Source organism: Xenopus laevis, chromosome 2L (genome assembly GCF_017654675.1).
Source record: "Xenopus laevis strain J_2021 chromosome 2L, Xenopus_laevis_v10.1, whole genome shotgun sequence".
Classification (NCBI taxonomy): domain Eukaryota; kingdom Metazoa; phylum Chordata; class Amphibia; order Anura; family Pipidae; genus Xenopus; species Xenopus laevis.
The window spans coordinates 88935939-89224296 of NC_054373.1; the positions used below are offsets into that span (position 1 = coordinate 88935939).

The 288358-nt window shown below is 37.4% G+C and overlaps 1 protein-coding gene across 1 annotated transcript; it reads left to right on the plus strand.

The window, feature by feature from the left end:
* Window positions 1-26467: 26467 nt before the first annotated feature.
* On the plus strand, window positions 26468-223631 carry LOC108707504 (glutamate receptor ionotropic, kainate 3; the record flags this gene model as incomplete). The annotated part of the gene is made up of 15 exons (XM_041582147.1): window positions 26468-26797; window positions 80615-80791; window positions 81590-81847; window positions 83233-83414; window positions 87246-87299; window positions 102709-102882; window positions 107709-107852; window positions 121767-121874; window positions 131015-131128; window positions 143322-143525; window positions 176505-176728; window positions 197168-197286; window positions 201429-201646; window positions 218065-218287; window positions 223381-223631. Coding segments are annotated over exons 1-15 (2529 nt in total), but the record flags the coding sequence as incomplete, so codon positions are not given.
* Between the last annotated feature and the right edge of the window lie 64727 nt (window positions 223632-288358).

Genomic DNA, 288358 nt, shown 5'->3' on the forward strand with positions numbered 1-288358 from the left:
AGTCCAAAATACTCTTGTCTGGCTACCCTAACTGTCTCTCATACCTAGAACAAGCTCCCACCAACCTACTCTCTTAGATACTAGCTCTGAAGGATCCCGTCTCCCACCAGTCCTGATTCTTTGATGTCCCTAGGCGAAAACTGTCTACACTCCGTTATATAAGTTCCTGTAGGGGTATTGCCCTACAGGTCAACTTTAAGGGTTGGTGCCACCTGCTGGATGAACTGTAATATTGCCTATTTACATTCCCAAAATGAAATATATGTCATCTGAGTAATATACAGAAGCAACACATGAGTGCAAGGAACCTAAAGAGTGCCTGATGCAGGAATTAAGTAACTGGTTTCCTTGCACCCAAAATTGCTCTGTGCCCAAGGTCACAAAGGACTACACTACAGTGTTGCTCTTTTGCAAATGATCTATTATACCTTCTGATTTTTTAGTAACTACAGGCAGCAGGTATTCCTAAAAGAAATAAGTGCATACTAGTCAAGATGTTCATGTTAAACAGCTAAGCACTCAACATTTATAAGAACTGCAGTCAGTCTTTTGAGAAAACTTTCTGTTCTTGTAACAAAAAAGCCAAAACATCATTTGATAATCAACTGCAGTTTTGCCTATTTTTTTTACTTGTCATTGCCTTAGACTGTACTATTATTAAATCTAACTTGCACGACACAAGACTTTAGTGCTGCATTGTTATGTAAAATCGGAATTCACACAAATCTCCCTAATTCCGCTTGGATCTAGCATTAACAGAGAATCCTATGTTCTACTACTTCACTCTTCTTGCAATGCAAGACACATTACAGAATCCCTTTGTATTCATTTAACAGCAAAGCACACTTACATTTACTCCAGCACTCACATACAGCCACCCCCTGGAATGGAAACTTCGATCCCCAGCTCATCTGATGATGCTGTCTGCTCATGTTGTACATTGGGAACCTTTTGTAAGAAGCTCTCCCTGAACTGACTTCTAGAGATAAATCGTTTGTAACTCTGAGCTGTCTCACACCAAAATAGTAAATGTCATTGGATTGCAGCAATCCATCTTCCCACCAGTCCAATTTACATATCATTACCTCTCCTTCTTTCAGCGGGAGTTTCCCACCTCATTAAAATCACCTCTGTTTCCAGGAAAATGACACTTTTCACAGTGGCAAACTTTGGACATGTTTCTAATTTTTTATATAAATTAGATAGGAGGGTAATCAGTGCAATTCAGATGTTAATGTATAGTGAGTGGACTGATTGTACGCTGCTGCACTATATTTTAAAATTAAATGTTTAAGTAAAAATAAATAGAAACAGTTCATTACCCCTGTTATCAGGAATGTTATGTATATTTGCAGTATATTAATTTGTTCTCTGGACCTAAAAATAAACCTAAAAATGGACCTAAAAATAAACTGTAATTTGTAAAATTTTTTCTTGTAATGGGCCATTCCATGGGCAGAACACGTGCCCACCTTACCGTGTGTAAGGGCCAAGGTCGGCTAAAACCATCAGTGGCAGCAAATGCCTTTCAATTACCACCTGTTTCTAACTTGAATTTCAAAACTGTGCCTGTTCACAGTTGGTGCTTGGTTAAACTGCTGACAAACTTTTAAAGTGATACAGCAGTATATTTCAAGTTATTTGTGATCTTACCATTTTTTTTAAATGTCATTTTATATTATAGGCATGGAGTAATATCATTGTAGCAGGGATTTTTTTAGTTTGCAATTAAATTAGGTTACCCTGTGAGAAAACGGTTATTCAAAACTCTTTCGACTGTGGCAGCAACAATAAAACTTCTCCAGAACAATGCTTCTGGCTTCTTATTTCTTCACGCAGGTGCGCATCCACAGTATCACAAAAAGCCAAACTTTAACAAAGTTGGCTATTTCGTTTTACTGCGCATGCATCTGCCCTTGGAAATTTGAAGTAGGAAGCCAATTGATCCATGGTACTCGCTGGAAGAACCCCTAGACTGTGCACATGCTCAGTGTGGTTTGGGCTGCTTAGGGATCATCATAAACAAAGCTGCTTGAGTTTTGCATGGCTGAGAAGTAAGGCGGAGGGCTCCCCCTGCTGTTCATAAGTATGATTGTTTCCCTGCTCAGCAGTTAGGGACCGTCTGACAATTCCTATCCACAGCAGTAAATGAAGGGAGAATTTCACTGCATACAGTCAGGTTTATTATAAAAATGGTACACATTTTTTAATTAAAGTATATTGGGGATAGGTTTCTTTTTCATTAAAGAAAGTAAAAATGGGATTTTATTGTTTTGCCTTTACATGCCCTTTAAAGTGGAGGAATGACAAAGAAATTTACTTTACAATGAGCAGTACTGCCACACCTACTTGAAATTTTGGTTTGGGCCAAAGATAATTCTAGACTGTGGGGAGGCAGTCGCTTGTTTGTAGCAACCTTAATTGCAACAGAACTAGCTAACATTAAAATAAAACACAAGACTCAGTTTTCCCTTTTTGTTGGTGGAGGTCGGCCACAGCTTTTTATTAAAAACATATTTGCCAAAAACTGATAAATCTGTCCTTGCCATGTTATACCAAGCCTAGGTTACCATAGATGCAAGCCACCGCAGCCACGGTGGGCATGTAAAGGGAAAACCTATTGGCCATACCCAAATGGCAAGGATCCAAAACAATTACCCGCCGACAGCTTTGAAAATAATAATATTTGTTATATAACATAATATTTACAATATGGAAACCTGTCCCTTAAAACTTTATTAAAACACATAAGTGTACTAAGAGTGCAACAGGTGGTGGGGGGGTTGATCAGCCACCATTAGGGGAGACCAGACACGATGCTAGCTTGCACAGCACTCCTGGTGCCAGTGATATCGCAAGTGGAGGAGGATAACAGCTTTCCCTTTTTATAACAGCCCTCCCTTAGTTCCACCCCATGTAGCCAGTCCCAGGGTTCCCTCTGCTCCTAACACCTCCCTGCAGTCCCAGGCACCCTTTCTTAAAGGAAAAAAAATTATATTAAAATGTACACTTTGCTTTTATTCCAATAAGAGTAATAGGACCAGTTTGTCATGCAACGTAAGACCTTTCTGCCAGTGTAATTCTATCTCATTGTGTCACCTCAATGTTTCTCTCCCTGTGTATTTCTGATTCTCATTTTCTGTACTCTATTGTCGTTCTTCCTTTGTGCTTCTCTACTATTTTCACTGTACAAAGGGCTACCGTTTTGCTGTATGAACCCTTTGCCTATATATTCCTTTGCACACTGCATGCCTCTGTAATCCCTTTCTATATACCTCCTCTACCTTTCTGTTATGCAGCACCTCTATCATTTGCCATCTCCCATCTGCATTTTGGCAGCATCTCTGCAACTCTTCCATTCTTTCATTTTGTGCCGTTTTTAATTCTCTCATTTACATTTCTGACTCACTTTTTACTGCTTTTTTACTTCTCTTTATCAACCCTAGACTTTTCTCTCATTTTCTATATTTTTCATTGAATGACCTTGACATTATATTCATCTACTTTGTATCAGAAATTAGATCTACATTTGGCACAAATGGCAAAATGGCAGCGACAAAGGGCCCTAATTGTAAAATGTCAAAATAGAATAAAAGCCAACTTTATTTTTTGTTTTTGTGGCATGGCATATATCCAATTTAAGTGATGAAAACAATCAGGTGATTTAAAACAAGTACCACCTGTGAGTTGTGGTTTTTTGTATGTAAATCTTTTAGCCCCTTTAATTAACAATGTATTCAGTTAAACCTATTAATAGAGACCCTATAATAAATGTTATTATTCCTATCATACACAGACCAATTTTTTTTTTTTTAGATATTATACACTAAAATCTACTACTGCTTTGTTGTTGAGCTCTGCATTATGGATGTACTGTAAAATGTGACATTGAGTTTAGCAATTTAGTTGAACGAAAGAGAACAATTGTTAACTAAAACAAAGCTGAAAAAAAATAATAAAAAGAAGATCTGTACAAGATGGAATATTAAAGCAGAAAATTACACATCAATATTTTAAGCTAAATAAATAATATTTCAAACAAAGCTAAGTAGCTAAAAGAAGCACATTTTATCGTTGTAATCACAAGAAAATGCTATTTAAAATAAGATTAACTTGTAGCATATTTTTGCTAAAACGAATATAGTAGGAACACATCTTCTATTATAGCCCATGTGCAGAAGCAGATCCTTCTCTTTTCCACTGAATAAAGGGCTGCCAGTGTTCAGCACTGCTTTTGACGAGGGGCAGACTTTAGAACTTTCATCTTGGTTTTTGTAAACAACACATAACATTTTAAGCAGCCACTGCAATATGTAGATTGTTTAGAAAATTCTTACCTAACTTTCACGGCCACTGGAAGTGTTTATCAAAGGATGAACTTTCACTTTCACTATATATTCAAACTTGAATGTGGCTACATAGCTGCTAATTTATATAAACAGAATAAGGCACATGAAAGTGTTCATTTAATACTTGTTTCAGCACCATGGAGAGCAGCTAACTATTAGCCTTAGCAAAGCACAGGAGTCTCCAACCTTTTTCACCCATGAGCATTCAGATTTAAAAAGAGTTGGGGAGCAACACAAGCATGAAAAAAAAAATAATTTTCCTGCTGATTTTGCAGAATTACAGACAAATGCTTTATACACAGTGCTTATTTAGGTTTTTAGTTCACATGATGCTTAGTGATGTGACTTGTATCACATGCCTCATTGAGATTTGTATATGATAAAAAAAATAATATACTGTACCAACTATTTAAAAATATATCACCTTTGAATGCCATGACTTTGATAAAAAAAAACTCTCCCCTGGCTTTGACTATTTATATGGGCATGGTGCTCCTCCCTGTGACTTCTAATACCTGTATATTTTACAGATATATACAGTGTATATTTATTTGGTGATAGAGCTCCTCTGTGATTGTTAATATTCTACAAGTAATCGAGTATGTACAACTGATCTTTGCATTTGTTAGCAATACTACTGAATGCAACATGTTTTGCATTATTAGATCATCTCCATTTCCTATTAGTACATCTTGGCAAAGTTAACAATGTGATGAATAAAACTATAGGGAAGTTCAGCATTCATCTGTGGTGCCTGGGTCATTTATCAACTGGTATGCAGACCTCTGCCTGTGACAGAAAGACTGAGAATGCTGGGTCATCTGCTTTAGGTCTGAATGACACAAAGTCTCAGATTCTTAGTGAAAATGGGGAGGAGATTGATTGGCTCTGTGGGTCCATTAATAACAGTGTGTAATAAATAGCATCTCCAAGAATCGTTATATACTACCCAACCGTATATTGTCAGATTCAATGATTTATAGGGGAATGAATTCTCAAAAATAAACCCTGAAAGGGAAGAGAAAAGGTTGGTTATTTTTACAGAGTATAATCACCCATGGCATGGTATACATATACACATAACAGAGGTACAATTTTACAATACAATACATTCTTTGCTGAGAAACGCAGAAATGGGAATTTAGTGATGGACCCCTACAATACAAATATTCAGACACACCATCATGTTAGCATAATGACCCAAACTCTACACCCTATGCTTATCGGTCATCAGTCAGCACTTGGAAAGGCTAGAGGCAGGATGCAGGCTGGGTGGCGGGGCACAGATAGTAAGCATGGTGTACAGAGCAGGCAGTCATGAAATAGCAGTGTGGTGGAGCATGGGTCCTAACTGGGTAAAGGCCCCCTATGGGGGTATAGAAGTTAGATCTTTGAATAATTATTCAAAACTAACTGCAAAAGGTTGCTGTTGGCAAAAGCTCTTGTGCTTTATATAAAGCAGTTCCTGTACTTTTTACTTAATGCATACATACGGTACATTAAAAGAGTGATAGCTATTATTGCTACAAGCATACTGAGTGATATGAGCAGGTTACAATTGTGACAGATCAAAGCACCAAAAAAATGTAACAATGAATGAAAAATAAAACAAGTCAGTAAATTAAATCTCTATGCATGAGAAATAACAAAGAACATTTTTTCAATTGAATCGTGTGCTTGAGGAATAAAGAAGAACATATTTTAGAAAATATGCAGTATTTTAAAAATATGTCAGCAGACAGATAGGATTGCATAGGTTCATGATGAATGTATTGGGGTTAGCATGCCAGTACAAAGGGAAGACATCAACACCTCTTTTTTTATCATTCTGATTAGTGATATGGGCAAATCTGTGCCATTTTGCTTCACCGGAAAATTTGCGAAACATAACTATTTTTTTTGACGCAGCAGATTTTTTTGCCGCAATTTCATGAATTTATTCGCCGGTGGTGAAACGCGGAAATACGTGCAAATTCGTGCCTGGCAAATTCATTCGCCCATCACTATTTCTGATCATAAATGTCTTATATCTGTTGTCAACAGCATTGCTAATAACCAGTGACCACTAGGCTGCTGCAGGAACTAATTAGCTCACACGGCATCACCAGGCAGGGCAATTGCTAATTTACTATCTTAGTGCTAAATTGCACCAATAATATCCAATCAGCAATATATTTTGATCATTCACGTACACGTAAGAAAAGGAAAGCAAAGAGCTGATTGGTTGCTATGAGTGTGCCACATGGTGTAATTTGGCATATATGTAAGTAAATTAGTTCTCAGAATCTACAAGTGTATGCAAATATAAGGATCTAATCAAAGCATGGACATTCACTGCCAGAGAGCTCCTGTACCCTAAGATCTAAGAATACAGTAAGTTACATTATTTCCAAATTGCATTTGTGTCTTTAAGGATACCTGCTAGTTATCCAAGTAAGCAAAGGACCATGGTTTAATGTTTCATCTTAGGTATTTTATTTTAGTGTGTGCAGTAAATATACAGAGCAACATTTATTTGTGTCCTTAAAAAGCTTGTAGTGCACCTATATACAATCTCACACATGCACATTGGTCCTTGTTCAGCACGCTAATTTGTTACTACATTTGCGTCTCATTTTTTATGATTGCCGATTAAATGGTCATTTTGTATCTCTTAACTGCAGCTGAAAGATATAAAGAAGGCTTGTATGTGTATCTCTCTGCAGCATCCACACACGGTATGTTGTGTACTCATTGCTCATTCCCAGCCGGGCCCCACTGTGAATTAAACCTCTGGCAGCTTTAGAGCACTGTATAAAAATGTTGATTTTTCTCTCTTTAATGCAGCGGGGAAAACATATTTTTCTATGATTTGGTTGGCTGCAGATTTTCCAACAGAGAGATTTCAGTGATGACTATTCTCTGCAAAGTTAATTAAGTGGAGAGTACATTAAAAGCTTAATATATTGGGGTCAGCATAGTTCGTACTTTGTAATGTAAAAAGCATGTGGAAACGAATGTATTGCTTTTAATGTTGCTTTAAATGATATGTCAATAACAAAATCTATGATGAAACTGTTGATAAACTACCCCCTAAATAAAAATAAACGATAATTAATGTTTTCATCTTCTAGCGCTCAAGTTTTTATGGATTTGCTGGTCTTAAATTGAATCATTTTTATCGTTTTTGTTAATAAGAAAAATATTTGCTAAATCAGTCTTTAGTCATATTTGACTAAGAGCTACATCAAAAACAGATATATACTTATTTTAATGATTTATACAAAACACAAATCAAGATCTCAGTGAAAAATTCAAGTCATTGGCAAGGACACATTGCTTCCCCATATAATATTGGTATATACAAGAGTTTAGCCAAACTGTAGAAGTAGGAGCTTTTTATATGATAACTATAATAAAATAAATTGTTAGAACATATTAGGCTTGGTACAACAGGGTACAAGTCCCACACTGACAATTCCTTTAGCTCATGCATAAAGAAAATAAGGAACTTTTAGCCATGAATAAAGACAGAGTGCAGTGAATTCCTTGGAAATCCATATATGAGAACTCCTGAGGTTAGATATGAGACTGAGGACAGCTGAGTACTCTGTGATAATAGTGTGAACTTTTACTTTTGGACTTCAAGCTTGATCTTCAAAATAAAATCTCCATATATTTTGGTTCAGGGCTTCCTTTGAAGTGGCCATCAGACTGAGCCCCTGCTCATTTTCAAAGTTATGTGGCTGATTTACTTTACTTTTAAGTTTGAGTTTTGCTGCAATCAACTCTTTCTCAATAACAGTTTTTTTTAAACTGACATAATGAAAGTTCTTGAGTCATGGTGCTGTTCATTGAAGTCAATTGGACCAGCAATGGGTAGGGGTTGATACTTGTTGCTTTAAGTAGCTGCAATAAGAATTTTCCATGTGAAAAAGCTATAGCATCTAAATTTCATTTCATCAAAGAAAATAAATAAAACTTCCAACTATGTCCCATTGTTAGTCAAAGTAATGGCTATATTTTGTTAGCTAAAACAAAATGATATTTTTTAAATTTATTTACAATTTGAGGCAACAGAAATGCATGTGGCAAAAATATACATTCTGTCTATGATTGTATCGAAGTGATTTTTATTAGAAAATGAAATGCTTGATACAGTTGAAAGCGCTTGTTATAACAAAATTGAAATGCTTGATAAAGTTAATATGTACATATCTAAATGATTTATTCACCTAGCATGGCTATTTCTTGAGCCCAAATACATTTGTGTAAGGCATTAATTAAATATAGTGATGGGCGAATCTCTCCTGTTTCACTTCGCCAAAAATTTGCGAATTTCCCGCAAAATTCGCGAAACGGCAAAAAATTCGTGAAAGTCAGCTGTTTTCAAGAAAAATTTGTGAAATTCGGATGTTTTCACAAAACATTCGTGAAATTCGGAATGTTTTCACGCAAAATCTAGCAATTCGAACCTTTTCACGGAAAAAATCTAGCATTTCGAAGTTTTCACGGAAAAATCGTGAAAATCGGAAATTGCCGCAGGCGAATTTTAACCGGCGAATTTCTGTGAGAGATTCGTGAATTTATTCGCAGGCGGCGAAACACGGGAATTCACCGCAAATTCGTGCCTGGCGAATTTATGTGCCCATCACTAATTAAATATGGGACTTAGACGCAAATAAATGTCAAACAGTAAAATGCATAAAATGTAGATTACATAGACCTCAAATGTAAAATCTAATTGTGTTATCACTTTAAAAAAAATGCAGATTTCTAAACCTCATATTCTCCATTGCCTCCCCCAACTAAAGGCAGCCACCAGGAAATTTGACCTAAGAGAAAGGTTATGCACTTTATGAATTAATTACCATAGCGACCAGTACAACCATAATTCTCCTGGGAAAAGGGGCAGGTTTGGCTTCCTTCAACCTTTTTGCTTTAGGTTTTTGGATGAAATCAGAAAAATATTGTTTTCAATTTGATTCTATTGTTGTTCTACTTCTTCTGTGAAAATGAATCAGTGCAAGCAGAATAAAAAAGTTTTATATTTGTACGGATGCTTATTGCATAAGTATTACAAATGAATATCAATGTAAGAATTTACAGAATGCATTGTTTTTGCTTTGTACACAGGAATTGTAACATATAAAAAATCTGTGTACATTTCAGAGTAGCCAGGAGTTTAAAAAAATGCACTGACCCTTTGCCTAGACATCACTTTTATTTATTTTGCTCCTTGTCAGGTTGCTGCCTCAAATTGGTAGGAGCTCCTGAATAGTGATGGGTGAATTTGCGCTGTTTTGCTTCGCCAAAAAATTCGCGAAATTAGTTTTTGACACCGGCTTCTGCTTTTTTCCGACACCAGCAAAAATTTTTTTTTGACGCCAGCGAATTTTTTCGGGAGAATTTTCGCTGGCGTTTCGCAAATTTATTCGCTGGCGGCGAATCAAGCAAATTCGCCGCAAATTCGCGCCTGGCGAATAATTTCGTTCATCACTACTCCTGAATCGTTCAGTGGATTCTTAAAACATTGTTTTGCAATTCTAATTTAAAAAATCAGCCTTCAATGCCACTTATCATCCTTCTTAATGTTGAAGCTATGGCCTGGGCCGATCCTTTCTTGTGAATGGCTTTCAATGCCATTTTCTGGAGACACACCAGATCAAGTTTATTATGGCCTTTCCAGGCTTCATCAGATATCTAAGCACATGTTCAATTGCACATGTTCAATAAAGTTCAGAATTATAAGTGCATAGACCGGCTGGCTTCTGGCTGGTCTCTGGAAGAGAGTCCCTAGTACAGAGAACTTGTTTGTTACATTTATTGCTGAAGCAATTATTCTTGCCCTTCTAAGATAAACTTTAGCACCTAGGTGTGAGGTGTCAAACCTTGCCCTTGCTCAAAGATCATTTTCCTCATTATCCAGTTGACCTCTCATGCAGTAGATGGTACTCCTGGATTATTTTCCTCTGCAACTGACTTACTACTCCTATCATTCATATTCAGTTACAACAGGATAACCCTTTAGTGGATTGGTCCACAAGTAAACTGGTTTCTTATGCCAAATGTTTTTCCCTCATTTCTGTGCTTCTTGATCGTCTTATGGGTGAATATATATTTACCAAGCTTGGTCGTCGTGGAGCTTATCACCTTATCTGCATTAGTGAGGGAGGATGACTGTAAAACCACTTTCAATAACTGCCATGGCTGGTATGACTATTGTTATGAGTGATAAATGAGTTATGACCTGTGGTCTGTGCAAAGCACCTGTGATCTGTGGTGATATCCGTAAGTTTTATGTCCTTTTCTATTGTTATGTCCTATTATACTTTTTCATAAAAAAGGAAAATGTAAACAAAATGGGATTGTATTAGTGTCCCAGTATCCTGATATTTAAACAGAAATGATAACATTGACGGAGCTTCCTTTTTAACAATTACCTCAAATGTGCCTATAATTGGAACAATTCTGTTAAATACAGTACAAAGTTTAGACTATAACTTGGATCAGAATCATGAATTTAGCTTTTCTTGTTTCTAGAAATATTGTTGATACTACAGTGAGTTTAAAATGTATTTTTGAATTAAAACAAATAAGAAACTCTTACAAAAGATACACAATGAACTAATTTGATCACAGTTAATGACTTCTATGCAACTTTCCTACAGTATGAGCTGTAATTTCGTAGTGTGGCAAAATAATGAGGAATTTAACAAAAGAGTTTTCCCATGTAAGAACTCTTGCATGCAGCATAAAGACTTTGGAACATTTGGGTCCTTTTGAATAAAGCTTTATGAAAGGCGAGTGTTTTCTGAGATTTACTTTCATTAATCAGCTTTTCAGACAAAACTGAATGTTTTCTCTGCCCTGATGTCTTCTTTGTATTATATAGAATAACTGCTCTTTTATTTTAGCCTCACTGTGGCTGAACTTATGTTAGATTTCTGTTTTGTTTTTGTTGTGTCCCACTAATGCTTAAATATATACATCCTGTTTAGTTTGCAGACCATTGTCATAAACATAGATATAGACTGACTATCATGAACAGAGATGTTTAGTATGTGAGGATATATATGTATATTCCTAAATGTAGGCAACAGCACTCTAAGGGGGTTATTTACTAAACCTCAAATTTATCTAGTTGGGCTTATTGAGGCAAAAACTTGAATTTTTCACAAGGAAATTTTTTTTTGAGAATTATTATACCCAGATGCTGCAAAAAACCCAAAAATCTGCCATCTCAGCCAATGTGAGAGGCACCTATCTCAATTTGAAGTTATCGTGATCTGCTCTGGGTTTAGCATAAAAATCCAACTTCTTCTGGGTTTTCGGGAAACACTTGAAAAAATCAAGAGATTCGGGGGAAAAAGCACTAAAATTTGGGCGTATTGCTCGATTTTATCAAATTTTTCCGCAATCTGATTATTTAGGGTTATTTTTTAATATATAAGGTCAAAATAAGCATTGGAGTTTGGCTGTGTGTTTTTTAAAATAAAATATGAGATACATTTGGATTTTAATATATAATCAAAAAAACCTCTTGTGGGAGGTGCCACTAGGTGTCCCAAAAAAGTATAATAAGATGCATCAACTCTTGAAAGGCCAAGGATTGGACAGATGATGAAGTGCAGATGATTTCCGATCCAAAACAGATTCTATTAAAATACAGAATGCAAAAAAAGGGGGGGTTGTGGGAGCTCTTCAAGGCTAAGTAAAAATACATTTAAATACAATGAAAGTGCTACTGATCTGGACAAATTAATTACAAACATAGAGGGGGATTGATCAATGCGCATTCCCTGGTCCCCTATCTCACAAGCAATCTAGTATCTACACAAGTACATATATTTACATAAACAGGGGTTATTAGTTACACAGTTATGATGATAAAATTAGTAAGCCGCCATACCACATCAAGGTAAACCCCATATGGTGGTCCCTAACTATTACCTCCTGGCTTAATCCTCCCTCACTTGCTGTTTTTAAGAGAGAGAGACTGCCCAGACCAACACCCATTTTTTAAAAAGCCTGGGACCACCATTTAAAGGTATGGGTGCGGGGGTGCTACAACCACATGGAAGCTTGGCCTGCAGCATAACTGCTAGACTTCTGGCAGAATAACTCTGCTACAATACAAAATACAAATAAGGGGGTTGTGGGAGCACTCCAAGGCTACGTTACCTTGACGTGGTATGGTGGTTTACCACTTTTATGATCATAACTTTGTACCTAATAACCCTTGTTTTTGTAAATATATGCACTTGCATAGATACTAGATTGCTTGTGAGACAGGACAAGGGAATGTGCACTGATCAATCCCCCTTCTTTTTCTCTATTAAAATACAGATTGAAACTCTGGTAATTGGCATGTTGACTGGAAAGTGTGTGAGCATTTTCTGCCTGCTTTTTATTTGTTTTGCTAACATTGTGCAATCTTGTATAAAGAATGATAGATTCCCCAAGTAATGTCATGACTATCATTGTTTGCTTTGCAGGAGTCAAAAGTGAGTCAAGAAACCTCTAAGATAGAAATGATCAAAATAAAAATTTCAGTGGCTCATTAGGTAAAACAATTGGTGACTTCTAAAAATATAAAGGATAACAAGTTCATTTACTGATAAAAATATTTAAGATAAAGAATAAAAAAAGGTGTTGCTCAATGGGCTTTGACACATGAATAATAATTGATAGCGCAGCATAGACTTAGCTTGATTATTGTATTAGCACTTTGTGACCGTTGGCATGTCACTTTATCTACTTGTGCCTTATGCAACACGCATTCATTAAAACACTTTAGATTAGGTACTCACTGAGCATAAAAATAAACTGTGTAAAGTTCATATTGCATAATGTTATTATATCTGGATCCAAAGCTGACTTGTTAATTTAATATATTTAACCTGGGTAAATTTTGCATAAAAACAGAATTTCACTGATTTGCTGAATTTTACACCAAAAGCGCACAAAGACTATAACATGTTATCATACCATTACAATAATGTTCTCTTGAGGATTGATGGAACTACCTTTGATTCCTTGTTGATTTTATGGTTTCAACATGTGCTAGTATTGCACTTTAGTTTTTCGGTACTATGGATGCTTTTTCCTGCTATAGTTTTGGAGACATTTCATAAAAACTAGACTGTAAATTATATTACACTAAAGGTTTTGGATGCATAATTATTTAACTGAGTGCTATATGTTTTGTCACTTTCTTGTTTTGTAAAACAACACATTGTGCACACTGTACTGCTATGCTGACAACACTCATATACAAACTTCAGCAAATCAAGTTACACATTGTTCAACTGAGGTATGAGGTTTTAGCAACTATTTTGGGTCCCACCCAACTTCCACTGAGGTCTTCTTCCAGGGCCACTGGAGTATTTTCTATCTAGGCTGCCACCATCCACCCTGATCAATGAGAAAATTCCAAAAGCACTGGCATGACTATAGCTAGTATAGTAAGTAGACACCGGTTTACATTCTATATTGAAGAATGTCATATATAGTACAGTACCACAGTGCATACTTACATTTGCAGACATACAAGCATCAACAAGATATTTACCCAGATGTCTACAATATCTATACCCCATTGTAGGTTTGCTTATTGTTCTAAAGGCATTGGCATTGTTTTAAGGTCCATTAATGAAGTAAATAGTGAAAATGAGTTACACTAGATTTATTATGATACTTTAGAGGAAAATGTTTTTGTTGAGTATATTGAGCATCCTATTACATCAAAGAGCTGTATGAGCTCGGTGCTAGAAATATTTGTTTAAAGCATTTGGTGATCATAATATTAAACTAAGAAAAGGGAGTTAAAGGTAAAGTGAGCAAACAGATTTGTCACTGGAGAATCTCTTGCATAATTTGGGCCGCTGGCCTTTAAGGAACTGTAAACAAAAGTTCTATTGTGCAGTATTGCATTATGGTTGCTCTATGGTTGATGGGCTACAGGAGCCATTATGTTTCATAATATGTTGGGAGTTGTAGAGAAATGCTTTTAAACAAAGGTTGAAACAGGGTTATTCCACAGGGCATAGGTATTTGATGACTTTATCCTTTTGAGTATTTAATGGTTCGATGAGTAAACTGAATATCATCTTATGTTGGAAAATATAATGTATTAATTAAAATATATATAATATATATAAAAAATAATATCAAATAAGTGTGCAGGAGGACTAAGAATTTGAGAATATATTACTTAATACAGGATGTCCAACCTGGTTTTAGTATATACTTGTTCTAAGAACATTTTGTGACCCAAAGTCCAAGACTGAGAGCTGTATCAAATACTCTAAAACTGACCCACTAATAACTTATATGCATGCTTGTTAATTGTAAGAGCTAATGCTCTGCTACCCAAAGAAAACTTTATGGAAAAATACATTGTAAGAGGAAAAAACAAAGATTTCAAATGCACTGGAGTTGATATATTTAGGATAATTTATCAGAGTTAATGATAAAACATCTTTCACCCACTGGAATTTATTCCAATATATTGAAAATCATTACCATAATAATTGGTAAGTCCTTCTTTTCTTTCCTTTTCTCAGTTTTCTTTATTTTGGCAATGAATAAAGACTGATAGATGTTCCATGCCTGTGAAAGTTACTGCGAGGGTGAAAACATTTCACAGTGTCAATGAACATGTTTAATTTTGCTGGCAGTGCTGTTCTAAATCGCACATGGGGTATATCATTTGCGTAACAAAGAGATACTGCATTCATTTAAACTTTAACACTGCCCTGCGGTTGTTCATTAAATGGGACCATGCACGAAAGGGTCAGAATTCCTCCCCCCCATAGACCTCAGTATAAAACAGTAATTTGTCTAGGATTGGAGTTGTTTAGTGATTTTTTTTTTTGCTTTTTCTAGTTAGTCCTTATGATTAATAAATGGAACTAAACAAAGGTTACAAAGAAAACCGCAGTAGGTGTTGTTAGGATCACTAAGGGGGTTATTTACTAAGCTCTGAACACCCGAAATTCCCCGAAATCCGAAAAATAACGTTCTGCATACTGAAAGAAAATATTGTTTGTTGTTTTAAAGTTGCATGTAAATATAATTCTTTTTTTTTTAAAAAAAAAACATCCTGGGTCTGGCATTTGCCGTAGAATCATCACAAGCCCCCGCTCATGCCCCGTTCTCAGGGATCAATGCCTGTTGAGAAGAAAAGCACAAGAACAGTAGAATATGGTTACCAGGCGAAGCAACATCACAGGCACGAAACATGGCAGCTGCAATATATTAGTTATACAGTAAATGTTGAGTGGAAATTTCTTGTTTATGAAGAGGAGCATATGGCCTATCTATAGTGAGTCAGTAGTGTGGATACTTTTCCTTCTTCTTTAACTGCTGTCAGCAACAAAGGTGCAAAAACCAGCTGATTGTCAGTACTGTGAAGAAGCACGCAAGGCATTGTGGGAAATTGAGTTTTTTTGCTAGAGAAGAGCTTCTGCTAAAAAAATTTAAGAATCAGAACCAGCAGTACAGAACGGGGCAGACACATTGGGGCTCATTTATCAACACTGTGCAAATTTGCCCATGGGCAGTTACCTATAGCAACCAATCAGTGATTAGCTTTTTGAAGCCAGCTGCAAGTAGAACAATGAATGCACAAATTTGATTGGTTGCCATGGGTTATTGCCCATGGGCAAATTTGCCCAGTGTTGTGCTTTCATCTGCAAATAGAAATTTGTGATTAATGATGCACATTGGGAAGTTGAATAGCATTACATTTACTTCTATTAGAAAACATGGTATGTTGGGTATTTAATATGTGAATTTAAGTCACTATCACCAACTACCCTATAATGGCAAGAGAAACTAAAATCTGAAAATATGTGATGAATGTCATTATTATTTCCAGTATGTGATCTCTTATTGGGAAACTGGTTATCCAGAAAGCTTGATTATGGGAAAGCCATTTAAAGCAAATAATTCAATCTTTTAATGATTTGCTTTTACTTCATAATGACAAAACAGTGATTTGTTCTTGATGATAACTAAGCTGAATAAATCCTTGTTCATTTTAAAACAACCTGTTGGGCTTATTTGATGGTTTAAATTTTTTAGTAAATTTAAGGCAATGTCATCCACATAACAGAAAATCCCATTTTCCAGAAAACTCCAGATCCCATACCTGTATTAAAATGTTATCATCAACTGCTTTAATCTAATACAGTTTTAGACATAAAAAGTGTTTTTTAGAATGTAAATAACTTTTAACATTTGCAAGGTAAAATGAAAGAGATGTAATGGCAAATTTCATAATTTAACTTAAAATAAAACACGCCTCTCAAATTTGCTTATTTACATACATTTAAAGGGATTGTTGTACAGTGTTTTTATGTTTTACTTTTTTTATTCTGTTCTGTAATAAAATAGTTCATTATGACTTTTTCTTATAATTCAAATACAGACATTCCCCATAGCAGCTGCTCGTACAATATAATTCACACCCAGATAAAAGAGAATATACATAATTAGCCTGATTTGAGCTGAGCATAAGAACTGGAGCAAAACATTTTTACTTTGCTAGACAAGACCTGATTTTTTTTTATCTTCACATCTGCTCTCTAAAGTGATTCAAATTAAAATGGAATTTGCATACAGAATGCACAGTTCGACCAAATTCCATAACATAAAGTACCTCCATCCGTCTCCTTCCCAATTAGTCGTATGGTGAGTGTTGGCAAATCTGCTCCAAAGTGGTAATTTCTGTTGTCAAATCTTTAGGCAGTTATGGAAAAGGTGTTTTTATATCATGAATAAAATCAGTGCATCTTATTATCAAAACATTTAGGGGGTTATTTATCAAAGTCCGATTTAATCTCAACATTTTCTGCTACAAACGCCGGTAAATCACGCTTATTTATTATTACATTTTCCTGAAAATTTGCTTTGTGGGAAAAAAATCAGATTTTCACAATTTTTTTGGATTTTTCACCCGAAAACTTTTATTTTTTTGCTTTTTTGCCCGAAAACTCCTTTGGGGTATTGCACAAAACCCATCACACATCAAAAAATCATTGGGACTTCTCCCATTGACTTATATGCAACCTTGACAGGTCTGAGATGCCGGATTTTCTTATTTCAGCTTTTCCATCCTTGGGATTTAATAAATTCCAAAAAAATCCGGATTTTTTTAAAAGTATGATTTTATAAAAGAAAAAAAAAATTACATTTATAATTATTTTTCGGAATTTTTGCATTTTGAGTTTTGTAAATAATACCTTTAGTAAGAGCAACTCTCATTTTATTTAAAGGACAGCTATTTTTTTTTCTATGTGCTTCTAGTTTAATAGTTACATAGTTACCCTCCTGTGGGCAGCACTCTGCCTGTAAACTTTCCCTCGGGTACACCAGAGTTAGCAAGAAATAAGTTAACAACCTTTCTCAAGTCAATCAACCTTTCTCAAATCAACTGGAAGTGACATCATCACTACCACTGTGGGAAAGTTCCCTGTGTGAACAACATGATTGTTGTGTTGTCACCTCAAGGAATTACTAACAAAAACAAAATGCTCCATGTATCTTGTATTTTCTTACTGAATTTTGATTTCAAATTTGATCAAATAAAAATATAAGTGCTCACTAATCTTACGTTTTTTTCCCCCAGCAAAATAAAACACATGGCAAAATTCTAACGCAGGGCCACAAATGTTATTGCCACTGGTAAAAAATTTAAAAATTGCCTCAAAACTATCAGGCAAAATGAATTGCTCATACAGTATCTACACATAATAACTAATCAGTGATTTGCTTTTTTTGAGCCACCTGTAAGTATCACAGTGATCACCAACATTTGATTAGTTGTCATGGGATAATGCTCATGTGCAAGTTTGACAAATGAGCCATTAGTAATGGTTTGATAGACGGAAGGTTAGGCCCAAACAGAAGGAAATATCTTTACTTGATTCTATTTTTTTTCATTGATTGCTGTGTTTGACATTAATAAAGGAATCTTTACCTAGCATAAGATAGGACTCATTAAGTATATTTTCCCATTAAGGCATTATATAAAACAGTTGTAGGGTTATTCTGACACTTTTGTGTCCCAACCCTGTGAAGGTGCAGACTGCAAAATCAAAGATTAGGCAGTTACCCAGCCTAGTAATAATTCCAATAGCAAACCTTTACAACATAACTTGTATTATGTCCCCAAATGGTAATTTGCAGTTTTGTATATTGTGAATAATTATTCCCCTAATTCTACAGAGATAAAGAAAAGGTATTTTACCCTTGTGATCTCTGTTCATGTTTTTTGTCCATTAGGAAATCTGTCCCATTTCATTTCATTTGCATAGCTGCCCATAGCCTGGCAAGTCAGTAATTGCACAGTATGTTGGGTTACAAAGCGATTTAATGAAATGATCATGTTCCATTAGTGAAATGCTGTTGTACTGGCATTAAATTAACTGAAGGGGTTACCCTATGTCCTATTAACACCAAGCACAATTAGGTATTAGCATTAATCAGCTCTAAATGCCTTTAGTCTACTAATAGATTTGATCATTCACCTGTTATTTTAATTATGTCAATTGCTTTATTATCTAATTGAATTCAATTAGTATACCACCAACAGAAAAAAGGTTATGGTTTGTACTGTATCTGCAGCCAGAACAAAATTATGTGACTTTTAGAGGTAACAGTATATTTTCTGTTCTATTTCGACCCAGAGTCATACCATTTTAGCCCCTAAAGTACCACACTGTTAGCTTAATGATAAAGCCATGTCTAATGAATGCATTATAAAAAGACAGTTTAATAGGTAATCTGAAAAAACTTTTTATTATGCTCTCTAGTTCTTAGACCTCTACCTGGGACTTGGACACAGTCTTTCACCAACTGTCTACACAATTAGGTACAGGGGGAATACCCAACAGCAGTATAATCTAACTGACATTCACTGCTACTACTTATGTTCTAGGAAGTGTTTTGTAGGGACTTTTTATTGTCTCACAAAGACCTTATATAGCTAAGTAAAACAAGACTGTTCCATAACTGATAACTGTGTTTCTTGATTAGATAAGAAAGGGGCTCTTAATAAAAACAGTTAATGGGGAAAAAAAAGCCTTGATAGGGTACTTTTAAATTTACCTTCCCTTCCCACATTTATGTCAGTTCAGTTGTTTTCCGATTGTTGTAAGGTTACATATCTTGCAGTTTTATGCAAAGAAAACAGTGGCAATGCATTGGGTGGGTAACTCTCCACCTTCCTTCAGAGCTTGGATCCAGTTGGTTAACAATGCTGTCCCACTTTTCAAACTCACATATGAAATTAGCAGTTCATCCATCAAGTTTGACAAAGTCTGGGGTCCGTGGTGTGACATTGATCCGGTTTCAGGAACCCTGAATTAGGGTAGCCTACATACACCCCCACATAAGGCAGTTATGCCATTTCCCAATCCAGACTGGAGTAAATAGTGACTCAAATCCCAAAGCACTAAGACTACTGCTTGGTGTGTCCAACAAACACCCCCCCCCCCCTGTTGTTTTACCACATCTATCTGCTTGTGTTCCATGCTTGATTCCATGTAATGCGTATGGGTTTTTTTTGTTTACATGTTCAAAACAATAAAATTGAAAAAGTTAAAAGTTGAAACATACTGTGTAAAAATAAGTCTAGGCTTATTTTTATACTATGCTAATAGGTGTTTCAACCTTTTAATAAAATAATTACAGAATCTACTGACTAAGGTCTTGTTTGTGCCAGCTCATGTATGCAAGATTTGTTTGGTATTTTCCTCAAGCTGAAGGTCTGGGGCATTAGGCATCTGGACCCCCTGTGTGATGTGGTGAATCTACTACTTTGTTCAAGGAACCTGATTTAATTTTGCAAGTGCTAGTAGTATGCCACAGGTTCTGTAGAAATTACTCTGAAGTGAGTTATGAAGATTACAGACGGATTTTGAATTCTGAGGCACTGGACAAAAGGGTAAAATAGATGTGAGTGGCAATGAAGTGGATGAACATGCTGACCTAAATGAATGTGCTGATCCAGTGGCGTAATAAGCAGTCGTTGGGCCCCCAGATAAAAAAAAATTGGAAGTGCACACCAGCCCTGCTCCTACACCCTTACCTCCTTGTGCATGCAAGTCACAGCGTGCATGCATACATTTTTACATATAAAAGTGCCTGCAGAGGGGGAATTTTTGTGCAGCAGACGCCATGCTCGCTTTGCTCCCCCCAAGACCACGATGTCTGCTGTCTCTATAGTTATGCCACTATGCTGATCAAAGGTAAAAACAAGACACATCTAATGAATAGTCCATAGTATAGATGGTATAAATCCTCCTCAATTTTTAGTGACATTATAATGTAAACATGCTATATAAATGGGACATTCTAGTGATATAGAAGTTCAGCAAACTGATCATTTAGGGGCGGATTTACTAAGGGTTGAGTTGAATTTGAAGTGAATATTCGAATTGAAAAACTTCGAATTTCAAAGTATTTTTTGGGTACTTCGGCCATCGAATAGGCCAAATTCGACTTCTGTTCGAAGTAAAAATGCTTCGACTATTCAACCATTCAATAGTCAAAGTACTGTCTCTTTAAAAAACATTGACTTCGACACTTCGCCTCCTTAAACTTGCCAATATTGCTATGTTAGCCTTTGGGGACCTCCTAGAACATATAGCCAACATTTGGCTTAGTTTTTAGAAGTCGAAGTGAAATCGTACGATCGTTCGATTAAATCGTTGGAATCGTTCAATTCGAACAGCGATCGTAGTACGATCGCACGATGTTAAAAATCCTACAAATTCTACTTCAAATATCGAACTAGCCTATTCGATGGTCGAATTTCGACGTTTTTTGCTCTTCGAAATTCGACCCTTGATAAATCTGCCCCTTAATGTATCATTTATTGAAATTATTAAAAAGGCAAATTATTTGAATAAATGCCATCTGCTAAACATAGCCTTAGTATGAGTTCAGTTATTATACACAGTTACGGTTCTGTTTGTACTTATACAAGCTTTTTAGAAGCATCATAAGCATATTCTCTGATTTATGTGACTTTTTGAAGCAGTAATTGCAACTTTAATTCACTACAGATTATTGCATTGGGAAACTACAGCTTTATTTCCCTTGAAATTATAGTGGGTTATGGTTTATGTTTAAATGTCAGATCACATAATAAATCAGGCCCTGTTTATAAATGAGACAATGTTTGTTCTTTCCTTTCAGTGATACACAGGGCCAATTTATTTAGACGCGCAAGTGCCCACTCACTATGGAAGTGGGAAACTGTCTTTGCAGAGCCATGTATATGTGCTAAATAGTTTGTAGTGATTCAATTGTTAGAAACAAATATCCACTGCCTTTAGGTGTAGTCAGTGTTGAGTCTATTGTCACTACACATATGTGTGTGTCATTTTCTAATCAAGAGTATACTCAATTGCAGAGATAACTCCCCAAGGTGTGTAATATCCTGTACTGAGATTTATTACTCCAGCCTAAGTATTTCTCTGCACATTAATTTGCTGGAAATGGTAGGCATTATATATTTAACTATCACATACACAATTTTTTAATATAATTTCTATTCAATATAATTTTAGTACAGCATTTTTTCTTTGCCTCGTGGATATATGCTACTGTATCTATGGGTGCACACTGTGCCAGGGTCAAAAAGCACTTGCCAAATAATAAAACAAATATGCACAGTAGCTCACTTCAGACATGTATTAGTGCAAAATCACCATAGCAATCAATTACAAAATTGTAAAAATCAAACTTATATCATTCCACATGACAGTGTCTTCTCCCTGTCCACATACCTCATGTCAGCCACTCCTTCCTGACGCGTGAATGTTTGCCTCTTTGTCTGGTATCTTCGGCGCTCTGAACTATATATTTATTTTTAATTAATAACTAAAGTTAGACTCATCTCCACTTCGAAGGTATCTACCAGCCACATCTGTTACAAGCCCAATAAAAGTTTTTGTACTTTATGGACATAATCATAGTAATAATGAAATTTAGTCATTTTTGATCAGTTGTTGAGAAGGATTTACACTTAGGTGCAGATTTATCAAGTTTTATCAAGTTTTTTAAAAAAAAAACGAAATTCGAATTTTGAAATTTATCAGTTACTGTCCCTTTAAGAATTCAAATTAGACTATTCGCCATATAAAACCTGCCGAATTGGTGTTTTAGCCTATGAGAGACCTCCTACAATCAATTTTGAGTCATTGGGTGGACTTTTGAAAATCTTTTTTTTTTTGGGGAAAAACTCGAATTGAATTAGATCGAATTCGATTCGAGTTTGCTGGTCAATCCTATTCAACCGAATTTGATAAATTCTAATTATTTAATACATTTGGATCTGTAGTTGTTTTTTTGAATTTCGAGTTTTTAGAAACTCCGATAATTCGACCCTTGATAAATCTGCCCCTTAGTCCATTTATTTAAGTTATCAAGGTCCCATCTTTTAAAGTGCACAAAACAGTATTTTTGGGGAAAAATAAGTAATCGTAACCATCTGGGTTTAAGATGCACAGCTCGGCATATGCTGAGAATATCCGAACTAGAAACTGATTCTGTTTATTTTAGAATTGATCACAGGGATCTTCAGTGCTGTATATTCTTGATGCTGAAGTCAAGTAAGGTGTTTAGCTGGAAAAGACTGCATAACAATTTTGTATAGAGCTGAGACTAAAGAACATACTACTACATTGAGCTTCACAGCACGGATTTCTACTTTTACAGTATGTCTCTCTGATCATCCCAGGTAAAAAAAAAACCTGGGACATTATTGGTGACAGATGCAGATGGCAAATACAGACGTGTGCCACTGTGCTATTTCCAGCCCTGGCCTGAAGCTGAGTAGTTTGAAACTGAGGTTGTATCAAGAATAAGCAAATGTAGCAGAAATATATACTGTATCCTTATGTATTTTTTTACTGAGGAAAACAGTTTATGAGATCAGTCAGTTTTTGGATGAAAGGTTAAAGGATGGCATTTTTAATATGAAGCTATTCATAAATAGTAGAAAAAACTTACGACAAAAAAAATAAAGGTAATAGGACCTCCATAGCTAACTTATTTATAACCAAATAAAGCTTTTCTTCTTTGTTGTTTCCTGAATACTCAACCTAGATCTCAAATATCTGTCAAAACACATAAACATTTTTTGTAATAACTTGCTATTGGGCTTGGCCAATAAAACTCTGCAGAACGGTGTGCTAAAGATTAAACATGAAGACCCAACCATGGTGTATTTGAAAAATTACACTATATCTTTTTGTATACAGTGTAGCAGATGATTACACCACCCTTTTCCCCAATATTGTAACAGGGCAACCCTTTTGAAATAAAAAATAACAAAGTGGTATAAAGGTGATACCTTTATTGGCTAACTAAGATAATCATTTTGGCGCTGGCAAATAAATTTATGAATTTGTGAAAATTCGCCGGTGTCACGATTTCGACGCAATGATAAACAGACGCTCATTGACCTTAATTGGCGCCGGCGCACATTTTGACGCCAACGAATTGACGCCGGTGACAAAATTGCAGTTTCACAAATTTTTGGCCCATTTCACGAATTTCGCAGGAAATTTGGGGCGAAATTCGCCCATCACTAATAATCATAGCAAGCTTTCAGAACATTTTAGTTCCTTTTTTAAGCTTGAAAAAGGAACTAAAATTTTCTGAAAGCTTGCCATGATTATGGTTATTTTTTATTTCAAAATTGTTGCCCTGAAACATTTTTACTGGCCAACACGGTATAACAACTTTATCTGCAATCCCCAAAATTGTACCAACACGTGTTCTTAACATCATTCATCATCATCATAATATATTATGTTACATCTAGCATAATACATTTTATAATTAGAATATCTAACTTTTAATTGTTCGACTTGATGAAATCTCTGAAGGGGGTTTCAGTAATATTCATATATACTGTATATGACTGGGCAGTAAGGTTGAGATAACTAATTTATATTTCTTCAAAAAGAGCCCTGGAGTCTGTTTACAAAGTTTGTAAAAATTGTAGGGATGCACCGGATCCAGGATTAGGGGCGGGAAAATCACTTAACTTTTTGTCCGAAAACAAGGAAGTAAAAAATGTTTTCCCCTTCCCACCCCTAATTTGCATAAGCAAATTAGGGTTCGGATTTGGTTCAGTATTCGGCCGAATCTTTCACGAAGGATTCGGGGGTTTGGCCGAATCCAAAATAGTGGATTCGGTTGATCGCTAAAAAATTGTCTGTAAACCATCACCCATTATCACTTTGAATATTGTTGAGATAAAATTAACGCTGCTCATATGTTTACTAAAGTGCGATGAGACAAATTTGTCTTGCAATAAGTGGCCTTAATTACACAAGTGTAGTAGTTCATTTCAGCATTATTTCTGCCGAGTTGCAAATTTTTTCGTGCTCATTTAGGTTAACTGCATAATCTGTTAGAAATCTTGTGGATTTTTTTTTTGGCACCACTGCCAATGGCCACACTTGTGAATTTTTATTCATCACAACCAAACTCCCATGCTTGATTTTACCTTATTTATTTATAACCCAAATTAATAAAATTGTGGAAAAACTCTATAAAATCGTGCAAGACCACGCTTAAATTTTTTCTGGCTTTTTCCCCGAATCACTCGATTTTTTTTAAGTTTTTGCCTGAAAACCCCCCAAAAATTCGAGCTAAACCCAGTGCAGATCATGATAGGTCAAGTCAAGAGTCAAGAGTGAGTTGGGAGAGGTGCCTCTCCCATGGAATTATACAGGACCTCAACAGGTCTGAGATGGCGGATTTTCATGGCTTTTTGCAGCATCAGGATATATTAAATCTTGAAAAATTTTAGACCAGATAAATTCAAGGTTTAGTTAATAACCCCCTTAATATACTTATGGCCATTTAAGTAACAACAGGAATAAATTATTTTCAAATATTAATCATTCCCAATGAATTCACTAATCATAAGGATGTATTATAAGGATCATTCTTCCCCAGTGTAATTACTAATTTTCATTGCTTATGTTAAAAAACTGACTTTACTCCTCTTTTACTATACAATTTCTGTCTTAGTTTCACATGTCACTCTCTGGGTGGCAATAAAAATTGGCAACAATTTTGTCTATAGTTGGCGACATTTCTGGCGGTGATCTTTAACAAACCTTGAAAGACAACTTATATAGCAAGAATGTGATAAAAGGCATTAATATATATGTGCACCTGAATATTCTCAATGTTAGAAGAGCTTGCACTTCAGTAAACCTGCTCTTGCGTTTTTTCTGGTGCAGATCATTTTTGCTGTTTATCACACCTTAGTTACGGACACCTCTGCTTTAGATGACGTACGGGGGAATGTAATAAAAATCGCTAACGGAAAAACTATTCGCAATGCGAAAAGTTATGCCTTTGCGCGAACAAATTTTGCTTTGTGCGAATTTAATATAGCTTTTGCGAGCCCGGAAACTGTTTAGCGTCCACTTCCGACAGTGAAAGACCGTTTGCGAATTTTATAGTTTGCGCCAATGCGCAGTCAATGTAATAAAACTTCTTACTGAAAAAGTCGTTATGTTTGCTCCAAAAGATTACGACACCTTCAAGCACTTCTTATGAGTGCGCAATTAAAATTCGCAATGCGCAATTAAAAGTCGCAATGCGCAATTAAAATTCGCAATGCAATAACAGTTTAAGGAACAATATTACATTGCGAGATGTGGATTTTTAGTCTTATTGGTGCGAATTGTTTTGCTCTTTGCGACTTTTATTACATTCCCCTGTATGTATCTTATAGTGTAAATGCTAAGTAAAAGCATATTTATATACTTATAATCTACAGTCTGGTCATTTCCCAATGGGACCAGACTGTAAATTATATCCTTATAAACGGCGCGTTCTGACGCCAGAACGCGCCGTTTATAAACTTAAAGGGACAGCACTCGCAGCTGCTGCCATCGCCTCTACTCGACCTTCCCACCACTATAGCTTTGGCTCTGCATTTGCTTACCTCCCACAACGCGCTCCACCCCCTCCCTTCGGCTTCTCTTTCCTTCATAGCAGATCTCACTACAGTAAAAAATCTGCATCTGCCTCACTAGCGTTTCTCTTCTCCATTTTCACTCCCCCTCGCATGAACTATCTGAAGTCTCGCTCCCCCTCCCTCACCCTTCCAAAGTCTCGCTCCACCTCCCGTCCACTCTCTGAAGACTCGATCCGCCTCCTTCCCTTGCCTTCACCCGTCTGTGATGCAGTGAAAGAAAATGTCACACAGTGCGGGAGCCAGCCTTCAGAGTGGATGGGAGGCGGAGCGAGACTTAGATAATGTAAGGGAGGGTGAGAGAGACTCCAGGTAGTGTATACGAAGGGGAGGAGACTTTGGTAATGCAGAGGGGGGGGTGCAAAAATGGAGAGGAGTCCTGTGAAGAAAAAAAGGAAAGAACTACATCCCAGCTGTGACATGACCATAGCAAGAAGAAATAAAGGTACCCAGCTAAATATACTAAAGTATGGCATAATTTAAAAAGCAAAGAACTCGTCAGAAAGTACAAACTGAACCCAGAAATTGTAGATTATAATGAATAATGTACCCCCCACTGAAAATTTATAAAGATATTAAGTCACCTCGGAGTTATGTGACCTGTATAAAAGCACTCGGCCTGCGGCCTCGTGCTTTTATATGGTCACATAACTCCTCGGTAACATAATATCTTTATAAATTACAGTAGGGGGTACATTATCCACTATATTACTGTTATAAATTTTTTTATTAAATAGTGTGGGGAATACTATAAAAATACTTGAGTTCACCTTAAAAATTTTAAACAACTATGTATGTGTACCTTTTCAGTTTTCCCATGTCATTGTTGACCTCTTTGTGCCTTTTGTATTATGTATAGAAATGCCTTTCAAATATCTTTAGCAACTACCCACATCCTAAGTAAACAATAGATATGAAGGGCACGGCTATATTTGACTTAACATTGTCCTTATACATCCAATATTATGCATACCACTTTCATTTCTAAAGACACTGGCAGTATGTCCTTAACTAATATCACATATCTCTTATCGCTTTACAATATTAGAAGTATGTTTGGCTCCTTCTCTTCCAATATCCAGAGATAATGTTTTACAAGACTGACAAACACATGAAGGCTCAAAGTAATATGCTAGGGAGATGGAAATTGCTGATAAGCAGTTCTGTTTATCTGCTTCCATTTCTCTCTCTCACACTTTCTCCCTCCCTCTCATTTATCTCTAGCCCATCTCGCTTCTCTGTTCTTCCATGTACCAGTATAAATGAGGAACAAGATAAGACTAGGATGTAGCTCCAGCCAAACCTGACTCATACTGTACTTTGTTTTTCATCTTGGCTGATTGCAGCCAAAGAGTATTCCAAATCCATCAAGTTTTGCTTTCCCTCAACACAAATGAGTATGGAGGAAATAATTATTTTGCTCTTTACAACAATTTAATGCATAGTACTCTTTATAATCAATTTATTATATATATATTTATATATAATCAATTTATTTCAAATATGATGATACCAAAGTACAGTTTTCGAGTGTTCAACAAGTGGGGCAACATTACACAATATCCAATAATTTTCTCTTAGGCTGTTACCCCAAAATGAGCCAATGTGTTGCCCATCTTGTAAGGCAAAAAGGGCAAAGAACTGTTGTGCCTGATATATTCTGAACCGAGTAATGTAAAACGTTTACAGCTCTCTAAAAGGATAAATATAATAATGTAGTAACCGTACAGCCAATCTATTTGTTAGTTAAAATGTGTTTTATATTTAAAACCTTTCTTCTTGACCTCTAGAGGGTAGTCATTATCGCGAGAATACCTAAATACATAGGTCTTGATAAAAGTTCTACTGAGGACAGAAACTTTGGACACAAATGGTATGTAGTGATGGGCGAATTTATTTGGCAGGCATGAATTTGCAGCAAATTCACGTGATTTGCCGCCGGCGCACACTGACGACAGCGTCAAAAACGAGACACCAGCGCTGTTTCGCAAATTGTTAACTGTTTTGGGAATTTCGCTGGAAATTCGCAAATTTTTCTGCGAAGCAAAATGCCCCAATTCGCCCAACACTAATGGTATGTGAATAAACATTCTTTATCTTGACTGCTCAGATCTACTGAGACGCCATAGAAATCAATGGGAAGTGAATATTCTGGTGTACTGATTTTTTTTTCTTTGAAATTTGAAAATCATTAGGAGGCACATTTACTAAGGGTCAAATTTAGAAGTTAAAAGACTTCAAAATTCAAACATCGAATTTGATACTTTGATAGTCGAAGTTTTTCTGGCACTGCTATTTTCGAGCGTAGTAAAAATCGTTTGATCGAACAATTTAATCCTTCGAATCGAACGATTCAAAGGATTTTACAAAATAAAACTTTCTAAAAATTCTAAAAACTTAGCCAAAGACTCAGAGAGGTTCTAGGAGGTCCCCCATAGGTTAAACAGCAATCCGGCAGGTTTAAGGTGGTGAAGTCAAAAGTTTTTTAATTTCGAATGTCGGATTTGTGAAGTTTTTTCAATTCGAAACTAATTTTGGCCTATTCGATGGTCGAAGTACCCAAAAATTACTTCGAAATTCAACATTTTTGAATTCGAAAATTCACTTCGACCTTTAGTAAATGGGCCCCTAGGTATCCTGACTTCTCAAAATGCATGGAAAGCTATGATTCACAAAAACTACCACAATTGTTTTCTACAGTGGACCTTGATTGTGGTTTATACATTTTGTAAATTTTCTTAAATAAGGTCAGATTTGCGGAAATTCACAAATGAATTTGCATTTATTGCAATTGAGGTTAGTTGTGCCTGTAAGACATCTCATGAAATACATATAAGCAAGATAACACAAGCAAGTCTTTTATATATCTGCAGAGAGCAACCCTCATGTCTGTAAAGCTTATAGTTAAATAGGCAAATTAGTACTGGGGCATATGTATGGCGGTCCTTTCCAAACACACCTGCAAGTGCAGATGCTTTAAAATTGACACAATGGAGATAGAATATTGAAACAATTTATTGTCGTCCATCATGCATCTGTTGATGAATGGTGTGTAACTGTGTCTACTGATGCTGGGGAACTTTGGATCTACTGCCACCCTGTAACAGTTACTAATGTGTCATTACTCCCAGTGAATATGATGCAAATGGCATTTTGAATGCATGCACAGGAAGTAAAGCACCCCAGTTATAAAAATGCTACATGCAACTTACAGCCAATTTGTGTCAAATGGCGAAATACAATTACATCCAAACATTGGTGCAGATGCAACGTTTAGCATGCTATTATGCTGGAATTGCCAGGAAAAACAACTGCTTGATGGGTAAAAACAACTTGCATGTGAAATTGCACTTTGCAAATAACACTTGTCTTCCTATATGACCACTTATTTTCCCCCGAAGAGCCTATTTTTGTTTATATAGTCTTCTAGTTTTACATTTTAAGTTTAAAAACAGAAACAACTTCTTTGCTACCCCCAATCATTCATACCAATTTATATTATCTATTGACTTTTGTTTTAGATCATTTTTTTTCTAATTTAAATGGGAGTTTAACTATATGCAGCTTGTATAGCTCTGAGATGATTGCTTTCAGTGCTTAACCTGCAGCTGGTTGAAAAAGTTAATCGCTGATTGGTTGCTGTGTTACTGCCCGGATGTATTTTTTCAAATCTTTATAAATGAGCCCCACTAACCTTACAAGCACACCAAATATGCACAAAATGATTGACTACCCTGGCCTGGCCTAGGTTTGACATTACTTATCTCTAAACTACTAATGCTCATTAACATACAACCACAACCGAATAGAAATTGATAATCAGATTCCTACTTTCCTCTCTCAGGGTAAAACCAATACCAAATAGCCATGTATTATATACATGTTACACAATGTTCGCCCTAATAAAAATGCATCCCAGTCCCTCTGCCCTTGATCTCAGCAGTACACATTTATATTGTCTTATTTACATCTGTTCTGTTGTGATTGCAATCCTGCAAAATGCCTCTTCTTCCTCCCTTATTGTATTGATTAAATGGTATCCCCATAGCACCAGTAGAGCAGTTTATGTCATGACATTTCACAGATACAAAAGTAATTATGCAGGAGACACTACATGAAAAAGGAGGGCTCACCTGCAGAGATTATATTGTGCAAAGCAATACATTATATTGAGTAATAAGAGGTTATACAAATAGTAATTTGTCAGCCTTAAAAAGAGGATTAAAGGGATGCAATAAAAAAGTCTGTCTTCTGTTATCCTATGTCTTAAAACCACTATATTTTCTGTTAATGTTTACTCTATTCTTTGCTTAATTTAATGATTGCTATTTGAGATACTGCGGGCCATGTTCTGGCTTATGAATTTAACAAAATATCTATACTACTGTATGTCACTAAAGCACTGCAAATAAAGTAAAAAATGGAAGAATGTTAAGATATGTTTTAATGGGTGTGCTCTCACCCAGATCCCTCCGTAATCTGATCCTGACACTGTGTCATGTGACATGATTTTTGTCTGCTACTGCAGAAGTGTTAATAAAGTTATGTCTTCTTGAAGCAAGAGAAGCATGGTGTCTGTGTGCAGTTTCTCCTCTGCCTAAAATCTCATGTGAGATTGAGCTACTGGTTATCCCATCTCTTAAGCAGAATGGCAACAAATAACCTTTAATTGTCTCCATTAATGGATAGTGGAAAGTTGTTTAAACATTAAAAAAATGTATCTGGCAAGGCACAGTACATTATTAATAGGGAAGTCCGGTATGGGACTGCTCGTTAAGTAGGGCACTTGTGGTGGTGTATTTATCAACAGTCTCATTTTAGTGTTTTTAGAGGTTTTTAAAACCACTAGTAAACTCACTTTCTCTAAAACAGCAAATGCTGTAAAACATTCCAATCTAAAAAGTATGAATGAAAAAGAAAACTAAAAAAATATCTTGAAAACCTCAGTGGAAAAACCCCTAAAAACCTCAAAAAGTCCATAAAGATTAAAAATGGTCCAAAAAGGACCTCACCAACTTTTACCTGGTGAAAAAACCTTTAAGTTCAGTGTTGAGAAATGCAAGGTTATGCACTTGGGCAAAAATAACATAAGTTCCAGTTACATATGGAAGTGTATTGTAGTCCTTGTTAATTGAGAAGGATTTGAGGATTATTGTGGATAACAGACTTTGAAACTATAAACAGTGTCAGTCAAGGGCTACTAAAGCATTTCTTGCATAAAAGCATAATTAATATTGCAGAGATAAGAGCATGCTTTTGCAGTGCAGTTTTGGGTCCCAGGAAGATATCAATGAGCTATATTAGCACAAAGATGTCCAACTAAACCAGTAAAGGGAATGGAACAATGAAACTATGGGGAAAGTTGGGATTGTTTTCACTGAAGAATAGGCCCTTATGATGGGACGTGAATTATTCTTTACAAATACATTACAAGACATTATAGACAGATTGCAGTATTTTTTCACATATAAAATGAAAAAGAGGTCACCCCTTTAGACCTAAAGAATTGATTTTTAACTTAAAGAAGCTCAAATGGTTCTTCACTATATGAGCATTAAGATTGTGGAATGCTCGGCTGGGTGATGTGATTCTTGTGTAACTTTCTGGATAAGCATAATATCCAAAGCTAAAATGATCTCAAGATCTACAGTTAGTTTAGTATATATACAGTATGTGTGTGTGTATATATATATATATATATATATATATATATATATATATATATATATATATATATATATATATATATATATATATATATATATATATATATATATATATATATATATATATATATAAAATCAAAATCTGGAATAAAGCATTCCTGGGCCAGCACTTCCCTTTGTAAAACAAGTGTCTTTTTATTATTTCATTTCACACATCACAGTGCTCCAACGTTTCGGTCCCTCTTGGGACCTTTCTCAAGATGAGATTGCTTGATTGGAGTGCGGATACTGAAGATATCTAACTATATATATATATATATATATATATATATATATATATATATATATATATATATATAATAAAACAATTGGAATTAGAAGTAAAGTGGACCTTTAAACTGGCCACTTGGGAACCAAATGCAAAGTGGGAATGATAGATTTTTATGAAATGGTTTGGGTACCAGTCACAATAACATAGTTTTCCCTACCAGAAGTGCTGGCTAATAGAAGCCACAACGTCTCATAATAAGAAGTGCTAATGGCGGAGCACAACAGGGCTCAGCGTCTTCAGGCTGGTGACAGCTCTCCCGAAACTTCGGTAACTCACCCTGAAGATTCCAATACTAGCAGCAACAATCTCTCATTCAGAGCGCAGACCAATTCACACTGAAGTTGGTTTAATTAATATCAATCCGGCTTTATTTTAGCATACACTGTGATCCAAACAGTGGGTGTGCAAAGAAAATCCTATGCTTTCCTGCCTCTATACCAGGCATTTCCTCAGGGTATTATTATTTAAAGCGACTTCAGTGTGAATTGGTCTGCGCTCTGAATGGGAGATTGTTGCTGCTAGTAATAGAGGCCACACTCCGGCAGGGGGAAACAATTTCTTACATTTGGGTAATGAGCCTCTGACGTAGGCGACTCACAATCTGACGTCAATCGCAGTCGTATAATTAGTGAGTTGCAGCAATCACTCATTATGAGCTTTCATGTGCCCCATCATGGCCGTCGGCATGGGACACTCCCACTAGATGCGGGCAGCCTAGCATTTAAAAAAAAAAACTATTGTTTCCCCCATCCAAAGTGCGGGCTTGGCTGTATTAAATAAATAAAGCTGTTTTTACCGCTGCTTGGAAGTTCGTGAAGTGCATGCTGCAGTTGTGCACATCGAAATGTGGTTGACGAACTGTGTTGTGGCATAAACTTGTCACCACTGTTTTTCTGGCTGCCAGATAAGCTATTGCTTAAATCTATGCAATGTCAGGTACTCATAATGAATGGAAAAAAAAATAACCAGCTTCCTGAATGACTCCCCTAGCTGAAATATAGACATCCAGTGCTGTTTACTAGCTCCCTCTTTTCTGTATAATATACTTTGGACTTCAATGTCTGAGGTTGTGCATTACTCTTCCTTACCATGGATAACATTTGCTTAATATTATAGTCAATGCCTATTATATTCTATGCCTACTATATTCTATGCCTATTATATTCTATGGCTACTAACATATTAAATTACCCCTGGCAATAAACATTAATGTCATAGTATGGTTGTTTATGTTAAAACATTTATTTGTAATAGCACTAACTGAACACAGATATTGGATGTTTTCTTTCAACAATTTAATACCTACCAAAGAAATTCTACAATTTCCTTTAAAGAAGATAGAGTCTATGGGAATTTTTTCGTGGCACCTTGTTTCTGCTTTGGGAGGGTAAAATCACATGCATTTTTAAGTATATTGCTACACACATGTCCTACATTGTTAGAGAACCTCTTATTCACTATGCTACAATAGCTTTTTTAATAGATAAAAGGCTCCCGTGCTGCCAATTTATAAAAAAAAACATGGCTGTGATTTTTGATATTACCTCTGCTTGATTGGTAAAAGTATCTACTATTAACCACTTATGATAAATCTGACCACCAACAGATAATAACTGGTTGCTTTGTTTCTCACATTAAAAAGAATAAACCATATATTTATGTGTATGTCCTTATATAGACAGTGGGACGGCTCAGATCACTTTGGCTGATGTGGAAGGAAAGGGGAAGGATAAAATGATATATGCATGTGCTGCATGTTTCTTTTTTTTTTTGTCCTGCTTCTTTTTTGTCTCACATCATTTTTGTTTTGTCTCACAAAGCGAAAAGAGCCGTGCTATTCTGAACTCATTCTGATTGGAAACTAAATAACAGTTAAAAGTGATATTTTCAATAATTGATAATTCTATCAATCTTAACACAACTTGATTCATTTACAAAAATGGATTTGCAGTCTGTGAATCACTCAGCAATTCTAAGCCCAATATAGAGATATATTTTGTTACCTAAATTCAGCTTGAAGCAGTTAAAATCAAACAACTTAGTTTTATGCAAACAGAGGTGCAAATCATCTCTAATCACTACTGATTAGCTTGTAACTGCTCAGAATGAACAATTTAACAGAGTTTTGCTTGATCATCTGAGCACTAGAACATGACAGGTGCATAAACATCCCTGCCCATAAGAATATTGCATATGAGAAACTGTTTAAACACTTGCTCTGCCAGAGCAAACTATAGACATGTCAAATTCACCTAACTGGATGTTAAGGTGGCCATACCCAAGTTGGCAGCTTATGGGGCCCTCTGACAGGTCTGCCTAATTGATAACTGACCGGAAACAGGCAGATGGCAGGTTTAAAAATCCTTTTGGAGTGAGTATTGCATTGGTTCATCAATGGGGTCAGCCTGTAACCCTGCCGTTATTATCCGATTGTTTGACCCTTTGGTGGACACATGCGGGAATGATCCACTTATTTGGAATCTAGCCATGTTTGACCAACTTTAGATCTAATAACTATTTGTTTATTCATAATTGTACATTATATAAATAAATCATACCTGCAAAGGGATTGCACATAAGACCTGAGAACCTTACCTAGCCACTGATTTGTTGTGATGTTGATTGAGTTACTGCAATATGCACAGATTCCATCTTTCATCTTCAGTGCTTGAGACCTGGATTTTTCTGGATAAGGTATCCTTCTATAATACAGATTCGTATAACTTAAGGAAAGATCCTATGCATTTTATTTGAATGAGCACTAAAGTGTAGGTAAAATTGAGTTCATGAGTAACTGAAGGACCCAGAAGCTTGCAAATGCTCCATCAATGCATTCTAGCAGTGCTGATTGGGAGATTGCATTATTTCTTATATTAAGTTTCCTTGGGTAAAAAAGCCAAAAAGTCAGAGAGGAGCAACAATAATGATGAGAATGATGTTCAGCCTGAAGAAATACACAGCTAGAACAAGGGACTTGGAATTTATAGCCCCAGAGAATAGAAAGGGGACACTACATGTAGCATAGGGAAAAAACTAATTACAGCCTTAGGTGTTCTGTCTAAAATAACAGCTTTCTGTGTCATGGTTTATCATACAGCTAGAGAAAAATAAAACAGAAAAATCAGTCAGGAGGTGAGGATTTTAACAGTGTCACCTACTTAAGGAATTATCATTTTACTGTACAGTATACGGCTTTAGCTTTGTTTTTCCATTATATCATGTACATCCGCACAATGAATATAGCAATATTTATATATTTATTTATATTTTAAACTCTTTCAAATCTGTAGACACACTTGGAGGAAAATTTCCGGCACACCTGACATTTTAATACAAATAAAAACTTCCACTAGCCACAGTTTGTATAAAAATGACTATGGTAAAAATAAAAATCAAATGTTTCGGACTTTTTACAGAAAGACTTTATTTAATGACTGTAATTATCATTCACTAGAAAGAATGTGATTAATTAATTCACTAAGGAAAATTCTTAGGTCAGTGTCTTTGCGCTCCATAAGTATAGGATAGAGGCATCATAAATAACTTTGCACACCAATGTGGTCGTAATAAAAGGGGTAACTTCTATACATTGGATGTAGACACTCAATGAAGGCTGAAGGTGGCAATCCGTACCTTAATTTGACTTGTAAACAACAGCTTGCATAGGCAGGATATCATAGCGTATCGGCCAGAGTATGACCACCTTTAAGCAGAATGAACAAGAATGTACCCTCGTACGAACTGATATGGACAAATTCAGGGGCTTATTATCTAAAACTCTAATTTATCCCATGTTTTATTAAACCACGCTCAACCAAAGTCCCATCAATGATTTCATCTTATTTAACAATAAAATAGCTTGAAAAAGATGGATCAGAAAAAAACTTGAATTATACAAATTTTCCGGATTTGACACCTTAATAGCTTGATTTTTTTGGGGGGGGTAATCGCCCTTAAACCCAGAATTTTTTGGATTTGTGGACGAAACCCAGCACAGATAATTATATATTCAAGTTGTGAAAGAGACGTCAGCCATTGACTTCAACATGACGTCGGCAGGTTTGAGATGGCGAATTTTTTCGGATTCAGACTTTTTCAGCTTCGGTCTATAATAAATCTCAAAAAAATTGAGGTTTTTCTCAACTCAGAAACTTCAACTAGAGAAAATCGAGGTTAAGTAAATAACCCCCTTAAACTTAGGGTGGCTATGTCCATAAACATGTCTGAAGAATGATTCCTATTTTTAATTGTTCTGGTCAAATGTTCAAGATAATAAAAGTAGCATGCATTTAAAAGTAACTTGAAATTTCTATGAGAAACTAAGTAAACCCTGTCAATGCTAAGGCTTTAACTGAGGATCCATAGCCCTTGCTATGAAACTAATTTAGCTGAGGTACCTACAGTAATTACTGAGCTCAAAATAGCGCTACGCTAGTCTCATGCAACATTTGCTGGGGAAAAAAGTTACACACATATAAAAGATTGAAAAATATCACTTTTTTAATACATTTTGTAGATTTTCAAAAGTCCTCATTGGCATGTAGGGGTTGTTGATATCCCACAGGTTAAGGATACGGTGTCACCATGAACAGATACCAAAGGTACATAAAGAAGTTGCTAATCCTCCTTTGCTGACTACTACCATGTTGAGTATTGTAATGCTAATCTGGATTCAGAGGTAACAGCAGTATGAATCCTAGCTGATGCTTTTCGTCCTTTTAACAGCTTCAAGCTTTTTTTTTTTTCTTTGGATCCAAAAACCAATTAATTTTGCAGCAGAGGGTTGGGGTTCTGCTTTGTTGGAAGAAACTTGTTTTGTCAAAAGAATAAAAGATAAAAAAAAATTAGAACTGCTGCAACTGAGATTGGTGTTTACAGATGAAAAGATAATGGGTATGGATTTTTAACTTGTTTCTTAAAAAAGGTAACATGGAATGCTGTACTCTGGAATTACATTTCAGTAAAACCCCCTAAATATGATTTAAAAAATGAATCTGCATCCTTATAAAAATGTCATAGTAATTTTCTTTTCAGAGGGAATATGCGGCTCTCACCTCATAATGGGGATATCTGGCAGCATAACTAGTTGAAACCAAGAAATCAGTTTCTGATTAGTTGCTTTTTCAGCAAACTGCCCACACTCCACATTCAAACTGTGACTGCAATAGGCTCCCTTTGTATCACAATAATACAAGACTACATGAAGCATTACCAGGAACCTACCATCTTTAAAAATCACCCTCCAACATATCTCTGATGCACCCCTAGCAATCCAACCCCCACTGGATTTATGTCTCATAGAACTCTAGCTGTACAATATTTAATAGAAGGAGCCTTAGGCATATTTAAATGATCTCTTGCAAATTGCATTTATATACCTGGAGCTTAAACAAGCTTTTTATATTTACTTTCTATGTACGCATAATTTGTAGCACTTTTAGCAGCTGTTTACTGGCTGAAAGATGAATGATATATGGGGTACCAGTATCATTAATATTTTGCAGTCTATGGGAGATGGTCTTTCCAAAATCCAAAGCTTTCTGGATAACAGGACCAGTATATTTTCCCACATTTTAATAGATTAAAATTCAATCTCATGTTATTTTAGACAATGTGTCAAAACTAAATATTTTTTTTTATTGAAATGTTTATTTAAAGCATTCCATTTCCAATTTAACTTTAACCTCTATGTTTTTGTCACGGTCGGCACCCAACACCAGAGCAAACACCAGGCACCCTGGTCTCGGCTCGTGCTTCACCAGTAGTGTGACCACCTTTGGGCCTCGGGAGGAGCCCTCGGCTTACTTGGATGCCACCTGGACTTAAACGAGAGGTGCAAGATGAGGGTTCTGGATAGGCAGAGGGGCACGACAGTAAAGCAAAGTCTTTGGACAGAAGATCGTAGTACAAGGCGTTTAGGCAAAAGAGTAGTCAGATCAGGCCGGGTCGAGGCAGGCAGAGAATTAACGTTATCAGGCAGGCAAGGGTCAAACCAGGAAGACAGGTTTGACCCAGAGGGTTAATCAGAGGAGGTAGTCGGTAATCAGGCAAGGGTCAGAATCCAGAAGTCAGAATAGTCAAAATAGCCAGGCAGGGGTCAAAAACAGGAATCAAACAGGTTCAGAATATAGCACAAGGCTCAGAAGCACCAGGAAACAATATCCTATCACGGGCAATGCATAAAGTAAAACTGTACCTTTAAATATATTTGAAATTCGCGCCTTTGCGCGCTGACGTCATACGTCAGCGCGCCTGCGCCTTTAAGACGCAACCCGACGCGTCGCACGCGCCCTAGGCACCGAAGAACCCTGCGGGCATCCCCACTTGGAGTGCGGCGGGTGTCTCCGCCGACCCCCAACATCCCTACCGGGGTAAGTTATTACAGTTTTCCACACTACTGCAACTTATTGAGATCAGTACAAAAGAACATTTTATGCACTGTTCTTCTGACTCTATAAAGGTGTTAGGTGCTATATAGCAATCTTAGATGCAGTTCAACACATGGTAACCGATATATATTATATTTTATTATACAATATATTATAAATTCTTTTTTTGCAATCAATGTGCCCTTATTAGCAGACAATGCTCTTATAGCTTTTTCACCACAATGAACAAGCTATTGGAACAACTCTCATATACTTTGCAATAAACTCCAGGTCCATCTGGCTTGTGTTGCCTCCCACTCCTTTATAAGGTTATCTTGGGCTCCTCTAGATGTGTGCATATTGCAAGACTAGAGGGCATAAAAGTTATAAATTATTGCTACACGTAAGCAGGAAGGAGTTTAACTGAAGCGTGTCGAAGGATTCAGATAAAGGCTGTAGGCAAAGGGCTGAGCTGTGGTCCAAGAAAGCTCAAGTTGTAGAAATGATCAGCGACAAGAGCTAAGCAAAACCCCTGCTGATTGCCAGAAGTGTAATACAGTGATGATGGAAATTAAAATTTACTTTAACGCAGTGGGGTGTAGTAGATACATAAGTCTGTGCTACACATTTTGCATATTAATAGAATCGTAGTGAGATAATAATGGTAAGTTTGGATTCAGTGCTGACACCTCTGTTTAATAATGTATAGTCTGTAGTCATCAGAAAAATCACCCCAAATGACAAACCAAAAACTTGCATGTTAATACAGCCAACTTTGAAATATGCTTATACAATATAAAATGAATACTTCCTATATGAGTAGCTGAATGCAAATAGACTTGTAGACAATTATCCAGGAACTTTCTCAACCCCTTTTGGTATAGGTCCCTTGCTTATGGAAACAGAAGTGAAACAGGCTCCTCTGTACTGGGATATGGGGGAATTAAATGCATGACTGGTCCAAGTAATAAAGTCTGTTTTTGTTTGTTGTTATACTTAAGCAAACTGGGATTGTTGGCAGAAGTCATTGGAGTAATATTGTGCTTTACGTTTCATAAACAGGTCTTTGTTTTTGGGTAAAAATTATTTTACAAAAAAAAAAAAACACACACAAGGGCCAGATTCAATTCAGTGAGAAAAAAGTTTATCATGAAAAAAGTCATTTACTAGATTCAATTTGAGCTGCAATACAATTCAGAAAATCTTATCTCGCAGTTTCTCATGTGATAACTCTATTGGTCTATAGGAACTGAATTAGGAGAATAGCCTTTTCTCCTCAAATTGAATCTCATCCATGAGTTTTCACATGATAAACCATGAGATAACTTCTCACTGAATTGAATCTGGCCCAAAGCTTGGTAATATTTCTACTCCAAAAAAATGCTATAGATAATACTTAGCTATGTGCAGTAAACAGCAACACTCCAGATCTACTGGAAAATGCATGTCCCCGCAGTAAATTTTAGTAGGATACCCAACCAAATGTTTCCATTGTAAGAATAAAAAAGTTATTTGTAAATGAAGCAGTACAATCTCTCTCCCTCTACTGAGGGTTCCGACACTTAAAACAATGTAACAGTCCTGGAGGATACATCCAACAAGAGAGCAAAAGAGAAAAAACAAATACCTCTTTCAAGTGAAATTACATTTAAAAACAACATTGAAACCACTGACAAGGAACGGTCTTTAGAATTATATTTACAATATGGCATGAAAGCAAATCAGATTGTACAGTAGTTTTACACCATACTTCACAATTATTAATGTTTACCTAAAACAGTAATTAGTATATCAGGAATTAGTCACAACTGTTGCCATGGTGGATCATGGATTTTGAATTTGGAAATGTTAGAAGGTATACTTTACACAATCAGCTAAAATTCTCTTATGTAGCGCACAGTGCCTGGCACAGTCAGGATATATTCTCCAGCAGAGCCAGGTCAAACAGAACTGTACATAATTTCCTCTCAGCATGCCGCTCTTTGCTCCAAGCATGCCATTGATCTTATTGCAGATTGTATGGCATACGTCCTTAGCAGTACCAAGAACTGTGCTTTGTTCAGCTCATGCCTCTGAAGGGCTTCAATAGACATAATATTTAAAAAGAACCAACTTTCTCTTGCAACCATAATAGGTCATGAATAATTTACAACCCACTAAAATATTGTTTTGGTCATCGCTCAAAACCAACTCAGAGCCCAAATGTCATTGCTAATGCAAGAACAATTATTTAAGCTTCTGAGTAGTAAATATTGCAATAGCTCTTTATAAGTACTCTAAATATATATCACCATTTAGGTTCCACTTGCACTGCAGCAAACATTTTCTACATAGGTACATGTAGCTTTAGTTGTGTATTTTATCAGTGCCAGTATTTTCTAGGCCTTTGTTAGAATTGAGGTACCAACTGTAATGCACTGAGGGATGTAGCAGTATTGCTTGGCCTAAAAACCTTTGGCATGTGCTTCAAGCTATTTACCCAGTTTCATAGGTCTTGTTAAGCATGTAGCAATACTCCTTAGGTACAAAGATTAGTACAGATTGACTCCATTTGTAATGCTTATGGTACTATAGCTGCAGACCTACCTCTATTGTTTAGTTGCTTTAAGTAATATACATAAAAAAATGACCAAACAGAAAAAATATATTTCCCTGTTAGCTTTGCATGCCTCAGAAATGGTTTCCTTTTGCATGCAATCAAGCCAGAACTGAAAAACAATACAGCATCTGGGATAGGAGGGGTTAAATATCCGGAGACGTATAGAGTGGGGGAAAAAAGCGTGCGCATATATACACACAAAGCAGGAAGAAACCATTGCAGATGGTAATTTAGAAATGCGATGATTGCCGGGGCTGGAAAGAACACAATTTTTGCACATTAGTTGTGTAGGCAGGGGATTATCAACGTGTCAGTTTGGCAAGAAGACTTGGCAGAGAAAGGAATTAATCACAGCAAAAAATGTCAAATGTCAGGAAGCGAGGGACAAAGTATAGGACTGGTAAATACAACCCTACAAATGAGAAGCATTCATCGGAATGCTGTCACTTTCCACTGTAAATTCAAAGGCAAAACTAAACATTTTGATTCTATACTCTCAGGTTTTTATTTTTAATAAAATAGTTTACAGTATGTATTAATTGATACAATTTGTTCCATGTTGCAGTGTTACGTACGTACCACATAAAATGACTGTATATTTCATTAAGATTTGGAAATATGGTGAGGCTGGGAATACTATAGAAGCGAAATATGACATGGCCATTTCTTCTCTGTTGTGAGAGCAACAAGATATTTACCTTAATTAAAGTTAACCTCATTGTTGAATACAAAAGGTGAAATAGCTCTTGGGTTCCAGTTCCTGTTATTTGTTTTTTTTTAACTTAAAAATGTATATTAAAAATGAATGAATGGCACCGTGTCAGAACACATCACGACTTTTAGTCTGTTAGACATAAGGTTATAACCTGTAAATTGAAAATGTATTAACAAATATAGCTATTGGCTTCAGGGGACCATATAAACTGTATATTTTACTATGCCTTCAGGTCTCCCCAGAAAACACTTGTACAGTGTATATCTTCTTGCATCTACAGTACAAAAATGGTACCAGAATGGTAAATAAAGAGGTCTTCATGACTTTTGATTATTTTGAATATATTCAGCTATGGCATTGGTTGCTAAAATGCTGATCTAATTAAATTAATTTTACCTTGTCATCTAACAGTAGGAAGATCAGAGACCAGATACTGGTGCTGATACAGATATTGCCTAAATCTGTATTCTATATAATAATAATAATAATAATAATAATAATAATACCTTAGCTTACATTAATGTTAAGGCAACAATATGCCTTTTTATTTCAGTTTACTTATATTATATTCTTCAGTTTACATTGGTGTAGGGTATGTGAATGGGTTAACATCTGGGTGTGTTTCTGTTGGGGGCTTAGGGGTATTTTGGGTGATACTGGAATAAAAACAAGAAGTATCCATATTCTGGCTTTTTGGAATTCACTCCAGGAGTGGGGTGGTGGTGATGGGGAGCCAGAAGCAGAACGTCTCATTAAAGGATAAACCAGGACCCCATGGTATGCAGGACACCTTAGGTTGAAGAAAGGTACAGACTGAATTATGGCTTGTATTGAATGATAGGATAGTATGCTCTAGGAATGCCAGGGTCACCTAGCATGAGTAGTCCTATGCTCCACCAGAGAGGGACAGTGTGGGGTTAGCTCCCTAGTGGACATTCACCATAGTATGGACTTCATTGTGCAGAGACTCAGGTTAGAGTACATTGTCTTTGAGAGATAACACTATGTGTACATATGTACTGTACACTGGGACTGACACCTGTAGTGAGTTTGAATGATGTAGAAATATGCCACTTTGCCTTTGAAAGAGTGAATAAGCTACCTGTGTGATATGCTTGTGAAAAATATTATTATTCCATTGTACTAAATACCTTCTTTATTTATGTTTGGCCATTAAAGAATCACTTGGTCCTGGTGACCAATAGTTTTTCTTAAAGCGTGCTTGTTACAATTCAGCTTGGAGACCCTTAACAGTTGCATGTACCATTGATCAAAACCATATTTTACATATTATTGGTAACATTTTAGAGTTCTTTCAGTAGCCTTGGACTTGTATTTATAATTAGTACATTTTCAGGAGATAATTACAATACAATGATCTGCTCACTTCATTGAGCCCTGGTACCAGGGAACCTTCTTGCCTATTTTCTCAAGTTGCTGCCTATTGGTCAAGTTGCAGCCCCCTCCCACTTTTCAATTATACGTGTAACTGTTCTGTGAGTTGTTTAGAAAATAACTGATACATTATTGTTTTGTCATGGTATTATAATCATTTACATGAAAAACTTTGCATAGTATTCCTGTGCCACTTTTTTATAAGTATACACTAAAGAGAAATTAAAGGTACCCAGGTGCAGTATCCCATAACAAACAATAAAACCAATAATATATTTAAACAGGTGATCTGTTACCTACTGATTGGCAGATATGCATTAAGTGAGTGACATATTAAAAATGGGTATTGATGAATGCACATTCCCTGTCACCATTTGTACTAGTAATATTGTATTTTTATTTACAATTTTGTGATCACAAAGTTCTTAAGCCACCATACCATGTCAAGGTTTGTGGCCTTCTATTTAAAAATGGCTCCCATCTATGTTTTAACTTGCAGAATAAAAGCAAAAGAGGATTATTTAATTTCACCAGTGTCAACGTTATGCACCAGCCAAAAATGCATGTAATGTATGCAACAGGCAGACTACATAACTGAATATTTCACTGAGGAGACATTTATCACAACAGGGCATATATCAACAAAAATGAAGGAATCTGGTCTACCATTGCTTGGAAATCCTTTTTATGTATATAGCCATTGTCAAATCCAGACAACTATATATTTTTTTACTATTCTATACGAGATCACAAACTCACAATAACAGGGTTACAATCACTTTATTTTAATGTAATTTTTTCATAAAGCATATTGAAATAAGCTTTTGCCTTGGTTAATCTACTGTACAAATGTATGCCTTTTTAAAGATGCTAGGTATTGATTCTTATTTTCAATGCCACTGTTAATGCATTTTATAAGTCATTTACTTATGCCGGTGCAAGTGCAAAGATCTAAAATGCATGCAAGCTCTTAAACCTATATGTATATTAACAAGGAGCATGTGCCTATACTCATACGTTATACTATATGGTCCACTCAGAGACAATGCACCAGGCTGCAAGTGTTAAAACTATGAAACAGAGGTTAAAATGTTATCACATTTTCCTGACTGTTAGCTTAGTGTTTTAATAAACTGGCGCAATATTGAAATATACTGTATACTACTTTCTGTACACCAGGATTCGGCTATGGTTGAATCCACGTGCCTGGAAGAACCAAATCAGAATCCTCAAAATTTCATGACTTTTCATCACATAAAAAAGATAGTAAAACATGTTTTATGGGGCCAACACATAGAGATTCAAGTTATAAATAACACAAACGCTACAACATGTTAAAGGGACATACAGATTTCACATGCAAGACATTCTACTCCTATATACTGTATTTCTAATTCCAATAGTTGAGGCTGCTGCATATTGTAGAATAAATACAGGTGAGATAGTAAAACATTTTTAACCATGCGTGTAGAATGTGCTTCTCTTTCGCTTTTCCTTGCCCTGATTTCAATATTTAAATTAGTGTTTGGATTTGGTTTGGCATTTGGCCTAATCTTTCACAAGGATCCGGGGGTTCAGTGGAATCCGAAAATAGTGAATTCGTACAGTTGAAAAAATCAATCACTAAAATCCACCACCAAGCTTGCCAATTTATTTCTAGAAAGGCCAACCTCCCTACTGAATATTGTACATTTATGCAAATTATTAACTTTATCTGAATGTTATTACATTTCTCTGCATGGCATGTTATCTCCCCACGCTATAGTGCTCTGCAACCCATTAGATTATTTCAAGTCAGAAGAACAGATGTAGGAAATCTTGTTTTCCTTTGCGGACTTTCTAACTATGTACAAATAGCTATTTTCATAACCTGATTTCCAGTTTATAGGCACTGCTGCTTCCTTTATTTAGAAGCTTAGAGGCTGAATAAATCATACAGACACATGTGGTCCTAGAGGAGACGCAACTGAATATTGATCACCCTGTGTTCTTTTATTAACGCTCATATTTTGTTATTTAATTCATCAGCTTCACTCAAAAGATAAACAAGCAACATGGAAGTTATCATTATAGTTTTACATTCGCATGGGATTATGTAGTTATTGTTATCATTTATTTACATTATGCCAATACAAAATGTCTTTGAAAGTACTTCAAGTTGGGGGGGTAGTTATTACATATGGGGTTGGATGAAATGTTTAATCTAATAGAAGAACACAAAACAAGAGCATCAAGCTAACTTGTAATGACTGTGGGTCAATAACTTGATTTTAGATTGTTTTGTATGATGAAGGACTTGGCCAGACAGTCATTATTCATTTTGTAGATGGAATGATATCCTTTCAGGGCAGCCATTTAAAAAGTGTGGTCTGAGACATGTGTTGCTTCTCTCTAACTTCTGAAGGTACTTCTCGTAGACAATATAGGTTAGAGTAATTACATCCTATCAGAGTGATGCTTTTAGTAGCATCAGCAATGCAGTTCCCAGGATCAACCTGATGGTTATTTATGGTATAAAAGTTCAAAAGTAAATGCTGATTGTTCATGTTGAATGTAGATAAATTACTCATGTCTGCATGGGAGTGCTAGACAATTATGAGCAATATGAGACTGCACAACAGAACAGTCAGTGCCATTACATAATATAGTCTATTTCCAGTACTTTTGAAAAGAACGTTTTTTAGCACAGAATATGATTACCATGACTAAGATGGAATAACAATGAGCCAGTGACAGTTACAAAGACCCTTGCTGCTTTAACTGATAAAGAATAGCTATGACCACCTGATAATGCACCATATTATCTAATATCCTACTATTATTATTATTATTGTTATTGTATGAAATTATTAAAAATTATAGTATGCATACACTTGCATTTATGTTTTATGCATATGTGACACACACACACACACACACACACACACACACACACACACACACACACACACACACATATATATATATATACAATGTGTGTTCTAATGAAACAACAGGAAAAAGACTTAGGGAACTCAGTAAAACTGCATAAGTGGGTCAGAAGACAGCAGTGTAGTATAAAATGCAAATAGAAAGAAACTGTTGCCAGAAAAACTGAATTAGGATAGGCAGGAAGCCAAAGTTACTTGTTTTATAAGGGTCATAACATATTATATATATATATATATATATATATATATATATACACATACAGATATATACAGTATAGACACAATATTTATTGTATAGGTACAATGCATGTTAAGGAAAAGCAGGTATAAATATTTTTAATATAGGTCACAAGAGACATATGAGAAGAAAATAACTGGTCTTGCCATTTATAACATGTTTACATTGAATTTTATAATTAAAAGACTGAATAAGAACAGAATTGTATTATTTTTGTTATATGAGGGGAAGTAAAATAAAATAGACAGCCACACTTAAATAAGGGTGCAAGGATTATGAGATAAAAAAAGTCACCCTACTATCAGGGTGTAATCATCTTTCTCTTTTAGTTATTTTGGGCCACAAACAGTTATAAAAAAATCTTTGTGGTTAAGAGATGGGTGGGTTCGAATAAGTATTAAAGCCCGTGTTTCCACAAAAAAATTCTCTGTGTACACTGCAATATGTTGTGTTTGCTGGCCTCAGACTTTTCCAATTACATCTACAGCACTACTAATAAAATTATACAAGCACAACAAAATAAAAAAATATACATACATGCTCAAGGCTTGCATGACTCTGCAACACTCTGCAATGATAACGTGACCTAAATCATCTTACTCTTCATCATCTGACCATAAAAGTGAGTCTTCTGTGTTTCCACAGGATACCGCTGTGATAGCACTGAAGTGGATATGAAATAAAAGATAGATAAAAAATCTACACTACAGGACTGAAATGAATTTACTCCTACATTGGCACCCATTTTAGCACATGTTCTTATTATTGAGGCTACAGTGCTTGATTTTTTTGTGGAGAATTAAGAATTAGGCCAATCCTAAAATACAGCTCTAAGTAATTTATTTCCGTTGATTTTAAAATCTGAGTTCATAAAGTGACACAGAGTTCATAAAGTATAAGTGAGCTGGACATTTAGCTAAAAATCACTAAGATATCCAATTTTTTACGTACAGTTCTATGATATCAATTTATGAATGCTCATATTTTTTGCCATGGTTACCACTCATAAAAAAATAACGTGGCCCAGATTTATGAATCATTTTTCTGCATTGCTACTTATTCATAGTAATGTGAAAAATAATTTTTAATTTTTTTGTTAAGTAACCATAGAAGAGCATTGTGTCAAATTTATGGGCACTTTCTGAATTGTGATGGTGCATGGTAAGCTCTACCTCACTTAAAGGAGAAGGAAAGCTACGGAGGCATTTTATTGCCAATAGATTAGCTGCAATAGTGCAAGCTAGAATGCTATATTTATTCTGTAGAATGTTTTACCATACCTGAGTAAAAAGCTCTAGAAACTCTCTGTTTGTTTAGGATAGGAGCTGCAGTATTAACGTGGTGTGACATCACTTCCTGCCTGAGTCTCTCCCTGCTCTGGGCTCAGATTACAGTAGAAAAGGGAGGGGGGTCGGGAAGAGGAGCAAACTGAGAATGCTCTTGCCCAGGGCAATGAGGTTTAAACTGAAGGCAGGAAGTCTGATACAGAAGCCCATGTGTACACAATAGAAGGAAAGAAATGCAGTTTTTCTTTTGACAGGGGACTCAGAGCAGCATTACTTTGAGGGTTTACTGGTATATTTAGATGAACCTTTCTGATAAGGCTTACTTAGTTTTAACCTTTCCTTCTCCTTTAAAGCAGTTGATTGATTTAAACATCAATCTGATCAAACAAATATGTCAATCCATAGATAATATTCTGAAAATTTTGCTGACAGTCACATTGTTAATAACTGCTGGGATCCGGCAGGATTTCCCTATTCAAAAGTCAGTAAATCTTCCCCTATCTATTTCACCACAACTCCGTACATTTGAAAAGTCAAACATCCTCTAGGTCACTTAAAATTTTGCAATTGTGTGTTAAGTAGAGATTGATAAATAGGCATACACTGCAAACAAATACTTTCCACTGCTACTGCATACTTATAAGTTGATGAATTGATTATGCAAAGCACAGGGTCCTGTGTTTCCATTGGCTAAGCAAGTTCTCCAGCTACCCTGTACTTATTACTTGTGGATAGTACAAATTACAGGAGCCAGTTGTGGATACTGCCAAGTCTCTGCTGATTAAAAACTGCAACTGACATGGAAACTCCAGTTAATATTTCAGTAACATTTTTCAATGTTAATTAGTCTCTGGAGTTATAAAAAAAAAACCCAAGTGAAATTTCAATGCAAAAACACAAAGAGGGAAGAAAATAATGTGGAGACATATACAAAGAAGCGATAACATCAGTCTCACATCTCTCGCTTCATTCTAAGTATTATGATTTGCTCCAAGTAAAATAAGTAATAGCTCTATACAAAATGTATGCTACATGGTATTATAAAATAGATTTGCAGGTGCCACATTAATGCCGTGGCATTCAATTGCCCTTAAATGACAAAGGGAAATGGAATGCCAATGTGTTCTAGCAGAAGAGCTATATCTAAGTCTGGGGGATATATCACTGTTAATGAAACTCAGCTTCATATGGAAATTGTATATTAAAATCACACTCCTTTCACACACCTCATCCAACTGTTACCAAATGGTTCTTGTCAGAGGGAGAGCCATAAATGTCAACACATGAGGTGACAGCTGGATATTAGAGAGACGTAACAGGACTAAACAAAGAAAGGGGTCTGGAATTGCATTACTGTCATTGAATTAGCTGTGTTATTAGATATTATACTGGGATAATCAGGGAATAATAACAGTCCTTTACTACTTGTCGTCTGAAACCACTCCTATGTAAATTTTCTTTTTAAATTAAACGTAGCTGCTTTTCACATTAGTTTAATAATACAATATTATGAAAAGATCACTGACAAAACATTGTGTTTTGTTATGAGAACAATGTGTTATCTTTTATTATTGTCCCTGTACCTAATGCATGATTCTCCAACCACTTCTAGGCATGACTTACTTGTGAGGGTTAGGAAGTTGGGTTGCTGTGAGTCTGTACAGGGGAATGCAGCAGTCTGCCTGTCTAATCCTCCTACATAAACCAGGCCCGGAAGTTTGGGTGACTATCCATTCCCCAGAAAATGGATAACGTAGGAACATTTTTGTAAAAAGTATCAGCATCCCTTAAATTTTCATAAATGTGTTTCAATCAACATTAATGTCTATGTTTAGGCTACCATGCAAACCAGTGAATTATATATTCCAGATGGACTTGTGAATAACAAAGCATGCCATAAAATTTTAATTGAAATTTGTCTTATTAAAAAGGCGACCATCTATCAAAGAGATTAGTATTTCTTTCTAATTTTACACATTCAGTCCTGCAAACCTCTACATCCTTTTGCCTTATAACTTAAACCTTTCTGTATGTCTACTTTACGGGCCATTTAAGTCTCCTTCTCCAACAATGTATGCTGGATTATTGGCCCTTCTGTTTTGTCCAAGTTTGTGTCCTATAAGTGAGTTGTTGCTCTGCCCTTCTCTCCTTTTGGTTGACTACCTGACTTCTGATCCCTGGTATGTTATTGGATTTCTAATTACCTGCCACTTTTCCAGACCTTTTGTCTGTTCTCAGACTCTGTTTTGTTTGCTGTCTGCATAGGCCTTTTGCCTGAAACTGGACTTTGTTGTCTGCCTGCTTCACATTTTTACAGAGGCTTGTTGATTTTATAAATCAGTTTAGGTCAAGCCACTGTATGTCTGCTATAAGTTACACAGCATATATGTAGGCTCCTTACAGACAGTACAACCAGTACATGCTGCCATTCTGACAGCATGCCTCAGAAAGTTTCCCTTAAGTGATATTTAAAAAAAAAAACTTGCCAAGTATGGGCAAAATACTTACTAAGCAGAATCCCAGTGACTAAGTGCAGTGTCTGATTGCAATATGCTGCGTGTGTGTATAAAGTCTGTTTCTCAGCTCCCAGAAGATAAAGCGCTGTGAACCTGATTACCAGCTGCATCTGCTGATCTCCTGTAGCCCCCTTTAATACTCTGCTTCTACCATTTGAAAAAGGAAAAGCAGAAGGACAAAATGAACACTTTGGCAAGCCCAAACAGTGCTTGGCATGTCAGACATGCAGTCAGTGCATTAAAAAGCAGAAGGTCCAATTTGCCGTTCCGCTATAGGCTGGGAAGGGAAAGACATCATCATTCTGGTGCGTAACATGGCCTTGGGCCTCATTAAGATTGGAATACTATGAAGACAGCAATCAATAAAACAGCAGGTTCGTGTGTTATCAGCTTTAGCCTCTGCTACAAAATATAACCCAGGGAGTTGACATTGCAATGAACTTCACTGAAATGAACAAAGTTGGATTGCATCAAGATGATGAGAATCCACTGTAACTTATCACAGTGGGGCATGAGCAGAGCCCAAAGAACATTCAAAACTCAATGTTTGAGTGCATCATACTACATACAGTATACACAATACCAATGCAACGACATGACTTGGGACTTTGTGTTGGATAATATGTATATGATAGCATAGAAAGCAACACTCTAGCTAGGATTACCCTCCCTCCCCACCAACCGTTTACCCTTATGAGTACTGAACCCTAAGTAGTAGAGCTGAGAACGGTTCATCTGGAGTTTTAAAAACATGGGCATGAAAGGAGCACGAGCACTGATTTTAATAGTAAATATAATACATATTAACTGTGTTTTTGCTCATGTTTAAATAACCCAAACCATTTAATTTTCATTTAGTTTATTCAAATATACAGTAAGACATATACATAATGCATTAATCGCTGTTTGGTGCTCTTTTGTCAATAATCATGGGTAAAAGACTACTTTTGGCACTATCCATTACAGTCAATGGGAAGCAATCCATAGTGAGTCACAGGCCATAGTGCTATAGCCCTAGAAGCTCACGATCATTTAATACTCCAGTTTGTTTCATGTAGAGTGTACATATAATGGAGTGATAAAGAATAGCTCTAATTGGTCAGTTGGTTGGCCACAGGAAACATTAGTGTTAGTGATAGTTTTATTGCTGAGCCTACTTTGGCTGATTCTATAGGATAGGATGGATAACAATACAGGACTATATATCTTGCAAAACACAAATAGAATTCAGATAAGTAAACCTGGAGTGGCTAGTTTAAATGAATATATAATACACAATATCCAGGAATTTCCTGTAAAAGATAACTTTATAAACCGTGCTTAGTGATGCCATCAGTTATAACAGGTGCTTAGTGATGTAGTTTCTTTCTCATGACCTGTTTATTATAATAAATAATGTGCCCCCTTATATTATATATACCTTATACATTAGAAGGTTGGAGTTACATGCCGTGTATCAAAGCACTCAGTCTTAGAGCTTGTGCCTTTATATGGTCAATCTCTTTACAGGGATTACATATTTTTCACAATTTAGTATTAAAATGTGATCATTTTATGACCTTGCTTTGTAAACACACAGAGATGATATGACATTTTCATATATTGCAGCTATTCCGTTTAATCCATATAAGGAATCTATAGTCCAGAATGTTTGAGACCTGGGGCTTTATGTATAAGCTATATTGCCATACCTTCAGGATACTCAAAACATGTAAACATTAAAGCAAAAAAAATAACAAAATAATTATTTTGCGCTTAGTCGCCATCAACTATTGAAAAGAAAAAATAGTTCATTAAAAAATGAAGAACTATTTAATTAAATTGGAAACTATGGGAAATGGCATGGTTATATTTTGGATAATGGATATGGAAAATGGGTTTCCAGAAAATGGGTCACATACTTGTTATTAAAATGAGGTTTACATTGTATACTGCTGAGTTGTATTTTCCTATGCATTAATACTTTGTCCTTGAAGGTTTTTTTTGTTTTTTTTTTCTCTTTAATTTAACTATTTTTTTAACTTTAGAGAGCAGCTATAGGCATTGGACATTATGACTTCTGGTGATTATTTCAGCTGAAACCTATTAATGAAGTCAGTGGGCATGTTTCTGCAATAGACTGTGGGGAATGTGATGACTTACATCAGATTGTAATTTAGATTCAAGTCATGTCTGACCTAGAAATAAGAGAAGCCTCACCCCTATAAGACCTTCCCATTAATCTGCAGTCCCATTGCACATGGGCACTTAGAATGTAGAAGAAAAGTGACTTTGAGGTGGGAAGGGCACCTTGCACTGGAACGTTCTTTAAAGTTTTACACCTTGAATATGATAAAGCAGTAGTGCAATGTTCTGGATGTATATGTATATATGTACAATTAAGTAATTAGAATTTTACTTTAATTTTAGTGTTAAAAGTAAATGTACTCTGTATTCTACAATGTTTCTCCATTCATCAATCATTATAGGATATAGGCTGCTTCTCTGGTCTGAACATACATATATATATATATATATATATATTCAACGGTGGACGGATTTTGGCATGAAATGCAAAATGCTGTGTTTCTGCACCAAATCCACAGTGAAATTCCACCCGGAGTGGAAGAGCAGTGGCAGAACAAGATCCACCATCATCTGGCCGTGGCCTTAAGTCTATTTAAACATGAAATAAACCCAATAGGCTGGTTACGCCTCCAAAAAGAATTAATTATATCTTGACCAGAAAAATCCAGAAGCACACCAAAAAATTGTTGCTTTAGTGAAATAGGTGATTTATTTAACCCAAAAACATTCACAAAGATGGCATCTTTGTGAATGTTCATGGGTTAAATAAACAGTTGTAACATAGTAGAGATTAGCTTCTCTAGCAAATTAGGACAATGTATATACCATTGCAGAGTTTAAAAATGCCTTAACTGCAATGTGATTTTGCCTGTCCATTGGCTCCAATCGATTTTGATGAAATGTTCGATCAGTTTCCTTTATCACTACTTCTGTTAAAGAGGCCAAATACTGAAGAAGCTTGGAAAGAAGTGAATAGCAGAGAAACATTGCAATTCTGGATAGCATATTATAGGAATAATATTTCCTATAATATTTGGGGAGGAAATGTATTAGCTACCTTTGCCTTTGTACCTTATCTTGCTTGGGGCAGTTAGAAAGGCATACTATGGGGTTGATTTTCTAACATTCTATTTGGTTTTTGTATATAATTTTAGTAAAAATTGCATTTTAAGCAAATCTGTATTTTTCAAATATTTTAAATAAGGTTAGTGTTTCATTGAGGGATGCACCGAATACACTATTTTGGATTCAACCGAACCCTCGAATCCTTCTCGAGAGATTTGGCAGAATACCGAACCGAACCTTAATTCCGAACCTTAATTTGCATATGCAAATTAGGGGTGGGAAGGTGAAAACAATTTTACTTCCTTGTTTTGTGACAAAAAGTCACATGATTTCTCTCCCGGCCCCTAATTTGCATACGCAAATTAGGATTCGGATTCAGGTCGGTCAGGCAGAAGAGTTCGACCTGATCCGAATCCTGGCTGAATCCCAAACTGAATCCTGGAGTTTCATGTGCTGTTACATGTTATCCTACACTATGCTAATTGTTAGCATAGTTAAGGTTTTCAGCTAATTTATTCATCTGCTCTATGGTTGGCCAACACATAACTTATGGCAAAGCAAGTAAGCAACCTTTCCAGATTTATATACAAACGTCAATTTGAAAAGGCTTTTTGTGGATAATAATTTTCTTGTAATTGCTGTTTTGGTCTGGAAATTTTCTTTTCTAAAAATCATTGAATCAGCCCTTAATATAACAGGTACAGGTCTCTGAGCCAGAAATATTAGAGAATAAAAACTTGGGAGGAAGCACTGTAGGATATGATCAGACAAAATAAAATCTAATGCCATATGCAAGGGCAGATACAGTATGTGAAAATCCTTCAAAGGAGCTTTTGTGAGAAGCTTGAAAAGCAGAACTTGCTATGATCATGGAAGAAAATTCATGTGTAAATTGTGAAATGAAAATAAACATTAAATCCTGTGTCTGCATTTATATCCAGTTCTATTGGTATTTAATGGGGTGTGTGAGCTTTGTTATTCTTTTTTTTTTCAGTGCCTTGCTGACTGATCGCTTGTCCTTTCATTCTGCTCCATTGCCTTTGGATAAATCACAATTTGGCACAGATTGGAAAGGTCACGTTAACACCTCTTTGCCATCCGGGTCTATTATATGGTGGGAGGTTACACTTTGTATCACCTCAAGACATGGGATAGGCATATAAAAGCTGTTAATGCCTCTCTGTCAGTGACAAACTGCACTGTATAAATACACATCTGTCACAGAGTCCAATGATCCAAAGTAGGTTCTGAGCCAGATAATGATGCTAGAGCTGGAAAGGTTCTGAGTTGAATGGATGACATTTTTCTGCCAGGGATGAGACCAATAGAGCTAAAAAATGAACGAGGTTGGCATAATCAAGATGCACTTTTACACATAAATGTTCTTAAGTGGGTTCAGAGTATTGTAACACAAGCATGGGATCTCTTATCCAAAAATCCAGCATTGAGAAAGCTCTGAATTATGAGATTCGCATCCCATTTTTAGGAAAATAATTCAAATTATTTTTAAACTATTGATTTTTCTCTGCAATAATAAAATAGTACCTTGCACTTGATAGTTACTAAGCTGCATAAATCCATATTGCTGGCAAAGCAATCCTATTGGATTTATGTTTAAAGGAACAGTAACACCAAAAAATTTAAGTGTTTTAAAGTAATGAAAATATCATGTACTGTTGCCCTGCACTGGTAAAACTGATCTGTTTGCTTCAGAAACACTACTATAGTTCATATAAAGAAGCTGCTGTGGAGCTATGGTGGAAATTGAAAAACTATATGGCACAGGTTAACAAATTGATAACAGATAACACCATTAGACAGACAGAGCTTATCTGCTATCTGCTGTTTAACCTGAGCCTTTTCTCCTTTGAATGGCTGCCCCCATTGCTACACAGCAGCTTATTTATATAGACAATAGTAGTGTTTCTGAAGCAAACACACCAGTTTTACCAGTGCAGGGCAACACTGCATTTTATTTTCATTACATTAAAACACTTTTATTTTTTGACGTTACTGTTCCTTTAAATATTTTTAGTATCCTTATGGTATGGGAATTCAAACCCCTTAGTTGGAAAAACCCAGTGTAATGACCCACCGCATGGTACCGCTTCCACCTAATGCTGGTTACCTATGGCATGAGGCGCGCACTTCCACATTTTATGTGACGGGCGTGGTTACTTCATTGCGCTTTGGCGCGAGATTTAAACTATAAAATCGGGCTGGGTGCGATTTCTGTGTTGTTTGATTCTGGTTTTGATCCCTGCCTGCTTGCCTGACTATTCTGAACTCTGCCAATTCTGACCCTTTCCTGCCTGACTATTCTGAATTCTACCGATATTTGCCCTTGCCTGCCTGACTATTCTTTGAATGCTGCCTGTACCGACCCTGGCTTGATTGACCTTGCTTGAACTCCACCTGTACCGACCATCGCCTGTCTGACCCTGCTTGAACTCCGCCTGTACTGACCCCAGCCTGCCTGACCATACTGTTTGTCTACTCCCTGAACTGTTGCCTTCCGTCCAAAACCTTGGAAATGCATGTGCCCCTTTGCTCGTTCAAAACAGCTCCTTCCGAGGCCAAATGCGGCTGCTACAGGCAGAAGAGCTTAGCACTTGTTCTGAATATAGGGAGCCGTACATGACACTCTGGTCCTCAGAAATCTGGATAATAGATCCAATAGCTGTATTTAGGACCCCATGCCAAGTATAAACAGCAGGGTGTCAGAATTTGCCATTTTATTGTATGTTTGGAGTTGAATTTATATAAAGAAACTTCTTTGTACAGGTTTAGAGACATGAACGTGTGTATTTTCATCATACCTCCCAACTGTCCTGTTTTGAGAGGGACAGTCCCGCTTTTGACAGCTCAACCCGCTGTCACGGATTTGTACTGATAAGTCCCTGGTTTCTCTTTGATCTGCTACACTGAACAGTCAGAAACACATACAAAGTATCTAACTTAATTGTGTCTTGGCAGATAGCCAAGAGTAGGTACTTGACATTCTTTTGTAACAGTTTGATAAGATAAGAACTTGGACTCACAGCTTAAAGGGCAATTCACCTTAATTTGCCAAACTGTAATAACATATAAAAACCACAGAAATGTGTTCAAACTTTCATAACCAGCCAAATTATGTAAAATGAACATGGTAATTAGTGGGTGTGGCCACAAAAATGGGCATGGCCAAAAAAAAATTTGACCAAATCTTTTTGTCCCTCTTTCTGTTTCCTAAATGTTGGGAGGTATGTTTTCATTAATGTACATTATTATTTTTAAAATGTATTTTCCAGTTAATCTCTTCACTTAATATGAGTTGTACAACCAAGTTGAGTATTATATGAACTCATTGCTTTTCTTTATAAAATAATAAACATTTTAAGCTATTCACTGATGTGTTCCTACTGGTTGTGTTCCTGACAATGTAATTTAGATTCCTGTTTACCTAGAGAAGCTCTTAGATTTTATTCAGAACATGAGAGCATGGTTTCTCTGTTTAGAAAATGCACTTAATGCCAAATATTGATTCTTACAATATGCATTCAATGCGCTGTGAGTGAACCTGGTTCTCTTTCTCAGTTTATCCTAGTACTTGAGATTTCTGCTATAAAATACTATATCTGACATGGTTTCTTACATTTAACTCATGTTTATTTGAATCAACTTTGTTAGCATTTTCTCTATTTCTTAAAAATACAAGAAATCACTGTATTTTCTAATGAAGGCTTTCTGTTCAGAACAAAAATGTATGGATTGTTCAGTTCATTTCTCATCTACATATTAGGATTTAAAAGGGCATCTAAAACCCCCAATGAAGAGCAGCAGGGTCAGACCCGGGGGGCCCAGCCCTTGTGGTCCCTGTCATCCCAGACCTGCACTCGTCAAAAGCCCACACTGCCCCCATATCAATTACAGGACAGGTATGCACGGGGCCTCAAGGGGGATTGCGACTGAGGCAGGGGCCTTTAGGATGGTTGAGGCAGAGGCCCCTGTGGCGGAAGCCTCAGTGGGCCTCCGACCCTCCAGACAGCTGCTGAAGATTAGCAATTAAACAGGATTAACCACCTAGAATGTACAATGGCAACTAGCAAAGACAATTGTTTACAATCAGGATTCAAAGGGCAAGGAAGGTTTCAGTTACTGGGAGTGCCAAATATTAGGCCCAACCAGTGATTGTAATCACTAACCTGATACCCTGGGTCAGTGCTCCCATTAGCAGAAAACTGCACCTGCCTTTTCCGTGCACACCACTGAGTGATCCTCTTCCTGATTTTTCTTTCTGCAAATACATGCACAATGGAGTGAAAAGTGCATACATTTCATCAATACCTTGACCCAATGACTTGTATCAAGTAAGTGATACAACCACTCCCCCCCAGTGACTGAGATTTCCTTTCTCCTTTAAGAAGATCTTTGATAGAAGTGTAAGAGCACTAAGGGGCACCCCAAGGAAAAGTGAGCAATGGAGAACAGTGGGTGACCCAAAAAAACATGAAAATGACCAAAAATGTGTTGGATCTTGAAACCATATTGTATACTGTGAAAAACAATATAGCTATGCTACAAAATTTATAGAAATGTATTAATTAAAGTCATTAATATTAATTAGGGTTTTTGAACTAATCACCTCTGCTAAAAATATTGCTGCACAGTAGTACCCAGTAGTAACTACATTAGCATAACTATAAACATGTAGTTGTTCCACGTAGTGTACTTGGGAGTGTGAATACAGCTACTCTACCCCAAGTGGCCTTTTGCTTCACCCATCTTGTATCTTGTCATATTTGATTCCATATCATACAGACTGAAAAAATGCATTCACAAGATTTTTGCATTTGCTAGAATACCTTTATTGGTTATCTACTCTTACATAATTTGTAACATATAACTGCATTGCTGAACAAGTGAAATACTGTATTATGGCAATGGACTTAAAATAAAAACATTTTAAAAAAACAAACAAACAAAAAACAACTCATTGGATGCTATGGGTTACCACTCCTGGGCAAACCTAGTGCCTTTTATTACGTATGGGGGAATATATATATTTTATACTATCAATCATAGCATAGTTCACTTTTGTGTGGTGTGATTCGCTTGAGTAAATGATTAGACAGCTGAACATTTTTTGCAGGTCTAACTATCCTCTACATGAGTCATATTGGTTATGATAATTAAGACAGAGTTTTATGGAGATGGGGAGTAAAGTCCACACCAGACATGAATTTCCTACTTTTGTGATTTCCTAAAACAAATAGCAGCTTTCACCCAGTGGCCATTTTCCCTCTAACACATCATTAGTAACATTGACATCTGCAAACAAAAAATGTATGCTGTAAAGTTCATGCAATGCAGAGTGTAGTTTTACACAGACACACAACATACTTTGATAAAAAGTTCTGCTGGAGTTGGGCACTGTAATGGTTAAGCTGAGCTCGGGAGAGTTGGTTAGGAGAAAAAAATAAAATCAGACAGCTAGAGTTTCAGTGGGAACTAGCAATGCTATCTCCTCATTGGCTGTTAGACTGGATGGTGCATTAGTAATCAGAGCTGTGAAGAACTGAGCATGCTCATTAGCCAACAGCCAAAGTAGACAGAGGGGGCAGAGTGGGTTAGAGGAGGAGAAGGAATTCTCTTCCTCTAACCCACTTAGTATCTAAGGGGATACTGTTGCCTTACTGTTAACCTTTTAACAACCAGAGTGGCAGGTATCTAAATATTACAAAGAGGCTGTTCACTGATTACATATGTGTGTGTGTGGGGGGGGGTTGCATGTCCTGTAATTATGAATGTGATTTAAATAAATCCATGAGGCTCACATTTTTCAATGACTTTGGTTAAGAAGTAATTGGATTGGCTTATAAAACAAGTTCTCGAGGCTGGTTTCATCTGTTCTAAACAAAGGTTAGTACAGCTTATGAAAAATAATGGGATACAGCTAGAACAAGGGTTGCACTGATTAAATGTAATTTAAATGTAATCAGTTTGAGTTCCCCTATTTTTTCAAATGATCTGGTAACCTTACTTCACCCTTTCACTTGGAAATTGGAGGGTGTGTGTTTAAAGATAGAAAACTTTTGTTATCACTGAGTGAAATCCCACTAACCATTCTTCATATCCCTGCCAAACTCTCGCACAAATTACCCAGTGAAAAATTATATTACTTGTAACAATAGATGTTCTGTTCCCCCCAATGGGACTCTCTAATTATAGACCATCATTCATTTTTTTTCTGTTCTCACAAATGAAGTTTCATTTTGAATAGTGGGTGAAACATATTAATCACTACAGACTGACTTGAATGAGTCTGCTGTTCCCACTCTTGTGTTACTAACGATTTTTATCGCCTATCACAACGTATGCATAATGGCAGTATGATTGGTGTGGGTTGTTAAAAAGGAGAAGTAAAGCTGAAAGTCCAGAATAATCATTTATGTGAGCCATGGACTTTTTATTCTTAACAATAATCGTAAATGTCTATAACAGTTCTAATGTTTAGATTAACTGCTAAAATCCACTCTTTTAAAGAAACACTTAGGGGATTATTAACTAAAATCCGAATTTATTTCATATTTTATTAAAGAAAATACGACCAAACTCTCATGCCAAATTTTAGCTTATTTATTAATAAAAAAAACTCAATTTAATCAATTATGATAAAATCAAGCAAAAACTGGAACCTCGAGATTTTATACTTCAAATTGAGATAGGTGCCTCTCCTATTGACTTATACAAGACCTCAACAGGTCTGAGACGGAGGATTTTCGGATTCAGGTTTTTTGCAGCATCGGGGTATAATAAGTAAAGTTTTTTTTCCTCTAAAAATTCGAATTTTCTAGTGAATTTTTTTTTTTTTGAAATATAACAACCGACCTTTAAATAACCCCTATAGGGGCTTATTTACTAAATTTTACCAATCAGATCTTAGCTTTGATCAGTCTACTGCAAGTTATATTAAAGCAAACAGCTGTTTGGTTGTTATAAGGAATTAACATTTTAAGCACTTATTTTTAATGACCCCTACAGTCTGTTTAGGTGTTCAAGTAAAGTTCAGCTACAGCTAGAATAAAATAGATCAACCAAGAAATGAAACAAGCGGGACTTCATCTCAGATGTTGCTGGACCAGAGCTCCCATTTTTTGACAGTGTACCGAAAAATGCTGCGAGTTACACTGTACTAACATCTGGGTGATGCAAATCTGTTAATAAAGATTTAGATTACCTTTAAGATGTTCCTGGAACTACAGATTCAAGTATGTGTTATATGCTAGAGTTCTGGTTAAGCTAAATCTGAGTGCAGCAACACTTCTATAGAAGGTTTAAGTCAAAACGTTGGGTTCTAAACACAGACCTGTGGGCATGAACTTTAATCCCTAGACCAGTGATCCCCACCCCCTTGGACTCCCAGTGGCCTCAAAGCAGGTGCTTATTTTTCAGTTCCTGGCTTGGAGGAAAGTTTCGGTTGCCAAACAGAACCTCCTTGTAGGCTGCCAGTTCACCAAGGGGCTACCAGATAGCCAGCCACATCCGTTATTTGGCACCTGGGCAATTTTTTTCAATGTTGTGTTGGTCTCTGACTCTGTTTAAATTTGGATGTGGCTGAGGGGTTAAAAATATTTGGCACCCCTGATTTAGACCCTCCAGCAAAAAACATAGGCCCAACATTCCAATAACTGATTATATTTTCACAAGTGCCCCTCTACCCCTGGATCTGCTCCAACCTATAGTTACACCACTGAACAGATGTACATAAATTACAATATATATATGTTGCTTTGATAGGGTAAATATGAATTACATTAATACAGTTCATTTAGGGCAAAAGTAGAATTTAATCCACTCGAGTACAAGAGTACAACACAATCCACTTTTTTTTGCAATCTTTTTACCTAATGACTAACCTTTATAGAAGCAATCCTGTACAAATTAAACAAACAATACATTTTTAATGTAGACCAGTGCTTGCTCTTACTTCTGTATCTTCTCTACTTTCATGTTTTATCATTTTCCCCATCTCTTGCTTTCAGTGCAAGGATGAGTCACAATTGTACCATTTACATCTCGAGCCTGCCATCCAGTACTTCACTAAAACTCTGTTTACATTCCTATTTCATCCTGTAGATATTTATTTTGCTTATTTCCATCAAGAGGCTTTTTAGCTTTAATGTTGCTTCATCTGATTTTTTTAATCTCAGCCAGAAAAAATAGTCTAAGCCTTTCAGCATTTTTTCAAATTGTTTTTCCTTTCCATGCAGTTAGGGCTTGATTCAGTTAGGTGCAAACATTCTGCTTTTGTAAAGGATGTATTTAAATACCACTCTCCACTATTCAAAACCAGATTCAAGGTAAAAGCCATTATTTTCTCCTTTGTGTGCCTAAAAAAACAAAATGTCTTTTTCAAATATTCCTTTGGTGACACAAAGAGCAATATTGTTGATTATATTCCATGACCACAGCATCAGGTGTTTCTTAGCATATTAACTGACCGTCAGATCATCCATGTGGGATCTCAGGCGTTCATTTCCAAAAATCACTCTTGTCTACTATAAGTATTTGCAGCAAGCAATCAGTGAACATAACAGAACCAGGACCTTTAAAGGAACAGTAACACTAAAAAATGTAAGTGTTTTAAAGTAATCAAAATATCATGTACTGTTGCCCTGCACTGGTAAAACTGATATGTTTGCTTCAGAAACACTACTATAGTTCATATAAACAAGCTGCTGTGGAGCAATGGCGGAAATTGGAAAACGGCTATATGGCACAGGTTAACGAATGGATAACAGATAACACCATTAGACAGACAGTGCTTATCTTCTATCTGCTGTGTAACTTGAGCTTTTTTTCCTTTGAATGGCTGCCCCCATTGCTACACAGCAGCTTATTTATATAAACAACAGTCACACATGCAAACATTGCAGTTTTACCAGTGCAGGGCAACACTGCATTATATTTTCATTACTTTAAAACACTTTTATTTTTTGTCGTTAATGTTCCTTTAATCATCTACAACCCATTATGCATGATAACAAAATATGAACTTTTGGCCTAAACAAAAGCATTGCAAATCTGCTTTTATTATCCTTCAAGTTTTTTACAGAATACCATACACTGAGCTAGGATAGGTGCTCACCAAACCATAGCTTCTACTGGATAATGCTTGCTGGAGTGTATAAACAGATGCTAAATTTAATGCCAAACATACATGAAACCAAGGTAGATATTTCATCCTTGACGTCCCCTTTGAGGAACCTTCATGTAATTTCTTCAAACATGCACAGTAATTATTTGTTAGAAGAACATAGGTGTTCAGAGCTTTGTTTCATGTCTTTAGCAAAAACGACATGAAGAAAGATGAATGATCCAGATGCAAAAGGGGAGGCAGAATTTTAATTGGAGGATCCATTTGAGCAAAAATTGAATAAAGCATAACTACTATGGAAAGTTTGTGTACCCCTGAAAAACAAAATAAGGTGCTGATCAGATCTACTGATGGGTTTTAACACTGCTGAAATCCACTGGCATAGTACAAAAAATGTGTGAGCTCTCCAAGGCTACATAAAATACACAAGTGCAATGGTAGTGTGAGTGATCTGGCCAAGTAAGCTACAAACGTACAAAAGAGACAGGCTTGGTCAATGCACATTCCTTGGTCCCATGTTTCACTAGTAATTTAGTATTTAAGTGCATATACTTTAAAAAAACAGGGGTTTTTAGTTACAAAGTTATGATTCTAAAATTGACACACCTTATATCACATCAAGGTAAACCCTATATGGTGGTCCTGACTATTTATCTAATTTTTTGTAGGCTGGCACTTCCCTTGGGATAATGTTTTGATGACCAAGGGACTGGTTTCACAGGGCTTAATCCGCCCACGCCAGTAACTTTTAAAGGCTGGAGACTGCCAAGACTAAACACTGGTTTCACTGGCTTTTTTTTTTTTTGCTCGGACCTCCACAGATTTTTAAAGGCATAAGACCAGCAGTTAAGGCATGGGTATGAAGTAAAAAAAAATACACAAAAAGAGCATGTATAAGGTGCCTGCCGATTGGTACATATCCCTTTATTTAAATTAAAGCAGGGCTTTTTGCTCTTGTCTTGGTTTTTATGTGTTATACTTTACAGCATATTACCCTATCACTTATTAACATGTAATGATGAATTATTGCAAGTTGAAGTATCTACTAAAATCAATAACCAAGTTTAATCTTATTTGAAGTATTGTTTTTCTGGCAGAAAGCTTGTAAAAACCTTTTAAATTCCTATACTTGCTGAATTATTTTATTCATCTGTAGTTATGCTTTGATTATAAAAAAAAATCATTAACCAAATAAATAGATTGCTATTTTACCCCATTCTACTAGCCAGTTTTTATAAGTCATATCACAAGCAATTCAGCCACACAGATGTCCTCAGTATACTCAGAGTTGACTTTAAAAAAACAAACAGTTGCTGTCAGGAGGATGTTGCCCTCTTGCTTACTGCTAGAGTCACTCCATTCATTTAGAGGAGAGGAACATGACATTAGAGATGCTGTACTGTTTGTGAAAACCACAGACAAAATTATAGTGGGAAGAGATATGAAAAAGGGCACAGCCTACTTAGAAGACACTGCTTATAATTAAAAGCTGTGGGAGCTACCAGGCAAAGTGCAAGAGAGGAAATAAATATGGAAAAAGCAGGCTGTGCAATGCTATAGACATTTCAAACTGCTTGCCATGGAAATGCAATGTGCTAATAGCGTAGGACAGAGCCTGCTGGACTGTACAGTTAGGAAGTGAGAAATGATTACCTGCTACCACATTTTTTCACCAGGGGAACAAGGTGAAAGCTTTAAACTAATAAGATGTTTGGGGAACATAAGACCTTTCTAGAGTACCTCTCGGTATATATTGAGGGATAAAGTGCATAACTCCTCAGTGCTCCTGCTTTTCATTGTTTTCTAGACGGGAAACACTGGGCAAAATGTCTCTAAGTTCAAACTGTTAGGCTCAGTTGTTTGCAAGTGTAGCAGCCATAGATGCTGCCTAAAAGACAGCCATACTTTGTCTACTAACAATAATTTAAACATTAGATAAACCAATCAGAAGTGTTTTGCCTCCAGTAAGGATTAGATATATCATAGTTGTGATCAGGTACAAGGTATTGTTTTATTACTACAGAGAAAAAGGAAATATGTCATTCACTCTTAGATATACACACACAATGCAATGATTAAAACAAATATTAAAATAAGGTTTAATTACATTTAATAACATAATTTGTATAGTGATGATCACAATAAGTTTCTGCTCTGTTAAGCTTGCAATCTGATGTTTGGTGTCAGAAACATAGAAGAATTCATTGAATTGTCTAAGATCTGAGTGTGCAGATAGAGCATATTCAGATTTTCCTGTCTGTGAATTCAGTGGCTTGTTTACAGAGCTAGTTTCTCTATAGTCTCGTCCTTCCTCATATGGTTTTTCTTTGTACACTCTTTTGTTACGTTGTTGATTGAGCCCATCTTTTTCATTTCTAAAAACAACTTCTATATTCTCATTATACAGTTACGGGTTGTGTTATTATAAAACATCACAGATGTGATTTAGCTATGATTCCATCTTGAAACCACCCTGAATCCATCACTTTTGCAGCAGCATAGCTTCGCTCCACATCCATGCGTTTGAATTTGAAGCATCATCTTCTTTGCAGAAAGAGATGTGTTTTCGCAAGCAGCAAAAAAGAAAAAAAAATTCTTAGCACTTTATTCTGCTTATTCAAACCAAAAAAATGCAAACAGTTCAACTGTGAGCAGTTTTAGATAATTTTGGGGGAAAAAAATGGTTTTCTTAGCTTTCCATCAAGAGTTGACTAGCTGGTAAAGGGAAAAAAAATACATAAAACCTCACTAACACAATGTTGATATATATAATTTGCATTTAGTCACTCTGCAAGGTATGGGGTTTTGTTCTTTAATATTGGGCTTCTACATGTTGCTGACTACAACCTCCAGGAATGCTTTCACTCTTCATTATATCTTGAAAACAAGCTGTAGTCTAGCAAAATCTTTACTCAATAGAACAAAGAGGCAGTAGGAAGCTGTTTCTATTCTTGACTTTTGAATTATTTCATCTGCTTGTCATAAAATCTTGGTGTCTCAGTGATCTTGCTTCTGTAAGCTACATCCTGCACAACCTATATACCCCCCCCCCAAAAAAAAAAAGAAGAAATACTCAGCCATTGGTGGTTCTGTTATGACATAGAGCTAATGTCTCATCTTTTCTAAACGTATTTAACAACCTCTTCGAGAAATGGGAAGTTAGGGAATCACTCAAGATGCAATTAAGATTGTTCTTCATTTATACAGTGAGGGACAATTGAACATTACTATGAAAGTCGACATACTAGAGATAGAACATGGAGACTAAATGACTCACTGTAAGATGGTTATAAGTACAATAGATTTATTGTGCAGTGTAACAATAACAACATAAATATCCATGTTTCCAGGATGTAAAAAATAAATTATAGCTAAACACACATAAATTGGAAATTTAACCCATTTGTTTAAGTTATGGTTAGATAGAAAGTTTAGTGGCGAGTTTGGTAATAAACGACATGCAAGTTAGCCAGGAAAACTAACATTTTATTTAGTACAAATAGGGCATTAAATTAAGTATGCAACAAAGCAATCAGACAAACTGAAATAGAGAATAAAAATGGTATTCCATAAAGTATATTTAAAAGAAAATATAATTTTGAATTTAGTTTTCTACCATGTGTAAATACTAAAAAATTAAACAATCAGTAGTGGGACTCTTAGAATCACAGGGAGTTTAATTGGTTGATGAGAACAGGGAAAAAAGCACAGAGGTTTATGGGAACCAGCAAATTAATGTATCCTTTTCCTTGGACCCCATTCTAGTACTAAAGCACTTAAACCAGTGCCACACAGAAGTCTACTGATTAAATTAAGTATCACACAGAAGGTTACTGATTAAATTAAGGAATATTGACCTAGATTGTACTAGTACTATACGAGTGGTGATAAATAAAACATTTTCTAATGTAACCATTGTTGTTAGTGGAGTATTGCCAGGGCTTGTGCTTGGTGTTTTGTTTTTTGTTTTGTGCATTTCGTGATAATAATACATTTTTGAAAACTATCCATATCTGTGCCACTCTGACTAAACTGGATAACTGGGCAGCAAATTGGCAAATGAAATTAAGAAGGATTTGATGTTTTTTTTGAATAATAAACTACACTCTGGACAGAGTCACTTACTAAAGCAAATACATACTGTTTTGCATAAATAAGTGCATTAATGTGAGAGATTAAAGCATAATTTTGCCTCTTTATAGATCCCTGTTAAGGCCTCACCTTGAGCATGAAGTGCTGTTTTTGGCCCAATTCCTTAAAAAGGATAATAATGAGCTGAAGATAGTGCGAAGACATGCTACTAAACTGGTAAAAGGAATGGAAGCATTAACTATGAAGAACCATTATCATGGTAGCTGTTGTTTTCTCTGGAGAAAGCGGTTGCCAGGGGACATAATTACTCTTACAGTAGAGGACAATATAGACAGATAATGAGGGATCTTTTTCACATAGAAAAGAACAAAGAACCAGAGGTCACCCCTTTAGACTTGAGGAACTCAATTTTAATTTGAAGCAGATAAAATGGTTCTTTGCATCTTGGTGAGTGCAGCAAGGTTGTGGAACACCCTGATGGGTGATTTTGTGGTGGCAAATTCTACTAATGCTTTTAAAGGAGAAGCAAACCCTAAAGTTAATAAAACCCTACCACCCTACCCTACATAGACCCCCCTCCCTCCTCCAGCCTAAGTGTTAACCCGGGCAAATTCCCCTAACTCTTTACTTACCCCTCGGTGCAGATTCAAGCATCGGAGTTCACGGGCGCCATCTTCAGCCGCTTTGGTAATCCAATACTGGCACTACAGTACTTTGCACTATCTAGCCTTTCATACATCAATGTATGGCAATGTTCTTTATGGTTCTTACAGAATATGTTTTCAATATAAAGACTCCCAAGGACAAAATTATGATAAAATGTGAGTAACTGTGTTACTGTGAATGATTACGAAATGCACGAATCAGCTTCTCAGCATAGTATAAAGCTAACTTGCATTTGTTTACCTTAGTCACGCTGCTGTGAGTTTTCAAACACACAAAGGGGATGCATTAATAGATAAAGTTGAAAATTGCCTTTGATGAGCATAATTAAAATATTACAGTAAGCAGTAATATGTGTAAAATTAATTTATTCCCAAAGGAGACATTTCAGGAATCCACTGGTTTTGTGTTAACATGTTCACTGAGCTGTGAAAATGTAGGCATCAGATTTTAATTATACTCAGCGTTTAGTGAATAAATGCATCACAGAGCTACGATTTCACCCTTACAGGACAACTGTACACAGCTTGCTAAGGCATACCCAGCCTGGAGTTACCTGAAGAATTTCAAAGCCAGAAAGGCTGTATGATTCATTACAGCCTTGCTTTAGCAGAACAATTGACTTGACACCATGAAAGCTCCAGTAAGCCTGGATGGGAGCTACATACAGGAATAACTGCTTTCTCTTAGGGGCACATTTACTTAGCTCGAGTGAAGGAGTAGAATGAAAAATACTTTACATTTCAAAGTATTTTTTTGGCTACTTCGACCATCGAATTGGCTACTTCGACCTTCGACTATGACTTCGACTTCGAAAAAAAAATCATTCCAATATTCGACCATTTGATAGTCGAAGTACTGTCTCTTTAAAAAAAACTTTGACCACCTACTTCGCCACCTAAAACCTACCGAGCACCAATGTTAGCCTATGGGGAAGGTCCCCATAGGCTTTCCTAGCAATTTCTGATTGAAGGAAAATCGTTCGATCGATGGATTAAAATCCTTCGAATCGTTCGATTCAAAGGATTCAGTCGTTTCGAACGAATTGCGGTTAATCCTTAGACTTCGATATTCGAAGTCGAAGGATTTAACTTTGATGGTCGAATATCGAGGGTTAATTAACCCTCGATATTCGACCCATAGTAAATGTGCCCCTTAATGTCCTTGTTCTCTAGAAGTGAAGCTAGCAGGGCTGACTTATTCTTACTATAATCTTGGGCAGAGCTAGTCATGGTGTAACTGACATAGCCTTTCAGGTCATGCCCAGAAAGCTCCTAGTAGATACCTTCAGTAGGAAAAATTATGTGTATAATAAATGCACACAGATGCTTAACTGAGAATACTTTAATCCATTTGTATTAAAATACATTTACCTAATGTGGTAAATGTTTTATATCAGCCTATTATGAATCACCTTTAAGAGCCTGATGAAATATAAGTACCATCGTAGAGGAAACAACCTGGATACCCCAGCCACATATTGTGCATTAAAACAGGAAGGTAAAAGCTTTTATTACATATTTTTGATTTTATTACTGCCGTAAATATTGAACACTTTATAATTTGTTTTAACCATTACCTATGAAATGATCATTTTGATCATGGCCATAACTGCAGAGGAAACAGATCATTTGACTGCTGGGGCCCTGGGGGTATAGGAGTGCCCAGCAAGGTATTGACTAATAATATCTATATTTTATGAAAAAGATTGTATTTTGTGAACCCTAAAATGATTTTGCTGTAGGGCACAGTAACTTTTAGTTACCCAACTAACTTTGACACAAGTCTGTTTGGTTGGTTCACTGTAGGATATTTTATGGCTTCATACGAATTATAAAAAACAATCCATTATCTGCCGAAAATCTTTGTATTTAGTCCTGCGCTTTATGTGTTTGTGTATACACTACAAGAATAATATGACTTCCATTACTAAAATACTGGAGGTGTTGCCACTGTTCTCAGATTTGGCTTGGTGTTTCAACCGCAAACAGAAATAAGCTTTAACTACAGTAATTAGCTGAAATGACCTGTGTGCTGAAGAGCCACTTTATTTAATCCCACTCTCCACATTAAATGCTAAATTACATATTTTTCAACCATACTTGGCAGGTGGTGAAGAAGTTGTTCTATGCAAAAAGGTATAAGTCCATATACAGTAAAAAAAGAATACTTTCACCCTAACTTGAAAGGATTTCATCCAATGTTTCTTTATGTTTTATTGAAATAGAGAGAGTAGTTGACACAGGGTACTATAGCTCCTAGTAGTCCTCATGGACAGCAGGGGATAATGGAAATTGTAGTTACTCAGCAGCTCAAGTGCTAAAGGTTGTCTGCTAATCTCTAAGGGTTAGTTCACACGAGGAGATTCTGGGAGATTTTGTCGCCTGGCGACTAATTGCCTCATCTTCTGAGCGTCAATCTCCCCAAACTGCCTCAGCGTGTTTTTCCATAGGCTATAATGAAAAGTCGCCTGTGCTAATGCACACTCAGTGATGCGTTTTCCATAGTCGCCCGAAGTTGCCCACAGGTAGAAGCTGCAAGTGTGGATCGGTGAAATCCATTGAAAATCTGGGAAAGGTCATGGTTAATAAGAACTGCCTAACAGAAGGAGCAAACCCTTGAACTTCAGTGTGGGTGAGATTGATTTGGTTTCCATATAAATACTTTTCAGCACAAATGCCCTATGCAGGTCACTGGTGCTGGTGGACATTAATAACGGTTGGATGTATGGATGCATATAAACAACAGAGTAGACTATATCCCAGAAAATGTATATAGAGGATTTTAGTGAGTAAAGGTGGTTGAGGTGGATAAGGTCCCCACCTGTTGGTATGCAGAATTATGTAGTGCCCCAATCAGACATATATAATTAATTGTTTTGGTACTACTAAAATAGAAAATATAACAGATTACTGACATTTGTCCCAAAAAGTTTGCAAATGAATACTGTAAATATAAGTAAAAGATCAGCTATTTAGTTTACCATGTACACTGTTATCGCCTTTTCATCTGAGCTTAAGACTTTGATGTATTCCCTTGATCAGACTTCCCAGAGCTATGTAAAGACAAGATGCTCTTTATTTCAAGACTTGTTAATACGCCTTACACAACATGGCTGCTGCTGCTGTTGTTGGAATAGAATAGGTGGTTTGCACTCGAAAACTCAATCAATTTGAGGTATTCTAGGTTTTTTCACTGGTAACTCAATCAATTTGAGTATTCGAGATATTCCCCCGATTGCATCCAATAGAGTTTTTTACATTCGAGTTTTTTCATAAATAAGCAAACATTTGAGTTGTGACTTTATTCAAGGTAGAAAAACCTCCCAAACTGTGAAAGTTGACAAACATTAATATGAACAAGAAATAATGTGTTCCTCTTATATTTCTCAGCCAAAATGTTCAGTGTACATAGAAATATATTTCACAAATTCACTTCATGGTATAATGCAGAGCAACAGGTTGTGAGCTTCTAATACAGCAAACGCAGGTGCAGAATTTCCCATTACACAGTCTGCAGTGTCTGCTACGCAAATAGCTGTGAAGTTCGTTATAATTAGAGTATTTTCTTTTCATAGAAGATTGACTTTCTCTGGAGATCAATTAGCCTGCCTCTCAGTTAAAATGCGAGCAGAGAGAGAGTTTAACCTGCATATTGATTGATGTTTAAACGCTATTGAGGCTGGCATAATAGAGTGTAATGTAGGCTGCGTCCCACTGTTAATATTTCATGATATAGATTTTCTCATATGTCATATGATGTGACACTTTAAATGAGTTGAATGCAGAACCCAAAACACTAGTCTATGAGTTACAGCAAGAATTTTCTTACCATGATTAACATTATTTACAGATGGCATTTATTCCATTTTTTGTCTGGAGTGAATTCCAGGGATTTTGTTTAGATAAAAACACTGAATTTAAGTAGTTTGATGCTTATTTATTTGCTTCTTTGAACAACAGGATTAGAAGACTTTTCCCATCTACATTTTCTTGCTTTGTGTCTATAAATGTTACTACATATTATACTTAGTAACTCCGTTTTTTTGTAAAAAAAGTATTGATTCTGAAGTGTTACTTACGACAATTATATGTTAATATCCACTATTTTGAGAAATTCTTGATTTCCCATCCTCCGTGAGTCATGTAATCATGCAAATTCACTCTCACAGCCTGATGATGCTAATTCCATCATCAAGACACATCTCTCATCTCCATTAGTGGCACAAAGGGCAGAGTCTGCCTTTTCACTTCACACAAAGCGCAGAGGGAGTTGATTATTTAGGCTGATTTACCCACTTGCTCCCAAGTCTAGGCACACAGATTTCTATTTTAGGAGACCTAATTGAATCACATGACAGACCTAGATTTATATGCAGTTATAAACTGATTCGAGTATAAATATTTTTTATTTTTATTAAAGGCAGAATTGGTTTGTTAAATAGTATTAAGGCATGTTATAGTGTCATAGTGTAGTGTAAAGTATCTTTTCTTACATTGTAGGGCCATGTATATGACATTGCAGGGCTAAAAAAGCCTTCATTGTAATTAACTGTAACTTGGCTTCCCATCGACCCCAATGGACCTTTACACAAAGCAAAATGCCACAAGTCCACTCATCACTGTATAGGACAATATATTTCTGGCTCTTCCTTCTGGTATTGCTTTCTACAGCTAAATGGTTACCCACAAGTACCCCAAGTCCTCCTCCATCAATAATTTGCCTTTGTCCCATTAAGAATATAAATTGCTTGCACAGTGTTAAAACCCAAATATATAACCTTAAATGTATCAACACAGAATCTCATCTGCCACTTAGCCACCTGGATTTCGAGTATGACACACCCTGGATGGACTTAATTGGCTTCCATCATTTTTTGTCATATGCAAATTATTTGCTTAAAATTACCTCCCCATCAAGTCATTAATGAACAAGTTAAATAAAAGTTGCCCCAATACAGAGCCCTGTTTGACCACACTAAACAAGCTTTCCTGTGTCCAGATCCATATTAATAATAAAGGTAAAGTATCTGAAATAATTCATCAGGAAAACGAAATTCTGCATGAAATCGCCGGAGAACAAATAATCTTCAAAACTCATAGGGTCACACTTAGCCATAGTGTTGGTATGGCCAGCCAATTTCCATGACTGTTTCTTACATCAATTGTCAGGGGGAGACCAGGCATTGCCTCTTCATGATTGATGCAGTGGGCAGAAAGCAATTTAGCTTACTTCAAGGCAGTCCACATAAAATATATGGGGGTTCATTTATAAAATTCATGAAGTGCAGACTGGTTCGCACGGTGAACATATTTGTCCTGCACCCGGTTATATTTATAAAGATAGATAAAAGTGGTGTATTTAATGTGCAAACAGAATTGAGATTTTTTTATTCATGCTGCAAATGTCCATAAGAGCTTTTCAAATACAGTATGGCATATTCACAAATTGAAAATGTTCATGTACACACTCTGCGTTTGAGTTATACCACTACTTTGGTGGTAGAGAAGATATTAGCAAAAAGTTTTGCAATTTGCAAATATAAATTACTGTCAATGCTATTTTTGCACACAGCAACCTTGCACAGTCGCCACACTCATGCAAACACCTGATTCATTTGCGAGCCATTTGCGAATATTTGTGTGCAATGCGAATTCACAACAAAACAGAAAGAAGGGCATAGAAGTGTTCGGGAAAAACCATGGGCAATACAACCATTTACAAATAAATATGCACTGTGCAAACTTTATAAATAACTTCTACAGAGAATTGTCTGGCAGACCATCTCAGCTGCATTCAAGAAGAATGGCAATTGAACTTGGAAGTATTTCATCAGATTGTTCATATGTGGGGTCTATCCTAGATCAATCCAACAAGGCCAAAAAGTTTTGCTCACTGAGGAGGATGGATAACCCAGAGCTTCTGAATGCCATGACAATTATTTCAAAAAATTATTTCAGACAGGATCAAATGTCTGTAATACCCCAAAAGTGATTCTACCCCCAAAAGGCAGACCTTCTTCTTCAAGAACAGATGTCTCACCCAAACCCATCCAGATATAATCTCATAGCCTGGAATTGGATAAGAATCTAGGTCTTTCACATTAAGTTGTAGAAACACTCTTGCATTCTAGTAAACAATTGATCTCTAAGGTATATAGCAAGATTTGTTGTGTTTTCAAATACTAGGTGAGAACAAAGACTGTTCTCCAGAAACCTGCCATATTCCTTAAATACTGCAATTTTTACAAGATGATCTAAAACCATTTCATGTGGACGATCTTTCATCTCCACTAGATATTTAGCCAATGAGCCTTTGATAAAACACTTTATGAAGCTAGCACTTTAGCTGAGACCTTCAAAAAGTTCTCCTGTTGAATTCGACCTATCCCTCCTGCAATAGGCTTGCATGTAAATCAGCCTTATACTCTCTTTTTTTCTGATAAAGTTGTACTCGGGACACTCAGGACACCATTTTTTCAAACACAAAGGGCCATCAGTGAAGAACATTAATTTTTGTTTTATCAACATTCCTCCCCTCACCTTTACATGAGAGGGAGGCTGAATTTTATAACCAGAATTTAAGAATGTATGTCCCAATTTACATTGAAAGGACCAGAAAATCCAGAATATACTAAATAATATTTTTTGGAGTTAAAAGAAAATAAAGCCTCAAAGTCTACTATTTCAACTTAGGTTAAATGTTTTATATCTTTGACTTATTGTTGAGAAGGTAGCTCTTCCAGATCTGTCAGGCTTAACGGGAATGTCCAGTGAAGAGCTCTTAAGCAGAAAGGGACCCACAAGTGGCTCACAATACAATCACACCCAAGGATTAAACAGGGGAAGTGTAGGTGGAAAAAACCAAGCAAGGTACGAGGGAGCAGACAGGAGGCATAGTCGACAGATCTGGGAATTGTTGGATGAGTTGCATGGCATACTGTTTTTCTTGGAATAGCTTGGAAATAACACGAATGGTGTAGTTTAAGCTTTATATCTGTTATGGATGCTCTCCCATTTTTCATGTGCTATTAGGGGGTAGAACAAAGATTAACTCATTACTGTTGTGCTACCTTCTCTACTAAATGTCAAGTAAGAACAAATGTTATCATTTTCTAAGGTAATATTTTCAAATAAATCAAAAAAATCTTTAAAGTAAAAAGGCAACTAAAACCTGGATAGCGTCTGTAGAAGTCAATGGGAGGTGTATTTTGAACAATCCACCTATTTAATTTTTAAACAGACATGTTTAGAAAAGTCAACGGAACAGCAATTTTAGGTACTAGATTCCTTTCTTTCTTTCTCTTTCTTTCGTGTTAATAACCAATTCTCAGTATAAAATGAGAGATTTAAGTTTTTGAAAATGTGCAGCTAGCAGGACTGTGTCAAACCTTCTGCACTATGGCTCAGAGAAAAAAAGGCATCCTCTTGGGAACTGTATATAAAAATACGTGGCAGAGATTTCTGCTGAAAATAATCTAGCTGATCGATACACATCTGGAACTGTGCCATTTTTCTTGTGTTAATTTGTGTTCACCCAGCTCCCCGATGATAACGCTTCGTGCTTGGTGTATGCCACTAAGCAGTTTCTAGAAAGAAGGGCCTGTCAGGCTGATCTCATCTCCCTGGGATTGGCACAGCTACAAAATAAATTCATGAATAAGCACAAATCACGTACACTGGAGACAGCAGACTAAAATCAATTTACCATCATGAGAAAGTGACCACATTTATTTCAGAGCCCATTATTTTTCTGCTGGTCATTATTGGTCTTCTTTATATTTTCCTTTTCTTGTTTTGCTGTAATTATCCAATATACAGCATAATGCTCTGTTTCAATGCAAATAAACACCCTTTTAATACTTTGTGATGCTGTATGGATATATAGGTTGTTACTGGCATTTTTCTAGGACTTATGACTTAAAAATAATTTATTTTGTATTTAGGTCACAGTAGCTCATAATATTATAGATTTGACTGCCTTATAATACTGCAATGTGCCAGTTAACAGGTGCAATACATAGAATATTCCATATATTAACTTTGCGTATTCCACATTCCATATTAACTTTGCAGTGTGCCTTACTATTGCTATTTGAACCATTTTCAGAAAAAGGAGTTTTTAAATTAGATTTTATAAAAGTACAAAAAAGTATAAAAGTATAAAAAGTACAGACAGGATAGTGTGAAGACATTAGATAATGCTTTTGTAATGCAATCTAACTTATTAGATTGACTCTTTGAAGTTTGCTTTAGTTTATTGAATTACTTTTGACCCATTGTACTTTTACACTGTAGAAGCAATTTATTGAAAGGGATGTTATCCTTTGGAAATTGGAGACACTTGGGAGTTTAAGTGATTTGTATATTTTTAAATATAACCTTTGTTTTATCATTGGGGTCTATATTTTGTTCAGGAAATTATAGGAGCAATGTAATCAGAACCTTTCAGGTCCAGAAATCAATAGTACATCTACACTAGAGGCAAGAATATGGATCTCAGTGTTTAGAAATCTTTTTGCCACCTGCTTCAGTTAGACATTATTACATTTCAAGCATCAGCCTTATGTCTGGAACAAATTTCAGATCAGAAAAATCCAAAAATGGCCACCACTCTTCTTAACTAACATCTTTCAGAGCCTTTATCAATTCAGTTTTTCTCTGGATTTTCTCATTCTCAGCCCTTAAATACTGGAGTACTGAAGAACAAATCTGCACTGCATATTCTAGGTATGGTCTTACCAGAAGGCAAACAACTTCCTTCTCCTCTAGTAATTCCAAGCCCATTATATTTTGTTCCTTTGCTCTTGTTGACTGCCAATGATTTCTAGAGTTTATTATCCAAAAGCTTATTATCCAAATGCACTCCTAGGTCCTTCTGCATCAAGGATTAATCTGTCTTTGTCCAGTTATTGAAATAAATAGCTTGCATTTGTTTAAATCCCAGGTGTATAACCTTACATTTACTGACATTGAATCCCATCTGCCACAAGATGCCCTTATAAGGATGAAACGTACTGGGTAGATTCAGTTTTTCTGCATAGTTTTATGTTTTCACCAAACACATTAATGAACAATTTAAATAACAGTGGGCCCAGTGCAGAGCCCTATGACATACCACTTTGAACTATATTCTAATTACATAATATACCACTGACAGCTAATTATCTATTTCAAGCAAATCCCTATACATGTACAAATACTTCAGTCAGCAAATTTTTATGTGTCACTCTATCAAAAGCCTTGGCAAAACCTAAGTATATATCTGCTTCGTCTGCTTCAGCTCTACCATCCAACTATTTACTGATTATTTACTGATTAGGGATGCGCCACTGATGAATTTGCAGTGAGAGCTGTAAGTGTGCTAGTTGTAAAATAGACTTATGTTCAATAGTCTTTATAAGGTCTATGTCACTGTCATCTGCTAAGTTCTCATCACTGGATCACCAATGATTATCTTTGATTTTTTTACTACATCCCTGTCTTCAATGACTGCAAGTGCTTACATCAATATGTGTCCTTAAAGTCTTTAATATGCATTGTGTCAGAGCTAGGCATTGAAAGACACCACTTATCTTGGTTATCTAGTAATGTGTCATACAGGTTTTATTTTCTATTGATTTTATCTTGGATTGACATTAACTGTGTTGTTAACCTTTGTAAACACCAGGGACCAAGCTGTGTATCATGTTAACAGGATGGTTTTATGGCTTCCAAGCTGTTGACCTAGCTCTATAAAGCAACTCATGGCAGATCCCTGTATTCTGCTTGTTTTGCCGAGCGTATGTTATTATTTTCCTAAAAGAAACAGGTTCTTTCTTTCTGTTTTACTACTATCTTTTCTCTTCATATAAAGATGTCATACTGTATTCCTCAATCTTTCTTACCCACATTATGTATTATTATTCTTCATTAAGCTACAACATCAAGTCATTATTCCATTAATTGACAAACAGATCCTAGCAACATTTTTGATCACATATTCTTTTTGTGCAATGTGAATTCATTATAAACCAGAATTCAAGCTTGCAATGCGTGCTGGGTGCTTTATATTGATAAAATATCTGCTTACCATTGCTTTCTTTACATTTCTTTTATGATATGGCAGCAGAAGACATCACACAATACGTTTTGGAATTCATTTTAACACTTAGAGGTGTCAATTTGAGGGACTGTTAGTGTTTCTAAATGTTTTTATTTTTCTAAGCTAAGAATCATTTTATATGTTAAATTGGGTGGAGATCAATACATATGTTCTAATTAATGAAAATTATTCTTAGGGTAATATCATTGACCATTCATGGAAAACTGTTGTGGGTGAACCATTAGCACTCACGCTCTATAATAATCCATTTAAATTGTGGTGCTTATAGCATCAGGGATAATTTTTTTTGGTTATTCTTTTGTGTGGCAATTCCCAGATAATGCCATGTGATCATGACATGCATGCAATAACTATTTTTCCTATCAGAGGCAAAGAATTGTAATTGACCCTGAATGACATGCTGATTGGCATATTATAGAAATGTTATGGTCCTCTTACATGCCACTGCCTTGCTAGACATTTGTCTTGCAAAAGAAAAAGCACAAGGATATCCAAGGTGCAGTCAACTTACTACTTGCTATCACGTAGATGCACCTTTACGATGCAAAGTATTGCCTCTAATGTTAGATTTTCTACCTGGTGAAAGGTGCAGAGTATAATTAATGCGTGCCGAGATGTAAGTGCTTAAAGAGCACAAAACTGCTGTTGCCATCTGTTGCCAACCTTTGTTAGATTTGCTCAAGGTGCAGTGTGTAGGGATGACAGGCACATGGTACATCCATTGGCTCTTTTGTCTTTCACTTTCTGAATGATGAACAAGGTAGGGGTTACCCAGGTAAAACACAAATTACAATTCCAGTATATTGGTCTGCTTTGTGCAAGCAAGTTATTTTCACATTATTAAGCTTTTTGTTCCACAATAATTTTCCAATATGAAATGTTAACATCTAGCTGGTTGCAAGGATCCAATTTATCCTTGCAACCAAGTAGTAGTTTGAGTGAGTGACTGAAATATAAATATGAGAGGCCTGAATAGAAAGGTAAGAAAAGTACTGTAATTCAATATTAGAACCAACTGAATAGTTACTAAGAAAAGGTAATTTATTCTATTACATACAGTACTTAAAGTTAATTTAAAGGTTAACTATCCCTTAAAGTTTTACTAAAAAGAGTGAAAACATGAAAGAAAGAGCATGATGGTTTTAGTTCATACACCTGCAAAATCATAAACTTGGCTATTTGCTTAAAAATGTAGTGCTAGTGTTCTTTGACTTTAATTTCAAAATCTATTAGGAAATGTTTAAATAGACACTTGAGTGTATTATCTTTTAAGTATTTTGGTGACATGATCTCAAAAGGAAATAATATTATATTAGTTATTATTATTAACAATGCCCCAGAATAGCACAGTGAACAGAGGATCTACCATATGGACATGACTTGCTTCATTAAAAGACTGTGCTTTATTTTGATCTCCTCTATTTATTTTTCTCATTGGGGACATATTTCTTTAATTGTTGTGTTCATTTTCTCATGTCTAATTGACAAAGATTCCAGATGGACTAAATCTTTCGGATTCAGTATACAGTGGGAAGTGTTATGGACCAATTATTTGCTTATTAACAGTATCTATGACTGAAAAACTTTTTCATATACAAATAGAAATCAACTCAGATTCAACCAGTACAATATATTTTTTTATTATTTATAATATATATTTATATTCTTAGAATATGATACTATGGTTCCAGGCAACAAAGGAAGAGATCCATGTAAACATGGCCTATCTACAGTATGTTAGCTGGTATTGGATAATACACATATACAACATTGTATCCTGGATTTAGACTTTGTCCTTATTCTTTTGTAACTCAGTTTATTGATAAGATTATCTAGTTTCTAGTCAAATACAATTTCCTTCTATTTTAGTCTAGTTTAGCAATCAACACAAAAGGAAGACATTTTTTGCAAATAATTGTATCTTTTATTTAATATGGCATCTGAAGTATAGAAAATGAAACAATACGTTGCTACTATGCCTACATAGTTATAGGTATACTAAGACTTTACTTCAGTGACTCTTCTCAGGCACCTGACTAGTACAAAATGACTAAATCAAGAGTTGATAGTTATTTATGCTCTATTTAGGGAATAAGCAGAGCTGTGAATCACCAAAGAAAATGTAGTTTTCAGATATTTGAAAAAAATACAATTTGATTAAATAAATATAAAAATATACGTTAAATATAAAAATACATCGTCATATCATATTTGTATTTATTCACAGGGACTAAGAAATTAGGTTCATAATTATGTTTATATAAAAAAAAAACATGCCTGCCTGGTGTTACAGAAAACTTTGCCTTTTTTAAATAAACCTATAAGTACAAAGGTGTATTTTTCTTTGCATTTGCGCTCATCTGATCTGCTGGCTTGATGGATTCTATTCACCTGCAGTTTAAGACTTTTTTGGAGCTGACCTTGATTGGGTTTATACCCATAGGGACATCAGATACCCAATAACCTTATAAACACACTAAGGACATGCTAATCAATGTTTATTTGACAAGCCAGTAAAGCATGTAGGTGTTCTGCAGCTGTTGATACCAGCGTACCTTCAGTTAGTTGGTTTCAAAAAATGGCAGAGGACAAACAAAACTGGGTATTCCTATAACTCACACAGGAGTAAAATTAAAACTCCACTCCTAAACATTTCTGTAAAGCAGCAATATATGATAAGGAGAAGGATCAACATTAAAGAGCCTTGACCTTTTTTATTTGAAGTCCTATGCAGGTATGAGCAATCTTTCCGTAAGGGGGTTATTTATCAAAGTTTGTGTTTTTCCATAAAAAAATCAGGTTTTTGAAGGTAGTTTCAGTAAAAACTCGAGTTTTTTGGGATAAAAGAAATTTTTATCCCAAATCTATTATGCCCCGAAGCTGCAAAATGCTTGAATCCGAAAATACTCAGATTTTTCTGATTTACTGTATTTTTTTCCTTCCAGTAATTTACCTTTTGGTACCTTGAACTCTTGAAATCCATGAATTTTTTTTGCAGATTTGATTTTTTTTGCCTAACTGGATTAACAAAAGAATTATAAAGTGAATCACAGCTTTATATTGTCTAATGGCATGTTTGTTCCTGCAGGGGGCATCTTTGAGCTTCTGGAAGGACCCACGGGGCAACTTGAAAGTGCAGAAGAGCAAGCCTTCAGGTTTTCAGCAAGTGTTATCAACAGAAACCGAACATTGTTGCCAAATACAACATTAACCTATGATATTCAGAGAATTAATCTGTATGACAGTTTTGAAGCAAATCGGAAAGGTAAGTGCAACATCTTTATTTGAAAACATGCACACACTATACATATAAAATTATACAATAGTCATTTACATTGTAATTAAGTTCAGTTACATATATATATCAATTTGATACTAGTGATGGGCGAATCTCTCCTATTTTGCCGAAAAATTTGCAAAATTCCTGCAAAATTCCCGAAACAGCAAAAAATTTGTGAAAAATCGTGAAATCGGAAAGTTCACGAACAAATCATGAAATTCTGCCGTTTTCACAAAAAAATCTTGAAATTGGAACGGTTTCACGAAAAAATCAAGCAATTCGAAAGTTTTCACAAAAAAATCGAGCAATTCGAAAGTTTTCACAAAAAAATTGAGCAATTTGAACGTTTACAAGAATAAAATTGAGCAATTCGAACGTTTTCATGAAAAAATTGTGAAAATCGGAAATTGACGCCGGAGAATTTTCACCGGCGAAGTTTCGTGGGAGATTCACAAATTTATTCACTGGTGGCGAAATGCGGGAATTCGCCACGAATTTGTGCCTAGGCGAATTTATTCGCCCATCACTATTTGATACGGCTTATTGATTGAAAAGCACATGTTGAAAGCATTATGTCCAGACTGCATGCAAAGAGCATGATTTCTTGTAAACATATGCTTTGTAGCGTCCCATTATTTATGAAAACCACAATTGCGCTCATTTAAGACCACAGTCATAGACATCTCTATGTAAATACTTGAATATGGTTAGTTCTTGTTTGGAGATAATGCCAACTCTCTGAATGATTAGATAACATTGCATTGTGGTACATTTATTTTTCAGCCTGTGACCAGCTTGCTCTTGGAGTAGTTGCCATCTTTGGCCCATCTCACAGCTCCTCATCAAACGCAGTTCAGTCTATCTGCAACGCACTGGAAGTGCCACACATCCAGGTCCGATGGAAACACCACCCACTAGATAACAGGGACTCATTCTATGTTAACCTGTACCCAGACTATGCTTCTCTGAGCCACGCTATACTGGACCTGGTTCAGTTCCTCAAATGGAGGTCAGCTACAGTTGTGTATGATGACAGCACAGGTACTGTATGACAATAATACAAAGCTACTTATTTCCTGGGGATAGAAAGGAAAATATGTCTATAGGAGATACATTAGCAATAGTATACCACTGTCAGTATAACACTGTCAATCATAAAGGGATACTTAAACAGAAAAGAATATCAATATGTCAAATGTAGATGACATTTACCTTGCAAACTCCAAGGGGCACATTTACTATGGGTCGAATATCGAAGTCAAAGGATTTACTGCATTTTATTCGTTCAATCGATCGTAGGGAAACGATTAAATCCTTTGAATCAAACGATTCGAAGGATTTTAATCCAACGATCGAACGATTTTTCTTCGATCCCAAATTGACAGGAAAGTCTATGGGGACCTTCCCCATAGGCTAACATTGATGTTCGGTAGGTTTTAGTTGGCGAAGTAGGGGGTCAAAGTTTTTTTTAAAGAGACAGTACTTCGACTATCGAATGGTCAAATAGTCGAACGATTTTTAGTTCGAACGATTTTTAGTTCGAATCGTTCGATTCAAAGTCGTAGTCGAAGGTCGAATTAGCCAATTCGATGGTCAAAGTAGCCAAAAAAAAGTTCGTATAATATTCTTATTTTGTGAGAAAAGCTAATTCAACCCTAATGTGTGTAGGTAGTTGATGAATAATATTTCAACACTTTAAATATGTAAAACATTACTAAAACTTTTGTAAATAGCTTATCTGATATGAAACAAAGGTTATAATCTACGCTATGGTATTACAGGACCCTGCAAGGCTGCCTTCTGTGCTACACAGTAACTTATTCTAAAAATAGTATGAAGCTTCTGAAGAAAATATATATTTTGTTTCAGGACCAGAGCAATAATAATAATAATAATAATAATACATTATCCTTGATAAAAATGCATATGAAGCCCTTTCATTGTTTTCGGTATTACCGATTATCTGCATAGATAACAAAAGTTTTTATTATTTTTTTTATTCATCTATATCGCTTTACAGAAATTGTTCATCATTTACATCAGTCCCTGCTCATCAGTCTAACATTAGTTCACATCTAACAATGCATATTCATTTGCACCAAACTGAGGTGCATATCAATATGAACTAATGTCAGTGAAACAAAAGTTTCATTTGGTATCAGTCTTTCTCTTGGGAAAACAACAATATACCCAATTTCTGTAATATGTTTTCCTTAAACCACTGCTTTGAGTTAAAGGGAGCAAAAATCTTTTATAGAACTAGGTAACAGAACGGTATATGCAAAGTGCAAAAAAAAAGAAAGTTAAAAAATATTTATTAACTAAAAAGATGACTTGTACTTTTTTATTTTCATTAATCCTTTATGAGAACATCTTATTCAATCATTCGATGATGACACCTCTTAAACAATGTTCTTTTCCCCTAGGCCTTATTCGTCTACAGGAGCTCATCATGGCCCCTGCCAGGTACAATATCCGCCTGAAAATTCGCCAACTTCCCCCAGAGTCTGAAGATGCTCGTCCTCTTCTTAAAGAGATGAAGCGAGGCAGGGAATTCAGAATAATTTTTGACTGCGGTCATACTATGGCCGCTCAAATACTCAGACAGGTGAGTGGTCCTAACTAAGTCCTTGCTTTGGCTATATTGTAATGGTTTATAGCACTTCAGAGCAGGTCAATACCAAACTAAAAATTAAACGAACACGCAGGACACAGCCAACAAATATTTTGTTCTTGTCTCATCTTTTCATAATGGGTTCAAAGACCTTGCAAGAATATTTTTAATATGCTGAATGCCATCCATTAACAAGTGTTAAACTCCATCCTTCTTGCACGTTAGCATGAGTTAAATCAATACTGAACACAGATGTTTCCCAAACCGTGTTGTTTAATCCTGTAATTGTTTATTGCCTTTAGTATGCTACTCCCCTTGGTACTTAACTGCTTATATGGATTAAATACTGTTTCCCTGCAAATAATAATAATACAGATAATATTACCAACTCACTGTAAAGAGAACATCTTCTAAGCCTTAGTCTTAGCATTGTAGACAAAATTTAGCCATTCATCTTTAATTACAGACCCAAACATTTATAACTACAAAAATATGTTTTAAATAGTGAATATATACCTATGTTAAAATAATCACAATTAATCAGGTATGAGATATGCGTATTAAGCAGAAACTAGTATCTTTTGTAGTGATTCTGTAGGTGCTTTATAAGTGATGTTGACTAAGCTTGTTTAAACACTATGGTAATGGCAAACTAATCCAACTGGATTTTATTAAAATTTACTTTCTTTAAGGCATGATGCAAAAAATTACCACATTTCTGACTTCCCTGATCTATGCTGCCTCTGTGTGCAAGTAAATATATAGCAATAGACAAGGCAGCCTGTGGTGGTGGTATGCATCCACATTCTGTTGACATTGCTAATTACTAACTTAATCATAGCAATGATCTGTTACCTTACCTACTACCCTGTTTCTTTGAGTCTTGTCCCACCTGTTTCAATACTTAAATACTAAATTACTTCATCAGGGTGTATACATAGAAGCATACATAAGCATACACATGATTCCCACGATTAAAGGAACAGTTCAGTGTGAAAATAAAAACTGTGTAAATAGGCTGTGCAAAATAAAAAATGTTTCTAATATAGTTAGTTAGTCAAAAATGTAATATATAAAAGCTGGAGTGAACAGATGTCTAATAAAACAGCCAGAATCCAACTTCCTGCTTTTCAGTTCTATAACTCTGAGCTAGTCAGCGACTTGAAGGGGGGCCACATGGTACATTTCTGTTCAGTGAGTTTGCAATTGATCCTCAGCATTCAGCTCAGATTCAAAAGCAACAGAAATGACCCATGTGGCCCCCCCTCAAGTCTCTGATTGGTTACTGCCTGGTAGCCAGGGTAATCAGTCAGTGTAAACCAAGAGAGCTGAAAAGCAGGAAGTAGTGTTCAGACTGACATGTTATACATCAAATCACTCCAGCCTTTATACATTACATTTTTGGCTAACTAACTATATTAGAAACATTTTTTATTTTGCACAACCTATCTATTTACCCAGTTTTTAATTTTACACTGTACAATTCCTTTAATAGCACAAAGGTAACATGCATTTATAACAGTGAACTATGGAAGTTTTATAACGCAAGAGAAATAACAGTAAACAGTAAAGCAGCAATTAATTCAATATTTACTTAATTTACTTTGTTTTATAGGATAAATAGAGGATAATATTAGGTAGACTATACCTTTAACATAAGTGTATGGTAACAGTGTGTTTGCCCTACAGGTAAGTATTTAAAGGGAATTTTTAAATGTATTTAAAGGGAATATGTCATTATTTTTATGTTGTACTTTTTATTTCTAAATTACACTGTTTACCTTAAAATTAATTCATACTACCATCTAAAATGTTCTTCTTGAACCAACAATTTTTTAGCTTTAATATTGGTATGTAGGCAGCCATCTCAGGTCATTTTTCCTGAACCTGTGCTTTCAAAAAGAGTCAGCATTACACAATGGAACTGTTTTCAGATAAGCCATTGTTTCTACTGCTCAGTGCAACTAAGGGAGTCATGGTGGGACTTGGGTGTTTTGCTGTTGAGTACTATTCTCATATATTTTTAGCAATGCAGGGTCAGGGAACTGTTAGCTTGCCTCTAATTGTTCTGTTGATAGACTGTTGTGTGTGTGGGGGGATAGTGATATCTCTCCAGATGTAGTGTAGCTGTAAAGAGTGACTGAAGTTTATTAGAGCACAAGTCACATGTCTGGGGGTACCTGTGAAACTAAGAACATGTCTAGTTCAATGTCATATTTAAAAATTATATCTAGCCCTATGTCAGATTTCAAAATTAATTATAAAACAATCATTTTGCTCTTTTGAAAAACAGATTTCAGTGTAGGACTCTGCTAGATCAGTACTATTAATTGACGCATTTTTAAAAATATCATGATTTCCCATGACAGAATCCCTTTAAAGGGATACTGTCATGGGAAAAAAAATTTTTTTCAAAATGAATCAGTTAATAGTGCTGCTCCAGCAGAATTCTGCACTGAAATCCATTTCTCAAAAGAGCAAACAGATTTTTTTATATTCAATTTTGAAATCTGACACGAGGCTAGACATTTTGTCAATTTCCCAGCTGCCCCATGTCATGTGACTTGTGCCTGCACTTCAGGAGAGTAATGCTTTTTGGCAGGCTGCTGTTTCTCCTTCTCAATGTAACTGAAGGAGTCTCAGTGGGACATGGGTTTTTACGATTGAGTGTTGTTCTTAGATCTACCAGGCAGCTGTTATCTTGTGTTAGGGAGCTGTTATCTGGTTACCTTCCCATTGTTCTTTTGTTTGGCTGCTGGGGGGAAAAGGGAGGGGGTGATAATCACTCCAACTTGCAGTACAGCAGTAAAGAGTGATTGAAGTTTATCAGAGCACAAGTCACATGACATGGGGCAGCTGGGAAATTGACAAAATGTCTAGCCCCATGTCAGATTTCAAAATTGAATATAAAAAAATCTGTTTGCTCTTTTGAGAAATGGATTTCAGTGCAGAATTCTGCTGGAGCAGCACTATTAACTGATTCATTTTGAAAAAAAAATTTTTTCCCATGACAGTATCCCTTTAATAATGCTGAATAAACTTTAATTCAATGTTTGCTTAAATAAACCCCCTTTGTGATATAGGATGTAAAGAGGATCATATCAGGTAGACTTTACTTTAGACATAATTGTTTTTGTTTGTGTTTGTCCTACTCTGAAGGTATTTAATAATGTTGAATATGATGACACCTAGGTACAATTTGAAAAAAGTAACCTATTTTCAATTTGAAAAACAAGTTTATTGTCCTATGGGTCACAAATAACAAGGTGTATTTAAAATATGTACAGCAAGATATGTTTATTTTAAATAATTAGAAAGCAATAAGTTAATTCAGCTTTGAGACTGCTGTAATATTAATTAATGATCATGTAGGTTAAATGGGCAAAGTATATTTTTGGTTTTGTTATTTATTATGCAAACCCCTTTGCATTCATTACATTTCTTAACCTATTACTTAATACATATTGTTGGTAGTTCAGGACATGATGTCAAATAAAGCTCTCTTCCTTTTCCGCTGATATTGGAATCTGGTGTGCATGTGTAAGTACTATTGCTGTGTAGATTGCCCCCTAGCTACGGGTCTGGGGCACTGCACCTTGAACACCAAAACAGCTTGGTGAGTGAACCATGTATGGACTTTTTGTTTAATGTTTGTTTGCTGGGAAAGGATCTGCCTAAAGTGAAGGGGCTGGGGCTTAGCACATGGACCAGGATCACTGTGAGGTGAGCGCCTGTTTAATGTACATTAATGTACATTCTCTTTCTTGCATACATTTTTTTAAAACTGCACACCCTCCAATTCTTATCTGTACTTCTTATTCTTAGGCTATGGCAATGGGTATGATGACAGAATACTACCACTACATATTTACTACCCTGGTAAGTCTCTGATTGTATCACAATCTCTGATTTCATTGTGCATTTACACTCAAAAATGTATGTTTTTTTAAACTGGTAATTATTTTTAGGGTAGATTAAAAAACAAGTACAAGCATCCAGTTAGCTTTTGCCGACCTAAATCATGTCAATAAATCTTAGTAACATTATATCAGTGAAAGTCCAATCTGGGTTTTTTTTATCTTTGACAGTTGTATTGTATTTAATAAAAATCCATTCGTTTGCAAAAAAGAATCAAAATTCAATCAAGGCATTTATTATATTTCGAAAACATAATAATAAACAATTGTTGTCCATATGACATCATTCCCATGTATTTCACTGAGGCTTAAAGGCTTACATTGTAGTACTTTAGCTGTAACTACGTTTTTTTGACTGATGACCCTATATACTCATCCCTATCTGCAGTACAAGATTTTTATTTCTAGTGTTATTGGTGGAAGATATCCATCCTGAAGTCTCCTTAAAAACACATACAAAAATAAATAAAAATAGTTGTAGGTATAAAATTTCCAGCATATATATAAAACATAATATATAAAAAAATATATAAAAATTCCAGCAGTTGAGGACTAATGTTGACTTTTAGTTATATTTTTATAACCCCGCTAGTGATAAGTTACCCATGTTAAGCATTTCCCCCAAATCTAACCACACTATTATGGCTTAATTGGCCAGTGATGGCTCTGAACAACTGTTGAGGTAGAGCTTATATATGTGTGCTTATACAATATGGCTCAATGTAATGTACTTTTTCAAGCATATCCTGATAAGAAAATGATATTTTTGGAACCAAACACACAAGCAGGTATTGGCCACAATGGTTGAAAATGACCAAAACCTTGTGGTTTATCACGTAAAACATTATTGAAGTCTATGCCTATTTTAGACAGCTGAGTCTTTTCTTTTAAATTGCTGTGACAAAGGGGATGGGTTTTTATTGGAAAATCATCAAATGTTAACTAAAAGATAATTAAAGCTTAACTAAAGAAATTTGGCAGAAATGATGTACATATTGTTTTGGACTTCCATACCAGACCTTAACATTAAAGATCTGTGCCTACAAAAATGCCTCTGTTGTTCCCCCATATTCTTTTCTTCTGATTCACTGCCCATTTTCTGTGCTGCTGTCACTTATTGAGCTTAGGGGCTGATGCACAAGATAATGAATATATATAATATAAATATGTTATTATATAATATGAAAATATCATGCAGAGTTGCCCTATACTGGTAAAACTGATCTGTTTGCTTCAGAAACACTACTAGTTCATATAAACAAGCTGCTATGTAGGGATGTAGCGAACGTCGGAAAAAAAGTTCGCGAACATATTCGCGAACTTGCACAAAAATGCGAGCGGTTCGCGAACGGTTCGCGAACCCCATAGACTTCAATGGGAAGGCGAACTTTAACATCTAGAAAAGACATTTCTGGCCAGAAAAATGATTTTAAAGTTGTTTAAAGGGTGCAACGACCTGGACAGTGGCATGCCAGAGGGGGATCAAGGGCAAAAATGTATCTGAAAAATCTGCCTGTGTGTGCTTGGAAGAGATAGTGTAGGGGGAGAGCTGTTAGTGATTTCAGGGACAGATGATAGTAAGTTTGCTGGCTAGTAATCTGCTTGATACTGCTCTGTATTGGAGGGACAGAAGTCTGCAGGGATTTGAGGGACATTTTAGCTTAGGTAGCTTTGCTGGCTAGTAATCTACTGTTCTCTTTAAACAACTGCCATACGTTGACCTTGTAGGCATTGTTTGCCCAGTTTTTTTGGAAGCAGCCACTGAAGCACAGTTGCCATAAAAAATATGCCATATAAATGCTGAAAATAGTCATTTTTCGCCATACGTTGACCTTGTAGACATTGTTTGCCCAGTTTTTTTGGTTGCAGCCACTGAAGCACAGTTGCCAGAAAAAATATGCCATATAAATGCTGAAAATAGTCATTTTTCGCCATACGTTGACCTTGTAGACATTGTTTGCCCAGTTTTTTTGGTTGCAGCCACTGAAGCACAGTTGCCAGAAAAAATATGCCATATAAATGCTGAAAATAGTCATTTTTTGCCATACGTTGACCTTGTAGGCATTGTTTGCCCAGTTTTTTTGGTCGCAGCCACTGAAGCACAGTTGCCAGAAAAAATATGCCATATAAATGCTGAAAATAGTCATTTTTTGCCATATACGTTGAGTCAACGTATGGCAAAAAATGACTATTTTCAGCATTTATATGGCATATTTTTTCTGGCCTCTGTGCTTCAGTGGCTGCGGCCAAAAAAACTGGGCAAACAATGCCTACAAGGTCAACGTCGTTGACCTTGTAGGCATTGTTTGCCCAGTTTTTTTGGCCGCAGCCACTGAAGCACAGAGGCCAGAAAAAATATGCCATATAAATGCTGAAAATAGTCATTTTTTTGGTCGCAGCCACTGAAGCACAGTTGCCAGAAAAATTATGCCATATAAATGCTGAAAATATGCATTTTTTTGGTTGCAGCCACTGAAGCACAGAGGCCAGAAAAATTATGCCATATAAATGCTGAAAATATAAATTTTTTTGGTTGCAGCCACTGAAGCACAGAGGCCAGAAAAATTATGCCATATAAATGCTGAAAATATGCATTTTTTTGGTCGCAGCCACTGAAGCACAGTTGCCAGAAAAATTATGCCATATAAATGCTGAAAATATAAATTTTTTTGGTTGCAGCCACTGAAGCACAGAGGCCAGAAAAATTATGCCATATAAATGCTGAAAATATGCATTTTTTTGGTTGCAGCCACTGAAGCACAGAGGCCAGAAAAATTATGCCATATAAATGCAGAAAATATGCATTTTTTTGGACGCAGCCACTGAAGCACAGTTGCCAGAAAAAATATGCCATATAAATGCTGAAAATAGTCATTTTTTGCCATACGTTGACCTTGTAGACATTGTTTGCCCAGTTTTTTTGGTTGCAGCCACTGAAGCACAGAGGCCAGAAAAAATTAAACCAGTAGGGTTTGCACCATAGTTTGTAACGGTGGCGGAGGGAGGAGGAGGACGCTAAAGGACAGCTGTGTGTGGAGTCATGAGGCTTGAAGAGAAGGACAGCTGCATAGAAGTCAGAACAAGTCTTCCGGCGTGCAGTAACCCTCCGAGATCCACCCCTCATTCATTTTAATAAAGGTCAGGTAATCGACACTTTTGTGACCTAGGCGAGTTCTCTTCTCAGTTACAATCCCTCCTGCTGCACTGAAGGTCCTTTCTGAGAGCACACTTGAGGCTGGGCAAGACAAGAGGTTCATGGCAAATTGTGACAGCTCTGGCCACAGATCAAGCCTGCGCACCCAGTAGTCCAGGGGTTCATCGCTCCTCAGAGTGTCGATATCTGCAGTTAATGCCAGGTAGTCCGCTACCTGCCGGTCGAGGCGTTCTTTGAGGGTGGATCCAGAAGGGTTGTGGCGCTGCCTTGGACAGAAAAACATTTGCATGTCTGACGTTACAGACTGGCCAAAGGGCTTTGTCCTTGCAGGTGTGCTCGTGGCAGGATTACTGGCATCTCTGCCCCTGGAATGTTGATGAGTTCCTGAAGTGACATCACCCTTAAAAGCATTGTACAACATGTTTTGCAGGCTGGTTTGTAAATGCCGCATCTTTTCGGACTTGTGGTATGTTGGTAACATTTCTGACACTTTATGCTTGTACCGAGGGTCTAGTAGCGTTGCGACCCAGTACAGGTCCTTCTCCTTAAGCCTCTTGATACGGGGGTCCTTCAACAGGCATGACAGCATGAAAGACCCCATTCTCACAAGGTTGGATGCAGAGCTATCCATCTCCGCTTCCTCATTATCAAGGACTGCATCATCCACGGTCTCCTCCCCCCAGCCACGTACAAGACCAGGGGTCCCCAAAAGGTCACCACTAGCCCCCTGGGAAGCCTGCTCCTGTTGGTCCTCCTCCTCCTCCTCCACAAAGCCACCTTCCTCCTCTGACTCCACTTCTGGCACCTCTCCCTGCGTTGCAGCAGGTGCCTGGGTTCGTTCTGGTGATTCCGACCAGAAATCGTGCGCTTCCAGCTCCTCGTCACGCTGGTCTACAGCCTCATCTGTCACTCGTCGCACGGCACGCTCCAGGAAGAAAGCGAAGGGTATTAGGTCGCTGATGGTGCCTTCGGTGCGACTGACCATATTTGTCACCTCTTCAAAAGGTCGCATGAGCCTGCAGGCATCGCGCATAAGCACCCAGTAACGGGGGAAAAAAATCCCCAGCTGTGCAGATCCAGTCCTACCACCCAGTTCAAAAAGGTACTCGTTGACGGCCCTTTGTTGTTGCAGCAGACGTTCCAACATAAGGAGAGTTGAATTCCAGCGAGGCTGGCTGTCAGAAATCAAACGCCTGACTGGCATGTTGTAGCGCTGCTGAATGTCAGCAAGGCATGCCATGGCTGTGTAGGAACGTCTGAAATGGGCCGACACCTTTCTGGACTGGGTGAGAACGTCCTGGAATCCTGGGTACTTGGAGACAAAACGTTGGACTATTAAATTTAACACATGTGCCATGCAGGGCACATGTGTTAAATTGCCTAGTCTCAACGCTGCCAACAGATTGCTTCCATTGTCACACACCACTTTTCCGATCTGCAGTTGGTGTGGGGTCAGCCACCGATCGGCCTGTGACTGCAGAGATGACAGGAGTACAGATCCGGTATGGTTTTTGCTTTCCAGGCACGTCATCCCCAAGACAGCGTGACAACGGCGTACCTGGCACGTCGAATAGCCTAGGGGGAGCTGGGGGTGCACAGGTGTGGAGGAGGAGAAGGAGGACCCAGCAGCAGAGTAAGAAGAAGAAGAAGACGAGGTAGAGAGCGATGGAGGAGTAGAGGTGGTGGCAGAACCGCGTGCAATCCGTGGCGGTGACACCAACTCCACTGTTGTTGTTGAGCTACCCATTCCCTGCTTCCCAGCCATTACCAAGTTCACCCAGTGGGCAGTGTAGGTGACATACCTGCCCTGACCATGCTTGGAGGACCATGCGTCAGTAGTCATATGGACCTTTGGCCCAACACTAAGTGACAGAGATGCGGTAACTTGGCTCTGCACATGTTGGTACAGGTGTGGTATTCCCTTTTTAGAAAAAAAATTGCGGCTGGGTACCTTCCACTGCGGTGTCCCAATTGCTACAAATTTGCGGAAGGCCTCAGAGTCCACCAGCTGGTATGGTAAAAGCTGGCGGGCTAAGAGTGCAGACAAGCCAGCTGTCAGACGCCGGGCAAGGGGGTGACAGTCAGACATTGGCTTCTTACGCTCAAACATGGCCTTCACAGAAACTTGGCTGGTGGCAGATGACTGGGAATGGGAACAGGTGGTCAAGGTGGAAGGCGGAGTGGAGGGTGGTTCAGACGGGTCAAGGAGAGCAGAGGTAGAGCAGTAAGATGCTGGACCAGAAGGAGTGTGGCTTTTAGTTTGCCTGTTGCCTTTGAGGTGTTGCTCCCAAAGTGCTTTGTGCTTGCCGCTCATGTGCCTTCGCATAGAAGTTGTACCTATGTGGCTGTTGGGCTTACCAAGGCTCAGTTTCTGACTGCACTCATTGCAAATTACAATGCTTTTGTCAGAGGCACACACATTAAAAAAATCCCACACTGCTGACTTTTTGGAAGTGTGCGATCTGGCGGTAACAGTAGAAGTTGGCGGCATTGGCGGCAATGGCGGGTGCGTTGGCCGGCTGAACACAGGTGCCGATACATGTTGTTGCCCTACTGATCCCTGCGGGCTGTCCTCCCTGCTTCTTCTAAGTCTTATTCTCCTACTGCCTCTCTGACTCTCCGTCTCTCCATCTGAACTACCCTCCTCTTGCTCTCTTCTACTAGGCACCCACAAAACATCAATCTCCTCATCATCATTCTCCTCAGATGCATCAATTTCTTCTGACACATCACAGAAGGAAGCAGCAGCGGGGACCTCCTCCTCATCACTCATTATGTCCATCTCTATCGTGTTCTCTGCCAGAATTAAATCTGGTGTAAGGTCCTCATCTCCTTCATCTTCTTCTGGCAATAATGGTTGCGCATTACTCAGTTCAAGAAACTCATGGGAAAATAACTCCTCTGACCCCAGTGAAGAAGGGGCACCGGTGGTGGAGGAAGTGTTATGTGGGGTGGCCATAGCAGTGGAGGATGAGGAGGATGTTGTGGTAAAGTTAGAAACGGTAGAGGATGGGGTGTGCTGTGTAAGCCAGTCAACTACCTCTTCAGCATTTTGGGAGTTCAGGGTCATTGGCTTTTTAAAACTGGGCAATTTGCTAGGGCCACAGGATTGCATAGCAGCACGGCCCCTAGCACGGCCTCTGCGTGGCGGCCTGCCTTTGCCTGGCATTATTTTTAAAAAAACAACAACAACAACAAAAACTCAGTTGGTTTTTCTGGAAACGATAATACACACAGCTAGATGGCGGGTTGAAGAAAACAGTGTGCAAATAATGCCTACAAGGTCAACGTATACACTACTACAGCGGTGGATACGGATTACGTAAAATATATTATGGCTGCTTGAAAAAAAGTCACTCCGGTGTTTTTCCTGGAGACGGTAATATTATGGATATTTAGACAGAATGTGAACAAGGTCACACAGCTAGATGGCGGGTTGAAGAAAACAGTGTGCAAATAATGCCTACAAGGTCAACGTATACACTACTACAGCGGTGGATACGGATTACGTAAAATATATGAATGCTGCTTGAAAAAAAGTAACTCAAGTGGTTTTTCTAGAGACGATAATATTATCAATATTTAGACAAAATGTGAACAAGGTCACACAGCTAGATGGCGGGTTGAAGAAAACACTGTGCAAATAATGCCTACAAGGTCAACGTATACACTACTACAGCGGTGGATACGGATTACGTAAAATATATGAATGCTGCTTGAAAAAAAGTAACTCAAGTGGTTTTTCTAGAGACGATAATATTATCAATATTTAGACAAAATGTGAACAAGGTCACACAGCTAGATGGCGGGTTGAAGAAAACAGTGTGCAAATAATGCCTACAAGGTCAACGTATACACTACTACAGCGGTGGATACGGATTACGTAAAATATATTATGGCTGCTTGAAAAAGTCACTCCGGTGTTTTTTCTGGAGACGGTAATATTATGGATATTTAGACAGAATGTGAACAAGGTCACACAGCTAGATGGCGGGTTGAAGAAAACAGTGTGCAAATAATGCCTACAAGGTCAACGTATACACTACTACAGCGGTGGATACGGATTACGTAAAATATATTATGGCTGCTTGAAAAAAGTCACTCCGGTGTTTTTTCTGGAGACGGTAATATTATGGATATTTAGACAGAATGTGAACAAGGTCACACAGCTAGATGGCGGGTTGAAGAAAACAGTGTGCAAATAATGCCTACAAGGTCAACGTATACACTACTACAGCGGTGGATACGGATTACGTAAAATATATGAATGCTGCTTGAAAAAAAGTAACTCAAGTGGTTTTTCTAGAGACGATAATATTATCAATATTTAGACAAAATGTGAACAAGGTCACACAGCTAGATGGCGGGTTGAAGAAAACACTGTGCAAATAATGCCTACAAGGTCAACGTATACACTACTACAGCGGTGGATACGGATTACGTAAAATATATGAATGCTGCTTGAAAAAAAGTAACTCAAGTGGTTTTTCTAGAGACGATAATATTATCAATATTTAGACAAAATGTGAACAAGGTCACACAGCTAGATGGCGGGTTGAAGAAAACAGTGTGCAAATAATGCCTACAAGGTCAACGTATACACTACTACAGCGGTGGATACGGATTACGTAAAATATATTATGGCTGCTTGAAAAAAGTCACTCCGGTGTTTTTTCTGGAGACGGTAATATTATGGATATTTAGACAGAATGTGAACAAGGTCACACAGCTAGATGGCGGGTTGAAGAAAACAGTGTGCAAATAATGCCTACAAGGTCAACGTATACACTACTACAGCGGTGGATACGGATTACGTAAAATATATTATGGCTGCTTGAAAAAAGTCACTCCGGTGTTTTTTCTGGAGACGGTAATATTATGGATATTTAGACAAAATGTGAACAAGGTCACACAGCTAGATGGCGGGTTGAAGAAAACACTGTGCAAATAATGCCTACAAGGTCAACGTATACACTACTACAGCGGTGGATACGGATTACGTAAAATATATTATGGCTGCTTGAAAAAAGTCACTCCGGTGTTTTTCTGGAGACGGTAATATTATGGATATTTAGACAGAATGTGAACAAGGTCACACAGCTAGATGGCGGGTTGAAGAAAACAGTGTGCAAATAATGCCTACAGGGCAAATAATGCCTAAAAGGTCAACTTATACACTACTACAGCGGTAGTAAAATAAAAAAAAGTAAAATAAAAAAAAAATGAATATTAAAAAAAAAAAATTAAAGTTGGTGCTGCTGAACTACTAGGAGCAGCAGATTAGCACACCAGTCCCACTCCCCAACACTGCTAGACTAATAGCACTGGGCTCTTATAGTAGTAGTAGTAGTAGTAGTAGTAGTAAAACAACAAAAAAATAAATAAAAGCAGTCCTTACAAGGACTACTGTTATTGCAGCAGTCAGCAGATGAGATCAGAAGCAGGACAGCTGCCCACTGCAGCTACATACAGAGCACTGCAGTAGAAGGTAGATTACTAGCCAGCAAAGCTACCTAAGCTTAAATGTCCCTCAAACCCCTGCAGACTTCTGTCCCTCCAATAACAGAGCAGTATCAAAACGATTACTAGCCAGCAAACTTTCAACTGTCCCTGAAATCACTAACAGGCAGCAGCTCTCTCCCTACACTATCTCTTCAGCACACACAGGCAGAGTGAAAAAACGCTGCAGGGCTTCGGTTTTTATAGGGAAGGGGAGTGGTCCAGGGGAGAGCTTCCTGATTGGCTGCCATGTACCTGCTGGTCTGGGGTGAGAGGGCAAAAAAAAGCGCCAACAATGGCGAACCCAAAATGGCGAACGTCGCGCGACGTTCGCGAACTTCCGGCGAGCGCGAACACCCGATGTTCGCGCGAACAAGTTCGCCGGCGAACAGTTTGCGACATCTCTACTGCTATGTAGAAATGGTGGAAAATGAAAAAAAGCTATATGGCACAGGTTAAATAGCGGCTAACAGATAACATCATTGTGTCCTACAGAGCTTATCTGCTATCTGCTGTGTAACCTGAGCCTTTTCTTTTTTAAATGGCTGCCCCCATTGTTACACAGCAGCTTATTTATATAAACAATAGTAGTGTTTCTGAAGCAAACACAGCAATTTTACCAGTGCAGGGCTACACTGCATTATATTTGTATTACTTTAAAGCACTTTCATTTTTTGATGTTACTGTTGCTTTAAGTGAATCAGGTAGATAATGTTTCAGTATAGCACAAAGTTTAGTAACATCCTACTGCTAAATCATGTTGTTTCTTTCCTTTGTTATATTTACAATACTGTACTTCCTATCCTTGCAAAGCAAATGTAAAATAAGTCAATGAAGAATAACAATAGTAGTTTCTTACCTAAGTAGTGGGTAACTAATGTCTGCTTGTTGTTCATTAGGTATCAAAAATCTGTTTACCCAATTAAATAATTACATTGACTTGGACATTTGTTTATTTAAGAGGAAAAAGCTACATTCAGGGAAAACTGGATCGATAGAAGTTTACTTTATTCAGGCCAATCCGCCAATGTAATTAATGCTATATCTGTTTCACTTAGCTTTAGGAAATTATTTTAATTTGGAGGTATGCATCTTATTTGTAGGAATGCCCGAAGGTGGGAAAACAAAAGGGATTTGTAATAAATAAGTAAATCAGAAATCTCTTTCAACTCCCTTGGTCTGCAGTGACAGATATATTGCACGGCTGATTATTTAATACAGAGTTGCTTCAGGCAGTGTTCCCAGCTTGTACTGCATGTGGTTAGGATTCAGCAAGACGAGGCCCTTGGGATTCTAATGAATTGGCCTATTAGGTTATACTAAAAGCATCAAAATGCTCCCAAGTCAACACTTAGTACTTTGTATCAGTGTTTGCCTCAGTAAAATACAATTGGTTGCCAAATGCAAGGCTCCCTTCAATGAATCAACAACTTGTAGATGTCAGATTCTATAGCTGCCAAGTAAATGTGGATTTCAACATATAATTTTCATTAATGGTTTTTCTAGTTAATCCTCTCATGTCACTTAATATTTCATGAAAGTTCAACATTCTAAACCCATTTCATATTCAAAGAAATGTGTTTGATTTTATATTTACAAACAGCATATTTCAGAAGCAACATTTTTAAACATTAGATAATATATTTGAAGCAATGTGAAAAGCAATATAAGTACTCCAATGTCAACATGAGCCAGTACCAGAACTAAATGGATCAGACAAATAAATCACTTTTTTCTAAGATGGCTTTAGTAGTATAAATTATACTTGTCTGTAGTAAAACAGCCAATAATGGTAATGAAAATAAACCTTCTTTAAAACTGATTTTTTTTTTGCAACCCCTAGAATTTCAAACTTTATTACAGAACCAAGATTCAAAAATCAGAATTATGACAGGTAACACTACATTAATCATCTAGAAGTATGAAACTAGGAAGAAATAAGAATAAAGATAATAGATAGCCTTTCTCTGAGTTTTCAGTTTCAGCAGACATTTTTGTTTATTTAATTATTTTTCCTTTCAGCGTTCTTTCGTGTTCTTTATCATAGCATGAATTCCGACAATTTACTAGCTTCACAAATGTTCATCATGCAACATTCTTGATGCACAGGATCAAATGGAATGTCCAGTTGATATAGACTGGCCAATATTCCCCATTACACAGGGAAATGTGTGAATTATGCCAAATGCAGATGGTTTCTGATAATCTTATTAAAAAAGCTGAACTAATATATTAATGAGCAAAAAAAACACCTAATGCAGATGGCAATGGAAGTTGCATGGTAAGGAAGCAGTATGAAACAACAAATGAATAATTCTGGTTTCTACATCAAATGGCAGAAAATAATTGCTGGCAAAGACTTATTTGTGGCTCACAATTATAGAGTATCAGTCATAACCTCCGAAATCTCAGGGCAGACCTGCAGTCTTGCATTTTCTTTCTGTACTTCATCCAGATTCTTTTCTATTTACTGCCCTTTTAAAGTAAATGAGTAAATCATACATCTCTTTTAGCTCCCAGCTCTACAATGACTGATTTACTGCAAGGGTGATGGTTTAATGCAGCATACCTTGAGGCAGTGTTCCTGGCTTGTACTGCATGTGGTTAGGATTCAGCGGTACGAGGCCCTGGGGATCCTAATGAATTGGCCTGTTATGCTACATTGAAAGCATCTAAATGCTCCCAAGTCAACACTCAGTACTTTGTGTCAACATTTGGCTCAGTAAAAGGCAACTTTTTGCCAAAAAGCAAGGTTGCATACAGTTCACTGAATTAAGCACTTTCAGATGGCACTCAGTGAATGATTGTAAAATACTAGAATATGATTTTACTTTTTAGTATTGCAAAAACCCACATGCCAAGTAGGAACAGTTTTTCTAATGTATATTTTTATTTTGGTGGGTAAATAATTTAAATGAATAAACACACACACAGTTGCCATGACCTCATTACAGTACATTTGCAATTTTGGAGCTATGTCTAGGTAAGTGCTTTTAAGCAACAAAATGTTATTGAAGAATCTTTATTATTAACTTTTTTAATTCTAAACACATTTACATTAATAAAATAGCAATTCTTCCCAATTAAATAATAAATTCCTGCAATGTGAAAAAAAATAAAAAACAGAAATGGAAAAAAAGCCTTTATGATGAGCTAAAATCAATTTCAGTGATATGTAGGTGAATGCAACACTACTACATAGGTGTCATGAAGAAGCGCACAATCATATTGAAATACTGTCTAGAGTTGCATAAAAACCATTTTCTGAAGCACCCTTTAATTCAAAATCAAACAACAACTCACTAAGTCACTTAATTTGGGCCTTTTGATGTGTAGCTTGATTTGATGAAGAACAAGCAGGTTTCTCCACAGAGGCATTAACGCTGCAGTGGGTGGACCTGGGCAAGATCATATCTGAATCAGTTGTGTGCTACTAGCTGCTTGCTTATTCCATCAACAGAACTAGTCTATGGTTTGGGCAAAAGTCATGCAGTTGCAGCATTTCTATAGTAATTAAAGACTCTTCTATGCATTTTGAAGACACATTCATTACCTTAGGGTTGGAATTAATAATGCCTGTCAATACACCTGGCCTCCATGTTAAAGTGCAGATACCTGATGCAATTTGGAAAAATGTACGGCAGGGTGCAAGTGTGCAGAAAGCATGGTAGTATACTCCATTTTTAGCACTTGCACTTTGCATTTTTGCCTGCACTTTGTAAATAACCTCTCTAATGTTCAAGGTTTTTTTTTTTCTTTAAAAGAAAGCAAATAATGCTACATAAAAATCCTTAGTTACAATTTTTTTCATATTAAAATTAAGGGAAGTTTAACTTTGTATGTAAGAATGAATGACAAGTTAAAAAGAATTAGATGTTGAACTATCATTGTCAATGAGAAGGAGAATCTTGGTACAACTTCACAAATCCTCTAGAGCAATTAGAGTTTGAGAAATGCTTTATAAACTTGTGACCAGATGGTACTATATTCCGGTGAAATTACATAGACTCTTTCCAAATACTTCTAAGCTAGGCTGGAGATGCAACTCGGAACCGGGTTCATTTAAACATATTTGGTTCACCTACCCCAACATTATCTCTTTCTGGGAGTCCATATGTGTAGCAGTCAACACAATGACAGGGTTTAATCTGCACCATGTAGACATTCCTGTTATACTGTTCGGTATAGATACGCATAACAAAACCTGGTTAACTGACAAACTCTCCCGAAACTTGTTTCAGCGGCACTGGCATTAATACCAAAAAATGGAAATCACCAATTTCCCCTTCATTCGTAGAATGGCTAAACTTAGCAGATGAAACAAGGAAGCTAGAGGAGATAACGAGTTTACTTAATAACAATGTTGATCAATACAAACAGATATGGGAGCCCTGGATATCATATCTTGGGAGAACTAACTGAAGGTCACTAACCAGACAGAAAGAAATATGTAAGGTCGGGTTCTCGACGTATAACTTATGTTATTACTCACATTATGATTTTATATACATTTGAATGTCTACATTTTCTCGTTTTTCTCATGTTATATGGAACTAGATCCAAGTGATATCTGTATAGATACAACTCACTATTTACCTTGAAATGTGTTCATAGTTTTGCTCAACACGACAAGTTATGGGCTGGGAGAAAAAACAATGAGAAAAAATAAATAATTTGTTCTGTTTAGCCATTTCCTTGTGTACAAAAAAACCCCCAATCATTACAAAGAGTTTGGACCTTTTTCATACTAATGCCATCTAGTGAAATGCTCTATTTTACATTGTTATAAAAATATGGATTTATCCTTGTTGCATTACATTAACCCTTCCACTGCAAACACCACATATGTTAATTTCAAAATGGAACCATACAATTATTAAATTGACTAAAAATATGTGACAGAAAAGAGTTAATGGTTTCCTGTCCCTCATCCAGTCATTGGCTTCCTGAAACAGAAGATCTTTGTGTGATTAAACACAATAGCCAGACATCCATCTCAGCCAAAGGATGCATTAAGATTTGTCTCTGTGCTGTACCCTTCCACTTTCTGTCTGGCAACCCTTTATACAGTAACTGGTTATCTGCCAGGCAAGACATGCATTGCTTGATTGCACCCTTGCTTTTATGTCCTTAAAGATAAGTAATATCTAGTTATTTTCTTCTTTGTCATACATTAGAATGTTGGTTTAGGTCTGCACATAATATTTCATATCTGCATGGATAAACAATAAGAGTAAATTAAAGTATTTATAATTAGTATTATTATTTATGACCTCTAGGCCATTTGAAGATCTATAGTACAAAAAAACACACTACCGGTACTTATAATTGTGTCAAAATGACAACCATGATTTCTTTCAGGGTAAATGTAAATGTTAATATCTTGGCTCACTGAGGATAAGTGAGAATAAGATGCTAAGAGACTAGACTAGAGTCTGAATCAGAGAAATATGTCTTGACTTCCTCTGGCAAGGGAAGTCAAAACATATTTTTAAGGGGTTGATCACCTTTGAGTTAACTTTTATGTATGATGTAGAGAGTGATATTCTGAAACAAATTGCAATGGTTTGTATGATTTATTATTTTTGTTTTTCAAGTTATTTAGCTTTTTATTCAGCAGCTCTTTGGTTTGCAGTTTCAGCAATCTGGACAATTACCTGAACAACCATGCACTGTAATTAATAATTGACTGGAATATGAATAGGAGAAGACCTGAATAGAAAGATGAGTAATAGAAAGTAGCAATAACAATACATGGGTAGCCTTACAGAGCATTTGTTTTTAGATGGGGGTCAGTGACCCCCATTTGAAAACTGGAAAAAGTCAGAAAAAAAATATAAAAAAATAGATAATGATGACCAACTGACCATGTTGCTTAGAATTGGCCATTCTATAACATACTAAAAGTTAACTTAAAAGTGAACCACCCCTTAAAGTGAGTTAATACCAAATAATTGTATTGTATACAGAAGTGTCTGGTTAGCAATGTTACATAAGGATAATGCATTTCATTGCCTTGGTTCAATGATCAGCAATATGTTTGACTAGGTGAATCACAAGACCAGAATTTATGAAACGGTAGATGAAGTAATTTAAGTAGGAGGTATATCCTGACCAGTCACCACATTCCCTAAAAACCTGATGATTTCCTCTAGATTCATTTCTTGCATGGCATTTCAATTCACCAGAAGACACTAATGATTACTCTCAATTCTTTAGCTCAAGTGCCTGCTAAGGTCATGGAAATTAGCTGAGAGTTCTGTGGCCATACAGGATCCTATATGTAAATAATCCATGGTGTGAAAATAAAGGAAACATAAAAAATATATATCAAAATTGTAAAAAAATATCTATGCATTTCTGGACAACAAATCCACAAAAAGCTATGAGAAAATGTTAGTCCCCTTCAGATATGTAAAGATATGTAAAGTGTTAATATTTGATTAAACATAAATTAAAATTTTAAAATCTTCAAAAATGTTTTAAGGGAAGAGGCTGCATATTATATTATAATATGACAATATTCTGTACAGTCATATGCCAAAATACTGCACTTTACACACTAACATTGGAATTTACAAACCTACTAGCCAGTAGGTATGAGTTTCCCTTGCCATCAGTCATGAGCAAATCTTTGGACAACTTCTATTATATATTTGTGCTATAAAATAAATAGGAAGCATTTTGATTGGATTTCAAATTATTTTTCCTTTATCAGGACCTTCATGCTTTGGATCTGGAGCCATACCGCTATTCAGGAGTAAATCTGACTGGTTTCCGTGTTCTAAATGTAGATAATCCTTATGTCAGCACCATTATAGACAAGTGGTCAATGGAAAAACACCAAGTAACTACTAAGCCGGAGTCTGGAATTCTGAACGGAATAATGACGGTACGTTCTAAAGAAAAAAATAGAAGCTGACTAGCTTGGTTCAGTTTTGTTGCTAAATTGTACAGGTACAGGATCCATTATCCTGAAACCCGTTATCCTGAAAAAAGGAAGGTCATCACCCATAGGCTCCATTACGGAAAGACCCCCTTATACAGAAAGCCTCAAGTCCCAAGCATTCTGGATAAAAGGTCCTATACATGCACAAGGAAAATATTAAACAGGTATATTAGTGTGAAATAAGTCAGCCTTGATATGAATATAATGTCTATAGCCAGTAGAGAGAGTCAAAACTAGGCAGATGGATGGTAGATAGGGTTGCCTCCTTTTCTGGAAAAAAAATACCGGCCTTCCTATATATTTTTTTTTCCCTATTAATAACATTGGGATCAACCATAATTTTTACCGGCCAGGTTGGCCTGGTGGCAACCCTAATGGTAGATGATGGGCTCATATAGATCAAGAATAGACCTGTCATGGTCACTCTAAAGTAGATATTTTGGCAAAATAAATTTCAGAAGATGACACATTTGTATCAGTAAAAAAAAATAAAGCTTAGGGTGTTTGCATCAAAAAGAGACATATGGCAATTATACTACTCATTATTTTTTTTAAAAATCACTCTTAACACAGTTTATGGTTCTAGTTGTACAGCATGTATTTTTTTTATCATTCTCCTTCGCCTGCTCCTCCAGAATATTGTATAGCAACATTCTCTTGTGTTGAACAATGGATGGGTAGAATAATAGAAAGTAAACATACTATATTATTATCTATCTAGTAGTGTTTATTTACAACTAATGCTGTAATACAGGCTATAGCCATAACACATTAGACAATATGAACAACTAAATAATCAATGGAATATTTAGTGGAATAAAGGCATTTATTTATCACATAGATTTTATGGGGTTTTTAAAATATATTTGGGAGGTGACTTAAAACTAAAAAATTGCATATGTAATAAATATATTGCAGTAGATTGTTGTTATCATGTCATTGCCCTAAGAAGTTAAGGTTTTTAATAATAATAATTGTTGGCCTTTTCAAAGCTGTCAGAGATGAAAATTATCATCTTCATTTAACAGTTCTCAAAAACAATATGTTTACCTTTATTTTCATTTGTTTTAATGCAAATTGTATTCATAATATTTAAGGCTTCAATGCATTGCTAAGTGTCCCTCTACAAGACAAGTGCCCATATGCTGTGAGTCAAGTGGATTAACAGAAAAATAAGGCTGCATTTTAGAGAAAGAGAAATTAAATACACCTACTTGACTTGTGAAAATAACTAGAAAAAATGCCAAGACGTGTTTTCCTAATAGCAAGCTTTAGCTATTTGAAAGACATCTGCACTACAGTATTTGGTTAAAAAATGATGCAGTAAAGGGGTTGATGGATTTTGTAAACTGAGTTTATCAGAGCTTTCACTGGGTAATCTAACATCATATTCTTATAAATGACACATTATTTACTGTTTTAAATTAATATGAAACTACTAGTTTATGATATTTATGTTAAGCATAGATGCCAAGGGCCCAAAAGAAAACCTTACAACATCGGCCCGCTCTCCAACTATTAGTCCTCTTCTACTTATATAAAAACTCTATATTCTCCTAGTCTATTCTCTTCACTTACTATAATCTTTCCTTCCATTTAGCCTCTTTGTTCCCATACAGAATTAAAGAATGACCATGAAATAGACCAAATGGTTAAAAGCAGGAGGGTCCACTGACAACTGTAGCCACCAGGAGTTTTCCTGGTATCTTGGAGGGCCAGTCTGATGCTGATGTTACAAGAGCATCTTGTATCAGGATCAAACATTAGGCTTATATTAACAACTATATTTGAACTTTACACTTGATCCTAGAAATAATTCAATATAAAAACAGGTGTTTGGGCATCTCCCAAAAAAAAACATGAGCATGACACTTGCATTCCTGCAGCAAAAATATTCACAATGGATTTTTTTCCCTAAGTCCCCACTTACCCCATTAAAGGAATACTATTTAATTGGTTTTGTATATCCTCTTTTGAAACTGCCATTTGAAAGTTACTAGCCAAAGTCAACCTGGGAACTATAAGTAAGTTGCGAGCTGAAGTACAACAAGATTCTTTTTAAAACAATTTAAGGGAACGCAAGTCTGGCTCATTTACTAACCCTGGACAAATCTGCAACAAGATTGTAACCCCCCCAAATGGTCTGTAAACAACCAGTCATTAGCACTGGTCAGACAACTACAGAAAGAATAATGCAAGTTTAAATTGCATTGGTTGTCATAAGCTACTGAACAAGTAACAATGTCTCCATTGATAGTAAATGAGGACCCACTTTAATGCCCAGCAAAATTCAGCATGGTTTGCTGTTAAATAAAATTCAGTTCATGTTACACAGTTAGGGGCCCTATTAAGATTGCTCATACTTTTGGGCACAAGTAATCCCGTGTGAGTTTACTAATCACATGGGTTTGTGACGCTGGCTCAGTCCAGAGACAGAGAGATAATGCTTTCAATTGTAATTAAAATTACAAATACACATACAAACATTTAAAGATGTAAATAAAGTAAATAAAATAAGGTTAGAATTAGATGTTATTGTATTATGCTAAAAGCAATATCAATGTGTACCACTTACAAAAATAATGTTTTTGTTAGCAGTTTATCGCTAGCAAATGCTAAAAAAATGTCTGAATTATTACACCCTACACGTGGTGGATTATTGTAGGATTAATGGTTTTGAAGAATGTTAGTACAGGTATGGATATAAAACAATAGAAGGTATAGGGTACTCTGGAACCAACATGCAGATCAGACCAAAAAGTATTTGTTAACAAGTGAAAAACCTTTATTTAGACCATCATTTCAAGCTTTACGTATTTTGTGTCCATCTGACACTTAGGAGCAGATTTACATAGGGTTGAATAACGAGGGTTAATTAACCCTCGATATTCGACTTCCGAATGTAAATCCTTCGACATCGAATATCGAAGTCGAAGGATTTACCGCAAATAGTTTGATTGAACGATCGAACTAAAAATCGTTCGATCGAACGATTAAATCCTTAGAATCGTTCGATTCGAAGGATTTTAATCCATCGATCGAACAATTTTTCTTCAACCTAAAAATTGTTAGAAAGCCTATGGGGACCTTCCCCATAGGCTAACATGGCATCTCGGTAGGTTTTAGGTGGCGAAGTAGGGGGTCAAAGTTTTTTTAAAGAGACAGTACTTCGACTATCGAATGGTTGAATAGTCAAACGATTTTTAGTTTGAATCATTCGATTCAAAGTCGTAGTCGAAGGTCGATGAAGCCAATTCGATGGTCGAAGTACCCAAAAAAAAAACATTCGAAATTCTACTTTTTTTTTTTCTATTTCTTCACTCGAGCTAAGTAAATGGGCCCCTTACTCATAAGTTTAAACAGGTTCAGTGCAATGCCAGTATTTAAGAAGGGGGAGGGACAACCAATGAGTACAGTACAGGTATGGGACCTGTTATCCAGAATGCTTGGAACCTGAGGTTTTCCGGATAAAAGATCTTTCCATGTGGAAATGGATCACAAGCTGTGGTGCCCTGGTAGAGCGGTAGAGTTAGAGGTATAATGGCCAAGGAGGAGGGACTTAGAGTTCACATCAAGGCCCCTCATAGGTGATGTGGAGGTCACACTATAACATATACATAAACATATCTATCCTCACAGAACCCATACCTGTTGTACCAACAGTATGGTGATGGGTTCAATTTAATATTAGCTTTCAAATGAGTCCAAACATGACTAGGTTTGGTACTCTGTTTATCAGATGTGAACATCTGGGCAGGTCACACAGTATTGATGTTTAGTATCTATGGAATCCATGGGAAAATGAATAACCAATGAATATTATATAATTTCTCCACCATGTTCCTGTTAGGAGTTATGGTTATTATATTCTTGGCCCAGTTCCTACTCCCAGGAAGTCATTAAAAACTCAAGCTGTGTTCTGCTAAGTCATGCCCCCTTGCATCCCAGAGGGAGGAGTGTATGTCCAGTTAACTGATGCCCATGAGAGCAATGATAAATAATCAGCTCTTCTGACTAAACCTTGGATTTACTTTGGAGTACCCATTTTGTTTGGAAATTCATCCAGTTTGTTTCCCCTTGCCTCCAGAATCAGGAATTCTATATCTTTGGGTAACAGTATAGTTTTCTATGTTTTTTCCCGTTTATTTTATAAACTGTTTGTATTTTTGATTGTATGCATTTTGTAACATCTTTCTGTTCATTGTCATGTTTACAATATTAAATATATAATTTAATATGTTTGTCTTTGAGGCTCCTAGCCCAAAAGCGTGTGACTGCAAGCCTTAATGCTCTGCATGTTGAATGGAAATGTTACTCTGTGTGTAATGCTAGTCAACCCTTTGAATGCTGGTAGTAAGGGTGTGTGTTTCAATTACATTAACCCTTGAACCACTAGAGTACCTGTTTTTTTTTTTTCATCACCAGTGGGAGAAGTATGAAAGTGGTGTCGGCAATTTTCGTATGAGTTTTGTGGGTGTTGGTTGGTGTTTGGGGTGCTGTAGCGCTAGTCTAACCTGTGTGCAAGGTGTGTGAGTTAATGACCCCTGATAGCCACACCTAAAGTCATGTGCAGCCGGAAGTACCATAATCATGACAAATACACCCTTCTAGGCTAATGTGCTTCAGAATATATTGGTGCTATATTAATATGTGTTAATAAAAGAGCTGTCACTACCTTTTTGTTTCAGCACTAGTATTTTCAAATCCTGTACAATATATTTTCCCCTCTTGATATATCTTATTCCTGATGCCATTCCCCTTTATTTTAGACAGATGCTGCTCTGACATACGATGCAGTTCATATTGTGTCTGTTTGCTACCAGAGGGCCCCACAGATGACCGTCAACTCTTTGCAATGCCACAGACACAAAGCCTGGAGGTTTGGTAGCCGTTTCATGAACTTTATTAAAGAGGTAAGGTCAAGGTCTTCTAAGTAACCAATTATACATGTAAAAACATGAAATAGATTAGGAAATGTTGAATGAAGGAATTCAGTAGGATTCCCAGCAGTTTTGATAAATGGTGTTCTTTAAGCTCAGTTTTGGACACAATTTTTTTTTTTAGAAAAAGACAATTTGTCAGTAAGCCCCCCTTGAGCTGAAGCTACAATTAAAACAATTAAAAGTTAATTGCTGTTGTCATGCTTATTGGTAATTGCTAATTACCAAGCCCAACACTGCAAGTGGTGTAAGATGCACCAGAGATGATAACACTGAAGATGCAATTGTGTGTGTTTTATAAGCTTCTATTTTAAAATGGTTGACTGGCAACTTTCAGCTAAATAAATAATGAGTCCCAGCATGCTTTGGTCTGATGGAGGTGCAAGGGAATTTAGAAACATTAAACTTGATAAGTACATATAGAGAATAATAAACCCCCACTGCAATTTTTAAACATATCCTTTGGATGAGTTCCTTGGTCATATAGAAGGTTGTAGGTCAAGGATTGTTATGAAATACTTTGACTTTATGAATTAAGTATGGTAAGTATAATCCTTTATAATACACAAGTGCCATTGATATCTAGTAAATCATATCCTTATAATACACAATGAATGAATGAATATCTTGTGAATTATATCCTTACAAATGTAATGTCATCAGTTATAATCAGTGCTTAGTAATATCATTTCCAACTCACTGAAGTTATAATAAATAATGTACCCCCTATTTTCAAATATGAGGATATTAGAAATCACCATGGAGTTCCTGAGGCATATAAAATCACTCTGTCTTCAGCCGCATTCCTTTATAAATGTTGCTTATTGATTCATTATAATGGGTGCTTAGTAATGTAAATTGTGTCATATGATTCACTGCAACTTATATTATATAGAAAACAGCCTCCTATTGGTGATTTTTGGTTGAGGCAGGCTGGAACTAGAGGTAGACAGCAGTTGGGGAGCACCAGGCACGTATCTCTTCTGTCACCTAGTCCAGGCCATGTTCCCCTCCACTTGCCAGTTAGTCCCTGCACACCTCCACTTCATCAACATGTGTATGTACACTTGAATGCGCGCGCGCATGTGTGGTGAGCGGAGGCTGCAATGTGGCCTGCCAGAGTGGCCCGGCACTGGATGGAGGTATGACTACCCTAACATTATGACAGAGCCACGTAACACTACACCCTAGTCATGCACAGTTACACCCCAAACATATCCCCCCACTATTCCTCATCCTTATGTATGAATCTGACTTACAGAAAATCCGAGTGCATTGACAGTTCTTCCGGGGAATTAGAAATGTGTATTTGTTTTCCAAGATTTGTTTAGGAGAGCCACAGGCTTTCATAAACATCAATTAATTTTGAGATGACATTATAATTGCCTTTTCAATTGTATTAAATATGAATAAATGAGTTTGGTTCCATCTAGGGTACTATTTGCAAAGAGTTTGAATGTTTTCCCGGGTTCCTTCTAAAACATACAGGCAGATACTTGTCTCCTGATAATATTAGCCCTACTGTGTGTGAATGTGATAGGGACCTTAGATTGTAAGCTCCACCTGGGCAGGGAATGATGTGTTCCCCTTGGGTTGCCACCTGTTTATACACAAGATGTCCAGTTTAAAACTGTTTGTCCAGATTTTAGAGGTCTAAATCCCAAGCAGGACGTTCAGGCCAATCACAGCCTGCTGTGTTATAATTCCACCCTCTAATATCACTGGTCCACCCCTGCCTTCACCAGCTCACCCCCTAAATGTCATTCTGTTCCCAAGTCACTCACTCTGGCCCAAGTCCGGACAGTCCACCATCAAAGGTGGCAACTATAGTTTTCCCCATTCTCTGATGATCTTCTTACTAGCATCCCAAACCCTGCCTAAAGGATTATGCTGACAGCAGCATGGAATGCAGATTGTTGGGGAACTCTCTTTACTGGACCCCCTCTGCTTGGCCTGCACTGGGACTAAGGCACACAGGGGGTTGAGACCTCTCTCCTGCCTCTGTATGAGTTCCCAGGCAAGGTGGACTAACTGGCATGGCGGCACTGTTGAAGCAGCATCAATAGGGTTGTTGTGCAAGTTATAAACTGTGTGTATAAACACTCCTTAATAAAAATATAATAGCCAATATGGTAAATTGTAAAACATATGTAACAAGTTACATTTTGAGAAAAAATATATATGCCAGGGGAAAAAGTAAACTTTTCTCTTTTAAGTTATCTAATTCTAAATTCTCCTTGCCTATTGCTAGTCAGTTTGTCAGCAGCTTACAAACAAACATCCAATAATTCTTGTAGCACATCCTGCTTTTCTCTGTTTGATGCCTTGCTCACAGATAAAAAAAAGGACTGCAGTCTTACTTCATTGTGTTGCTGATATGGGAATTGTATCCTTGTACCCCGTGATGGTTGCCCTGTAGGCATGCAGAAAAACTAACTTTACTTGATCATAAAAACAATGGATTTGTCAGTCATGCAAGTGCCGTACTTATTTTACAAAAAACATTGTAGGTTGTTACAGTTAACCCGGGGTCTGCTGGGATTTCATAGTTGGAAGACAAAAAATCTTTCTGGAAAAAATGGTCAGCATTTCAAACTATAGGGGAAATAATGGTATTTATTTGCTTGTAAAATTTCTGGCTTGAATTTAAATCAACTGATAAAGCAATAGTGTCCTCTAGGGGTAGTCAGATAAATATGACAAGTTTTTATATAAAAATGTCTGTTTCTTTAGATGCAGTGTGGAAACAATATTTGGGTACACAATATGCTCTACCGCAAAATATAGTTCTGTACGATATGTATATCCAGGACTTAAACAAAATAAAACAGAAAACTCACTATGACACAGTTTACAAATGGATGACTCATTACCTTATCTATTTGAACAAGAGATCAACAGTTTTCCCTGTGCTAAAAAGTTACTATCCTGTTCTCAAATGTGTAAGATATTATATCGAAAAGATTCTGCTATGATGCTAAAAGGCTGAGTAAGTTGGGGACAACAGACGTAATGAGGTTATAGTAATGTCAATATTTGAGCAAATTACAGTGGGAATGCTGTTCACAGAGCACCCGGGATTCAGAGCTGTATTACGGTGAACAGAGGACGGGTGAGTCTGGAGCGGCCTTATTTTCTCATTGACTTTATAGTAATTTCAAGACTATTAACCAAACCTTACATAGGTTTGGAGTACCTCTGGGTTGGGTTCTCAGTATTTGCAAAGGGGGAGGAAGGGAAACAGAGGATCCTGCTAGTGATACCTTATATTTTAAAGAGCAAAAAAGAAAAAGACAGGCAGAAATAGTGAACTGTGTCATTAGGAATGGTAGAATTAAAGAGTTCCTATGAGCCTGTACAGTCTGAGAAATATTAAACAGAAGTTGATTTAACAAATGAGAACAATATTGAGTTTGGTAATTTTCCTTTGGAAGTACCACACCTGGACACCAAGATATTGCTCAAACTCAGAATATACAGTTTATTGAAGAGGTGCACCAACACTTCAGATTAACAATACAGCAAATCAACATCTCTGGACAAAGGATTTTTTTTCCTTATGACATATATTTTTATACCTTGATCAAAACAGCATTAACATTTTTGATTACGTACCATATTTAAAATAATTGTAATTGGTTAATAAATATTAATATTTGATGATTATATTTAGTGGGGTTTTATCATATAGCGCCATTTGTCATGAAGCAAATATCCAAATATCAGTACAGTATACAACTTTCCCTTTTTAAAATATGATTACCTAGTTTGTTTATTGACATTTTCATAGGTACAGTACTTTCCATGTTTGCAATCAGTTTCAGTTTCTACTATTTTTTACACTAGCAAGCAAGCAATTGTGCTTTCTGCAGACAGAATTTCTAAGCTTAACCCCTTAACAGCCAGCCTTGTCAGTTTGACCTGACTTTGAGTCCTACTATCTAGTTTATGACCTGAACAATATGTATATGCTTGTCGCTCGAAATCGCCTAGCGAGGCAATTTCGAGCGACAGTAGAGAAAAGATCGCCGCGTGTGTTTTTACGCTGGCGATTTTACGCGATTCCCCATAGACGCCAGCGCAAAAGTTTCCCCAGCGATTACGGCTTAAAAGTCGCGGCGAAAAGTTGCCGCGAGTCAAATCGCGGCGCTATCGCCTAGTGTGGCCTTAGCCTTATCTCAACTTCGCTTTGTCCTTCATGCCCTGTTTCAGCTCTGAATTCCCTGTTTATTTTAGGACAAATAGCAATTTTTTATCACATTCATAGACTTATGACTTAGCATAGAATTTTGATTTCTGTGACCTTTTCAGAGTGAACTGCAGCAATTAAAACTCTTATAGGGAAATGTAATAAAAGTCACAAAGAGAAAAACAATTGGCACCAATTAGAATAAAAAAATCACATCTTGCAATGTAATATATAATAATTGTGCATTGCAAATTTTAATTGTGCACTTTTAAGAAGTGCTTGAAGGTGTCGTAATCTTTTGGAGCAAACATAACAACTTTTTCAGTAAGAAGTTTTATAACAATCACTTCGCATTGACGCAAACTATAAAATTTGCAAACTTTCTTCCACTGTCGGAAGTGGTCGCTAAACAGTTCGTAAAAGCTGTATAAAATTCACACAAAGGAAAATGTGTTTGCTCGAAGGCATAACTTTTCACATTGCGAATAGTTTTTTCCGTTACCGACTTTTATTGCATTCTCCTATTTGGGGGGGATGTAATATTGGTCGATAATGCAAAAAACGTTTGCAGTATAGATAAAGTTCTCAAAATTAACAATTTTGCCTTTGCGAACACTTTGCCCCTCAGACGACAGTAGGATAGCGATTTTGAATTTTATAGTTTGCAATAGTGTGCAGTATTTGTAATAAAACTTCTTAATGAAAACGTTGTTACTTTTGCTCCAGCAGTTTACGTCACCTTCAAGCAGGTGTTAAAGGTTTGCAATGCTCAATTAAATTTCACAATGCAGTAAAAGCAAATGTAACAACATTTTTATTAGGAAGCTTTATTACATGCACTGCACACAAACTGTACAATTTGCAATCAATAGCCTACTGTCGATTGAGGGGCAACGTTTGCAAAACTTTGCGAACATTTATTCGCATTGCAAATGAATTGTGAACTATTTTTGTGTAGTGGTTTTTTTTTTTGCAATAACAAACGATATTACAATCCCCCATCACAACCAATGACAGTTGCATCTCAAAATAATATATGTCAATGACACTTCCTATGGCTCATGGGAAAGAGAAAGAACTTGGAATTGGCAGAGGAACCTGAATCCAGTGCATTTATAGTAGCAACTGACACTTATTTGCAAAACATAGGGATAAAGGGAAGATGTAAATCAAAGGTTGGAGAGTTGTTAGTTGCTTACTTAGAATAAACTCTGAACTTACCTAAGCATATAGTATGATTTCCTTCAGACATTTTAGGCTTTGGGGATGATCCTTAGATTGTTAATTGGTATGATCATATTGCATTGTAAAATACTAAATTATCAGAATGGACACCTCAAGTGTTTAACAGCATGATTTTCAATTTAAACTACATAAGGGCAGATTTATCAAAAAGTGAAATTAGAGCTCACCACAGTAAGGGGCAGATGTATCAAGGGTCGAATATCGAGGGTTAATTAACCCTCGATATTCGACTGCCGAATTAAAATCCTTCATCTTCGAATATCGAAGTCGAAGGATTTTGCGCAATTCGTTTGATCGAAGGAATAATCGTTCGATCGAACAATTAAATCCTTTGAATCGAGCGATTCAAAGGATTTTAATCCATCGATCGAAGGATTATCCTTCGATCAGAAAATTGTTAGCAAGCCTATGGGGACCTTCCCCCAACATTGGCCTCCGTAGGTTTAGGTGGCGAACTAGGGGGTTGAAGAAATTTTTAAAGAGACAGTACTTTGACTATTGAATAGTCGAATAGTCGAACGATTTTTAGTTTTAATCGTTCAATTGCGAAGTCGAAGGTCATAGTCGAAGTAGCCAATTCGATGGTCGAAGTAGCAAAAAAAAACATTCGAAAATCAAACTATTTTTCCTCTATTCCTTCACTCGAACTTAGTGAATGGGCCCCAAAAATTCAACATTCGTATTTGTTCTTCCTTGCTCTAAGCATGTCAAAATTTGAAAACATAACTAAAGCCACATTCTACTTGCTGATCATGAAGAGCAAAGTGCCCTGTAAAACAAGTATTGGAAAAGGGGGTTTACTCACTGAACTGATGTTTAAAAAAGGAGTATATTGTCTTTTTAAGATCCATACTCAACACACAATTATAAGAAAAGTCTGTTGTAAAAATAAGGCAGAAATGTCCCTCTGTAGTGTGTGTTATAGAAAAATTTTTGCCATCGAATTTTCGCGAATTCACGGGAATTCACAGCGAATCCACGCCTGGTGAATAAATTCGCTCATCACTATGATTTAGGTCAGTCCTCTTACATGGTAGCAAACTATTCCAAAATGTTATCGGGGGAATGTAATAAAAATTGCAATGCGAAAAGTTATGCCTTTGCACGAACAAATTTTGCTTTGTGCGAATTTAATATAGCTTTTGCGAGCCCGGAAACTGTTTAGCGACCACTTCCGACAGTGAAAGACCGTTTGCGAATTTTATAGTTTGCGTCAATGCGCAGTCAATGTAATAAAACTTCTTACTGAATAAGTCGTTATGTTTGCTCTAAAAGATTACGACACCTTCAAGCACTTCTTATGAGTGCGCAATTAAAATTCGCAATGCGCAATTAAAATTCGCAATGCGCAATTAAAATTCGCAATGCAATAACAGTTTAAGGAACAATATTACATTGCGAGATGTGGATTTTAAGTCTTATTGGTGCGAATTGTTTTGCTCTTTGCGACTTTTATTACATTCCCCTGTATATCTTTTACTATATACTGTATAAGGATGATCATTGAAGCTCTCTCTGTGGCAACTGCATAGCCATTATTAATCACCCATGCTGCCTAACACCTAGTAAAACACATTGTCCTCATTTTGAATGGCTCTCATTTTTCTGCATGCATTATTTTCTTATCAACCGTTTTAAAGTTACTAATTGGCCAGGCAGTTGCAGAGGCCTTCAACTAATTCCATTTAGCTGCAAGTCATTTCACAGTCAATTAAAATACTGGGAAGAAATCCCTAAATTACATTTTCACCACCCCAAAATAGTCTTGAAAGAGTGAACATGTTTCTGAAATATCTGCAAGCTGTCTTTAAAAGCGATTTTTTTTTTTTTTATGTGCATTTACCTCACACAGTTATCCGTTATATAATGCACTCCGTGCCAGGAATGTCTAAAAAGGAGGAAAAAGAAGGAGTGTAAATAATTTGTTAGACTTTTTTCTTTGCAAATGCCTTGGAGCTTCCTAGCTTCTCAATACGTATTGCATCCGACTGCATATTGCTTGACAGCTCATCAGTGTTATCTCTGTTACACATAAAGTATGAAGAGGCGCCTGTACCTAAAGTGATGTGCGTCAAAATTGTAGACAGGAATAGCAACTGAATGCGTCAAAAATATAATAAATGGTATGTGTGTTTGTGTGCATTTGTAATTTGATGTGCACCTTTCATTGAGAAGTTAGTATAGAATCTGCCTCGATTTGCATATGCAAGATGCAAGTAGCATGTACTATATAGGAGTATGTACTATATAGGTGCCTATGTGAATAGAATCTGGATGAATGCAGTTCTGCATCCATTTTTTTGCACCTTGTGATAATAAATAAACCCTATTATTTTTTTTGACATGGATATAATCTATTTTTTCTTGAGATATTTTCCGCGGTTCTGCAAACTATGCTACCTCTTCTGCTAAATCATTAGCACTGAGGAACCCTGGACTGGAATTAAGCCCTGGCATTTCACGTACACAGAGGCCCAAGCAGCCCCCACCAGTCTACTAAAAGTCTATGGCATCTTTCAGCAGCCCTTCTGCTTTTTTAAAGAATCCACAGTCCGAAGCTACTGCCACCCTAAACATAGTTCCAATGGCAGGTTTCCCTCTATAATTTGCAGAAGACTTTCACCAAAAGAATAACATGTTAATGTTATTTAAAGTCACGTGCAGTTGCAAAAGAGATGCAGTCCCTATTCTGAACATGTTAGCTGCACTTTTACAATGCAATTGCATTCATTTTAAAGCATCTGGCTCAATTGTGGCAAGTGCATCTCCTAGCATGGGAGCAATTACACTAGAATTATTTAACAAATTGCATTATGGGTAAAAATATGGCAATTTGCGTCCAAAATTGCACTCTGCACACTTCACTGCATTCTTCGATGACCTTTTCTGGTCTTTCTGATAGAAAGGCCAATGTTGTTACATTGGCTATCTTTATTTGCTTTATTCCAGCACTAGTTGCTTTTCTACTTCCCATTCCTGGAACATTGTACTTTAATAGTGAAAGTAGTCAGTACAGATAAATGATTGTCAGCGAATGAGCTTCATTTGGAGAAACATGTCAACCGGTGGCTGAACGTAAATTTCAGGAAGTAAACCTTTTTTCAATTTGTTCAATTGGCTAAACATACAATAAACAACTGCAATGTATATATCTGGTGGTGGTAGTGTGTGTATTGAGGGTGGGGAGTAATTGTTTAACCTCTATTTCTTTCCAGTCTTTCAATCTACATATAAATGCAATTCATTTAAGAAGAGAAGTACCAGATTGTGTGCAGCGTACATATATGTTTAAAGAACATTAGACAGTAAAAAACCGTGTTGCTAAAATTCTGTAATACAGATATAGGATCAACTATCCGGAAGCCTATTATCCAGAAATTTACAGAAAGGCCATCTCCCATAGGGGCAAATTTACTTACCTCCAAATTTGCGCCAGCGTTGCCTTCGCTGCACTTCGACAGGCGTAGATACAACAGGGCTGCGCAAATTCATGAAGATCCGAAGTTCCACACAAGTTACCGATCGGTTGCGAGGTTGCGAACCGATTGGAAATTTGCATACGCTGTTCAATTAAAGTACAATAGCCGTATATGCCGTATAACACATTACACTACACAAGGCCAGGGAACCTTAATAAATGTATTCTAATGCCATACACATGTGCCCACAGTATAGTTTAGGTGCCAAATGTTATCAAATGTAGGGGGGAAGGAGGGTACCCTAAAAAAAAAAATTCGCTCTTTTTCAGCATATCATCCTTAAAAAAGTAAAAGACGCCAGCGTATAACTTTTTTTGGAGCAAACCCTATCTACTCTATTGAACTTCACCTGGTCTGAGGTGGTGAAGTAAAGTCTGGCGCAAGAGGTAACGTTCACAGAAATCTGCAACTTAGTGAATTAGCGGAGTTAGGTCCCTTCTCCATTGCGCAACTTTGCCTGGTGTAAGGGTGCGAAGTAGCGCTAGAGTAGGTCCACTTCGCTAGCGAATTTACGCCAGCAACTGTTAGTAAATCAGCAAAGTAACAAAATGACATCACGCTGGCGAATTTTCACCAGCGTTAGCCAATTCGCCCTTTAGTAAATTTGCCCCATACACTCCATTATAATCAAATAACAAGTTTTCTCAAATGATTTCCTTTTTCTCTGTAATAATAAAATGGTGCCTTGTTCTTGATGCTAACTTAGATAGAATTAATCCTTATTGGAGACAAAACAATCCTATTGGGTTTAATTCATGTTTAAATAATTTTTAGTAGACTTAATGGAGAATGTAATTTGAATTGCAAGCATTGTTTAAAATTTCATTTTTGAGAATGTTTAGCACTGCTCACAATGTAAAATCATTTGCTGATGAATATTACATCACTCATTATAGGTGACCAAAGGTTAGTGTTAACACCTGCTCTGGAGTTTCATTAAATATTTTGGCTTAAAAACCCCTGTGTGATTGCGGAATTTTATTACACACACTGCACATAGTTACATAGTTAAATTACATAGTTAAATTGGGTTGAAAAAAGACAAAGTCCATCAAGTTCAACCCCTTCAACCCCTTCAACATGTTCTCAAAGCCATTTGGTCGAGGAAGTTGTACTTGTTTTCACTACATTCCCCCCTGTAAAGTATGCAGAGCTAAATTATGGAAAACCCCTTATCTGGAAAACCCCAGGTTCTGAAAATTCTGGATAACAGGTCCCATACCTGTATGTTTCAGAAAGTTGTGAGAAGCAGGTACATTATGGGAATGTATTACAAATCAGTAAGATATAGGACATTTATTACATAATAGAGAGAAAAGAATTCTTTCAGCTGCTAGTCAGGGATGGGAAAAACACATGCTAAGGTAGATGGCAGAAGTAATGTGATTTTATTTTATTAAAATAGATGTGTACCAACAGCAGGGGGTTTTGGAGAGAGACCTTTGGCGCAAATTTACTAACCTCAAAAAATTCGTCAGCGATGGCTTCGCTTACAGCGGAAACACTTCGCCAGGTGTAGATTCGCCAGGACAATGCTAATTCATCCAGGGCGCCGAACGCTGGCGAAGTTGTGCTAGCGTTACTGCACCAATCAAATCGAGGTTGCGCTAGCGTTGCCTAATTTGCATATTGCGGGAAGTTAAAGTTGAATGGACGGATATGTTGCAGCAAATACATTACACTACACAAGCCCGGGAAACCTTAATGAAAGAAAATAAAGTTGTTACATTGCCCTACACATTAGCCCAGTGTATAGTTTATGTGCCATATGTAAGGAAATGTAGGGGGGAAGCCGGTTACCCAAAATAAATGAGGCTCTTTTTTAGTCCATCACCCTGAAAAAGGAAAAGGAATGTTTAGCTATTTTTTGAGGAAGTCCTATCTACTATTGCAGATAGTTCAGTAAAATCTGCATCTTAGTGAATTTGCGTAGTTACATCCATTCGCCAGGTGCTAGGGAGCGAAGTACCGCTAGAGTCTATCTCCTTCGCTAGTGAAGTTACGCCAGCGACCGTTAGTAAATCGGCGAAGTACCAAAATGACGTTACGCTGGCGAATTTTCGCCCGCGTCAGTCACTTCGCCCTTTAGTTAATTTGCCCCATTGTGTCTACAAGGGACCAGAGGTTTAGTTTTAATTTTGTATGTCATATTTCTAAATGTCTGATGATTTGGCTGTGGACCCTAGTAACTTCTATTTTTACCACTGTACTGAAATTGTGATTGCAATTGGAAGAATGACTAGCTTTTTTCTATTATCAAGCCTGTCGAGTGCTCTTTGAAAATGACTGACCTTTTTAAAGACAAGAAAGAGAAAATGAATCATAAAGTAGAACTTTATATAGAGATGTGGTCGAAATAGTTCTGTAAAGCAACAAAACACAGGGTTTGTTTTGGATATGTCTCACTTGGTAAACCCAATTTTGGAGGAAACAAATCACAGCTGATTTGCTCATCTCTAGTTACTGGCTGCACAGTGCACTTGCCAGTTGCATCATTAATCAACTGACACTTTCAATAAGAGTGAAAAGCAGCCACAACATTAAATCTGTGAGTTAGCTTTTGCTCAAATGCAACCAAATGACTTACAACTGTGTTTTGCAGGAAAGGATTGCTTGAAAAGCACATATGCTTTTAAATGAAACAATGAAGCAGTATAATGCATTATAACCAATGGCAATATTGTCGCAAAAGGTCACCAGAATTGTTTTGCCTCTAAACATTTTTTCCTTTTTTTCTCCTCTCATTAAATAGAATCGTTTCACTCCTTTTCGCCTTGGAAACAATTCTCAGATACTATTGAATTATGCAGAAAACAGAGAGCTTGGAAAAATGGTGTCTATGATGAAATTTTTTCAAAAAAGTAGTTGTTAACCTGCTCTTATCTATCTACTGTAGCTATCTATCTAGCTATCGCTTCAGTTTTCAAGTCCCAGACAAAATATATTGCCTTTTTAATGACACATTCACTGGAGCTTACACCTCCCACTATTGAGAAATTAAAGGCAAAATTTGCCTTTTCCATTTTCTTTTGGTAACTCACTGAAAATGACATATGGCTTAAATATGTCTAATTCACCTGTTTATTGATTGAATATTAAGCAGTAGTTAAAGATGGTAAGAGCAGGCTTAACATAAATCTGCATCAGTCCCCTTTTGGAAGCATTAAATTTAACAGCAAAATGTCATCACATGTACAGTTTGCAGAAGAATAATGTCGGCATGAACTGGCATTTACTGAAATATGCTAATGGAAAGCACTGCTACCTTTTGTCTCAATTTAAAAATAAATAACCACTGAGCACAATTCATTTGTAACGCTGTATTTAAAGGGCATTCAACAGCATTCTAAATTCAGCATTCATATATAATAGTACTTCAAGGGCCTTCTTAACAATATTAAACACTATTTTAACAAGTCATTTATTACATTTTTGACTTTCTCAAGTATTTGTATAAAGGCCTGTTTTAAAGAATTTGCTTCAAGTTTGACACCAAATTTTCTATTGTTTAAATTGTATAACTGTGCAGATTCAGGTAAACGTTTTGGTATCCATAAAAAAAAACAAAGTACTCCAAAAATATTCGTATGAAGCACTAGCATGAGTTTGCTGATACCTAGAAAAGTCTGTGCCACCTACTGATGGCACCAGGTCATCAAATGAATATTAATCTCTATATTCTTTCAGGTTTTGTATAATTATTAGCACTGTGTGTTTTTTTTGTCCAAGGGGCAAAGCTCTTTTAGGGAAAGTTAAAAAAAAATTCTATGAATTAAGGAAGCAATTTCTTTATTTTACATTCTTCAGTGGTTATCTAATGCTCAGCATTGCTCTCCCATCTCTTTATTATCAGTGCCACTGCAAATATTTTAATGTATCATCTACTATATTTATTGGGCAGGCATGAATGCTGATCTACTTCCTGTGATTATCAATGCTGAGGTCACCAGTCAGAGAAGGGGGAAGAGTGACGAGTGAAAAATTATACTAAAATATTGATTTGTTGAGAAAACTGGGGGTCTATGGATCTTTAGCATCAGGAAACTTCTGAGTATCCAAGCATCCTTCTGCAGCCACATTATTCCCAGTGCTTTTCAGTATTGAAATCTAATAAAAGTGCTACACACACCTCTATCTACCTAAAACGACAGCTTTCTGCATTGGCTATATACCTTGCACAGTGTGGGTTGTGGATTCAGCTTGATGTACAACTGATAGGTAGCCAAGTCTAGTATCACATCAAAGCCTTGTTATCCCAGTTATCTGAATTATTTTACATTGGATCTTACTCAATATCACCCCATCCTGATTTGCAGAATTTCTTTTTCTAATTACTCCCAAATAAAGTCAAGATTCTTGCTTAATTAAGTTGTAAACTTGTTTTTCACTTCTCTGCATTGTCTCTTACATGACCTAGTTAAACCAATGGCTGTTGTATATGAATCAATTAAATCATGTGGTTATTAATTGTGTTTTAATTTATTTACACATGCAGTATATGTGAAATGCACATGAGGTGGTATATAATATGTAGGGGAGGACTGAATTCAGCTGTGGGTAAAAATGCATCCCTTCTTGAACCTATGCAACTACTATGTGGGTTGAGTGATAGTAATTGTAGATTAAAAGTACATTTATAACCCCTATTGTTTGTGACCGAAGGCTAGAGAAAGGCTTAATCTGTTAAAGATAATAAAATCAAGAGCCCTCTAAGTTGTAAGATACTAAGATAACTGTATGCTATAGTTATGACAGCAAGTTAGATATTAGAACATATTGAAATTACAAGCCAAAAATCACAAAACATGCAACGATGAGGTGATTATTAATTAACAAATGCCCTTTGGGATCTGTGTTTGAAACATAAAAAAATTACCACAGAAAAAGTAATTAAAATGAAGTATTGTGCTAGTGTAGAAAGCGATGATTTATGAGACTTGGCAATTTTCATAAATGCCCTATTTTTATCTGCAGGCCCAGTGGGAAGGGCTGACCGGACGAATCGTTTTCAATAAAACCAGTGGACTTAGAACAGATTTTGATCTGGATATCATCAGTTTGAAGGAAGATGGCCTGGAAAAGGTACCTGTATCTATTATATTAAATAACAAAATATAAAAAAGTTGGTGTTCCACATAAAGAAAATGTTAATATCCTAAATATCGTGAAATATTTGAATGTGTTTGTACATATGATCAGGATAACACTGAGTTTGGCTAGACAAATTCAAATTAATTTGCTTTTTGAGTTTAAAAATATATTTAGGGGTTATTTACTAAGCTCCGAATGCCTGAAATTCCCCGAAATCTGAAAAATTTGTGATTGTTTTAATAAAATCGGACTTTTAAAAAAATCACAAATTTTTTGGAATTTATTAAACCCTGAGGGCTAAAAGGCCCCAATATAAAACCACGGTATAAAATAATGATGACACTTTTTTTTACAAATACATTAATTTATTTGTATTTTTTTTAAACAACAATTACATTTTATTTAATGGTTAGGTGTATATATAATTAGATCAACCATAATAGGATGGTCATGCAGCTCTGATTATATTGTATTAAATCAAGGTGCAAATTATTAACATGGCCAGAGGTTGGGAAATGTAGAGAAACATGGCATATAGCATTATGTCATAAAGAACTATTTATTTGGATGACGCAATTTGCTCCTCTCTAGCGATAAAGTAATTGCGAGCATATGTGTAAGACAAGAACCATTATTTATTAGCTTGAATCAAAATGCTCATCTGTCATCTACTCATCTGTCACAATAAAACACTTTTTGGGTATATGTCTTAGTCATAAACCACTTTTTATTTAGATCAATTAATGTGCTCATCTCTAGGGATGGAGCTAGCATTGAAAACATTGTGTAAAGATCACAGCCGGTATGAAACCATGGGTCTAAATCAAAATGTAAACTCTTACACTTGTTGTGTATTTAACTAGATATTCAACTAGGGGTACATACTGTTAGTAGGGATTCTGTGATGGTTGTTATATTTTACAGGGTTTGTGTTTTTAGGACAGGATTTGAGGAAAGATCAGACAACTATATGGGGCTAGATTTTAATACCTTAAAACATTTGGCCAACTTCATAATCAAACATCAGTATGGATGTTGGTTTGAATCAAAGTGGACTCACAATATGCTTGCTATGAGAACTAGTCAACAATGATGAGCTAATCTTTCCCATTTCGCTCACTTTGCACAAGCAGCAGGGCAAATTTTTAAGCAGTATCTTGAAAAATTTAGTGACTGACGAAACATGGAAGTTCACGTCAGCACAGGAGTCAAACGTTGCTGCTTCATTCAACTGCACATCTATACAAAGAATACAAACAATACCCTTTTACAAATATTAAAAAGATTGTGTTCTGATTAGAAAATATAGTTTTCTAGCATTGAGTGTAAGGGGAGTGGAACTTTTGATACCATCAAGTATCAAATGGCTGGTATGAGCTGAGAAACATAGGCAATAAATACTTTCAGCAATAAATGTTAGTGTTTTGATGGAAACTAGAGAAAAGGAATGGTTGAATAAAGAATACAAATAAGATCAGAGACATGATATAAGGTGCAAATGGAAAAGAAGATCTGAGTAACTGGCCAGTGGTTGAGGAGGCAGTAGGAAAGAATAAAGGTGGCCATACACATAACAATTTTGATCTCTACTGCGACCTTTGATCACAGAAAATATTGTTTGTTTTCACTACAAACGCTGAATAGTCAGATATGAAAGTAAAAAAATATTTTTTTTATATCTGATGATTCAGCAGTAACGCTTTGCTGATGAAAAATGTCCGTCTTGGCTGATCAGCAATACAACTGATATTCAAGTATATTTGTTGATTGTAGGTCACCTCATCGCCCACCATACACACACTGGATATCGTACGAAACTTGGTTTCGATATCTGTGCATGTATGGCCACATTAAGTCATAAGGCAGATAGCAAACAAAACAAGTACAAAAGTCAAAATCAGGAGCTCATACATTGGAGGGTGAGGTTGGGAAAGGAACTTAACTTAGTATATTGGAGTGGGGGGGGGTAAGACCATAGGCAAAGAGTTTAATGATCCAACCTCTTCCTCCATCCCATTATGATCCAGTAATGGAAAAGAGAAAGAGGCAAACTTATAAACATATAAACTATATAGCAGGATTACAAGAACCTGGCATTTTGGTGGTCAGAGTGTGAAGCCACAAGAGGTAGCAAGTGCTTATTTGGATTATGAGTAGCGATGATCTTCAAAGGCCTCCAGCAATTCATAAGAAATTACTGTATGTGATGCTGATAATCAAACAGACGAGGGTGGCTGATGGCTGATTATCACATAGGCTTCTGGGTTGTGGTGATGTCATAGATATTCCAGAATTTGGCGAGTGACCTGATTAAATTCTGGCAGAAGAGGACCACTACTGAGAGAAAATGTGTTCTTTCCAACAAGTAAAAAATACTGGTTATTTTAAAGTAAAGGCCCAAACCTCCAGTTTTCCCCAAAATGATTGAACAGCCTCCTGAGAAGGTGACTAAGCCAGTGGGTGAAGGTATTGCTAAAAGGACTAGGTCTTGTACAATTGTGGTAAATATATGTGCTAACTTAAAGGGATAGTGTCATGGGAAAAAACATTTTTTTCAAAATGAATCGGTTAATAGTGCTACTCCAGCAAAATTCTGCGCTGAAATCCATTTCTCAACAGAGCAAACAGATTTTTTTATATTCAATTTTGAAATCTGACATGGGGCTAGACATTTTGTCAATTTCCCATCTGCCCCTGGTCATGTGACTTGTGCCTGCACTTTAGGAGAGAAATACTTTCTGGCAGGCTGCTGTTTTTCCTTCTCAATGTAACTGAATGTGTCTCAGTGGGACATGGGTTTTTACTATTGAGTGTTGTTCTTAGATCTACCAGGCAGCTGTTATCTTGTGTTAGGGAGCTGTTATCTGGTTACCTTCCCATTGTTCCTTTGTTTGGCTGCTGGGGGGGGAGGGAGGGGGTGATATCACTCCAACTTGCAGTAAAGAGTGATTGAAGTTTATCAGAGCACAAGTCACATGTCTTGGGGCAGCTGGGAAATTGACAATATGTCTAGCCCCATGTCAGATTTCAAAATTGAATATAAAAAAATCTGTTTGCTCTTTTGAGAAATGGATTTCAGCGCAGAATTCTGCTGGAGCAGCACTATTAACCAATTCATTTTGAAAAAAAAAAATTTCCCATGACATTATCCCTTTAATGATCGTTCCCAAGATTTGGGGACAGGCAATAAAGAGATTTTGTTTTAGAGTACAGTAACAAATTGCCCAACTGCTCTGGTACTAGCCAAACAAAATTACAACCACCTAAATATATTTAATTATATTCATTTATCAGAATAAAGCAGAAAGATAGATCCATTAAAATGAGGAAAGGAAGAGTACAAGAATGGACAGGAAAAATTAGGTAATAAAGTATAGTTTGAATGTGAAAAGGCTGAAAAGATAAAATCTATTCATGCAGGAAACTGTATGTTAAACGTTGATGTGGACTATAACCACTTTGTTCCTGCCCACTGCATTTATAAACAACCTGATAAATCTTTAGTGCCATCTGACAAAACTGGATGTTATAAAAGGCATAGACCATGTCTGCCCTATATACCTTATACCTTATACATATTTGTGGGAGCTGTCATAAAGCTTGTCAACATCTAAGCACGTTCCACAGAATGAAACAGAGCAATTATGAGTGCTAACGATGCTCATTACTTGAAATCAATGCAGAATACCTGTCATGGCAAGCCAGTTCTAGCTTGTTTGGACAAATATAAATATGCAGTAAATAAATATTACGCGAACTTTATATGCTATAGCCTCGTTCTTTACAATCTGTTAATTAATGGAAAACAGATGGATGATAAACACTTATAAACAGGATGTTTTCGCTTTTAAAAGGCCCAAACACTATAAGGAGAAGCACATAAGTTTTTTTTTTTTTTAGTTTAGAATCCAACAATATCTTAAACAACTATAATTATATGTCTTCCTCCAACTCGGTTGAAGAATTAGCCTTTTAGGTAAATGAATATGTTTATTTCCACACAAGGTATCCAACTCAACAGCAAACGCGCTCTCTCTCTCTCTCCCCATCTGTAAATAAGTGTGTCTGTGTGTTTTAAACAAAATCTGAAATTGATAAAACAACAGAAGTATCCTAGAATCTAGATGCCTGATTTATTGAATGTTCATGACAGAGCAGTCTATTACCCTGAAGAGTATGATCCCCCATGATGCTCCCTGTCTACTGGATTCTTTGCTCTCCTCCGGCACTGAGGCAAGAAGTCAGCTAAGATTGATTTTGCTTGATGCTGCCAGCCTTTAATGAAATGTGTAGTATCTGTAGGGACAAAAAGAGAGAAAGGCAGCTTTTTTTCTGATTTTGCATGCATGGCTAAACCTTGTGCAAAAGACATCCCTAAGGTCCTCACCATATTAGGGTAGCTGTCACTGATACCCTTCTTGTTTATAGCATCATAAATCATGGTTTCTACTTTGCCCAATCAGAAGAGGCTATTCAGAATGGTGAAATATCTTTTTGTGTTACAGACAGCCTAACTGCTTGTACTTGGTAAAAGCAAAACACATTTGTGAAGACATATAATGCCTATTATAATATGAATTTCAAAGCACTGGATTTGCTTCACCACTTTGTTTAAACAGCAAAAACAAAACACTTAATAGTCAAGTGCAATACAACAATCATGAATTGATCCATTTATGTTATAATCTACAATAATGACCACTGGGTAAAATAAATGAAAAAATAAATAATTTTTTTGAGAAATGTCCTGAGAGTCCCCATATCTTTGTTTCATGTACTGTACACACATGTGTGTCAACTTTAAATGGACATAGGAGATTGATGGAAAATAATAGGGAAAAAACTAAAACGGGGCTCATTAGTAAAAAAGTCATAGTGTAGTATATCAGAATTTGCAAATGTGTATGCAAAGCACAAAAAAAATAGCATACTGTACATGTCATTTGTGCTTTTCAAATATATAGTCCCTAATACAGCAATACATGGGTCACCAATGTGATTCAATCCACAGCTTTTAAAGGCATAATGCAGAGATTGTTACCAGCTTGTCTCTAGTTAAGTAACACACAGGGGAGGATGTATCAAGGGTTGAAGTGGAAGTTTGAATTTCAAATTTCAAATTTTTATTTTAGTGAAATTTAACTAGGGAATAGTTAATATTTGATTAAAAATTGGAATAAAATTCGCAAATTTGCTGCGAAAAATCGATGGTGAAAATTCGTCGGCATCATAATTTCTACACCGGCTTCAAAGTTTTTTCGATGCTGTCGACGGTACCGACGCCGGTACCAATTTAGACGACATATGGACGCCCATTGACTTTAATGGGCGCCAGCATCAACTTTTGACGCCAGTTTCAACATTTTGACGCCGGCGAATTGTAATGCATGTGAGGGGAGTTCTAAGGATAGTATGTTTTCCAAGAGAATCCATATTTTCCACAACCACTTTCTAGGTGTGGCTTTCTGTTTCCATCATTTTTTTTCACTACAATTATTATGAATTATAGCCCATATAACTCAATATTTAATTTCAATCTTTAACTCATTATCCTTTGGTAACTAATGACAACTCTAACTAAAAAATAGTATGTGTCTATAAACATGCGGAATTAAATAAAAAAATTATTCCATTAAAATAAAATAAAACAAATAGTCTTGTACACATTTCTTCAACTTTTGATGTACACATGCTCAGCATTTTGCTGTTTAAGTAGCCTTGTAGAGGCAACCACAAAAGCAAATGGGAGGAATAATCTCAGAGATGTTATCTCAATTGATTAATACATCACTTTTGAGATACTAGTGCTGTTAAAATGCTGGATAATCAATAGATCTAATTTAACATAATGTGTAGGCTTTCATTTGGCCATACATTTTATTCTGTAAAGAACTGCAGCATTCAGCAAGTCTTTTGTTATATAATTGCTTATAATGTGTTAGATAATCCTTAGGGTTTCTAAATCTTTGTTCTCTATCAAGTAAGAGTTTGAGTTATTAATGTTGAGTAACATTGTAGTAAGCAGTGGTAGAGATCTGTATTCAGTTTAAAAAATGCAAAGCAGCAGCCACCTGTTTTTTAATGCTACAATAATCAGTGGTTTTTACTTTATAAGGCAGTGTGGCCTCAATTTTTTCTTTTTTGGTCTTCAACACAAAAATGATCTGGTGTTTTAGGTACCACAAATATGTTCTTTTTATTGTGGTGGAAGGAAACAAAAGGTGGTGGTATACTGCAGAATTATATTGTCACTGAGAGGTGAATAAAATATAAAGATACAAGTATGAAATGTACGAATTATTAAAAGAGGCCATCTCCCATAGACTCTATTTTATCTAAATAATGCGCATTTTTAACAATGATTTCCTTTTTCTCTGTAATAATAAAACAGTACCTTGTACTTGATCCAAACCAAGTTATATTTCATCCTTATTGCAAGAAAAACCAGCCTATTGGGTTTATTTAATATTTACATTATTTTCTAGTAGACTTAAGGTATGACAATCCAAAGATATGGAAAACCCAGCTCCCAAGCATTTTGGATAACAGGTCCCATATCGGTGCTAGTTTAAATTTTTAGTAACATGAAAATAAAACTCTTTTATAAGGCCCTCCCACATCTTTTCCATAACTGTGTAAATGCTGTAGTAGGCACTAACAAGATACAATACATAATTTAATAATTATTGGTAAAGAGCAGTGGTGCATATTAGTACTGGTATAATACCATTATATCAGCTTAAACTTACTGAATATTAATGGCAGATATGACTACTGTGAGAGACTGAAAATCAGCAGCAAATAAATAAAGTAAGCTTAATGAAAGTGCCCAAATACTTAGACGATATGACTTGGGCATCAGTGGACAAGCAACGTATTTCATAGGAGCAATGGCAATGACAGCATATAGTCATCAATATGGCAATAGCCTGTGTTTCCAAATAATGTGCTCCATAGCTTGGACTGTCACCTACAGTATGCTGAGACACCGGAATACTTGGAAAATTTGCGGTGGGTCCAGGTGTCAGTGGGCACCTCTAGGCCCACTGCCGTTCGTCACCCCTGTCCCCTCCCCTATTTGTGCAAATTTTCATCATCAATGGGGATTGATGCACAGAGAATTTAAAAACCTTTTAGCTCATTATTTGTCATTTCTAACATGAAGAGGGGACACAAAAAGTATATGGTGTTTCATATATGGGAGAGAAGGAATATCAGGAACGCATTTTACAAAATCGAGTTTTTAGTTACTGAAAAATCACAATGCTGTTTGCAATACTTGAAAGAACAAAATGAGATATTGGTCCATCCGAGGATGGCAGATGTCTTTAAGGAATTATTATTAGTATTTGTTTATCAGATAGTATCAAATTGCTTATGTGAAGGGGAGAAGTCCACGCTGCCTCTAACTGAGCCCATTTGGTTGGAGGAGAAGTTTGCAGCCACACTAAAGTTTGGCGAAGATGAGTGGCTTCATAATATTTCCCCACATCTGGAACTGCCAGGCCACCTTGGCTCCTCCCAGTCAAGAGTACCGATCGAGGGAAACGAGCCTTCGTGGAACCCCAGATGAATTTAAATATAAGCTTTTGAATATGGCCCAGCTGCGATGGTGAAAGTCGAAGTGGAATGGTTTCAAACAAATACAATAACTTGGGGAGTATAGTCATTTTAATTGCAGCAATACGCCCGAGCCAGGAAATATGGTATTGCTGCCAATCTTGGAGATCCTTTGTGATTTGTTTCACCATAGGCGAAAAATTACTCTGAAACAGTTGGTGGTAATGAGGGGTTAGTTTGATACCCAAATAGTTAATATGGGACTTGTGCCACTTGTATTGGAACTTATCCTGCAGAGCCCTCCGAATATTACCCTCAGTATGGAACATAAGTGCTTCCGATTTCGCCCAATTGATTTTGTATCCCGCTACTTTACTATATTCTGATAAAGTATTATGGAGATTAGGTAGGGATATTAGCGGATTACTAAGGGTCAATAGGACGTCATCCGCAAAGAGGGATATTTTATATTCTCCCCCGCCTACTGTTATTCCAGAGATATCCGGATGTTCTCTTATCTTAGACGCCAGGGGTTCAATACTGAGGGCATAGAGCAGAGGAGAGAGAGGACAGCCCTGCCTGGTCCCGTTCCTGATATGGATCGGTGACCCTACATCCCCATTCAATTTCAAATAGGCTAAGGGAGTGGAATATAGAAGAGTGATCGCTTGCAAAAAGGAGCCCCGAAAGCCCATGTGCTGAAGCATCTGGGTCATGTAAGTCCAGTCCAGCCTATCGAAGGCTTTCTCCGCATCCAAACTCAACATGACAGAGGAGATACCCTGGGATTGGATGATATCAATTAAATCTATGGCCCTGCGTGTGTTGTCCCCAGCTTGCCTGCCCACCACAAAGCCCACCTGGTCACTATTGATCAACCTGGGCAATAATGGTGTCAGTCTTTGGGCTAGTAATTTCGTAAAGATTTTCAAATCGCTATTCAAAAGTGCGATGGGCCTATAGTTCCCACACAATGAGGGGTCTTTACCATCCTTGGGCAGGACCGTAATGTAGGAGGCAAGCATGGTATCGGGTATAATTTCCTCCCCTTGCAAAAAGGCATTAAATAGGTCAGTGAGTATTGGCGCCAGAATCCCACGGAAAGTCTTATAATAGGAGTTAGAGAACCCGTCAGGTCCTGGGGACTTATGGAGCGGAAGAGATAACAGCACATCGATTATTTCTTCCTGTGTAATAGGTTTATTAAGACCTTCCAGTTCGTCCTCTGTCAATTTAGGCAAGTGACACCCTTCCAAGAACTGAGCTATCTGTTTCGTTTTAGAGCATGTCACAGGAGTAGACGCAGGGAATAGATTGTAGAGTGTGGAGTAATAAGTGTGGAAGGCCTTTGAAATCTCGATAGGATTGTGTAGGGGTTCTCCTCTGTCAGATTGAATCATTATTAGTATTTGTTAATGTTATTTGCATGTTACTGTGGTATCTGGGAGCAACACTTGGGAGTGGAATCACTGCAACATATCAGAAAATATAGCAGATACACAATACAGCTACATTGAAATGTATTGTTAAATGAATATATGTAATTTTAATTTGTGGTATGGATTTCTTAGGTTGGAACATGGAACCCTTCTGATGGACTGAATATCACAGAAGTTGCCAGAGGGCGGGGACCAAACATCAGTGAGTCATTGACTAACCGCACACTCATGGTCACTACAGTGTTGGTAAGTCTCTTTTATGGCTTTTTGGCTAAACAGTCACACAAGTGAAGTCAATTCTTTAAACATTTGCTTGAGTTATATTTGGAGTCTTTCTGTTCCTATCAAGGGATTACTAAAAAATATTTTGCCATTACCTGTTAATGGGATCTGTTATCCAGAAACCTGTAATCCAGAAAGCTCTAAATTACAGGAAGGACATTTTGCCCTATACTAATCAAGTCATTCCATTGTTTTAATTATTTAGCTTTTTCACTGTGTGCTAAAAGCTTTAAGGGGAATGGCAGTGAAGTTGCTATTCTGTGATGTGTTGTCTGGATAAAATGATTAATTAAACTAAAGAATTTCATCAAAATGGTAGCTACAATGTCCAGATTATTTATACATAAACATACTTAATTGGACACTAACCCCTATTGTATTGCAATATTGTTCAATAAAATGTTTTACCTGCTTTCCAGGGTCCGCAGATGCATGTAGATGCAAAATAATCCTCCAATGAGAATCCAACCAGATCTGGGTAGATCTCGTTTTATTGTTTTTGTTTTCCTAGCACTGAACGAGTAATATAATACAATGTAAATGACAAAAATCACTGTATATAAGATAACAGCAAGATACCTGACATAGTTCAGGTAGTCATCATTCTTATTGGTAAATTTGTTCATATCTATAATTTAAGATTTCTTAAGATTGTATTTATGTGTAATTAAGATTTCTGTTGACTGCTATAGAGAACTAGGGGGTGCAGGGGGACAGCTTTACAGTAGGGTTTAGATACCTTTAAATACTTAAATTACTCATAAAACATATTCACATTTTCTAACTGCTTGTTACTAAGCTTATTTCTAATACATATCCCATATTTTCTGTTTGTTGAGGGGGTCAGGTAGCCTTTCTGTAGCAAAGACAGCCAATGACATCTCGGATTGAAGTGCACAGCTTGTAACACAATCTGTGGATTAAAAAATCATACCAAATCCAGACACTGAAAAGGACAATGTGTTGTAAGACCACATTTATAAAAAATATAAAATTCAGAAGTAATTTGTAATGCTTTGTTCTTAAAGCTAATGGAAACCAGGATTGAAATCCATCAGTACAATAAGATGATACATTAAAATACAATATAATAAAACTATGGACCAAAACTATGGTCCATTTAAGCATTGCAAAACTCTATTTTGGCATGATGCGTATTTCTGCTAAGGGTCTGTGCCAGTGATACTCAAACTGTGGCTCAGGAGCAACATGTTGCTCATCTACCCCTTGGATGTAGCTCCCAGGGGCCTCCAGGTTTGGAGGCAAGTTTTTATTATATGAAAACCAGATGTACTGCCAAACAGAGCCTCCTTTAAACTGTCAGTCCACATAAGGGCTTTCAAATAACCAACCACAGCCGTTATTTGTCCCCATGAACGTTTCATACTGGTGTGGATCCACAACTTTTTACAGTTGAATGAGGCTCCCTGGTAATAAAGGTTGGGGACCCCTGGTCTATACCATACACTGCATAGGGTAATCTGTCATCCTGATCACTACAACCGAAAAGTTTGCTGTTATCCTGGTGCTAGGGTTCAGCATGTGGTTGATCTGGTAGACAAATTATTGGGTGGGGCTGGGCATGACCTTAGTACATATTATTACTAATGACAAAATAAATGGTAGATGGAAAACCTTAAAGAGTGATTTCAAAAGGGAAGGTCTTCCAATGTCATTTTTTCTGAAATTTTGCCCGTGCCACGTGCAAGTTTAGGAAAACAGCGGGTGCTTAGGGAGCTAAATGTGTGGCTCAAGTCTTGGTGTAGGAAGGAAGGGTTTGGGTTCCTAGAGCACTGGGCTGATTTTTCCTTGGGGTACAACCTATACAGTCATGAAGGTTTGCACCTCAATGGAAGGTGGTCCACGATGCTAGGGGAAAGAATGGCTAAGAGGTTGGAGGAGTGTTTAAACTAGGCAAGGGGGGTGGGTGAGATAAAGAATTATGGGGAAGCTAGGGTAGACAGGGCAGTGGGATTAGTAAGGGGTCATGGGGGAGGAGTGAGGGAGGCATACAGTTTACCAGCTAAGGAGGTCCCTCTGTTACAAGGAAACCAGACTAATACTAACTTAACATATAATTATCCACTAGGTAATGCAAATTTAAAAAATAAAAGTAGTAACCACCGCTGTTTGCTGGCAAATGCACAGAGTTTGTAAAATGGGACACCTAGAATTAATTGCATGCTTTAAAAATTATGATATAATTGGTATCACCTGGTGGGATGAAACATGTGACTGGACTTTGAATTTAAATGGTTACACCCTTTTTAGGAGGGACAGAGGGATTAAAAAGGGTGGAGGAGTGTGTTTGTATGTAAAGCCTGAATTAAAGCCATGCATTAAAGAAATAACAATAGCAGACACTGGTGAGGGTGTAGAATTTTGACTGGGTGGAGATTTTGACTGGGCAAAAGGTTACAAAGAAAATTATCATTGGTGTATGCTATAAACCAAAACATAGATGCAGCTTCATAACTACTGTAGGTCAAGTTATTACTATGAGTGATTTTGATTATCCAGATATTGACTGGGGTAATGGGGTTGCCAAGACAGAAAAAGCTAATAGGTTTATAAATATGCTGAATGAAAACTTTTATTACAGCTCGTTCAAGAACCTACTAGGAATAACTCTCTTTTGGATCTTGTAATAATAATACTGAACTTATCTCTAGCATTTGCATGGTGAGCATTTAGGGAATAGTCTCCTTTGAAATTCTGTTGCAGAGGCAATTCTATAAGGGAGTAACTAAAACACTAAATTTCATACGTGCAAACTTTGACAGTATAAGAGCAACTCTGCAACATATTAAGTGGGAAATGCTTTTCACAGGGTTAAACACAGAACAAAATGGGAAGTCTTTAAAATGATGCATAATAAATATACGTCAGTATATTCCCCTTGTAAGCAAGGAATGCTGTTGCAAAGCAAAACCTTTTTGGTTCAATAGAAGTGTTGGTTTTGAGGTGGGTAAGAAAAGACGTGCTTTTAGGGCTTTCAAGTTAGCTGGGACAGCTGAATCCTTTATAAGATACAACAAGGCCAATAAATCATGCAAAAAAGCAAGCTAAAATCAATATGGAAAAGGATATTGCGGTAAGCAGTAAAAAGATTCCTAAATTATTTTTTAAATATGTTAATAGTAAAAGAATTTAAGCAGGAAGGGATGGGACCTTTAATATCAGAGGGGGTCAGCTGGTAGATGAGAACAAAAAAAAAAGCTCAGATTCTGAACTCATATTTTTCGTTTGTCTACACAAATGAGGACCAGCTAATGAAGGTTTCCTTATTAATAGTCCCAATGCTAGTAATACAACTAATGATGCATGGTTCAGACATGAACAAATTCAAAAGAGACTAGAACGTGATAAAGATAAATGAAGGTCCAGGGCCAGATGGTATTCATCCCAGGGTACTCAGTGAGCTTAGCTCTGTGATTGCCAAACCTCTTTACTTAATTTTTCAGGATTCATTGAGGTCTGGCATAGTGCAGAGAGACTGGTGAATTGCTAATTAAAACTAGTATATGAACAAAGGCATACTCCATTCAATGCTTCTGCAAAAAATCCAAAATTTTCTTTTATTCAAGGTGAGATTTCAGCAAACGTTTCAGGGTCAAGCCCCTTCATCAAGCTTTGGATTGTATATGAATTACTAATTAGCAATTCGCCAGTCTCTCTGCACCATGCCACTATTCAAAAATGGATCTTGTTCTCAGCCTCAAAACTATAGGCCAGTTAGTCTGAAGTCAGTGGTAGGAAAGCTTTTTGAAGGGTTAATAAAGAATAAGATACTGGACTTCATAGCAAATAACAATACTATAAGTTTGTGCCAGCATGGTTTTATGTGTAATAGAACTTCTTGTCTAACTTAATTTCTTTTTATGAGAAGGCAAGCAGGGACCTCGATTCTGGGCTGGCAGTGAATGTGATTTACTTAGACTTTGCTAAAGCATTTGATACAGTGCCACACAGAAGGTTACTGGTTAAATAAAGGAATGTTGGCCTGGAACATAATATTTGTACCTGGATAGAGAACTGTCTAAAAGATAGACTACAAAGAGTGGTGGTAAATGGAACATTTTCTAATTGGACCAGTGTTGTTAGCGGAGTACCTCAGGGCTCTGTACTAGGTCCTTTGCTTTTCAACTTGTTTATTAACGACCTGGAGGTGGGCATTGAAAGTACTGTTTCTATTTTTGCAGATGATACTAAATTGTGCAGAACTATAGGTTCCATGCAGGATGCTGCCACATTGCAGAGTGATTTGTCTAAGTTGGGAAACTGGACAGCAAACTGGAAAATGAGGTTCCATGTTGATAAATGCAAGGTTATGCACTTTGGCAAAAATAATATAAATGCACGTTATACACTAAATGGCAGTGTGTTGGGAGTTTCCTTAAATGAAGAGGATCTAGGGTGTTTTGTAGAAAACAAGTTGTCTAATTCTGGGCAGTGTCATTCTCAAGCTACTAAAACAAATAAAGTTCTGTCTAGCATAAAAGGGCATTAACTCAAGGGATGAAAACATAATTATGCCTCTTTATAGCTCCCTGGTAAGGCCTCATCTGGAGTATGCAGTGCAGGTTTGGACTTCAGTCCTTAAGAGGGATATAAATGAGCTGGAGAGAGTTCAGAGACGTGCAACTAAACTAGTTAGAGGGATGGAAGACTTAAATTATGAGGGTAGACTGTCAAGGTTGGGGTTGTTTTCTCTGGTAAAAAGGCGCTTGCGAGAGGACATGAATATTAGAGACAAATAGCAGGGGACCTTTTTACCCATAAAGAGGATCACTGTACCAGAGGCCACCCCTTCAGACTAGACAAAAAGAACTTTCATTTGAAGCAACATAGGTGGCTCTTTACAGTGAGGTCAGAGAGGTTGTGGAATGCACTGCCAGGTGATGTTGTGATGGCTGATTCTGTTAATGCCTTTAAGAGTGGCTTGGATGATTTCTTGGATAGACATAATATCAAAAGCTATTGTGATACTTGAAGGGGACAATGAACCGACTGCTACTGGAACCTTTGGATTTCGTCTGACCAACAATGCCTAGTATTCCGGATCCGGGGAACTTGCACAAAGAAACACCAACGAGTGGGTCAGAATAACAAGTTCCGTTTATTGAAGGTCAAACATAGGCTTATATAGTTATAAGTAAAGACGTCCCAATATAGTGACGTATCAGCATAGTTATTAGCATAGTATATGTCTGTAATAGGTATATCCTTCAGGATGGACAAGATAGAAAAGAGACAAATATGTGCATGCGCTTTAGCTAAGATATTTTGTCTGAGGCAAGCTGATAATATTGTTTATAGTACATGATGATACTTATGCAAGGTTGTCTAAGAAGAGACAGTACAGGGTCGTACAGAAAAACAAGTACAGAGGCCTACAAGGGTCGGCACGTAGGCATGTTAACCCTTCAACACTTAACTCTATAGTTAGTATAGATATGGGTGTATATATAATTTATGTGAAGGTATGGAGGGGTGTGTGTATGGATGCTGGGTTTTCATTTGGAGGGTTTGAACTTGATGGTCTTTAATCAACCCAATTTAACTATGTAACTACATAACTATGTAACTGCTACCCAAAAACCAGCTTTAAATGCAAGTTCCTTAACTGAATATTTCAGATTCCTGTGACTGCAGCCATCTTTGCTTGACCTGCATTTGCAGGTAAAAAACAAGGTTGCATACAAAAATAAACCCAAATTATAATCCTAAATATTCATGTACACAATTTGCATTAATTTATATGGATGTTAATGGGAAAATGTTTATAACTTAAAACATTTACACTTAGTGCCCCATATTCACTGTTGATTTAATTTGCTAAGTTGTGATATTTGATGACAGATTGCAGCTACAGTATGTTCTCATTTTCAGAAAAGCATTTCTTAAATGCTTTTTGACACGTTGGGTGGTTAAAGGTGGCGTTTTATATCGCTAACATTTTTCGAAAAGAAAATAGATGATTTTCAGCCTTTGAATTGAAATGTATTCCACTTTTCAGCAAGCATTAAACCAGGGTTATACCACCTTTTCTTTTTCAATCTGCTCTTCATGATATTCCTCAATGTTATTTTTAGTATGACATTGCTCTGTAGCTACCTCTGTCATTCCTTTATCCTTTGTGCTTTTAAGTCTACAGGGAAAGGCAAGTTCTGTATTTATTTATTTATATTTTAATTGACAGACATAGATTTCTCAGCTTATTGCCATGTAAAATGATGCTATGATTTGGGTTCCTTCAGGCTTTCTGCTCTAATTATATCTTTACATCTTATCAAGTCAAAGATGCCCTGTTTGGTGCTATTGAAATATTCATCATATTGCAGGAAAAAAAGGTGAACTAGCTGATTGCAATAGCGTTTAATCGTATGGAAAAGCCATGGGATGAATTTCTAGATGGCTGGTTTCCTATTTTATTTTCCCATTCCAGTTGTTAATATTGAAACGACACGTTCAGGGAGAGATATATGACCCGATCATCAAACACTGCTCTCCAACAGCAATTTCAGAGCTCAAAATATTCTATATTGAGGGCAGAAGAATCGATTTAGACGAGTTGAGGGAGCTTTTGAATCCAATGCCTGTCCATTTAAAAAAAATAAATAGAGGAATCGTTTCTAAGTAACAGCTTCCCGGAGATTTGAATTGCCCCCCGAAAAAGCATTTTTGACTGCAATATCCATTAAACTATTTTAGCGCTTACTGCATTTAAACTGTGCATACTGCTACTTTGTGACAGCAGAAAATTAATAGGCGTTTATGGATTTTAAAGCTGTTGCCTTACTAATAACTGCACCTCTGCATTTTTTCCCTACACATTGCTAAAAATATCTTCTCTTTAAAAGACTCACTTGCTGTGTACACAGATGTGTATGTGGAAAATTGCAAACACAGTATATCCCTGCCCTGTGGAGCTTACAATTTAACTCTGCTTTTTCAGAACTAACCTTGTCTTTAAGGTGACTAGGGTTTTGTGTATAGCAAACATTCCCTAAGACAAACTTCTAATATGATACACACACTTTAAGAGGATTTACCTGCTAGCTAGTTATGACATATAAAGGTCCCACCATGAATGTGTGCAAAGCAAAGAACATGTAGTATGATACTTCTTCTTCTTAAAGCTGTTAAGTTCTCAGTTCACAAAATGTACTGCACATATTGGGTAACTCATTTTAGCTAGAGAGGTTTTATGAATCTGGAGAAGATATACACATGGTATTAGTTATAAAAGGGCCTCTGAATCTTCAAGCTCTCTAAAGTAGGTGACACAAACAGTTACATTACAGATGCAAGATTATTCACCTATGAGAATCCTTTACATAAGAGTGTTTTCAATCATAGGGCAGGGACAAAGAATTTGGACCTATATTCACACATATCAGCTATAATTCTCACTAGAAAGTTATTTGAACACTGTGGGACAGTTTTATGGAGGATTACAGCCCCTTAAAAGTGGTCCTTTACCCAATAACTTTTTTAAGCAATTTTACAATATACATTATTTAAAGGTTTACTATATTTAAAGGGTTTGTTCACCTTCTAAACAATTTTTTTCAGTTCAGTGGTTTTTTAGATTCACCAGAAATAAAGTATTTTTTTCGATTGCTTTAATTTTTTTAGGTTAAATTTTAATGTTCCTGTCTCTGGTGTTTCAGTCTGGCAGCTCAGTAATCAGTAGTAAGATTCAGAACTGTTACAATTTGCTACATTACTTCAGCAGTATCTGTGGAATATTAGCGGCTATTATATCAATTATAACAGCTGCCTTTAATGAAACTCAAGGATTCTCCTCAGCATGTTCAAAGATAAAAAAATGTATCAATTTATATATCATTAAGAACAGTTTACAGAGTCTATGACCCCCACCCACCAAGCTACTTTAGAAAGACATAAAAAGGTAAAAAATTTAATTTTAAACTTCAATATTAGAAAAATGGTCAAAAATAGAAAACGATTGAAATAAATCTTCTTCAAATGAACTGAAAACAGCTGAACTGAAAAAAGTGTTGGAAGGGGAACATCCCCTTTAAAGTTATTTGTAAATGTAATTGTATTTCTCTGACTTCTAACATTTTATGCACTCCTGGATCTGACTCCAAAACAATGCTGCAAGACAGCAGATCCAAACTAACAAGACTAACATATCTAGAAGAGAAAAGTTGATTAGAATGACATGTTCTTTAATTATACAAGAGATCAGATTTTGTATAACAGGCACCCTTAATGGTTAAAGGGGATACAAAAAAAAGAATTGGTGTAAACTTATGAATGGTGTGGTTGGTGTGGTTGGTGTAAACTTAAAGGGATACTGTCATGGTAAAAAAATGAATCAGTTAATTAGTGCTGCTCCAGCAGAATGCTGCATTGAAATCCATTTCTCAAAAGAGCAAACAGATTTTGTTATATTCAATTTTGAAATCTGACATGGGGCTAGACATATTGTCAATTTCCCAGCTGCCCCAAGTCATGTGACTTGTGCTCTGATAAACTTCAATCACTCTTTACTGCTGTACTGCAAGTTGGAGTGATATCACCCCCCTCCCTTCCCCCCCCCCCCCCGCAGCCAAACAAAAGAACAATGGGAAGGTAACCAGATAACAGCTCCCTAACACAAGATAACAGCTGCCTGGTAGATCTAAGAACAGCACTCAATAGTAAAAACCCTTATCTCACTGAGACACATTCAGTTACATTGAGAAGGAAAAACAGCAGCCTGCCAAAAAGCATTTCTCTCCTAAAGTGCAGGCACAAGTCACTTGACCAGGGGCAGCTGGGAAATTGACAAAATGTCTAGCCCCATGTCAGATTTCAAAATTAAATGTAAAAAAATCTGTTTGCTCTTTTGAGAAATGGATTTCAGTGCAGAATTCTGCTGGAGTAGCACTATTAACTGATGCGTTTTGAAAAAAACATGTTTTCCGATGACAGGATCCCTTTAAAGTTCTTTGCTGAACACTTTTAAGCTCTACCCTGTATTTAGTCAACTCGTGTTAATCAACATGGAAACCCCCGCAAGAAAATCATTTTGTGCCCGGCATACACAGTAAAATGCCTGGCCCTCCCCTGCACACTCTGCACCTACCCTCTGTGAATAGTTTGCAGTGGGGACAGGCAGACGAATGACTATAGAGGAAACAGACCCTGTGGCCTGCCCCCCTCCCCCATGACTGCAGAGTCTGCTTCTTCTGTAGTTACACCAGTCACCAGTGCATAGAAGATGAATGAAAAGTAAGCGCTCACAGAAGCACCCTGAGTAAGTTTACATCAAGTCACTTTGGATTTGGATCCCTTTACTGTGTTGCAGTAACCTATAAAATATAAGTACAATTGATCAACAATATTTAGACCTCCTTTTAGTCTTGCTTTTTAGGTTGCCATAGACGTTACAATTATGATCTTTACTGGAAAAGATCTTTCCAAGAAAGATTGTTTGTTTCAATGCACACGTTTAGAGCTGAATCGTTAGTTATACAGATAGACACAATAGAATTCTACCTGTATCTAACGATTCCTTCGAAAGCGCCTGATCAAAATTTTTCAGCCAGCCTGATTGACGAGCTGACCGTTATCTATGTCTTCTGCCGATATTGGTTGGCTCGTCTCCCACCATATTGTATGAAAATTTGTTTTGTATGATATTATCAGTGCGTCTATGGCTACCTTCTCCTGCAGTCATGATTTTGCAAACAGTTCAGCAATAACTGTTGCTACTGTAAGACTATTGCATTAATGTTTGCTCTGGGTACAGAGCAGGGGTTAAGTTGAATGTGGGTTTATGAATGGGTGGAGAGCACACTTCAGAGACATTATTACTGGTGTGGGATCCCTTTTTATCCAGAAATTTCTGAATTACACGAAGGCCATTTTCCATCTGTAATAATATAATGCAATATTCTCTGTAATAATAAAACAGTACCTTGCACTTGCTAAGATATAATTCATCCTTATTGAAGGTAAAACAATCCCTTGCCCATTCCTTATCTAAAAAAAACCCTAGGTCCTGAAATTCTGGATAACAGGTCCCATATCTGCAGCATGACATTCACAGCGTTCCAGACACTAAAATACACGTTATTTGACATCAGGCTCCTTGTTTTGGGTCATATGACTGAAAGCATAAAACATTTCTTTTGCCCTTTGCATTAAAAAAACATTCTAATGTTTTATTAATGTATAAGATTAAAGAAGCCAGGCTTGCATGGTAAAATGTTATTATGGCTAGCCTGGAATAGAGGATTCTGACATTCTCTGGCATGTGGAATTGTTTCACCCACATACAAATGCACATATGTAAGGGATGTCTCCAATGAGATGCCTCTCTACATATATCATTTCCTCCTACCTTAATCTTGTCCAATGTCGCTATCACTATCTATCACGTTCCCTACTGGTTGTTAATAAGGTGCCTTCAACAATCTGGCATGGTAATGTCAACTAGTAATTCAGAAGCTTTAAAACTAAACATACCACCATAGTTTAAGCCTTTGTCTTTAAGAAGCTGATATTCAGCAGCAGATACAATGTGACTGACTAGAGAAATTCATATTCCATTATTCAATCCAAACCTGTTAGTTGACCCGGGGAAGCAAAGCAGGAGGTGCTGGGTGTTTAAGTACTGTAGTAAGAGAGGGGACTTATGGGCAGAGGATGGAGTGTCCATGTAAGAAATTGTTTTCAGTTCAACTGCTGATGGTTTAGTTAAGTAGCTGCTTTAGAAAAATAGCTCTTTTGGGACAGTGAATTAGTAATTTTATTAAACAAACTCATTGAGGCATGCTATTCATTTGTCTGTATTCTGTATTTGTTGTTTGTATCAGGTGGCTGAGAATAGAAGAAGGGCACCAGTGAGTGTCAGGGAGTACCAGTGCCAGCCGGACAGCTGGAGAAATGAGAGTAGTCCACTGTTTTGCATGGGGGAACAATAGTAATGAAGAAAATATAAACACCAATAACAATCTGACCGTTAAGCTTTTGCAGTAAAATTCTCAGCATTTCCTTGTAAGTCTCCTTGAAGCAGGAATGTAACTGTAAATGATACAGGTGACAGGCGGTAAAGGAGGTATAGGGCACCCAATGACACTGACTGACAAGCAGTTTGAGTATATTACAATAAAAATACCTTATTCACAAAGTTTAGGGGGCCCTAAAGTAATTGTGCTGAGGGACCAAGTAACTTCAAGTTAAACCACTGGCTTGAAGGGAGAAGCAACAGGGAAGAAGTATAATATACAGTACATTGTCCATAGTACAGTTGGATACTGGTTGTTAGCGAAATGTTATACTTACTTTCTTATTTAGCAGAAAAGATTACAGAACAGCAGTGGTCTGATTCTTATGGGTCACAGGACATTGATATACACTTAGTAGTGCATTGCGTATCCTGTGAGAAGGTTGTTTAACAAAATGAATCAACAAGGAGAGGTACTGTATCATGGCTACGTGTAAGTGCTAGATGCCTTGTGAAGGGGGATAGTGTATATTCCATGAAGACTTAAAAGCTTTTTTATTGCAATGCATAATGTACCTAGATGCAAATCAGCTTTCACAATGCAGTGACTCTTCCTTTATAATTAGCTCATAATCAAACTATATTGTTTGATGTGATGTTATAACACCAACAATTGTAAAGAAAAAGGAAAGGAGTTTTCTATATTAGAAGTATTTTCTTATGGTGTCAGCAATCGCGAACAAAGCTTCAGCATATTTAACTGGTAAATGCTGTCATGTTTTCAAATATTGGATTCCTATTAATGTGTTTTATTGCTAAAGTTTATTGTTTTGGTACATTTAAAGCGAAATTAACCTTCTATTAACTTTTAATATGATACAGACCTGCTGTAAGGTCATTTTCAGTTGGTCTTCATTATTTCTTTTGTATGGGTATTCCTATTCTGCCTGCTTCCAGTTAGCAACGAAAAATGTTGTCTGGTTGTGGCAGTCACTGACCCCCATCAATAAGAAAAAACAAAACAACTGCATAAATATATTTATTGTAATGTATTTATCTTTTATCTATTTCGCATGCCTTTGGCAGTAGTTACAATACCTCTGCCTTAATTTAGAGGCAAATGGCAACTTGAAAAAATGTAGAAGTAATATAATCTGAGAGATTCCATATATTTCTTAATACTTTTAGGAGGAGCCTTATGTGATGTTCAAGAGGTCAGACACTCCTTTATTTGGCAAAGACCGGTTTGAGGGCTTTTGCATTGATCTGCTGAAGAAGATAGCTGAAATACTTGGATTCGATTATGACATACGACTAGTAGACGATGGCAAATATGGATCCCAAGATGAGAAGGGCCAATGGAATGGCTTAGTCAAGGAACTCATTGACCATGTAAGTTATGATATATTCAGTTGAAAGATATTCAATTATTTGTAAATTTTTTCCCCATAAACACACAGTATGCCCTTTCTAGAAATTATCCAATAGGCTCTAAGCCTTATATAACAAAAAGTGGGGGATATCAATGGCAGGTACCATTAATAGAGATGTGGGTTATAACTACTGCCCAGGGAAATGTTTCACAACCAAAACATCAGGAACCTAGGAGTGTAAAACCTGAGATTTATAGCAACAAAACATATGTTTTGGCAAACCAAATATGAAGACACCTATTTTTACTTGCAGCAAAGCGTATACATTCATAAACACATCACAAATATGTAAGATTTGCAGTGCTGTAAATGTCATTTCTTTTATGCTTCCATCTGTGTGCATGTGTATTACAGCGCACAAAGCTATTTACATTTGTTACAGTAATGTAGCTTAAAGATTACTTCTAAATCCTTTCTCTGAAAACAAGATACCTTTTGTGTAAATAAAAAAGAGTTTTTCTTCTTAATTGCAACTGTCAAAACTGCTGCAAGCATTTCTGTAGCATTCAACCTATGGGACTCACCATTCTGTTACAACATGAAATATGCAGCTGTCGTTTCTGACATCAAGGAGTTAAGAGACTGCTCATTTGAATGCAGTTTGAAATTCTTCTCTGTCTTACATGAAACCCTTCTGAAATTAGCCCTGCTGTTTTACAGGGAATCACAGATTGCCAGTTAGAAAAAATAAGAGAAAAATAAACTCCTAGGAAAAATCGGATTTTTTTTTGAAGGGGGGCCTCAGAACATTACAGTCATTTTAATGGATGCAATGGTCTCTTCTTAAGCAAAAGCTATCATTAATAATGTTAGGAAAACAGGTCTCCATGGTGACAAGCTGTGCTGCTAATCAAGCTTTGATTGGTCAGCTTTCATGCTCCAATTTTCTGAGTTATTTAATGGGTTTTTAATTTTGTCAAAAGTATAAAATGTCACCATTAGAGTTTACACATCTGCAGAAGCCATTGTGTGTATCCAGGGTGTATTTAGTAACACTCTGGTTAGATTATGCATTAAAGGACTGGGGTGGAGGGTGCAGCAATTGTAGGTAGAAGCAGTAGGGTTCCATTTGCATGAGAATATTGTGATTCAATATTTTATTAAATTATTAATTAATTTAATATTTTATTAAATTATTAATTTTCTGTATACTTATATGTTTTATTTGCCTTGAAAGGTTCCCTTTAGAGATATTAAATCCTCTAAAAAATGAATGCTTGCCAGCTAATTGGTTAACAGTGGATGCATATGGTCTTTCCTATTTGTATGCAGTTACATAAGATTTGACAATTCCAAATGGCTTATGATATTAGTCAGTGACTGCTATGATTTACTCTGGGGTTATCACCAACAAAGAATTACAAATGGTGTATCACTTCTGTATTGCCAAACCGAAAAAGAAGGGCTTTAGAAGTTACAAGAACATTTCTTAAAAATATTTGTTGCATGATAAAAAAAAAAATGTTTATCAGGAGACAAGCTGCTTCTCTGAAGAGAGAGAGGTGATGATTAGAAAAGCCAGTGGATGCATTATAGTAGTCGTCTGAAAGGTAGATAATTAAACCAGTCCCAACCCATGAACAAAGGGTAATCTATCTTGCAAGAACCAAATATAGCGTACCTTCAATTTCCCTGTTTGTCCTGTTTAGCTTGAGCAATAACAAAACTATAGATGTTTCATGATTAAAACAATAGGCAACAAGTATGCTCAGCCGAAGCACTATTGAACCCATGCTATTGAGTATACTGCCCTTTTTAAAAAATATACATTCACTAGCTAAAGTTTTAACAAAGCTGTCACAACCCCAGCTTCTGATTACATGATAAAAATTGGTAATACATGATAATATTATGTATTATCTACCATAATGACACAAAATCTAGTAGACTCTGTGATTTCACAAAAAGAGGAAGTAAATACAATGCAAGAGGATACCAAAATGTATAGTTAGCAGTATGCATTCAGAAATTTGGGATTTTTCTGGCATCTGCCGGATGGTAGAGCACAATTGAAATGTGCTTCCACTTCTCTGGAGTATAAGGGGTAGTAATTTTATCACTGTTTATTTAGTATGTAAGAAGAATAGAATGACACCAGGAAGCCTGAGGCTTGCCGCCTTGGTAAAGTACCCAAAGTCATTAACTAATGATAGGTTAGCGAGTGGTATCTTAGACCCATGGGGATCACTATAAATAGCGAGACATAGTGTTTGAACAGCTAGTTGACCAGCTGAGGCTCCATAGAGAAATGAGGAATGAGTCAGTGACTCAGCAATACCTTGCAAGACCCAGTGAAAAGGGAAACCAGAATTAGACAGGCCTTTTGGCCCTGATGCAAGAATGTGCCTGGAACTTGTACAGTACAGAGGATATGGCCTGGGGAGGAGGGACATGATAGTAGGCAACAGGCATCTGGCAGGCCTACCAGTCTGTGAACCTGGGTTCTGTTGTATTAATATTTGCTGGGGGATTTGTGTATCAGTAATTATTGGGGATGCTGGTGACTTTCAATAGAGTTTTTCTATGTTCATCTACAAGGCCATGTGGCCCTCCACTTTATTCTCCTCTAAGTGCAATAAAAGGGTTAATTTGGCAAGTTATTAATTGAAGGTATTGAGCACCAAATTACAAAAGTCCAGTGGAGATGACCTTTACACCACACCAGCCTCTGCTTGCCACTGTACATGGTAATGTCAGTCTTGTGTGCTACTGTTCACCCATAAAAAAAACTTGTGCTCTTTGCACTGATATTGCTTTCAATGAAGGTTTAGAACTTAGCACTGAGCATTTAAGGAATAGTCATTTTAGAATGAGTGATTGTTTTGGTCATATATTGGTCATATATTGTACATTTACATGAAAAAGCTTATGTATTGGGCTTATTTTTCATAAATTCTTCTTTGTTGGAATAAAGATGCAGGGGCAAATTTACTTATGGTCGAATATCGAGGGTTAATTAACCCTCGATATTCGACTGCCGAATTGAAATCCTTCAACTTCGCATATCAAAGTCGAAGGATTTCCCACAATTTTTCGAACGAAAAATCGTCCGATCGAACGATTAAATCCTTCTAATCGTTCAATTCGAAGGATTTTTATTCATCGATCGAATGATTTTTCTTCGACCTAAAAAAGATAGCAAAGCCTATGGGGACCTTCCCCATAGGCTAACATTGACTTCGGTAGGTTTTAGGTGGCGAACTTGGGGGTCGAAGTTTTAATTTAAAGAGACAGTAGTTCGACTATCGAATGGTCGAATTGTCGAACGATTTTTAGTTCGAATCGTACGAGTCGAAGGCCGAAGTAGCCCATTCGATTGTCGAAGTAGCCAAAAAAACATTTTCGAAATTGAAAGTAATTTTTATTCTATTCCTTCACTCGAACTAAGTAAATGGGCCACACAGTGTCACTTTCTAAAAAACTATAACTCACTGGCTCAGTTGCATTAAATCACAATAGTCAAATATGTTTTATCACGTTTTAAAAATCATCAACTATAGGGACCATTTAGGATATAACTCTGGTTCTTAGATAAACTGTATATTCCTTTTCTGTTACTAGTTACATTGAGTGGTTTTTGCTGTTTTACAGCCGTTCCTGCTTGAATATTGCTATTTTTAGATTCAAGGGACTGTTTTCTGACATGTTTGTCAGTAAGTTACTTTTAATCCCTTGCCATCTCTAGCCAGACAACTGGCATCTTAAAAGCAATCACAGATACTTTGAGAAACTTTACAAGCCAACTGCACAGCATTCTGTAATAATTCTGCATGGAAAAAGATATTATTAATACATAACCTTCAGTGGGTTTTATAGCTTTTCTGCTCTACTGCACTGCTGAACTTTTATACCAAGTACAACTTTGTGTCCAGAACTTAAAAAAATACCACAGTTTCATTACAAATTTTATCTGGATTTACTTTGCATAGCTTATGAATGTAACGTGTATAACATGTTGAGTTATTTTCTGATGGATGTAATGGAACATACTTGGACAAAGATAGGCAACATTTGGAATGCCAGAAGTAGAAAAAAAAAACATAATTCCTATAATTCTTTCATCAGTATGACTGCTGCTATTATTGGTTTGCTCCCTAGTCATTCGGACCTGAGTATCCTTTATTGTTTCATGTGTTGGATGTGGCACACTTTGGTTCTCATTAGCTCGCTTCCTTGACTGTTGTTTACTACATTTGTTTTGCTTCCTTAGAGAGGCAGAGAGAGGAGGAAAAAGCTAATTAGGCAGCCAGTACATTTCATTTACCAATCTGTCCTGGCATGGGTTCTACAGCCGCTGGCCCCCATTTATATAACCTTTATTTATCTTGCACAATCCTTTATTAATCAGACAGAAGACAAAAGCTCCCTAGTCCTGGCTGAGCAGCACAGTGTTCCACTGAAAGGCCTTCTTTGTATGAAGATGGATGACTACACAACGTGGTTGTTAACATACATTACAGATTGTACTGCGGGAGCGGTGATCAACTGAGACTTTTGAATTACCAGACTCTCCGTTGAAAGACAGCAGCCGCAGATTGGGGCTGACAGCAAAAATGTGGGAGGAGGACGAGGCAGTGGGAGAGAAGCAGAAGCGAAAATTGAAAGTTTTATAGGTTTAATAAGAGATCAAGGGACACTGATTGAGCTGCAGTATATTTAACGGCTCAGCATCAGTCAATGCTGTAATGCTGCACAGGATTGATAAAACATTGCACTCTTCATGTCAAGTACTATGCTTGTGTATTCTATAGGCAGATAGGTGAATATTAGCATTTCTAATCCTAACATATTATATTTCATTTTCTTTCATGGAAGTTTTTCTAGGTGTTGCTCTTGTGTTCTGGATTAGATAGCAAGAACAAGGACCTCTGTCATTGACTTCTACAGGATCTCGACAGGTTGATACTGACCATTTTGTCACTCAAGTAATTAATAATTCTGTGTGCATGTGACAAAATGGCCATTATCGCCAGTGTACTATTCCATTTTCTAGGCATGTATGCCAGGTTGGTATTACCAGGTTGGGTTACTTTCCTTCTATTGTGTTCAGTCACAGATATTCTGACCAGCTTGAAAAGTTCAAGTACAGGTATGGGATTCGTTTTTCGGTAACCTGTTATCCAGAAAGCTCTGAGTTAAGGGAAGACCATCTGCCATAGACTCCAATTTATATAAATAATCCACATTTTTGAAAATGATTTCCTTTTTTTCTCTGTAATAATAATTTTGTACCTTGTACTTGATCCAAGCTATATAATAAATCTATAATAACTATAATATCTATATAATGAATCCTTACTGGAAGCAAAACCAGCCTATTGGGTTTATTTACTGTAATGTTTAAATGATTTTCTAGTAGACAAAGTATGAAGATCCAAGTTATGGAAAGATTTGTTATCTGGAAAACCCCTGGTCCTGAGCATTCTGGATAACAGGTCCAATACCTCTACTAATATACATGTAGGACAATAATTTCTCTTCTGTCAATGGGCAGAAAAGAAATCAAAGAGCAGTTCTGATTCACAATGTAATATACTTCATTATTCTTTTATTAATTCATTATTTTAATTATTATTTGGTATTTGCATGAAAAAAATATAAAAGAAAGACTGAGAGAAACAAATTCCAAATGTGGAATGTGGAAAAGGAGCTTCATTCTCTTCCTTTTGTTTCCAGTCTTATTATATTAAATGGAAATAGAAGTACGCTAAGGTTACGGTCTATATCTATATAGATATATCTTAGCCTTTTAACAATGAGTGGAGAAAATGCTGTGACTATATAGTGGCCACAGATAGTAAAGTAACAAAGACAAGTCCAGATACCTAGACTGTATCACTTTATTGGCACAAGGAAAAAAAAGGTCAGGATAATCACAACATTTTAGCTTTCATTTTGTCAGTGCAGAAAGCAGATTTCAAAGAGTTGTGAGGTATATTCCATTAGTTAGATAATCACAATTTCAGGGAAAGAAAAAGCCTAAACCTGGGTTGAATTGTAAATAATAAAAACCTCCCTTTTAGTGTTTTTTTCCATAAAAAAGTACACACTGTAACAAATGTGTATAAAAACATATACAGAGCAATTTATTGTCTTGGTCTCTACCACTGCCATTGTTATAATCACTGGCACTTCTTACTACATTAGTAACACGATATCAAAGTGTTACAATATCCCCTACTTTTAACCATGATTCTCAGCACTGTTGAGAATGTTTTACTGGAACACCCAAAGTTTTTAAACCAATAATTACATACAATAAAAGTAGTTCTCTTAATAATGTGACAATTTAGTACAATGAGAAGCATTAGTGACCCTGCTGTGGAGTTAGTATTTTACATTTATCTAATTTTTGGTTTCCCTAGTGTTATTTGTGGTGTTTATACAAATGGCCTGCGGGTGTCACTGTGCACAGGACTTGTACCGTGCATACACAGGACTTTCTGTACAGCTTGAGAGTTAGAGTTTAAGCTTGCTTACTGTTGTGTAATGGCTGTTTGACTCTGTTAATAAAGCACTGTTATACTCTCCTCATCCTCGGCTACCCAAAACATAACACTTTCAAATACATTTTTTGATGGTAGAAACCTACAGACAAACAGACAAAGTTATATCATTGAAATATTTGTATGACTCTTCTGCTCTGAATTACTTGAAGACTTTCTCCCATAGGGGTATATTTATCAAAAAGTCAAGTTAGAATTGGCCATAGTCCTCTAGAGTGAAATTCTGCTACTCTCCATTAATTTCCATGGGATTTTTAAAAGCATATTTATCAATGGGTGAAAGTGAAAGTTCATCCTTTGATAGATACGCCTTTCAAAATCCCATAGAAATGGCGATCTTTAACTTCACTCTTTGATAAATATACCCCATAGAGTCCATTATGAACAAATACTTTTTAAAAATGATTTCCTTTTTCTCTGTAATTATAATGTTTAAATTTTTTAGTAGACTTAAGGTATGGAGATCCAAATTACAGGAAGATCTCTCATCCGGAAAAGTACACATCTATACCATTCTGGATAACAGGTCCCATACAGTACCTGTATTCCTATCATTCCTTGGGTTAAAAACTTTGAAAGGAGTCACAGAAATGATTTTTTCCTTGGAGGGTCCATCAATAAGAATCTTGTGTACAACCTAATCGATGATGCACTGCTTGGGTTATTATAATTATTTCTTTTGGCTATAACACTTAAAAGCACTGATTTTGTATGTGATGTACCTTGATGCTTGACTACAGTGAAATATCAGCAAACTATAATTGCACAGTAATCTAACTATATAACTCATAAAAACCAATTATAATTATAAATCATAAATGAAAGTATTCTTTGTGAAGGTGGTTAAAGCAAACTAGAGAACTTTAGGAAGGTTTTATGTTCTTTTTTTGAGTAGCAGGATAAGGAACTCGGAATCTTCATGGGGATAAACTAAAGCAATGACATAATGTTGTTTGCCTAGAATAAGATTAACATACTTCTGCTTTTAGTGCTTCTTTAAAATACATGCTGCTGTACAGCTCTATAAAACTCTGCCTTGATTCATGCTGAAACTTTTTATGGTTTTTGGGTGACTTGAGTGTTTTGAGAAGCCACTGCAAAATTAGAAATCTGCCTAGAGCTCTATCCATAAAATCCTATAATAAAGCAGTAACTCCCCCACCACTCTGCTTGGTTGCCTTCCAGCAGTATAAGTAGGTTCTGGAAATCAGAGAGAGAGTTTCAAAAGCTGATCTAGCAGCCTGACAAGCACAGTTAAGGACAGACCTGTGTTTTCCAATGAAAGGTGCCTATTATACGTTCCCCCGTAACAATAGTGATGGATCACTGAAAGTGCGGGAATTGACTATAGCCTGCCAAAACTGTTCTTAATGTCAGCAGCGAGTCACTGACAAAACATGCTTGGTGGGTGTCTGACTGATCAAAATCTATTTCGCAAACAACACAGTGATTTTATCCTCTGAGAATCTACTTCAAGTTTGTCACATTCTTCAAAAGATGTCTCTTATGGGCGATGAAAAATACTGCTGCAGGTGTTGTTTTTATATGTGAGCGTCTATAATTCGCCAACGCTCGCAACACTACACAGGATTACAATAGAAGCACATTCTAATTGCTGAACAGAGACGGGGAAATAAGAAAATAAATAAGAGCCTGTGTTAAAGTGAAACAACGTGCCAATAGTAATTCACAGTGGGATGTCATGCTGTTATACTGTTAATGAGTCTGTCGTGCCATGTTACGATCATGCCAAAGCATTCAGGTTATCAGACTGAATTTTAGTTCCAGACATTGGTTTGGCATCAAATGATGCACAGGGAATAAACAGGTTTTATTTTACTTCTTTCTTGGTTTGCATTTCGTTATTTATGTTCAAGAGAGTTTGGACAAGCACAGTAGGTCACTGAGAAAAGGAGGCCACTGGAGTTGTAAAAATTTGATGTATTTTTTTTAAATTCCTGGCAAAGCCATGTTTCTGAATAGCTCATTCATTCAACCACTCATTTACAATCAATGGGCACATATGCACCTGGGCAGTAACCCATGGCAACCACTCAGGGATTCGCTTTTATGAAGCCAGCTGCAGGTAGAACAATGAAAGCAGAAATTTTATTGGTTGCCATGGGTTACTGTCCAGTTGCAATTCCAGTAGCCCCACTGTCCTCAGATATTCCTTCCTTCATTGCATGAGAGTTGTGATAGTTGTATATTCCTCTAAGGATCTGCATAGATGACTAGGGATGTAGCGAACTGTTCTGCTGCAAACTAGTTCGCGCGAACTTCGACCGTTCGCGTCCGCCGAATGTTCGCGAACGTTTGGGAACGTTCGCATTTTGAGTTCGCGTTCGATTCGAATACAAGTCGTTCGACCATTCGACCATTCGAATTCCTTCGACCGCTAAAAATCGAACGATTTCCATTCGTTCGAACGATTGTAAGCATTCGATCGAATGAAAAGCATTCGATCGAATGGCTTCGATCGTTCGATTCGAATGAAAATCCTTCGATCGAATGATTAAAATCCTTCGATCGTTCGAATCGAACGATTTTAGCGGGTGTTCGAAGTTCGCGAACTGTCCGCGAACGTTCGCATTTTTTGCCGGTGTTCGCGAACGGCGTTCGCGAACACCAAATCGGCAGTTCGCTACATCCCTATAGATGACTACAGTATAAAATCCATTTCAGTGCACTGTATCATGCATATGAATATCAATCACAGTGCATGCATCCTATTCCCAATCCCTTTAGAGTGGGACAATGCATTTAATGGTGAGCACAGCAACCACTGTCACATGATAAGAAAAAGCATAATCCTGCATGGGTGCCTTTGATAAAGGTATCCTTTATTCCATATACCATCATTTCTTAGATTTCAGGGGTGTGCTCATTTTGAAGTTCCATAAATTACTAATGAAGCATATGTTTAGCTAATGAGATTCTTTAACATGCAGGGAAAGTGATTTCTTTGATATTGCTTTACATGATCATTTGTTGGGACTTTTACATATTCAATAAGGATTTCTGCATGTATTGGAGGCATCTAGCTATTCTGCATTTATGCTGATATAGACTCATGTTGAAATATTTGACTAGGAGACATCTAGTTATTCTGCATTGATGCTGATATAGATTTATGTTGAAATGTTTGACTAGGTAATGGCTAGTGATGGGCGAATAAATTTGCCAGGCATAAATTTGAGGTGAATTACGCGCTTTGCCACCCACGAATACATTTGCGAAACTGCAGCGACTGTCGGCAAAAAATCCGAAGCATCAAAAAAATGTGGGCGCGAGTCAAAATAGTTGTGCGCATTGACTTCAATGCAATTGGACAAAATAAAATTGTCACGGGCGAAGTGAGAAGGGACAAATTCGCCCATCACTAGTAATGGCTGATGTCTGTTGGTGGCACCAGTATTGTGTGATTTTATTCAAAGACACACTAAGCCCTGCTCTATTTTACTACTCAACAAGACTTGTTGCTGAACTAACAAATTCCAACATACAATAATTTATTATCAAGGTCAAGGCATGCCAGGAGGTGTTGTCCAGCAACATCATTCTTAAAGCAATTTTGCTCAATAAAACTTTTCTCCAGCTCCCCAGGGCTCACAGCAGCTGCATTAAAATAGAAAATAATCCTCCAATGAGAATCCTAGCTGTGTAAGTCTAGCTTCGTGTTCTTTGTTCTTGCAACTGAAGCTGGAAGCTCGTTATAAAGTAACATAATGATGTCGAAATAAAATAATCATAGTATGTAAGATAACAACAAGGTGGCTGACAAAGTGCAGGTAATCAGCATTCTCACTTGCATCTATAATTTCATTTTTGGTCAGAAGAATTCTCATTGGTGAATTGCATTGTGTAAATTGTCAATTTCTATAGAGAACAAGTACTGTAGGTGCAGTGGAACAGGTTAACAGTAGTGTTTAGTATATTAGCACATTGGTAGTTGTACAGAATCTGGTGAATGGTCATATTCCCACCTTGATAAAAAGAATTAAATCATTTGTACTAGTTACTTTCTAACCCTGTGGAGGTTGAAACCCAGTTTATAAAAATATTATTAATTTTATAGGTAGCAATCAATTCCTTGTTTGGGGTTAACCCAAAAGATGCTGATACATACTGTATGAAAATTCACATAAGCTTTTGCTTTGCTACTTATTGCTGAAACAAACGTAATGGAAGAGACAATAACATAGTAGTTCTACCTGAAGAATGCTTTAATAGGGTCAAGGTTATTAGACAAGAAGAGAGAGAGGGGGGGGGCAAAAATGTGTAGTGGTACAAGAACATGAAAAAGAAAGATAAAGGGGTTCATTGTTTTCTATACAAATTCACATTCAAGAATCTATCTTCATTTCCATTATACTAAATAAAGTGTTATTCTTTCATTTACCTTATGACCTCAAGATTTTTTAAAATCATTAGATGAAATATTTGAATAAAAAAATAAACAATAGCATTATTCCTCCAGATATTACATTTTATAAGTGGGAATTAAGTTACAGTAGAGGCTTGTATGCTTTTTGTTTGTGAACTTATCACATTTTGTATGGGGGGGATGCCTTAGCTATTCTAAAATGACAAAATATAGGATTTTTTAAGCTTTCCATACAAAAGACACAGAAAACAATACAGAACTGGCTACATCCCAAACAAGAAATTTCTTTATCTCCACAATTTGGAATTTCAAGGAGACAGAAGCCGTGTTGAATGGTTTTATTAAAATTTTTCGGCCTTGGAAAACAAGATATAGCTGCTGGTGAATCATTTGTTAACATTACTAATATAGTTTTTGAAAACAAGACATTACATCATATGAAATATGACATAAGGCACAGTGAATCTACATCCCTTTAATTAAAATTGACTTGAAATGTTCCAAGTTCCATATATTTTACATTGCATGGGACATAACGTGTTAAACCCTCATGAGTAAGTACCGGCCAGGAGTGAGAAATTGTTTTGCATGTTCTACCCTGAGTATTTGCTATTGCTTGCTTTTTTTTCTAAGGTAAAAGAAAATTGACAAATTACAGAAAATGTCAAACTGTGAGAAAAAAGCTTTTTGAGTTGAGGTCAAGTTAATAGAGAGTTCTCAAACTTTGTTTAGTTTGAAATAAAGAATTTCAAATTAGTCCTCGCTCTTACTGCTATAAATAAATATATAGATTTTCACAGACTGGAGAGAATGTCATGATGGTCAGGCAATATCTGTTTCACAGGCTGTGGGCATCATTTAATAATGCTTGTGTCTGGGGAAGGCAGCTCTCTTCTTACCACTTGCCATAGGGCAGATGGTATATACAGGGTTTCTTTGCAGCATTGCTCCCTAGGGGAGCCTAGGGGATAAATTCGCAAAACTCCAGTCAAAATTTGGTGGCTACAAAAAATTGTGGGTGCGCGTCCGAAAAGTCGCTCTCCCCAAAATCCAAGCTTGGCTGTTTTCACGTTTCACATTTTTCAGTGAATCGAAACGGGAGAAATTCGCCCATCACTAGGATTGATAGGTGGCAGAAGGAAGAGTACCCCATCATAAAACCGGGGTGTAGGCAGTGCTAAAAACATGGGGAAAGCACAGGTCCTTGTGCTCTGGAACTAGGCCCACAGGCACTGACCTTATGACTGGGTGTAAAGTTACAAAAACATGGTGGCTTGCATCTTCTTTTGCACTTTTCCCCAAAAATCATAAATCACTTCTTGTAAATTTTGATAGGAAGATGCACCTGCTATTCAGGCCTGAACACAGATCATAGTCATTCATTAAAGAATGTCTTATGCCAGGACACACTGCATATAACAGAGCACAGTCTGCATGGAGAAGTGGCAGATCTGTGTTGGGCTTAATAAATTGTTTTCTTAAAAAAGGACCTACAGTAACTGTTCAACCTAGGGCTATTTTTATGACAGGATTCAAATGCTGGCATTCTGGTATCAGGTTAATAGTGTTCTTTGTATTGAATATATCAATTTACAAGCACAAAAGCAGGCTCCATGGTTAAGAAATATAAGATTAAATTAAATTAAATCTCTTGTCACTGGTTGCACTAAATATAATGAGTACTTAGCTCAGCGACATTTCTTATAATTGATAAGAATGTACTACTATCCCCCTTAAAGGAGAACTAAAGCCTAACTAAAGAAGTAGGCTAGAAATGTTATACATTTTGTTTAAGGCTTCTCTACCAGCCCAAGGCAACCACAGACCTTTAGCAGTGAATATCTGTGCCCCCAAAATGCCCCAGTAGCTCCCCATCTTCTTTTGGCTTCTGTCACTTACTGAGCTTAGGGACTATCTCAAAATATAATGTACATATAGAATATGAATGTAGTAATATAGGGCTGTTTACTATTAAAAACAGATTACTGCATGGCAGCACAGAGACCAGATTGCAATAAGAATTTACCAATCGGCCCTGTAACATCACCTTATATTACAGGCAAATCTTATTTTCTGTTGATAATTTGTGACAACCCCTAAGTTCAGTTTCTCAACAGCTGCTCAAAGCTCACTGAGCCTGTGAGTGTCGGAGACACTTTCCAAGTTGGTGACCCTCTGTGACTGGTTTGAAGTCCTGGATCATTGCTGCTATTGAGAAGCTGAATTTTAGGCTGGTGCAATAAGGTCATTATATAAAATATTTCATTTTTAGCTATATTCATTTTAGGCTTTTGTTCTCCTTAAACTGTTGCAAACAGAGAGCCTGGTTCTGCCACTCAAGTGCTGGGGACAGTGTGATACTTCAGGAGGCCGGAGTACTTTTTAGTGTTTATACTCCAGTTTATAGGACAGGGCTTGTGGGACTAGCACCTCTAGGGGAGGCATTGGGTGGGGGCAATTTGCAGACCAGTTAGAGATAGATTTGGGAAGACTGCCTTTTGGCAAATCTAGATACTCTTGGAATCCCTGCCTAAATGTTAATTATAGTAATATACGGAGTGAATACTTATTTGCTATTAAACAAAAATATGTTTTCTGTGCTCCCAGAAGGTGACTTAAAATTGTGCGTCACTGTAATGGTCTATAATCATGTGTCATCTGTCCCCTCTATACAAGAAGACCCTATAATGAATTGTATTGTTATGCCACTGGTGGTTGCTGTTGGTATTTTGATTATGAAAATCCCATTTTATAAATATCTAATACAATGTATTCCTTTCTTCACTGTAGTCACCTTAGCAGAAATTCACAACCTAACTGTAAAAAAAATGAATCATTAAAGGTTAAATTCTGATGTATTTTTTTACAGGACCCCCAAAAGTTTTTCATACAAAGCATTAAATTGTCATATTGCTGTTTACAATTGGTCCTAAGCTCTTTGGTAGACAGCAAAGACTGTTTATGCTGACAGGGCTAGACAGTGATCTCCGCTTGAGTCTCTACTGTGTCTTGACCGAGCCTCTTTATCCATGAATCTTCCTCTGCACATTATTACATTCAGGGATGACAAGGCTTAACAAAATGATGCGCTCCAGTAATTGACTGGCTGGTTTTTGTAATGTCACAACATGACTAATGGATGCTTCTCCTTCACTGGTTAGATTGGTGGAAATCTGCTGTCAGCAGAACCTCTAATTGGAGATCACCTTTACCAACTTCACCAATTTCATAAATATTCAGTGAAAGTCTGCACACACTGCCTAATTTGCTCTGTGTTTGACATTCATTGTCAAGGACACAGGAAAGGCATTTGTCTACTCATTGGCTCTTGTAAAATATTGCTGGAGAATGATAAATTCCATTGTGAAGAACAAAACTTCTGTGTTGATCAGACATTGCTAGCAGTTTCTCATCCATTGCTTCACTGGTCTTATGTTGATTTAGGGGAATTATAGGGGATGTAGGTGTGGTTTCAATTGTCATCCCCATTGAATGTACTTTTTCTGATCAGAACCACTGTTTAATGAAATGCCAGTGCTTAGTTGTGGCACATAATTTGAAGCATATTTTATGCCAAAAAATCAAACATATATCACCAGTGGCATAACTAGTTGTTACTGGGCCCCATAGCAAATTCAATTTAGGGCCCCAAAATATTTTTAAGTTGGCCTATTTTACCAAGATATATTAAAATTGCTAATTAATTAGGGTCTCACTGGGCCCCGCCCCCCTACACTCCTGGGCCCCCCTGCAACCGCAGGGTCTGCTTCCTCTATAGTTACGCCCCTGTATATCACAAACAAATCCAGAAGTTGTTCCTTTTTGAATGCCTTGTTACATAATGCTATACTTGAATGTGTCAGGGAAAAATACGAAAGCAAAGTTCTACTTATAGGCATTTAATGATGCTTGGAAGTGAGCTTCATATGTTTTGTGTAAGTAGGGTGCTGTTCTATTTACCTTTACAGCCAGCTCCTTTCACTCAGAACTGTTACAGCCTGAGTGAAGGGGGAGTGTTCTCTTGCTGACATGCACATTCTAAATATGTTATTTATATGCTTTTTTCTGGGCATGCTGCTCTTACTGAACAGGCCAACTGCTTACTTTTGATATTTGTGGTGTTAATTTATCTGAGCAATGGTGCAGAAAACCAATATCAGCAAGACAGCTCTGTGGAGGAACAAAGCAAATAGGCATGTATATGATGTGAATAAGGTGTGTAGTTGTGTGTAGTTCTTTGCATTGAGCCTTTCTATACCATTATCGTTCTTTAGTAGGGATGTAGCGAACGTCGGAAAAAAAGTTCGCGAACATATTCGCGAACTTGCGTCAAAAATGCGAACGGTTCGCGAACGTCGCAAACCCCATAGACTTCAATGGGAAGCAAATTTTAAAAGCTAGAAAAGACATTTCTGGCCAGAAAAATGATTTTAAAGTTGTTTAAAGGGTGCAACGACCTGGACAGTGCCATGCCAGAGGGGGATCAAGGGCAAAAATGTATCTGAAAAATCCATTGTTGACACAGCGCTGCATTTTGTGCTGTAAAGGGCAGAAATCACACTACATTTCTAAACTTGTGTAATAAACTGCTTTAAAACGTCCGGCGTCTACATGCCAATCAAGTCGTGTAAAGGTTACAGCCTGTTCACACGCAAAGACGAAACGCGGCGCTTACTGCAACGCAAAAAAACGCAAAGAGCTTTAATGAATGATACCGTCAAGTGAGCAAATAATAGTTGTTAATTACTAGTTGAGCTTGTCACCTCCAGGATGTTCGTCCTGTTGGTGGCAATATTTCTGTAGTGGTGTGTTTAGCAGTCACCGTGCTTGTGCGCACGTGCACGGTCAGGCAGAGGTAATTCAATGTACAGTGAAGCGAACCAAAAAACACAGATTCTGCAGTGTGGGCCCAGTTTTGGTCTACTTTATTGATCACCTGCGGTGACCATAAAAGATGCGATTTTGCCACTGTTGCAGAACCCTTAAAAATTAGGCATGTGTACTTTCCTGAAAAATTATGTTTTTTTTGTCGCAGCCACTGAAGCACAGAGGCCAGAAACAATATGCCATATAAATGCTGAAAATATTAATTTTTTTTTGTCGCAGCCACTGCAGCACAGAGGCCAGAAAAAATATGCCATATAAATGCTGAAAATATTCCTTTTTTTTGTCACAGCCACTGAAGCACAGAGGCCAGAAACAATATGCCATATAAATGCTGAAAATATTCCTTTTTTTTTTTGTCACAGCCACTGAAGCACAGAGGCCAGAAAAAATATGCCATATAAATGCTAACAATAGAATTTTTTTGTCGCAGCCACTGAAGCACAGAGGCCAGAAAAAATATGCCATATAAATGCAAACAATATAAATTTTTTTTGTCGCAGCCACTGAAGCACAGAGGCCAGAAAAAATATGCCATATAAATGCTAACAATAGAAATTTTTTTTTGTGGCAGCCACTGCAGCACAGAGGCCAGAAAAAATATGCCATATAAATGCTGAAAATATTAATTTTTTTTTGTCGCAGCCACTGCAGCACAGAGGACAGAAAAAATATGCCATATAAATGCTGAAAATATTAATTTTTTTTGTCGCAGCCACTGCAGCACAGAGACCAGAAAAAATATGCCATATAAATGCTGAAAATATTCCTTTTTTTTGTCGCAGCCACTGAAGCACAGAGGCCAGAAACAATATGCCATATAAATGCTGAAAATATTCCTTTTTTTTGTCACAGCCACTGAAGCACAGAGGCCAGAAACAATATGCCATATAAATGCTGAAAATATTCATTTTTTTTTGTCACAGCCACTGCAGCACAGAGGCCAGAAAAAATATGCCATATAAATGCTGAAAATATTCATTTTTTTGTCGCAGCCACTGCAGCACAGAGGCCAGAAACAATATGCCATATAAATGCTGAAAATATTCATTTTTTTTTTGTCACAGCCACTGAAGCACAGAGGCCAGAAAAACTCAGGATTTACCTGGATTCAAATTAAACCAGTAGGGTTTGCACCCTAGTTTGTAACGGTGGTGGAGGGAGGAGGACGCTAAAGGACAGCTGTGTGTGGAGTCATGAGGCGTGCAGAGAAGGACAGCTGCATGGGGAGTCAGAATCAGAAACTCAGAACAAGTCTTCCGGCGTGCAGTAACCCTCCGAGATCCACCCCTCATTCATTTTAATAAAGGTCAGGTAATCCACACTTTTGTGACCTAGGCGAGTTCTCTTCTCAGTTACAATCCCTCCTGCTGCACTGAAGGTCCTTTCTGAGAGGACACTTGAGGCGGGGCAAGACAAGAGGTTCATGGCAAATTGTGACAGCTCTGGCCACAGATCAAGCCTGCGCACCCAGTAGTCCAGGGGTTCATCGCTCCTCAGAGTGTCGATATCTGCAGTTAATGCCAGGTAGTCCGCTACCTGCCGGTCGAGGCGTTCTTTGAGGGTGGATCCAGAAGGGTTCTGCCGCTGCCTTGGACAAAAAAACATTTGCATGTCTGACGTTACGGAGTGGCCAAAGTGCTTTGTCCTTGCAGGTGCGCTCGTGGCAGGATTACTGGCACCTCTGCCCCTGGAATGTTGATGAGTTCCTGAAGTGACATCACCCTTAAAAGCATTGTACAACATGTTTTGCAGGCTGGTTTGTAAATGCAGCATCCTTTCAGACTTGTGGTATGTTGGTAACATTTCTGCCACTTTATGCTTGTACCGAGGGTCTAGTAGAGTCGCGACCCAGTACAGGTCCTTCTCCTTAAGCCTCTTGATACGGGGGTCCTTCAACAGGCATGACAGCATGAAAGACCCCATTCTCACAAGGTTGGATGCAGAGGTATCCATCTCCGCTTCCTCGTTATCAAGGACTGCATCATCCACGGTCTCCTCCCCCCAGCCACGTACAAGACCAGGGGTCCCCAAAAGGTCACCACTAGCCCCCTGGGAAGCCTGCTCCTGTTGGTCCTCCTCCTCCACAAAGCCACCTTCCTCCTCTGACTCCACTTCTGACACCTCTCCCTGCGTTGCAGCAGGTGCCTGGGTTCGTTCTGGTGATTCCGACCAGAAATCGTGCGCTTCCTGCTCCTCGTCACGCTGGTCTACAGCCTCATCTGTCACTCGTCGCACGGCACGCTCCAGGAAGAAAGCAAAGGGTATTAGGTCGCTGATGGTGCCTTCGGTGCGACTGACCATATTTGTTACCTCTTCAAAAGGGCGCATGAGCCTGCAGGCATCGCGCATAAGCACCCAGTAACGGGGTAAAAAAATCCCCAGCTCTGCAGATCCAGTCCTACCACCCAGTTCAAACAGGTATTCGTTGACGGCTCTTTGTTGTTGCAGCAGACGTTCCAACATGAGGAGCGTTGAATTCCAGCGAGTCTGGCTGTCGCAAATCAAACGCCTGACTGGCATGTTGTACCGCTGCTGAATGTCAGCAAGGCATGCCATGGCTGTGTAGGACCGTCTGAAATGGGCCGACACCTTCCTGGACTGCCTGAGAACGTCCTGGAATCCTGGGTACTTCGAGACAAAACGTTGGACTATTAAATTCAGAACATGTGCCATGCAGGGCACATGTGTTAAATTGCCCAGTCTCAGTGCTGCCAACAGATTGCTTCCGTTGTCACACACCACTTTTCCGATCTTCAGTTGGTGTGGGGTCAGCCACCGATCGGCCTGTGACTGCAGAGATGACAGGAGTACAGATCCGGTATGGTTTCTGCTTTCCAGGCATGTCATCCCCAAGACAGCATGACAACGGCGTACCTGGCACGTCGAATAGCCTAGGGGGAGCTGGGGGTGCACAGGTGTGGAGGAGGAGGACCCAGCAGCAGAGGACGAAGAAGAGGAAGAAGACGAGGTAGAGAGCGAAGGAGGAGTAGAGGTGGTGGCAGAACCGCGTGCAATCCATGGCGGTGACACCAACTCCACTGTTGTTGTTGAGCCACACATTCCCTGCTTCCCAGCCATTACCAAGTTCACCCAGTGGGCAGTGTAGGTGACATACCTGCCCTGACCATGCTTGGAGGACCATGCGTCAGTAGTCATATGGACCTTTGGCCCAACACTAAGTGACAGAGATGCGGTGACTTGGCTCTGCACATGGTGGTACAGGTGTGGTATTCCCTTTTTTGAAAAAAAATTGCGGCTGGGTAACTAACACTGCGGTGTCCCAATTACTACAAATTTGCGGAAGGCCTCAGAGTCCACCAGCTGGTATGGTAAAAGCTGGCGGGCTAAGAGTGCGGACAAGCCAGCTGTCAGACGCCGGGCAAGGGGGTGACTCGCAGACATTGGCTTCTTACGCTCAAACATGGCCCTCACAGAAACTTGGCTGGGGGCAGATGACTGGGAATGGGAACTGGTGGTCAAGGTGGAAGGCGGAGTGGAGGGTGGTTCAGACGGGTCAAGGACAGCAGAGGTAGAGCAGTAAGATGCTGGACCAGAAGGAGGGTGGCTTTTAGTTTGCCTGTTGCCTTTGAGGTGTTGCTCCCAAAGTGCTTTGTGCTTGCCGTTCATGTGCCTTCGCATAGAAGTTGTACCTATGTGGCTGTTGGGCTTCCCAAGACTCAGTTTCTGACTGCACTCATTGCAAATTACAACGCTTTTGTCAGAGGCACACACATTAAAAAAATCCCACACTGCTGACCTTTTTGAGGCTGGCAATCTGGCGGTAACAGTAGAAGTCGGCGGCGTTGGCGGCAATGGCGGGTGCGTTGGCCGGCTGACCACAGGTGCCGATACATGTTGTTGCCCTACTGTTCCCTGCGAGCTGTCCTCCCTGCTTCTTCTAAGTCTTATTCTCCTCCTGCCTCTCTGAATCTCCGTCTCTCCATCTGAACTATCCTCCTCTTGCTCTCTTCTACTGGGCACCCACAAAACATCAATCTCCTCATCCTCATTCTCCTCAGATGCATCAATTTCTTCTGACAGCTCACAGAAGGAAGCAGCAGCGGGGACCTCCTCATCACTCATTATGTCCATCTCTGTTGTGTTCTCTGCCAGAATTAAATCTGGTGTAACGTCCTCATCTCCTTCATCTTCTTCTGCCAATAATGGTTGCGCATCACTCAGTTCAAGAAACTCATGTGAAAATAACTCCTCTGACTCCAGTGAAGAAGGGGCGCCGGTGGTGGAGGAAGTGTTACGTGGGGTGGCCATAGCAGTGGAGGATGAGGATGTTGTGGTAAAGTTAGAAACGGTAGAGGATGGGGTGTGCTGTGTAAGCCAGTCAACTACCTCTTCAGCATTTTGGGAGTTCAGGGTCATTGCCTTTTTAAAACTGGGCAATTTCCTAGGGCCACAGGATAGCATAGCAGCACGGCCCCTAGTGCCTCTGCGTGGCGGCCTGCCTTTGCCTGGCATTATTTTTAAAACAACAACAACAACTCAGGTGGTGTTTCTGGAGACGGTATTATTATTGATATTTAGACAGAATATGAACAAGCTCACACAGCTAGATGGGAGTTGTTTGAAAATGAAGATGAAGAACACACTGGGCAAACAAGGCCTACAAGGTCAACGTATACACTTCTACAGCAGTGGATACGGAATATATTATTGCTGCCTGAAAAACGTCACTCGGGTGGTGTTTCTAGAGACGGTATTATTATTGATATTTAGACAGAATGTGAACAAGCTCACACAGCTAGATGGGAGTTGTTTGAAGATGAAGAACACACTGGGCAAACAAGGCCTACAAGGTCAACGTATACACTACTACAGCAGTGGATACGGAATATATTATTGCTGCTTGAAAAACGTCACTCAGGTGGTGTTTCTGGAGACGGTATTATTATTGATATTTAGACAGAATGTGAAAAAGCTCACACAGCTAGATGGCCGTTGTTTGAAAATGAAGAACACACTGGGCAAACAATGCCTACAAGGTCAACGTATACACTACTACAGCAGTGGATACGGAATATATTATTGCTGCTTGAAAAACGTCACTCAGGCGGTGTTTCTGGAGACGGTATTATTATTGATATTTAGACAGAATGTGAACAAGCTCACACAGCTAGATGGCCGTTGTTTGAAAATGAAGAACACACTGGGCAAACAATGCCTACAAGGTCAACGTATACACTACTACAGCAGTGGATACGGAATATATTATTGCTGCTTGAAAAACGTCACTCGGGTGGTGTTTCTAGAGACGGTATTATTATTGATATTTAGACAGAATGTGAACAAGCTCACACAGCTAGATGGGAGTTGTTTGAAAATGAAGAACACACTGGGCAAACAAGGCCTACAAGGTCAACGTATACACTACTACAGCAGTGGATACGGAATATATTATTGCTGCTTGAAAAACGTCACTCAGGTGGTGTTTCTGGAGACGGTATTATTATTGATATTTAGACAGAATGTGAAAAAGCTCACACAGCTAGATGGCCGTTGTTTGAAAATGAAGAACACACTGGGCAAACAATGCCTACAAGGTCAACGTATACACTACTACAGCAGTGGATACGGAATATATTATTGCTGCTTGAAAAACTTCACTCAGGCGGTGTTTCTGGAGACGGTATTATTATTGATATTTAGACAGAATGTGAACAAGCTCACACAGCTAGATGGCCGTTGTTTGAAAATGAAGAACACACTGGGCAAACAATGCCTACAAGGTCAACGTATACACTACTACAGCAGTGGATACGGAATATATTATTGCTGCTTGAAAAACGTCACTCGGGTGGTGTTTCTAGAGACGGTATTATTATTGATATTTAGACAGAATGTGAACAAGCTCACACAGCTAGATGGGAGTTGTTTGAAAATGAAGAACACACTGGGCAAACAAGGCCTACAAGGTCAACGTATACACTACTACAGCAGTGGATACGGAATATATTATTGCTGCCTGAAAAACGTCACTCGGGTGGTGTTTCTAGAGACGGTATTATTATTGATATTTAGACAGAATGTGAACAAGCTCACACAGCTAGATGGGAGTTGTTTGAAAATGAAGATGAAGAACACACTGGGCAAACAAGGCCTACAAGGTCAACGTATACACTTCTACAGCAGTGGATACGGAATATATTATTGCTGCCGGAAAAACGTCACTCGGGTGGTGTTTCTAGAGACGGTATTATTATTGATATTTAGACAGAATGTGAACAAGCTCACACAGCTAGATGGGAGTTGTTTGAAGATGAAGAACACACTGGGCAAACAAGGCCTACAAGGTCAACGTATACACTACTACAGCAGTGGATACGGAATATATTATTGCTGCCTGAAAAACGTCACTCGGGTGGTGTTTCTAGAGACGGTATTATTATTGATATTTAGACAGAATGTGAACAAGCTCACACAGCTAGATGGCCGTTGTTTGAAAATGAAGAACACACTGGGCAAACAAGGCCTACAAGGTCAACGTATACACTACTACAGCAGTGGATACGGAATATATTATTGCTGCCTGAAAAACGTCACTCGGGTGGTGTTTCTGGAGACGGTATTATTATTGATATTTAGACAGAATGTGAAAAAGCTCACACAGCTAGATGGTTGTTGTTTGAAGAACACACTGGGCAAATAATGCCTGCAAGTGCACTACTATTGGTGCACTACTATGAAGAACAGCAACAGCACTGTACACGTTAAAGAACAGTAAGATAAGTAAAAGAAAAAAAAAATATATGTATATTAAAAAAAAAAAAATTTCTTGGGTTGCTGCTGCTGAACTACTAGGAGCAGCACAGCAGCACACCAGTCCCACTCCCCAACACAGCTAGACTAATAGCACTGGGCTGTTAAAGTAGCAAAGTAAAACAACAAAAAAGAAAATAAAAGCAGTCCTTACAAGGACTATTGGGTTATTACAGCAGTCAGCAGATGAGATCAGAAGAGATCAGTGCCCACAGCAGGCAGCTACATACAGAGCACTGCAGTAGAAGGTAGATTACTAGCCAGCAAAGCTACCTAAACTAAAATGTCCCTCAAATCCCTGCAGACTTCTGTCCCTCCAATACAGAGCAGTATCAAGTAGATTACTAGCCAGCAAACTTACTATCAACTGTCCCTCAAAGAAATCAGTGAAATCAGTAACAGCTCTCTCCCTACACTAGCTCTTGCAAGCACACACAGGCAGAATGAAAAAACGCTGCAGGGCTTCAGTTTATATATGGAAGGGGAGTGGTCCAGGGGGTGTGGGGGTGGTCCAGGAGGGAGAGCTTCCTGATTGGCTGCCATGTATCTGCTGGTCTGGGGTGAGAGGTCAAAAAAAAGCACCAGGTAAGGCGAACCCAAAATGGCGAACGTCGCGCGACGTTCGCGAACATTCGGCGAGCGCGAACAGTCGATGTTCGCGCGAACAACTTCGCCGGCGAACAGTCCGCGACATCCCTATTCTTTAGGTCATCCAATGTGCTAAAGGTTCATCAGACTACAGTATGAAGGTGATAAGGTTTATACAGCCTTGGAATGATTGTTATCACATATTAATTTGGGTTAAACAGTTCTTGACACATATTATTTTCTATATAGTGGCTCTTTTGGTCATTGATGGGTTATCCCATCCATTGCCTCCCAACGGTCCTGATTTTGACAGCCAACCTGTAGGCCCAGATTGTTACTGAAATGTCCCGACTTTCTCTTTGATCTCCTGCACTGAACAGCTAGAAAAAGATACAAAGTTTCTAAAACTTCATTGGCTTTTGCCAGAGAGCCTAGAATATGTTCCAGGCTCACTTTGATACTTTTGTAACAATTTAAGAAAAGCAAAGAAACAATAGTAACTATTTAAGATAATCAGGTCTCTTGGGGAAATTGTGATTTATAGTTTAAAGAACAATTCACTTTCTTTGGCAAACTTTCATAACCTGCCAAATTTTGTAAAATGAACATGGTAATTAGGGGTTGTTGCCTTGCCACAAAACTGGGCGTTGTCAAAAAATTGCCTCACTCCACAAGGTAAATTTTTTTGTACTTCTTTCTATTTCCAAAATGCTGGGATGTATGTTACTATAGTATTTAAAACAACATTCTAAAGTAGCTCTTACTGAAATGTTCTTCCAGCTTGTGACCTGATGGAACCATCTTATAAATGTTTCATACACATGGAACCTTTAGGGGTTTATTTATCAATGGTTGAATTTTAGAGCTATGTGAGCTTTGTTATACCTCGAATGAACTCACAACTCTACTTTAAGAAAAAACTCAAATCAGTGAGTTCAGGGTTAACAACCTGGAAACTTGAATTAAACAAGTTTTCGGTGGGAAAAAACTCGAAACGATTAAATTTATTGAGTTTTCGGGCAAAACCATCTGAAAAAAAAAACGTGAACTTTATGGAAGCTATTAACATCTTCAAATGGTTCAAGGAACCTCTGCCATTGACTTCTACATGACCTCAACAGGTTTTAGATGGTGTATTTTTGGATTCAAGCTATTTCCAGGGTCGGGGTATAATAAATCTCAAAAAATGTGTTTATTTAGTTTTAACCTGTCTGAATCAACAGATAGCATATACTGTGGGCCATACGTATACTTGAGTTTAATATGTAAATAGGGAGGATAGATGGTTTATTGAACAGTTATCTGGAATTCAACTACAGTCTATGCATGCATGTAAGCAACCACTGAAAGGGTTAAATAAAATAGATAGGCAAATGTTAATCGACCCTTCTTCAACATTATCCTTGTGTCTTGCCTAATACATTTCTACTTCCCTTGAAACAACAGCATTAAACCAAAGTCTAACTCATCAACATCACCTCTGATGCCAAAGAAAGATGTAGCAAATTTATTTTACAAAAATGGCTTTCAACTGAAGAACCATAAAAACTTAAAACAAGCAGTAAAACAAATGTTCCCGTTAAAGATTTTAAATTTAATGAAAGCATCCCTTTCCAGATTTAGGTCACAAAACAATTAATGTGTTTGCATGCATCTCATTGTAATGGCATGCTATATTTCATTGCTATATTGCATCCAGGGTAATATAACAGTTGCCAGAGTAATTACTTATTTTGTTTGGCGCATACAGCAAACTCAGAATGCCAAATAAACATCACGTCGTTCTAATTTAAAACCCATCAGTACATTTAATTAATAGCTGAACTTCCTCCATGTTCAGTTCTAAACTGCTTTTATGTCTCTATCCTTCCTCCCACATCTGTGCTCTCAGTATAATAATATGCCCTTATATAAAGCTGTGCTGCGCAGAGTTATGAAGCTTTACTGTGTTCCTGTACTTAAGGGATTTCTAATTCAGCAGCACATCATTTTGGGCTGGGATCCAGTTATGTATAACCAATACTTCACAACAAGGGAGCATAGAGAAAGAGCCTAAAGTCCATACATTTTTACATAGGAGTAAGATTGGTATATATTTATGCACCTACTATATTTTAGCTTAAATATAGTAGTATCTAGAGATATTTTGTGATATTTGTTCTTAAAGGCCGACCAAGCCTTGTTTACTTTGTATTTAACAGAAAAAATAAAGAGAGAAATGTATTACTTTTACCTAGCATAAATAAAACCAAGTTGTTATGTTTCATTCTTCCCAAACCCTCCATTTTATTGACTGACTGGCAACAGCTTTCCTTGCCCTTTCCCATGCCACTTTTGGAATACGATACCTTAACATCAAGATAGTGTTTAAATTTGCAGATTGGATAGGAATCAAGATAAGGGTTGGGTTGTCATCAAGCCAAGTTGCCAGTAAATGTGTAATACCTTTACATTGAACTCCTGGCCTGCCCCAATCTTATTTTTTTCTTCCCTGATCTGCTTTATTACCTGCTCTCCATCCACCCGGCACCACTCAGCCCCTTTAACTTCACTACCCTGCCCACTATACATTACGGCCCACTCCCTTTGCATATGGTAGAGGCATTGTCACCTCTTCCACAGATGACAAAGCTCCCCATCTGCCATCACCCTAAGGAGACAAAAAGTGGCTTAATACATACAGTATTTTTCAACTTGATGGCATTGGCTGGCACAGTGACAGGAAAAGAACCTTTAAAAAAAAGTGGGGTTTGTCAAAAGTGGGCAGGATTTTAACAACTGTGTCATGGGCAAATATGGGCATGGCCTAAAATTCCACCATTTTTCCACAAATATTGACAAATATTAATATAAATACTAAGTCAAAATGTTTGCACACTCAAAACAAAACAATTGGACATAAGGGTGGTTTGAAAAAATAATTTTTACTATTGTTCAAGAAAACATTTTACATGGATAATGCCATACAATACATGGCGCAATTTATACAGTGTTAAAAAGTAGCATAGAAAATCAATCACCCATTAGTCTCATGTAGCAAGCAAGAAATCAGCAAGGAAGAGGATACACCTACCAGAAAAATGAGAATGGCCCCAACGTTTCGGCACCAAGGCCTTTGTCAAGGGGATTCTCTTGACAAAGGCCTTGGTGCCGAAACGTTGGGGCCATTCTCATTTTTCTGGTAGGTGTATCCTCTTCCTTGCTGATTTCTTGCTTGCTACATGAGACTAATGGGTGATTGATTTTCTATGCTACTTTTTAACACTGTATAAATTGCGCCATGTATTGTATGGCATTATCCATGTAAAATGTTTTCTTGAACAATAGTAAAAATTATTTTTTCAAACCACCCTTATGTCCAATTGTTTTGTTTTGAGTGTGCAAACATTTTGACTTAGTATTGATATTGGTTACCTTTGGTAGGGGTAACATTTGTTTTTGCACCTCTTGCTAATTTTTGAACGTTTTTGGTGTGCCCTCCATCCATTATTAACCAAATATTAATATAACAATGAAGAGACGCATACAAGAAAGAAATGGCATCACATATTGCACTTACTACTCAAAAGGCCCACACATTGCATTTCATTTTAAAGTAATGTAATACCATGCATGTAAATAAATGAATGCTCCCCCGTTTAAATATTGTCTTTAATTCTTGTCCATTCATTACTATCCAATACTGAGTACCACAATACTGAATTACAGTGCTTGACATCACTAGTCTGTTATGTTCCATACCAATATATTGTGCACTGTGTGTTCAAGGTGTTCCCTGCTGGTGGTTCTCCTTCCAAGGGGAAAACAACTGAGCACAAAGGGAAGCCTCTCGGGAATCACTGTTTTATAACCTCCTAAATATTAGGTTTAAATTTAAACTTCTCGATTAAGAGTAGAGATAAAAATAACATTTTAGTTCTGAATGATGTTGCCCCTTCTTTATTCTCTGCATTGTCACAGTTCCTGAAGTCAAACACATATCAAAATCCACATGTGACAATCATTGGGCATGACGTTAATACATCTGCTGTAAAAAAAATCCATCCATGCCTCAGAAATAGCTAAATGCACTTCCATTGTTGAGGAAAATGATGGTGCAGTGTGACCTATGTCTTCTGTAGAACCTCTTGAAAAGAAGCATCCTAAATGTGCTGCATCTATCCATTTACCTGTAAAGTGGATTCACTTTTTACAGTAACAGTTATCGTAATACTTGTAATTGCTGCAAATACATTAGCTAGATGACACATTTACACGCATATTTGCATATATTGTGCATTTGAAGTATGCTCCATTACACGAAGTTTGATTTATAGGGGAAGTTTTTAACATAGGAGGTCAGTGCAAATAATATTATTCTTTTCAGTTTCATTAAAAGTGTTAAAAATCACAAGATGAGGAAAATAGAATGATTAAATGTAATTATTATTCCATATCAGTTCACTTTAGGAATACATATTTCTGCTGGGCTGTCTGGTGAGTAAAATATAGCAATGTGTAGTTACTGCATAATTAAGAGTCTCTCATCTGCATAAACCAAAAATAACCTTTTAGTTGCATATTTAACTAAGTAAGGGGCATCAAGTAGCCTAAGAAAATTGCTTTAGATTAAACAGGTTGCACATTTTAAGGCATGAGTAATTGTTTTTCCTGGTAAATTTTCTTTGCTGATAAAATTATTTACACAGTCCAAAGATTGTGCAGTATAAGTTAGCGACATTATATAATATGCATATTTATTAGTTTCATAATAAGTTCTTTGGAATATGCCAGAGAAAAGGAAAAAAGAGCTGTCTAGCAAATCCCACTATATTCTAGTCTATAGGAGTTTTTGCCGTGATCTCAATTTTGTCTAGGGGCTTGGCAATATTAGACAGCTATTCATCACATCACTATAAAAAATATAAATATTGTTTTTTCTTCATTATTGCCCTGTGACAGGCAGTGTATCAGTTCCTGAACACTAGATCCAAGAAGTCTACATACTTGTCAACATTTCAAAATGTTTCTTTTTCTTTGTATTGGACAATACAACACAAACCTGAAGTCTAACTACCGTATATACTCGAGTATAAGCCGACCCGAGTATAAGCCGAGGTACCTAATTTTACCTACGAAAACTGGGAAAACTTATTGACTCTAGTATAAGCCTAGACACAACTACAGCCCTGTCTCCCAGCAGCCCACATTCTGCGACCCCCCCAGCGATCAACCGGACTTCTTTGCAAAGTTGATGGTGACAGAGAATTACCAAACGGATTACTGTGTGCATTGTCCCACTGTCCCACTACCATGTGCAGAGGGTGCTGTGTGATATTGCCATCACTGTTAATCTTTCGTATAACCAACAGAGGGCGCTGTGTGATATCGCCATCACTGTTTATCCTTCATATAACCAACAGAGGGCACTGTGTGATATTGCAGTCACTGTTATTCTTTAATATAACCAACAGAGGGCGCTGTGTGTCATTGCAGTCATTGTTATTCTTTCATATATCCAACAGAGGGCGCTGTGTGATATTGCAGTCACTGTTAATCCTTCATATAACCAACAGAGGGAACTGTGTGATATTGCAGTCACTGTTATTCTTTCATATAACCAACAGATGGCGCTGTGTGATATTGCAGTCACTGTTATTCTTTCATATAACCAACAGAGGGTGCTGTGTGATATTGCAGTCACTGTTATTCTTTCATATAACCAACAGAGGGCGCACTGTTATTCTTTCATATAATCAACAGAGGGTGCTGTGTGATATTGCAGTCACTGTTATTCTTTAATATAACCAACAGAGGGCGCTGTGTGATATTGCAGTCACTGTTATTCTTTCATATAACCAACAGAGGGCACACTGTTCTTTCATATAACCAACAGAGGGCGCTGTGTGATATTGCAGTCACTGTTATTCTTTCATATAACCAACAGAGGGCGCACTGTTATTCTTTCATATAACCAACAGAGGGTGCACTGTTATTCTTTCATATAACCAACAGAGGGTGCTGTGTGATATTGCAGTCACTGTTATTCTTTCATATAACCAACAGATGGCGCTGTGTGATATTGCAGTCACTGTTATTCTTTCATATAACCAACAGAGGGCGCACTGTTATTCTTTCATATAACCAACAGAGGGCATTGTGGGATATTGCAGTCTCTCCCCAAGTGAACTGTTGGTATAGGAATGATTAAAAGTGACTGCAATCTCAGCTACTGCCCGCTGACCCGAGTATAAGCCGAGGTAGACTTTTTCAGCACATTTTGGATGCTGAAAAACTTGGCTTATACTCGAGTATATACGGTAAGTCATAAAAAATTATCAACAAAATATGAATTTATAATGAATTAATTTTGTATTTCATTTACAGTAATAAGGTGTCTGCCCCACTTTTTTGTATTTCTTTATTTTACGTTTAACTGAATACATGAATGTATATATAGTCATATATATAATATTGTCCCTGACATGAGAGCCAGATGGAGGAGGTATGTGAAACCACAACTAGTGAATCAACTGTTTAATAACCAAACATATTGATATATTTCCAGGGCCCGGTTCAGTATGATTTCTCTTATTTATTCAAGGGAAATCAAATTGGATCTATATGGGGTCATCCCTGCAGCTCAAGCTACTTATGAAAAACTATAAAATGACACAATCTATGTAAATATGGAAGAAAGAAAAACACGGAAAAAAGGGAAAAGTGGGGGGGGGGGAGAGTTGCTCAACTACTCTCACTACACTGATGAATAAGTAAGCACATCTAGGGGCACATTTAATTAGCTTGAATGAAGGATTTGAAGTAAAAAAACTTCAAATTTCAAAGGTTTTTTTTGGGTACTTCGACCATCGAATAGGCTACTTTGACCTTCGGCTTTGAATCGAACGATTCAAACTAAAAATCGTTCGACTATTCGACCATTTGATAGTCGAAGTACTGTCTCTTTAAAAAAAACTTTGACTACCTACTTCAGCACTTTAAACCTACTGAGCATCAATGTTAGCCTATGGGGACCTTCCCCATAAGCTTCCAAAGCTTTTTTTGATCTAAGGAAAATCCTTTGATCGATGGATTAAAATCCTTCGAATCATTCGATTTGAAGGATTTAATCATTCGATCCAAGATTTTTCCTTCAATCTAAGTATTTGCGGTAAATCCTTCGACTTCGATATTCGAAGTCGAAGGATTTTACTTTGATGGTTGAATATCGAGGGTTAATTAACCCTCGATATTCGACCCTTAGTAAATGTGCCCCCTAGTGTAATGTTGTATGTCATGATATATGCTTTAAGGATGCTCCCGTCTAGTTCCAAAAATCTAATTCCATAAGTGTTACCCATGCTGACCAAGTAGAGACAAAAGCTGTTTGCTTATCATGTAAGAAGAACACCATCTCATCCATCCGCCTGTATGCCCTACTTTAATTGCAAAATGCTGATGCCTAGCTTGCTCCTTTATAGTTATTATTAATAACCAAACTTAAACAATTTCAATTTACAATTTTCTGAACAGGGGAGTACTGTATCAGCATTGTAACGTTCTCTGGTATATTTTTGTGTAGGATATTAGAAAATCTCAATGCCAAAAGATACAGATGCTCTGTTAGGCCATATCTCTACTGGTTGATATGGAATTTTTTTTTTACAGTAGCAGGACTATGGGCAGTTTTAAGGAAGACTTTGAACAGCCAGTCTGAGACAATAGCAGTGAAGATAAGATATAAGAAAAAATTTAAGAAAAAATGCATTCCACTTTTGATCTCCTTTAGGTTTATACAAAATGATGGTATAGTAGCTGTTTGAAAATAAAATGTTCATATAGCAGGATCCAAGGTAAATAATAGCAAAAAATGAACAGTAATATATTTTTTCTTTTTTTTTTCTGATGCAATTTTGGAAAACCTTAATAAAACCCTAAAATATAACATTATACGCAATAGTCATGTATGTATTGTAACAGGCACATCATTAGGGTTTGTATGGGGAAAACAATGAAAACCCAGGAAGTCTATAATGATAAGGTTAGATTCACTAAAAACTGTGGTTATAAAGCCTGACTGTTATTATGTGACCTTCAATCCTTATGTAGCCTGTACTCACAGTGGAAACAACCATTGTGAATAAAGGAGATTGTTTTTTTGCACCTATTTGTCTGCAGCAGTATTATTTTACACGGTTTGCAGCACTGCAGAGCATACAAGGGGAACTAACAGTTAATATAGTAGACAATAACTCTCCAACAGTTTATATCTCCCACTATAGAGAACTTAAAGTGGACCTGTCACTCAGACACAAAAAGCTGTATAATAAAAGTCCTTTTCAAATTAAACATGAAATCCAATTTCTATTTTTTATTAAATCATTCATAGCTGTTGTAAGCTCATTTAAAATCTCAATCAAATGTCAATCAAATATTGTCTGCCCCCCCTCTATGCCTAAGGCAAAGAGATGGGGCGGACAATTACTTTCACTTTCCATTCAGCACTTCCTAGCTATAACTGCTCTCCACACATTCCCCTGTTCTCTTCACCATTTAATTGTGCAACCAGGACATGGGGATGGACATTAGGTCCCCCATTCTGGTACACAAACAAGATTCTGAGATGATACAAGGCTTGCCTTAATAACAGTGTCCACAAATTGGATGCTGCCTGCTTGCTATAATTATGAATTCCCAGACTAAAAGAAACATGATTCAAATAATTTATTTAGTGTAATTAAAGTTCATTTTGCTTGACTAATGCAATAAAATAGGATTTTGAATAATTTTTTTGGGTGACGGGTCTCTCTCTCTCTAGGCCCAGTATGCCCTATCTATCATCATCAATAATAAAATCTTTTTCCTGTAGTTAATAAGTCTAAATGTGCTTGTGTGAATGGGACAATTATGGTTATTTTCTCAATCTTTAACTCATGCAGTAAAATGGCACAGCTTCCTTTACCTGAATTGTTAAACTCTGCTCGCGTGCTTTTGAGCTGATGTCAAGTTTTTATCACACATGAATGGTTCTGAAAGCTGCTCTAGCAAAAAAAAAAAAAAAACTCAACATAATTCCACACGTACTAAAATCTTCATATATCAGTTGAATTATCTCAGCATTCTTTTAGAAGGTCATTCCAGAATTTGTTTTCATTGGCAATCTTAAAACATTACTGTTGATTATGTGCATAGTCTCATATTTAACAACCCCACAGAACATTTCTGGATGATTGAACCCTTATTAAAGCAATTTTTCAAAATGTTTACAACCCCCTGATTTGTTGTTCCTCCATTTCCTTCAAATTTGATACCCTCAAATATTGCACTTTTCCATTAAACAATAGATCCCACAACCTGGGATCATGTAGCTTATATGAACTAAAATATTTGTGACATATGTTCAATGCATGTTCATGCATTACATCATTTAAACAGTTTCCAAAAAGCTTTTGCTTCAGAGTGTTATTCTGCATTTCAGTATGCTGGTTCTGGCTAAGTGGTCAGCTAATATGGAGAATCTATGCCGTAAACACATGCATTTTACTACAACCCAATAGAACTGGTCTGCAATCAACAAATCATTATCCTAGTTAGTTAACATCAAGTAAAAGTTACAGATAAAAGGCTTATCAGACAAAATGAAGAGCTATTTTTTAAACGCAACTGTATGGGGAATACCATTGCTGTATTTTGGAATGTTTCAATGTAAGATCCAATATTCACTGTACCACTGACATGCACCTGGTGCTAAATTGAATGTACAATACCTAATGCAAAACTTTTAAGAACTTTAACCTTTGATTGTTCTATATCATTTCAGAAAGCTGACCTTGCTGTGGCTCCACTCACCATAACCCACATCAGGGAGAAAGTAATAGATTTCTCCAAGCCATTCATGACCCTGGGGATAAGTATCCTGTACCGGAAAGCCAATGGAACAGCCCCAAGTGTCTTTTCTTTCCTGAACCCACTGTCACCTGACATTTGGATGTACATCCTCCTTGCATACCTTGGTGTGAGCTGTGTACTGTTTGTCATTGCCAGGTAACGTCACTTAAGACATTACTACTTCATGTAAACCCTAAAATGACTTTCTACATTGAACAAACTTAATCTAGTAAATAGTATGCTTAATCTGAAAAGTTATTCTTCATCTCTTCTATTTTACTTAACATCTCTTCTAGCAAATTATAAGATTCTCTTAGGCCACATTTCATGGTGTAGTTTATTCATGAAGCACTACTAGTGATAGAGTATAGCCTTTTGATGAAAGGAACATACAAAGTGTGCACATTATATAGTGGACTCTATAAGCAGCATGTGCAGGTTTAGCAACAGGCTCACAAGAGTCAAAGTAGGTACAGTGGTGTGGTAGATCTGTATACTCCCCCCCCCCTCCATAGCAGTCCTCTTAAGCTAGCCATATGCACCGATATTATAATTGAAGCAAGGTTGTTGGTACATGTATAATGGCCTGCCAACCCTGACTGTTAACTATGGGCATCCAAAGAAAACTGTAGCACACCGATCAAACTTGTCTTGTGAAGAAAAGTGTTTTTATTGGCTCACGGCAGACATAAAGTTTGGCCAAACTTTATGTCTGCCGTGAGCCAATAAAAACACTTTTCAATTTGGATGTTCGAGTTATTTGGACCTTGAGCAGGAGGTCCTGTGGACTGTTTAGCACCCGGCACCCGAGAGGGTAATTACGTTCAGGTGAGCACTCTAATTCTGTGTTAACTGTGTTAGTAGCATTTTGACTTATGTCTTTACAAGTAGAAGAGTGGAGCTCAGGTGTAAGCACATAATTGTTCCTGCATTTACCAGTTGTAGTTCATGCTCTTGTTATCCTGATCCCATTCATTTAAGTAATATTAAAAAGCCAAGCAGTCTACTGCATTTCATGGTAAAATAGCACTGAATCATAAAAGTAAAGTTAGATACCAAATATATTTTAATAAATTAAAAAACACAAAAAAACACTCTTCAATCATACATTTGCTTTAAGATTATTGATGAAATATTACATAGTAACATAGTAACATACAGTAGTAAGTTAGGTTGAAAAAAGACACACGTCCATCTAGTTGATCCAGAGGAAGGCAAAAAAAAAAAAACCATCTGAAGCCTCTCCAATTTGCCTCAAAGGCGGAGAAAATTCCTTCCTGACTCCAAAATGTCTAGTCCCGGGATCAACTTGTACTATGAGCTAACCCTGTATTCCATCCAACCCCTTCTTAATACTATTTAATGTATCAGCCTGTACAACTGATTCAGGGAGAGAATATCCACATCTTCACAGCTCTCACTGTAAAAAACCCCTTCCGAATATTTAGGCGGAACCTCTTTCTTCTATCGGAATGGGTGCACTCGTGTCAGCTGGAAAGACCTACTGGTAAATAAAGCATTAGAGAGATTATTATATTTCTACATAGTTATCATATCACACATCCACATCTTCACAGCTCTCACTGTAAAAAACCCCTTCCGAATATTTAGGCGGAACCTCTTTCTTCTATCGGAATGGGTGCACTCGTGTCAGCTGGAAAGACCTACTGGTAAATAAAGCATTAGAGAGATTATTATAGTTATCATATCACCCCTTAAGTGCCTCTTCTCCAGCATGAACATCCCCAATTTGGCCAGTCTTTCCTCATAGCTTAGATTTTCCACACATTTTACCATCTTAGTTGCCCTTCTCTCTACCCACTCTAATTCAATATTGTCCTGTTTGAGCACTGAAGACCAAAACTCAATGGCATATTCTAGATGGGGCCTTACCAGTGCTCTATAAAGTGTAAGAATGACCCCAACCTCCATTGAATCTATGCCCCTTTTAAAACAGCCCTTGATGCTGCTGACTGGCATTGCTTGCTTAGCCAAGTTTATTATCTACAAGGACTCCAAGGTCCTTTTCCATTATGGATTTGCCTAGTGCAGCCCCATTAAGGGTATATAATGGCTTGAATATATTTACATCCCAGGTGCATGACTTTACATTTATCAACATTGAATATCATTTGCCACTTAGCTGCCCAGATTGCTAGTTAAGATCCTGTTGCAAGGATGCCACATCCTGGATGGAATTTATTGGGCTGGATAGTTTTGTGTCATCTGCAAACACTGATACATTACTTACAATACCCTCCCCTAAGTCATTAATGAACAAGTTAAATAAAAGAGGACCCAATACCGAGCCCTGAGAGACCCCACTAAGAACCTTACTCCAAGCAGAGAATGTACCATTAACAACCACCCTCTGTACCCGATCCTGTAGCCAGTTTCCTATCCATGTGCAAACAACTTCATTAAGCCCAACAGACCTTAGTTTAGAAAGCAGTCGTATGTCATGCACTGTATCAAAAGATTTGGCAAAATCCAAATAGATCACATCTACTGTCCCCCTCACTTTCCAGCATCTTACTTACCACATCATAAAAAGCAATCAAATTTGTCTGACATGACCTTTCCTTCATAAAGCCATGCTGATTACTGCTCATAATGCCATTGTTCTCATGGTCAAACCGAAAGGCTCATTTACATCCTTCCCTTGGACTGTATTGATTGATATTTGGGGAGGTGTTACTTTCTTTTAATCTTTCTGCAACTATGTTTTTATTGGATCTCTTTCTCTGTTCTTTGTCTTTTGAAGGGTCATTTACCAGTGCAACCAGCACAAGTTCTGGAGCACTATGGGGCCCATACACAAAGTACTTGTGACTGTACAATTGTAAGAGAGTACAGAATTGTGCTTGATGGTACAATACCAGAGCTGTCAACTTTGAATGCTTCCATGCCAGGGGATTGTGGGCGTGTCCCCCCATGACATCACCATGGGAAATGTACAGTTTGCATTTGTAAGCGACTGGACCCTGGGACAGTGATTGGGAATATTGGGAGACTTATGAAAATGTCAGGAGAGTTAACAGCTCTGCAATACGCAGGGTATCTGTTTTTCAAAAATGAACTACCCAAATGTTGTTCTTCTCAGCATAAATTGTGCAAAAAAGAGAGACAGTGGGTTAAACTTTAGCACTATAAAATGCAATTACACAAGAACATTCATGAGCACATTTGCATACATTCAATGTGCATTATGGTTTATTTAACCTTGAAATTTCCCCAAACTATCAATTCTTTTGCTGAGGAAAGGGATGGATTCCTTTTAAATGTAAAACATGCTGTACCTGCGCATAGAACATGCAAGATTTCAGATGCATTAGTCATAGTTACAGTACTTGTACCTATATTACCCTTTTTCAGGGCTAGAACTAAGGGTTGACAGAAGAAACATGTGCTTAGGCACAATGGTGGGCACTAGGACCTTAGGCATATACATCTGTTGCCTTCTCTAACTCCAGCACTGTGCATCCAACAACAAGCAAGCAGATGTGCAGGTGGGGTGGTTGGGCTTTTAGTCTTGCTCTTCTCTTTTTTGTCTAATGTAAAGAGCAAACTGCATTTCTGATTCACAGTCTTTAGTGGGCTATAATCAACTGCACATTGAATGCATGTAAAGGCACTTGAACCTGCTTCTTTGTAAATACCCTCCTTGAAGAACAAGATATTAGAATTTAGAACAATGCAAGGTAATCCATTGACTATATTTTTACAAGTCAATAAAGACAGCAGAAAAAACATATACATAACACAGAGCACAAAGAGTAAACCAGCAACTTTAATTTTATTGCTGAATTACTTCCACTTTCATAGAAAATCTAATTTAGAATGGAAGCAAAGGATAAGAGTGGGAGTAGATAAAGAGAGGACACATTATTTTAACATTAAGACTCCAATGGACAGAGAAAATAGTATTTAATTACCAGATAGAAAAATGTAGAGCTATACAAGGCTATGAATACATATTAATGTTAATATATATTAATATTCAGCAAGTATAAAAGTATTTTTTTGGACCCTTGCATAAAGCAGAAGTTGTTGAGAAAAAACTCGGTAGGCCCTGGGTCTCATGGGTCCCGTCAACCCAGACCTGTTCCCCTGCCTGTGCAGTCTTAAGTAGGAAAGAGTTAAAAGATGCCGGCACATGTACTCTCGCTCTCTTTGATGCACGGGAGGGGGTGCAGACATCGGGAGGAGAGCCCAGGAGGTTGTGACATGGACTCTTGAAGTTGCACCCCTGGAGGGCCTCCGATGCACCAGTCTGGCACTGATCAAGATAATTTCGACTGTGCAGCATGTATATTATCATCAGGGCCGGAACTAGGGGTAGGCAGAGTAGGTACGTGCCTAGGGCGCAAAGCTGGGGGGGCGCCAGGCACGTACCTGCTCTGTCACCTACCCCATGTCTGGTCCCGTCTCTTACCGACTGTGGCTGGTATTTTTTGCGGAAATGCACTTCTGTGCATGTGTGCATGCACACCATTTCATGCATGCGTGCTTGAGAGCAGTTTTGCCCATGTGCAATCGAGAGCACACTCAGCCGGCGCATGGCTGGCCAGGTTGCCTAGGGCGTCTGACGGGTTAGCCCTGCTCATGTACTTTGGTGTCTACTATAGATTTTCTGTTACTCCTTGATCTATGTAATGCTGCGTATGACAACTAAGTTACATCTTAGTGTAACATCCACAACATATGCATACCTCAAAGTAAAGTGATATCTGGGTGAGATGTCGTTATTTTTATTCTGGAAGGTGCAGGAGGTTAGAAGTTGTAGCCATTTACCAATATATTTGATTAATTGCATATTTTTGATAAAAAAATACCAATAAAAAAAAATACCAATAAAGTAACGCAACCCTTAATGCTACAACGTACAATGAGATTTCTGTACTTCCTACAAGCACAGTTTGGCATTTTCTTTCTTCAGTAGACTTGTGCCCTGCTTCTACAATATGAGGCCCATTCAGAATAGTTTGATATGATAAAATTGGATGAATTAGCTTATATAGAGCTCTGACATTAACCCAACTAAAAGCCTGTAAGACTGAGTCATGGCTGATCACCCCATATGAGTGCTCATTGCCACTTATAAGGAGGGCCAGCTTCATTTTATTATCCTTGGTTTTTTAAATGAGATGTCAGACAACTATCCAGATACTTTTGGTAATAATATATATTGAATATAGTTTGCACAGGTGGAGAGCTTTTTAACTAAAACACCCACTTATATTAATGTATGTTTCTGTGTCAAGCCAATATGTTTTGTCTGAATCACAGCCTGCAATTTCCATTAATATAACATGATAGACTATTGTATACATCTTAAGTGCAAGGAATGAATTAGAAAGCCTACTGTAGTTTCTTTTTTATCCAGTTAATAATATCAGACTTGGCTTGGAGCATGGCCTGAATTAATTATTGTTCCTCATCTGTATGAGTATCATAAATAAGGCTTGTTTCTCTCCTTCCTATCCAAACTGAGCCTCTCTAAAGTCTGAATTTGGCTAATCTCTGCCTTACAAGACACCTACACCTTTCGGCTCACAATGCATTTATCTGTAATGGATTTGCAGCTTGTCTGATCTCTAATCCATATTTATGGAATAAGGATAGAACCCTGTATTGCAGCCCTGCAGATGCCTGGCACAGAAAACCTTATGTAATACTTGAAGAACTAAGAGGAAAATTGTCTATCTATCATTGTCTTTCCCCACTGAGCACCCTATCTTTTATAAAATGTAATCCTTTATTTAATTTATTTACAATAGAAAGTACTTTTCAAATCAACACCTGCTGTGAATAATGCTTCCAAACATGTTGCCCTTTTCTGAAAGAACATGATATTAGAAACAGATATGCAAACATCAAGGAATTTGCTAGAAAAATATGAAATTATGTATAACCTTAAATCAGAGGCCCTGATAGTTTATACTGTTATAACAACCTGGGCCACAACATCGTCTCAAGGGCCACTGCTCATAGTTTTTTGTGTAGGGACCTTAAGTCCGGGCAACATGGCACTGGAACAAGTTTATCCTTGGGGGATACTGAGCAACATGAACAGCAATGTGAACATACAGCAAGACAATGCCAGGGGTCAGACAAGGAATAGGCAGGATTTTTCCCCTGATTCACCTTGTATGCAATACGGTGCCACTGATCCTGATTAGCAGAGCGGGGGCAGGTAAGTAAGTTTAGCGTGACTTGTCACTTAATTCCATGGTTTTTAGTGGGTGAGATCTTGGCTACACTTTGGGGTGGTATTCTAAAATATATAGCATGCATAGAGCTTTTTTTTAATAACCCATGCAGTAGCATTTGGGCATACGTTGTGCCTTTTATTACATATGGAGAGTCAATAGCATGTGATTTTAAAACACGAGACAACTGAAGCTAACAAACTTTTGACCTCAACTGATGATGTTTTGTCTTTTGTAGTCATATTTGAATATGCAAAGTAGAATTTGGATTCAGTTTTGGTATTCATCCAAATCTCTTTGAAGAATCTGTATTTGGCCACCTTCATTTATATTATTATTATTATTATGAGAAACATTAAGTTATCACTACCATGTTACAATAACTATTTTGAAATGAAGCTTGTATTCAAGCAATAATCATGTGCATTGTCTGGACTTTTTCTATGAAAAGACATGACACATAGATATATAGAAGAGGTTTTCAATGGAGGATATTTTATTTATTAAAGAAACTAATGATATAGTCTTTATTTGGGGTTATTATATATATATATATATATATATATATATATATATATATATATATATATATATATATATATATATATATATATTTGTATATGAGATTTGTGTGGGGGTTGCTAAAATCTGATCATAGAAAGGGGGCTATCAGATGGAGATGATGAATATTACAGTCAAGGTGTAAAATTAATTGTGCCAATACAGCTGCCGCATTAATAACTGTAGTGTTGATGTTTAGTTCCCATTCGAAAGAACTCCTTGACTGAGGTGTTAGACAATGTTGTGATTAGTGATTAGCCAGACACAAATTTGCGGCAAATTTTTTGCCGCCAGCGAATACATTTGCAAAATTGCTGCGAAAATTTGCCGGCGAAAATATAATTGACGCCGGAGACAATTCGAAGGGCCCATTTACTTTAATGGGCGTCAGAATTGTCACCAGCGTCAAAATTGTCGCCGGTGTCAAAAATATTTTGTCGCTGGCATTAAAAAAATGCGTTTTGCAATTTTTCGCCGTTTCGCGAATTTTGCAACGGGAGAAATTCGCTCATCATTAGTGGTGAAATTCATAAAATGTTGCTTCATGTTTCTAAGCACTGCAAATACTGTTTTGATATCTCCACAGCTGTAATACAAATTTTTCATTATATAGTCTTTAATCTACTAAATGTCCATGATATCAGGTATACGATTGTAACTAAATGGATTTTTTTATTTCTGAATAGAGTAAATAAAAAGTGTGCAATTACCAACTCTATCACTGGATGATCTCTTTATTAGTGATCTAATAATTGATGAAAAGAAGTGATGTTTTTTAAGTTGAGGGGACGCGTACTGTGCATAACCTTCTGCAAGCAGGACATTCTTAAGAAATGATCCATGCTGACATTCTAGGAGTAAGAAATAGTCATGTATTATATATCAAGTGCAGAAAAAAAAGTATACAGTATTATGCTAAAGTAGGCAAACTTTGGAAAAGTGAATTAATTGTTATGTCTATATATATAATGCATATATAACTAAACGCCAACCCCATCTGAGTTTATCCAGAGAGAGATCCATGTACAGTTAAGTTAAGTTTAAACAAAATATTTACTTACCAAATTTGTAATACTTGAATATTTTTCTTTAAAAGAAGGTTAAGCTCAGCAAATTGAATGTACAAATACATGACAAAAATATTTTAAAATCTAAATTAACTTACTTAAAGATGTGCAGTTCTATTTATCAACAGTTGCATTTTTGCAGTTTTAGTGGTTTTTGAAACCATGACTAAACCCACAAACTCTAAGAAGATTATTTACTAAAATCCGAATGTATCTAATTTTTTAAATAAAAAAACCACAACCAAACTCTAATACCCAATTTGACCTTATTTATTCAAAAAGCTCGATTTAATCGGTTTGGGTAGAAACTCTATAAAATAGAGTAAAAAACTTAATTGTATGATTTTTCCAGAGTGTTTTCTCAAATTTCTCAAATTTTTTCTGGCTTTTTCCCGAAACAGCCTGAATTTGTTGTATTTTTGGCCAGAAATGGTTGGATTTTCCAGCGCAGACCACAGAAACTTCAAAATAGGATAGGGCTCCTTTGCCAATGACTTATTCACAATCTCGGCAGGTCTGAGATGGCGGATTTTTGGATTCTGGCTTTTTGCTGCATCAGGCTTTAATAAATCTTGAAAAATTTATGTTTTAAAAAATACCCCATAAGTTTTGCCCCATAAAAAATTAATAATCCCCTAAAACGAGATTTATTTTAAAAAGTAGGAGCAGAAAATTATGCTGAACTCTGTGCTAAAAAATATGAATACCTTGAAAACCTCTAAAAATTATAATTCCTAACAAAAAAATATACAAAAACCTCTAGAAGTCCGAATTGATTTAGAAGGGTTAGATAAGATCAGCGCAGCTCCCATTGACTTCTATAGGACCTCAAAAACCTTTAGCTGGCAAAGTTTTGTATTAAGGTTTTTGTGTATTTTTCACTTCATAAATCTCACATTTTTAGAGCTTTATTTAAAAAATGAGAAAACCACAAATTTTTAGAGATTTGTGGGAAAAAAGGAAATTTGATTGTTAGTAAATGACCCCCTTAGCTTAATGAAAAGTAGTCTTTAGTAGGGTTGATGGCTAAAGAGGCAGGCAAAATTGAATAGGTTGGGACCAGTGGCTATAAGCTGACTGGGGGTCCTGGTAAGGCCTTGATGGGGGCTTGTGAATTGATCCTGTCAAGCCAAATGTCATCAGCTTTGGTTGGAAAGGACAAGGAGGGAGCAGGTAATGGGAACAGACAAAACTACCACTGGCAAAAGGCAAGAGAGGTAATGCTGATACTAGGAACATAAATATTACTCTTAAATAGTCAAGAGTTTTAACCAGGAACAGTCAGAGCATCTCAAAAACAAAATCAGGTGGGCATGCATTTTGGCAAATGCATTTTCATTAGTGGGTGCTTTAACTAATCAAAGTTTGTTCCAAACGCAGTGCTGACATCCCCCCATGCATATGTATTGGTACTACTATGTCCACTTCTTGGCACTGATAGGATAGCTGATAGGGAAATAGACACTGGAAGATGCCAGGAAGCCAACACTGAAACATGCAGGGCAGCTGGCACTGAACTAGGCAGGAAAGCTGGAACTCGAACAGACTGAGCAGCTGGCAGATTTTTGTGGGCACCAAGCAGAATACACAGATCACAGGTAATTGGTGCTAATGTGTTTCTGGTGCACTGACTAAGTGTCTTACAACTGCCATAAAAACAAATTTAATATCCTAGTTCAGTGCTGTCCAACTTCTGTGGTACTGAGGGACGGAATTTTTCTGGCCTACACAGTGGAGGGCCAATAATGGAACCCAGTGTTAGCTACTCCCTGTTTTTAAACCACATCCACTTTAACCCCACCCATGTTACCACAAGACGATGTCCACATTAATTGTGGTAACACCAAAAAAACCAAATGATTGGTGCTCACTGCAGGGATCACTTATCACTCATATGTGAAAAATGTAAAGTCATATTAAGACATACCCTTAAATCCATATACCTCCTCCTCCCCTGTCAGTAACGTAACTATGGGGTGGCGGGCCTGGGTGCAGATCGTGCAGCCACCCCCCCTCTGGAAGCTGGTTTTTCAGTGGGTTTCACTTGAGTGCAAACTACTGACAAGCTCGTAGGGGGTGCGGGCCCTGGTACAATTGCACCTATTGCTCCCCCGGTAGTTCCGCCACTGTCCCCTGTGGATAACACAGCTCTGCCAGCACATGATTTAACACCATAGGGGCCCCTAACAAAAATGTTCAAATGATAACAAACCCCCAGAACAAATACTATTCTTATGTTCCACAGACATAGCAGGGTGCACACACAGGCAGAGTATGGCACACACAGGGAGCATAGGGTAGGCAGAACAGAGCAGGAGACAGGGAAACCTATCAGGACCACTCTAATATGTACTACATACAATGACACAGTGCTGGTGCCCCTCCAGCAGTTTGTATGAGTGTGAACAGGTGAACAATGTGGGCAGTTTCAGTCTGGGTCTCAGGTGTAAACAGTACAGGTCTTTAGGGTGTGAACAATAGAGGTGTTACAAGTGTGAACAATGCAAGGGAGATTACATGTGTGAACAATACAGGGGATTAAAGTCTGAATTTGAGGTTTAAACAATGCAGGGGCCAGTTAATCTCTGTAGTGATATCTTTTAAAGTTTGCACATGGTAAACAGACACAGCAGCCAGACTTTCATGTGGGGGGCCACACAAGGGGGGTCGTGGGCAGCCGGTTGGACAGCCCTGTCCTAGATCAATAGTATATTACAGTATGTTCTTTTTTCTTATTATACTGTATAGCACTAAATGTTCATGTAAGTTAAGTCACATAATTTTGTTCTATTTAGAGCACTGGTTTCTATAAAAGCATGTTGTGCCCTTAAAAACCCCCATTCATGTTCTTGAGAACAGGGTAAAGAAGATTAGCCCATTGTTAATAAAAAAATGAAAACAAGTCTGAAGCATGCACTAGAGGTGCAGAAGTTGCTATTATTGTAGGTCAGTGACAGTGCCACTTAAAGACAGCTAAAAGGCTATTAGGGAGTATGAAAGAGAATAGATTTCACACTGCTAATAATGAGACTTCCAGCATTAGAGATATGTTGTTGCATGCAAGGCATTTAATCCCATAAGATTCTAAACTGATAGAGCCAAACAGCGGTTCTCCATTTGCATTAATATGACAGAAATTTGCAGGATGCTCTCTGAAGGAATTACTGCTAATTCTGTTTGCTAACAATTTTGTTTACCATTTTGGATTTTACATTGTAGATGAAGTCAGTGAATGAGCAGCTTGCTAAAAATCCACTCTACTCAGTGGAATGCCATTCTTGTAACAGGTTTGAAATGCCATTTATTCCAATGCACATTTTTCAAATCCATTTTAACTTATATGACTATTGTAAAATATGTCTTTTTATAGGTTAGAACAGGGACTCTTAATGAGATTTATTATAAGGGACATGGTGCTGATGGCATGCAAATCATGTGTAAGAGAGTACTTGTACAAAAGCACTTTAAGCTGTTGTTTAACACTTTCATTTTGCATATAGACTGTATACATCAGGAGAGTGGTGTTGTTTAGTTATTAATCTTGCTGCCTTGCAACACAGGGAGTCTAGTTATGACCAGAGCATAATTTGTGATGAACAACGTTTTCTGCAAGTTTTGCCACAAAAATGACGCCCATGAACCATAATGGGTGAAAAAAAATTAGATGCGTGTCAAAAAATTGGCACACAATTTGTCGCATGTCACAAAAATGTTGTCGCCCATAGATTTCAATGTATTTTGCCAAATGTTCGCCATTTCATGAATTTTTGACGAAGCGAAACGGGTCAGATACGCCCATCACTACTTGCCACTTCTTTTCTTGGTCTATTGAAAATGACCCTGACTAATCCTGATCAACCTTCTGAAGGCTCCAACTGATATATGTATATAAAGGATTTCCCTATATATATGATTCTCTGCTCTTTTTGCAGAGTACATATGATTCTATATTTTAAAGCTCTGTAGTTAATATTCACAGTAAGCTCTGGGTTTACCAGTCACTGATTGCACCTTTTCAGTGGATCGCGTAAGGCACTTGACATTTGTAAATAAGACATTATGAAACCGATTCATTCTACCAAATGTTTGTCAACTTGTAATTAATAAGATCATTAACTTCTTCATAAAAGATAATTAAATATGCCTAGATCATGTATTAATATTAATTTGGTAGTAAACTCTATCTCTATGTACTATGCCCCTCTGGAAAAATTATAAATTCATTAACGATGTCAAAATATGTTTTCCTTAAAGTTAAAATATTTGAGAAAATATTTATAAAAAATATAGGTATAAAATCAAATATATAATTGTTAATGTTCCCTCTACTGTAATTTATGAAGATGTCAGCTCTGAGTTACGCAACCATATAAAATCACAAGGCCACAGGCACAATAAAGGGGTGGTTCACATTTAAGTTAAAGGAACAGTAACACAGGGGGACAAATTCACTATGCGCCGAAGTGCCTAACGCTAGCGTCAAATCGCTAGCGTTGACCATTTTTCGTTACTTCGCAAATTCACGCTAGTGTAACTTCGCACCCTTACGCCTGGCGAATTTGCGCAACGGATGTAACTACACAAATTCACTAACGCGCACATTGTTCTGAACGCTATCTTTTACACTAGACTTCCTTCGCCACCTCAGACCAGGCGAAGCGCAATATAGTAGATAGGGATTTCTTCAAAAAAAGTTAAAAAATTTTCTAAGTCCCAAAAAATGCTGGCGTTTTTTCTATATTATGTGTGATAGGCTGAAAAAGATCGAAAACATTTTTTGGGGCTCCCCTCCTTCCCCCCTACATTTCCTAACTCATGGCAACTTAACTATACAGTGGGCACATATGTAGGGCAAAATTAAAATTTTATTTGATGTTTTTCAGGTTTCCTAGGCATTTGTAGTGCTGCTACATATTCCTCCATTGAAATTTGAATTTGGCGCCGTATGCAAATTGACCATCGCTATCGTAACTTTGCTTCGCTTAGCGAATCAATGCTAGCGCAACTTGCAACCTTACGCTACCCCTGAGTGCAACTTCGGATTTTAGTGAATTTGCGAAGCGCTGGCGAAACTACGCCTGGCGAAGTGCGGCGAAGTTACGCCTGGCGCAACTACGAATCTTAGTGAATTTGCCCCCAAGAAATGTAAGTGTTTTAAAGTAATGAAAATATCATGTAGTGTTGCCCTGCACTGGTAAAACTGATATGTTTGCTTCAGAAACACTACTATAGTTCATATAAACAAGCTGCTGTGGAGCAATGGCGGAAATTGAAAAACGGCTATATGGCACAGGTTAACTAATGGATAATAGATAACACCATTAGACAGACAGAGCTTATTGGCTACCTGCTGTGTAACCTGAGCCTTTTCTCCTTTGAATGGCTGCCCCCATTGCTACACAGCAGCTTGTTTATATAAACAATAGTAGTGTTTCTGAAGCAAACACAGCAGTTTTACCAGTGCAGGGCAACATGGCATAATATTTTTATTACTTTAAAACAATTTCATTTTTTGACAGTACTGTTCCTTTAACTTTTAGTATGTTTGGCTTAATCTAAGCAATTTTTCAATTGGCCTTCATTTTTTATTTCATATAGTTTTGAATTATTTGCCTTCTTCTTCCGACTCTTTCTAATGGGAGTCACGGACCCATCTAAAAAAAATTGATTTGTAATGCTATAAATGTATTATTATTGCTACTTTCTATTGCTCATCTTTCTATTCAGGCCCTCTCTTATTCATATTCAAATTGGTGCATGGTTGATAGGATAATTTGGACACTAGCAACCAGATTACTAAAATTTAAACTGGAAAGATATTGAATAAATAGCTATATAACTCAAAATCTACAGATACTAAAATACGAGAACCAATTCAAATTGTCTCAAAATATCACTCTCTAAATCATACTTAGGGGGGGGGTTATTTATTAAAGCTCGATTATTTCTGTTCAGGCTTTTTGGGATGAAAACTTGATTTATTATACCCCAATGCTGCAAAAAACCCAAATCCTAAAATTTTCCATCTCAAACCTCAAGGTCATCATCATTTGAAGATATTGGGGTTTGTGATAGCAAAATTTGGGGTTTTTGGCCAACAATCTGAAAAAAACAGCGTTTCAGGAGAAAAATCATAAAAATTGTATGATTCGGGTTTCGCTTGATTTTATCAAGTTTTTTCCAGATCCGATAAATTTGATTTATTTTAATAATAAATAAGACAAAATCATGGATGGGAGTTTCGGTCAAGCTTTTTTTGTTTAAGATATGAGATAAAATCAGATTTTAGTAAATAACCCCCTTAAAGTTAATTTAAATAACCCTTTTACGACACATGCTTTCAGTTATGCATATAGTACCTGCTGCCCTATACAGAGTACCAAATATCATCCATTATTTAAGTATCACTATATTGATAATTTTTTTGTATTGCCCTTTTAATGCAATGCTAAGTAGAAGATATGTTGCTCGCCCCAGAGATACAATTTGTGCAGGAATGACTGTTATTTCATTGTATTTTCCTCATGCTGAACATTCATTCTCAGGGCAAGAAAGACTAAGAGGAAGAAAAATGTAATGTATTAAATAAGAAATTATATCTGTACTTAAACCTACCATGATATAGAAGAAGCCTGAGGGTAATTGTCAAACAGGCTTGTCTTCTAATGTACAGTCTGCATTTAGATGGATTGAACATGGAGTAAATGTCACTTCATTATGACTCTGGTCTGGTTTTAATGGATTTTACAAGCTTTCTTTCACTGAGCTTAAGTTACTGATATTCAACTCTTAGAATATTCTCTCTGATTTGACTTGGGTGTTAGGAGGCTTGCATGCTTGAGCCCAGTGGCATACGTTCTGTCGTTCCTTTGATCTTCATGCTCAGCCATATTCTCAGTCGTTAATCAGACAAAGGTCTTACACTGGGTTATCATAGGAATCTTCAGCAGCTAATTGAAAGCAGAATTGGAAACCTGTTGATTGTAGTAAAATGAAACAATATTCAAAGAGCCAATTTGATAAAGCATTGTAACAGAATAACATAAAGTTCTCAGCTTATCTCTAGCTGTGAATGCCAAATTGTCATATTTTTGTGTTTGATATTGAATTCTGGTGAGGGGATCCATATTAAGGATGGTAAAGATATTTTGCTATTGTAATTATTATTTAACTGTAATAATTATTGTAAAAATATATCATTCTTTTATTTTCTTATTAACATATGAGTCGTACTTATTGTTATTAATCAATTCATTTTTGGAGAGAAAATGATAGAAAAACATCTTCTTTAACTGAATAAGATTCACTCACCCTCATTTTCCTTGGTAGGGAGGAAAAAACAATGGACCTGTAGTTTCAGTAATTAAACTGTCATTCCTATACACAAAACAACTGCTTCATCAGGGAGTAATGGTTGTCCAGTTGCTATGGCACCCTTATGGTACCAGTAGAGTAAACAGTTCTCTTACAAATGACCTAAATAACTGCCTAGCACCCAGAAGCAGGGTCAGATTAGAGGGCCCAGGGCCCACCGGGGTTGCTGCTTCGGGGTCCCCACACACTCCCCGGGCCTCCTGCCCTCTCGGCGAAGATACTTTAGTCACCTCAGGCCCCTCTCCCCACCCTAGCCGCAACCCACCTCCAACCTCCAATGCCTACTTTTTTTCTTGCTCGTGGCCCCACCTGGCCCACCAGGTTTTTTCCCAGGTGTCCCACCAGCCCAGTCCGACCCTGCCCAGAAGAGAGCAGGAGATTTTAGTGTCAGCTTTTAGTATACTTAGATCTTCACAACCACCCTTGTCCATATACAAGTGTAGTGGTATGTCCCCACCATCACCACCAAGTCATGAAAAGCTGATTAGCCAGGTGCAAATTTTCGGCGTTTCGCCGCCGGCGAATAAATTCACAAAAATTTGCTGGCAAAAAATCTGCTGTGTCAAAAAAATCTGGGTGTGCATAGCCCATTGACTTTAATGCATTTGGACAAAATAGGCGCGTGTATAAAAATTGTAGCGGGCGTCGCAATTGATGCGTGTCAAAATAATTTTAATGCCCATTGACTTCAATGCATTTTAACAATGTTTTGCTTCACCTGAAAATTCGTGAAAGTCATACTTTTTCCGGCGAAGTGAAACGGGACAAATTCGCCCATCACTACTGAAGACAACTTAATTGGAATACAGAATGATGATAAATATTTTTGTAGTGGATTCATACCTCAGTGAAATAATAATACTAAAAATAACAACAAAACAACGATATACAAATGGTGGCATAGAAATGTATAAAAGGCACATTCAAAAGATACTACAAAAAATAAGAAAAAATACAGGGATTTGATGAAAACTATTTATCATCAAATACAGGCAGAAAAAGCAAACAGTAAAATTGGAATGAGTCAGATGTCTTGGCTGATTACTTCATAGATTGACCAGATAGACAGCAGTCGTCAAGTCTTTAGTTACATTATTCAGCCCTTATCTGATATTTTTAACAAATAGGTAGAGGAAGAGATTGATAGAAATTCATGGAAATTATCATCCCTAACGAAGAGATGTACAGGGGAATGTAATTAAAGTCGCAAAGCGCAAAACAATTCGCTCCGATAAGACTAAAAATCCACCTCTCGCAGTGTAACATTGTTCCTTAAACTGTTATTGCATTGCAAATTGTAATTGAAGTGCTTGAAGGTGTCATAATCATTTGGAGCAAATGTAACAACTTTTTCAGTAAGAAGTTTTATTACATTGACTGCGCAACTATAAAATTCGCAAACAGCCGTCCATTGTCGGAAGTGGTCGCTAAACAGTTTACGTGCTCACGCGAGCTACATTAAAATTGTGCAAAGCAAAATTTGTTCGCGCAAAGGCATAACTTGTCGCATTGCGAATAGTTTTTCCGTTATCGACTTTTATTACATTCCCCTCATAATCTAAGTTTAACCCTGCAACCTCTTTGCACATCCTAAATGACTTGACCCTTAGGGGGAGATGTAATAAATGTCAGAAGCGAAAATTAGCATTTTGTAGTGTAATATTCTTCATTAGACTGTTATTGCATTGTAAATTCTATTTGCACATTTGCATTCTTGAAGGTGGCTACACGAAAGTGGAGAGCTCAATACCCCCAGCAAAATAACACAGTGTTGGGTGCTGGTTCTAAAGACCAATCTCCCACAGACTGGCCAAACTGTCAATGCAGAAAAATCCAGTAGCACACAAATAAGCTGTAAACGTGCAGAATTGTATTTATTCAGCTCATAGACACATGTATAAAAGGCAATGTTTCAGGCCACCGTAGGCTTGTTAAAGGGCCCAAGGGAGCCTGAATGTTGCCTTTTGTACATATGTCTATGGGCTGAATAAACACAATTCTGCACTTTTGCAACTAACCAGTGTGCTACTGAATTATTCTGCAGTGCTTAAAGGTGGAGTAATCTTTTGGGACAAAGATAACTTTTTCAGTAATTATTACATACGCTTTGCACTGGGCTATTGTATTTATAATGTGTCTTCTACTGTTGGAAATGGTCACTAGACATTTTTTGGATTCGCAAAAGCTATATTAAGGAGGTGATTTACTAATGTTCAGATTTCAAATTTTTGCCACAATTTTTTCAAAAACTGGAATGTTTGGTATTATTAAGCACAAAAAACTCAAATGTAAAACTTTGGCATCTAAAAGGTGACGAGTTCATGTAGAAGTCAAAGGGAGTTGTCCTAGGCAAAATTTAAGGCATTTTTAAATTAGGATTTTTTTTCAATTTGTAATCCCACAAATTCCGGTTTTAAAGCCTATAAATGCTGACAAATTTAAGGTATTTAAGTTTTTTCCACGACTGTATTCAATTACGTTTTTTTACATTCTGTTTTTTTAATAAATGAGCAAACTTTTTTTAAAATTGTGAGTTTATTCAACGTAGAAAGAATTTCTAACACCTCACAAATTCAAGTTTTGTAAATAGGCCTCTGAATGTACGAAAATGTAAATTTGTTTGCACTAAGGAATACATTTTCACTATGTGAATATTTTCCTCTTACCGACTTTTATTATATTTTCCTGTTAATATCCATTGTCCAGCTTTTCTGAAGGTATGGTATACAAAGTGGCATCCTACACAATCTCCCCTGATAATTCCATAATAATAATTCCCTGACAGCAAAGCACCCTTTTAGATCCTGAAATGTCCTTTCCTCTAATCTTGTTCTCTGTACTTTCATGTGAGCGATGAAGTCCTCGGAGAGATCTTTTATTGATCCTGAATATATATTTATACATAGTCATCATATTCCTTTGTAAGCATCTTTTCTTTTTCCCTAGTGAGTAAAACCCAGCTTTGAAAGACTTTCAAAAAACAAACACAAATCTTCTTTTCCCACTACCTTGTACTTTGTCTAGTTTTATTGATTGCTAAATAAATAAATATATATATATATATATATATATATATATATATATATATATATATATATATATTTATATATATAATTGATATTCTTTATGATTGATATTTTATTTAGCTCATGGGAGCTACATCGCTCTGATGTATGTCTCTTGTATGATGCTACACAACTTAGGTCAGCAACAGTTATTATGCATTATAATAGGCTGTAAGGTATCGATAAACTCTGCACATAAATATATATATATATATATATATATATATATATATATATATATATTTATTTATATATACACTATGTCCTATAGATGTCCTACATAATTGATCTAGGTGAGTTTTGGTGTGTGTGTGTGTGTGTGTGTGTGTGCGTGCGTGCGTGCGTGCGTGCGCGCGCGCGCGCACCATTTTCTTAAGTCATCAAATGTTTATTGTAACATCACTGTGCAAGAAATATATATATATAAATTTAATATACACATATTTGGTATCATTAGTTTTATCTTTTCAGTGCTTTCACAGCATGTATCCTTTTGTATTTTCCTGTAATTATCCTTTAGTGAAATCATGATAATCCACTTCATATCTCTATTTGCTAATACATACATATATATATATATTATTTTTTATTTTTTTTTTCAGTTTCCATAGCATTCCCCACAGAAAACTATAGGTTTCAGTGCAGCTCTTTGTCAAAAATAATTAAATGCGGTACACGTCCCTGTTTATCAATTCTTCATACTTGGTTTTCAGGACCTCAGAAGTCTTTTCTTGCAAGTGCACTTCTTTGCATAAAAGTTTTATGATTTTACTCATTTATGCAGTGAGAGTTTGCCTGCAGTTCTGCTTGTTGGGCTACTTAAAGCAGTTCAATTTGAAGAGTTGACATTGCGTTAATGGCACTCTTTGATGCAAGAGCTTAGTCTGTATGACTGGCAGAGGTCAGATCATCAGTGAAACTTGTACTAGGTCATCCCTGGAGATTATAGATAAGGAAGTTTAAACAGCACAGAGGATTCAATTTTACATAATAAGGACAGGGAATATTCACAAACACAAAGTGAGGAGAAGATCTTTTAAGTAAAATCAGGAGATGCATACAGGAGCCTCCACACAACAAAAGAACGCAAGGGCACCAATTATCATTTCCCACTCCCAAATTATAACAGGAAAATGGGTCTGATTCTTATAGTAAAGCCCCTAATCAAACTAGATAAAAGGCCAAGGTGGACCTGAAACATTGAAGATCATACTTTGTGTCAGTATATTGTCAGGTATGGGATCTGTTATCCGGAGACCTGTTATCCAGTCTCCCATAGACTCCATTTCATCCAAATAATCCAAATTTTTTAAATGATTTCCTTTTTCACTGCAATAATAACAGTAGCATGTACTTAACCCAAACTAACATAATGAATCATTATTGGAAGCACAACTAGCCTTTTGGGTTTATTTAGGGGCAGATGTATTAAGGGTCGAATATCGAGGGTTAATTAACCCTCGATATTCAACTGGCAAATTAAAATCCTTCAACTTCGAATATCGAAGTCGAAGGATTTTGCGCAATTCGTTCGATCGAACGATTCAAAGGATTTTAATCCATCGATCGAAGGATTATCCTTCGACCAAAAAAAGATAACCAAGCCTATGGGGACCTTCCCCATAGGCTAACATTGACTTCGGTAACTTTTAGGTGGCGAACTAGGGGGTCGAAGTTTTTTCTTAAAGAGACAGTACTTCGACTATCGAATGTTTTGAAGTCGAAGTCGTAGTCGATGGTCGAAGTAGCCAAAAAAACACTTCGAAATTCAAAGTATTTTTTCTTCAATTCCTTCACTCGAACTTAGTGAATGGGCCCCTTAATGTTTGCATGATTTTCTATTAGACTTACGTTATGAAGATCCAAATTACAGAAATATCTGTTATCCAGAAAACCCCAGGTCCTGTGCATTCTGGATAACAGGTCCAATACCTGTAAAAGCTTTTTAATTATATGAATTTAATGGAGTTCTGACTAAACTTTTTCTAATCTATTGAACTGGTGGATAGCGACCATTAAACCCAATATTCAAATACCAGTGGAGAGCTTACTACTAGCTATTTGAAACACAAAACATTTCATGGCGATAAAGACATATCAAATGAAAGACTACTTATGCTTATGCTTATTTTCTTTCTATGCTGTTAATGGAAAATAATCATCTCTTAATAACAAAAAAAACTGTAAAAGTAAAAAAACTAGAAAAAAGCGAAAAAGCTTATAAACTGGCAAGAACAAACACAAAAAAGAGACAGAGTTGTGGGACCACTAACATATGATGCATTGCACATAAACAGTGAATGTGTTTTGTTCCAGGTTTAGTCCATATGAATGGTATGACGCTCACCCGTGCAATCCAGGAACTGATGTGGTAGAAAACAATTTCACTCTGCTCAACAGCTTTTGGTTTGCCGTTGGAGCATTAATGCAGCAAGGTATGGGTTCCTTATTTTCATTATGTTTGTGTCTCGCATGGTTCCTGAAATTAACATTTTGCTGCTTTTTGACAGCTCCAAGATAAAAACCCTAGCAGCTCTTGTCAAGGGAGAAAAAAAGGAGCACATGAAATAATGTTGTCACCTTCACTGTCACAAAGCGACACAGAGGAACTATGTTACAATTTGCTGTCACAAAGCAACAACGGTTTTTGGAAGTGGAGTTTTGTCTCCTGCAATTACAGAAACGCATGTCAACATGTGAACAGTATAGTGAAAATTAAAGAAGAGTTGCTGAGGTATTCAGATCTGGTACAATGGCCAACCCCTCCAGATTACTGCACCTTGAGTAGTTACTCAGCATGCTTAGAAAAGGGAAGAAGATAAAATAATTTCACCAATCAAAAAATAGAAAATATAATGCAATAGAAGGAAGGCGTTATTTGTGGCGTAATACTGGAAAGGCTTAAATTTAGCAATATGCGCAGTACTTTTGCAGATTCATTCTTGACCCAGGAGATTTCATTGTTTACCCAAAGGATCATCCAAAAAACTCCTTCAGTCTTTACAACTAAGACAGTTAAGGTCCCCGTCTGACCTCATGAATTTGTTCCTCCAAATATGCATGTTTAAAGAGACTTTGGGGCAAATTCACTAAGATCCGAAGTTGCGCCGGCGACAGCTTCGCCACACTCTGCCACACTTCGCCAGGCGTAGTTTCGCAAGCGCTACTCAAAATCACTAAAATGCGAAGTTGCGCTCAGGGAGGAGAACGGTAGCGAAGTTGCGCTAGCGTTATTTCTTCAAGCAAAGCGAAGTTACGCTAGCGATGACTAATTTGCATACGGCGCCAAGTTAAAGTACAATGAACGTATATGTAACAGCAAATACATGACACTACACAAGCTGGGAAAGCTTCATAAAATAAAATAGAGTTGTTATTTTGCCCTATACATGTGCCCACTGTATAGTTTAGGTGCCATATGTTAGGAAATGTAGGGAGGAAAGAGGGTACCCCAAAAAAAATGTACGATCTTTTTCAGCCTATCACCCTTAAAAAAGGAAAAGACACCAGCGTTTTTTGGGACTTAGAAACAATTTCAACTTTTTTTGAAGCAATCCCTATCTACTCTATTGCACTTCGCCTGGTCTCAGGTGGCGAAGACAAGTCTGGCGCAAGAGGTAACGTTCAGTAAAATGTGCAAGTTCGTGAATTAGCATAGTTACACCCCATTCGCCATAGCGCAACTTTGCCTGGTGTTAGGGTGCAAAGTAGCGCTAGAGTAGGTCCACTTCGCTAGCGAATTTACGCCAGTGCCCGTTAGTAAATCGACGAAGTAACAAAATGACATCACGCTGGCGTTAGCCGCTTCGCGCTTTAGTGAATTTGCCCCTTTGTCATCATGTTTGGAAATGCAAAATGATGAAAAAATGCATAGTCATAGAATGGCATCAGAAAAACCAAATGTCAAATGATCAGTGGATCCAGAGATACAGGCTGCTGAACTCAATAGGAAATGTTTTTTTCACAATAAATTAAAGCATTTCCAGCCAATAGAAAGGCTTGAATAAAGTGGTAGGACCAAGGCAGGAAAAAGTCAGTAGCTTGCAAAAGGTTGATGACTGGGTCTCTTTAAGCACTGCATGCCCTCCCTATACATACACTAACAGCACACACAGTGAAGCTAAACACAAACCCAGAAACATACCAGGAAAATACCATCAACAACACAGGACATCATACCTTAGCTATACATATTGTACTCACAAAAATCTTCTCAGCCCTAAACCTGCCTATTACTACATAACATTACAGCTGCCTCCCACTCCTTTCACACTGGTCAGCAAGTCACATACTAATGTGGCAGCACCCAGTACAGTAATACTACAGTACTGTAATACTGTATAACGTGACATTCACCCACATTAGATCATAGAGCCAAACAACACCAAAAAACACTCAAAAATATGGAGTTAATAATGGATAATGTTCCATTTGGCCCCTATCTGTGCGCCTTGCCTTTTTTCATACTATCACACAGCGGAAAGGTTTTTTCCCATTCTATATGTTGATAATGCATTCTGACTTGGTATTTGCTTTATGATATTTTGGCATAAGCTTGCTACAGTAGGGTAAAGATTAAAGAACAATGTGCTAGTCCATTAGGCTGAGACAAAAAGGTACATTTGAACATAGTGTAATGTGTAAAGTTCAAAATGAACACCCAAACACAAATCACCATGTTTTTTACCCACAGAGTTTTTCCACAAAAATGTAAAAGCAAGCATACACTAAGGTGCATCCATCACAAATTGCATATGATGCACAGATATGGATTCAAAACGAAAATTAGTTTTAGTAAATCATGAGCATGTTGCATCAAACAATTTGGTTTGAATTACTTTACATTGCAAGGCAGTTTGAAGGGGTTCATTGACACCCCAAATTACAAAATAGTATGGATGGATGCAAGTACCTTTCTGAACATCACCATTGTGTGATCTATTTTGTGGCCATTTTAGTGCTCTACACTTCAGTTTATATGCTTTATTAAAAAAGGCTCAACTAAACATGCTTGGGAAGTAAGAAAAGTCAGGGAGTAAAGAAGACAAGCAACAAATCTCATGTGTTGTCCATTGTAAAGATCATTCAATGAACAGGTTTCTTACTAGGAGTATGCTGCATTACACTCCATTGTTATTACTAGAGACAAGTGAGACACTTTGTCAAGTTTCTATGGATAGATTCCTCACACTGTTGCAGATTGTAATAAATGCTCTCATTTGTACTCTCATGCATAATTTTTTCATTATACTCTGTTCTGATGAAGACTGATATAGGAAAGAACTAGTGTGAAGGTATTCGCTTATAATCCCTACCATTCCTATTTTGTATTGAGTCTATCAAGAATTACTGTATATTATTCAAGGTTTAGCTTGCATGTTACAGTTGCTCTGAAAGTTTCTCTTGCTATAAATAAAAATGGAGCAGGTTTTTCACAAGGTATAATTGCAGAACAACAAAAAGGGCATTTAAGAAGTTTTGGCAGAAATTTCATCAAAACTAAAAATGTTTGAATGGCAAGAAATACTGGTCTGTGTGAATTTAGAATCAAGCAGAATGAAGCTGAGAGAGAGAGAGAATATGATAAAAGCCTTACATTAAGCTCTCCTGAGATGGTTAGTGGGAGTTATTATTTGAGAGGGACAATGAAAATATAAAGCAACTGAGCTAGAAATACATTCAGCAATGGCATTTTGATGGCTACCGGTAGATGTTAAATGACAGAAGGATTCCAAGAAGAAGGAGTTACAATCAAGGTCAGTTAAGGTTAACTAAAAGGTCAAGATCTGAGTGTAATGGGAAGTGTTGGCTTCTTGTAAACATTTGATGGTAGAAATATAATTTGTGAAATATAATGAATATAGTTACAAAGTAAATGTGGTTAAAAGGCATCTTGAGTAACAACAAGAACAGCAGTTCCATGCATTTAATGGATTTAGTCAATTTTATTGAGCCACAGACTGGCTTGTCATGGATTTCAACATTTCATCATTCCTGACAAAGTGAGGTTTATCTTCCTAAAATGTTAAAATTCATCACAAGCCAGACTGTGGCTCAATATAACTGTTTAACCCCCATATCTGTAATATAAGGCACTACGTTTGCCCAGGAGCAGAAAACAATAGCAACCAATACAATTTTTGCTTTTAAACAGGTGGCCACTGTATGCTACCTGCTGATTCATTGCTATAGATTACTGCACCTGGACAAACATAGTGCCTTTTATTATACAAACCCATAAAAGCCTTAAATGCATGAGTGCCATTCAAGATAATAATACAAGGTGATGTCTAGTCAGACATCCAGGGAGCTAGATCACCATAAACTTTTGTATAAACAAAATGCAGTTTTTATTTTAATAATTATAAAAGTATAATTTAATATAGATTTTTTAATATAAAAGTCACAGATGTACAGTATAATGTTTTTTCAAGGTGAAAGCTGCAGAAGGATACAATGCCCATTTGAAAATGATTCCAGTATGTATCAGAGGGAAAAATATTCCTTTTCTGCTCCACTCGGACAGTTGGTCCTGGTTTGTAATTATTTATCCTTATTTTATTAATCCTTCTTTTAGGGTCCGAGTTGATGCCAAAAGCTCTGTCCACAAGGATTATTGGTGGTATCTGGTGGTTTTTTACTCTAATCATTATTTCATCCTACACGGCCAACCTTGCTGCCTTTCTTACTGTGGAGAGAATGGAATCTGCCATTGATTCAGCAGATGACTTGGCAAAACAGACAAAGATAGAGTATGGAGCTGTTATAGATGGAGCCACCATGAATTTCTTTAAGGTAATAGCTTGTTCATTAAACAGATTGAAAATTAGATGTATTTGCTTGGCACTTTCCCCTTTTGTTGAAGATCATACTAACATCTAACCTGTATAAGAATAATTAAAGATACTCTTTTATAGCTCCAATGCAGTTCTCGACTAAGTTGCATTTAGAAATGAATTAGGGAATTACTTTTACCTTGGGGCTGCCTAAACACTATAAACAAGTTAATGTTCACATATTAGATATTGCTCAATATTTGTTTAAAATACAAACATTAGAAACCTCAGATAACTTTTCTCACATCTTTCCTAACCAGAAAAGACCAGCAGGCCTCTGTCTTTCTCCTGACAACTTCCTTGGTGGGCAGAATGGTTAGAAACTGGCCAGCAGGTGGCACTGTTGCAACAAATTGCTTTCATATTAACAGTACATGTATCCATTCATATCTTGGAATTTAAAAAAAAAATGAATGAATGTAAGTTGCAAAAGTGCTTAGAATAGCACTCTCATCACTTTTACATTCACTTGTTTTAAAGGTTTACTTATCCTTTAGATGCATTAATAGAATCTGCTATCACAAAATCACCATGTAGAGTATTCCACAACCTCACTGTGAAGAACCACATATGCTGCTTCAATTAAAGTTCTTTTCCTGTAGTCTGAAGGGATGGCCTCTGGTGACTTGAGCCCCAAATGCGCCAGTCTGACCCTGTACCCCAACCTTGCCCTAATAGAGTAAAGAGGTTGTTCACTTGCCAAACAGTAAATAACCAGTTGTTTTCAGATTGTTCACCAGAAATAAAATACCTTTACATTTTTTATTTTTCCAAAATTGAACTTTAAAGTTCATGCTTTTGGTGTTTCAGTCTGGCCTTTCAGTAATCGAGGTGTAAATTCTGACACATTACAATTTGCAACATCAGTTGATATATTTCTCACCATCTGTGTAATATTAGCAACTATTATATCAGTTATAACCACTACATTTAATTAAAGACCCTAGAAATGTATCAATGTATGTATAATTTAGAACAGTTTTCAGAGTGGATGACCTCCCTCCCAGAGCTGCTTTAGAAAGGCACAAGAAGGTGAAATATGAAATTTTAAACTTCAATATTAGAAAAATGGTCACAATAGAAAATAGAAAGTAATTGAAAAAAAGTTTTTATTTCACATTTATATTAGTGCATAACTTTTCTAAATAGAAAGTACTGTTAATGCCCACCTCCAGGTCATTAATAAAGAAGTTGAAAAGCAAAAGACCAAGTACAGAGCCCTGTGGTACTCCACTAACAACACTGGTCCAATTAGAAAATGTTCCATTTCCCACCACTCTTTGTAATCTATCATTCAGCTAGATCTCTATCCAAACATGGATGGGATCAAGTTATGGTATCTATGCTATGATTATATTAGTTAGCCAATAAAGGTATCACCTTTATTCCACTTGTGTTATCTTTTTATTTCAAAAGGGTTGCCCTGCAACATTTGCAACATTTTTACTGGCTAACACGGTACATCAACAGTATCTTATAAAGAAATACATAAGCACTATTCACGCATACAGTATGAGCTGTTTGCTATCTAGCCACAAGGGGCATGATCTTCCTACAATTACTAACAATCTAGTGGTAGGTCCACTTAGACTGGTCACTCATTTCATACCTACAGATGAAGCCACTTGGATTTGTGAGTTAAATGCGTCATGACTCAGGGGTAATTGAAGAAACTGTGTTATCTTAAGTCATCTTAACTCATTTAATGCATTTAACCTTTTCATTAGCATACCAAAGCTCCATTGTTCACAATGGTGAATGCTTTAATTAGATGGGTTGTTGTGACACAGTTTTCTGTGTTAAATGAGATAAATGGGATATCTGTGTTTAGTTATTCTGTGTCAAACAGACAAACCAAAGTGGCTGCATCTGTACAGTAAACTCACTTGGATATAGTCAGCTTTTAATGGGGTCAGTAGACAGAGCCCTTAGGAATCCAAATAAACCTAGGTACCAAGTACATTGGAATACTAGTCATGAACCATGTAGCATGCTGCAATGGGAAGTTACTGTATTTGTATCCTTGATTTACTTACATTTCATATACAAGTGTCTCTAAATAGAATGTATGGAGCTCTAAAGAAAATATGTCCCAGCATGTTAAGAATTTTAAGAAACAAAGAGGCTTATGCTTTAAAAGAATATTTATGTATTTCCAGAAAAATATGTGTTTTAATACATTGAAGATTCTTTCAAAGAAGAGGAACATTTTCTTTAGCTTTATATTTTCCGGCAACATAAAAAAAAATCATATTTCAATTACTAGAGAAGGGCGACTAGCTGTCGGTGCACTGCTAGACAGTTCTAGCAAAGTAATATTGTAAATGGAGTCAAACTGTTTTTACAGCTGCTTACTAATAACAGCCCTTAGGTTTTCTGGATGATATACAGTCAGTCCAGTAAATCACACTGCATCCAGGCAATTGATCTTTTCATTTGAGATTTCATTAAATAAGTGACAACACATAAATACATTTTACCTTACAGTAAATAACACTTTCATTCTTATGCCTACTGTTTATAATCATATTCAAAATACCCCTGTCTATGTTGTATATTTTGTAGACCCCAAACATGTTTATCATAAGAGTGAAATGCTTAATTGTTTTTTGTGTAGTATAATAAAATGAGTGTGTAATGAAACACACGATAAACAAAGGAAGGACTAGCAAGATTGTAGACAAGGACCTGGATCAGAATATAGAAAGAGAGCATCTAGAAAACCCTAAGATCCCTTTGCCCTGTCAATAAGATGTTATTTCCAAACAGTGCAATTGTCCATAGTATAGTGTATTTTTTTAATCTAATTTGTTAAAAATTGTTTTGGAAATACAATCTGTCAAAAAAGGAAATTTGTAAACAGACAAAAAGTTATTAGTTCCTTTAGTATGAACTATAGATGGTTACACAAGAAGGAAGCATAAGGGAAAATGGTTGGCAATGATTTCAAATAACAGCAAATTACTACATGTAGTCCGAAGCAGCACTGCTAAGAAAGCTTGCCAGATGACTATAGTTTTACTTGTTAGAGAATGGAAAAATAGTGCAGATTTGCTTTATATGTTCTGTGCATAGGGAGAGTGGATAAAAAGCTTTCAAATGACTTGATGACCAGATAAAGTGTGACAAATTGGAATTCTTCCTTACTTATAAAATATCTACCTATTGGGAACAAGAAAGTATAATTTTTCTGGCTCCTGGAAACATAAATGCTAAGGCTGATATCAGTAGCTATGATATTCACTCAATATACCCTTTTTCAACTGAAATAAAAAAAAAAAAAGTATAATAAACTTAAAACTGTGTCCATGTGACTATGACTAAGCTACTCTTCCTGTGGTTAGCACAGGATTGCACACCACTCATTCCAACCCAGTAATCAATATATGAGCAAACAAGGAGTGTAGCCATTAATAATCTACTCCCACAATGATTTATTGGCAGGATTAAATCACATAGCCCGAATTCACTTTGTAGGATTTAAAACAGAAATCATAAAAAATGACCATACCATAATTATTTTCAGAAAATCATACCAAAGTTACAAATTAGTTAAATCGAACATAAGCCATGCCATAATAAAAAGATGTAGGCAATGGTGTTTAGTGACACATAAACAATTAAAACAGCTTGGTTGAAGGTGCCCAGAGGCATTACGAGGTCTATATCTATTAAAAATGGCACATCTCATCAACTTCTCTGTTATGGGCACTTTTATGATTTAGTCAAGAAAACATCTATGTGCTGATAATTAAAGTAATCACTGTAAGCTTTCCTATGACATGTAATAGAAGCTATCACAGCCCTTATGAATCTCATGTTTGGTGAACCTCCCAAAATGCCTCACTTGCCAAAGGCAAGGTAAAAGAGGATTAGTCGTGTCGATACAGTAAATAGGAAATTTCAATTGTCCACTTAAATTTATTGACTATTGAAATTTCTTTTCATAACTAACAATGGTAAATGTCCACGCAGCTGCAGCATTAAAATAGTTTATTTTCCAAACCACAAAGGATACCATATGTAATATTTAGCTAACGACTATGTAGGCTTGCATACGTTAGTGATTTTCATGTTTAATAATGGGAAGAATTAACAGGGTGTAAGGTCCATTCGCGCACGAGCGTCAACATGGACGCGGACGTGAGCGCATCGGAAACTGTCGCGCGCCGAGGCGGACGCGGGCGACGAAACGGCCGCTGACGCAATGGCGTGCGGCGTGATGACGCTGGCGTCTTCACGTTTGGCGCCAAGACATTTCCTTAAAAAGACGCTCTGGAAAAGGATCCTTGCTTGGTTATAATACTAGCTCCTTGATGTGACTTGATTCCTGATTTTGGTTTGACCTTCGGCTTGTTTCCTCAGACTTCTGATTGACTTCTACCTGCTTGACCCCTTGCCTGTTATTGGACCTCGGTTGCTATCTGCCTGCCCCCGACCCGGCTTGTTTTCGGTTACGCACGAACTCTGCCTGCCTCGACCTCGGCCTGCTCCTGACGATTCTTCTGCTTACTCCTTGGTACCCCGCTTCTGGCTAAATCTGGGACTGTTGGCCACTCCTTGCCTCCTCACATCTGGACTCGATAACCCAGGCTTGACAGTATAACCAAGCCTAATGGAGTCCAAAGAGGAGAGGTCGGTTTTGAAGACTATTTCTCAGCAGATCGCTGGTCTAGCTCAAGCTGTCCACGAGTTACAAGGCGGCTATCAAGTTATGCAAGATCAGCTACAAGCTCTGCAAGAACCAGTGACTCATCCGCGTTCTGCTTCGGGTCCTTCCTTCTTGTCTCCTGAGGATTCTGGGGCCGGCTCTGGATCTTCCTCTGAACCCAAGGTGGCTCTACCTGACAAGTTTTCGGGGGATAGAAGCACCTACAGGACTTTTATTAATGGGTGCAAACTCCTGTTCACTTTGAAGCCTAGAACATATGCTACTCAGCAGGCTCGTGTGGGAACGATGATCACCCTTCTACAAGGACAACCCCAAGCGTGGGCCCACCGCTTGATGGAACAGGACAGTCCTGTCCTAGCTACTACTGAGACTTTCATTCAAGCTTTGGGCGCAATCTATGAGGATCCTCACCGCATTGACACAGCGGAAATTGCCTTGGGAGCTCTTCGCCAAAAACAGAGACCGGTGGAGGATTATATTGCCGAATTTCGGAGTTGGGCCCCAGACACTGAGTGGAATGACAGAGCTCTAAAGAGACAGTTCCGCATTGGGCTGTCCGACGGTCTTAGAGATGAGTTGGCTCGAGTAGGTATTCCAGATACCTTGGAAGAGTTGTTTCAGCTGGCGGTTCAAATTGACCGAAGACTGCGAGAGGCAGCTTGAGAAGGTGCCAGTTAATTCTTCACCGTCTCCTTCATGGGTCATTCCTGTAGCTCCGCCTCCCATCCATCAACCAGCCCCCTCCGCTGTCTCATCAGAGTCTGAACCTATGCAGATTGGTGTGGCCCGGGGAGCTTTGTCAGCTGAGGAGAGACTTCGCCGCAGACGTTTAAATCTGTGCTTGTATTGTGGCCAATCTGGTCACTTCCTTCGAGTCTGCCCAACTCGCCCTAAGGGTAGTACATCTGTTAAATCATCTTCAGTTTATAATTCCTCAATTCCAACGAACTCTTTTGTGACTATTCGTCTTTCTTTACAGATGGGTCCAAGAAAGATTGAGGTTGACGCCATTGTGGACTCTGGGGCTTGTGGCTGCTTCATGAACAAGACTTTTGCTACACTGCATAATCTTCCGTTACTTCCCAAGTCCCAGCCACTCAGTATTAAATTGGCAGATGGTTCCTTGATGTCTTCTGGCTCAATTCTTCATGAGACTCCACTTTTTGTTGCTTCCCATGTTAAACATTATGAGGAAATAAAGTTTGATGTGATGGATTCCTTGTTGTTTCCTGTGATCCTGGGTCTGCCTTGGTTGAAACTTCATAATCCTTCTATTGACTGGCACACTGGTTCTCTGATATTTAACTCTTCTTTTTGTCTACAAAACTGTCATACAATTCTCCGTTTGAAGGAGTTCATTCTTCTGGATAAAGGTGAACTTCAAGCAATTCCTCCTGTTTATCATGAGTTTTTTGATGTCTTCAATGAAAAGGGAGCTGATTCTCTTCCTCCTCATAGGGACTACGACTGTCCTATAGATCTTCTCCCTGGAGCTCCTATCCCGTTTGGCAGAATTTATCCGCTCTCTGAGCCTGAACTTCAGACTTTGAAGAAATATATTGACGAGAATTTGGAAAAGGGGTTTATCCGAGCCTCTACATCTCCCGCTGGTGCAGGAATATTCTTTGTGGAGAAAAAGGATCATTCCTTAAGACCTTGCATTGACTTCAGAGATCTTAACAAAATCACGGTCAAGAACCGATATCCTTTACCACTTATTTCAGAACTTTTCCAGAGGTTGAGTCAAGCTAAGATTTTTTCAAAGTTGGATTTGAGAGGGGCCTGCAATTTGATTCGAATCCGCAAGGGAGATGAGTGGAAGACAGCTTTTCGTTCACGTTATGGGCATTTCGGATATACGGTTATGCCATTTGGTCTTTGCAATGCCCCTGCTACGTTCCAAAATTTCGTGAACGATATTTTCCGCGATCTGCTTGATCAATTTGTTATTGTTTACTTGGACGATATTTTGATTTTCTCTTCTTCTCTGGAACAACATCGTGTACATGTCAAAGAGGTTCTTTTACGCTTAAGGAAACATAAGCTTTATGCGAAGGCCCCCAAATGTGAATTTGAAAAATCCTCCATTGAATTCCTGGGTTTCGTTGTGTCTGCTTCTGGGGTCTGCATGGATGTAAGCAAGGTGGATGCGATTCTTAAGTGGCCGCCTCCCAAGGATCGAAAGGGGGTGCAAAGATTCGTGGGCTTTGCTAATTTTTATAGAAGATTCATTAAAAAATTTTCTTCTATAATCAAACCAATCACGGACTTAACCAGTCTCAAGAGAAAATTTTACTGGTCTTCTGAATCACAAATTGAGTCACAATTGAGAAATTAAAGACACTTTTTATTTCTGCTCCAATTCTCATTCATCCTGAATCTTCTAAGCCTTTCTTACTCGAAGTTGATGCCTCTGAAGATGCGGTTGGGGCAATTATTTCCCAAAGATCTGGAATTAAGGACAGTGTTCACCCAGTTGCCTTTTTCTCTAAGAAGCTCAGTCCCACTGAAAGAAATTATGGTGTGGGTGATCGAGAGTTATTGGCCATTAAGTATGCTTTAGAGGAATGGAGACACTTATTGGAAGGTGCGTTACATCCAATTTTAATTTTTACGGATCATAAGAATCTTGAGTATTTAAGATCAGCCAAACGCCTAAATCCTCGCCAAGCTCGTTGGGCCCTGTTTTTCTCGAGGTTTCAGTTTCACATTACTTATAAACCGAGTTCCAAGAATGTGAAGGCTGACGCGCTGTCCCGTCAATTTTCTGAAGTAGAATCAACAACTCCTCCAGCTACCATTCTTCATTCAAAGAACTTTCTGCTACTTCAAGCTTCTTTTCTCAAGAAGGTGGAGGAGACCCAGCAGTCTGTTGAAGATTATCCTGATTCTAAGTTGTTACATGTAAAGGATGGTGTCCTCTTGTTTAACCAACGAATCGTGGTTCCTCCCTCACTTCGGGCTGAAGCATTGAGTTTTATGCACGATCACCCTTTGGCAGGTCACTCTGGAATAAGGAAGACGTTAGATTTGGTGAGGCGGTTCTTCTGGTGGCCATCAGTAGTGAAAGACTGTATTTCTTACGTTCGTTCATGTGAGAATTGTGCCAGGTCTAAAATTTCTCACTTTAAACCAATAGGTCTTTTGAAACCACTACCACCTCCAGAGGCACCTTGAAGTTCCATTTCCATGGATTTTATTGTGGAACTTCCTCTTTCCAATAAACATAATACTATTTTTGTGGTGGTGGATCGTCTCACAAAGATGGCTCATTTCATTCCTCTCCCTCATCTTCCTTCGACTTCTGAGACTGCGGATGTTTTCATCAAAGAGATTGTTCGGCTTCATGGATTGCCTCGAGAAATCATTTCGGATAGAGGCACTCAATTTACATCCAAATTCTGGTCTGCTCTCTGTAAAGCTCTGGGAATAGTGTTAATTAAATCCTCTGCATACCATCCTCAGACTAATGGACAAACAGAGAGAACGAATCAAACTTTAGAACAATACATTCGATCTTTCTCAATTGGGTTTCAATTCTTCCTCTGGCTGAATTTTCTTACAACAACACCATTCATTCATCTACGAAACAGACGCCTTTCTTTTCTAATTTTGCATTTCACCCTACCATGTTTCCTGGCCTTTTTCCGGAAGTATCTCTTCCTTCGGTCCAGGATAGACTTACATTTCTGAGGGAGAATGTTGAGATGCTTCAACACATGATTCGCAAGGCTCAACTCCAATTTAAAGTTTTTGCTGATCGAAGACGAGGAGCAGATCCAAACTTTCAAGTAGGAGACAAGGTCTGGTTAGCCACTACCAATCTTCGCCTTCCTCATCCGTCAAAGAAGTTTGCCCCTAGATTTGTTGGGCCTTTTTCAATTAAAAGATGTGTTAATTCAGTTACCTTTGAACTAGAACTTCCGGGGTCCATGAAGATCCATCCAGTTTTCCATGCTTCCTTATTGAAGAAATTTCATTCTAGTCCTTTCTCCTGCCAGCATCCTGTTCCTGTTCCCCCTGTCGTTTGTCAAGAAGGGATTGAGTTTGAAGTGGAACAAATTTTGGATTCTCGGCTTCGTTGGGTGAAGTTGCAGTATTTGGTCAAGTGGAAGGGGTTTTCTGTTGAAGAGAATTCTTGGGAACCGGTAGGAAACATCCACGCTCCTATGCTCATCAAAGCTTTCCACAAGAGCCATCCTGAGAAACCATCCAGAGGTGTCCGGAGGCCACCCCTCAGGGGGGGGCAATGTAAGGTCCATTCGCGCACGAGCGTCAACATGGACGCGGACGTGAGCGCATCGGAAACTGTCGCGCGCCGAGGCGGACGCGGGCGACGAAACGGCCGCTGACGCAATGGCGTGCGGCGTGATGACGCTGGCGTCTTCACGTTTGGCGCCAAGACATTTCCTTAAAAAGATGCTCTGGAAAAGGATCCTTGCTTGGTTATAATACTAGCTCCTTGATGTGACTTGATTCCTGATTTTGGTTTGACCTTCGGCTTGTTTCCTCGGACTTCTGATTGACTTCTACCTGCTTGACCCCTTGCCTGTTATTGGACCTCGGTTGCTATCTGCCTGCCCCCGACCCGGCTTGTTTTCGGTTACGCACGAACTCTGCCTGCCTCGACCTCGGCCTGCTCCTGACGATTCTTCTGCTTACTCCTTGGTACCCCGCTTCTGGCTAAATCTGGGACTGTTGGCCACTCCTTGCCTCCTCACATCTGGACTCGATAACCCAGGCTTGACACAGGGCTATAGTAGAGGCTGCTGAGATTGTCCTCATAAAAAATATTATATGCATATACATATATATATTTATAAATGCACAGTATTATGCTTTTATAATTTATTTAAAGAAACAGCATGTAATTTACAATATAGATGATTGGCCTTCATAGGCATCAGAGAAGGGCATGTTATGCAGACATTTCCATTTGGTGATGCCAGTCCCCTGCAGTTATCTGTTAGAGAGAATAAAGAATCAGCATGTATTCGCTACAGATCTGCCAGTTACTAGTACATTTCATTTTATTTGAGATAAAACCATGTTGTTATAATGAATGATGAGCATGTTTTTGTTGTTCTTAGGATGGCGATAAGTGAAAGGTTGGTATTTGGGAACTAATATTATTCTTTATTTATATTGCATATTGTACTCAGCATTTACTGCCACAGTGGAGATTACAGTTTAAAGTTCACAACCACAGGAGCACACATATTAAAGGGATACTGTCATGGGAAAACATGTTTTTTTCAAAACACATCAGTTAAAAGTGCTGCTCTAGCAGAATTCTGCACTGAAATTCATTTTTCAAAAGAGAAAACAGATTTTGTTATATTCAATTTTGAAATCTGACATGGGGCTAGACATATTGTCAGTTTCCCAGCTGCCTCCAGTCATGTGACTTGTGCTCTGATAAACTTCAGTCACTCTTTACTTCTGTACTGCAAGTTGGAGTGATATCACTCCCTCCCCCCCAGCAGCCTAACAACAGAGCTATAGGAAGGTAACCAGATAGCAGCTCCTTATCACAAGATAACAGCTCCCTGGAAGATCTAAGAACAGCTCTTAATAGTAAAAGCCAAGTGCCACTGAGACTGATTCAGTTACATTAAGTTGGAGAATTAACAGCCTGCCAGAAAGTAATTCCATCCTAAAGTGCAGGCACAAGTCACACGAGTGGGGCAGCTGGGAAACTGACAAAATGTCTAGCCCCATGTCAGATTTCAAAATTGAATATAAAAAAATCTGTTTGCTCTTTTGAGAAATGGATTTCAGTGCAGAATTCTGCTGCAGCACTTAACTGATGCGTTTTTCCATGACAGTCTCCGTTTAAGCTTAATTTGTAAAAGGAGCCAATTAACCCACCTGTTTATATATTGTGGTGGAAAATCAGAATAACTGGAGGAAGCCCACACAGACACAGTGAGAAATGTAAAGTGATCAGAATCAAATCCGGGTCCCCAGCGTTGCCAGTGCTGAAAGCCAGCATTGTTATCATTCACCCCTTCCACAACCTTTTCCTTTTATGTTTTGTTGTCTCCTTTGTGTTTCCCTTTTTAATAGATACATTTTTTTTTTGCTAAAGGTTTGGAAATGTGCAGTTATTTTATTATTCATTATATTATTTTTTACAAAAGATATAGAGCAATGTAATTCCCTGTTCTGTGTTCAGTTGATGTTTAGCAACCTCTAGTGATGAGAAATGTAGTGCAAGAACACATCCAGTCTATAAACCTATTGACCTCATGCCCCGAGAGACTCTTTCCAGAAAAAAAAGAAATTAAAATGCACAGCAATGAATAAACCAAAGAGCCAATGCATCATGGCAAGAAGCAAAGCTGGCAGCACTACAGCTTTTGCTGCATTAAAATATCTTTTAGGTTTAATTAAAAGGAGTATGCAGTAGAAGCATTAACTCATTTTGCCGGCCATGTCCCTCTACTGCCTCTACTTCTGTGCCCTACAGAATCAAGATAAAATAATACCCCACAGCAGGATATCCCTTTAGCTCGCACAAATGAATGCACATCTAGATTGTGCCCTTCACTGAGAGGAAGGGTAAGATCAAGGCGTAATTGGTGCTTTTTATAGCTGTGCTTTATATAATGCAAAAATGTCTATTTCGGAATAGATTTAGCCCATAGAATGAGCTATGCTTATTAGAACATGTTATTGACAGCTGTTGGTAGAGAAGCAGATTTATTTAATGACCTTCATTCTTAACTTCAGTTCAGGGAAGTCATTGGCTGAAGAATTTGGTGTTTTGCAGGTCGTTGTAAGCATTAAGTTAACCTTTAATTATTCACGTGACATTCATAGAATTAAGTATCAGTATTACACAGATAATGCTATAATTTACCCTTTTACAAAAAGTTTTGTTCACTGTACATATTGTAAGTCCCAGTTAAGTAATGAGTCAATAATAAGACAACTTGCATTCCCATGTTAAAACTCTAATTGCATTTTTTTTTACATATAGGCCAGGTTCAGTCTGATGTGTCATGGGGGAAAGAGAGATTAGGAAACTCTAGAATAGGGAAGGAATAAAGAAATTTATAGCACTCGGCACTGGGGCTATATTAGGCAGAACACCTGGTTCTTGCCTCCAATCCAGGAAATCAAAAATAAACACATGCTTAGAGGCCACTGAGAGCAAGATCCATGGGGTTGGTAAGAAAAATTGATCCTCAGGAGTTTTTATAACTCACTCACGTTTCCTAGTATTGATTGCATATTTTTTCTCACATTTCTGCATATTTTTTCACTCAGGTTTTTTCTACACATTGAGGTTTTTAGGTTTTAGTATATTGCCATTGCCATTAGTGACCTGAGGGGAGAGGGCATCTGGGTCATAACTAGTGATGGGTGAATCTGAGAAAAAATTTGTGAAACTGTGAAAAATTTTGGAAACGCATTAAAGTCAATGGGTGTCCGAATAATTTTGACGCACGAAAAGTTTTATGCGCAATGCAATTTTGCGGAAATTCGTTGCGAAGCCATGACTGCCAAATAAATTCGCCCATCACTAGTCATAACTGTTTGCTTTTGAATTTGTTACAGATCAATTATGTTATGTTTTGGGTAGCCAAGGATGAGGTGAGTATAACAGCGCTTTACTAGCAGGCTCTCATGCAGCCATTACACAACAGGAATTATGCACGGTATAAGTCTTGAGCACAGTGACATCTACAGGCCATCTGTATAAGAGAGATGTAAAGTAGAAAGTTGGGTTCTGGCTATTATGTTAGACATCCAGTCTCTCCAGACTTTTTTGGTTAACTAACTATATTTGAAACATTTGTTTTTTATTTTACGCAGCCTATCTATTTACCCAGTTTTTATTTTTACGCTGAACTTTTTGTAACCGACTCTCAGGAAGGTTCTCTTATTAACCACTCTGTACAAAAAAGTCTTTAGGTCTCAATTACTAGCATCATTGCAATCTGTACAACATGGACACAAACTGACATTATTACTGGCACTGTAGTGTTTTTTCTCAGAATCCCGACATAATAGTGTCGGCAAGTTTTGATTGCATTTTGCTGCTACCAAGGATCTACTGCCCCTTGGTGCAGCTATGCTGTGAAGTCAGAAATGGTTTTATCATATGAAATTAGTTGCAAGACAGTTGCATGTGGGGGCACAACACAGTGGTGCAACTATAGGAGGCAGGCCCTGTGGCCCGGGGGGGGGGCTGACTGCAGTGTCTGCTTCCTCTATAGCTGTAAAGAAATCCCTCTCCCCTACTGCTCTCCTGTATGAGCGTGAGTGGGGGAAGCAGGGGACTTGAGTGGGAAGGTGGAGAGTGGGTGGTTGGGCCTGTAAGGTTTGAAGTATACGCCAGGCTCCTATGGAGACCTGTGTAGTCATACTGCTGCTTTGCAGCATGCATGTTATGCAGCAAAGTAGGCATAAGCTGTGTTTTGGTGCCAGACCAAATATAGAACAGCATGTATTGAATTGAAATGTTTTGCTTTGTACTTCCATTAGGAAATTATATCTTTTATATGTGTATACTGCTACACATACACTGAAAACATAGGGCATCAGTAAGTACCCTCAGCAAAATAAAATAATATCACAAATACAACAGTATCATATATAAGTACCACTTACTATAATGGTTGTAGTTAAAATCTAAACCTCTGCAGCATGCTTAATTGTTACATAGAGTCCTTCCTTGGCAAGGATTTGCATATGAGAGCTTCAGTACATACTATACAAGTAAACTGCCTTACCCCATGGTGGGATCTATTGTAAGATCATTGGCTTTTTAACAGAAAATGAGCTGGTTCAACTCCCAAGCATCAGCAGTACAGCTGCTTTTCTCCAGATATAGCACACATACTTTTCCACATGTGGCTGTTCTTGTTAATAATGCAAAACCTTCAGCCCTTCCAGGGTTTCCTAATGGCCAGATGGCATTTCCAGCCTGAGGCAAATTTATAGATGTGTAATGATGATACTGGCATCCGCAAATACTAGCAACCACACCACAAAACCAACACAGTACAACTCTAACACTCAGCAGAAAGATGCATTTTGCTAAAACTGACTCACAATAAATATTAGTTGCTTGCTTATGTGTCATTACATTACATAAGATCATTACAGCAAATACATCATGGAAGGATTGTAGGGATACATACTGTCTATACTGTAGAGAATTTTCCATATAATTAGCCAGTAATTGAAACTCTCTTCAGCTTTAATCACCTGTACTTAATCTATAGAACTAGAAAATTTGAAAGTAGACAAAGTAGATATTTATTTGCTCTAATTATCTTGGGCAAAGCATCCCTCTTATTTTGTTCTGAAGGATATCAGTTCCTGTAGGTAAATAAAATGTTTTCTGCTTTAACCTTATGATGTCATGAATCTGGTCATGATTTGTGATGAGCAGACATGGATGACCTATATGTATGTATGTATGTATATATTTATTTGTAAAGCGCTGTTAAGGAGCCGCAGCGCTGTACAGTGCATAAAAGTACAATATATATAAAAGTATACATGGAGAAGACAAATCTCATAATAAATATATACAGAATCATAGGACAAAGAGCTTAAGTGTATGTGGTAAGAGACACAGTGGGAAGGAGATCCCTGCCCTGTAGAGCTTACAGTCTAAGTGGATAAAAATATGGATGAAAAAGATGGAGTGACAAAACGTCCATTTTGTGCAAAATAACTTGCTGCAAAAATGGCCTATTGACTGCAATATATTTTCACATATATTAAGAAAAGTTGCTTCCTTTTGCTTTTTTGGTAAAGTGAAACATAACAGATTTGCTCATCACTACTAATGATGGTATCAAATCTGATGGTTTGGCAAAAAACCTTTTATGTTTAATTACAGACCCACTGACCAATGCTTTTTTGTAGAATTTTCGTTGTTCCGCAAATTTTGGGCGAAGCAAAACGGGACGGATTTGCCCATCTTTAATGGTGTAAAAAAGATTAGATTACATTTCCAGTTTGAAAGAAAGTTACATTTAAAGGGACCCAGCCCCTTCAACTTCACTCATGACATGGAAAAAAATTTGGGTCACATCCTCCGGGCCTGGCCATGGGATCTGTTTTTTCTATAGTTACTCCACTGTGTGCAATGAATAGGTCTTCTGCTGAACATGCTTACATACTGTGCCTGCTGTCTCAAGCATACAAACTCTATGGTTTTTGTTATTTCTTCAGCTAACAGGTAAATTGAAGCTACTCCATATTTGGTCCTTGCGACCTTGTTACATAAGCAGTATGCAGCTCTTTCCCATCACCCCTGTGGGTATACCGAAAATCTACTATCTTCTATGTATGCATAATGTGCATATGAGCAATCTAGCGTGGCTCACCCAGCTGCAAATTTAAGTGTTATGCTGGAATGCACTCATTACGATAATGATCAATAATTTCCATATTAAGCCTATTGCTTCCTTTTCTATAATGGAATTGGGAGGTAGAAGTAAGCCTGAAGTTGTTATGCAATCAGATTCTCTCATTTACTTGAGGTACTTTTTATGCACAACTGCAAAAATTTATTTTTCTCTGTGATAATAAAACAGTACCTTGTATTTCATCTTAACTAAAACATCAGTAATACTTATTGGAGGCAAAATAATGTTATAGTGTTTAATGCTAAAATTATTTTTTAGTAGACTTCAAATATGAAGATCCAAATTACTAAACCCTAGGACCTGAGCTTTCTGGATAACAGGGCCAATACCTGTATATGTAATTATAAGGATATCATAAAAATGTACTGTTGTTCACATTTACAGTACCCAGATCTCCAACCAAAAGCTGTTTTTATTTAATTTTTGAATACAGAAAATACGTAAATGCAATTATAGCAACTTTCCAATATCCATTTAATTAAAAACATGAACGGCTTAATGTTACTTGTAAATGTAATTGATAGCAGCGTTTGTTCATCCCTTTTTTTTCTTTCGTTCTAAATCTTGAAACAATGTAGTCTGTCGGTTCTCTTCTAGTTTCAGTAGTCATAACCAGGATTACAAAGGATATTAAAAAAACAGGCAGTTGGACATTTTTGTCTTGGCAAATTTTTTGCTGCGCCGATTGTCTCTGCAGTTTCGAGAAAAAAATTGCAGATGGAGCAATTTGGAATTTTGCCGAGGATCCATGACTGGTGAAAAAAATCATCTCATCACGGTTAATTAATGTATTACACGTTTTTCCACTATGCAAAACAAAGAGATCACCTTTAAAAAATACCAAAACATTATTCATATATTGTATGTTTTGCAAACAAAATTTCTTTTAATATATCTACAGTGTATGTATCAGTTTAATGATTATGCATGCGGTTTTTACAAAATCATATTTTGAATCTATAAATAACAAGCAACAGGGGTCACCTCCTACTTCAAAATAATAAACAAAGCTGTTTGTGGTTCCTTCATAATAATCCAATAACGGATACAACTCGGAGAGAAGCCAATATATAATGAGGGACTTAGATTTTAAAGTGAGGGAAGATTCAGACAGATTTGCAAGGGTCTCTCGTTTCTCTTGAAATGTTTTTCTGTGCAATGCCCTTGATATCCTTGAGTTGTGGTTAAGAAAGAAAGTCTTCTAATGTCCTAGGATAATTTGCTGGCTTTATCCATCTGACAGTAAGAAACAAAACACCCTAGTCTAATAAACTGTATGAACCCCTCTCTTGTTTGTTTACTGTGCAGAAATCTCACATCTCGACCTTTGAGAAGATGTGGGCGTTCATGAGCAGCAGGCCGTCGTCGCTTGTTAAAAGTAACGAGGAAGGCATCCAGCGAGTCCTTTCAGCCGACTATGCGCTGCTAATGGAATCAACAGCAATTGAATATATAACTCAAAGGAACTGCAACCTTACTCAAATTGGAGGGCTCATAGATTCCAAAGGCTATGGAATTGGAACACCCATGGGTAAGATGGTTTCATCACACTGTGAGGAATACTAGCATACACAAATTATCTTTGTCTTTTACACAGGATTTTACATCTTGTGTACAAGCTTATAAATGTCTCCTTTTACTGTAATTCTCAGACTTTCACAGTATAGGCATTCAGTAATTAGATTGAGAAGTCAGATCTGCACTGTTTTTCATTGTCCATTGCCGATTTATTGGGCAATACGGTCATAATGTTTTTTTTTTACCTCAATTTGATGCAGAGTTCATCCCAATCTGCACATTGCTTCTTCTTCTTCTCTCTATATAGAATGTCATTAGTCAGCACAGCATAGAAGGATTAAAATACAAAGTCATGACTTTTTATAACACTTTATAACACAATATTTTATAACACATAGTGCAAGGAAGTCACGTTCTGTATATGGTGATTTCCGTGAGTGGCAGAAGATAAATTCATGCCAAAATTCAGGTTCTCTTATTTGCATATCTCTTACAATGTGTTGATTTCAATTTTGCAAAGAATAGACATCTCTTGTTTATCTCATGAATGCTCCATTTTCTTTTATGGGGCAATCTGAAAATAAGTTATGATACATATTTCTCACGGAAATGTATGTGGTTCCCAGTATAAATTCGTCTTATATCACTAAGGTATTCTGCCTAAAATAAATATTAAAGGGTTTGTAATCCCTCCATAAATCTGTCCCACATTAGTTCTCTAACTAATAGTGTTTACATCCCCTTTTAATAAAACACATATTTTCATTAATTAAAACCATAGGCAGAATACATTACACTATGGGGCAAATTCACTAACATTCGTAGTTTCACCAGGCGCAACTTCGCCGCGCTTTGCCGCACTTCGCCAGGTGTAGTTTCGCCAGCGCTCCGCAAATTCACTAAAATCCGAAGTTGCGCTCAGGGGTAGCGTAAGGTTGCGAAGTTGCGCTAGCGTTGATTCGCTATGTAAAGCGAAGTTACGCTAGCGAAGGCTAATTTGCATATGGCGCGAAATTCAAATTTCAATGGAGGAATACGTATCAGCACTACAAATGCCTAGAAAACCTTCAAATCAGCAAATAAAAATTTTATTTTGCCCTACACATGTGCCCACTGTCTAGGTAAGTTGCCATGAGTCAGGAAATGTAGGGGGGAAGGAGGGGAGCCCCAAAAAATTTTTCGATCTTTTTCAGCCTATCACCCATCATGTAGAAAACACGCCAGCGTTTTTTGGGACTTAGAAAAATTTTTTACTTTTTTTGAAACAATCCCTATCTACTCTATTGCGCTTCGCCAGGTCTGAGGTGGCGAAGGAAGTCTAGCGTAAAAGGTAGCGTTCAGTACACTGCGCAAGTTAGTGAATTTGCATAGTTACGTCGCTAGTGAAAATTCGCCTGGCGTAAGGGTGCGAAGTAACACTAGCGAAACTACGCCAGCGTTCGTTAGTGAATTTGCGCAATAACGAAAATGCCAAACGCTAGAGAATTAACGCTAGCGTTCGGCGCTTCGGCGCTTAGTGAATTTGCCCCTATGTATCTAGTTGTGCATAAGATATTTGTACTGAAATTATTAGTACAAAACTTGATGGATTGACTTGCTGTGTATATATATATCTATACTGAACAGTGTTAGACTGGTGAATGTAAAAACTCCAGGGAAAATTGTGTATTGTTGCAGCAAACATTGCATAATGGGTCCCTGGAGTAAAAGGAGGATAGCAGGATGGGCCTTCCATTCCATGCTCCATTAAGTGTTTTGCAGCTGTAGTGGAGAAGTAGAAGCTACTGTAATTAAGTTGTAGTTAAAAGGAGGCGTGAGACTACACCTCAGGGCTTCCCCCTAGAGACATCCTTGAGTAGAGGAGGGGTGGGGGCCGTGAAAATGTCCTTGAGTGGAGGAAGTAGTTTGTGTGTAGCTGGGAGAGAGTGATTCTCCACTGAGTTGGAGAGAGCTCCAAAAGGACTGGAGAGAGGAAAGTAGAAACCACTCACAGGAGACAAGAGTGTCTAGAGTAAGCTACAGAAAGGATTCTGGTTTCTGTGTACGTCCACGCCAGTGAGGGCTGAAAAACATGAGTCTGTGTGAACACCAGTGAGGGTGTTATAGCGGGACTGTTAATGCTTATGTGAAGTAAATGTGCTGAACCTGCTCGTTGGGGCTCATTTATCAACAATGGGCAAATTTGCCCATGGACAGTTACCTATAGCAACCAATCAGTGATTAGCATTTTAAAGCCAGCTGTAAATAGAACAATGAATGCAGCATATTGATTGGTTGCCATGGGTTACTACCCATTCGCAAATTTGCCCGTGATTGATAAATGACCCCCGTTGTGTTTAAAATAAACTGCATTTGAACGTGAAAAATGGTGTAAGTCTCCATTTCTGTGCTGAAAACTGTGCCGTGGCTATGGTTTTTGCTACCTGAAGGTGTCAATATATATAATACGCAAGAATGAATATCCTGTAAGTTATATAGTGAATAAAGTACCCCCTCTTGTAAAATATAAGGATATTATTAGTTACCGAGGAGTTTCATGACCATATAAAAACACGAGGCCGAAGGCCGAGTGTTTTTATGCAGGTCATGGAACTCCGAGGTAACTTCTAATATCCTCATATTTTACAACTGGGGGTACTTTATTTATTATAATACACAAATTTTAGTGAGTCATGTGACAGAAATGACATCACTACTCACCGTTTATAACTGATGACATCACTACTCACCGTTTATAAGGATATAATTTACAGGATATTCATGGCTTTTGTGTATTATATCCTTATAAACCCTGCTTAGTGATGTCATCGGTTATAATCGGAGCTTAGTGATGTCATTACTGTCACATGACTCAATGAAACGTGTGTATTATAATAAATAAATAAAGTACCCCTGTTGCAAAATATGAGGATATTATAAGCCACTTAGGAGTTCCATGACCTGTATTCAGCTGTCTACAGCCCTGTGCTTTTATATGGTCATGGAACTCCTTGGTAACTTAATATCATTTTACAATATGGGGTTCTTTATTCACTATACAGTATATACACACGCACATCAGAGAGAGAGAAAGAGTTGCTCTGTTGTTTCCCTCTCTCTACTGTTTCCTTTGCAAGGCTCAGTGCATAGAAAATTATTTCTTTTATCACCAGAGGGTGGTGCTCTGTAATTTATATTTTTTTCCTTACACCATAACAAGAATTCATTTCTGTTAGGGTTGTTACATTTTTTTAAACAAGTTCTTTAATTGGCTTAAAGGAATAAGTGAATTAGTTTATAGATTTCCTTTTTTAACTCTGTACTTGTCTCCTCTAGTAGTGAATAATTACATTTTGTGTAGAGATTGATTTACAATATAGTATAGCACAATGTCTGTTTCCCTTTGACTTTTCTATTTTTATTGTTATTGGTTAAGTGGTACTTATAGTTAAAATAAAAATCCATAAAAAACAAATGAAATCAACTAATAAGGACTCCTTGGCACAAGATAGCATGTGTGCTGGTTAGGAGAGTCTGTTTCTCAATCTATTGTGATGTTTCCATGCCCAGCATACTTGTTGAGTTAGACTTGTGCAGTGAGAAAACTGCAATTTCAAGCGCAATTGTAATTTTTTCCCACAATGCAAATTATGTCCCAGAATTCCAAAGTGGTCACAAGGGGGCATTGTATCTAATGCAATTGAGGTCACTGCATCAAAATGAACACAATTGCACTCACTTGTTGGGCTGGCATCATTTCTGGTGTTTGGCATGATGGTGACATGTGTATCCGATTCTTAAGACACAGTGCTGCACCTATTGATACAAGGTGCTGCAGAAACCCTGGAGCTACTGAATGGTAGCAGTAGCTTCTGGCTTCCAATGTGTCAATAGGCACAACTTGATTCTTAACTGCATTCAGGATGGACTCAGCAGTGCCAAGCACAATTATACTCACAGAGTGCATTTTGACCCAAATACCTTTAATAAATGGTGTTTAACATGCAACTGACTGCAGGGAAATTTGCACAAGTGCAACTGTGATTGCAGACAGTGGCGCAACTAGATATTACTGGGCTCCACAGCAAATTATTTTTCAGGTCCCCAAAATGTCTAGAGGTTGACCTGTTTTACCAATATCCATTGAAATTGTATATGAATTAGGGCCTTAAGGGCCCCTATACCTCCTGGGGGAGGTTATGCCCCTGATCGCAGACACAAATGAGCCCTTTGGATTCTGTTCTAATTGGTCTATGTTGCATCCTACTCTTATGACTCATATTACAGTGGTGCTCATTTATGCACCTAATATCTCTACCACTATAATTGAGCCCTTTTTTTCTGTATTAATCTGCTTAAAAGCAACTCTAGAGGATGCAGACCCCGCGGCCACCAGGGGGCATGGGAACAGGGAGGCCCGGACCATTGGGTCTGCTTTCTCTATAGTTCTAAAGAATCCCTCCCCAGCTGCTCGCCTACCTTTGAGCAGGGACTCCAGGGAGGGATAATGCAGGGAGACATCAGAATGGACTGGCGTTGGATGGGAGAGGGCCAGCGGTGGGCAGGGAGTAGGTGGGCTGGGTGGAAAGTAGGCAGTAGTCTTTAGAGGGGTCCAGTGCATGGCAATTCCTTGCCCACCTACTTCCCACCCCAGCCACCTACTCCCTGTCCACTGCCAGCCCGATCCCATCCCCACCATTCTGATGCCTCCCAGCATCCTGCATCCCTGGACTTATGCCACTGCCAGCTGCAGTCCCGGATTTGTGGTGAGGCCACAAAAGCCCAGGCCTAGGGCTGCAAGTTTTTAGGGGCGGCATGCAGCCGCAACCTAAGGAGCATTGGGGACGCATACTCCTGTACACACATAATTCCCAGTGCTCCAGTGTGTATACAGGTGCGTAGGGTGCACTCGCGAGGGTTCCAGGCACTAGGACCCAGAGGGTCTATATATCTCAGTTCCAAAATAATATATAGATATGTCTATGTTTCAAAGCATTCAAAGAATGTTCTAGTAGGGTATGAGAACATTGCAATAGTTTAAATAAATCCAGTTAATTTAACTTCATAGTCCAAAGCCTTTTTTGGATGGTTGGGGGAGACTTTTTAATTTGCCTTTTCTTGCATTAGGTTCGCCATATCGAGACAGGATCAGTATTGCTATCCTCCAACTCCAGGAAGCTGATGAGATTCACAGAATGAAAGAAAGATGGTGGCGAGCTGGTGGCTGCCCAGAGGAGAAAAATAAAGAGGCCAGTGCTCTTGGAATTCAAAACATGGGGGGCATTTTTATTGTGTTAGCAGGTGGACTTATCCTCTCGGTAGTGGTGGCCATGGCAGAGTTTGTGTACAAGCTTAGACCCGAGTATGATAAATCTCGAAAATCAAATTCGAATTTTTAAATAAACTCGAATCAAATTTGAATAATTTCCTAGTCAAATTTGAAAGTTTTGGCAATTAAAAAAACTTGAAATTTTGAATTTTCAATTCGACCCTTGATAAATCTACCCATTTGGGGCAGATTTATCAAAGGTCGAGGTGAATTTTTGAATGAAAAAAAATCTAATTTCGAGCTATTTTTGTGTACTTTGACTAGGGAATAGTCCAAATTCGATTCGAATTTGAAAAAAAATTCAAAAATTCAAATATCGAAATTTATCATGTACTGTATCTTTAAAAATTTGACTTCGACCATTCACCAACTAAAACTTGCTGAATTGCTGTTTTAGCCTATGGGGGACCTCCTAGAACCTATTTGGAGTAAATTGGTGGACCTTGAAAAATCGAAGTTGTTTTTTGGAAAAACTTTGAATCAAATTCGATCGAATGCACTACAGTTAGGGGTATATTTATCAAGTAGTGAAGTTCCGCCACTAGAGTGAAATTCTGCCACTCTCTATTCATTTCTATGGGATTTTTATAGGCGTATTTATCAAAGGGTGAACTTTCACTTTCACCCATTGATAAATACGCCTTTCAAAATCCCATAGAAATGAATTGAGAGCTGCGGAATCTCACTCTAGTGGCGGAACTTCACTCTTTGATAAATTTACCCCTTAGACTGGTGATTGCCAAACCCTTAAAGCTTCACAATTTCCAGGATATCCTCATAGTGGTACTGATTTACGGATTTATACATATTTTAAATAGTCCATCCAAAATCCTGATATTGTGCTTCTGATTATTTGAAAATTAATCCCATCATTGCATTCAAGTACTGTCGATTTTGGGGATTGGTGTTAAGTCAAAGTCATGGTTCCGGCAATGTGCATTGTAAGCAATGTGCCTTGTGAATTGTCAGCTTCTACAATCCTTTTGGATTTGGGTTTTCTGAAAAAAAAGTTTTTAAAAATGAGTGCTAGATACTGTATGTGGGGTTATGTAATAGAGGGCTCTATGTTTGCCAAGGTGCAGTAATCCTTAGCAACAAATTAGCAGGTAGAGTTTACTGGTGACCAGTTTACAAGTAATTTTAGAGGTTGCTGTGGATAACTGCACCTGGGCAAACTTAGTGCCTTTTCTTACATATGGGGGGATGGTCTAAAATTTCAATGAATGTTCTTTCCATTTGCTATTTTATCTTAGTAACAACCTAAACTTGGGCAAAGCTATTTTTAGAATGATGAAAGATAACAAGTGTAGCTTTATTTACTCCGCCTTCCATTTCCCTACAGTTTGGTTAGCATTTTTCTCCCTCTTGAATTATCGAGGCTTCAAAGATAGAGGCAAGTTTTTTCTGATAATTGTAATTTTGAAGCTGAACAAAACAAGCAGCTTTACAGAATGAAATAGTACAGTATAGCAGCCTATTCCATCAGCAGAATTGTAATTTGCAAAACACACACAAAAGCTGGCACTTTGGAACATTAAATTGTCAAAAAATATGATTAAAACTGGGCATAGATCCCAGCAAAATGTCACTGGTTACAAGCTGACAGCTAGTGCATCACTTTAAGTGGCATTTACTACTTCCAGGGCAAGGAGCAAGTTCAAAAAATTGGTGCAATCTACCATGTTTTCTGCACTTTGAGCCCTGTCCTGCAAGTAGAAGAATTGTTGTAGGTCCCTGCACTCCATTTCAGAGCACAGAGACTTGACGTCTCTCTGTGACTAAAGTGCTGCCTTTGTTTGGTAGTGCTGTACTTTTTTGAGGTTCAGGCAGTGAAGCATGTAGGCATCTCCCCCTAATTTGTGGATCATTCAAGTGCTGCTCTTTGCACCTTGTGCAAGATTTCTTTATATATATATATATAAATATTTTTTTTTTTTTTTTTTTTTAAGATGTAGAGTGAGAGTCAGATCCCAGAGAGGTACCTGCATTATTTTAAATAACCACCTAGAAGCTTGCTTTTGCACCTCTTAGTGCTCATATGTAATAAGAGGCACAAAAACTGAAGCAGATGTGTTTTTTTAACATTTGCTTTTGGGTCAAAGGTTACCAGTTCTCCAATGTTTTAAGTATAAGCTGCATATTGTGAACACTGAGATTTAAGGTTATGCAACTAATTTGACATTTTCATTTCACGTTATTTCGTTAAACGTCATGAAAGAAAAGGTCACACTTCAACAAAAGCATTGAATGCATCAATTGCAAAATGTCTTTTTTTTTATACCATCTCAATTTTTTAAAGCATCACAGCAATAGTATATACTGTATATACTGATTTGCCTTTTATGTTATAGGCATATATGCTTTATAGGAAAAAAAAAAGTTTAAAAGTAATCTACTTACACATAGGCCATGCGCTACCAATTAGATAATGTACAAGGATTGGTCAGTGCAGTTCCCTCATGGCTCATGATCTCACATACTGACAAGGGTCATTAGTTGACATTTAGCTGATCAATGCTGGTGACATTGTTTCATATTCTAAATGGACAATTCACACATTTCTAGAGCCATATCAATGGAAGGAATGATTGTGAAATCATTGCTTAGTGTGTGTTCCTATTCCCCCCCCCCCCACCGTCATCTCCACACTTGATTAATGTACTAAAAACAGATCAGTGGTTGACATTTCTAGATATTGATTTACAAAAAAATTGCAGAAATTACATCACAAGACGGTAAACAACTTAAATATTTCAAGTTACCCTTGAATATTCCTGAATGTTCTTTTTTTCCACGGACATACATGATTCCTAAGATAAAGTGTAAACCATAATGTTCAGCCTGCAAAGAGACATATTTCCCCACCTCCACTAGCGAATGGTCCCTCCCTCAACTTGTCTCATGTTGGAGTGATACTGTAAATTCTGGGACATGAAGTCCCTCTGCTTTTCTGTGGTCGGTGGTGCAAATAAGTCCATAAGCTTTTATTTAAAAGGACAAATAATAGGGACACGCCAATTTGTTATTTATGTACAGTTGTTTATTAAAATGAAAAAAAAAATACATAAAAGAGATAGCAGCTGGTTATCCATTTGAAACAATAATGCTACTTGTGGCTATGCTCTCTGTTTGCATTGTGCTTCCTATTTAAAGCAGACATTTTTGACTCTGCATTTGATTCCAAAGGCAGATCACATTGCTCACCTCTGTTGAAGATACTTGCCGACTATGGAAACGTTTCCAAAACAATTTGCCCCAAAACTGTGCACCGTAAAAATGTATTATGGAGATGTGTTAGTTTGCAACTAACTATGACTGTGTTTTATACATTTTTGCTGTTGTTGTTGCTTTCAAAAATGCATCTACAGATACCATACATTATTTTTGGCGGGGGGAGGTGCAGCTGTGTGTGACAAATGCTTCAATTTACCCTGTTTTATCTGTATATTAGTATTTGTCCTAGTGGATTATTTATTTTTCAGTGATTATTGCTATAAAATACAGATATTTACAAATGCATTGATATTTTAATCATCACGTTTATTTGCTGGATCAAAACACAAGCAGCAGGAGACAATTGGAACTGATTGCATAGTTGTATAGCCAGTCTTCCTTCATTCATTCCTTCCCTTTCTTCTGCTATCTGCTACACCCAAACTCAAGCATAATTATTCAATTCCACTCCCAAAACCAAGCTCTTACCCATATAATGATGTGGAATCATTGTCTTCTTCTCCCTCCAGATCTCTGTGTTTGTATTGGGTATCTGTAAAGGTAATTTCTGCAATTTATTAAGCAATCCTTGACACTTTGATTGCATTCATACTTTTAATGGCACAGAACCTTCAAAATAAATGATATCATTATAAATGTTTACATAGTTATCAACCAATACTTATTTGCTTATTGTTTGACTTTGTTTTACCATACCGCCATGGCCACCTTCAAGACAACTTCTTTCATTAAATATTTTTAAAAAAAAGTAAGTCAATGTACAATTCCAGGACTGTTATCTATCCTGACAAAAAACATAGAAGCGACTGATATGTCATATGTTGTTATGTGAATGTACAGAACATGTGTAGTATCTTTCTATGTAACAAGCAAGAGCTATTGTTTTAAAAAAGGCGCTCAGTTTCCCTACAATGCCTTCCATGTTCTGTGAAGGACAATAACAGAAGAAAGCAAGGAATTGTGGGAATTGAAGTCATGGATGAAGGAGAGCTGCTTTCTGATATGTTGTTTCTATAGCGTGGCAGGGAATAGAAAGGTAATTTAAAATGACTAACATAATTGAACATTTTTATGAAAGTTGCTTAGAATTACATTGCATATGAAAAAAAAAAAAAATTTTTTATAAGGTGGGTAGACATCCTCTTTATTGTGGGTACCGCTGGCAAACCTTACTATAAGTAATATTATACGGAATTGGATATCCTATATTTGTAAGCATTTCTGAATTTTTTGTTCGTCTTACCTGTAGGTAGCAGGTACATTTTTGAGCGATGTATTGCTGCTTATCATTTGAGGATATATGTAATGCTCCACACAAATTATCAACAAAATTATTATTTCTTCTAACCTTGGTGCAGACCTAGACCTGAAAATGTTAGCAAATGCTTAAGTTTATGCTGCAGCATAAAAAAGGGGTTGTCTTTTTGATTAATATTGGTTCAGAACCAATATTTTAAGACTCTGTCCCTTAAAATGAAATTGCCATATTATAATAGATAATTAGGTAGGTCACATGCTTTTCACTAAACAGATGATTGTGGCATGTTGCTTCTGCCCAGTCCCACCAAGCTTTGGATACTGTACAGGATTGAGTGCAAAATCCTTTCTTAAAGTGGAGTCAATTTTAATCGTGAAATTCATGAATTTTCCCTGAAATCTCAGAATTTTTCAGAGTTTTCACCCGAAAGCTCCGAAAACATGCCAGAAATTGCCAGAAACCCCCGACACGACCAAAAATCAATGGGACTGTTCCCATTGACTTTTATGCAACTTTGACAGGTTTGAGATGCCGTGTTTTTATATTCTGGCTTTTTAACCCTCGGGGTTTAATAAATTCAGAAAAATTTGTGATTTTTTTTAAAAGTTCGATTTTATTAATAAAATCATGAATTTTTCGTATTTCGGGCAATTTCGGGTATTCTGAGCTTAGTAAATAACCCCCTATAAGTTCCCATTAGGCAAGATAGTATCTAATAGCAAGTGCAGTAACAGCCAGTAGTTGTATGTGCCCTCTTTCCTATCACTATGCGACATGGGAAATAATGCGTTCCTCAATGAATTCCAGGAATTTGTAACCGCCAACTAATACTCTCCAATTACTTAAATACACATATAAGGCTATATTTTTCTCCATGATCACTCTTTTCTTATCCTTGAGACTATTCATCACGTAATGAGACACCTGGATCCTGGATATAGTTCAACATTTAAAATTTCTATAAATATAGTTTTTTGTAAACATTTTGTAATTTTTTTTTGTTTCATAGTAACTGTGTTACTTCTTGCAGATCATACTAGAAAAATGTATATAATATATAAATATATATATAAATACATAAATATATATATAACAATGAATTTGATATTATTTTACTTTTTAACACTGTGATATATTCAAGTGCACAGTTTGCTGTAAGGGGTAATATGGTTTTAAAGTTTTAAATAAAACAAGTTTCTATAACATGCCTTTGTGTCTTATTTTGTTTCTTTCTGGGCTACCTTCTAGTTCCACAATGTTGTGCCTTTGGATAATTATGCTGATTGCCTCATAGCTTTAAGAACACATTTTTTCCATTATATATTAATATTGGATAATGTATTACTAGTTTCAAAATATGTTGGGCTGGACCCCCTAGGGCCTTCAAGGCAGTGGGGCCAAGCAGAAAGGACAGATTTTGAGATCTTTGGAGGATATCTTCATGCTGCCCTAGATATTCCTGGCAATATAGTTAGATGATTAATATGACCATACTTTTAACAGACACTCTTAACAAATATTCCTATCCCATATCCTGTGCAACAATAAGTGCACTGTGGATCTAAGGGATTAAGGTTTAATAATTATGGTCATATCACTGACCTTAACAAAAAAAAATCCTGACCAAAGCATTAGTTTTAAAGGCTGATCCTCCCCTTACCAAACTGGAAAAACTTTCCAAAAGAAGTACTTTCAGAATTACAATAGTTTAACAAGCTTGAGCCTTTTAAGGCTTTAGGTCTTCACCTTCTGGTAGCCCATCCTATGCTCCACCATGTTAAAATTGTCAATGGTAAATGGCTGTATTTGAAAATTGCTTCTTTTGCAAGGTCTTAACAGTTTGGTTGGACTTTGCAAAAGGTGAACATAGCCTTTCACCAATGGCAATGGTGAAATATTAGTTTAATGGTATTGCTGAAATATGGTGGGATGATTTGTATGACTGGAGGATTTATTAGGGATTAAAAAATAGTTAATGCTACCCAGTATATCACAGTGTCCTTTATCTGACCCATTCTTAATGAATTATTCTAAATTCCCCTAAGCAGTTCCCAACCCACTGCTACTTATCCCTAACAAAATTGCAACTAGGCTTAAGAAGGAGAGAAGGTTAAATCACTGGTAGTGATGGGCGATTTCGGAAAACTGGGCCGGCGTCTCGTTTTTGATGCCGGCGCCCGTTTTTTTGATGCCGGCGCCCGTTTTTGATGCTGGCGTCCATTTTTTCGACACCGGCTAAAAAATTTTTTGACGCCAGCGAATTTTTCGCAGGCGTTTCGTGAATTTATTTGCTGGCGGCGAATCGCGCAAATTCACCGCGAATTCGCACCTGGCAAATAAATTCGCCCATCACTAATGACTGGGTGTGACAAAATATATGGCAAGTACTGAAAGTGGGGATGTGATTAATTTCTAGGTATAAATATATAACATTAGGTATGCAGGAATTTGATAGGGACATTAGACTGTAAACTCCAGTGGGGCAGGGGTAATGGTGACTAATCTCTGTAAAAAGAGGTAAAATATGTTAGCGATATATATATATATATATATATATATATATATATATATATATATGTATATATATGCTATTATATATACTACTATTGCTTAATGATTAAAGAAAGACATGCTTTGAGATTAATGAGAGTCATTTGCAAGATAGTAGGAATTATCTAATCAAAAAGATACACTTAAAGGGAATGTGTCTTCTTCTTTCTTGTTTCATTACTGATGATGGCACATTATATGCCAAACTACTTTGACCTTACAGATGAAGATGCTTCTTTAAACACAATGATGGACAGTTGATTTCAGAAGGATGCTGGCTCTTGTAGTTTAAAAAAGGTTGGAGGGTCCCTGGCTTCTGATCAAAGGTTAAAGAGAATGATTTTAACGTATCATATGTTGCATGAAAATGCAGATGTTAAAATACTATTCAGCGAGATTGTCTAACCATGATAATGTGTTTCTCTTCCACCTAATGAAAACATAACAATGCAATTAGGGAAGACAGCAAGAAAACTGATGAGGTTTTTACAATGTGCCACAGTCAGCATTTTCTTTTTCTTTCCATATTTATTTTATGCATCTAAGTGAAAATGGGAGTAATTAGCATTGTGTTTTATGACTGGAGATGGCTTGTCTTCACAGCACGGCAGGTGTGAAAAGCTGCCATGTATACAGTGCCTAAAAGGACTCCATATCAACCATTTTATTTCCAGTCAGTTTTTAAGCTGTAAAATCATTAATCTCATCCAAATAATTGTTAATTTCTATTTTATTGTCATTAAAACTTTAGTGCTACTTTCTTTACTTAGAACACTATACAACACTATACAATAGGCACTGGGGACGTCATTGCCTAGGTCTTCTAATACAACTTATACTGCGTTATTGTTAAATGATTTTGTTAATAGTGCTACACACATATACTGTATATATATATATATATATATACATACTGCGGAGTCATACCAGCACTCACGAAAAAGGTGATTAATTGCCTGGGTGCAAGTATTATATCTTAATGGAACAATCCATTCATATAAATATATATATATATATACTGTATATATATACAGTATATATATATATATATATATATATATATATATATATATATATATATATATATATATATATACTGTATATATACAGTATATATATACTGTATGTATATATATATATTTATATATATATAGATATATATGTATATAGTATGTATGTACAACATTGCGCTACTTTTGCTGTTGGTACTTTTACAACGTACATATATATATATATATATGTACGTTGTAAAAGTAGCAACAGCACTGACGCTTAATTCTTCATTCAGCGGTGCACATCCCTCGGGGATTCCGGCAGGTCCTCCACAATATAGAAATGGACAGCACTCGCTTGTATTGCTCAAAAAGTTTATGTAAATAGTAATAAAAAATTACATCACCATATGTGTGCAGATATTGATTAGCGACGTTTCAAGCCTACATGGGCTCTTTATCAAGCCATGTGAAACAATGGTATCATTGTTTCACATGGCTTGATAAGGAGCCCATGTCAGTCTCAACTCAATAAATATAATAAAATGTTTAAGCCCTGAGAGTGCAGGTTCTTTTGAACTTTATAAGGGGGTCAATTATGAAAATGCTAGACTGAAGGACAAGAGAATTGAGGGTTTTCAATGTGTGCCCCTGAGCAATTCTGTCTGGGGTCTGGCTGCTCTTTCTACCAGATAAAAAAATCCAGTGCCAGGTGCAGAGTGCAGTGTTGGTGGGCATAGACCAGTTGTATCCTGCCTGCCACTGGGCATGTACAATGTATAGGGCCACATTGTACATGCCCAGTTTTTAACTTTTTATTCAACATTTTGACAGTCAGATGTTATAATTATTTGTTATTTGTATGTTTATGCTGTAAATTACAATCTTTTTGTTTTCCTGTGATGTAACAACCTATTGTATTACAGACTGTACTATAGGGAATTAAATACAATAAAAGAGGAAAGAAGAAGGTAGAGGGAGGGGGAGGAGAGGGATTTAGGACTCTCGCCATTTTGAAAGTGCACTTTTCACAAGGTACAGTATTTATAACTAGCATAGCTATCCTAACTATCAGTCTGGGGCAATAGCAAAAAAGTAGTCCTATATGTTGTTTACTTCAAGTTGCAGATCTTCCTTCCATTTGTTTGCTATAGTGCATCTGGTTGCTAGGCAAATTTGTGAGCATAATTTGTATTACTTCTTGGTGAGGGAGTCAAATTTGAAGATGAGAAGCTCTAGCCAGGGATCTGGTCTAACATTTTTCTCTAATAGGGTGCTTAAGAGAGCAAAAATCTCTTTCCATAGGTCGGAGATTTGAGGGCATTCCCACCACATGTGCAATTTGTCTCCCACCGCTTCGCAACCCCTGAAGCAGTTAGGGTCAGAGCCATATATTTTGTGTAGTCAAAGACCAGTCATACAGTATTTTATATGCGTTCTCTTTGATAATTGTGTTGATAGATACCTTTCTGATATGATCAAGTGTAAATTCCTATTGATTTATGTCTTGCACCGCATTGAGTCTCTTTTCCCAGCATTCCATGTATTTGTTTTTGTCTGGAATGTCATGTGATCTAAGTTTGGCATAGATCAGAGAAACTTGTCCCCTATTATGGGGAGGTGCACAGAGATATTCGAAGATTGTCTTTTGTTTAAGGGTCTTGCCCACTTGTGACTGTATAAAATGGCTGAGTTGTAGATATTTATAGTGTTCCCGGAGGGGAATAGAATGTTTGTTTCGCAGGTCCTCCCACGTTAGTATGCTTCCAAGTGGGGTCAAGCTATTTATATCAGAAAAGTCATTGTCTAGCTACCAACTGAAGGATTTCAGGTCTTGGCCTGGAGGAAAGGCTGGGTTATGGAATAGCAGAGTAAATGGAGATGGGTTTGAGCAGATCTCATCTTTATAGTTGAGTTTCATCCTATCCCAGAGGTTAATGGTGTGTTTCAGTATTGGATTTGAGGATGATAAAGGGGGTCTTTTCGTGCAGACCATAAAAACGTTCAAGGAGATAATGGTGCTAATAGTTGGGCTTCTAAGGAAACCCGGACAGTGTCAGGTTCTGCTGGGATTCGAGCCAGGGACCTTTGGGTTTCTGACTCGATGCAGGTGTAGGGTTGCTCACTAAATGTTACCTGGCCTCTGCAGCCCCAGACCAGCAGCAGTCTGATAGGGCTGACTCTGCCCTACTTTAGGTCAGCCTTCCAAACACTCCTTGCCGGAGCATTTTTTCCCAGACTAGCAGTGTGGCATTGTCCCTAGGGTTTCAGCTTTAGCCTCCTTGCCTTGTTTTGTCCTGCCTTGAACCTTGCCTCCTTATGTTTCCTTGTTCTATCCTGCCTGGTCTTTCCCTCCCAGTTCTGCTTCAGGTCTACTTTTTACCTTGCCTTAACCTATTTCAGCCTTGATCTTGACCTGCCTTGCCTGTTCCTGATTTCTGCTTCCTGTTCTACCTTGTACCTTTACCTGACTTCACCTTGAACTGACCTTGCCTTGCCTGTTCTGATTTCTGCTTCCTGTTCTGCCTTGTACCTTACCCCTCCTGCTCTCCAGTCCTCTCTCCTTCTGCTCCAATCTCCTTTTGTATCCTGTCCTCCCACTATCTCCTTCTGCTCCAGTCTCCTTCTGAATCCTGTCCTCCCGCCATCCCGTCCTCAAGCTATTTTGTCCCCCAAATCTACACCCACCCCGTCCTGTCTCATCCTTTCAGTCTGCCCCCGATCTACACCCTAATTGTCGTGTTCTATCCAGTCTGTTCCAGTCCTGACCTTCGCCCTTTCTGTCCTTTTCCCCCTTCACTTGTTCCAGTTTGAATCGTCGCCCTCTTCAACCTGTTCCTGCCTTCCCTTTACGTGTTCTACAGGCACAATCAGCTCCTGCCTCAAGGACTCACCCTTCCCCCATGAGTCTCCACAGCACTCCCTACCTAATCCTTGAAAGGTGGGCATTGGATCTTGACCATTTGAGACAGCTGGGCCGCTTTCCAATAGGGAAAAGTTGAGTCCCCCCCCTGTGGAATAGATTGCATAAGAATCTTTTTGGCTACCCTAGGGTGTTTGTTGCCCCTCCTTATTTTGAGCAGCTGAATGATGTGTTTTCTGTGAGTTGAATACTGTTAAACTAAAGTCCTTGTCAGTCAGTGTGCAAAGTTGCTGCTGTGGTATACTGATTAGTATAGGATGTCCAAGATGTCCAATATTAATTGTATATTTCTGATTATGACATTGAGTTACTGCCTTATACATAAAGATACATCTTTGCATTATCAGATATTGACCATTGCTTGAATTTTGTGCTGGATCGGTGCACCAAACATACAGGTACAACTTAACTTTGTAGAAAATCATGATTACAAGAGCTAATGCAGACAAAAAAAAACATTATACTTCCCTGGCCAAGAACTCCTCTGCATCAATTTCTAAATATGTTACATTATCTAGAGGGTTTAGTGGTAAAACCTGCATCTAGATAGCCTTTAATAAGACAGAATAAATTAAACATATTCAAGATTAGGAGGAGGGACAAGCAATCATTATCTACTCTTTTAAAAGGATTCTCTGATGGTATCCATGCTGTGTAAAATATAGATATATTATCTAGCTTTTATTTCAGACTAAATCATCAGCACCAGTTTATGTAAAGATGAACTGTGCAATCCTTGTAATACTACTTTATATTATAGTCTTCTCCTCCACGCACATGGGGCTTTTGAAATAAAGTAATGTAATGATTATTTCTTTGTAACTGCAGTGTATTATGTAACGTGAATAATTATTTATATAATAATGGATAATAATGGAAACATAGGAAAAAATGTAGTTCATGCCTAACAGTAACACTAGTCTCATAGGTGGAGAATAACAAAGGTCTACAAGGCTTAACCACCCAAAAAAGAGCGCAACCGCTATATGTTCATCTTGAATTATAACTTTACCAATAGAAAGTCTTCTATTGGCAGCCTCCCCTAAACAAAAATGACCCCTATGGCAGCACACAGAGGTTGAACTTTGAATAAAAGATATCTGTGTGCTGCCAGTTCACCAAAAGGGAAATTCCCACCTTAATATATTCACTTTTCTAAGATATTGTTCAAGCATATTTATCAAGGGCTACAAATGGAGATTACCCTTTTTTTAGTCAATTTAGTCAATTGAGAGCATCTGCAAAATCTGTTAATCCTTGTTTAATAAACCGTCATTTGTAAAAGTATATAAAACATTTTTATTTTCTGGTGTTGCTGTAGGTTTATAGAAAGATCTATAGCTTTGGATAAGAGGGAGGTGAATAGTGAGTATCTGTACTTCGAAACCTCTTTCAATCTTTTTTGCAATAACAGAACTATATCTGCAATTGCATCACTTCAACGAAAATATCCCTAATGTACAAAATTTATATTGAGGATTAAAAGCTAATTTTCTGCCATTAATATTTGTTTTTGAAAATGTCAAAGTAACATCCTTGCCTTATTGCCCGTTTTTTTCAGAGCTCCTGTAGAAATGGCAATAATGGAATAAAGTACATTACAAATGTTCAATGGGCATGCCATGATGTTTTCAACATATCATGGCATTCTGACTTCTAGGTCAGATTATATCAATACTTTGTTTATCCCCCTGACTCTGTCCCTCAACTCACAGCATTTCAAATATTCATGATTTTCATCCCGACCTCTTTCAGAGGACCACATTAATATTTAAACAGAAACCTGTAAAAAAAACAACATTTTGAAACACTGAGTGAAAGAGATGCTTCAACTGGATGAAAATGCTTTGAGCTGTTTTGGTCCTGCCAAAATCTATTAAACAGTGAGGCTGGAGAGAAAGCCAGCACCCAGATGGTGTTTCTGGAAAAAGGTTTAATGACACTGTCTTTAAACTACAGATATTCAGGGCTGTATGCGAATGACATGACAGTCACTTTGGGCATACTGAAAAACCATCCATGTTCTGGAATCAGGCATTTTTTCCAACTATTGATCTGCAAGGTGGATTTCTTTTTCGTCTGATCTACTCTTCCTTGTTTAGGCACTCATGGCTGTTCTAGGAGATATGATTCAGTAGCATCTGGACTGCTAATTTTTGTAGAACTCAGATGATATTATATATTTTTAGATAACAAGAGTTACAACTGACATTCAGAGAGGGGTTTCTTGGGCATTATACATAAATAGCTTGCTGGAGGCAGAAATACTGTAGTCTGCATATTCAATCAAATGCGACAGTGTTAATAAATGTAAAGCAACATAATCTATTCTTTAAAAATAAGTATCTCATACAGTATATCAGCTGCAAGTGGATGTCATGTACAATATATTACTATAAATTAGAGGGCATTAAGAACTGGATGGGTTAAAAGAATACTAATTTCAAAAAGAAACAGAAACATGCATGAATTTACTTTTAAATAAGAGGCACATTTATCAGTAGCATTTCGGATTCATGGGAGTTGTTTTTAACTCTAATATATTCAAATATACTCAAAATTCGATTGGGGGGTTATTTAGTAAAAAAAAAAATCAATATCTAAAACTCACACGAATTCTACCAAATTTGAATCGAATGAGACTAAACTCGATTTGAGTTTTTTCTCCAATAAAAAACTTGACAGGAATGTCAGGAAGGCTTGTAACATCCAAATTGGTCCCTGGACCTCTCCCATTGACTTATACATGAACTCAACAGGTTTTAAGTGGCGAATAGTCGAATTTGAATTTTAAAAGGGCCAGAATTTGATAAATCTCAAAATTCGAATTCGATTTTGGATAATTCACAATTTGAATTTGAGATTTGAAAATTTGAATTCACATTTTCAATTCGACCCTGTCTTTCGGTTCCTGCTATGTGCCTTATAATAGCATGAACAAATCTCCTGGGTTTCTTACAGTTTCACAGAGAGACACCATTAATTTAGGCAAACATAGGTATTCCCCTGTAATAAGAACAAAGCCTCAAGAAAAATTTAGTATATAGGATCCCTTAGGCATAATGCCATTTTTGGGCACTGTATTAGACAATGTTCATTATTCCAATCCATTATTTAGCCACTGATCACTGAAATCTCACACAGCAGAGGTTACATTGATTCACATAACACTTAGGGGCAGATTTATTAAAGGGATCCTGTCATCAGAAAACATGTTTTTTTCAAAATGCATCAGTTAATCGTGCTACTCCAGCAGAATTCTGCACTGAAATCCATTTCTCAAAAGAGCAAACAGATTTTTTTATATTCAATTTTGAAATCTGACATGGGGCTAGACATGTTGTCAATTTCCCAGCTGCCCCTGGTCATGTGACTTGTGCCTACACTTTAGGAGAGAAATGCTTTCTGGCAGGCTGCTGTTTTTCCTTCTCAATGTAACTGAATGTGTCTCAGTGGGACCTGGGTTTTTACTATTGAGTGTTGTTCTTAGATCTACCAGGCAGCTGTTATCTTGTGTTAGGGAGCTGCTATCTGGTTACCTTCCCATTGTTCTTTTGTTTGGCTGCTGGGGGGGGAAGGGAGGGGGGTGTTATCACTCCAACTTGCAGTACAGCAGTAAAGAGTGATTGAAGTTTATCAGAGCACAAGTCACATTATCGGCGGTTCGCTACATCCCTAATCTCCACACTTTAAGGTGACTATTTATTAAAGGTCGAATTGTTTTTCCCAAACAATTCAAGTTTTCAAGGGTAGTTTTCAGTAAATAGGCAAAAAATACCCTAAACATTTTCAAGAATTATTATGTCCTGAAGCTGGAAATAGTTCAAATCCAAAAATACTCCATCCTGTCGAGGTCATGTAGAAGTCAATGGCAGAGGTCCCTTGAACCATATGAAGATGTTTGTAGTCTTCATGATGTTTGGGTTTTTTCGGTGGTTTTCGCTCAATAAACTCAATAAATTTGAGCGATTTCAGGGGGGGGTTTTCTAAAAACTCGATCAATTTGAGTATTTGAGTTTTTCACCCAGACTACACTGATTTGAGTTTTTTACATTTGAGTTTTTTCTCACAAACCTCACAAACTTGAACTGTGATATATAACAACCCCTAAGTGTATCAAAAAAAAAAAAATATGGATTCATGCAGCTTAGCTGGGGTCAAATACAAGGTACTGTTTTATTATTAGAGAGAAAATGTTTTATTTTATTAAATGCTATTTTTATTAAACTGCTATTATACCCAGTATACCAGTGAGGCAATATTGATATATTGGTTTGTTCTTATCAAGGAATATCCAAACCTTGTGATTAGTTATTATATGGAACCGAAACAAACCTTTAAAAAGAGAAATAGGAATCCACACGGATTATGCCTCTGAGGAAGCTGACAACGACAGCGAAACGCGTTAGGCACGGTTGGGGTACGCATTGACCCAAGAAAGGCACCACGAGGGAGTTTGGAGAAAGCCGGCAGAACTTTTCTCTGGGACCCCACACGAACATTTTTGGACTATATGCGTATAACCCAAGAGGGTAAATGTGAGTGCAAAATTTTTTATCTGATTTTAATTATATTTTAATAAAAACGTTATCACACTATCCTTGGTTCCTATTTCTGATCCGGAGTCTGGAAGGAGCGGGGACTTGGAGGAGGAACCAGAAAGGGATTTTCTCTATATGCACAATGCCACAGCAGTGGTTTGTAAGTAGGCAATCTGCACAGAGGGTGGAGGCACTTTATCCTTGGAATACATTTTAATGTATAGGAAGAACACCTTCTCTCCTTATACTTACCTTGACCTATTGTTCTAATCTTTTTTTTTAACTAACAACTGATTGAAGGGAAAAGGGAACACATTTTAACAATAAGTTATTACACATACAGGGTGATATCCCTTTTAAATGGACGTATTACGCTATGCATGTTTTTAATTTCTGTTGCCACAGGCACTGATCTCCTTATATATATTCCCTAGGGAATACATATATATTTGTTCTGGACTTTTTTCTTACAGTTGAGAGACTGTGAAGGGATCGGCAAGAAATAACCCAAGAGACTGACATTTTTAACCAATTGCATATGTAAGCAATATCTGTTTTATGGTGTTTAAAATGCACATTTGATGAGATTTTACACAAGATTTGCTTCCCCAAGAGCTCAATTCCCTATACATTGCAGCTCTACTGATACCGTGTCCGAATCCCAGCACATGTGCTTAGTTAGATACTGCAGTACAAGTAAATATCTGGAACAGACCAACCTTAATTCCACCCTTAATAGTGATAATAATAGCAGTGGCCTCCAACTGAATATATAGGAGCTAGCACTGCTATCTAAGATAGTAAATATGTTTATTAACAAAGGCCCCTGTGCAAGGTAAAACTCATGACCGAGACAATGTGACCCACAATATATTACTATTCACCAAATACTTTACTACAAAATAAGATGTTTTTCCAGTTACTTGCCTTTTTCAATTTTCAATAAAAGGAAAGAAGATACACCCTCACAAAGGTGTGAAACCATCTCTTATTAAATTATAGAATAAGAAGCAAATGTCTACTTAAGATGATTGGCTGAATATGTTTAAAATTTTATAAACAAATGATTAAAGTGGGTAGTGCTCTGTGCAGTGCTGCAATTAACTGATCATGTGATACAGCACAACTTAATTTACTGAAGATAAGAAAAGGAAAATTGAAAGCAGGGTGGTACTATAGGTACCTTAGATCAAGTACAGAAAGAGTGTGCTCAGAAAACTGAGATTAAATCACTATGGACAGTAAAAAAATTATGACTTGCATACTGTTACGCAAGTGTTACCTTGGCATCTTGTAAGAAAAATTAAAATTTTCAAAACAGAAATTAACTTTCAGGTGCAAAAGTAACACTTTGAGAGTCTGGTCATGATTTTTTAAATAACCATCATGATGTATTAATGAAAAAACTTTGCATCATTCCATGAAAGCAAATAGATTCTAAGGAAAGATTTTTAGGCTTATATGTGTGTTTGCATAAAATATACATTTAGGAATGTATGTGTGTATGCAGGGCTGCCATCAGGGGGGGTCAGGGAGGACAAGCCGAAATGCGTAAGTGCCGAAAAGCCGAACAGCAGAAGGACCCGAAGCCACGAAAACAGCCAATGCTGAACTCCCGGAGCGGCAAAAGACCCAAAGCTACGAAATAGCCGAAGTCCTGAAGCGGCGAAAAGACCCGAAGTCACAAAAACAGCCGAAATTGAAGTCCTGAAGTGGCGAAAATACCCAAAGTCAAGAAAGGAAGTTGAAGTCCTGAAGCCACAAGTTCAATTCTACTGAACAGCAATTTGTGTTTTTGTTTTTTTTTAATCCTCTGGCCACCAATGTATTATTTTAATATTCTATAGGTCCCTGCCACCAATGGTTTTTTTTTTAAATACAATTTTTGTAGCCCCAATTTTTTTAACTTGTAAGGGGGCCCCTGCCACCAATGTTTTTTTTAAAAAAAATATTTTTTACATAGTAACATAGTAAGTAAGGTTGAAAAAAGACACACGTCCATCAAGTTCAACCTTTTAGTTTTTTTTTAATCTGCCTAACTGCTAGTTGATAAAGAGGATGGCAAAAAAATCTGAAGCCTGGCAATCGGACTAGTCCCTGGATCAACTTGTACTATGAGCTATCTCCCATAACCCTGTATTCCCTCACTTGCTAAAAAGCAATCCAAACCCTTCTTAAAGCTATCTAATGTATCAATCTGTACAACTGATGTCCTGTTTGAGTGATGAAGACCAAAACTGTACTAGATGGGGCCTTACAAGTGCTCTATACAGTGGAAGAATGACCCCCTCCTCCGGTGACTCTATGCCCATTTTAATACAGCTCAAGAGTAGACCTTATTTGCCCTTGATGCTGCTGACTGGCATTGCTTGCTACAGCCAAGTTTATCATCTACAAGGACTCCAAGGTCCGTTTCCATAAAGGATTTGCCTAGTGCAGTCCCATTAAGGGTATAAGTGGCTTGAATATTCTTACATCCCAGGTGCATGACTTTACATTTATCAACATTAAATCTCATTTGCCACTTAGCTGCCCAGATTGCCAGTTTGTCAAGATCGTGTTACAAGGATGCCACATCCAGGATGGAATTAATTGGGCTGGATAGTTGTGTCATCTGCAAGCATTGATACATTACTTACAATACCCTCCCCTAAGTCATTAATAAACAAGTTAAATAAAAGTGGACCCAAAAAAATCTAAGAACATGCTGAAAGTGTCCTCACTAGGACCTGCTATCCTGGGGCTACAGTTCCCAGAAAATCCTACCCTGACTTTTTAAGGCACACTATAGACAGCAAGGTTGCTGTTCATTCCAACAGAGAAGAGCGACAACCTAACTTCCGATGCTTCTCAACAGCTGCAGACAGTCATTGTGGTCTATGGTGGTATGGTCAATAAATCCTCAGGTAAAAGGTGGAGGAGTTGCTCTTCCAGAAATATTGAAAATCTGCCAGTATTTCTGTAACAAGCAAAGTAGACAATAGGGCTAATTTAAGACCACCAAGAGCACAAAAGGGCTCATCTCCAACCCTGATCAACCTTCCCCACACCAATCTTCACACCCCACCTTGTGTGTTCCCCCCTATTTGCTCCCTTTCTCTTCTCCATCCAAGCCATGTCATTTGTACTGCATATACCCCCTCCATTTGCCAGCGACATCACAATTTCCTAAAACAAATTGCAGCTTTCATCCAGCGGCCATTTTCCCTCTGACACATAATCAGTAACGTTGACATCTGCAGGACATGTACGCTGTAAAGTTCATGCAATGCAGAATGCAGGTTTATACAGTCACAACATACTTTGATAAAAAGTTTTGCTGGGGTATTACTGTAATGGTTAAGCTGAGCTCAGGAGAGGTGGTTAGGAGAAAGAAATAGGATCAGACAGATAGCGTTTCTATGGAAACCAACAATGATATCTCTTCAATGACTGTTACACTGAGGGTGTGTTTAGTATTCTGAGATGAGAGGAACTGAGCATGCTCATTAGCCTACAGTTAAAGTAAATTCCTGAGAGAGGGGGCAAAGTGGGTTAGAGGAGGATAAGGTATTCTAAGTGATTAAGGGGATGCTATAGCCTTACTGTTAACATTTTAACAACCAGAGCAGAAGGTATCTAAAGATTCAAAAAGGCTGTTCACTGATTTGATTTTTGTGGGGGGGGGGGTTACATGTCCTTTTATTAACAACCTCCTGCAGGGAGGCAGATGTTAGACCAGGGCTCTGGTTGATGATAAAGGATGATAATTGTACATATATTGTACTTATTACTTCAACTAATTCTCTCACACATGCGACGGAGTATGTTTCCCCAAAGCCTCCAAGGCCCCTGTCCTGCCAGAATGCATGCACAGAGTGCTGTTAAAGGAACAGTTCAGTGTGAAAATAAAAACTGTGTAAATAGATAGGCTGTGCTGTGCAAAATAAAAAATGTTTCGAATATAGTTAGTTAGTCAAAAATGTAATGTATAAAGGCTGGAGTGACTGGATGTCTCACATAATAGCCAGAACACTACTTCCTGCTTTTCAGCTCTCTTAGTCAGCGACTTGAAGGGGTGCCACATGGTACATATCTGTTCAGTGAGTTTGCAATTGATCCTCAGCATTCAGCTCAGATTCAAAAGCAACAGATATGACCCATGTGCCCCCCCTCAAGTCACTGATTGGTTACTGCCTGGTAACCAGGATAACCAGTCAGTGTAAACCAAGAGAGCTGAAAAGCAGAAAGTAGTGTTCTGGCTATTATGTTATACATCTAGTCACTCCAGCCTTCATACATTACATTTTTGGCTAACTAATTATATTAGAAACATTTTTTATTTTGCACAGCCTATCTATTACCCAGTTTTTATTTTTACACTGAACAATTCCTTTAACTGTTCCAGAGAGGCCCCCCTTTCTCCCTATCTCTGCAGTGTCTGCCCCTACAGTGTCCAAGCTTCCACTGTAGGTCCCTTCTAACTAAACCTGCAACTACATACTCGAATCCCTAACACTGGTGCACAATCTCCCAGGGGCTCTATCCCCACCTAGTCATACCTCGTCAGGACAACAGGTTATCTTTGCCCGCTAGCCCCCTCTAACTTTCACTCCTATGGGCAAATTTACTAAAGGGCGAACTGAGCTTCGCTAGCGAAAATTTGCCAAAAAGACAATTCATAGGGACATTGGCAATTTACTATGAGGCCAAGAGGACAATTCATTAGTTAAAAAAATTATCGCTAGTAAAGTTTTTTGCCCTATCGCCAGGCTAATTTTCATTACTCTGCAAATTCAACATTGTTTGAACTTTCCAATATATTACCCTTTTCGCCAGAACTTGGCGAATTGATAAAATGAAGCTACATCATCAATAATCTTATGACTGGGACGTCATATCCTGTATGTCATAAAGTCATTACAAAAAACAAAACAATGGCGTTTTCTCAAATTTTAATGTGGCATTAGTTGTAATTGTTAAATATATTTATATATTTATTTTAACCATTTGAAGCTCATACCATATTGCTATAGGGTGGGCTCATGTCTAGATAGAGGATCTCTTTTGTCTTTATTTAAAAGGACATTTTTAATAATAAGTGGCCACTTCAAGCAATTTCATATATGACCTATATGTACCTACCATATTTAAATTGATATAAGCGTAAGTACATTAACGAACTTTCACTAGGAAGAAAGTCAAATTTTACTAAGAAATGTATGCACTGACGAAAATTCACTGATGAAAATTAATCTTTTATTATATATACCCCCTAGAGTGAAATTATTTGCTGCTGCTATCTTCCTAGGCCAAAAGAGGAAGTGCCCGGCAAGGCACTGCTTTATATAGGCTTCACAGATGGACTTAGAGCCATGTAACAAAGTGCATGTAACAAAGTCTGAAAGTAAAGGAATGAATCTCTTATTCTCCATTATTCTCTTTACACTATTCACTTCCCAGTAAAAGAGTAGCAGACCTTCTGCCCTCATTAGCAGAGCATGCTAGGTCAGAATTTCAGGATCACAAGCTCACATATTTGACGAGCAATGCATATTATTGTCAACATAAATTATTAGCTTGCTAAAGCTGTAAAATTGATTGAGACTGATTAACCTTGTCATTTAAACTCAAAACACCCTCTCCTCTATCTGTGTGTGGTGTGTCAAAGCCTAGCATTCATATGATTCAGGAGAAAACCCTCTGAAAATGATTTTCAGTATCAAGAAGGGGCAAATTCCCTAGTCACAACTCCAGAATGAGACAAAAACAGAAGTAGAGAAAGGGATTATATGAGTTATTGCAGTGCTGAAATACTTTTATTTTTATTTAAACATTTTTATTTTCAAAATTTTCAAAGGAAATGCATACAAAAAGCAAAAAAGGAAGGGAAAGGATAAGGTGAGATAAACATAAAAAGTTCTACACAATTCAGTTTATAAACTTTCTATTTTTCACAGCAGGTTAATTTCTTAATAACATTGCAGCAATTAACCAAGTAAAAACCTATATTGAAGGACATACCAACATTTATACTAGTCAAACCTTTTCCCAAAATAAAAAGGAAGATGCAAAAATTGATAAATCATATACTGACTGCAGCCCATCAGGCAATCGCAGCAAAGTGGAAAACGCTACACCCACCAACCATAGCAGAGGTGCTTACCAGATTTGAGACTAACAAAAATTTTGAGTCTAGGATAGCCTATATCCGAAACACTATGGTACAGTTCCTGGAAATATGGACACCATGGGAGCTGTGAAATGGGGGCTAGATAGGTCACAAACCTATGCTCAACACTAGTTAAACCAGGAGCAGGAGTTATGGGAAAGTTAGGACAGAACCTTTTTCATAATGATAATTTTAATTTTGATTTAGGTAATTTTGAATTGAACTAACGCTGTCAATTTACTTATGTATTCTGATATATCTTAATTACATATGTAGATTTAGGCTGGCACGCATATGTTATTTACTCAATGTAAACTTTTGAACCTTCTTTTTTTCCACTTTTTTTTGTAATTTTATGTGATGAAAAACTTCAATAAAAATTAAAAGTTACAAAAAAAGAAAACCATATAATATGTACTGTGCACTGCATATTCTTATATGGTAATAATCATATGTCTGCATGCCATATTATTTATACACTTACCGGTAATCTTATGTATTCCATTCCTTGCATGAACAATATGTGTGTAATGAAAATACAATTACCTGTATATTTTTGGTTACTTAGCATCTGTTGCCCTAGTATTTCCCAACTATATTGACATTTTTAAGGGTTCCCGCAGATAGGCTTTTGTTTAATAAGGAAATGATGGTTGATGCATTTATCTTACATTTTTGCTCACAAATAGAAATAAACTTACAAAAGAGAGGGGCTTGATAAATGCACATTCTCTGGTACCCTGTGGTCTTATGCCATGAAAAATGGGTGGAAGTCTGGGCAATTTCTTTGCTCAAAAGCCGCAAGGGGGGGAGGACTAAGTCTGTGGAACCAATGTTTTAGTCTTGGCACTCTCTCTCCTTTAGAAGTTAATGGCAGGGGAGGATTAAGCCATGTGAGACCAGTCTCTTGGTTTGGAGACACTTATCCCAAGAATTGCCCACAAAAGAAAAAATTTATACTTACCGAAATTTTCTTTTTCTTTAGCCCGGAAGGCAGCACAGATACTAATGGGTTAAGTCCCTCACCATCCCTGTAGCACAGGAAAAAAACACAATCATGAATAATTAATCAGCCTACAATTACCCACCTCAGTACCTCCTTCCCCAGTGTTATATACAAGCCAATGAAAAAAACAAGCCAAAACACTATAGAATGCTTATAATTTTATTCAGGGAGGGAAACAATGTGCTGCCTTCCGGACTAAAGAAAAAGAAAATTTCGGTAAGTATAAATTTTTTCTTTTCCTTAGTCCTCCAGGCAGCACAGATATTAATGGGATCTAGCAAGCTAGTATAACCAGGGTGGGTTTAAGGATCTTGAAGTACTGCCTCTAGGACCCGGCTGCCAAAGGCTGCATCATTCAAGGCTGCTAAGTCAAGGCGGTAGAATCTTGTAAATGTAGAAATGCTGCTCCATGTGGCTGCTTTACAGATTTCTTCCAAACTCAAGGCTGACTTTTCTGCCCAAGACGTAGCAACTGCTCTTGTTGAATGAGCTCTTAATTGATCAGGAGCATCTTTTCCTAAAGAAGTATAGGCCAAAGAAATCGTATTCTTCACCCAGGCTGCAATAGTGGATTTTGCAACCTTGTTTCCTTTCGACTTCCCCATAAAGGAAATAAAAAGATGTTCCGAGTCTCTGAAGCTTTTTGTTCTCTCGATATAAATAGACAGACATCTTCTTACATCTAGCTTATTAAGCTCTTCTTCCTCCACAGTGGAAGGCACCGGAAAAAAGGATGGAAGTATAATTTGAGCATTAATATTTTGCGTAGAAGGAACTTTTGGTCTAAAAAAAGGTAGAGTTCTGAACACCACTTTTTCTGGAAAGAATAAAGTATATGGTGGATTAGCTGCCAGTGCTTGCAACTCTCCTACCCTTCTGGCAGATGTTATTGCAACTAGAAACGCCGTCTTCCATGCCAAAAGCTTTTGACTAATAGAATCCAAGGGCTCAAAAGGATGTTTGCATAATGCTGACAATACCAAATTGAGATCCCATGCTGCCACAGGAATTTTTACTGATGGCCTCAACCTCATCATTCCTTTAATAAAACGCTTGATCAAAGGATCTGAAGTTAAAACTCTAGAAGTAATAGCTGAGATGGCTGCTAAATGGACCTTTAAAGTAGCCGGCTTCAACCCTTTATCAAATCCGTCCTGCAGAAATTGTAAGATCACCGGACAAGTCATAGACTGAGACTGAAAATCTCTCTGGACACACCAAGAACTGAAGATCTTCCAAACTTTATTGTAAACTTTAGAAGTGGACTGTTTACGAGAATGTAGCAGTGTTTGTACAACTTCCTGAGAGAGGCCTTGATTAATTAACAAGTCCTTGTCAAATTCCATGCTGCCAGTTTCCATCTGGATGGATTTGGATGACACATTTGGCCTTGTACTAACAGATCTCTCCTGTGGCAGTATCCAATACGTCCCCTAGATAGAACCATCAGGTCCGTGAACCAAACTCTCCTTGGCCAAAAGGGTGCTATCAAAATGATTGATGCCTGTTCGTGCTTGATCTTCTTCACTACTCTCTGTATCATGGCCAGAGGTGGAAAAAAGTAGGCTTTCTTGAAAATCCATGGAAAAAGACATCCAGGAAGTTTGGGTTCTCCAGTCTCGACAAGGAACAAAATTTGCCCACCTTCTTGTTGTGCTTGGTCGCCATCAGGTCTATCTGAGGCATTCCCCACCTCTTGACAATATCCAGAAACACTTGCTGATTCAGTTCCCATTCTTTTTGGTCTATGATCTCCCTGCTGAGATGATCTGCAAGACAGTTCTCAGACCCCTTTATGTAAACTGCTTTGATCAACTTCAAATTCTCTTCCGCCCAGAACATCAACTTCTGGCATTCCCTCATTAGTAAAGATGCTCTCGTTCCCCCTTGGCGATTTATGTAAGATACTGTTGTCGTGTTGTCTGATTGGACCATCACTTCCTGGTTCTTCAGACCACTCTTGAAACTCTTCAACGCCAGGCGAACTGCCCTGAGCTCTCTGAAATTTGAAGATTGACTCCTTTCCCAGGATGACCACTTCCCTTGGACTACCTTGCTTCCAAGGTGAGCACCCCAACCTAATGCGGATGCATCCATTGTTATTAATTGATATTTCGGAAGATGAAAGGGCATTCCAATTCTCAAGTTGTCCGGATTTATCCACCATTTCAGAGATTTCTTCAGGGATACTGACAGTCTCATGAAATGATCTAGAGATTGTATCGACTTGTCCCAACTCCACAGAATTTCCTTCTGCAACTTCCTCATATGAACTCTTACCCAAGGTACTGCTTCTATAGAAGCAGTCATCAGACCTAACAATCTCATGGCCTGACGAATTGGAATTTTTCGATATTGCAGAAACTCCTTCACTAATGACATTATTGTTGTTATCTTCTCTGGAGGAAGAAAGGTTCTCATCTGTAACGTATCTAACTGTAGTCCCAGAAATTTTATTGAAGTGGAAGGCTGCAGCATTGATTTTTCTAAATTGATTATCCACCCATGCGACTCCAGAATATTCAATTCTTTCTTCAAGTGGTGATTCATCTGCTCCAGACTCTCGGCTTTTAGCAGCCAATCGTCTAAATATGGAACCACAAAGACACCTTGCTCCCTCAGTGATGCTGCTAGAACCACAACCACCTTGGTAAATATTCTCGGAGCTGAAGTTATCCCAAATGGTAAGGCTCTGAATTGGAAATGATGAATCTTGCCTTTTTCCCAAACTGCCACGCGTAGATACTTCCTGCGGAGAGGATGAATGGGTATATGAAGGTACGCGTCCTTTAGATCTATCGTAACTAGCAGATCTCCTTGTTGTAGGATATTTATTGCGGATTTGATGGTTTCCATTCGGAACTTTTCTTTCCTTACAAACTGGTTGAGAAACTTCAGATCCACCACTAATCTGAAAGAGCCGTTTTGTTTGGGAACCAAGAAAACTGTTGAGTAGACACCCATCTTTATTTCCTCTTGAGGAACTGGTTCCAACACTTTCTTTACTAGAAATTGTGTTATTGCCATTAAAATAGCTTCTTGTTTTATTGGGTCTTGTCTTTTTGTTATGCAGAATTTGTGCAAAGGTTTTTCCTGAAATGCTATGCGACAACCATCTTTTATTATATTCAACACCCATGTGTCGGAAGTTGTTTGTTGCCAGATGGGGAAAAATAAAGTCAGTCTCCCCCCAACTTCCTCTTGACTTCTGGCGTCAGAAATTAGGTGATTTAATCTGACTGGAGTCTTTCTTCTGACTAAATTCCTTTGCTGGAAACTTGGACTTAAAGACTCTGTTCCGGAACTTGTCTCTATTTTCTCCGTCTCTGAAAGGTCTCCTGCCTCTAGAAGACTGTGGAGAGAATCTTCTTGTAGAGGAGCAAAAAAACTGTTTCTTTTGAGCCTTAGGCCTGTCTTGTGGAAGCGTCTTCCCTTTTCCTGTTACTAGGCTTTCTAGCAATTTGTCCAAAGAAGAACCAAATGGTTTTCCAGGTTCAAAGGGCATTGAGATAAGCTTATTCTTTGAAGCTAGATCAGCCGTCCAAGCCTTTAGCCATAGAGCTCTTCTACCTGATGTAGATAGAGACATGGTTCTTGCTCCCAACTTAAAAGACTCCACCGCCACATCACATAAATAATCTGTAGCTAGCTTTATCGGGTAAAGCATATCCAGGAGATCATCTCTGGAAGTTCCTGTATCAATATCCTCTTCTAAATCATTTAACCAGCATTTTAATGATCTGGAAACAGAAATGGCCACCAATGACGGTTTACACACATTGGCCCCAGCTAAATAAGACCTTCTTAGGGCACATTCCGCTCTTTTATCCATAGGATCTTTTAATGCACTCTCTTCAACTGGAATTGTAGTGCGTTTAGATAATCTGGCAACTGCCGTGTCAACTTTCAGGGGGTCTTCCCACTCCGCTACCTCTGATGACTCAAAGGGAAACATCTGTTTGAATCTTTTATTCATTTCCGGCTTTTTTCCTGGATTTTTCCATTCATCAGAAAAAATCAGTTTCAAAGAATCATGTATTGGAAAACAAATTTGTTTCTTTTCAGAAAAGAAAGGTAAAGCCGATCTATTCCCAGACTCAGTTGTCACCGATTTTGTGCAAACCATTTTCCTGACTTCTTTCAGTAGTCTAGGCATCTTTTCCACATTAAATAAATACATATCTTTATTTTTAGTGGTTGAAGTAGAAGAGGAAAGTTCAGAAGAACTTATTTCACCCAATTCAGTCTCTGATTCAGACTCACTAACAGCTCTGGAATGACTGGGCACTGATCTTGACTTATGAAAAGCTCCAATTGACTTTTCCATAATATCTTTAAACCAAGACATAAATTCATCCGTTCTATCTTGGCTGGGGTTGGTACAGGCCTGGCAGCTGTTTGATGCCCATCCCTCAGGAATTGGTTGATCACAGCCTGAGCAAATCCTATGCCTGCTCTTTCTTTTTTTTTTGCCTTCTGACATCTAACAAAACACAAAAGAAAACAGGGATAAACAAAATGTCCAATCAGCAAAGCAGCCATAACCAACCCTGCTGCTACAAGATAAATACCTTAGCAGCCTTTGAAAACAGACTGGCAGCCCTTAGCCACAGTACTGCAACAAATGAGGCACAATACCACAGTTCCCGCAAGTTTAAATACCTTACCAGCATCAGAAAAAAATGCCTCCTTTTCCTTTAAAATCTGAGCCGCATCTCTCCCAACACATGTGTCTCACCGCCATTAGTGATGATGTCATCCTCCTGTGCATGCTTCTGTGCTGTGCACCCAGAGTTAGGGAGAAGAGAATAAACGGCTGCATCTTCATTTCCAGTCTGCCAAGCATCGCCTGCAGCCCTGAAAAGCTTTGTTTGTCATGCCTAAGGGAACCTTCCTCTGGGGAACTCACCCTCAGGTAGTTCCCCATGCGGCCATCAGACACCTCAGTGCCTGGATCTTCGCCTACACGGCCTCTAGGACTTGTGCAATGGTATGGCGCAGGAAAAAGAACACTGGGGAAGGAGGTACTGAGGTGGGTAATTGTAGGCTGATTAATTATTCATGATTGTGTTTTTTTCCTGTGCTACAGGGATGGTGAGGGACTTAACCCATTAGTATCTGTGCTGCCTGGAGGACTAAGGAAAGTAGCATTTTTACCATAAATCCAGCTTAATTGTGACTCTTGGTGAAATTGGTTGTAGTTAAAACATGCACAATTGCACTTGCATTTCTGTGTGAATTAGATACTGCACAGCTCATTAATAGTGATGAGCACCATTGGCAATATTCCACACATTCACTCCAATGTAGTTGGCACAAAAAAAGTTGCCTTGAAAAAAAACTATTTTTGGCCTGTTAAACATCGCATTGTGGTTATAGTTTTTGCACTTTTCACTGCCTTAATCAATGGCCCTTGCATGATTAGCAAAACACCTAAAACTGACCTATGTGCCATTTCCCTTAAAGGGTATCAAAATTATCCAGCACATGATTTTTACAGCATTTGTAGGTTGCTGCTCTTTGGTTGATTTAGTACTGTAATTTATACATACTGGTGAAAGCTGCTGTTTTGCAACAGACTTTTACAAAACACACTTTTGAGGGTATTTCAAAGGGAAAGTTTTCAAACATAAAATAAGTCATACTGAAAATGTGTGCAACAAGTTGCATGTGCACAAGTTAGGGGGCTGGTAGGGAGAAGGTGGGGGGATGTCAATGTGTCTCCAGCCCCTTGCCAATACAGCACAGTCAGTGCTGTAATCGGGGACAAGCAGCAGGTCTCTGAGCTATGAAAAGGACTGCAGAAATCTGCAGTGCTAAAACCCACTTCACAATTCACACATTGTGGCCTGTTTTTGCATTTTGCATGCTGCATCCTGCATTGTATGCAGGGGCAGGAGAGGCCTTTACAATCATTGCTAGATTCTATGAAACAGGACAGCTCAACTATGCCTTGGAAGAGGCACTGACAGGGCAGGATTTACATAGCGGCCACCCCTAGGCCCACTGTTGTTCATCGCCCCATTCCCTCCCTATTATTTGCTTGCCTTTCATCATCTGGACCGAAGCAATAGGGATTGGAGCACAGTAGATTAAAAAACTATTGTATCTCCTTCCCAATGTTTCAGAACCAATGTGGGTGTGGTTGGGCAGCATGCCGCCCCCCAAAAATCGTGCCGCCCTAGGCCCTGGCCTTGGTGGCCTCTCCACAAATCCGGGCCTGGGCACTGAAAACTGCCTGGGTATTTTCATTTTACTCTACTGGTCATTTAAGTTACATATGTCACCCATTGTTAAATCTGACTAATTTGTAATGCTGTGAAAGCAGAGGATTTCACATTTTCCAAGGACTCAAGCCTCGAAGACAGCCAAATATGAATTATTTATTACAATATTTATAAAGACTAGCCATTTTAAAATGTTTGATACACATAATGATGAAAACTGGGATTACTAATACATATCCATAGACCCTTACTTTAGATCTCTCTTATACACAGCACGACAAGACCCATCTGTGACTGCCAAACATTTATATTTTGTTTCTGTTAACAATTAACCAGATTATCATTTCAGAGGCATCTTATTGCATCTAACAATAGTGTTTGACAAGCAGGAAATATTTAATTATCACCCTGCCACTTTATGCTTTACACCTCTGACAGTTAATAAGGGACCATAGGATCTAATTAGGAGGGGTGAGTGGTAGTCAGTAAGGAGCAGTGCTTAGTGGCTGGACAGATGCTGGTGAATGAAGCTCTGGGCTTGCTGCCAGTATAAAAGTGCTGCCTTTTTAATGCAATGTGATGAAGCTTCAGGGGAGAAATAAATATGACATTTCTGTATGTTTTTTAGAAGCAGAACTGTGTGTTAAGTTGGTTGTGTTATGATTTTGAATGTAGAGACTAAGGGGGTTATTTACTAAACCCTGATTTTTTTTCTTGTCAAGGTTTTTTGGGGAAAACTGTGATTTTTTTGTGAAAAAAAACCTGGAATTTAAGAGATTTATTATATCCCGAAGCTGCTAAAAGCCCAAATCTGAAAACCCGCCATCTCAACCCTGTCAAAGTCATGTAAAAGTCAATGGCAGATGTCCCTTTTACAATTTGAAGATATTGTGATTTGCGCTGGGTTTCGTCCAATAATCTGAAAAATTCTGGGTATTCGGGCAATAACCCAAAAAAAAATTGAGCAATTCAGGTGTTAAATCCAAAATAAATGGTACAATTTGAGTTTTCGAGTCTTTTCTGATTTTGAGTCTTTTCTTTTTTCTGAGTTATTTTATTGATACATAAGTTAAAATCGTATATGAGATAAGTTTGAGTTTTAGTAAATAACCCTCTTAGATTCATCTATAGTTATCTTCAGAATAGAGCAATGCATGGATTGCCCTTCTCTGCTTAAATGTGCATCTACTACACTAAAAAGCAAACTCTGTTACGTAGCTATGAACTGAAACACAGCTTGTCAATGCAGACAAATATCAACTGTGCATTATAACAAAACTATTACCTAGAGCTGTGCTTTTCTTGCAGTCATGTAAATCAGTACCTAGTGTATACACACATTAACAAAGTCCCCCAGTCCAGGAATTACTTTGGTGTACTTGGCTCATCTGTCTAAGCCCAATGCAAAGATTGAAGTTGCTTGAAGAAATGCAGTATTTTTTTCTTGAAGGTTTTGCAAGATATGTTTACTGGTCTATCTTGGGCTGATCTTACATGGACCTGAACTTGTCCCTTATCATCTTAGGAAACCCTTGAAAGCTTTAATGAGACTTTTAAGGCTAAAAGCACTGCCATTTAAAATTCAAGTGAATGGGAAGGGATTTGGGGCTCCACAAGAAAGGTGCCTGTATACCTGCAGCCTTTAAGAAACCAAATTGCCCTGTCTTTTCAGTATACCCCTTCACTTGTCTACCTTTCTAGAGATTTTATATGGGAGAATGCAGCATTACATGCTATCCTGTTCTTAAGCTACAGACAGCCTTTTCATGTGTTTTATTTATGGCCATTGCTGGATGATAAATTATGTCTAAAATTATTTTCTCATGCAGGAATTAGATAAAAATGTTATGTGACACACTACAGATATATTACAAACAGTCTCTGAAAATTCACCAGACACTAGAGGATTTACTTAGGTCTAGTTTATATCAGTGATTAATGTGAAACTGTGATTAAAAATCCCAAATAGAAATTCATTCCACAGTAGCTAAAGGTTTAGCTGCAGCACTAACAAAGCACACTGCAGAAAATAATAAGTTATCATGTATCATGAATCTTGCACCATAAAAAAAATGAAAGTCTGTAGAGAAAAATACACATTAAAATTATACACAGTTAAAAAAAACTGCACAGAAATAACACTCTTTGTCACAAATGATATGGCATGTGCAAACTTTGTGCAAGGAAATCCATTTTTCATTGTGTACACCAGGTCCTAAAATAACCCTAAAAGAAATAGCTCAGCAACCACTCATATAATCCAAAGACTGTAAGCACAATTTCATTGTGATGATTTGTCCCTAAAGTTTGACTTGCCATCCTTTTGCTTTCATCTTTATTTGAGAATAGTCACAAATCCAATGTTGAATCATTTCCATTAAGAGAATGAAATCTGGGATACTCGCCAAGAGGCTTCCATAATGTCTGAGTTGGTTGGGATAAAAATGTTGTCTCTTTCTGACCTAACCTTCATCAGTTAGATTTATCTTATTATTTCACAGGTGGCCATACACCGGCCAAACTCAAAGGTATCCAACTGCTTGGTCCTAAAGCCTAATGCACAAATACTGTAGAGTATGGCTGTACAAGACTATACCCAAATACAATGTGGTTAAGCTGTCTGCCCAGGAAGCAAGAAGGAAGTGAAAATGTGAACTGCTCACGGAGTTCTTTTTGTATGAGAGAGCTGAGGCGAAATATATATGTTATCTGTAATTTGTACAAAATAAATAATTCTAGTATTTCCTATATATATGCAGATGACACATGAGACAGTTGGTTCTGGTTTCAGAGGAATGAACTGTGAGTTGTTTCTTGCATATGTTATATGCCATTAGAACTTTTCAGAGAATTCACACAATATGGGTATGTGTTTGTGTGTATCTGTCATTACATTACCGTCATAGCATTTTATAGTAAATATTTAACTTTTCAGGAATAAAATCAATAGCCACTTGCTTGATGGAACATCTTAAATGGATTTTTATGATTTTTATGGTGTTGTTTTTATTTCTAAATTACACTATTTACACTGCAAATAATTCACTCTACAATATAAAATGTTTTTCCTGAACCAACAAGTGTTTTTTTTGGTTATTATATTGGTGTGTAGACAGCCATCTCAGATCATTTTGCCTGGTCGTGTGCTTTCAGAAAGAGCCAGCTCTTCAAATGGAACTGCTTTCAAATAAGATATTGTTTCTCCTGTTCAATGCAACTGAAGGAGTCGCAGTGGGACATGGATTTTTACTTTTGAGTGTTATTCTCATATCTACTAGGGAGCTGTTATCTTGTGTCAGGGAGCTGTGACGAATGTTTAGCAGAGCACAAGTCACATGACTGAGAGCACCTGGGTTCTGTCACAGGAAAACTTTTTTATTCTGAAACGCATCAGTTAATAATGCTCCCCCAGCAGATTTCTGCAGCAAATCAATTATTTCACACACCAATTTTTTTCAAACAGGTTTTTTTATGTTTAATTTTGAAATCTGACATTGGGCTAGACATGTCAGTTTCCCAGGTGCTCTCAGTCATGTGACTTGTGCTCTGATAAACAACTTTTTGAGATACCAACGTGCAAAACTCACTCAAAAGTCCTTGTTGTCGTTACTAGAATTAGTAATTTTTGGCATCTTTCTACTAGAGCTGGGATGTTTAAACTGTAAATTTGTGGATTGTCATGAAGGTCGCTCTTGGGTTGAATTAAATAAGTCATACAAATCAAATCCCACTTAACCATGTAACAATACCTGCAAGATTACCCTAAAACATTCCAATCAATAGTATATTGATTGAAACTACTATTAGAAATGGAGGCTGCTTCACAACTAGGTCAATTTATTATGGGTAACTTCAATTATCCAGACTGAGTTAATAGGGTTGCCAAGTTGGAAAAAGCTAATGGGTTTGTAAATATGCTGAATGACAACTTTTAATTACAGCTAGTTCAAGAACCTACTAGGAATGGCTTTCTTTTGGACCTGGTAATAACTAATAATACTGAACTCATCTCTAGAATTTATGTGGGTGAGCATTTAGGGAATAGTGATCATAGCTATTATGCTGCAGAAACAACTCTATGAGGGAGAAACTAAAACACTTAACTTTAGACGTGCAAAGTTTGCCCGTATTAGGCAAATAACAAATTTAATGCCTTTTATGAGGCGGTGAGTATGAACCTTGACTCAGCATGTCAGCGGATGTTATCTACTTGGACTTTGCTAAAGCATTTGATACAGTACAGTACAGTTAAGGAATATTGGCCTGGAACATAGTATTTGTAATTGGATGGAGAAGGACAGATTACAAAGAGTTGTGGCAAATGAAACATTTTCTGATTGGACCAGGGGTCTGTACTTGCTCCTTTGCTTTTCAACTTGCTTTTTAATGACCTGGAAGTGGGCATTGAAATACTGTACCATTTCTATTTTTGCTGATGATACTAAATTTTGCAGAACTATAAGATCCATGCAGGATGCTGCCACTTTGCAGAGTGATTTGAAAACTGGGCAGCAAACTGGAAAATGAGGTTCAATGTTGATAAATGCAAGGTTATGCACTTTGGCAAAAATAATATAAATTCAAGTTATACACTAAATTGCAGTGTGTTGGGGGTTCCTTAACTGATAAAGATCTAGGGTTTTTTGTATATAACACGTTGTCTAATTCCAGGCAGTGTCATTCTGTGGCTACTAAAGCGAATAAAGTGCTGTCTTGCATAAAAAAGGGCATTAACTCAAGGAATGAAAACATAGTTTTGCCTCTTTATAGGTCCATGGTAAGGCCTCGTCTTGAGTATGCAGTGCAATTTTGGGCTCCAGTCCTTAAAAAGAATATAAATCGGCTGGAGAGAGTGCAGAGACTTGCAACTAAACTGGTTTAGGGGATGGAAGATTTAAACTATGAGGGTAGATTGTCACAGTTGGGGTTGTTTTCTCTGGAGAAAAGAGGACTGCGAGGGCATTATAGACTGAGGGCATTAAAGACTGATATTTTTCTATAAAATCGATCATCTGACCAGAGGCAATGCTTTTAGTATACAGGAACACCTGTTAACACCTTTAAAAGGGCTTGAATGATTTATTGGACAAGCATAAAATCTAAGGCTATGTCCCTCTTGGCGACCCCCCTGGTGCCAAGGTTGTACATTCTTACTCAACTTCCAATGGAGATCCTGAGTCTCCTTTGCAAGGTGAAAGGGTACTGGGAATTTCTTGTCCTGGGAGTGCCTCCACCTCCCAATCCCAATAGGATCCGGAAATACACCTGCGGGTGGCCCCATTATGAAAATATTCAACGCACACTTTATTGTGTAACAAATATAACTTTATGCAAACTTTAAAGGTACAGTAAATCTTCATTTATATCAACATAAATGACCCACTACCCTGGGAACCTGTGGCAGTCCATTCTGGGCTTAAGCTAGGGCTTAAGCATGCTCAGTTTGCTCTGCTCTTTCTCCCTCCTCCCCTCCCTGCTGTAATCCAAGCCCAGAGCTATGAGAACTTCTAGAGCTGTTTACTCAGGTATGGTAAGGCATTCTGCAGAATACATATAGGGGCACATTTACTTAGCTCGAGTGAAGGATTAGAATAAATAATACTTCAAATTTCAAAGGTTTTTTTGGCTACTTCGACCATCGAATTGGCTACTTCGACCTTCGACTATGACTTCGACTTCGAATCGAATGATTCGAACTAAAAATCGTTCGACTATTCGACCATTCGATAGTCGAAGTACTGTCTCTTTAAAAAAAACTTCGACCACCTACTTCGCCACCTAAAACCTACCGAGCACCAATGTTAGCCTATGGGGAAGGTCCCTATAAGCTTTCTAAGCTTTTTTTGATCGAAGGAAAATCCTTCGATCGATGGATTAAAATCCTTTGAATCGTTCGATCTAACAAAATGCGGTAAATCCTTCGACTTTGATATTCAAAGTCGAAGGATTTAACTTCGATGGTCGAATAACGAGGGTTAATTAACCCTCGATATTCGACCCATAGTAAATGTGCCCCATAGTGTTCTAGCTTGCCCTATTGTGGCTAATCTATTAGCAATACTATTAGCAACTGTTTTGGTAGCTTTCATTTCCTTTAGGTAGGTGGACAAAAACAACTTATAATTGGTTGGCAGCAACAGAACTAAAACTCAATAGTTATATTTCAAGAGGGCCTTAAATAATAAATGTAAGTATATGACATAATTATATATTGCTGATATGGATTATATTCAAGTGAGCATTTCTTTATTGACATCTAGATTAGTGGAATCATTATAACACACAGTGAAATTAAGCTATTCCATTTACAATGTAAAACAGTATCTAATTTGTAATGAATTATGTTCTTGGATTCCAAGACATGGTTATCTAAGCAATCCTACGTACAGTATATACTGTATTTGCAATTTGCTGGGCTAATATTGAAACTCTCTTAGACATAAATTACACTGTAATTTTTGAGTCAAAGCTACCTTTCTTGAATAAAGAATGGCTGTTGTTCCAAAAGTATCTGTGCAGCACCCACTGTTACAATACTGAAGCAAGGTATCAGACAGCTCAACAACAGTCCTTCAAACTGCAAAATTTATTGCAGCAGTGACTGCACACCCTCTAATAGTACTTAATATCTGAAGAGGGTGGTCTCCGATCTGTTAATCTCTCACAAGTATAGCAGTGATCTGTGACACTAACCCTACCTGTATAAGAAGCAACTTTGCATTGCTAATTAATTTGCCTGAACCATTGAACTGTAATGTTAGAATAATCAGAAGACAGTGTCAACAGGGCTCATAGGATAATATAAAACATTTCTAATTCATTATTATTATGATTTATTTGTATGTTCTGATGATTCATAATATGCACTATTATTCATTCATGCAAACCAACCAATTACAATCATCTTGTCTGTCTGCTTCCTATGCAACTACAGCCCAGTTATGATGCTGTGTTCTTCTGCTCATGACTCACAAGCACAATGTTGCACTTTTCTCTCTACTTTGCGATAAGCACAGTTCCTAAATGATGGTAATGCTTTTCTCTCCCCATGTTTACCTGAATAAATCTCAGGTGGAATACAGGTGGAATAACCTTAAAGGAAAAGGAATAGCATTTTACTAATGGGGTGCTAAAAGTTAGGCACCCCCAAGTGATCAGGATATAACCAGATATATAGTGAGGAATATGGTAGCTGGATATGGTAGCTGGAATGATCTTTTATAATTCTATTATGTACAAGGAAGGTTTGAAATTATATATAAGTAGTATCATAGAATAACTACACTGTGTAGGAGAGGTACTTAGTGAGGATGGAAATATCTATAGAGAGGGACTGCACAAAGTAGAAAATAAGGGTAACTTCTGACAAAGAAGCCAACTAAGATTTTTGACCTATTACTAGGGATGTCGCGGACTGTTCTGCGGCGAACTTGTTCGCGCGAACATCGGCTGTTCGCGTCCGCCGCAAGTTCGCGAACGTCGCGCGACGTTCGCCAATAGGCGTTTGCGTCAAAATCGTTCGACCATTCGACCATTCGGTCGCTAAAATCGAACGATTTTCGTTCGATTCGAACGAAAATCGTTCGATCGAACGATTAAAATCCTTCGATCGTTCGAATCGAACGATTTTCGGATGTTCGAAGTTCGCGAACTGTTCGCGAACTGTTCGCATTTTTTGCCGGTGTTCGCGAACGGCGTTCGCGAACACATTATCGGCGGTTCGCTACATCCCTACCTATTACCCAGTCTACTCTGTGTCATCTTCTCCAGCGTAGTCTGCCAATTTATGCTTTCTGCTGCCACTCAGTGACAGCACTTATAATATAGATTTTTAAAATGTTACTGAGAAAAAGATTGAAATGGTATGATGCTGCTGGAGTCACTTTTACAGAGCTTTTATTATTTGGCAGAGGTGATTTATTAGATGAATTACAGTGCCCACATATTTTGTTAGCTTTTTACTATTCAACTTTCCAGCCACTGTTAAATGGAATATACAGTATAAGAGTATATACGATTATTGTGAATTTAAAATAGAATGCAAGAGGAAATGCACACTTGGGGTCAGATTTATCAAGGGTCGAATTTCGACTTTGAAAAACTTTAAAATTCCCCCATAGACTAAAACAGCAATTCGTCATGGTTGAAGTCGAATTTTTAAAGAGACAGTACATTATAAATTGCGATATTCTAATTTTTGAATTTTTTTCATATTCAAATTGAATTTGGACTATTCCCTGGTCAAAGTACACAAAAATTAGCTCGAAATTAGAATTTTCATTTCGACTTTTGAAAAATTTGCCCCATAGAGTAGCATTGTCTTAATTAATAAAGATAAGTACTAAAGCCCATAGAACCACAAATTGTTTAGAAACGGAGCCTGGAGAGCAATATTGCAGAAGATCCACCACTGTGATACTTTCAAGATTCCCCCTTTCTGGTATATATTCATAAATTTCTTTAAAAATTTCTTGAAATTTTGATGCATATAATAATGTCAGTCCTTCACCTTATGATTTCATTCCGGACATCCACCAAGTAATATAATAAAATATAAAGCAAAATATAGTAGCATATTTAATATTTAATAAATATTAAAATCCCCTCAAAACAATCAATTTTCTACTCACAGGGATAGCCAGATCGTAAAGCACAAAGTACCCAAAGCAAAAGAAAAGTCCAGACTTCACTTCAGTGCTGCTTTCTCACTGTTGCACACTGACCCATGCATACCCATTGACACGGTACCTGCCACTCGATGTTCTACTGTACAAGTTCTTTGATTCACAGCAAGTACCTAGTAAACTTATTCAAAGCTATTCACAATACCTTGTAATTAATAACAGTTAATCAAATAATTTTATGTGATTTTGGACATACTCAATAAAAATGCAAATTTATTCAGATAAGGAATGAATCAACTATATAGTTAAATTAAAAAGCTGCTAAATTCAGATCTATATTAAGACCTATTGGAATTAAAGAATTCAACCTATACATCCAATATGTTTTCCTCTGTCGCAGTTTAATAAGTCTCCCTTAAATTACTGGCTTATTTGTTCTAGTACCACAAATGTCAATGTTTGTGGATCATGTTGGTGGATTTCCTTATAATGGTTGGAGACACTATGTTTGGTGCACTGTTTACAAATGTTTTTTACGTGTTCCAAAATTTGCATCCAACAGTGCCAACAGATCTCTTGGTAAGCCCTATATACAGCATACGACATTCAATATTATCTTACAATTATAAAACCTTTTAGGCTGTGGAAGCCCTACCTCTTCATAGTTAAGAAACAAAGGGGCAGGCTTTGTACCTCTTGTGTGAGCACTTACAGGTACCCTTAAAGAGATACTGACACCAGAAATTCAACTCTTTTTTACATCTATCATAATATTGCCTTTGAAAGCTACTTATAACTTTGCCATAAAGTATTTGCACAATGTTTTTATGTTACCAATCTAGTGTCCCATGTTTCTGTATGAGGGGGCTGCCATATTTGTGCAGCAGGAGTCCATTAGCATTAGAAACTGAGTTGGCACAGTCAGGTTTATAAACTAACAATAACTTAGATAAAGAAACCTCTCAGCAAAAAAAACGATCAAAATGACCTATAGGTAACATTTAATGTACATTAATGTTTTTTTATTATTATTATTCTTTATTTAGGATATTTAATTACACAACAACATAGAATAGGGAGTGACATACAAAAGGCAAAGAAAAGTAGGGTAAGAAAAAAATTGATATTTTAAAAAGTAGTTTTTAAGTGTCAGTATCACTTTAAGGCCTGACAAGCATGTTGTTATATCTCCGCCTATTCAGTCTCCCAAAGGTGTTAGATGGAGCTAGCAAGTTCCTCATCTAAGAATGTACTTGATCCCCACTAAGATATAATTAATCCTTATTGGAGATAAAATAATCTTATTGAGGTTTTTTAATGTTGATTATTTTTTTAGTAAACAAAGTATGGAGATCCAAATTAAAGAAAGGCCCCTTGTCCACAAAACAGCATGTTCCAAGCATTCTGGATAATATGTACCATACTACTATATTAGTATCTATTTTAATGTTTGGACCATAATGATCAGCGTTTCTAATACTAATGCTTTTTGTTAAAGTCTTTTCCTATTCACTTTTATGCATGCATACAAGCTAACCAAATAGAATGCTGTCTACTGTACTACTTTTTACAGCCCAGCTGTGACCCTTTGGTCTTTACATAAATAAAAGGTGAGCAAATACATGCATAAGAACAGCTCTTTAGCAAATATATATATGTGAGAAAAAACATTATGTCTAACAGTAATCCTTTTAAGCACTGTCTTTATTAGGATGTCAAATGTTGCCCCTTATGCAGTGCTTCCTTCAACCAGATAAGTGCCAGTTGAAGATGGGTGAAAAGCGAAACATCCATTAGATTCGGTTGAACTGAAGAAGCCAATGGTGAAACATTTTCAAGAAAAACTCGGAATGCCCAGTTGCCTTTGATTTAATTCTGCTAGATACTGTATATCATGACCTGGGTAAATGAGAATCTTCAACATTTCATACTTGTAAATGTAGCAATAATGAACAATAAACCTACAGTAAGCACATCACAAATGTTTAATTAATGACACTAACCTGGAAGGCAGTGTAAAAACACAAAGGATGTATTTACTAAAACTCAAATTTTTCCCAATCTTTTATTAAAGCAAAGTCGACTCCCATCCATGAATTTAACAAATTTTTCCATGAATTTATCAAAAAATAAGTTAGCAAAAGGCAGAACGGAAAAGTCTCAACAAAATTAACTATGAAGATTTTCATTCATCCAGGTCATGGTATATCTAGTATAGGTAAATCTAAAAACAACTGGACTTGCTGAGTAATCAATGAAGACATTTCACTAATCATCCGAGCAGCTTCTTCAGTTCAACTGACTCAACAAAATTGTGCTGTAATTCAAATCGTACGTTTTCTAAATTGTACGTCTAAATTGTACATCTTTGTACGACTTTTTTGGATTATCGTATGAAAACCAGAGCATATCACAATGTCAAGAAACATCTTCAAATTGTAACAGGGGCATCTGCCATTGACTTCTACATGACCTCAACAGGTTTTAGCTGGAGTATTTTGGATTCATTTTTTTAGCAGCTTCAGGGTATAATAAATAAATCCTGCAGGATGAGCTAATAGTGATGGGCGAATTTATTCGCCAGGCGCGAATTCGCGGCGAATTTGCGTGATTCGCGTCCAGCGAATAAATACGCGAAACGCCCACGAAAATTTTTTTTTCGAAAAACGGACGCCGGCGTCAAAAACAAGACGCCGGCGCCGTTTCGCGAATTTTTTGCTGTTTTGCTAATTTTTCGCCGTTTCGCGAATTTCGCGCGAAATTCGCAAATTTTTCGGCGAAGCGAAACGGCGCAAATTCGCCCATCACTATGAGCTAAGCATCAGAATGTGGGTGGCACCAAACCTAAAAGTAATTGTGCCAAGCATATTAAAAGGTTTATAAGTCCCAACTGGACTGACACTCATACCACACCCATGTGAATAGGTGAATAAAAGAGAACATTTCCAGTTTTGCAATTTTTTGGGAATAAAGTTGAATTTCTCTTTTATATTTAACCTTTAAAGCAATGAACCCACTACTAGTCTAATAATTTCACTGTTTTATCTATATAATTATGGACAGCTAGTTTAAGCTTTTATTCAGAGAAGAATTTTCCCGGAGAAAATATTGTCACAATCCTGTTTTTTCAAGTTGGAAATGCTCTTTGGTTACCTATTAAGTACATCAAGCTCCACCCTTTACTATAACTGATAAAATAACCCATGTCTCTGTTAAGAGGTTATAATGAAAATTTCCCATTTGAGAAAATGTTGGTGTGCACTGTGATTTGTAATCCAACAACATTTGGCTAAAGTTTTGTTAACGTTGTGTTTACGTTCCTTTAATGGGGCTTTTTCTGCCAACAAAGGTATCTTGAAATCGTACATTAACCTTTTCTGCAAAATGTTTTCCCGTCCTAGTGCATCTTCCTGCTGGTTGATGATTCCCAAGAGTTTAAGGATCAAGACACCCTGAGCAAAGCTAAATATATGTTTTGTACTTGCATTGTGAAAAATGTCCACACCAATTTTCCTTGAGGGAGTAGACTCTAAATACAGACACATAAAAATAACAAAATAAAAATAACAAAAGGAATATTCTTCCAAAGTCTGATTACTATTCATATGTTAATTAAATAAAATAGCCTACTGGAAATATAGAGGTGGTTTACATTGAAGGAGCATAATCACCTGAAGGAAGCTGGATCTCCATAGGTGGTGCCATGGGAAGTTTGATGGGTTGAAGTTCAGGTTAGCATACCCAAACATATACACATAAGCACACAAATGGTTATTAATGTAAACAAGATATTACCAGTATCCCAAAAGAGAACTAAAAAAAAAAGGTAAATCACTTTAATGATGAAGTGACAACTCTATTTCCAGAATAAAAAACAAAAATGTAAAGTAAGTAATGTTGAAGAATGTTTTCAGGTCTCCTAGTACTCCTTTTGTACAAAATGTTAACAGGTTTAGAATTTATTGGGAATGCTACTTTGTTATTTCAAGGTTAATTAACCAGTCTGATATAAATCCAGAGCACAACACAATATATCAGGATTTTTAAGTGATTTTGTAACGTTTGTTCCATATAAAAGGGCAAGGTTCAGAAGCGACTCATCTGCACCTCATTGTGCTTGTGAAATCAAGCCTCACTGTTCATTTCATATGAAACCAGTCAATGGGCATTACACTGTAATGATTTTCTGCTTTGATCGACCCAAGCTGTATTCACAGGACTGACCTGAGGTCTTGGAACTGAACAGCACTAGCTGCTTGCAAAATAACTTTATTTAGAATCACCAACAAATCATATAACTATATGACACATTTTGTTGACAGAGAATGACAGATGAAAGAGATAGATGGACAGACTAAACATGGATCTAGATGCAATACATGCAAAGAACACCTAGTAGAATGTAGAGTAAATGCACAAAGAAGGGTATTAATTACAGGATAGTACAGATGGAGCAAAATAAATATAAGCCAATGGTATCTGAGAGAAATTCAACCGTTTTTTTTTCCTATTTCCTTTTTATCCAATTGTTAATGAATTTCAACTGCCAGCATACTGCACTCCAATATATAGTATAAGGATAAAGCATCTGAAAGCTGTAGTCATCTTCAGGGTCAGTGGCATTGATAAATAAAAAGGATACTTCAGTAAGAATGCTACCCATCCTGTGGATACCTAGATCTAAAAAGTATGTCTGTCCTTTTTGCTCGTAATATAGGCAAGCCAAATAACAAGTAATTTCCCTATGCTGGGTTCCAGTCTTCTAACACACTTTATTTTTACAGTATATATATACATCTCTCTTAAGCATATTATTTCTCTCAACCATGTATGTAGTACCCTTGTAATTTTGCTAATTTGAATGCGTGTAACTGCTCAATACTGATTACTGGCGACACCAAATTGGTTGGATTAGCTCAGTAAGCCTTGAACTTCATAGGCAGGTGTGTTCAATCAGGAGAGAAGGTATTTAAGATGACCAATTGCAAGCTAAAAATTTAGTTATTTGGTCATAACAAAAAGTGCTTTGCATGGTGGAAGAAGAACACTGCATTCCAAGAAAAACACCTGCTATCTACTGTCAAATTTGGTGGAGATTCCATCATGCTGTGGGGCTGTGTGGCTAGTTCAGGGACTGGGGCCCTTGTTAAAGTCGAGGGTCAGATGAATTCAACCCAATATCACCAAATTCTTCAGGATAATGTTCAAGCATCAGTCACAAAGTTGAAGTTACACAGGGGTTGGATATTCCAACAAGACAATGACCCTAAACACACTTGAAAATCTACAAAGGCATTTATGCAGAGGGAGAAGTACAATAGTCTGGAATGGCCATCACAGTCACTCGACTTAAATATCATCGAAAATCTATGGGATGATTTGAAGCAGGCTGTCCATGCTCGGCAGCAGGTCCGGACTGAGAATTAAAATAGGCCCTGGCATTTCAGGTACACAGAGGCCCAATCAGCCCACACAGAGGCCCAAATAGCCCCCCACCAGCCACTAAATACTGACTTTCTATGGCACCTCATAGCAGCCCTTCTGGCATTTGCCAGAACCCACAGATTGCCAGTCCGGGCCTGCTCGGCAGCCATCAAATTTAACTGAACTGGAGATTTTGTATGGATGAATGGTCAAAAATACCGCCATCCAGAATCCAGACACTCATCAAAGGCTATAGGAGGCATCTAGAGGCTGTTACATTTGCAAAAGGAGGCTCAACTAAGTATTGATGTAATATCTCTGTTGGGGTGCCCAAATTTATGCACCTCTCTCATTTTGTTATGATGCAAATTTTCTGTTAATCCAATAAATGTTGTCACTGCTGAAATACTACTGTTTCCATAAGGCATGTTATATATTAAAAGGAAGTTGCTACTTTGAAAGCTCAGCCAATGATAACCAAAACTCCAGAGAATGACTGTAATATGCAAATAGCACTTTACCTTCAGGTGGGTCCTAGTTTGTCTTGTGATGCACAGATACCTCTTGGCCATAAATGCAAAGATCAGATCTTATGAATCGAGGATTCATACAATTTTCGGACCGTGTGTGGAGAGTCCCGACATTTTTCATCTGTCGGAGATCGGTTGTTTGATCGATCGGACTGGTTAAAAGATTTCTGTCGGCTGCCGATAATATCTCTGCATGTATTGCCGATCATACGGTTTTCAGTGGGAGACTGTCACTAGCTTTGATCAGACATAACTATCGTACGATTGCTGTCAGGGGCAGAACATCAGCTGATCTATTCTTTTGCACTTTATTTGATTTCAATGGTTAATGGCAGGTCGGGAGATGGGGAAGTCCGATCGTACGATGATTTGTACGATCAGATCTTTGTGTCTATGGCCAAAAGAAACCTGAGCATTGTGATCTCTCCCTTTTATACTTTTAAACACTATTGCCTAGTGGGCAAACACTGAAAAGCTATGACATCAAACTTTACCTCTGCTAAAATATTCTGTAGGGTCCTTGTTTTTTTAATAGACTACTCTTAGTTTGGATGGTAAAACATTTTCAAGCTGAAAATACTGTGCAAAGCTTAATAAGACTCTTAATGGGGTGGGTCACCTTTAAGTTAACTTTTAGTATGTTATAGAATGGCCAATTATATACAAGCAGCTTTTCAATTGATCTTCATTATTTATTTTTTATAGTTTTTAAATTTTTTGCCTTCTTCTTCTGACTTTTTGTAGCTTTCAGATGGGGGTCACTCACCCCATCTCAAAACAAATGCTCTGTAAGGCTACTTTTTTTTTATCATTAATGCTACTTTTTATTACTCACCTTTATATTCAGGCCCTCTCCTATTCATACTACAGTCTCTTATTCAAATAAATATTAGGGTAATTTGGACCCTAACAACCAGTATGCTAAATTGCAAATTTGAGAGCTGCTGAATAAAAAGCTAAATAACTCAAAAAACACAAATAATAAAAAATGAAAAGGTGGAACAACCCCTTTAACATGGAATGCAATCTTTTGCTTTTCAATGCCATACAAATGCTTTCTTGAAAAAAATATGGAAAGTGCTATTATCACTTTTCGACCAGTCTTGTACAACATATTTTACTGGTCTGGAAATTTAAAGAGTCCTGCTATTTCAAGATCAGTGAGACCCAAACAACACCCCGCAGGCCCAATAAATAGGGCTGTGGCATCTTACAGGCATTTACTATAATCTACAGATTGGCAGTCAGGGCATGCTTATGCCTTTTCAGCAGTATCTTTCCTAATGTATTTCTTGAAATAAGGTCCCTTTTAAGGGCTCCAGCCAGTTTGTTAGAGACAGATTTTTCATTAGACTATACTTGAATTGGTTTATCTGTTTGTAGCAGCATTTATCAATTACCTTGAGTAATGAGCAGGTGCATAAGACAAAATGGAAAACCCTGAGAAAAGAAAGGTTAGCTGAAACTTGAAATCACTTACATTTATCAATTACCTTAAATGAGTAGTAATAAACCCTGTCAGAATAGCCACAATAACTATTTAATATCAGCACAAGTTATGCCTTGTTTCTTAAAGTCAGGCTTAGTCCTACCCATATAGTAGTGCAAAGATATCCCGCTAATAGCTGCTTTTAGGCTGCAGTTTTTAATCTGTAGTAGAGGTCCATAAATGCAGGGCTATTTTCCCTAGGGGGTGACAAAAGTGCTTCTTTAGGTTTCGGGTTGAAGGGAGATCAGTAGTGAAGTCAATGGGCGTCAAAATAATTTTGACGCAAGCGTCAATTTTTATACGCGCGACTATTTGGTCCAATTGCATTAAAGTCAATGGGTGTCCAAATAGTTTTGACGCGCAACAATTTTTATGCGATCACCAATTCTGATGCTCGTCAATTTCTGTTTGATTTAGCGGATTTTTCACCTGTGAATTGTCGCCACAGTTTCGAGAATTCGTGTCTAGCGAATTTATTCGCCCATCACTACAGATCAGGTTAAGATTTATGATTTTAGTGTCTTGGTTATTTTTGGATCTAGCAACAGTAGGTGACTGTCTATACCATTGCACATTGAGCAATTGAGAAGAAAATGCTTGTTGTCAAGATGTTGACATTTCTTCCTGCAAATGCTTCCTTAGGTGCAAGTGTCTTGCATCAATTGACGCAGGCCCGGTTTCCCCTGCATCATACCTCCCAACTGTACCTTTTTTAGAGGGACAGTCCCTCTTTTGACAGCTCAACCCGCAGTCCCTCATTTGTACTGGAAAGTCCAGTTTTTCTCTGCACTGAACAGCCAGAAAAAAAAACAAAGTTTCTGACTTAATTGGCTTTTGGCAGAGAGCCCAGAACAGACGGAGCAACAGATAAGATACTACAATTTTGAGATAAGCAAATAAGTAATTGTAACAATTTAAGATAACAGGTCCCTTGGGAAAAGTTAGACTCACAGCTTAAAGGGCAATTCACCTTGATTAGCAAAACTGTAATAACTGAAAAAAAACACAGAAATATGTTCAAACTTTCATACCCTGCTATATTTAGCAAAATGTACATGGAAATAAGGGGGTGTGGCCACAAAAATGCGCATGGTCAAAAACATTTTCGCCATGCTGTTCGCGGCATCTTTTTTGTCCCCCTTTTTATCTCCAAAATGTTGGGAGGTATGGCCTGCGTCAGTAGCTGCGTATGAGTTGCATGTATAACAGGGAGCAGGACAAAGGCAGTGATGCCAATCTCAACTACAGTATATGAAATTGTAAGGAGTCGCTATTGATGTGACAAAGAACAAAATTATGTGTATGCAGATTAGCATACCAACAATGTATAATAATTAGTTATAAATAATGAAACTGTGCACTGGCAATCATTCTCTTTCTTTCTATGTGCAAAAATGGCTTTTTATCATATCTTGCACCTGGTCAACTGCAGAATGTAGGTTTTGAGACACAACCCACCAATAGTGATGAGCAAAACTGCAGTGTTTCACAAAAGTATTTCAACACTGCTGAAAAATCCATTGATGATCTGAGTCAAAGTATAGGCATTTTTAGATAAGCTATAGCATATGTTTAGGCCTGCCTTATTAGAGAATCTACGTTTTACTATGCTATGAAAGCTCTGCTCTTCCAAACACAGTACCTCAACAGCAACTTAGATACACAGGGGGAGGACTGTGGAGGACTCTGGTCTCATTGCGTGATGATTGCTTGATACCCACCAACAACACTGCAGGTTATAGAATGAAAATGACTATAGCTATAATTATTATTTTTTGCTATTATAAAAACCTAGATGAAAAGCATTATCTATCTTGTGTGTTATCATTCTGACAAGGGCACATTTTGCTTTCTCTGCCATTTTTTTACTTTTGAAAGAGAAGAAAGCAATATTACAATTCCAGTTCATATCCAGTTCAAATAATGTATTGCTGTGAAACACATAATAATATTCATAAGTTCTGAAAGAAATTCTAATGCACCATAGTTATTTAATTTTAGTGACATACATGAACAGATGAATCATCTCATGGAGGGACTGTAGGGTACACTAACTTAGTTACAGATATTCAATTTCTCTTTTATATGACCAGGACAGCATGTACATCACTAAATGCCAGATAGGCAGATGTCTGAAACATTAGGGGACGTGTACATCCACAAGTGCCGTGAGCAAAGTGCAATATCGAGTGCAATTGGCATGTTTTTTCCCCCAAAATGCAGTTATATCCCCAGAATTACGCTTACAGCAATTCCATCTGATTCACTGATTACCATGCTGATTACCACAACAGTGTGATTATTTCATTGAAAATTGAGGTGCCATAACAGGAGTCTGACCAGGTGATGGCTCCAGGGTTCACTAGGCACCCAGTGTTTGCCTGCATCAATGGGCACAGCAGTGCTCAATTTAGAACAGAAGGTGGGAAGGATTGAAAACTATAGGTTACTATAAGTAACTGTAAGGATCAAATTTTGACGCAAGTACCTTTAAAGAAAGGGATTTTATGTGCAACTGAAATTTGTAGGGACTGCAACTGCACTTGCAGAAGTACAATAGTCCTATTACCTTTACCTTAGTGCATTCCCAAAAGGGAAGCCATTTTCCATAAAGTTATTAATACACCCCAGTATGCAAAAAGCAGTGGCGTAACTACTGGGGGAGCAGGGGGTGTGATTGGGCCAGGGCCCGCACCCCCTCAGGGCCCCCCCCCGGCAGCTCACGCGCCGCGGTTCCCGGCGGTTCCGGGTGTACAGAGGGGGGGCGGGGGCCCGGCAGCGCATCCCACGCCAGGGCCCGTCCCCCTCTAGTTACGTCACTGGCAAAAAGTAGCAATGCATTGTTACTTGTTCTGAGGTATAAATGTACAAGGTATAGATGATTTAAGGGAGATCATTTTTTGGGTTAAGTATTGTGATGTTTTGACTAACTGCCTAATAACAAATTAATTGTTACAAGCACCGCAGTCATAAATTGCCAGGAAGGGATTTACGCAGAGAGAACATGCGTGTTAATGGAAAGTTTTCTACTGCTTCTTTGGAAATGAGATCATTCTCTCTTTTTAGTTTAATGTTCAATAAAAAATATTTTTTGCAACTGTGTTATAAGGAAATCTGCTTCAATAGAACAAAAATAGTCTTTTTTGTAAGCAAGACCATCTGGTTATGAATTCTATACCCCATTAATTAAAACATGTGTTAAATGGACTGCTTGGACTAAATCTGTTGTCGATTATTTTAAATCTTACAGTTTTTTTCCTCTCAAGTGTTGCTAAAAAGCCTTGGGAATTATAAGTATGCGTTTTGAACAGTCTTTAAGCACATATATGTAGGTACTGTATGTATGCTCCATATTACTTTTTCCCTCAACCTCTACCCCAGTGTTTTACAGAAATGTTTATTTCAAATAGAATAGCCTGTCTAACAGGAAGCAAGCAGTTAAAAAATATAGCAAGAGAGCAGTCATATCAGTAAGTCTGTGTATTATTAAAGAGTGCTAGGTTACGGCCAACTAGAAGTAACCTCCAAGCAGCTGTAGCAGCCAATCATTGACTGCTGATCTCACATATAAGCAGAGTACTGTGTGCCTGGAAGAGCCTCTGTGAGAAAGAGATGTAAAACTGGTCACTAAAAAACAAACCAGAACTATAACCTAAACCAGCACAAAAATTTTTTATCAACCACGAAGGGTCTTAGATTCAGTCAGTCACCACCTCAGCCACCAAGACCATGCACATGCTCAGTGTGCTCTGGGCCGCTGTTGGGAGGCAAATCTTAGGGATTGTTAAAAAAATGATCAAAACAGTAACAAGTCACATGACATATAAGAATTATTAATCAGCAAAGACTGATTAATAATCAGAATATGCAGATGGCACGGGTTCCTGTGTTGCCATCTAACGAAATGTTTATAGGTTTGTATTGTTTAATAAAACTTTTCTCACCTCTCCAAAACCAGGGGCTTTATTAATATACATACATAATAATCCTCCAATGAGAATTCCAGCTGATCTGTGTGAATTTGACTGTATGCTCTTTGTTCCAGCAATTGGAGTTGGGAGCAGTAAGCAACAAATGACAGCACTGAACAAGTCTGTCCTTTATCCCCTTGTCTGATTCCAGTGTAATATAATAAAGCCAAAAATTGTGTAATTATCTCTGTATGTAAGATAATAGCAAGATGGATGACATAGCATTCTTTTTGGTCAGTAATCTTTCATCTATAATTAAGTATTTCTTCAACTTTTGAAGAGAAATAAAGAATTATCAGGGATCTAGAAAATCAATACTGGAAGAAATTCCATAAATGATTCTGCCTGATCAATCCCCTGAGCATAGAGACAGAGGTGTATCGTGGAAACAGGGATGTATACATTTATTACAGCATAGCTTGAGACCAATATGGAGATTAAACTGTCGGCACAAAAAAAAGACAGCACCTAAGGGCAATGTGCAATTAAAATGCAATCATCGGGTTACGTGGCACATTAATGCAAAGTAGATTATGTGAGGGAGCTAAAACTAACTCAGTTCAGAATTTGGGATCATTACAAGGATTGACTCAATCAAGAATACAGATAGTCTAGCTCCAAGCTCAGTGGCCATATCAGGGCTTTAGTTTTTTAGTGAGAAGCCAGACAGGACTGTGACTGGAGCTTGTATGCATTTGTAATAGTGTATAGGCATGACGAGAGGGAGAAGGCAGACAGTACTGTGATTGGTTAGTGTGTATGTGTGTTTAATAGTCAATAGGCAATGACTAGAGCAGGCAGAGGAAAGAAGAATAAAATAAGTCAGTCCCTAACCTTAGGTCACTGATATCAGGCAAGAGCAGACTGAGGGGCACATTTACTATGGGTCGAATATCGAGGGTTAATTAACCCTCGATATTCGACCATCGAAGTTAAATCTTTTGACTTCGAATATCGAAGTCGCAGGATTTACTGCAATTCATTAGATCGAACGATCGAAGGAAAGGATTTTAATCCATCGATTTCTTTCGATCAGAAATTGCTAGGAAAGCCTGTGGGGACCTTCCCCATAGGCTAACATTGGTGCTCGGTAGGTTTTAGGTGGCGAAGTAGATGGTCGAAGTTTTTTATAAAGAGACTTCGACTATCGACTACTTCGGCTATCGAATGGTCAAATAGTCGAACGATTTTTAGTTTGAATCGTTCGATTCGAAGTCGTAGGCGAAGGTCGAAGTAGCCAATTCTATGGTCGAAGTAGCCAAAAAAATACTTCGTAATTTGAAGTATTTTTCATTCTAATCCTTCACTCAAGCTAAGTAAATGTGCCCCTGAGTGTGTGCAGTAGTTTGGCAAGGCAAAAGATGGAGAGCTACTGTGGGAATCTTCAGAGGCATGGATCTTTATTTCTATAAAGCTTTGGTGATTTTGGGTTGGTACAAGAGCCATATTCTTTTTTACGCTTTAGAGATGCCAGATGTACCACTACACTACTGACACAAAGCTAAAGAGGAGCATACCCTGGTTGCTTCATATTCTCTTTCAGAAGGTCCCCACTTAGTGTACGTTCACTGCCTTTCTAAGACACCTAGGAAACTGCCCTGGAGGGCTCCCCATTTTCCCACAGTCCTTTCAGTTGGATTTCCAGGAGCTTGGATAGATTTGAGCCAGGCCAGGGTCTATGCCCCCTAAAAGGTGCTCCCATGCTATAGCTCTCAGGCATATGTAAGCAGGAGACCAGGGAGCCATCCCCTGGCAGTGAAAAGGATATTGGCACACGGACTCAACGTCCCACATCACAGGTATTGGAGCAGGGTGCCAGCCGCAAAGCAATCCATACTTGAACACTGCAAAGGGCCAGAAGGGATGCCCCCTCTCCAGAAACCAGTTGTGAGAGGCCAGGGCTTCTTAAAGGCACAAGAACATCAGAACGAGAATGCTGAAACATGGATGTAGTGGTTAAATATTTTTCAGAGTATCTTCGGCAGGCTGCCACTAAACCCATTAGCTATTGCTAGGTGGTGATCTCCCATAGAACAAATATGACATGTTTACAGTGTGTTGTTAAATTAGGTGAGCAACCTAGTAGTGCACTGTCCATTTGTACTAATATTTGTCTCACAATGTAATGTTCACACAGTCTGAATATTGAATGTAGTACAGAGTTAGGGTTACCACCTGTCCAGTTTTGACCAGGCAGCCTGGTTCACAAGGACTGCCTGGGTCAAAACTGCCTGCCTGGTTTTCCAAACTTGGAAAACCGGACAGGACTAAAATGATGTGGCAATTGGCCATTGCATATAATAACATCATAGTCCTACCCCATGGAGTCACTGACCCTTGTGACATCACAGCCCTGTCCCATGATATCACCACCTTCCCCTCTGCCTGGCTTTCCTGTAAATAAGGAAAGGGTGGCAATGCTATAAAGTGTGGTGATGATGATTGTAAATTTATTTGACAAGGATCAGTGCGTACCACACATAGGGTTGTCACCTCATCCCTTTCATATTGAATTCATTAGATTAGATGCACTGTGCAGGCTAAACTGATTTATGTGCAGCCATGCAGCATGCACCTAAAAAAAATGCAGTTCCACACAAGAGACTATCCACAGTCCCAAGAAAAGTCCAAGTAAACAAGAGTACAACCAATGTGCAGGTGTCTTCCATCTCTTACATGTAGAAGTCAATGGCTGATATCCCTTTTACAATTTGAAGCTATCATGATCTGTGCTGGGTTGCGTCCGATAAAAAACACAAAAATTATGGGTTTTCGGGTGATAACCTGAAAAAATACAATATAATACATTAGTCAGTTTTGGGGAGATGTTCACAACAACAGAACAGTAAAAGGGTCATAGATTCCTGCAAACACTTATTTCTTGAGGCAGCAGTGTTTGCTTGTTATTATAGTTGGTCTAAGAACTATATTTCCTTTAAGCCCTTGCTACAGGAACTATATGGACAAGGCCAATAGCAGCCCAGCTCCACAGAGAACCAGAAGAAGCACCTGCATTGCTGGATTCAAGCTCAGCTGTGTCTCCCTGCTTACTATAGCCACTAGTGAATCAATAGATCAATCACTGCATCCAACTACAAGGATTGTAAATAGACTGCATTGCTTTTACACATCCAAGTGAGGGAGCCCCCTTTATATCTTCACCAAGGGACACATCTGCATCTTGTGTTGCCTCCACATCCACATCCAGTTTCCAATTTCAATGTTTAACATATAGTGGAGTCTACCTCTACCTTATATTTAGGCTGATGTACCCTTAAATCCTATCCATTTCTTCATAAGCACCTCCCACCTCCAGTAGAAATCTTATCCAGCAGGCAACGTGTTGAGGGATTTAGGTGTGTACACCAGAGTCATGCTGGGGGTAATTCTTAATGAGTTGTAATCGTTATTACAGTATTAAATAGAGATGTTAAAAAACATGTAAATCCCCCACAAAACTTTGAAATCTTTAAATACCTGTCACTCCGGTTGTTTAAAGGTTAATAGCAAGGTTGCGGCATCCACTTCTCTTCCTTTAACCCACTCAGCCCCCTCCATTGGACAATTACTTTGGCTGATGGCTACTGAGCATGCTCAGTTCTACTAAACATGCCTTCCAGCATAGCCACCAATGAACACATTTAGGCTAAAATTAGAAATAACATACAGTTTGTTTTACCCTGAGTTTGTAAAAAGGGGAGGGGAAGATATGGCTAAAAATATTATTTGCCTATTATTTTATTAGGCTTTATTGGTTTGAGTTTCTGAGGACCTTCCAGGGCAACCCCATGTAGTTTTTTGGTTGAGGCATATACAAATTCCATAAACAGACTTTGTATAGTTATAGATCTATTAACTTCACTTGTGCCTCTGTAAAATTAAGAAATAGGGGGAACTAGAAGATCTTGCAAATAATACGTTGCTCACAGTGCAGCTTTATAAATAGTAGCATGTAGCTCAGAATTAGACTTTTAATTATATGCCAGAAGTTTTTCTCCTAAATAATTATCAATTGTCAACTATAAGTATAAGCACTGATCTAAAACACTATGGTTCTGTTCTTTATATATATATATATATATATATATATATATATATATATATATATATATATATATATATATATATATATATATACACACGCCTTTATACAAGCAAATAATTTCAAGGATCGAAATTCATTCACCAGCTACAATGCCCATTAAGTAAACTCTTTGCTTTTTAATTTTATTTTAGTGGAAACTGTTGCAATGAAACACATAATTATGGGCCTATATTGTCACAAAGCTTGATTGGTATAGTTGATATGCTTTCTCTGTTATTTCACCATAGAAATGCAAACATTGTTGCCTTCGAATAAGCTGTTGGAAACAAGCAATTGTCATTTGTGATTTTCAAGTTGTGTGCAATTATGAACCTATTTCTTAGTAAAATTAGTGTTAGGACCTTCCTTGGGGAGCCATTAGGCTTTTAACACATCAATCTGGAAAAAAATCCCTTTCCCAGATCTCACATTAATCATGCTGATTATAGTTTTATTTACACACCCGGGCCTGACTAAGTCTGTCTTTTGTTAATGGAAAAAAACCCTGCTATTTGCTTTAGTTGAATGGGCTTTTGTAAACTGCGTGCAATTTTGCTAATTGCTTTTCTTAATGAGCCTAGAGTCACTAATTACTAATACCTCTTCTTACATTTTGTTGCATGTGAAATTGTTATAACTCTTCATTCCACTTTATACAATTCCTTTGACTGCCTTAAAATGAACCATCACAAAGTTGTAAGGGCATCCAAGCAGCAAGTGAGGCAGGTGAACATACTTACAAGTAAGTGCCCACAGAAAGTACAGATATACTGACATATTGTGTTAGAGCATCTTTAGAATGTTTAACAAAGATTAATAAAACATATTGATTATATTTAGTTTCTTTAAAGTAGATGCACATGTGCGTAATGTCACATGCGTGTTATGCACATGGCAGTGGCACAACATGGCTGCTCACACTGGGAGCTCCCTCCTGGTGAGGGTAGCGTAACGCTGGCGGGAGCATTTTTTTTAATATTTTTTAAAAACTACTGTTATCCCCAACCGGAATGCGGCCTCTATTGGGGGTAACATTTTTATCCAACAGGTGCCCTTTAAGAAAAAAAGCTCTTTAAACTTTTACTCTTTTTCCATATTAAACTTCCTTGTGTTAAAGTAATTTCCCTTAATATTTTTTTTTTCTGTCAATATACAGCTTGCTTTAAAAACACAGTAATCACACTCCTGCTTAAATATCCCTTCATTTGAGCAACTGAAAACATTTTCATCGAGAGATGAAGATCCTATTTGTACAAAAAAGTGTGCCAGAATACTGGTGCCCATTCCATGTAAAGAAATGCTGACCAAGTCAATTTTTTGCAATTTCAAAGGTGAAAGTGTTAGAAAAATGCTCTTTGTTCAATTTGTAACCTACCCACATTGATTTAACCATGTGACTGTTGGCAAAGTTGCCGTCCCACACTATTAACCAGTCAGTGGTGATGATGGCAATAAAAATTACAAGTAGCATGGTTTATTATTCCGGTGATGATAGACATGCAGGCAGTGCTAGAACATAAAGCAGCAAGTTAGCCCAATTAAATAGTTTTCTTCATTTCAACTAATTTGATGTTGCACATAAAGCTTTCAAAACAGCCATCACTGAACCAGATTGTACACTGTGTCATGCTGTGCTATTGCAATTAGACTACAATTAGATAACCAGTCAATTTTAGAGCCTTCCACTTTCTTGTGTCTGCCCAAAATACAGTAAGTATTGACCTGCCCAAACTAATATGAGTAGTTCACATTAGTGGGAGCTAAGAACTGTTGTTTGAAGCATGACTGGTACAATATGAATATGAATTCACAGATAATGCATATTAAACAGTGGGTTAATTTGTGGCCCTTTTTGCATTACTTTACTTTACAATTAAAACTACAATCGCCATTCCTAATGTTTACACCTCATGCTAATTTCTAGACGCAAAGAACAGCAATGGCAATGCCTAACAGCAGTGATGTAACTAGATATTTCTGGACCATGCAGCAAAGTATTTTTCAGGGCCCCAAAATGCCTAGAGGTATTTTCAGACCTCTGACAGTTCGCGGGTTCTTGCAAGCAAGTGGGTTAATGAAACATTAAGAATATAAATAAGTAATTGTAACTATTTTTGTTCTCTAGCTGTAGTTATTTTTTATTAATTCTATAAATAATTCAGTGGTTTGGCTAACAGTGTCATGTAAATAGGAGAGATAATTGTTGCCAAAATGATACGATCTAAAAAAAAAGAAAAAAAGAAAACATTTGTATTTTATTTAACCTACTTTCTGTCCCTAGAAACCAACACATTTATAAGCAGACAGGAGGGAGGAGAAAGAACTGAAAAGCAAATCATTAAAACACAAACTACATAAATGAATCAATCCATAAAAAAGACGATCAATTAAAATTGTTCGTAATTCTTCTGTCTATAAAATTCTAAAAGTTTATTTTATCTTCCCATTTAAATACTATTAAAAAACCTTGCCACCAGCAATGTTGCAATAAATGTAATAAATTCCCACACAATTCAGGGTCTTTGCTCTTTATGTAACTGATTATAGGAAGGGAATGTTAAATAAAACAGATGTGAATGCTATTACAAACTAGTACAAACTTAATGCACGTGAAATTTTATTTTACAGGATATGAGGAAAATGTGAAACTTTGTTCTGCATACGAAAGTTTGCAAAATGCATTAAAGCCAATCAGTGATTTTTTGGAGTCTATGGGTGCTTTTTCACTGCAAACCTGGTAAAAAATATAGTTCATCACTATAGTGATTTACATGATTTGCCATGCAGGTTAGACCTATTATTCTTCACCAAGAATTTATTTACAGTAGGTCCCTAGTCACCATGTGTCAGTCCTCTCCCATCTCGTAAGTGATTGAAGTCTGCACAGATGGCTGTCTATCCTGCACATGCACTGATCACAAGAGAGACAGGTACCCCCATATCCCTTAGTTATGCTGGTGAATTTAGAAACATGTATCCAGAATGGATAGCAATCTCTGTATTTACTTACCACAAAGTCTCTGCCAAAGCTGCCGCCATATACATGGAACCATGGTTGCCTATATGGTAGACATGGCTATTTTGCTCACCTTAAACATGAGAGGCAGCTCAGTTAGATAGACATGGCAGCTGTCTCCCCATTAAAGAGGTTAATAAGGCATATCGAATCTAATGAATCATCTAAGGTTAGTTCCAGAAACCTAAGGAATTTCAATATTGGTTACAACAATACTCTTAAGAAAAACAAACACTACTCTAGTTTAACAAATTGCAGAGATTTTTAATCATATATATCAGTATATAGTACCACAATAACATTTCCACAATACATCTGGAAAATTAAAGGGGAACTCCGGCTACCAAACCAAAATTTGAGATAGCACAGAAACCCCTAATATACCCATCACAGTTACTTGTTTCTTCAAAAAGTATGAAAAAATGCCATTTTCGATGCTGAAATCCAGCTGTTTGACAATTCTTTTCTTTCTGCATCATTTGAAATCCTGGCAGGGAAGGAGGGACTAAAACACTGATGTTACAAATTGTAACAAAATTCTACACAGTTTACAGGAACTGCAGGAACTACATAACCCACAATGCATTGCACTGTGATGTTCCATTCCTTATTGAAATCCCGTGTGCAGGGAATTGTTGGGTTTGGAGGATGCAGGTTGAGGACAGCTGATGTTGATACAAAGTAACAGTAGTCAGTCAGCTAAGCAAAGTAGTCAGACAGATCCGCAGGAAAGCAGGGGGCTAGGTTTAGGGAACTGTCAGAAACTATTAATAATCATGACAAGTCTTCATATTTTTCAATTGATGTATTTTGCAAAGTTGCTTGAAATTATGTTTACTTTTCAATAAGCTTAAGTTATGTTTTTGTGGAGTTCCCCTTTAAGTAATAACACAAGGTATAAGGGGCATTTCAGATTTTCCTTACTCTTAAAGTGACACGTTCCTATAAAAATCATAGTAATGTGTCAGTATAAAGTAAATGCTGCACCTGTAATCTTTCCCTCGAAAAGCACCCCCTGCAAAGCCCCCCGCAAAGCCGGGGGGGTGGAGCGATCCTTCAATAGGCTGAAGTCCTGTTTTTATTCGTAATCAGCCTATGGAAGGCTTGTGCTGCCCCCAGCCCAGCGTCAATGAAACGGCTCAGAAGGAATTTTATCGGGTCGTGTGAATGCAGGTTTGCGGGGGCTGAGCGTGGCTTTGCGGAGGGCTTTGAGGGTAACAATTACGGGTGCAGCATTTACTTGATACTGATACGTTCCTATGATTTTTAGTCAAGATTGAGGGGCAGACTTATCAAAATGTGAGATTAGGCAGATATATTTATCCACATTCTATTCATTACTATGGGATTATGATTATGATAAGTGTATTTATCAAGTGATGAACTGTAACTTTTACTCTTTGATAAATACACAAATAAATCCCATGTGAATGAATAAAAAAGCAAGTTTTCTGTGGTGAGCTCTAATTTCACACTTTGATAAATCTGCCCCAAGTGCTAAGGAAGTGTGGGTGTTACTAGTAGAAGTGAAAATGCATAGACCTTATATCTGTTGCTTATTGCTGATCAAACTGGACATTCTAGCAAGCACAACTAATATACCACTCCCTCTTGCTTTAGCAGTACAGGTATGGGATCTGTTATCTAGAAACCTGTTATTCAGAAAGTTCAGAATTACAGAAAGGCTGTTTCCAACAGATTACATTTTATCCAAATAATTCAAATTTTTTAAAATGATTTTCTTTTTCTCTGTAATAATAAAACAGTAGCTTGTACTTGATCCAAACTAAGATATAATTTATCTTTAGTGGAAGCAAAACCAGCCTATTTGGTTTATTTAATGTTTACATTATTTTCTTATAGACTTGAGTTATGAGGATCCAAATTATGGAAATATCCTTTATCTGGAAAGCCCCAGGTCCCGAGCATTCTGGATAACAGGTCCCATAACTGTACTGCTGTGGTCTGGAGTGTTGTTACACATCTGTGGGTCCTTTGCCCTGGGCCCACCAGTACCATATGACGTGAAACCCTAGCTCATGCTACCCAATCTACAGGTGAGTTAATATTTGCAATAATGATGCAGGAGATGAAGGAGATGTTTTCTTCATCTGTTGGCTATTGTTACTAATTAATTGTGAATATCTGCTGAATTTTCAATTAATCTTGTCAGAAGTGGAGTTGGAGCAAATCTGGTGCAAGTATATTTCTCAGTATGAATAAAGGAAATACTTTAGTAATAGTAATCCGTCGAATTTAGTTAAATTTCTAAATATGCAATAATAACTTTGCACTACTGCTAAATATCCATTCTCATTTATGTAATAATACCCTGCAGAATCTAAAATAATTGTTTTTTACAATGCAGAAAACTTGAGAAGATGAACAGATAAAGACAATTCTGTAAGACCTGCTATATATTTTAAAGACTTGTTAGGTACACTGTAATTCCTGTATAAGTTAATGTAATATCTAACACAGGCAGATGCTTAAATGATGTATTTTCATAACCTACTCTTAATACACACAATGCCTTTACTTGAATAGCACTTCTGCAGTTACTTTGCCTATAAACTATTTTTCTTTTTTTTTTCTTTTAAATCATTGTATCATTACCTTCCTGCTGACATGCTTTTAGTTTAATGCCTTGTTGACCCAACAGTAGTTAAACAGTGCCTGCATATTACACACTGCAGAATTATTACATTACAATTTATTTGAAAATTAAAACATATTTTCCCCAGTCTGTAATGCAGATTCTGTACATGCTGTAATAAAATAACCCACAGCTCCAAATGAAATAGCAAAGAAATAATAGGATGCAGTAAAACTACACAGTAATATTATAGTTGTCCCCCTCCGTGGTAACATTTTATAATGGATCTCGCCATTTCCATGTCAGATCTAGGAAACATTGTCATCTGTCGTTCTACTGAAGCTTCTTACAAAGAGTTATAGGACGTGCATCAGCCTGATAACACCATGTACTTGTTCTCTAATAGAGATAACCACTTTCTTTCCATTACACCAGAGCCCAGACGGACACTAATGGATTCCATACTTTTCTGTGCTTGATCTACAGCTCATATTAGTATGAGGGTAATTTAGTGACAACAGTTTATCAACGTGTTGATGCACGATAATAGTAATCATAGCAGAGGAACAGAATCTATTTGTGTACACAGTATATTTTCTTCCTTTTACTTCTTGTATCTTGCCTGACATGCTAAGTATATTCTTCAAAATCTTGTTTCATGGGGTAAGCTGCTGACAAATAAACTATACCAAAACATGTTTTATCAATAGTAATCAATAGTGATGGGCGAATCTGTTCCATTTTGACACGCGTCAATTTTTATGTGCGCAACAATTTTGACGCACAACAATTTATTTTGTCTCAGAGAATCTTTCATCGGCTAATTTTTTCAGCAGTTTCGCAAAAACATTTGTGGGCAGTGAAACATGAAAATTCCCCGCAAATCCATGCCTGGTGAATTTATTCACCCATCACTAGTAATCAAATATATGTGCATTGATTCCAGTTTGTATTGTTGGGTTGGTTTTAAGTGCCAGTATTAACATCTGTGAAAGCTACTCCAGTAGAATGGAATAGGTATTGAATGCTTTTTTGCTTGCTGAATCCTAAAATCCACCATCTCCAACCTGCCGAGATCATGTATACATCAATGGCAGATGCCCCTTTTACAATTTTAAGATATAGTGATCTTCGTTGGGTTTCATCCGATAATCTGAAAAATTCTGGGTTTTGGGCGATAACTAGGGATGGGCGAAATTTTTCGTGAAACATCAGAAAAAAATTTCTTAACAATACAAGTCACATGACACAGGCTTCACAACAGTCATCTCCAGCAAACTTTTTAGCAAAGAACATGGCAGGCATGGGTAAGCTTGATGACCTACAAAAAAAGGTTCTTCGTCAGATTCTTGCTCTGGGCAGGATATGATAATATCCCCATGGGGACTTCTGGTATCCAGGAGCTCAATCCCCAGGTGATGGCGTGGCTCCAAAGGTGCTTGAAGGGCAACTTTGGCATTGAAATGGAGCTCAGGACTGTGCAGTACATATGGACTGGCCTAAAGAGAAGGCATCCCGACCTGGTAGAAGAGATATGGGACAAAATTGAAGGTAGAATTGTGTTACAGAATACATTAATCTGTCTTCTTAATTATAATAAAGATGCTGATTTCCTAGAATTTAAATATCATTGTGCTCTTTTTGTGCCAAGGTGTTTTTAACATTAGAAACAGGTGACGGTCATATTATTGCAGAGAACAAGGAAATCAGCTGTCAAGTAGAAATTCTAATTCTAGAAATAAAAAAAACGCTTAACGCTGTCCCATCTCTATACTTCTCATCCTTATAGATGTCCCTGTCTAGGGTTGCCAACATGCCACTTCACCCCTTTAAAACTGAACACATATAGAATCCACAGTCTGCCTGGCTAATTAGCAATTCATTTAGATGCACAATGCAAGGCTGCATATAATATAAATCAGTTCAGTCTGCAGCATGCATGTAAATTAATTGATAATTTCCAAATTAGGCAGGCTGTGGATTCCATTTGTATTTGGTTATAAAGGGGTGAAGTGACAACCCTATCCTTGTCCCATACTTCACATCCTTATCGATTTACCTGTCTTGGGACATCGAAAGTTAATAAATTTTTTGCCGTTTCATGAATTCTTTCAGAGTTTCGCAAATTTTTCGGTGAGGTGAAACGCTATAGATTTGCCCATCACTAGCAATAACCCAAAAAAATCAAGCAATTTGGGTGTCAAATCCCCAAAAAATCTTTATTTTATTGATAAATAAGATAAAATTGTGGAAGGGAGTTTGGTCAAGCTTGGTTTAATAACCCCCCAAATGTAACTATTTCTCCACACTGAGAAAATCAAATGGTATGGGGAAATCCACAGGTAGATTGCCAGTAATTTACCCCAAACTGGTGCAATGTTTCGCACTCTGCAAATAGCCACAAAATATCCAACAACACAAAGGTTAAACATATCCATATAAACAGAACCCAAGGATTCTTGGATAAGGAAGCAATTAAATCCTCAATCCAACATAGCCCAAGTACCAGCCCCCCAAAGTGCAGCCAGTAATCCAATAGAAACCTCTCAGTCGCCGAGTAGCAGTCCTTCCAGGCAAATAGATATAAGCAGTCCAGTCACAATTCAAACTACATGAGAGTGTTTTCTCACCAACTCCCATTCCCAGGCTCTCACACAGACCAACGGGTTCTCCTTCTTCCAAAGGATACAAGCACAGCTCCCCAATTCCAGCAGTAACCAACTACTCAGGGACCTAGAACCTCAATGGTGGCTTGCAAATGTTATGGCTTTGTGTAACCTTGTACAGTATATAAAAAACACTGTTTTTGAAAATGTAAGAAAACAGGGTTCTGAGTAATGTGCATCGTTTTAGGGGGCCTATTTATTAAACCTCACATTTTTCTGGTTGTGTTTTTAAAGGGGAAAACTCAATTTTTTAGTTGAAAAAACACTAGAATTTTTAGAGATTTATTATACCCCAAAGCTACTAAAAATCAGAATCCCAAAATTCTCCATCTCAAACCTGTTGAGGTCATGTAGAAGTTAATGGCAGATGTCCCTGAAGTTGTTTCTTGACATTGTGATCTGTGCTCAATAATCTGATAAAGGGCCAGATTCAATTCAGTGAGGAAAAGGTTTATCATGTGAAAACTCATGGACAAGATTCAATTCAAGCTTATCTCACCATTTACCACGTGAAAACTCTGTTAAAGTCTATGGGAAAAAACTGGAACTGGATTAGGAGAAAAGTTTTTCTCCCCAAATTGAATGTTGTCCATGAGTTTTCATGTGATAAACCATTGAATCTGGCCCGCTGTCGGGGTTTTTGTCCAATAAGCCGATAAAGTCGAGTTTTTGCTGTGACAATCCAACAGTCGAGTTTTTGGAGTACTCAAATTTATGCACCAATTTGTTACAATGTTTTTTCTATGGATGCACAGAATCTAGGATTTCCAAATTCGAATCCAAAAAAATTGCATGACTTTTCGTCACACAAACAACAAAGTCAAAAAATTTTAACTGCACTCTGCACATGCAATTATCTTTCCCTCATTTTCCCCTAATTTACATATGCAAATTAGGATTCGGTTTGGTATTCGCCTGAATATGTCACAAAGGATTAGACTGAATCCTAAAATAGTGGATTTGGTGCATCAGTAATTTTTTCTCTCTGACTTTTTCAAAAATAATTATTGATAAAAGAATTCAAATAGTGGATGGGAGTTGACTTTGTTTTAATAACAAAATAACATTAATTTCAGTTTTAGTAAATGACCCCGTAATACTTTGTTTAATAATAACTTTGGCAAAATCATTCACATTTCCATTATATTTCTCTTAGTCTTTGTGCTCCCACAATCACCGTTTAAGTAACATATTATAAAGGAGCAGTAACACCAACAAATTTAAAAATGAAACATCACTCCAGTATATAGATAAGCTACTGTGTTACGCTGGCTATAAGGCACATGTTTACATAGCTAATAACAATAAATATGTGTACAATATAATGGCTTTAGTTCTTACACAGAAAGATAAACATGAGTCAAACATAGTTTCTCATATAAAATAGTGTATTTGCTGCCAAGAAAATGCAGGCGCTGGCTGAATAAATGCAAACGTGTAATCTCCCTTTATTTAAGCAAATAGAAAGAATCTGGCATGAGAAAAATTAGTACTAAGGAAGGTAAAAGAAATTTAAGCAGAAAAAGCGATGGCCTAAGCCAGGTTGCAGGTGATGTTCATTGTATTTATTATATTTCTTTCTTTGTTTACTTGTAAGGATGTATTACGCTGTAATTGCCTCATTGTGCCCTAAATAAAACTTTTATACTATGAAATGCTTTGGAGGTTCATTTTTTAATTGTTTGCCTCCTTAGACTGAGAGGCCGATTTATTAAAGGTCGAATTTTAGTGGTATTGTGAAACCACATTTAGGGGCCGATTCACTAACTTCGAGTGAAGGATTCGAACTTAAAAAACTTCGAATTTCGAAGTTTTTTTTGGACTTCTTCGACCATCGAATGGGCTACTTCGACCTTCGACTACGACTATTGAACGATTCAAACTAAAAATCTTTCGACTATTCGACCATTCGATAGTCGAAGTACGGTCTCTTTAAAAAAAACTTCGACCCCCTAGTTCGCCATCTAAAAGCTACCGAAGTCAATGTTAGCCTATGGGGAAGGTCCCCATAGGCTTGGCTAACTTTTTTTGATCGAAGGATATTCCTTCGATCGTTGGATTTAAATCCTTCGAATCGTTCGATTCGAAGGATTTAATCGTTCGATCAAAGGAATTATCCTTCGATCGTTCGATCAAAGGAATTATCCTTCGATCGTTCGATCGAACTATCTGCGCTAAATCCTTCGACTTCGATATTCGAAGTTGAAGGATTTTAGTTCCTAGTCGAATATCGAGGGTTAATTAACCCTCGATATTCAACCCTTAGTGAATCAACCCCATAAACTCTTTTTCTAAAACCACGAATGCTATGAAAATTATTAAAAGATGAACAAAAATAGAGCTGAGCAATCCGAAAAAAAATTAATACCTCTCAATCCTCTAAATATTGGAGTTTTCTTACAATTGAATGCAAAAGAATAACTGAAAACATCTAATAGTCAAAGGTGTATATTTATCAAAGAGTGAAGTTAATAGTGAAGTTCCGCCACTAGAGTGAAATGCCGCCACTCCCCATTCATTTATATGGGATTTTTAAAGGCGTATTTATCAAAGGGTGAACTTTCACTTTCACCCATTGATAAATACGCCTTTCAAAATCCCAGAGAGCTGCGGAATTTCACTCTAGTGGCGGAACATCACTCTTTGATAAGTTTACCCCTAGATGTTTAAAAAGAGGTCCAGTAGGATCAGTGCAGGTAATGGAGCAGTTCAGTATAAAAAATATAGTTAGTTAGCCAAAAATGTAATGTATAAAGGCTGGAGTGAACGGATGTCTAACATAACAGAACAGAACTCAACTTCCTGCTTCACATCTCTCTAACTCTTAGTTAGTCAGCAACTTTAAGGGGCCGATTCACTAAGCTCGAGTGAAGGATTCGAATGAAAAAAATTCGAATTTCGAAGTATTTTTTTGGTACTTCGACCATCGAATTGGTTAAATTCGTTCGAATTCGAACGAAATCGAACGAATCGAACGAAAAATCGTTCGACTATTCGACCATTCGATAGTCGAAGTACTTTCCCTTTAAAAAAAACTTCGACCCCCTACTTCGGCAGGTAAAACCTACCGAAGTCAATGTTAGCCTATGGGGAAGGTCCATAGATCCTTCGATCGCAGGATTAGCGCTAAATCCTTCGACTTCGATATTCGAAGTCGAAGGATTTCAATTCGAGGGTCGAATTTCGAAGTATTTTTAACTTCGAAATTCGACCCTTAATGAATCTGCCCCTAAGTGGGCCACATGGGACATTCAGTGAGTTTACTTTTGATATTCAGCATTCTCTCAGATTCAAAAGCAAACAGTTATGACCCAAATGTCTCCCCTCAAGTCACCGATTGGTTACTGACTGGTAACCAAGGAAGCTACATAGCAGGAAGTAGTGTTCAGGCTATTATGTTAGACATCCAGTCACTCCAGCCTTTTACATTACATTTATGCCTAACTAATTATATTGAAAAAAATTTTTGCACAAGCTATCTATTTACCCAGTTT